The following is a 288,358-nucleotide window of genomic DNA, read 5'->3' as shown; positions in this document are numbered from 1 at the left end:
GCAGAAATTCATTCCAAACATGAAACATGCTGGTGGCTTTGGGTGTCGTTCTTCGTCATGATGGACGGATCCAAGGTTCCTTGTACCTGATCTGCTTTCTCTGAGATGCACCCTGATAAATTTTTGTTTTTGACAGAGAAAGCTGGGGTTAAGCAGACCCCTACTAGTTATACAACCATACCATTTGGGGGTTCGAACTTGCAACATCTCAACACAAGGTGACGTGCTTAACTGCTCCTGCCAGACAATCCGAGCCCCAGTTGGTACCCTAATCATTTTTTCCTCAGCCACCCTCGTTGTCAAAAGTTTCCCAGGGATGGAAACCCCACAAGCATGGGTTTCCCTACCTCAACCACAAGGTGGTAAAGAAACTGTGTATGTACAGTTTGCTGCATGCTTTTTACCCCATCTTTTTACGGAACTGGAAATATTGAGAGAGAGAGAGAGAGAGAGAGAGAGAGAGAGAGAGAGAGATGGCCAAATTAAAACAAGCACATCAATTTGTGGAACCTATGATAACAAAAATGCTAAAATTAGTGTCAGAAACCTGATGATTTATTGTACATGATTCTAGAAAAAAGATTAGTTTTCACTTTATACACCTCAGGGAAATTTTAAAGAGACACAAACTACTTACAATTTTTTATATACTTGTCTTTATTCTTATGAACTCTGTCTTTATACCAATTCTGATAAACTTTAGAGATCAATACCATCTCTCTTTTTACTAATAAGTTTTATACAGTTTTGTTTATTATTGTTTATAGGTTTTTTGGAATTTTTAATGGATAAATATTTGCTACAATAATTGTTCGTGTACAAACGATTCAGATGTATTTCCTTCTTTAGTAAATATGACCTCATAGATGTGATCTACACGCTTTGGTTAGCGAGAATCTGCATTTGGAAACACAGAATTCTACTATTATAGCAGTGCTTTCGGTGATTGAAAAAATCAAAGGCTGTGAATGCATCAAATTTTTATCACTCAAAAAAAGTATATTTTTCATAAAAAAAAAACATGACCCAAGTATCGATGTCCACTAAATCAAGCACAATGAACACATGTACAACATGAGATTGAGTCAAAACAACTTCCATCATAAGATCCCAACTAGATTGTACATGCAATGGTCGAAAATATGAATCTTTCTTTAATATATGAAACCATCTCTCTCTCTCTCTCTCTCTCTCTCTCTCTCTCTCTCTCTCTCTCTCGTGTGAAAAGGTGATACATCGCCTCCATTGAAAATTTTATTGTTGTTTTAGCCGTTGTTAAGAACGATTTGGTCACACTGATTCAGAGCAAATCAGTCCATTGTTCAAAAGATATGGGGGACCATTCTGCCCTCCTTCAAAAATCAACTAAATTTTTGGTCGAATACCTGAATTGATTCACTTACATATTATAAAATATTTATAAGAATAAATTAAAACAAATAACTTTGAACTGAGCCAGTTTAAAAATGATTCGAATCGGATCCGATTTTATCCCTTCTTTTTTTCTTTTGATGGGTTCTGGTGGCCATTCATCTTTCCTACGGTTGGCATCCAAGAGGCCTTGTACCTGATCCCCTCTCTTGACAACCTAGTGATGTTGGCAAGTTGCCTCTACCAAATGAGGAAAATGGGTCAATAAGAAATCAAGAAAAGAATATTTTTTCATTTTTTTATTTGAAAACCATCGTCTCTCTCTCTCTCTCGTCCACTCCTAAAGTCTTGAAAGAGAAGAAGAAAAAGTTTTTTGAGGTTAGCCAAAGTCCAGTGACATTTACAAAAAAACCTTTTTTAATACTTCAGAAATTTTCGGCATATATAAAACATATAAAAATATATTAAATATAAATAAAAAATACAATAACCTCAAATATTAAAAACAGTATTTTTATCATGTTACTAATGCGATGAAAAAAAAATCTTTTCAAAATAGGAAAGTTTTTTAAAGCATCTCTTCTTTTGGCATGAAATGGTCTTTCAAAATATTGCGGCAAAATTACCATATTTTCAGAATATCTGCGATACATGTAACACAGGATTGCCTTTCACGTTTGGAAGTGGGAAAGTAGTAGGAAAGAAAAATTTACAACTTTTTCATCCGTTCCAAGCAAGAGAAATTTTTTAAAAATTAAAAATTTCTAAAAATCTTACTTTTTTTATTTTGAAAAAATTCCTCCATCTAGGAGGGCAAGACATCTCTCTCTCTCTCTCTCTCCTATGGAAACGGCACCGAATTTTCAACTAGTTGAGTAGGTAAACTCATGGAAGATGAATGGAAGATGGTAGCATTCAGGAGAAGCAAAATTATCATGCTAGGTCTAAAACCAACATTTCAGCTCTACTATTCAAGAAGCAAGGCCACTAGATAATATCTAGTGATCTGCGCAAGAATGTGTTAGTTGCTGCCACCATCAGCTAAAAGCGAAAGAAAGGAGCATAACCTTGCCACAACTGCAAAAATCTATAATAAAAAGAATTCCTTCACACGAACTCTGTCATGAAAATTGTAAATTTTTCTCATATTTTTCCAGTCCGTATCCCTCATGCTACACAAACAAGCGAAAATCACATCAAAACTTCTCATATATAGGCAAAATTTTCTTTTCCTATAAAAATTTTTCTTGCTTCCAAACAAACATGCTTAGGTTTTATCAGCTATATTTTTCGTCTCTCCATAATCCAGAGGGAGTGTGTGTGTGCTGCATATGTGTATGCATGTATGCTGTTTCTACTGTTGGAAAAGAAAGGCTTGATCAAACTTTAGAATGCTAAAAAGCCACTTGGTGAAATCAATCCCTAGACAATACAAATTCAAAAGCAAATGAACCAACCATCCAAAAACAACTGTTCAGATCCAACACAAACCATCTACCGCACCTCAAATATAGCACCAAAGGAAAACTCAAGACTGTTACAACCCAAGCAGACTAAGATTCGAAGAATGGTACTGGAGAAAGACCAACAAAACCAAAGAAACTAAATCAATTGCTTACTAGCATATCACAATTGCATGATAACAAAATACACATATAGACCTCTGACAAGCGTTTGCAGACTGTTGGATGAGTTGCGCTTAACTGAGAGTTGCATAACATCTTTTTGTTTGGTTTTGTCTGTATATATAGACAAGCATAGGGACGTTTACCATCTGAGTGAAATCTTAAGTCTTGAAGATATATAGTGGCTGGCATTGACTTTTATTTTATTTCCTTTTTTCTGTAGGAATTCTGTTGTAGAAAGTTGGATTTGAATTGAAGGTTGACGGTGGAATTCAACAACTTTCTGTGGGGGACTTAATGCGTGATAGTACGGCTAGCTGGGTCATGTATTATGTGATACTGCCATGGTGTGACTGGTTCGTGAATCAAGGTCAAGTGGTGTGGGTGCTCTCAACTGGCGGGCCCCGTAAGGGCTTGCGTGTCAGTGACCCCCTCATGGAGCAAGCCCATTAAATGATCTGGTTCTCGGCAAGGGTTCCTCGTCATAAAAAAGAAAATCAAGGTCGATTAAATATGGATGGCCTGATCACGCTTACCAATTACCTTGTGACCATGCAGTGTATCAGCTGTTGTAGGAAATGCTTAAACATGGGTGCAGATCGGCTTGCCTAACATCTATTAGGTGATCTCCTTATGTCACCCAACCAATCACATGAGAGAAATTTGAGTGGGTCCTTCATTCTGTTGTTGTGGGTCTATGAAATGCTGACTAGTGGGTCATTAAGATTCTTGACAATACTCTTGATTCTCTTATGAGATTTAATGATACAATTTTGATCTAATACCTGGATCTATATTTTACATCCAATACTTGGATCCAACTTTGGATCTAATATATGAGTTCTGGGGTTCATGTGTGAGACCCAATTGCCACACTGGATTCATATCAGATTAGGAGATTATCGGATGCCCTCCAGCAGATGGGGACCCATAGGTCATCCTCTTGAGACTGGGTTGTTCACGGGATTACCGTGTGAGATGTATTGTTTTAGGGCACGTTTGAAAGCAAGAAAGTTTCTCATAGGAAAAAAGAATTGCTTATGAGAAGTTTTTATTTGATAATTTTTATAAATGAAAACTTTTCACTTGTTTGTGTAGCATAAGAAAAATAAAATGAAAACCCATCTGTCTAGTGGTGTAGTGGGGGTAGCATCCCTAGAGCTGGACTTGGGCAGCAGTAGCGGCCCGGCTGCAGTGGCAAGCCTTTTTGGTCGGAAGTTGGTTGATGCAGTTGTAGCAGTCATTGTTGATCAGGTCGCCATGACACTGGAAGAGGCTAGAGATGACGTGCACTACAAGAAAAATGTTAATTAGCGACGGAAATTTGCGACGGATTTTTTTCGTCGCAAATTAGAGACGGATTAGCTAGAGAAAACTTTCTTCATGAATCTGTCGCTAAGTAGCGACGGATTAGCGATGCAAGTTTTCTCTAGCTAATCCATCGCTAATTAGCGACGGATTAACGACAACAATTGTTTCATCGCTAATTCTCAATACAAGAAAAACATTTTAGCGAGAGATTTAGCGAGGGAATTTTTCTGTCGCTAATTTTCGATTTAAACCGAGCGCGGAATTTTCCCTCTCTCCCCATTCGAAATTTAAATCAATCGCGCTCGATTTAAACTGACTTCTTTGGAGGACGACGACGTCGGAGAGCGCGTTGGAGAGTGGAGGACGGCGACGTCGGAGGACGGCGACGTCGGAGGACGGTCAGCGATCGCTGGAGGACGTTGGTGCCGGTTCACGGAGGACGATGACGCTGGTTCACGAAGGATGACGGCGATGCCGGTTCACGGAAGATGACTGTGCCAGTTCATGGAGGACGGCGACGCCGGAGAGCACCGGTTCACGGAGGACGGTTCACGGAGGACGGCGACGCTGGAGGACGGTCGACGATCGCTGGAGGACGTCGGCGCCGGTTCACGGAGGACGACGACGCCGGTTCATGGAGGACGGCGATGTTGGTTCACGGAAGATGATGGCGACGCTGGTTCATGGAAGATGACGACGCCGGTTCATGGAGGACGGCGCCAGAGAGCATCGATTCACGGAGGACGGCGATACCGATTCACGGAGGACGACGACGCCGGTTCACGGAGGACGGTGATGCCGGAGAGCACCGGTTCACGGAGGACGATACAAGTCCGGCGACGAGGCAGAGCGATCATTTTGTGCAATGCCTGTCGAGTGCAGTATAAGTCCGGCTTATTGCTGCCGGAATACCGCCCGACAGGGATCATTTTTTTTTTTAAATGTAGTGACGGATTAGCGACAGATAATGTTCGTCATTAATCTGTCGCAAATTAGCAACAGAATTAACGACAGATAAGTTTTTCCGCTAATTAGCGAGCAAAAAATTATGATAGCCTCTATCCATCACTAATCTGTCGCTAAATAGTTTAGCGACGGATTAACGATGGATATAAGCCGTCACTAATCCACGATTTTCTTGTAGTGGTGGTCGTCAAAGCCGGCAGTGGTCTTGTATAAGTGGTTCTAGGCGGCCTACCCGGTGAGGAATCCAAAGAGGGTGATGAGGTTCTGCTCGAACCCGGCGTTTGAAAAGAATGTGCTGCTGGAACAGTCCTAGTAGGTGACATCGAACAACTTGGGAGCAGGTTTGGCGGTGGGGAGGAGGGTGGTGATCGATGAGATCAAAGGACTATTAAATCATCGCGGAGAGTGGTTTTTCAGGAGGGATGTGGGTGGTGGTGAGATGTGAAATGATTGGTGGTGGTAATGGTAGTGGGTAGTAGTGGTGATGGTGAGATGATGAGTGGTGGTGGTGAGAAGAGTGATGAATAGTGTAAAATCATTTACTCTTGGCAGGAAACATTTCTCCTATGCATAGAAAATTTTCATTTAAAAAAAATGTGACTCAATATGAAAATATAGAAACTTTTTGTATGGATTTTTTCTACTAAGCCCGAGTAGCTGAGAGGGTGGTGTATGTTCTCCCCCGATGATTCACTGAATCCCAAGTCTGTGTTCGTGGGTCTGAATGAGCACCACGTATACAAGAACATGGAGCTCATATTCTCGTGTATGTTGTCATCACTTAGCATTGGAGTCTGGTGTGGTTGCAAAGACTTAAGTACCCTTTCTTGCTATTTTTTTTCATAAAACGACGGTTTGAGAAAATGAAAAAAATGCCTTTCATTCAAAAAAGAAAAAACAAACAGTTCAAAAAAAGGACAAACAGGTCCTCCATCTAGAAAGTCGATGATGATGTTGACTCTTCAAAGTCTACACGGCGAAATGAACCTTAATCATTTTGCCGATGGTGATCTGGCGAAACGATGGTGAGCTGGTGATCCGATGGTCATTTGGCAAAACGAACCTGAGCCATCAAAAATGTTTGTTTGAACTTTTCATCATCATCTTCTTCTTCTTCCTTCTTCCTTCTTCGTAAAACACTGTAAAACTCTCTCTCTCTCTAGAGAAGAAATCAAGGGAGGCACAAAGTTTCCCCTGGAGAAGGACATCAACATCAACACTCTCACTCTCTCTCCCTTCTCTTTCTACTTTTGTGCACATCCAGCAGATGATCCTACATTGCTCCATCAAACACCGACTGATCTACACACTGACTGTAGCATTGTTCAACTTGAAGAGTTGTGGAGCCTGATTCAGAGTTTTTACCCTTACAGAAGAGGGGTCTGAGGACTTCTCTCAGCGTGGGTAGCATCATTCAATTTGATAAGTTGTGGATCCTGATTTAGAGTTTTTGCCCTTATAGGAGGGGGGTCAGGGGGCTCTCTCCCGGCGCGGGTCTCCAACAAGCCTCACAGTGATTTATAGTGTTATCCGGTCTTCCAACAACGATTTGTAGAATTTTCGGGTCTTCAACAAGCCCCACAATAATTTATAGTGTTATTTGGTCTTCCAACAATGATTTGTAGTGTCTTCCGTAAATCACTATAGCGATTTGTAGTGTTATTCAGTAAGTAAATCGTTGTAAATCGCTACCCAAATTAGGACCAACTTGTCAGGGTCATATCTCCCTAACCGGAGGTCATATTCCAAATCCGTAAAAAATGGTGTCTTTGTTATTGAGTCTAGTTTATTTCTATAAATTTTTCAGTGATGTCTATGGTCATTTCATTCTCCATTTAACTAAAAATCAGACCTCTACTATTCTGTGTTGTGCAACCCTACAAATCATTGTAGAAAGGCCCGACAATACTACAAATCATTGTTGGAAGGCTGGATAACACAATAAATCATTGTGAGGCTCGTTGGAGACCCGAAAGCACCACAAATCACTATAGGAAGGCTCAACAGTACTACAAATCGTTATTGAAAGACCAGACAACACTATAAATCGCTGTGGGGCTCGTTGGAGACCCGACAACACTAAAAAACGTTGTAGGGGAGTCATTGAAAAAATCATGAAAAATAAACAGAAAAAAAAATAGAAAAATCGTGAGAAGGGGTGTTACGAAAACCTCGAGCAAGAAACAACTGAAGGAAACATGAGCCCCATGATTAAACAAAACGCCTTATTGCTCTTTTTCAATAGTTAAAAGAGGGAAAGAAAATAAAAAATTTATACAAGGCCCCCAAAAAATTAGTCCGGGGGGCGCGACCCCCTCTGGACCCCCGCCCGTGGTCAGCGGGACCCGCACCGGGGGGGAGCCCCTGGACCCGCCTCCTGTAAGAACAAAAACTCTGAATCAGGCTCCACAACTCATCAAGTTGAATGATGCTATCCACGTTGGGAGGAGCCCCCAAACCCTCCTCTTGTAAGGGCAAAAACTCTGAATCAAACTCCACAACTCATCAAGTTGAATGATGCTACCCACGCTGGGAGGAGCCCTCAGACCCCTCTTCTGTAAGGGTAAAAACTCTTAATCAGTCTCCATAACTCTTCAAGTTGAATGATGCTACCCATGCTGGGAGGAGCCCCCAAACTTCTCTTCTGTAAGGGTAAAAACTCTGAATCAGGATCCACAACTCATTTACTTGAATGATGCTACTCACGCTGAGAGGAGCCCCCAAACCCTCCTCCTGTAAGGGTAAAAACTCTGAATCAGGCTCCACAACAGTCAATGTGCAGGTCAGTCGGTGCTTGATGGAGCAATGTAGGATCTTCTGTTGGATGTGCACAGAAACAGAAAGAGAAGGAAGAGAGAGTGAGAGTGAGAGTGAGAGGGTTGATGTTCATGGCCTCCTCCAGGGGAGATTTCTTTCTCAGATAATCCTGCAGTGTAGAGACCGAGTCTTAAATAATCATCTTCGGGGCACTTAAGTCTTTACAACCACTCTTTTTCTAGAATCTTTATTTTTTTTGGCACCAATGGAGGAGAGGGTACTTAAGTCTTTGCAATCACATCAAACTCCAATGCTAATTAATGCTGACAAACATGGGGATACGAGACACGCATGCTTAAATACGTGGTGCTTATTGGGACCCCCCGAACACAAGATGTAGCTAACTGCCCTCTTCAGGGAGAGAACATATAACCTGCTTCGCGAGTAGATCGACATAGCTTGGTTACATTATGCATATAATATAATATAATATAATATAATATAATATAATATAATATAATATAATATAATATAATATAATATAATATAATATAAACTTTTTTTTGCCCTGCCCCCTGCCCTTCCCCCCCTTTAGGGTTTTTTTTTTCTATCTCCATGACTACCCCTCGCCTCTTTGTCCCCTTATCCTTCCCTGCCCCTCCATCCCTTTCAGCCTACTGAGCACAAGTGGTCGCGGCCTACTCACCTTCTCCTTCCTCACCACCACCAGTCGCCTACTCGCGCCATGTTGCCCCTCGTCTGATAGCAGTCCATTCGCCTCCTCCACTCCATTTGCCTTCTCACCCCTCTTCAGTTGCCCCATCGTGATCGTGACTTCGTCCCCTTCTCCTTCTGGCTTCTTCCACCACCACCAGTAGTCCTGATAAGAAAACAAAATCAGCTCATTGGTCTACTCGGGCTTGGCCTGTAGCTCAGAACGAGCTTACAAACTGGGCTGAGCTCAGCATGAGTTCGGCTTGATACTTGGCCCTAGCCAAGCCTGAAAACCAGTGGTTCAGAATCGGGCTGACCCTGTACTTCCATTTTTTTTTGGAGAGCCTTGCTTGTACATGCCAAGCTCGGCTTGAGCCCGGCTCGTGTGCATCCCTACATGAGAGCACTTTTTTCTCAAAAATACCTAAACATACTAGAATTTTGAAAATTGCAAGCATGTAAAGAAAATTGATAATAACATTTCTAGCACACGGACACCAGAAGGTGTGGTGCAGGGGACATGCTTTGTGTTTTGGAGGGGCCAAGTACCTGGCTAAGTACTCAGACAAATCTGCTAGAGTTGGTAGTTTGCGTATTCATGGACATTACCCAAAACTTACTTAAGGTCACCCTCCAAGCCATGTCTTAATACACATGCATTAATAGCTGGTTATTTCTCAACGAAAAAGAACCATCAAATGATGATAAAATGGTCCATGGCTTGCGAATTGAAGGATTGTGGTCCACTAACAATAACTCCATTTGCAACTTGCACATTACAGCGATGCCTCGAAGGGCTTTCATAGTTCTTTTTATCATTACACTACTACATTTATTTTCTTGTGAAATATTTAACAATTATATATATGAGTGATGCAAACTTGCTAAATGAATTTTTTGACATTTCTGGTGCTTTTTCGTGATTCCTACCCCATAGATGTGTTCGGCATGGTCAATTTACTAGGGACCAATACCCGGATCATGTGTTTATGATGGAAAGGGATATTTGGAGCTTAAAATATTTATGAAAATTTTGGACAGTTGATATTTCAAACCTTATAAAATCTCACCCATGTGTCTAAATCAAACGCTCCAAGAGCTGATACTAAAAACTAAAAACGTAAGTACATAAGCCACATCTGTATGGTTATATATATATATATATAGAGAGAGAGAGAATATATGGCAGTTTTGTACCATGAAAGCATACTGTGGTACACACTCTTGTTTGTATAGATCTATCCACCAAATTGTAAATCTAACCATATAGATGTGTTTTGCATTGTTTATTTATATCAGAAAGTTTTTTCATGTCTGATACACCATAAGATTCCATTCTTAAGATGGTGAAAATCAATGGCTTACAATTCATGAAAATAAGAGTGATTTAAAAATGGTATCAAACATCATATTAGAGTCAATTTTACCACATGAAAACAATAAATAGAACATGCTAAACATTATTCAAAGGTTTTTTTTTTGAGCTTAGATCTATGTAAATAAAGTGTGTACCACCATAAGCTATGTTGCATCGTACAGTACCACCATAGAAGCACCCAGAGAGAGAGAGAGAGGATTATGTTGTCATTAGTCATCAATTTTCTGTTTGAATTCTATTCCGTAGAGGTGTAGAGGTACCTAATTATTGGTTGATTCCAATTATATAAATTAAATACGTAGCTATTATTTTTCATTCATTACCAACTGATTCAAGAATGAAGATGAATTTGTGCATGAAATACTTGGTAAGTGGTAGCAGGGGCACCTGGAGCACACACACATATAAAAGCACCTTTGGTACACTTGATTTGGATAGATGTAAGCTTCAAAAGAAAAATCTAACTGTTGGATCATGTTTATCATGTTATTTTCATGTGTTAAAATTGACTCAAATATGATGTTTATATCATTTGTAAACCACTCCTTGTGAGCCGTTCATTTTCACCTTCTCCAAAATAAAATCTTATGGTGCATTAGACATGACAAAACCTTCTAAGATAGTAAACAAACCATGCTAAACACATAACATATGTATGGTTAGATTTACTATTTAATTAGGGGTGTACATGAGCTGGAATCGAGCCAATCTTGAATTTTAAGTGTACAAACTTGGCTCAGGTTTGGGCTCGAGCCTGGCTTGTCTCGGCTCAAGGCAAATCGTTTCACTTACAAAATTAATTAAAACACCCTATCTACTTGAGTAAAACCTCTTTTTATGCTTATTATTCAACAAAAAATCTAGATCTAACCGCTATATAACTCTATTAGCTGAGCTTAACCAGGATAATCGAGCTTAAATGAACAGGAGTTTTTGATCAAACTCGGCTAGTTTATTTACTCGAACAAGTCCGAGCCGAGTTTAAACGAGTTGAGCCCGAGCTAGCTCGTCTCATTGTAGAGCCCTACATTTAATGGCTACATTTATGGAAACAAGAGTGTAACACCCTATGGTATCATGGTACATAATCACTATATATTTTTTCTATATAAAAACTGAAATATGAGAACTATAATATAAGAACTAGAAATATGGTCATTTCCAACACTTTTTTTGCAAATCCAACTATGTGGATGTGCTTGGCATGGTGAATTTGCTTAGGAATCAACCATTGGATCATGCATTTTTAATGAAAAATGAGATTTTTGAATGATTGAATATTTATGAAGATTACAAGCCATTGATTTTAAAGCCTTAAAAAAATATCATTTATGCATCAAAATTGGACGATTCAAGAGCGGCTTCTTATAAAACTAAGTATCTTTAGATTTAAGAGAAAAGAACAAAAAATCCATTAAAATCGCAGTTCATTAGTTCTCATATTCTAGTGAATATGAAAATTGGAAACATGAGAACCAATGTGTGAACTGCAATTTTCATGGATTTTTGTTTCTTTTCTCTTGAATCTAACCGTACAGATGTGATATGCATATTTGGTTTTATAAGAACCTGCTCTTGAATAGTCTGATTTTGATGCATAAATGAGATCTTTTTAAAGCTTTAAAAGCAATGGCTCATAATCTTCATAAATATAAGCATTCAAAAATCACAATTTTCCTTGAAAATACACTATCCAATGCATGCCAAGCACATCCACATAGTTAAATTTGTAAAAAAAGTGTTGGAAATGCCCATATTTCTAGTTTTCATATTCTCTCTCTCTCTCTCTCTCTATATATATATAGAGAGAGAGACCATTCAACCAAAAGATGGTTGATATGCCAAACCAATATTAATTTTGTTTTTTTGGTGAACCCAACCATATAGATGTGACATCCATGCTCAAAAACCCAAGAACCGGCTCTCATGCAATTTTTTTCAATGTGTACATATTATTTTATAATACGCTAAAATGGTTAAAAAAAATTGCAGTTTTCTTAGGGTAATTGACCATCTTTTACAATGCACAAGTTGAATGGTCTGTGGCCCATACATCCACTGATGTTCAGAAAGAACAATATTGCAGTCTTACAAGGCAAGAGAGACAAATGGTTTGCTGACCTGATGGGATCAAAACTAGGGGTGGCAAAATCTGACACGACCCGCCAACCCGCTTCTTAGCCGGGTTCGGATTTGGCTTAAATGGGTTCGTGTCATAAATGGGTCAACCCACCTAACCCGTTTATTAAACGGGTGGAGTTCGTGTTAGGGGTATGCCAACCCGCCAACCCGGTTGACCCGTTTAATAAACGGGTTAGGCGGGCAGGTCAACCTGTTTAGTCAAACTCGACCCGCCCGCCAACCCGTTTACCCAACCCGACCCGTTTATTAAACAGGTTAACCGTGTCATGTCGGGTTACCCGTTTAATAAATGGGTCGGGTTCGTGTTTGCCACAGCCGACCCGTTTAATAAATGGGTCAGGTTCGTGTTGAGGTATGCTGACCCGCCAACCTGCCGACACGACCCGCCAACCCGACCCGATTGCCACCCCTAATCAAAATTCACTATGTAAAGACATGATGATGGTGGGTCACCCACCAGACCATTGTTTGACACTTTGACTTTTAGAAGTAGGCTTCAGTCACTAGCCAAATACAAATAAGAACTTATGCTAGCCATGGTTGGTCCAAGATTAACTTTAGGCCAACTAAGACTCAATCCTCAAAATTTCCCTCAAAAAATGATTTTTTTTGCAGTTTTCTATATTATAAATATCCAATCTATACATCAATTTTTTTTTCTATAAGGGTCAATCCTTAGGTCAGATTTGCTTAAAAATGCTTTGGAATACGAATTTTAACAGTAGTTTCAACTGTTTGTATCTTTGCACAATGGTCCTCCGATTTAAGGCTGTCAAACAAAAGTAATACAGCTTTGCCCCATGTCATAGTGATACAAATCGGACAAGTTACGACATGTTGATATATACTGACATTATTTTAATACATTTATGTAGTATTTCAATATTATATATATTAAATTTTAAAAATAAATTTCATTGATTGAAAATAAAAATAAAAATCTAGGTACAGGTTATGACTTTCTCATGTTTCTTCCACTCCTATTCATCAACCTGTTGATGTTTCTCTTGAACAGGATTCTAGCAAAGTTGATCCTTTGTTGTCTCCCGGGTTTGAAGCACAGCAGGGGACGTTGGGTTCTTTCCCACATACTCGCTTTCTCAAGTTCCCTTGAAGAAGCGATTCTAAAAGCCTGGCAGCCTGTGATTTTGAATCATTATGATTGGTTTTACATCAAGCGTCCATTGAGATACGATTTCTTGCCACAGCTTTGATCTTCTACGAAAATGTAAGTTTCTAGTTGTTGGAGGACAAGGTCCAAGCCAACGATAAACTATCTCCAATGAGCAGACACAATACTGATGAAAACGTTACACCTTGGACACCAAAATTGTGTCATGGTCGATGCGGCACATCTGGGCCTTTAACAGGACGTTGGAACCATACTGGTGGTCTTATTTTTATGAAAAGAACAAAAGAGAGAAAAGTGAGCATGGTATGATCTGCCTTTGTCAATTCAAGAGTGGGGAGTGTCAGGGATCAGAGAGCCTGCACACTGTAGCTGTGGGCCCATGCAATGCTGTCATGTGACTAGTGTCACGTAGCCATGACACTTGGCCTCTCCTTTGATCTCTTGCAGGGAAATACCAGCGGACCTTTACTCAGCGGGGTCACCAAAACGTGGCCATGATCAACATGTCAACTCTCACTCTTAATGAGAGGTCTGGCATTTCTGGTTTGCCTTTATTATTTTAAAAATATGGTACGATCAGTCTTTTTCATCACAGGAGCCTGGCCTTGTGAGGGGTAAAACTTTCAGCGCTTGATATTTTTGAGTTTTATTAAGTCATAAATAATTTTTATATAAAAAATAATTAAATAATATATAGGGTAAATTTTAACAAATAATAAAAGTATGAAACTAACGACTAGAAATTATTTGTTTTTTTTAGATCAGATGTTACGGATATGAAGTACATGGTTTGTTTAGTAGAAAACTTGTTTTGAATAACATGATTATGACAACTAATTAGGGTTTTAAAAGGGTCTAACAATCAACGGCTCACAATGTATCAAAAATTTATAACACAAAATATCACATTTTTACGCCAGAAAAGCACGATCCAAAACTTTAGCAAACAAACCATGCTGTGTAGTTAGATTGAGCCCATACAATTTACACCTATCATTTCTAGCTCATTAGTTTTGTACCTTCATTAGTAGCCCATATTTACCCCCATCCCCACCCCAACACACACATATATATATATATAGTAGAGAATAGGTGTTAATTTTAACATTAGGTGCTTGTGATACTTGTTTTATGGTCTAATGTTTTTTTCCCAGTTCTGACCCCATAAATGTGTTGGGCACGGTTGATTTACAATAAATCCACGTTTGGATCATATATTTTTGAGGAAAAAATGATATTTGGAGCGTAAAAATTTTACAAAGATTTTTGACCGTTGACTTTTTGAACCTTATAAAAACCCACCCATGTGTCGGCACTTCAAGAGTTGATCTCTATAAAATCAAGTACATAGATGACATCTGTATGGTCAGAATGTAAAAAAAAAAAAACTGGAAAAACTCATCAAACACATATAGCTAGCACCAACGCTTTACTCTCTCTCTCTCTCTCTCTCTCTCTCTCTCTCTATATATATATATATATATATATATATTTATTTGTGCACTCTTGTGCTATGACCACGTGACAGTTTTAAATGCACGCACGTCAAAATTGACCATTTTAATAGTTTGTGGATATGCTTTTTTCTCAAATTCTGAATCAAGATTTGCGGTCCTAAATTCTACGTATTCACTAACTCATTAATTTCAGAAAGAGATTGCTACACGTAGTTTTGACCATAACAGACATGAAGGTCACATTTTGTGTGCCTGAAAAAATGAACCTATTAATGATCAATACAGACACCAAGCCTACAATGTGAGTATGTGTCCATATTTTGTTGGTTCAATTTTCAAATTAGGATCCCTCTAATAAGAACATCCAATCCCAACCAAGTGACTGATGTAGCCACCTCTTTTTCAAAAAATCTAAAACAGTTTTTTTTTTATAGGCAAGCTGGGGTTAGGCAGACCTTCACCAGTTCTACATAGTAGCATTGGGTTTTGAACTTGCAACGTCTCCAAGACAAGATAACATGCACAGACTGCTCCTACCACAAAAGCGAAACCCCGTTGGTAAAAGTTTTTTTCGATGAAGAAAGCTAGGGTTAGGCAGACCCCTACCAGTTATACAACTCATACCATTGGGTTTTTTAACTTGCAACATGTCGACACAAGGTGACGTGCACTAACTGCTCCTACCAAACAAGTGAAGGCCCCCGTTGGTAAAGGTTTTTTTTTTTTGAAAGAAGGAAAAATAGCAAAATTGATAAACTTTACACACCCATGTGTTTTGATCTGGCGTCCTCTTTTTTTTTTTTCAACCCTAGATTTAGAAGTTTTTTCGTATTAGCCTAGCGTTGCGCTTTTGAGGTCCACACTCAGGATCTTATTAGGTTTGGATATGGTCATGATGCGAGTGAACACACACATGTACAAAAATAACCAGTGGAAATAAAAAACATGCATGTACAAAAATATGATTTCTGTAGTTACGCAAATATACTTATATCCATGGAGAGAGTATGATCCCTATGATGTTAGAGTGTTAAAGAGTAAATAAAAAAAGAAAAAAACAACAGCCACACCCTCGTCATTGGTCATCTCCAATCACAAGATGGACTCCACATGTGCAGCTCCCAACTTTTTACAAGAAGAGAAGGTATTAACAGGCTTTCATGGGAAAGTAGTAGTTTCCTATGAAAACGCAGGGCCCATATTGTGGACTTTAAGGCGGTTTGTTTTGTGCATGTGGGAGGACGTTTTCCCATGAAGCAGATGATAAAGAGAGAAATAATTGCTTTCCTCTCTTTTTTCTCTTCTTTTTTTTACTAATGCCAGAAAAAGTGTAAAAATTATACACATGGATACTCTTATGTTTAATGATGCCAGCGATTTTTGAAAATCACTTTTCTGTTTGGCGAGTTTTTGTAAGAAAATCATTGTCATGTTTAGCGATTTTCGAAATTGCTGGTAGATTTAGTGGCTCATAAAAAAACATTGTGACAACATCTGTTGCATGCAGACAATATGAGTGGGGGATGCAAGGATCGGATTCTGAACAATTAATACATGGGAGAGTGGGATCTGATCAGATCCGAAACAACCAAAAATTGCAAAACCTCCACCCTCTATCCGACCTATTTGCATCCTTCAATATGAGAGGCAGCATGGGGGACATTGTGTACTAGATCATCTGCAATTATGACTAAGCAATTCCATGCTTTTTAGGTAAATGAGCCCTAAGGGCCTTGGCTGCGTGCTAGATGGTGTGTGTAGGGGTGGCAATTTCTGACACGACCCGCCAACCCGCCTCTTAGGCGGGTTCGGGTTGGGCTTAAGCCAACCCGTTTAATAAACGGGTCGACCCGTGTAACCCGTTTATTAAACAGGTCGGGTTCGGGTTGGGGGTATGCCAACCCGCCAACCCGGCTGACCCGTTTAATAAACGGGTTAGGCGGGTGGGTCAACCCGTCTGCCCGACCCGCCAACCCGACCTGTCAACCCGTCAACCCGACCCGCCAACCTGCCTACCTGCCAACCCGATCCGTCAACCCGCCAACCCGACCCGCGAACCTGAAAACCCGTTTACCCGACCCAACCCATTTATTAAATGGGTTGGCGGGTCGTGTCGGGTTACCCGTTTATTAAACGGGTCGGGTTCGTGTTTGCCACAGCTGACCCGTTTAACAAACGGGTCGGGTTCGGGTTGAGGTATGCTGACCCGCCAACCCGACCCGATTGCCACCCCTAGGTGTGTGTCCCACAATCTAACTTAATAAACAATAACCCAGTGCAACATTCAACACAATTTTTTCATGAAAAAGGAAACCTTGTCCTAAAAAGTATTTTTATCGGAACTTAACGAACAAAATATTAGCTGATTATCCCTTAAAAGAATCGGCTATTTCAAACATGCATCACATAAATAGTCGAAGCATAACAATGACCACGAGAGATCAACCCTACGAATAAGGTGTTGGACAACAAAAAATTTGAACCAAACAGGTATTGTTGGTTAGTTGGGACGTTTCATCAAACACTTGTAGGGTGTCCCTCTAACAGACTATGAAACAATGTTTTAACTAAGAAACCCAAACACGAATTTCTAGAAACAACAATTCTTATCCTAAACAACAATATTACTGACTCGTCCAAACAAAATACTTAATCAAAATCAATTAATAATCAAATCACTAACAGTCATCACACATGAACTTGTTTAGGGAAAACACATAACATTCATACACATCAATTCGTGAAATACAAACCTGTCCTAAATAACTACTAACAATTCAATCAAGCAACCATAGAAATTAGAAATCATCTAAAGATTAATATAGAATAGTAAATAACATAGATGAATCAACCTAGGTTCTTATCAATTCATGACAGTCCGATAAAACAAAAATATCGACAATAGAAAAGAACGGGGGTTGTCCTGGCTATTATAGCACTGGCCAAGAGAAGATCCCATGCTCCTTAGCTCCAACACAGCTGTCAGCTGGACCAGAAACTGGTCGACAACTGGCCGTCATACCACAAGCAGTCCAAGCACAAGGTGACTTTTGGTGAGGTAAATCCAAAGGGACAAAGCACCACCACACGATCGATTCAAGGTTCAGCAAATGCAAAGACATTGAAGATGAAGCTCATTCCTTCACGTCTTTGGGGCTGCTATAAGCAAAGGGGAAGATGAGCCAACGTCTTTTTTTTTTTTTTTTGGCTTAGGGCACGTTTGGAAGAGAGAAAGATGTAAGAAAATTGATGCAAAATAGAAAATTCTTATGAATTTTCTAACCTTTTCAAACGAGAGATTTTTAACTAAGTTTTTCTAAAAAGTACACTTTTTGATTGATAACTGATCATCAAAGTGGATCTAAATCCAACTCACTATACCCAATCCGAGATGAAATACCTCACAAATCCAATGTCATGCAGGATTATTTGAGTCCAATTGTATCTCCGAGAAACTAAATCTATTATGAGTGTCATATTTCAATTTTTGAAAATTTTTCTTTTTTTTTTTAAATTATAATTTTTATTTTTGATTTTATTTTGTCAAATTGAGGAATCATATTAGATATTTTTTTATTTTATTTTATTTTTATTTTTTATTTTTTTAAGTACCGAATTCTACAAATCTAGATAGTTCTAGCAATCTGTAAGATCTTTTTGTAGCACTAGAGGGTGTACGAGATTAAATAATAGTTTTTTTTGCCTATTAAAAATATTACATTTTTTATTTTGAGTTCAGTTCGTAAAGTGTTTGGATCTTGTCCAAGATTCAAACCCTTTTTAGACCCTATGTGGTGTCATTTTTTGAGGACTATTTTAACCATCATTTGAATTTCAACTTTGACTCAAAAGTCAAAGTGGTTGTTAGAGACGTTTTAATGCTCATTTCAAATTTAGCCTTGTGAGTGATTATCTTTGGGCTACAGACTTGGGAAGGTCTCCTCTCCTTAATGAATAATTAATTTTTAGGGTTTAAGAACCCTAGGTGATCGACCAACAAGAGGAGGTTGTTGTTTTGTTTGAAAAAGAAATACTTTTTGAAGAATGAATGGAGTAGGAAGAGAGAGACCTTGGTGGAGATTTTGGGCATGAAGGGTTGTGACTTGTGCGTGTTCCAAAGTGTGTGAGGTGTTGTGCGAGTTCAAGCGCCCCAGAGATTCTGTGTTCGTGATTTCATCAACCCAAGTTCGTCGAGAACGGCTTGCGTTGCTGCTGAAGTTTCAGTTTTTGTTGGCTGCAAAAACAGATCCCCCTTTTTCGATATCTAGTTTATCATTTCCTGAAATTTTTTGATAGACAATTTATGTTTGTGATGACTTGTTATTCTGGACTGTGTTGAACCTGTAAAACCATTGTTGATTGAGTTTGTGTTGGAATAAAACCTCATAATTTATTATATCATCTTGGTTGATCTGCATTTTCATCAAATCTAAAACTATGTTTTTAGATTCAGTTATTGTTGTCTCGTCGAATTCGTGTGGAAAGTCCCCTGGCAGTTTTCGGTATTTTGTTCTATTCTCCCAAACGGCTAAACAAAAAATTGCACAACAAGAGGTATCCAGGTCCAACAGCTAGTTGGAGGCCCAATTAGCTTCCTTGGTTCCCAACAAATATTTTTTTGGAATCCAAGGAGATCAAAACAACAAAATTCATAGGCATATCCAAATCGAAAACAAAACTTTACCCAAATAAACCACTACACACTCCTATAATTTAAATGGATCCTAATAGGCAACTGGAATTAGACCCAAGTCCATAGAAAAAATCTGAAAAAAAATGTTAAAATTTTTCTACAAAAATTATCATTAATCCTAAGTATTTTTAAAATACTAAAAAAATAGTTTTTGCAAAAAAATAACATCTTGAATTGCCAAAATAAATTATTAAAGCACAAAATTATTGTTTTTGTCCTGCACAACTGATTTAAACTTGGCATGAATTTGGCTTGCACGTCCGGGTTCGATGGTACTTATTTTCCAAACATATCTTCATCAAGTCCTCCTCAAGATTGCCAAGATGTGTTGCATCAGTGCATAATAGTTTATATCATTGGTATAGCGACTGTAAGTACGTCAGGCTTAACCAAATGAAATTAGGTCGTGGTTCTTGGTTCCTCATTGGAAAAGAAATGCTTTCTAGGAAGTTAGAGGAGCTGATATTCTGTTGTATGTATTGAAATGTTGTAATAAAGAAGGCAACTTTAGCCATCCAAGGCCTAAGCTTGCATAGCTTGGGCTATGGAGTTTCTGGGTATGCTAGCCCGTCCCGTGAGGCAAGTTTTGCTACATATTCTCGTAATTTTCTCTTCTTATGAACTTTCATCAAATTCATGGAGAAGTCTAACTAAACCATGAGTTGACTGAAGAGGACAGAGAACCAAAGGAAACACAAAATCAATGGTAACGACCCTGACTCGTAGGGCCACTGATTCTGCTGTATCGGCAGATACCGATACTCAACTGAATCATTCTGTATCGATCCAAAAATAATAAAAAATTACAATATGTCAATCATAACATGACACGTGTTGAAACCATTAAAATAAACTTAAAATAATATTTTAAAAGTGGTTTTTGGTATTTTTTATAATTATTAAAAAATATCTTATTCAGGCCAGCAGCGTATCGAATTTCTGCCGTGATAACATTGCATAAAACTGTGTATCTTTTTGGTGCCATCCATGCAAAAGAGAGTGCAATTTTGCCAGTATTATAAAAATAATGGAAGAATTTAAAAAAAAAAAGAGTTTCCAAGTATTACATGTCAGAGATCATATCTCTCATACTCAACTACTCGTCAAGGCAATACAGTGTAAGCGTGCAGTCATGTGGTGACCCAACCTACAACATTAAAAAAGTTCCAATACTTGTCAGAATTAAGATAGAAGTAGTCATTCATGGTTTCAGAGCATCACATGGAAACTTTGCACTTCCTTCTACAGTGCATGCCCAACTAGCAACGGTATCATGTAGAAAGAACAGTAAAATATATATAATGAGCGCTGTCAGCCTGTAACTGTGCACTTCTACAAATACATTGTCACTAGGATGTCGCTGAGAACTCCGTCTCATCACCCCTATCTCCTCCCCCCAACACCGCCTCCCAGATCGAGCCTTATTTAAGTTGACAATGTACTCATTTGGACCATGTTCTCAATCATTGACATGTTCTTGATTATTAATACAAGGTGTGTGCGTTCATGCGTGTATATATATATATATATATATATATATATATATATATATATATATATATATATATATATATATATAGAGAGAGAGAGAGAGAGAGAGAGAGAGAGAGAGAGAGAGTGCTTGAATATTAGGTATTGGACATGTACTTAAACATGCTCACCATTGGTGGGACCTTAGATTTAGGATTCATTTTTTAAGATACAAACGTGCTAATGATTGGTGTTCTTGAGCTATTTGTCTAAGCTTCTTACATTTTTTATCTCGGGTTTGTGGTGTCACTTGTATAGTGTGTGTGATGAGTCTTCCACTAGATTCACTTCACTATTATAAGGCTTAAGAGGGGTTTAGCCCGTAGCTAGTTTACAAACTTCAAGCAAACAAAAGTAATTGAGCTAGCTTCAACACATAAGGAAAGGCTCAATGGCCTGCTTCAACTAACACTCCACTACAAGAAAAACGTTACTTAGCGACGAAAATTTGTGATGGATTTTTTTCATCGTAAATTTGTGACGGATTAACGAGAGAAAACTATTCATCGTTAAAATGTGAAATATTTGCTAAATTAGCGACAGACAAAATTCTGTCGCTAATTAGCGACGGATTCATGATGAAAAAATTATGTCTCAAATTTCATCGCAACTTAGCGACGGATGAGCGACGAATTTTTCCCCATCATGTATATGTTGTTATCCTCCCTCTCTCTTTCTCTCTAATTACCCCAAATCACCTTCTTCTCTTTTCCTTTCCTCCCAACGCCGGCCATCGCCGATGCCCCTCCTCTTCTCATCTTCCTCACCTTCTTTTTCTGCTTCTCCTTTTTTCTTCTTCTCTCTTCTTTGGTCGGAGGACTTTGTCGGTTCCCGAAAAATTGCTTTCGCAAGTCTCCGATGGGGACACCTAGTGGGGAATGTGGGTGGCGAACCATAAGCATGGCTTCGGCCAGAAGACCTACGCCAACAGTGACACCTACGAGGGCGGCTAGAAGAGGAACTTGCAAGAGGGACAGAGGAGGTACGTCTGGAAAAACGACACCAAGTACGATGACGAGTGGCACTCCGGCGTCCCGACGAGCGAGGGCTTGTTCAAGTGGTCGGATGGGAGCTTCTTTCATCTCCGAAATTTGAGCTCCGGGTTCGCAGAATGCCGGGATCTCGGTGGAGGAGGAGATAGAGAACGGGGAGGAGAATTGGGTACAACAAGGAAGAGGTCATCGGCAGATGAGAGGTTCAGCCAAAACTTCGATTGGATTTGTATATGGGAGTCGAATGGGGAAGTCGGCGATATTATGTGTGATATCATCGACGGGAGCTCGGTGTTTTGGAAGGGGTTGGGAGGTGGCCTGGGGTACCTCAAGAGGGGTACACTGGGAAGGTTCTCCGACGAGGCGAAGAAACAGGGGCAGGACATATCGAAGGGGCATAAGAACTACGATTTGACCCTGAATCTGCAATTAGATATAAGGTAATCGGTTTCTCGTCCTCCTTTCTCTTTTGGGAAATTCTATTTTGGTGTTTTTTTTTTTGGATTTTCTTTTGTGGGTTTTTCGTGTTTCGTAGCTTGTATTCAAATGGGTGCGTCTTGCTTTTCCAAAACAAAGTTTGGGTGTTTCTTTATTTTATGCAATGGTGGAAATGTTTATTTCTTTTTCATGAAGGTATTTGATTCAATCTTTTTCTTCCTTCCTCTTTATATATTTGAATGGCGATTTCAGGTTTTATTTGGTTTATTTTTTGAGAAATATTTTGTGATTTTCCTTCGGTCGTCCCCATCATTGGTTTACACACACAGTGTCTATCTTTTCACAAATATGAATTGCGATTTGGGGGTTATATCCTTGTTTTTTGGCTACCATTTTTTTTCTACTTCTGTGAAGGTGCATACTTTCCTTCAGGATTCTAATGGTGATTTTGGGTTTTGTAAAAATTATTTTTTAGAGTCGTTATTTTTTTTAAATTTGTTTTGTAATTAATCTGCATTTTCTAGAATATTTTTTGCAGTGGTGAAAGTGTAAGAATACCTATTGACAAATGACACTAGTGTTATAAAAAATATTACAACACAAGTACATTTTTCTTGCATGCTTTAATATTTGAACAGATAACCATGACCTCAAACCCCTTGAGTGACTGAGATCCCATTGAACTCTGTCAGGTTCAGTATCAAATATATGTCAATCGGGTTTTATCATCACCGTCTTCCACGATGAGCAAGTCTTAAAGGGGTTCTTCGGTCTAACAGTTACTTATCAGATATGATTTTGTCATTCGAACAAGTCAGTGCTTCTCGCACTGAGGATATATGTACTCGACCCCATTCAATAATCCCTCCTGACATGGACATTTAACCACATGGTTCATGAGACATTTAAGTCTTATTCATATGCATGCTTAACTGAGCTCTCGGTTCTTCGACCATCACGAGCATCTCACATCTTCGGGTGGACAACATACTCTGACATGATGACCCTTACGAGTCTAGTTGTATAATAGTATCCATGAGCATGCATATGACTCAATCACTTTTGGATCGGTTGCTTAGCATATTTCACCGCAATGAGCAGTTGGCCTAGTTAAGGTGCAACAACCACTCTGGCTCAACGACCCTTATGAGTGAAGTGCCCTTACAGGCAAACAATGGAAACAGGTCATTCTGGCAGCGTTCCAACAACAGGGCATCCTCATGCCATTCAACCAATTTCGGTAGCTCTTCTGCCAACCATTTCAATAACACTTCATCTACGTTGATGGCAGGAGTGAGTCTAACATTTCTACATTGTAGAAGGTACTGAGGGCATATAGACAACACCTCCTTTGTATGATGGAGTAACATGCTCCGCTCTTTCTGAGCTTGGTTGAGCTTCTTCAGAAAATTCTGCAGCACTCTCTCTCTTTAACTGAGGAAGTGTGTATTTCCTTTAAGCTCGGTGAGCATCTTTTCAGAATTTCTAGCAGCACTTTCCTTCTTTGACGAAGAAATCACTACACTTTAACTCGAGAATGAATGCACACCATTGTGCGTACTTTGCATCTATTAAGGTTGATTGGAACCTTGAGTCATAGCCAGACCATATGCAAATGACTTAGTCTTTACGAAAAAACGGTTTTGCACAAAAGTGAAGCCTTTCTAATAGGAGCTTCATTCGTCAAACAAAATCTTGATCGAAGAGCAGCAAAGGAATCACATTGGTGATTTGGAGTTGATTTCCATTTTGAACGCTCACTTACGTGCCATATATGTAATATAAGCAGAAGCATGTGCTTTATATGGCGGTGGCATAAAGGAATGCATATACATATTGTTCGGGAGGTGAAACCGAATGAAATATTCTATATATATAATTGCAGAAAGTAGAAAAGCCTTTGCATCGTTCGACGCAATGGCAAGACAAAATACATAATTTAAAGGCATAATCAGAAATTACAGAAAGCAGAAAGTCTTGGCATCATACGACGCGACAACGAATGGTAAATTACATTTAAGCAGAAGCTTTGGCGATATAAGATACGACAGTAATCTTAAGATAATATATACGAGAATCAACATCCAACGATAGTTACAAGGTGAGCACGTGAACACCGAAGTGTCCTAGAGGGCTCAACCAAGAACTAGGGCGAGATACTATTTTTAAGAACACATATACTGCGCATTCAAACATATATATCCAACAATAGTTATGAGGCGAGCGCATGAACACCGAAGTGTCCTAGAGGGCTCAACCAAGAACCAGGATCAGATACTACTTCAGAAGGTATATGCTATATACAAACAAGCAAATACTTGAGAGAGATGGATCAACGAAACGAACTTACTTCAAATTATGGAAGAAACGGCTCTGAAACGCTCCAACAACTTTGAATAAGGTTTGATCCTTCCTTCGAGAGGTCAGATAAGGTCGACCTAGTTGAGAAAGAGGAAGAACAGATCAAGCTGCTTAACCCAAGTGATTTGAACTAAACTGGTTTCGGTCCAAGTCAACTGGGTCAAGCAGGTTCAAACTTAGCCCAAGTAGGTTGGGTCTGGGTCAAAAAAATCAAACCAAGGTTTGAGACCAAAAAGGACTTTGACTTCAAACTCAACTAGGTTCAAGTCAAGTCAACTAGGTTTGGACTAGGTCAGGCAGACTATGACCAGATCAGGCAGACTCAGACCCACTCAGGCAGGCTAGGCTAGGTATGAGAGGTTTAGGAGAGAAAGAGAAGGCAAAGGAGGGGGGCGGGGGGGGTGGCAATTTTTTCTAAAGGGGGGGGGAAAGGCTATTTATAACCAATCTTGCTTAGCCCCTAAGCAAGCCCTTTTTTCTAGATTTTTTTAGTTTTTTCTAGAAAAATTTAATGCGTTCTTTCCCCTTCTTGCCCATTCTTTTTGAGAAATTCCAAGAGGTTCCTTCTGGGTTTGGGGCCCACATGGGAATTCCATGAGATATTTTATGGGTCCCACAAGATATTTTTTGAGGAATATTTTCGTAGGTTTCACCAACATTTCTGTGGATACTGCAAAATTTTTGGGTTTTCGACAATTTTATTTTTAAAAAATTCTGAGTACTTCATTCTCTTCGTATTGACGTAACTAAGAAAGTTGGCTCGTACAATTCTCTAGATTTTATTCAGGGAGAAAATTATGACTTCCTGACAGTTTGAGCATAAATTCACGAAGATACGAATATCTTAAGCACAATTGGTTCGTACAAATCGATTCGATTCATATTCTGGATTCAGATGCTATTTTCACCTGAAAATGCCTCATGAATTTATTCAGAAAGTTACTAAAAAATTGTGAGTCTTACAATAGTTGACCCAAATCTTTTTATAAGAGCTTATTGAAAGGTGTTTTAATCCGGTTTTTCATACATGACTTCATACCATGAATACCACCTAAGTACACTCTCCTCTAACCCTGCAATAGCCTCATCAACTTTGCGGTCACAAGGAGTTTGGTGGAAAGTAAAGTAGTGGAGGGCTTTAAAGAGCCACTCCCGTGGATTCTTTACCTTAAAAGTAGAAAGCTCAACTTTTATCTTTGGCTTTTGAGCATAATTTCAAGTAGAAACTTCATGCACCTTTTCCTCTTCATTACCTTGGTTTTCATGAGCTTGGATTAGTGTACTCCTCTCATGTGTTCTACCTACAAATGCATTAACATTTTGAGTGAGTTGTAACATGAGCATTTTTTATTTTTTCATTCTCGCATTGGCTTCACTATCTCTTTGAGTCATTTTTCTCATGAAATTGGCATGTATATCAATAAAGAAGTAACAAGTGATTTTCTCACCCCCATAGTGTGAGTTTGACCCTTCTTCGAGTCTATAGCCTTCACTAGCTTTGACAAAGAGGAAATTTCTCTTCCAAAAGACAAAAATCTTATTCAATTATCAAATATTCAAATATTACAAAAATGAGCTAAAGTTGGCTATTATAAGATTTACAAAACCACATACCAGCAAAATAGAAACCCGCCAATTGGGTTGGAAATCATCCAGTTTTCCAACTGCCCAAGCCCACTTGTGCAAGTGTCCCCAAGGTGACGCGCCAATGCACTGGATCTAGACATCTGAATGGCGCATTCTGTTAGTGCGTTGTTGGCTGCCCTGTCACATGCTCAACTGACGGTGCTGTTGAGCTCAATTGTTGCGATGGCTGAACTGGCCTAGCTGTCGTTGCGCTTGCTGGCCGATCGAGTGCTCATGCTATGCGGCTACGCCTGGCTGACACTACCCGAATGGTGCAATCTTTAGATTTACATCCCCGTCCATCACACTCTTGATGGATGGTCAGTGCCAAAATTGAGTTTTTCCTTCAAACAAGCAATAGTGGCGACAAAAATCTCTGCTAAATGTCAATAACAACAATTTTTGTTACTGCTATTGCTCATTTGGGAAAAAAACTCATTTTTGATGTTACTTTTTTTTTACGTTGGGCATCCATGAAACGTGCTATGGACGACAAACATGTTAAGTAGGTGTCAAGTACCTTAAGTTCAACCACCTACCATTTTTCCTATATATAAAAGGTACTATTGAAGGCATGGACCTTTTTCTCATATTTTTTAGATGTTTTTGTAGATTAAACGTTATTGATGTGATATACAAGGTTTGTTTGGTAGACTATGAGTTTCATTCATGTGACTGTAACATGTAAGCTGGTTTTTTAAAGACTTAAGTATATATATATATATATATATATATATATATATATATATAGAGAGAGAGAGAGAGAGAGAGAGAGAGTAACATGAGCAAATCATCCACCTGGTATGAGACAAATGTCAGCCGCTGATGGCAGGTTTTTTCATTGTAAAGACGATTTGAAAGTTGCTTCTCACTGTTTGGAAAATGTTGAACACATGTATGAAGTCTGATTGGATCAAAACAACCTGCATTCATGACTTTAAGTGTTTGTACCTTATGTGCCGTTACCCAATGTTATATATATATATATATATATATATATATATATATATATATATATATATATATATATATATATATATATATATATAAAGAGCTGGAGAGATGATAAATAGCTGGTGCAAATGTGCACGCGGTGTCAATGAGTTGAAACCAGCAATATCTTATTGCTGGTGTTCTTTTAAGTGATTCTAACCTTGTAAGTATGATTATATGATTTATATGGCTTATTTGGTGGGGATCGACCTTTGAATCCGCTTTGTGTACGGTTTTATTTGGTGATTCGAAAATCAACAGTCATAAATGCATCAATTTTTCATGACTTAAAAATGATACATTTTTGTTGAAAAAAACATAATCAAGGGGTTGGTCACTAACAAATTGACCATGCTGAACATATCTGCATGGTCAGATTGAGTCAAAACAAATTGCATGTAAGAGTTTCAACTTATTGTTACTATATGTACATTCACACAAGACATATTTTTTGTTGAGATGGATCTGGCTACTAAATGGTACATCTAACGGTACATATGTCTTTAGCACGGTTTATTTACTATATTAGAAGATGGATTTGTGCAGCATGATGGCTCGTTTGGGAGGATAGAAATTGCAGGATTTTCAAAGGTAAGTGGACAATGCCTAGCTAGCAGTGGAGTCCAGATCGGTGCAATCACATGGCGCAAAGTTTGTGCATTAAGCACATGATTGCCCTCAATCAGGCCTTAGGCTCAACAACTGCCAGGCCCTGTCCCCAAGATGGAGGGTGATCAGGTGCTTAATGCACAAATATTTGTGCAATCATATTACACCTAATCTTTTAACCCAGCAGTGTGGTTCGTGTCATAAGAAGTGACGTCCTCTATGTGACCCATGTCATGTGTCCAAACGACGGTCAAGCTTTGAAACAGGTTATATGTTACCCCTCCGAACAGGGCATCTCATGCTCGGGGGTCCCAAAAAGCACCACGTATTTAAGCATGTGTGTCTCGTATCCCCATGTTTGTCAGCATTAATTAGCGTTGGAGTTCGATGCGATTGCAAAGACTTAAGTACCCTCTCTTCCATTGGTGCTAAAAAAAATGACGATTCTAGAAAAGAGTGGTTGTAAAGACTTAAGTGCTCCGAAGATGATTATTTAAGACCCAGTCTCTGCACTGCAGGATTATCCAAGAAAGAAATCTCCCCTGGAGGAGGCCATGAACATCAACTCTCTCACACACTCTCTCCCTTCTCTTTTTGCTTCTGTGCACATCCAGCAGAAGATTCTACATTGCTCCATCAAGCACTGACTGACCTGCACATTGACTATTGTAGAGTCTGATTCAGAATTTTTACCCTTACAGGAGGAGGGTTTGGGGGCTCCTCCCAGCGTGGGTAGCATCATTCAACTAAATGAGTTATGGATCCTGATTCAGAATTTTTACCCTTACAGGAGAGGGGTCTGGGGGCTCCTCTCAGCGTTGGTAGCATCATTCAACTTGAAGAGTTGTGGAGCTTGATTCAAAGTTTTAACCCTTACAGAAGAGGGGTCTGAGGGCTCCTCCCAGTGTGGGTAGCATCATTCAACTTGATGAGTTGTGGAGCTTGATTCAGAGTTTTTGCCCTTACAGGAAGAGGGTTTGGGGGCTCCTTCCAGCGCGGGTCTCGCTGCGCGGTTAGCGGTCCAGGGGAGGCCGCTCCTAGTGGGGGGCTCGGGGCACAATACAGAATAATTAGGGTCTGGTTTTTAGTTAAAATGAAGAATAAAATGACCATAGAAATCATTGAAAATTTACAGAAATAAAATAGACTCAATAACGAAGACACCACTTTTTACGGATTTGGAATATGACTTCCGGCTAGGGAGATATGACCCTGACAAGTTGGTCCTAATTCGGGTAGCGATTTACAGTGATTTGCTTACTGAATAACACTACAAATCGCTATAGTGATTTGCGAAAGACACTACAAATCAATATAGTGAGATCCAACAACACTATAAATCGCTGTGGGGCTCGATGGAGACCCCAAACCACTACAAATCGCTATAGTGATTTGCGGAAGACACTACAAATCGTTGTTGAAAGACCAGATAACACTATAAATCGCTGTGATGCTTGTTGAGACCCGAAAATACTATAAATCGTTGTAGGAAGGCCCGACATTACTACAAATCGCTGTTGGAAGGCCGGATAACACTATAAATCATTGTTGGGCTCATTAAAGACCCGAAAACACTATAAATCGCTGTAGGAAGACCCGACAATACTATAAATCATTGTTGGAAGACCAGACAACACTATAAATCGCTGTGGGGCTCGTTTGAGACCCGACAACACTAAAAATTGTTGTAGGGGAGTCATTTAAAAAATCGTGGGAAAAAAACAGAAACAGTAAAAGAAAAATAGAAAAATCGTGGGAAAGGGTGTTACGAAAACCTCGAGCAAGAAACAACCGAAGGAAACATGAGCCCCACGATTAAACAAAACGCTTTATTGCTCTTTTTCGATAGTTAAAAGACGGAAAAAAAATAAAAAAATTATACAAGGCCCCAAAAAAATTTGGTCCAGGGGGGCGTTGCCCCCCACCAGGGGTGCCCCCCCTGGACCGCTGACTGTACTGCGGGACCCGTGCCGGGGGAGATTCCCCGAAACCCCCTCCTGTAATGGCAAAAACTCTAAATCAGGCTCCACAACTCATCAAGTTGAATGATGCTACTCACGCTGGGAAGAGCCCCCAAACCCCCTTCTGTAAGGGCAAAAACTATGAATCAGGCTCCACAACTCATCAAGTTGAACAATGCTACAGTCAGTGTGCAAGTGTGTTGGTGTATGATGAAGCAATGTAGGATCGTCTGCTAGATGTGCACAGAAGTAGAAAGAGAAGGGAGAAAGAGTGAGAGGGTTGATGTTCATGGCCTTCTCCACGGGGAACTCTTTGCCTCCCTTGATTTCTTCTCTAGAGAGAGAGAGAGGGTTTTACAGTGTTTTACGAAGAAGGAACAAAAAGAAGATGACGATGAAAAGTTCAAACATACATTTTTGATGGCTCAGGTTCGTTTCGCCGGATGACCATCGGATCACCGGCTCACCATCAGATCGTCGGCTCACCATCGTTTCGCCGGATCACCATCAGTGAAACAATTAAGGTTCGTTTCGTTGTGTAGACTTTGAAGAGTCAACATCATCCTCGACTTTCTGAATGAAGGACATGTTTGTCCTTTTTTTGAACCGTTTGTTTTTTCTTTTTTGAATAAAGGGCATTTTTGTCATTTTCTCAAACCGTTGTTTTATGAGAAGAATAGCAAGAAAGGGTATTTAAGTCTTTGCAACCACACCAGACTCCAATGCTAAGTGATGTCAACATACACGGGAATACGAGCCTCATGTGCTTGTATACGTGGTGCTCATTCAAACCCCCGAACACAAACGTGGGATTCAGTGAATCATCGGGGGAGAACATACACCACCCTCCGGTCAAGCTTGGGTGCAAATGCATGTGGATCATCGATTGTTCACAAACACTAATAATGCACCTCACTTGACTTGAGTTTACCTCATTCAATGGTAAACGATACGTAAGTTTAAAGCACATTTATTCGGCTTCGAGGATATTTCATCTTCCCCCTTCTAATTGAAGTTTATTTTAATTTATATTATTTGTTTTTTTTCTTAAAAAAAAAACAGATGTATAGTGATACAAGGAACAACCGTTGTCTGTATTGTAAAATCTTCCAACTCGATACAAGAAAATAAATGCACTAGTGTAATGATACAGATGTATATTATTTCATTCTTGTACGTTTGTAGGTTGTGACCTTACGAGTGAATGGGCAAGTTGCCAAATGGAGCTCATTCTTAGAGGACTACAATCATTCAATTTTCAAGCCATTTAACTACCAGCCCTTAATGCGTGTGTATCCTAAAACAAGGTGGAAGCTACTAGCCCTTCAACCCATCTTTAATTCATGGTCCCATCAATAAGCTGATAAGGACCCAAACCAGCCCAATAATTGACATGCGGGACATAGTGTTTTGCTCATTCACGTGTCCATGCAATCAAACACGCCCTGAGTGGGCCAGAGACCTGAAAGAGCACGCAAAGAAAAGGAAAACAGATCCACACCTCATCACGTTTTAATGTGGTTCGGTGAGGAGACCTACGTTCACGGTTCTCACAGCTTTCTATTAAAGATGACAATAGTTGTGAGTTTCCACTATATTATATAAGTATACAAAAGGGAGAAGATCACTTTCTCAATATTTTCATAAGTGTCTCCTAAACTCTCATGATTTGTTACATTTGAAGAACCATTACTACAGTTTTCTTCCTGCAGTCCCTTATCCACACATTTTCCTTTTTTATTTTGGTTTATCTTTGGCAGTTCTTGGCAAGAGATCACGAGGATTCATGACTATTGCTAACATCCACCACAACAAAGCAGTGGATTAGCGACGACCTCATTCCGTCGCGAACCGGCTTAGCGACGGATTAACGACGAAGAGGCGACAGACAGATGACGTCACGAATTTTTCGACGCTAACTGGCGGTGGAAAAATTTCGTCGCTAATTGCGACGGAATAACGAATGACGGATTCCGTCGCAAATCTGTCGGTACTAAACAACGACCTCGGCTTGGCGACAGATGTAAATCCGTCGCTAAGCCGTCGCTAAATTATATGTATAGCGACAGATATATTCGTCGCTAATCCATCGCAAACTTGAAAAAAAATTAAAAAAATTTATTTCAAAATTAAATATCGAGAACGCTACAATTTATATTTCCTGTACAATTTATATTTCTTGTAAATAAAAAATAAAGTACACATAAAATTTTATATAAAAGGAATCTACAACAATTAATCGTTCCACTTTAAAATTAACAAGTTTAATCATTTACAATTCAACAATTACAATTTTGAAACAAAAAAAATAGAACTTCTTCAACACATTAATCTAATCATCGCCAAGATTTTGTGCGCCTTCTTGTTCATTGCCTTGATCTGTCCCTTCAGCTCCGCTACGCTGATTATCGCTAGCAGCCTACACAAGAAAAGAACAGTCAGTATTGATAAACAAAATATACTGAAATAAATTATACACTATATGTGATTCTATCATGTGCTCATATGTGTTCTAAGGCAGTAAAAAAACTTTATAAGTGATTCTATCATGCTCATATGTGCTCTAAGGCAGGCAAAAAACTCTATATGTGATTCTATCATGAATGATATGTGTTCTAAGGCAGTAAAAAAACTCTATATGTGATTATATCATGCTCATATGTGTTCTAAGGCAGCTAGAAAAACTCTATATGTGATTCTACCATGCTCATATGTGCTCTAAGGCAAGCAAAAAAATATATATGTGATTCAATCATACTCATGTGTTCTAAGGCAGTCAAAAAATTGAATATGTAATTATAGCATGCTCATATGTGTTCTAAGGCAGTCAGAAAAACTCTATATGTGATTCTATCATGCTCATATATGCTCTAAGGCAGGCAAAGCAAAAAACTTTATATGTGATTCTATCATGAATGATATGTGTTCTAAGGTAGTAAAAAAACTATATATGTGATTCTAGCATGCTCATATGTGTTTTAAGACAGTCAAAAAACTGAATGTGTAATTATAGCATGCTCATATGTGTTATAAGGCAGTTAAAAAACTGAATACGTGATTATAGCATGCTCATCTGTGTTCTAAGGCAGTCAAAAAAACTTTCTATGCGATTCTATCATGCTCATATGTAATACATTCAAATCATTCGCATCAAGTATTGCAATACATTCAAATGATTCACAACAAGTATTACAATACATTTAAATAATTCAAATCATTCACATCAAGTACAATACAACTCATTCATTCGCATCAAGTATTACAATACATTCAAGTCATTCACATCAAGTATTACAATAATTCAAGTCATTCACATCAAGTATTACAATACATTCAAGTCATTCATATCAAGTATTGCAATGCATTCAAATCATTCATATCAGGTACTGTAATGCATTCAAATCATTCACATCAAGCATTGCAATGCATTCAAATCATTCGCATCAAGTATTACAATATATTCAAATCATTCACATCAAGTATTACAATACATTCAAATAAAGTCATTCATTCACATCAAGTATTGCAATGCATTAAATCATTCATATCAGGTACTGCAATGCATTCAAATCAAGCATTGCAATGCATTCAAATCATTCGCATCAAGTATTACAATGCATTCAAATAATTCAAATCATTCACATCAAATATTATAATACATTCAAATAATTCAAATCATTCACATCAAGTATTGCAATGCATTCAAATCATCCGTATCAAGTATTACAATACATTCAAATCATTCAAATCATTCACATCAAGTATTGCAATACATTCAAATAAAGTCATTCATTCACATCAAGTATTGCAATGCATTCAAATCATTCATATCAGGTACTGCAATGCATTCAAATCATTCACATCAAGCATTGCAATGCATTCAAATCATTCGCATCAAGTATTACAATGCATTCAAATAATTCAAATCATTCACATCAAGTATTACAATACATTCAAATAATTCAAATCATTCACATTAAGTATTGCAATGCATTCAAATTATTCGTATCAAGTATTACAATACATTCAAATAATTCAAATCATTCACATAAAGTATTGCAATACAACTTATTCATTCGCATCAAGTATTACAATACATTTAAATAATTCAAATCATTCACATCATTCATTGCAATGCATTCAAATCATTTGTATCAAGTATTACAATACATTCAAATAATTCAAATCATTCACATCAAGTATTGCAATAGAACTTATTCATTCGCATTAAGTATTACAATACATTCAAATAATTCAAATCATTCACATCAAGTATTACAATGCATTCAAATAGAGGTTTGTATTACAAGATTTTGTTCACTAGCTTGAGAATTCTTCCCCGTCACTTGTTTGACTTTCATATTCTTCTTCTTCTTCATTGTTTACCCATCCACTTGGTATATCATTTGGATCACATTCTTCTATGAATGTTTCATCGGCCAATGGAGATATGATATGCATATCATGCGCAACATCGTGACCATAAGCGAAGTCATAGATATCATTTGATTGATAGTAATCACTGTCTTCAACTAACTTGTCTTCCTGTAACTAATCATACTCAGGGTATAGTTTGGACTTCACCTTGCAAACTGCCCACCATTCATTTCTATCTGACTTTTTTATACTCGGATATGAAGTATAATAAACTTGTTGAGCTTGCGAGGCTAATATGAATGGTTCATATGTTCCAAACCTGGATTTATGATTCACCTCCACAATGCCTGATGCTTTGTCGAGTTTTGTTGCAGTTGGATCAAACCAATGACACTTGAATAAAGTTACCCTGTTATTTATGCCTAAGTAAGTCAACTCCATTATTTCCTCTATAACACCGTAGTAATCATGTTCATTTTCACCGTAGCTGCTACCCTTGACACACACACTACTATTCATCCTTGATTTATTTATATCATAATCTTTTGTATGGAATCGATAACCATTTACGATGTACCCGTTGTAGCATTGCACAACTTTGGTCGGACCATTTTCTAAATCACATATTCCTTGATCTTTAACATCACCATGACGGACCTACGCACAGACAAAAATGATGATTGTGATCACAACCAATTAAGTAACTTAGTGTTGTTTACAAGTACAAAATTTATGTTAACGTCTTTGCCAACTGTTTCAACCACTCCACAAACTTGGTTTTACGTTTTTTTTGTACTTCTGCATCAGTGAGATGTGAAACTTCTCTTCGCAACTCTAGATCAAATCGTCTGCAAACCACAAATACTTATATTATCGAACCATGTATGCACGTATAGAACATAAAAGAATTTATAATTGTGTTGCGTCTACATATACTTACTCGATGTATGGGTCGATCGCTGAGCAATTAAAAAGAATATAGATGTGTGTTGCGTTTTGCTCTCGATCTGTCAAGAGCCTTGATTGGCAACTACCAAATGCATGCCCAAGTGGTTGAAATATCGACAGCTTGTCAGCTACAATTACTTGTTCTCCATCATCGTTACGGGGTGGGCATGTGTAACGTGTTGGAATGTGAGGTTCAAAGTACATAGATGGGAAATTTGAAATCTCTTCTAAAGTGTACACCTCACAAATAGAGCCTTCTACTCTTGCTTTATTACGAACCTTTTTTTTTGAGGTCAAACATGCATCTGACAAAAATATACATTTCAAATTTTAAAAAGCTGTCATTAATGCGACAAATATAAAAAAACATATACCTTTCAAATGGGTACATTCATCGATATTGCACAGGGCCACCAACCTTTAGTTCATATGACAAATGTATGATCAAATGTTCCATAACATCGAAAAATGCTGGCGGAAATATCTTTTATAGCAGACAAACAGTGGTAATGGCAGAGTCCTCAAGATTCTTCATATCAGATACTATGACTTCCGATGCGCACAATGTTCTAAAAAATCCACTCAACTCAGACAATACCCCCCATATAGGTTTGTCTAACATATCATGGAATGCCAGGGGTATCAATCGTTGTATAAAAATATGACAATCATGGCTCTTCAACCCATATAACTATTCATCGTCAATCTTAACAGCCAGAGCAATGTTAGAGACATATCCATCTGGAAATCTCAGTTGTCTCAACCATTGACATACATGTTTTATTTGATCAGGTCCAAGCACGTACTTTGCCTTTGGTTTCAGTACTTTGCCATTATACTCTTTGAGTTCCAATTCTGGTCTTTTACAGCAGGCACAACTGAAATGGAAGGTCCATCCACAAGAATGTGTTTAAAGCAGGCACAACTGAAATGGAAGGTCCATCCACAAGATTGTCTGGCATAGAGATTCTAAGAAGATTGTGATACATTCCAGATGTATTAACAAATGCCCGCAGTCCTACACCCTTCCGTGGATTTGAGAAGAATCACAATTGGATGAAGAAATCTATTTTTTGGGAACTACCGTATTGGCCAAGGTGATGTCTTACGCCATGAGGTTCTACAAATCGATTATTCTTATAAATCTTGCAGAGGCACCTAATCCGACCTGTGGGATCCACTGTACTGACAATTGTCGTTGCAAATTCAATAAAACTTTCAACACCATCCATATATTCATGCGATAACTCATTGTCCACTATCCTACGGTACATCCATTCACGGTTTGCAGTCATTTTCTTATGATGTTACGAATAATAACCTAACGAATTAAAAGAGAACCATCAGAATGCTATGATGAAGAAAATATCAAATTTATCATGCAATATATGATGTCATACAATAACAAGAATTTTGATGCATGCATTGATAACTTAATATTTTCATGTGCAAACTATTAATGACACGATACAATTATTTGAAGCATCTTTCATTATACAATTTCACATGGAAGCCATAATCAAATTGAAAGTAACTATATGTAAGCATGGATACAATTACATCAAACATTGCAATACATCGTAATCATTCATATCAAACAAATGACAAACATGTACCTGCAGTAAACACACTTCAATATTTCACTAACTACTATCATGCCTAGCATGAACTCCGTACTCCAAAAATAAGAATACTTTCATATTCATACATTAAAATCATGCTCAGCATGATCTCCGAACTCCAATAAAGCAACCCTAAATATTAACAACTAAGTGAGTGTGTGAACAATAAAGTGTTACATCTAATAAATTAAATAACATGTGATACGCTTGCATCACTTACTCACCACGGGTATTTACCTGATTTGTATTATTTTTTTCACTTACTTACCACATGTGGCTGAGGACAAACTGGTTCCGTTGAAAAATCTGCATAAAAAACACTGTTTTAAAATAAAGTCACAAAAAAAAATGAGGCTGTTCCGGCAGGGGGTCGACTCCCCTGCTGTTCCGGCAAGGGATCGACCCCCTTACGGAACATAGGGGGTTAACAGACCCCCTGTTCTGGCAGGGGGTCGACCCCCTCCCTTTCTGGCAGTGAGTCAACCCCCTGCCTGTTCCGGCATGGGGTCGACCCCCTGCCTGTTCCGGCAGGGGGTTAACCCCCTGCCGGAAAACACGGGGGGGGGGGGGGGGGGGGGGGACCCTCGTTTACCTGTCTCCAGGCGGCGGCGAACGGCGGGGCCTGCGAACGGCGGACGGTGGGAGCGGGCGAACGACGGAAACGGGCGAACGGCGAACAACGGGAGTGGGAGCAACGAAAGAAGAAAAGAAAAAGTTGTCTGGGATTAGGGTTATGCGAAAATTCGCGACGGATTAATTCCGTCGCTAAGCCGACGTAAATCAAATTTACCAACATAGCGACGAAATATATTTCGTCGCCAATTCCGTCGCTAATTAGCGACGAAAAATCTTTTGTCTCAAACGACACCGCCAAATGTTGTGGCCGTTACGACAAAACACTATGTCGCAAAATCCGTCGCAAATTAGCGAGGATTTTGCGACGAGATATCTTCCGTCGCTATTTTCGTAAATTTCATTCATTATAGCGACGGATGGTTTTTGCTCGTTAATCCGTCGCTAATTAGCAACGGAATACTTTCATCGCTAACAACGTACTTTCTTGTAGTGATCCCCCCCCCCGACCCCACAAACTAAACAGACCGGTAGAGACATTGAGTTTGGAGCATAGAAGAGCAAAAGGTGCCTCAGGAAGAGGTTGAATTAATATATCAGCAAGCTGGTCATGTGAGGGAATGTGTCTTATGACAAGTTGATTCTTGGCCACCCGATCTCGCATAAATTGAACGTCAATTTCCATGTGTTTACTGCGTTGGTAAAAGATTGGGTGAGCTGCCATATAGGTGGTACTAACGTTATCACACCATATATAGAATCTAATGAGTGAACTTGATGCTCTTTCAGTAAAAACTAAACCCAAATTAATTCAGCAGCGGTATTAGCAACCGCTGGATATTCAGTTTCAGAACTTGATCGTGCAATAATCTATTGCTTTATGGAGCTCCAAGAGACAATATTGGGTCCAAGAAAGATAACATATCTGCATGTCAATTTTCGGTCATCAAAGCATCCAGCCTAGTTAGCATCTCAAAAAGCAGAGAGAGTTAGGCGAGAGCTTGGTTTAATAAAGATGCCATAGTGAAGAGTGTGTTTGACATAATGGAGAATGCGCTTTACTGCTGACCAATGATCATTCACTGGATGATGCATAAATTTATAGACTTTGTTGACGACATATGCTGGATCTAGGCGGGTGAGAGTCAAATATTGTAATGCTCCAACCATATATTGTGGTACTGTGTGAGGTCATGATACAAGGTTCCTTCGTTGACAGAGATGAAAGGAGTAAGAGGCAACGGTGTATAAATAGGTTTGGCACCCACCATAGCGGCTCAATGAAGGAGATCTAATAATGCACCTCACTAGGGTGTCAATGGGTCAGGTTTGAGCCAGACCCACCCATACCAAACTCTATGGGGTCAGGGTTTGGTGATAAAGAAGGAGGTCCGACTGGAATCCGATTCAGATTCAATGGGTCGATTAATATATGGAATCAGGTATCGATTGTGAAATTTCATACCAAACCTGGACTTGACCTGAGTTCTGAGTAAGATCCGCAAATTTTTCAATGTAAAAATGATAAAAAATATTATTTTATCGGGTATGATCTGGGTCTGATTCATGTAATCCTTATAGGGTCTGGGTATGGTTTCGCTTATGGTGGGTTAGATTGGACCTTAGTCCGGACCCAATACTAGCATCTCAAATCAGATCCGGGTTTGGTCCCACCTGGGTTCAAACCAAACCCGACCCGTTGACATCCTTAACCACCACGTTGAAATATGGAACTGGCATTGGCAAATGCACTCCCAAGTGCTTCTTCTCCTTACTTTTCCACTGTTGCAAATGAGAGTTGATAATCCCATCTCCTCTTCGATGGTGCTCAGTCGGTCGGTTCCCAAACAGTGCCTTAGATTCAGTGTTTGAATGCGTCAAATTTCATCATGATTCCCACATGAAAACCAATACACGGTTTGAGAACCAAGGGCTTCAAATTCTCCCTTGAGCATAAACTTAACATTCATTTTTAGTTAGGTCTTTTCTTATCTATTTTTAATTGGTTCTTTTATTAGCTCTAAATGGTTTGTAAAATGGCAAGACAGAGCATTATAGTCTCTACCTCACAGAATAATAAGGAAATTAATGGTGATTTTTTTTTATGACGAGAACCGGGTCACTTAACGGGCCCGACTCCATGGTCATTTTTAAACCACTACATTGGCAACACAAAGTTGCAATAAGCTGACTTTGCTATTACACAATTATTATCCATATGATAGAGAATAGTAGCCGCATATTGAATCTATGTAATAAAAAAAATCAACTTGGTTTTCCTCTTGTCATCCAATCGGGGCCTTAAGCTTGCTGTAACTCAATTATTTTCCATGAGTATTGATGTATTGACTCCACATAAACCTAGTTAAGGTAGGATTTTGTTATTGTAGCTTTTTAAACCTTGTTCTAAGAAACTAAAACCCTGGAAATATTTAAGAGGGCAAGGGTAGGGTGTTCGATCATTTAACTCCAGCCTAACCGTTTTTTTTTTCTATAAATGAAATAGTTTTGAGGACCAAACAATTGATGAAGGGAGCTTTTTGCAAGGTGGGAGACAATTTTTCCTGTGGCTGAAGCAGCTATTTGACTTTTATTCTCAAACTCGAAGCCTCATTCTTGAATTCATTAAAAAAAGGTGGGCTCATCCCATATGCCATGGCCAGATAAGGGATAACATTTAACTTGTAATGGTGACATGAGGTACAAATGCTTCTTTTTCTTCATGAAACTAACCTTATAAATGTAATCTACATGTTTTGCTTAGTGGAGATTGTTTCTTCAATCGTCTCATTACTACAAGTAGGCATGTTTTTCGTAAGGCTTCAAAAAATCAACTGCCTACAATGTGTGATACTTTCTTAGATCATAAAATTATGTTTTTTCATTGAAAATGTCTTTTATTCTACTGTTTTGGAGCATGCTGGACACATTTACAAGGTCCCAATTGAATAAAAATAACCTGCACTAGTGATTTCCAGATGTGTTTGCGCATAATGATGCCATTACCAAATGTTATATATATGAAAGTTTGCTACAATCCTTTGTATGTACATGACCTAGCAAACTCCATATTTTTTTTTCAGTTAAAATGACCCCACGGATGTGATCTGTATGCTGTTTTTACTAGAATCCAGCCTTTGGATTGCATGAATCTGACTTGGTATAGATTTTTCTAAGGATGTAAAAATAAACAGTTGTAAATGCACCTATTTTTCATAGGTGTCACCCCTCTGCGCAAGCCAAATGAGTAGCATAGGCCCCGGGGGCAGGGGTCCTAGATTTGGAGTTTTACGCGGCTGGCACGATGACCGTAGGTATGGCAAGCTGATCCAGCGCAACCAGGTCTTCATGACGGGTGTGGTTTCTTAGGGTTATAAATTCAAAAAAAAATGCACCGATTTTTATCAACTCAAATACATGTTTCTTCATGAATAAAACATGATCTAAGAGTTGATTCCCAATAAATCAAACATGCTGACGCAACTACAAGGTTAAACTGAATCAAAACATGCAACTTGCATCGTGAAATTTCAACTAAATTTCGTGTGTGTGTGTATATATATATATATATATATATATATATATATATATATATATAGAGAGAGAGAGAGAGAGAGAGAGAGAGAGAGAGAGAGACTAGAAAACAGCCCATCCTCACGGATAACACATTGGCAATCATCATATGATTGACAGAAATGAAGTGAAACTGAGAAATAGACCAGCTAAAATGCTAAATGGCCAAAACATTTGCAGCATTTGCATGTACCTTGTTTGAGTCTTTCCATCCCTGAATAGTGCATATGCCTTATGTGTGACAGGTTATGGATCTCGCCAAGCCTGTATGAAATATTGACATCATGAGATTGGTGCCTTCTACAATTTGAAACCATATCCTTTAAAATCTAATAAAAGCCAAGTGTTGGCTCGTTCGCGATTATTAACTACAACAAAATATCTCAGGAGAATACTAAACCGCAGTTAGTCGTGGATTATGCAGTGAATGATTTAGGATCATATATATGTACAAAAAGAAACTGTAGATGCTTCGGTATATTTGATATTTGGATGGCAGGCCAAATTTTTTAAACATAGAACGCGCAACATATATCTGAGTCCCACATAAAAAATACCAAATGGACTCCTCTATGTCGTTTGGATTCTTTGCAACACCTAGCCAAAACTACTCTGCCCATTCTTTAAACCTACAGTATGCAATGCCCATCATTTAAATTTTCTAATGAATACCGAAAAAAAATGATGAAATTATAGACATGTCAACATTGAGAGCATACCTATCAAGATAATATAATGATAATTCTTCCTGCCAAAGATATGAGCAAGATCATCAATAAAGCAACAATGCATATCAAAGCATTCTGATTATATAATTGAACACCAATTCAGGCTTAAAAGCTTTCTGCCGAGGATCCAACTTAATTCAGATTCTTTTAAACCTGACTTGGGCCATACATATATACACGTATACGTCATATACATATGAAGAGTCATAACCTGCACTGTAAGGACCTAAACTGATTCAAGCAGGAATAAGTACAAAGAGGGAAACAAAAGACAATTTTATACTAAACATTAATATATACATACTTTTTGTTCCTCCCCCATGTGAAAAAGAGAAAAAACAAGAAACAAAGAGAGGGTTCTGCCCCAACCACATCCAATAGGATCACTTAGACATCTAAACAAAAGAAATAACCATAAAAATTCTCACATACACAGGAGACATATTAACACACCTTTGAAAATGCTATTTCTTTTGAGTACTTGTCTGAGAATGTCAAGTGTCATGCGTGAAACTTCGAACTTGTTGCATGTTGGATGAGAAAGGACAACCAAGAATACAAGTTCTTGCAAAAGGAGACTTTGTTCTAGCAAATGTGTAATCCAAGACACTAAAAATAGCAATACCTCATGCATAAGGTCTTTTCTTTTTTTAGCCAAAGAGAGAGAGAGATTTCATAAACGTTAATGGAGGTTTGCTCATTTTAAGTTATGAGAATTCAAATTGGACCAGATCCTAGGGGTCCCACTTAAACTTGGGTACAGATTAAATCATATTGAAAAGGACTCGGAGCATAATGGTGAGCCAGAAGAAAAAATGTCAACTAGTCAGAACATTGTGGGGTCAGGGTCGATCCTTAATTACCCACCCAAATAAACAGTAAATGGGTTCAGGTCCAGGATCAAATAGCTACCAGGTTAGATATGAAGGCCTACCTGGACCAATATCATTTTCCTACTCCCATATATATGGGTCGGGTCAGTGGCTGACCGGTCGTGGTAAATTTGAGGTAAAAACATCACATATATGAGTTTTTGGCCTAGTGTTGCCTCTTTCAAATGAGAGAGCAGGGGTTTGGTCGGGTTTCAAAAAGTTCTACTATACCTAAACCACTTTAGATTCAAATTTTGATATGTTTAATAAGTGTTGGGTAAGTATCCAACTTGAGATCCAACCCATTGACTACTAAGAGAGAGCGAGAGAGAGAGAGAGAGAGAGAGAGAGAGAGAGAGAGAGAGAGAGAGAGAGAGAGAGAGAGAGAGAGAGAGTTATAAATGAAAACTGTTTTTTTAGTTACAGAGACATTTTATTGATCAAATGAATTGAAACATCATTCACAGAGAATGATCTCAACCGCCATGAGAGGTGGAAAAGCTAATGGAAGAATGAGCAAAACCATAATAAATGTGAGGTTGTCGCCCCTATTGAATTGCATAACCAGCATATTGTCATGGCCTTTTTCTCCATGTCTTCCTGTCTTGCACGGAAAGGAAGATTGACGAGTTGTTTGGGTCGTGCGGCATGCAGGTGAGGAGCTACATAAACCTAGCAGAAGCAGATTCGAGGTAATGCATATCTCATGCACGCTTAGCACAACAGAATATCTAAAGTGACATAGTCGAACAGGTCGATAGAGCGGGACGATGTCGAAGTCTTTGGTGTATAAGCGTTGAAGCCTATGAGGGATGGGTGTTTCGCTTTCCTGTGACAAGCACATGAGCAGTCGACGGTCGATATAACTAGTTATGTATATGAATAGGCATCACAAACATTAGAGTGAGCATCGAGTTCCCGAATCGCACCAAATGAGGGACATATTGATTTTGGGACTTGCGGGCCTCGCAGAGCGCAATGTTGTCATGGCCTTTTTGCTTCACGATTTCCTGACTCGCACAGTGAGGGAGATTGACAGATTGTCTAGACTGTGCACCATGCAACTTGCCTTATGTGAGGAGCTATGTAAGCCTAGTAGAAGTGAGATTAGAGCTATGCATATCCCATGCATGCTTAGCACAACAAAATATCGAAAGTGATAGAGTCGAACAGGTCAATATAGTGAAAAAATTCCAATTGTCACACCGAAGAGCCTTCAAGCCTAAAAGGGACGAGTGTGTCACCTTCTTGTAATGAATGAACAAGCAATCGAGGGTCGATATAGCCAGCTACACACCCAAATAAGCATCATGAACCTTAGAGTAGGCATCGAGTTCCAAAAACACACTGAATGAGAGGTATATTGCATTTTGACATATGCAGGTCTCGTGTAGTGCAATGTGCACCCTGCGGGAAACCCCCTGCTATGATGGAGAAGACCTTTCGGCTCCTAGCCTAAGCCAGTTTCTAGTTTGACATAGTGAAGCTCCCTAGCCAAGAGGAATCATTGTCGCTAGACATGCACTCATCGAGCCCCTCGCAAGGGTGCGAAGTTGGGCAGCAAGGCGGGCAGTTAGAGTGGGCCCCACACATGTTTGTCGATGCCTATGGAGAATTTATATACTCGTGAGTACCTCTGTGCACTCCGAGATATAGGGGTTGCCCACTCTGAACTGCACGGTGGTGCACCAATGCAAGTCAAGAGGAAGGTCTCCTAATAGGTGTTATGGATGCTGACTCAATAGGAGGAACCTTAATATCCCTTGAAAACGCACTGCTTTTGTTCCCAATGGAGTTCTTGAGCATAGACTTTGTATTTTTCTGAAACAATCACACCAAGGTCTTTGTCACATATGAATGTGTCAACGAGATTTTGATCTTGGCTTAGTAATTCTCAATGTGCAAGGAGATGTGCAGCCCCAAAGTTCTGGAGGGCTCGTATGAGCACTGGCATGGCACCTATGGATGAAGTTTCTCCTTTTTGTGATCTGACTTCACAGACATATTCCCCATATATGATTGTGCAGGAGAATACTCAATCGTGGCACATGAATTTTGCATGGAAGTGTTCCATTTGCGGGCTTGGAGTTGAGATGGGTTGCGGGTGGCGTAGCAACCACGAAGCATGGTACATAGCCGTCGGTGGCTAGAGAGACCCTAGTGTAATGGAGCATGGAGTTGAGCAGATGCACTTGAGAAGTAGAGCAAACACTTTAGTTTTGCTTGTTGAGCTGCTTACGAGCAGTATAGCATTGTCTTGTGCCACTGCCGCATGCCATAGCCAAGACATGGGCTTTTCACTTAGCAGTGTGCACATCATCGTAGGCCCTACCACACCGCACACACACGTATGCCTTTTTTGGCTGATGACAAATAAAGTTCAGCACATTCTCCCCCACTAGAACAAATTGACGTCCTCGTTGACACTTTTCCAATTGGAAGGCGACTGAATCCAAACCGCAGGAGATGGTTTGGTGAAAGCATCCTTCAGAAGTCTATGTGCAAGGTTGTAGAGTAGAGTCAGGTTCTGAGATGGATCTCAGTGTGAGTCCCTTTGAATGTAGTGTCTAGAAGCCACCAATGATACATAATGTGAGAATCATCACCCACTAAGATACGCGGCATAGAGAAGCTGCTTAGGGAGTTCCAAAGTTGGAGGTTGTCTAGTCCTACTGAGCAGAGCGAGTGTTTGGCACCCAAGGTTGTTCGTTGAGAAGCGCAACACGACCACAAGTAGACGTGACCCAGTAGTGCAGTGACATGACATATTCTAAAGCTGCCATGGAGTTTCTGATAATAATCAAGATAGGCCATTCTGTAGAGTGTGAGAATTGTCACCCACGAATATGCACGGTATGGACAAGCTGCCATGAAGTTCTTGAGTTGAAGGTGGTCTAGTCCTCATAGCGGAACTGGTGTTTGGCACCCAAGGTAGTCCATTGAGTGGAGCAACGAGACCACGAGCAGACATGATCCAGCAATGCAGTGGCATGGCATATTCTCTGCCACTAGAACAAATCGATGTTCTCGTCAAAACATCTTGGATTGAGAGGAGACTGAAGTTTCTGATAAGACAAGGCAACTCTATAGTGTGAGAATCATCACCCACGAAGATATGCGGTGTGGATAAGCCATCATGAAATTATGAAGTTGGAGGTGGTTTGGTCCTCCTAGTAGGGTGAGTGCTTGGCATCCATGAGTAGTCTGTTGGGCAGAGCAACATGATCACGAGCAACACATGGCCTAAAGATCGTAGTAACGTGGGCCAAGGAAGCAATGTTGTTTTCAGCAAAGATGAGCTAGTCCTTCTACAACTAATGGTCCTTCGAGGAGGGGCTGCAGAGCGTCGACTTCTCCCAGCAAAGCACAACTAACAGTTTGGGTGCTGAGTGCCTTCACAGTTTGCTCTCGTGCACCAAGAAGAGGTTTGGCCTCTAAAGGGTGTAGCATGGAGTGTTTGCTCCATGAACATGAGAAGAGTCATGGAGTGTAAGGGTCTTCGCATCATACTAGTAAAGGTGAACATTCCTGAGATGGTCGTCGAGGTGTGTGATCATGCATATATTTTGCATCTTATACATATATTTTTATGCATTATTCATCGAAAAATGCATTAAAAACTCATTCTTATCAGTGTTTTTGAGAAACTGCTTTGAAATTCAAAATAAAGATAAAATCACATATTTAAATCCTTTCCTGCATTTTTTAATATTTTTATTAGTTTAGGACTTTTTAATTATTAGTCTAATTAGTTTAGAAGTGTGCAACTAATATTTTATTTTGTTTAGAAGTGCTTTTATGAAAACACGCTTTTCTAGAAGTAGGCTTTTCAAAAAATTTAAAAATTAATTGGACCTCTTCTGAAAAATCATGTAACCTAATATTTTTAATACAAAATCATCATTTTCAGAAAGAAAGGGCATCTCCCTCTTGAGAAAATTGTCTCTGCCTTCCTCCTTTTCATTCCCAACCGGTTTTCCCTAATTTTCTTCTTCTTTCTCTCATGTTCTCTTCTTGCTTCTAGTCCCTTCTGGAGTCAGTTCTTCTTGTTCCCATCATCAGAGGCATGTGCAACTCAAAGAAAAGGTTGTTTCTTCTTCTCAATCCCTCCCTCAGAGGCGAATCATGAAGTTTGCTTCTTCTCCCCCGTCTCTCCATAGTTTCTTAGTTAGATTAGTTTTTCTTGTTTATTTCATAGAATACATGCGTAATAGTTCAACATTGCATATAGGATAGCTTTATTTGCGTATATTTATGGTACGTAGTTTAGATTGCTTGCTTTTATTCATTGCAAGAAGAAAAAGAAATATATATAGGTCATGTTTGGCATTGCATATAGTTAGAAGAAGACCAGTTTGTAGATAGCATACAATTGGGTACTTGAATAGTGTTTTTCTTTAGTTCCATTTTTTTTTGTTAATCCTTTTAGAAGAGAGCATGTAGACAAGGACCGGATCTAGTTCCAATAACAAGATCGGTGTGATCACCGTGTTAGCACAGTGGCTGGTTTGGTTTGACCCGAATCAGGCCTAAACCAGGCCCGACAATGGCTGATTCATTGACTGAACTCATAAGTCCAGTTTCCATAAGTGATCCAGGTCCAGAGACTTAAAGTTATTATTATTTTTTTGGGGACCTGCATTGCAGGTTGGTTCAGCATGAAATCGCTAGATCCGAGCCGACCTGTGAGCCTACATGTCGGATCAGATCCAGCAAAATTGAACAGCACTATATTTATCTGTTTTGCTGAGCTTTGATCACTTGGTGTATCTGGTTCAGACTTGATGCGGCCATTTTGACAGCCTGAAGGAGCAAGATTTAGTTGTTCACACATTGAATGTATTATCTTTCTTGAGTTTTGAAATAATCATCAATCTTTCTATCCGTGATATGTGCATCATAAGTTACGGTCTGTGTGATTCCATTGTTGTTACGTGCTCTCATGAGTTTACTTGAATTCCTGTTAAGTAGTTACGTGTTTTAGTATTAATGTCTTGTTAGATTAAATTAAGAACTTTGGTCTATTCTAGTTAGTGGTAATCTAGTCACGTTTTCTTATAGAATTAGCTTTACAATTTAATAATAGTATTGTTAAAATAGTTTTCATTTCTTTTATTTTAACTACTAGAGTAGATGTCTTCTATTCTTGTCGTTTCATAGTTTAATTAGTCCAGCCTACATTACATTTCTTTTGTTAGTTAGAATATATTTTAGTTTCTTTTGCAAATTAGTTAGATTCAATTATGTTATTAAATTAGTTAGTTTAGGTTTAACATTTTCTTGAATTAGAGTTAGTAATTGTTTTGTTTTATTTCATAGTTAGCCAGTTGTTCCAGGCCGCCATGTTGACACCTTTGTTTCTCGATGTAAATACCTCTTTGATCCTTCGTAGTGTACATAAATGGCCTTTGGCCTTAGATCCCCCGTGAACAACAATTGTTATTGGTCCCTCCCCCTCTTTTTACTCTTTTTTTGTAATCTTGCAACTTATGAATATGAGTTATTTTCTCTCTATCTCTCGTTGTTGCTCTCTTGGTTGCTCTCTTTAAGTTTGTGCGCACTCTGTTGTGATTGTGCACCCTTGTGCGAGGTGTTTGTGTTGCTTTCTCGACTCGAAAGGTTGACCTAGTTGGAACTACCAGGTGTCGCATGAAGCTTCCAGATAAGCCTCTGGCAACTGGTACCAGAGCCTACTCGAGAACTGGGGGAAGGAAAGAAGAGTATTTGCTGAAATTCTCGTGAGTTGAGTTCGATAATGGATTCGGAGTTGGGAGAACTCCTTGGAAAAGTTCATAAAGGGAAAAAGGCAGAAAAAGAGAAATCTGTCGTGGAGTCAACAGAAATGTCTCGCTTTGAAAAAATGGCCGGCCCTATAGAGAGACGGGTGACCAAAGTCAAGAAAAGAATGATAGAATTGACAGGTGACATTCGTGCTTGTGCCACTGCTGTTGAAAGTGCACATGATGACTTTGAAAAGTTAGATGGTGATATGAGGGCTGAGAGCGATGAACTGCGGGCTACGATTCAAGAATTATCAGATCGATTGGGTATGCAAGAGGCTAAAATATGGGAACTTTGGGAACGATATGGAGTCTTAGAAAGGCTATTGGGAAACAGGATTAGTGTTGTGGCCAATGCCGAAAATCTTGGAAACAACCCATAAGGGGGAAACGCGATGATGGTTCATCGTGAACGCCCCAAGTTGAAACCAGTTGAGCCATCAAATATAAAGGGGAAAGAGATGTTAGGATCATCGAAAACTGGTTGTGGAATGTGGAACAATTTTTGATCAAGCAGAGATTGACATTGATGCTGATCAAATACGTATGACATTGATGCTGATCAAATACGTATGGCGACTAGATACTTGGTTGAGGTTGTTGCCGTATAGTGGAGAAACATGGAACATGGAGGAGTTATGATTGAATCATGGGACGACTTCAAAAAAGAAATGAGGGGATATTTTCTTCCACACAATGCTGAAGAACTTGCTTGTGACAAGTTGATGGCCCTAAGGCATACAGAAAGCATTCAGGAATATGTGGCGGCATTTTCAGAAGTGATGCTTGATATAGAAGACATATAAAAAATGTATCACATTTACTTCTTTAAAAGAGGACTAAAGTTTTGGGCTCAACAAGAGTTGACTCGGATGAAACTGACGAATCTTGCAAGTGCGATGGTAATAGCTGAACAAATAGTCGAATTCCCTAATCGAGAGGGACCTCAAGCAAGGCTACCCCAGAGGGAGGATCGAGGTAATGCTGCAAGAGGCCAAGGGGGAAATCAGTATCGACCCCCCCCCCCCCCCCCCGAGACCAGAGAAATCAGCCCCAAGCACGACAAGAGAAACTTTTGGGAAACATACCAGTACATCTGAACCTTCGGTGGTGGTATTGTAGTAGAAATTACTTTGTGAGGGATTGTCCCAACCAAAATCAAGGAAATGCGGAACGAAGGGTGGCTAATGCTATCGAGATTGAAGAGACCCCTACAGAAGAGGAAGTCAAAATGGAGGCATTACAGAGGGTAAATGCACTAGAGGGGTCCACCTCTATAGTGCCCGTGGTTAAAAAGGAATTAATGTACTTGACAGTGACTATCAATGGGAGGACTACTAATGTGATGGTTGATACGATAGACACACATAACTTCATGGCCCAAGTGGAAGCTCAGAGATTGAGCTTGCAATGGAATAAAAAAGCTATTCGTATGAAGGTCATGAACTCAGAGGCGCAACCCATCTTTGGAGTAGCCCGAAACGTACAAGTTGGGGCTGGATAATGGACTGGCAAAACAGATTTCTTTATTGCTCTGTTGGACGATTTCAAAGTAATCTTGAGGATGGAGTTCCTACGAGAAAGTAAGGTTGTGCCCATGCCCCACTTGGATATCGTCGGCTTTATGAGTGAAGAGTCCCCTTGCATGATCCCTGCCTCGACATCGAGAACACCGAATGTCCACATGGTCTCTGCATTGCAGATAAAATGGGGCCTCCAACGAGGCGATCAAACATTTCTAGTAGCGGTGTGAGAAGTAACAGAGGGGAAACCCCCCGAAGATATATCGTCTCCTATTGTTACGATATTAAAAGAGTTCCAAGAAATTTTGCCCCACGAGTTGCCAAGAAAATTGCCACCGTGAAGGAAAGTAGACCATTAGATAGAGTTGGTACCGGGTGCAAGGCCTCCCGCAATGGTACCATATAGAATGGCCACGCTTGAACTGATAGAGCTTAGAAGACAGCTGATGATATGTTGGCTACTGGTATTATCCGACATCAAAGGCTCCTTTTGGAGCTCTCGTGCTCTTTTAGACCAAACATGATGGGTCCAAGAAACTGTGTGTGGATTATAGGGCACTCAATAAACTGACTGTCAAGAATAAGTATCCATTTCCCCTAATTGCTGATCTATTCAACTAGTTAGGAGAAGCTCAAGTTTTTTCAAAATTAGATATGCGATTAGAATATTGGCAGGTCAGAGTTGCGGAAGGAGATGAGGCCAAGACGACATTTGTTACTCGATATGATGCTTTTGAATTTTTAGTGATGCCCTTTGTTTTAACGAATTCCCCTACAACTTTCTCTACACTGCTAAACTAAATATTCTATCTATATCTTGACCATTTTGTGGTCGTGTATTTGGATGATATTGTTGTTTATAGTCAAAACATTGAGGAACATGTGAGACATCTGTGCACAGTGTTTCATATTCTAAAGGACAACGAGTTGTACGTGAAAAGAGCGAAGTGTATGTTCGGCCAAGAAGAAATCAATTTTTTGGGGCATGTGATTGGAAAAGGGTTGTCTAAGGATGGATAGTCAGAAGGTAAGAGCTATTCAGGATTGGAAAATCCCAACCAAGGTTCCTGAGCTACGGTCCTTTTTGGGCCTAGCAAATTACTACCATTGATTTATTGAGGGATATTCAACCATTGAGGTGCCTCTAACAAAGTTGTTGAGGAAGGACAAAAGTTGAGATTTGCAAGAAGAATGTCAAAAGGCATTCGAGACTCTTAAGAATGCCATGGCCAAAGAACCAGTCTTACAACTGTTGAACCAAGAAAAATCGTTTGAAGTATATGCAGATGCATCAGACTTTGCCATTGGAGGTGTATTGATGCAAGAGGGCCATCCTATCACCTTCGAGAGTCAAAAGTTGAACAACATTGAACGATGATACACAGTCCAAGAAACAGAAATGATTGCCATCGTGTATTGCTTATGCGCGTGGATGCATTACTTACTGGGGTCGACATTTGTTGTTTACACTAATAATGTTTCAATGAGCTATTTTCAAACACAGAAAAAGCTCAGTCCTAAACAAGCTCGGTAGCAAGAGTTTTTAGCTGAATTTGATATGATTCTAGAGTACGAGCCGAGAAGGTCCAATGTAGTGGCCGATGCATTGAGCAGGAAGGCTAGATTGGCGGCTTTGATTGAAGATAAAAGTGAAAGTACTGAACTTTGAAGCGACCTTCTTGACAGAATCTGAGAGGGCTTACGAGAAGACCTCATGGCACATCTTTTTTCTTTGGTAAAAGAAGGAAAGACAAGATGATTTTGGGAACAAGAAGGATTGCTAATAATAACTAAAAATCGAGTATATGTACCCCGATGGGGATCCTTGCGCTAGGAGATATTGAAAGAGTGTCACGACTCTCTCTAGGCAGGACATCTAGGGCAAGAAAGGACATTGGCGTTGATGGATCGAGTTTATTACTGGCCTCAAATGTGTGACGACATAGATGGTTACATACATACTTGTTTGATTTGCCAATAGGATAAGGTCGTTAATAAGAAGATTGTGAGTCTATTAGAGCCTCTCCCTGTCTCAAGCTGACCTTGGGAGAGCATTTCTATGGATTTTGTCATCAGTCTGCCAAAAGTTGAGGGGAACAATATCATCTTTGTTGTAGTTGATAGATTCTCAAAATACGTGACCTTTGCACCTGGTCCTAACAATTGTTCAGCGGAAGATACAGCTCGACTCTTTATGAAGCATGTCATGAAATATTAGGGCAATTCGGAGAGCATTATCAGTGATCGAGATGGCCGGTTTATAGGTAAATTTTGAAGAGAAGTCTTTCGGTTATTGGGATCAAAATTACACTTTTCTACCAGTTTCCACCCGCAGACAGACAACCAAATTGAACGTATTAATGGGATGCTAGAAGAATATTGGGGCACTTTGTAAGTGCAAATCAGAAAAATTAGATGAATTTATTGGATATCGCTCAATTCTGTTACAATCTTCAAAAGAACAAATCGTCGAGACACATTCCATCCGAGATTGTGATAGAACAACAGCCTCAGACACCGAATTACTGCCCAAGGTCGAGGAAAGGTGCCCTTTGGGTATAACTTTATCAAGAACTAGCATGATCAGATGAAATTAGCAAAGGCATTTCTACACAAAGCTGTGAAACGAATGAAGAAATGGGCAGATCAAGATCCTCGACATGTTGAGTTCCAAGTCGAAGATAAAGTACTGGTCAAACTATACCCTAAGAGAACGACTATCTTTCAGAGACATCATCGAGGACTCATTTGAAAATATGATGGACCCTTTTTTGTCATCTACAGAATTGGCAAGTTAGCATATAAGCTAAACCTTCCTAATAGTTTCCAGGTTCACCATGTCTTTCATGTGTGTAATTTAAAGCCCTTCAATGAAGATGCAGAGGATTTCAGTTGTAGTCTACCTCAGTGGGCTCCCATTCCTCAACGAGCCCCAACACCGACCTCTAGGAAAATTGAATTCATCATGGATTACGTTAACAATTATCTAGGAGAAGTGAAGAAATATCTTGTGAAATGGAAAGGATTGACAAAGAGTGAAGCCAGTTGGGAGACTCCAAGAAATATTCTCCAGTTTCAGCAAGCCATTGAAGACTACCAACAACAGATTGCGTCGAGAACGGTGTCAGTTTAGGCAGGGGAGAGTGTTCCAGGCCGCCATATTGACACCTTTGTTTCTCGATGTAAATACCTCTTTGATCCTATGTAGTGTACATAAATGGCATTTGGCCTAAGATCCCCCGTGAACAACAATTGTTACAAGTCCCTCCTCCCCCCTCCCCCCTTCTTACCTTTTTTTTGTAATCTTGCAACTTATGAATATGAGTTACTTTGTCTCTATCTTTCATTGTTGCTCTCTCGGTTGCTCTCTTTAAGTTTGTGTGCGCTCTGTTGCAATTGTGCACCCTTGTGCAAAGTGTTTGTATTGCTTTCTCGACTCAGAAAGCTGACCCGGTTGGAACTATCAGGTGACGCACAGAGCTTCCAGATAAGCTCGTGACACTAGCCTTCTTTAAGTATTAATCTAGTTAATTTGGATTCACGATTTTTGATGTTCAAGATTAGTCAGTTAGTGTTATATTTGTTTTTAGTTAGTTTGTTTGTTACATAGTTTGTTATTTAGTTTGTTATTTGTTACATGTTAGTTAGTTTATTTGTTACGGGTTAGTTACTTGTTATAAGGTTGTTATAGTTTGTTAGATTAGTTTCTTGCTTTTCTTGTTTGAAATATTAGATTTTGGTATAGTTTTTGTGCTTTGTTCTGCTCGTTTTGTATATATATATATATATATATATTTTTTATAGAGAAGCAGTTGGACATGCGATAAGCCCTCAAAAAAGCCCAATAAGATCCCTTGAAAAGGCCCTTTAAGCCCTCAAGAGATCCCTCAGAAAAATACTAGTAGCTCTTATAAGCCTGCTAGTTTAACTGAAGCATTTAAAGAGACTAGAGCTCAAGCAACTGAAGACCCCTTTTTCTTTTCTTTTAGATTAGGTTTATTTAATTCATTAATTTGGGTTTGTAATAAGACCATTTATTATTCTTTTTTAGCCCTCTGCAAGAGGGTAACACATTGTAATAGTTAGTTATTTTCATTTATTTTTATTTTAAGGGCAATAAAGCTTGTCATTCTGTAAAATACAAAGTTTCTTCTCCAGTTCCCTGAGTTTGACCCGGATCTCACCCTAGTGTGAGCCAATTTTTATTATTTGATGTCTAGCTTTCACAAAACGTTTTTAGCGAAAATATCTTTTAAAAATCAATTTCATAAAACTCACACCAGTGTGTCACCAAGTCCCACTGCAAGGATGAAGTGCCAAGAGCTAGCAATCCTGATGATGCCATTTATGGCCCAACACAAGGTAGATGAAGCGACTAGCCAAGTGAAGATGAACCAAGTAGGTGGTGTTGATGATGGGAAGCCTGCAAAACCCAACTGTCAATGAGCACAAGCGGCACCAAGGCAAGGTGTCGAGTGAATGGACCAAGTGAGTGGGGGAGAAGAGAGGCATTCTGATAAGTCTTACCCACTAACAAGGTGCATAGAATCAACTGATTGCACTTCGCGGCTCCTTGACCGCATTGTTGCGCAAGCAAAGAAAGCGAGCAAGCTCCACCTGAGAGATCGGACTGAAGAAAAACACATTCCCTTAATATGCTTGAAGAAGGAAAGGTCATCACAGCAAAGTGCCCAACCAATGAGCAATATCTTGTGCAAAAGTGAGCAACTGCAAAGACGAACATCACTACAAAGCATCCCATAACTGCCTTGCTAAACTAGGTAGCAACATCTGTCGATAGAAGAAGAGGCAAAGTAGCAGACACGGGTCACTCCCTTGTGACTCCAGGCAGTAGGGAGTGGAGGAAGTGTCGAAGTCACTTATGTATTTGGAAACTCGATCATGCAATGATCTGCCTCCAACAATGTTACAAGTACTCTTGATAAAGATGATAAATATTCGAGTGTAAACTTCACCACAACTCACACTTGTTGTGTGTTGTGTCTAAATCAGTCTACCATGAACTGACTAGTAAGGGACGATGCAGAGAACTTGAAGAATCTGCACAAATGACACCATCAGAGGCCAAATAGCCAGCAGAAAAGATGTGAACCAAGGCAATTTTTATTCTGTTAGAAGTCTAGGTGAATCTAACGATGACCAAAACTTATAAGAAGACATCAATAACAGCTTGAGGCAACTCTAAGACCAATTTGATATACTCTTATACTAGTGTGGTAGGCTATGATACCAGTTTGGTATGTTCTGATACCAGTTGTCATAGTTTTTTTTTCTTTGCGTCTTCCTTACTCACGCGGAGAGTGAGATTGATGGGTTGTCTGGGTCATGTAGCACGTAGCTTGCCTTAGGCGAGTAGCTATATAAGCCTAGCAAAAGTGAGATTAGAGTCATGCATATTCCATTCATGCTTAGCACAACAGAATATCGGAAGCGACAGAGTCGAACCGATTAATAGAGTGGAGCAATGCCAATTATCAGTGTAAAGAGCCTTCAAGCTTATGAGGGATGGGTGTATCACCTTCTTGTGACAAGCGCACACACACTCGAGGGTCGATATAGCCAGCTACATGTTCGAATAGGCATTATGAACCTTAGAGTAAGCATTGAGTTATAAAGACGCACCGAACAAGGGGTATATTGCATTTTGGCACCTGCGGGCCCCGCAGCGTGCGCCCTGTAGGGTACCCCCGCTATGGTGGAGAAGACCTTTCGGCCCCTAGCCTAAGCCAGTTAAATCACCATCTCTCGACATGCACTTATCGAGCCACTCGCAAGGGTGCGAGGTTGGACAGCAAGGTGGGCAGTTAAAGTGGGCCCCATGCATGCCTGCTGATGCCCATGAGAAATTTGCATACTCGTAAGCACCCCTGTGCACTCTAATGTGCTACTCACGAGATATAGGGGTTACCTACTCTGGACTGCACGGTGGTGCACCAATGCAAGTCAAGAGAAAGGTCCCCTATATAGGTGTTATGAGCATTGACCCCGCCAATAGAAGGAACCCTAATATCCCTTAGAAACACACTACTTTTGTTCCCAATAGAGTTTCTGAACATAGACTTTATATTTCACTGAAATGATCGCACCAGGGTCTTCGCACATATGAATGTGTCAGCAAGATTTTGATCTTGGCTTGGTAATTCTCAACGTACAAGGAGATGAGCAGCCAGGAAGTTCTAGCGGGCTCGCTTGGCCACTAGTATGGCACCTCTGGATGAAGTTGCTCCTTTTTTTATCTGACTTCACAAACGTATTCTCCATATATGATTGTGTGGGAGAATACTCGATTGTGGCACATGAATTCCACATGAAAGTGTTCTGTTTGTGGACTTGAAGTTGAGACGGGTCATGTGTGGCGTAGCACCCACGATGCATGGTACATGGCCGCGGGTGGCCGAAGAGACCCCCGTGTCATGGAGCATGGAGCTAAGCAGATGCACTTGAAAAGTAGTGCACACACTTTAGGTTTGCTTGTTGAGTTGCTTATGAGCAGTATAACATTGTCTCGTGCCACCACTGTATGCCATAGCCAAGGCATGGGCTTTCCACTTAGCAATGCGCACATCACCATAGGCTCCACTGCACTGCACACACACGTGTGCTGCTTTTGGCTGGTGACAAATAAAGTTTGTTAGAGTGCACGCCCCATGAGTAACCCCTCACTGTGATGAAGAAGACCTTTCGACCCACAACCTAAGTTAGTTGCTAGTTTGATGTAGTGAAACTCCCTATCCATGAAGAATCATTGTTGTTTGATATGCATTCATTGAGCTCCTTACAAGGGTACAAGGTTGGGCGATAAGAGCAGGTCTTACGCATGCCTGCTAATGCCTATGGAGAATTTGCATACTTGTGAGCACCCTTGTGCACTCCAATGTGTTACGAGATATAGGGATTGCCCACTTCGGATTGCATGGTGGTGGACCAATATAAGTCAAAAGGAATAATATGCATTATGGGTGATGACCCCCCGCCAATAGGGGGATCCCTAATATCTCTTGAAAATGCATCACTTTTATTCCCAATAGAGGTCCCGAACTTAGATCATGGAGCATGGAGCATGGAGCAGAGTAGATGTACTTGAGATTTGTCATGAACACTTAGGCTTTGTGTTGCCTCATGCTGCAGCCACATGCCATAGCCAAGGCATGACCTTTCCACTTAGTAACGCGTGTGTCACCATAGGCCCCACTGCACGCACATGTGCACCGCTTTCGGCAAGTGATGAATAAAGTTTGTCACATTCTTCTCCACTAGAACAAATTGACTTCCTCATTAATATCTCTTCAATTGGGAGGCGACTGAAGCCGAACCGTAGGATATGGTGTAGTGCAAGCATCCTTCAAGAGTCTGTGTGCAAGGCAATAGTAGAGTAGTCAAGTTCTGAGATAGAGCTCTATGCCAGTCTCTTAGAGTGTGGCGTATGGAAGCTACCAATAAAGCGCCAATATAAGAATCACCACCCATGAAGATATGCAACATAGACAAGCTGCCATGATATTTCGAGATTTGAGGTTGTCCGGTCCTCTAGAGGTGAGTGGGTGTCTTTTAACCCACAATGGCCCATTGAGTAGAACAATATGACCATGAGCAACACATAACCCAAAAGATCATAGCAACGTGGGCCAAGAAGGCAATACAGTTTTCAGCAGATGAGTTAATCCTTCAGTAACTGATGGTCCTTCCAGGAGGGGCTGCAGAGCATTGACTCCTTCTAGCGAAACACAGCTAATAGGTTGGTTATGGATTGTCTTCACAGTTTGCTCACATGCACCAAAGAACAAAGCTTTGACATATGAAGGGTATAGCACAGAGTGTCTGGAGTGTTTGCTCCATGAACAAGAAGAGTGATAGAGTGTGAGGGTCCTCGCATCATCCTAGCATTGAATATCTCTGAGACGACGGTCGAGGTGTGATGCCAAATTTTGTTGTAGGGACAAAGCACCAGAAGCAAGCAATCCTGACGATGTCATTTGTGACCCAACACAAGGTAGATAAAGAAATTGACTGAGTAAAAATGAACCAAGTAGATGATGTTCATGATTAAAAGCCTGCATAACCCAATGGTCAATGAGTGAAAATGGCACCAAGGCAAGGTGCCGAGGGAAATGGACGAAGTGTGTGGGAAGAAAAGAGGCATTCTGACAAGTCTCCTCCACTGAGAAGGTGTAACGCCCCAGAAGTTCGACTTGAGACAAAAAAAAGTGAATGAAATTACTTTTGAAAAAAAATCAGAGTTTCAGCAAAGGTTTTCTTTTCATAAAAACACAAGTCGATTCTTCTGAGCACGTTAGCCAAAAAGACCTAGTACAACCCATATTCTAACTAAGTGAAACAATAAGCAAAAGATAAAAGGAGTTTATCCATTAAAAGGTTTAGTCTGTACAAAACAAGGTATCCGCCCAAAACAACAAAAGTACAAAACCCAAGGTGAAGATAGCCAGTGTGTCGATGAGAGAAGTGAGGCTTTGATCATGTAGCATTTGCACCGCCGCCAGTAAGGAGAGCTACTTGTCACCTACACCCATAAAAATGGGGTCAGTCCTGAAAACTTGTAGGTGCGCAAAAGAAAATAAGAAGAACATCAACCAATCTAAAGCATGCTCATATCCAAGCATATATAAACTAAGCAACAGACAGTATGCAGGTGAATAGCAAAGACCATAGCAAAGCTTAACCCGAATGAGCTCAAGCAAACTAGTATCACAGTGAGAACAATCTATTGCTTATCAAACACACCTTCTAACCATCGCAAGCAGCAACTAGTAGCAAGGTAAAAGCAGCAGTCAAAAAGCAAGAAGCAAGAATAGCCGTGAGCATGCCATAATGTGATCTGATTATTATCTGGGCATTGTAGGTATGCACAATGTATAAAACATAGAAACAGCCGAGATCCATTCGGGGGTTCATTATGCTATGTATTTTATTATACCCTGAAGGACTGACTGAGTCCGCTCCTAAGGGAACGACCAGTGGTCAAGAGAGTAAGTTCCCAAAGGCAAAACAGGGCCCAAGGATTCATCCAACTTCTGCAGAAGTGTCGGGCGACTACCACCTATGATACTTATGGTAACGCCATTTTCCCTACCTCCGATGACTGGGGAAGCCGGATCTTTGCCCGCAATAGCCATGAATGGCCTATCCATCAAAGAGTTTGTACCATCCATCCTCTCTCATAATGAACCAGCCCGAACAAGTATGATGAGGGGTTTTTCTTCATCATCGCCTTGCTCTACATGCCCTGGTCTATTCGACCCACTTAAGCATCTTGCCTATGAAGGCGCATGATTACCATTTAGTGAGATGTTCATAATTGTGCTCTTTCGCATATCATGAGGCCTATTCACTTTGTACTACGCATCAAGGCATCGCATAGCATTGCCAAGAAATGCGGCTAGGCATATAGCAACAAGCCACAAGGAAACACTCAAAACAAGCTCAAATGCTGACAACGATTTCTAGAGGTACCTGAAAAGTAAAAACAACAGCATAGTCACAATCTACATGGCGCTGGCAAGAAGCGAATCAATAAAAGCATAAATAAGCAAGTCAAGCACAAGGCCAAGGCGCATAAAGCGCGGGGCAACAAAAACTAAAGTGCTGAAACGTAAATAGACAAGGTGCATAAAGTGCAAGGCAACAAAAAGTAAAGTGCTGAAACGTAAACAGCCAAGGCGCATAAAGCGCGGGGCAATAGAAAGTAAAGTGCTGAAAGGTAAACAGGACAAGGATCACGAAACCACGTCCTTGAGTTAAAGAACAAAAAGTAAAGCCTAGGCACATATAGCGCGGCGACAACAGAAAGTAAAGTACTGAAAAGTAAATAGGACAAGTATCACAAAACCGCGTCCTTGAGTTAAAGAACAAAAAGTAAAGCCTAAGCACATATAGCGCAGCAACAAAAGAAAGTAAAGTACTGAAAAGTAAATAGGACAAGGATCGTGAGACCGCGTCCTTAAGTTAAAGAACAAAAAGTAAAGCCTAGGCACATATAGCGCAACGGCAACAGAAAGTAAAGTGCTGGAAAGTAAATAGAATAAGGATCGCGAAACTGCGTCCTTGAATTAAAGAACATACATATAGCTTATATATATACATATATATATTGTTTGATTATCTTTTCTTTAGTTCAGTTTAATTCATTCAAAGTCCTTTCATGCAACTTTCCCCCACCTTAGGGAGTTACAAGTTTCTGGACGCCTGCAGGCGTAAGTGCAAAGCGTCTCCGGCCACGAGACACGTGTACGCTCCGTCGTGCAACCTACAAGCGTAAAAAGGTTAGTATGCAAGACAAAGGTGAAACAACGGCCTGGCCACCCACAAAAGACAGAGAAACAAAGTCCCTGACGAACAACAAAACAGGTGACAGACAAAAAAAGAAAAATAAACAGGGATAGGGGGCTCTGCCCCCTTTGCCGGCAAACAGACAGCGACAGGGGACGAAGCCCCCTGCCGGCAACACACAACAGCAACAGGGGGCTGAGCCCCCTGCCGGAAAACAGAAGTGACAGAGGGGCGGAGCCCCCTACCGGCAAAACAACAGCGACAAGGGGGGCGAAGCCCCCTGCCGGCAAAACAACAGTGACAGGGGGCAGAGCTTCCTACCGGCAAACAAACAACGACAGGGGGGGCGGAGCCCCCTGCTGGCAAAACAACAGTGACAGGGGCCTCCGCCCCCTGCCGACAAACAGACAGCGACAGGGGCTCCACCCCCTGCGGGCAAACATAAGCGATAGGGGGCTCTGCCCCCTGCCGGAAAATAAAAGCGACAGGGGGCGGAGACCCCTGCCAGCAAACAGACAGCGACAGGGGGGCAGAGCCCCCTGCCGACAAAACAACAGCAACAGGGGGCAGAGCCCCTTGCTGGCAAACAAACAGCAACAGGGGGCTCTGCCCCCTACCGACAAACAGAAGCGACAGGGGGCGGAGCCCCCTGCCGGCAACACAACATCGACAGGGGGCGGAGCCCCCTGCCGGCAAACAGACAACAACAGTGGGCTCCGCCCCCTGTCGGAAAACAGAAGCGACAGGGGGGCGGAGCCCCCTGCCGGCAAACAGAACAACAAGGGGCCAAGCACCTCCTGTTGACACACATACTTCTAGGAGGAGAGGGGGGGGGGGGGGGTAGCTACCTACGATTACCCACATCGAGTCACCGGAGAAGAAGGCAAAGACGGCAGATCACCGACGCTAGCATGAACGGGGGTCGACTGCCACCAACACAGCCGCCGGAGAGTTGTTCGCACGATCTACTGTCGGAGGGTGGAGGCAACGAAGACGGAAAAGGGCAGAGAGAGAAGAGAGAGAATCAGGCGAGGGCAAATGCCCTCGCTCGAGACACCTGTGCCCTTATAAAGAGGGGGGTATACTGACTTCTCGAAAGATCCAGAAGCCAGATCCGAGCTGGGCTCGGATCCGGTATCAACAGCCAATCGAGACACGTGTTCGACACGAGTCAGACTCGGGGTTTTTTTTTTCGGGACTTTATAGAAGGTGCATAGAATCAGTTGATTGTGCTACGCGACTCCTTTACTGTATCATCACATGAGCACTGAAAGCGAGCAAGCTCTACTTGTGAGACTTACTCTTGAACATCAGATTAAAGTAGAACACATCCCCTTAATGTACTTAAAGAGGAAAGAATCACCACAACAAAGTGGCTAACTGATAAATAATATCTCATGCAAAAGCGAGCAACTATAATAAAAAATATCATCATGAAACCTTATGAAGCATCCCATAACCGCCTCACTAAACTGGGTAGCAACATATGTCGGTAGAAGAAGAGGTGAATTAGCAGACACAGGTCACTCCCTTACGACTCCAGACTATAGGGAGTCACTAGAAACTCTATCATGCAATGGTTTGCCACTAATAGTGTTGCATGTACCCTCGACGTAGATAACAAATATTTGAGTGTAAACTTCATCATAACTCACACTTGCAGTGTGTTGTGTCTCAATCAGTCTACCACAAACTGACTAATAAGGGACAATGCAGAGAACTTGAAATGTTTGCACAAATAATACCAGCATAGACCCAATAGTCATCAGAGAAGATGCAAACCAAGGCAATTTCTGTTCTGATAGCAGTCTGGGCGAATCTTACAAAGATCAAAACTGACAAGTAGACAACGATAACAACTTGGGGCAACTCTGAGACCAATTTAATGAGCTCTTATACCAGTGTGGTATGTTCTGATATTAGCTGTCACAACATTTTTCTTTGTGTCTTCCTGTCTTGCGTGGAGAGGGAGATTGAAGAGTTGTCTGGGTTGTGCGCCATGCAACTTGCCTTAGGCAAGGGGTTACGTAAGCCTAGCAAAAGTGGATTCGAGATAGTGCATATCCCATGCATGCTTAGCACAACAAAATATCTGAAGTGGCATAGTCGAATGGGTCGATAGAGCGGGATGATGTCAAAGTCTATGGCATGCGAGCATTCAAGCCTACGAGGGATGGGTGTGTCACCTTCATAGGATGAGCGCACGAGCAGTCGATGGTCGATATAGTCAAATATGCATCCAAATAATCATCACGAATATTTAATGATCCGTGAGTTCTCGAGTCACACCGAATGAGGGGCATATTGTATTTTGGGACTTACGGGCCCCACGGAGCGCATCGCGCACCCCATGGGTAACCCATCATTGTGATGGAGAAGACCTTTTGACCCCTAGCCTAAGCTAGTTGCTAGTTTGATATAGTAAAACTCCCTAGACAAGATGAACCATCGCCACTCGACATACACTCATTGAGCCCCTCGCAAGGGTACAAGGTTGGGCAGCAAGGCAGGCGACAAGAGCAGGCCCCGCGGATGCCTATTAATGCCTATAAAAAATTTGCAAACTTGTGAGCACCCACGTGTATTCTGATGTGCTACTCGCAAGATATAGGGGTTGCCCACTTCGAACTGCAATGTGGTGCACCAATGCAAGTCAAGAGAAAGATCCTCTATATAGGTATTATGGGCACTGAACCCCCACCAATAGAAGGAACCCTAATATCTCTTGGAAACACATTGTTTTTATTCTTAATAGAGTTACCGAGCGTAGACTTTGTATTTCGCCAAAATGACTACACTAGGGTCTTCGTCACATTTGAATGTATCGATGAGATTTTGATCTTGGCTCAGTAATTCTTAATGTGCAAGGAGATGTGCGACCTCAAAGTTTGGGCGAGACTGCGTGGGCATTGGTGTGACACCTCTGGATGAAGTAGCTTCTTTCTGTATTCTGATTTCACGAACACATTTTCTACCTATGATTGAGCAGAAGAATACTCGACTGTGACACATGAAATCTGTATGAATATCTTGTGTTTGCAGACATGAAGTTGAGAACAGTCGTAGGTGACGTAGCACCCCCAAAGCATGGCACATGAATGCGGGTGGCCAAAAAGATCCCTCGTGGCGTGGAGCAAATGCACTTGAGATTTGTCGCATACACTTGGGCTTACTTGTTGAGCTTTCTAAAGAGAAATGTTGTGTTGTCTCATGCTGCCGCCACATGCCATAGCAAAGGCATAGACTTTCTACTTAGCAACATGTGTCACCATAGGCCCTACCTTACCACACACATGTGCATCGCTTTTGGCCGGTGACGAATAAAGTTCAACATAATACGCTCACAATGCATATCTCTCGTTGGCGAAGAAGGTTGTGTGTGTGTGCTATCAACCACTAACAGCCAAGAAAACATTTAGATCATGGGGTGGGCCCTGCGACCCAAATGCACACCTCTGAAAAAGGGTCAACCCCATGCTCGAGAAGTGAATGATAGGAGGAGACAAAAAAAATCCCAGAGATTGTACGAACCCAAGAGCTAAGGGTGGGCATCGGGCTGAAGCCCATTTAATGGTCGGTTGTCGGGTTTTAAGTGTGGCCCAAGGTGACCCGGCCCATTTACTAACAGGCCAGGTTTTGGCCTGACTCTTAATGGAGGTTTGAAGTGCATCCGATGGCCCGGCCCAAACCCATTTGTAGATTATTCTCGAGTGAAGTTCATAAATTAATTCTTAGAATACCCAAAAATTAAATTAAATAAAAAACATAAAAATCAATATTTCACATCTAACAATCTTCAAACTATCCAAATCAAAAGTTCATAGCAAAATATTTCTTGAACTAATAAATCAACATCAATTTTTCAAAATAACATAAAGGACCATCTTGAATTCTAGCCGTCCTGTGTAAACAAAGCATGGTGTCTTCATTCCAATGATATGGTTTAACCCATTATTCAACATAACCTAAAAAAAACAAAACAAAAATATTTAAAAATGATTACAGTTATTATAATTAGAATTACAAACCACAACAAATTTACCATCTTTCACTAAAAGTCTGAATCAGTATCATTATTCAACTCTTTCAGTGCATCCATAACCAAACTAAAACAATAAACAAATAAATTAGTTCTTACCTAAAAAATAACAAAACATAATGTCTAAATGATTCAATTACCAAAAAATTAAAAATACCTTGCATCGGAAACGATTTACTGTGTAAACTATAAGGTTTAATAGTGTACGAAACTATGAGGCCTGGATGATCATGATGAATCTTAGCAGCAGGTTCGACAATGCTTACTCATGTTCAACTATGCATGTAGCCATGCATTTCCAATTGCTCCATCGATTGGTACTGGCGGAGTTGCAGTTTGCATAATGCAGGCGATAAGGAGTTAAAATGCCAAAAAGCCTAATTCTTAAATAAACAAACAGTCCTATAAAAATTATCTTTTTATTTCTCATAAAATTAGTGCAACTAATTAGGTGAATACTAATAATTAACAACTTTTCATGTAACCAATTAATTATTTTTCTAGTTTTTATAAAATTAATGCAACTAATTAAGTAAATGGTAATAGTTATCAAGTTACTATGCAACTAGCTATTTTTTTAAAATTTTTATATTATTAAAAATTAATTAAATACCTTAAGCCCATCAAGCTGGCCCCGATAGCCCTTGGAGATCAACATGGGCTCGGCCCATGTATATAACGGACCGGGTTTTAGCTCGATAGTTAATGGGCTAGAGACTAAAAACTTGACTCAAACTCGGCCTATGGCAGGCTGGGTCGGCCCCATTGTCCACCTCTACTAAGAGCAAGTCGGAGATCACCACTACTGGCAATACATAATCTAAAAGCTGGCCAAACTGAGTACCTGTGAGATCAGATGGCAGATGAGAGAAGGTGATTAGCCTGCACATTCCATTTTTTTTTACAGAATCCAGCAATCCATACTTTGGCTCTGAAATAACCCGCAAAAGGCTCCGAGCCTCGACAAATGGCCCACCACCATAGGAACGATCGAAACCACTTTTCATTGGACTTTTGGATCTTGGCCAGTATCCTGTAAACCCACATGAAGTAGCTGAGAATGGCTGCGAGAGTAGCCTTTAAAAACATCACACTAGCAGCCCGCCCGTGAAAGATACATGCCTAGACCGCCAAGACTATAATAACCTCGTAAATGAAAACTTTAAAATATTAAGTATTGTCATTGAGGCCAGGGTGGGAAAGTGCTCATCCTGACCAGAAAACCCCACCAATAGGATGGTTAAGGTTAGGGTGGGCTGCGCTCACCTTGACCCAGTGAAAGTCGGGTCAGTGCCCACCCTGATGAGAGATCGGGTCAGGGTGGGCACCACCCACCCAAACTTTTTTTCGTGGCTCTTTGTTTGACCCTGCACGATTCCTCTCTCTCAACTTTGCCGGAGTTTGTCATTCAACGGGTCTCTCCGGTGTATGCCCCTTGTGGCTGACCATTGGGTCATCTTTTTCTTTCTCATCTTCTTCTTCTTTCCTTCTGTTTTTTCAAATTATTCTATAAATCATAAATGAATGCTTTACCTGGTTTTGAATTTAGAGGTTTTATTTATTTTTTCAATAGTCATAACACATATCGTTTGTTAGGGCTTAGGTCTTTATTTGGTTTTTATTTTTAAATAACATGAATGTTTAATTAGGATTTTAGTTTTTTTTTTAATTAAGATTAGGCATGTAATGAATGCATTATTTTGATTATAATATTAAGGGTTTTGTTTTTCTTTTTCAATTAGCATAAATCTATGAACGTTTTAGGAATTTGGGTAATGATTTTGGGGTTTTTTTGTGTTTATTAGGGTTTAGTTTTTTTTTAATTATCATTAAGTATGATTCCATTAGTGGAATGCTTGGTTTTAGTTATCACTTATCAAACCCCTAAAACCATGATTTTTATTAGGATTTAAGATTTTCATTTTGGGTTTTGAATGTGAATGATTTTTGTTATGATTTAAGGTTTTGATTTATTTTTTTTATAATAACATAAATGTTTGGTTATAGCAGCCTTCAACTAGCAGAAATTATGTTGTGGGAGACGAACGATCAAAGTTCTAAAAAAAGTAACAAACGATTTTAGTCATTTTAGTTAGTGTAAAGTACCAGTTTTTTACATATGTTCTTGATCTTTTTGTGGATAAATCCTCACTGATGTGATCTCGATGGTGAGTCAAAGACGTGTTTTAAAAATGGTCCGATCGTGTTCTACAAGCAGACCTTTTAATAGCTTTATAACATTTTTGAACATGATAGCTCTAAAAATTAACTGCTGACAACATGCTAAATTTCTTGATTAAAAAAATAGTATTTTATCTCAAAACTAGTCCATATCACAGAGATATACGGCTACCAACACTCTACACAAGTTCAGCAAACAAGTTCCGAAAAAATAGGACACAAGGACACAATTTTTTTGTCCATAAGAATTCTGTTCACTCGGCTAAGTGGATGGACTCAAGACTTTCAAGTTGGACATTGAGAGTTCGGTACCCCAGGTCGGAGTCCTTTCTCTCTTTTTTTTTCTTGAGATACAGAAAGAGATATCAGTTCCTGCAGCATACGAAAGAACGTCAAGCAAAGACAGGTACAGTCCCACCAAAAAACGAATCAGCATGGGGCAAGAATGCTAGAACAGAGCAATCATAAAGTAAAAAACAGGACAACTGATCACAGACTAGTCGCTGCAAGATCCGTCCCAACCGGAAAAGCTAAGCTTCTGCTGTGCGTTCCTTCTCACAAGGCCAAAGCCAACTGGAAACTATCCGAGGTAAGCAAGAGGGAAGAGGGAAGTACTTGTGGAGTTTTACATTACGGACATCCAAACAGAGCCATGGTCAATGTGGAACCTCTCGGCCCATAAAGGTATGTTTGATGGCTTGTCCATGGTTGGATGAAATGAACAAAAAGAACAGAACAAAACATTGGTTCTGTTCATTCCGTAACAACTGTTCCAAGTCCAACGTTTGTTTGGACCGTAGTCAAATGTTATGTTCCAAATGTCCATTGTTTGATGACTATGTGCGAACTACTTGGACAGTCATGAATAATGGGTCGAATTAAAACAATGAAAATCTGTTGAAAGAGCATCAAAGCACATTTAAAAGACTCATTGACAGAAAAATTGTGCATACATGGATACAACTGACGACCCCACACAGGAGACTCCCATCCACGATTCCCCGCATGGATCACCTCCATTCGCTTTCCAACCAGTTAACTGAGGCAGTTGGTTCAGTGAGTTGTATATAACTTGAAGGGCTTGAACTAAACAAAAAAGGGATGATGGTTGGTACCATAGATTAAACCAAAAAAAGTGGTCAAAGCTGCAATGGATAGAATCATTCGTCTGATGAAATTCAACTGCATTCTTGTTTTATAGTCGAGACTTACACATTCCACAACCAATATTATTTATGCACATCAAACAAGCGACACTGCAGGTAAATAGTACTTGGAATTTTAACATTTGGGAGATTACTGCATGTTTTATAGTCAAGCGTTGTTCTTAACGATGCTAACCAGATGAAGATCAATAAATAGTAAGGTGACAACCAAAATGGGATATTTTAATGAACCTTTTCATGCCCTTTTTCAGAATCCTACATAGTTAAAGAACTAATTTTTGCAAAATCAAACATGAAATTTTCTCTCATGGTTAATCATAAATTGATAGGTACAAAAACTGAGATACCAAAACCAAAATTATACTTTTATAATTTCTCCCAGTGACCATCTTCATCTACCATTGATGGTGGCGATGTCTTTCTGATTATTATTGTTGAAAATGCAACCCCAACAGCAGCCATAAGCAAACCATCAAATGGCAAAAAGACATGAACAGACTGCAACTAAGTAGAAGAACAGATAAAACCATTTTCTCCTTTTCATTTCTTTAACACATAAATAAAACACTAGTCAGGAAATGTATGGAAGGATATCCATTTCTTCCATTGCAACCAAAGAGAAAAAACAGATTTTGATCCGAGAAATACCAAAAAAATGCAAAAACAAAAATGGGTTTTTTCCTCTTCTGCTCGTTATTTTACAAAATGCAAGAGCCGGGAAGAAATTACCGTCGGCTTAATCAGTGGTGGCACGAACGACAGGCAGAAGAAGCAAAATCCAAAATGGCAAGAAACCCATTCTAAAGAGACCTTCCATCTTCCTCTTTCATGGCTACAAACACTCCATTTTCTTCTTCCCTTTCTCCTTTTCCCAGAAATAACAACAAAATCTAGAGAAAGATTCTCTTTTTCACAGAAACAACAATAAACTTTAGAAAGAGATGGAGATCTGTCTGCTTCTTCTCAGTTCTATGCCTTCATCAACATCTGTCAACAACGCATCGTAGGAACCCTTAAGAAATGCATAAAAAAATCAATATGAAAGGTTGACGGGGCGGCGGAGTCACTGTGGCCAACGGCAGACGAGGAGGAGCCACCGTTTTGCTGCCGAAGGGATGCCCCCTCTTGGCGTCGAAGGCAGTGGTGCCGCCACACATTGCTCCAGCAGAGCCCTTGCATACTGAGAGAGACGCATTGACGGGCACATCACGCTCGCCGATGCATTTTTTTTCCGTCCCTTCCATTCCTGTTCTTTTTTTAACAGGGGGGAGGTGGATCAAAAATTACAAACCATTATGGATGCGGCAAACGCGCGGAACGCCGTCCACTGCGTCCAACGTTTGTCTGCTTTTGCTGTTCTCGGCGGGATTTCCGTCTGAATCCCGCTGAGAACAGTGCATCAAACATGCCCTAACAGGACGTTCTAACCAAAAAACGGCGGTTTCTCCCCTTGTCATAAGGTCGAAGCCGGGTGTACTCCCCAGATGGGCAGGGAGGACCACAAGGGTTTTACCAAACAAGGCCAGACAATCTTAGGTCAGTGATGGGGTCTCTATGACATCACCCCTCAAAAAATACCACATTTTTTTAATTTTTGAATCAAATAGCATGTTTTGATCATTTAATATAAAAAATATATTTCATTAATAAATATTCCCAACAAATTTGACATATTGTAACAGTAGTTGAATGTTCATCATGCACCCGAAGAAGCAACCAAGAAAATGCAACTTCAGCACATCTGTCCTTGGATTTACGTCAAGAACAAAATCAACATGGTAAACAATTTTCAAAAGCAGAACCTTTTAACACTCTGTGCATGTTAATTGGAAGACTCGCTAATCCTTCTTCCCAGCAAGAATTCTGGAGATCTGCAGCCCCCTGCTGAACGCTTGATTAAAGAGCAAGCGTGTCTGGAACTCTGACATGAAAGGGAACCACGAGAGTACAGCTATCGGTGCAAATATTATGAGCCCCATTACATACTCATAAATTCTTGCTAACTCCTTGATGGACTCCCAAAATCCAATACCTCGGACCGCAGGCCTGCATGCTTGACCAATCTGGTAGACAATCACACAAGCATGGAATTAGTGAACAAGCGCTCACACAGACATGACCAACCTGGTAGAGAATCACATAGGCATGGAATTAGTGAATAAGTGCGGTCAACAACACACCCTGACACCACACACACAAGCTTGCAAGCACCAATTTGAGAGAGAGAGAGAGCACTCACAAGCAAAAAGGCCCATCCTGTTGGCAAGAAACCAAGCAAGCCAGCAAACACATCTGAGATGGTAAGGCCACAGACTACGAACAAGACTGTGAGGACCGATACAAAGCCGAGGAAAAGCAGTGCTTTCAGAATCCTGAACATTAGCTGGAAATCGGTACCAAATTTTCGTCTACCCATTGATACCATCTAGCGACAAAAGCAATTCAAATTTATCAGTCAACTTAAAGTTATTACAAAAAGTTAAACAAAGACCATCAGCCATATATTTGACATGAGACCAAGGCAGATCAGCATTCATGAAAAGACTTGCAATCTGATCCGTTTTCATTTTTTACTCAGAGTTTTTTCTCATCACTTCCCCCATTTTCTGCACTGGGAATATGATTAGAACTATACTTTCATCAACTATGGCAATCACATTTCCTGCAATTCAACCTCTTGAACAGCTTGAAGGTATCAGCACAAAAAGCTTGCAGTAACATCATCATGCATACCAACGGGGGCTCCGTCTGTTTAGTAGGAGCAGTTTGTGCAAGTCACCATATGTTGGGACGTTGCAAGTTCGAACCCCATTGGTATGGGTGGTTGAATAACTTCCTGGTTGTATAGCCACCAGTAGGGCTTGTCTACTGGAAACTAGGCATGGCCTTAATCCCCCAGCTTGATCATCAAAAAGAAAAAACATCATCATGCATACAATAATTTGACAACAGTGCACATGGCATCAGGCTTTCTTGCTGACCTCCCAAACAGAGAAATTAACAATTGTAGGAGTCAAACAACAAAATCATACAGAAAAGAAGCAATAAGGTAGAAGAATAAAACATACAACTAAATGTTAGCCCCCTGTAAAGGCCAGGCAAAGCTCATTGACAAGCCTTTCTAGGCCATCTCAACAGGGCGGAGGGCTCTATTACTGGCAGAATTGAACAGAACAATGTCATGTCAACAACATAAGCTCAGGGGACATACCTTCAGGACCAATAAAACTGTGGCCATGACCAGCCATGACAACCCATACACCTGGCAAAATAAAAACAAGATTCACTAAAGCAGGAAAGAGAAGAGCCAAGACAAATGCATCAATGCAATACCTAGGGATTCACCACATTCAGATGACTTACAAGAATGCTCTTGCTATGATGGGCTATGTTGAGGTGATAAACAATGCCATACTGATAAATGAAGAAGCGTAATGCCAGAACTATTTCCAGAATACGACCTCTGATATCTGTATATTTAAGATGAGCTTGTTCCTCATCCCACCAGGCTTCCCAACTCCTCTCAGACTGAATACCAATGCCCCCACGGTTTCCAACCCATCTTGTCCAATCTGTGAAATCGTCTACTGTCTTCTGCCATTCAAACCCAGATGGGTTGAACACAAATGGTGCAAACAGCCAAGATGCAACCAAGAACCACATGGAGAATGTGACAAAAAGATAAACATTTGAACTATAGTAAGATGTCCCATAAACCTGGTATACAATCAATAGGATCATCAACTCAAGTCCCTTAACAAAGTGACTGCGCGAGTACATACGATAATTAGCAGAAAATTTTAAATGAACCACTCCAAACCCACGACCAGTAGATCTGTATTTGGTGCCACCATGCAACATGGTCCTCCCATAATAGTGAGCTTTAGTTCCAAGCTGGAAGGTGAAAAAAACAGGGGCCAGCTGCAGTTGCATTATGATAAATTCACCAAGGGCTGTACCAAATCCTTTCTCAAGTCCAATCTCCATCACCATAGGAAGCACAAGCAATAAACCCAGCTGGAAGACAGATTGAGTAGCCAAAGCAGATTCAAGAGATTTATTTTGTTTGATACTAGGATCATCTAGTATCGCCCTTTCAAGACCACTCAACACCAAATATAAGCGTCCATAAAGGAAAACATAGACAATCAACACAGTCACCTACAAAAAGAGTGATACAGTTAGAGCTGGCATCCAACGTGTTCACAAAATTAGCCAAAAAATCATATTAAATTGGAGATTGCCAAAATCTATTGTCTGGAAACAATAATAGAAAAAAAACCAGCATTCACTAAGGTTCCATCAAAGAATATATGAAACATGAGAATAGATGCAAAAAACTAACCAAGATGCAAAAGAAAACAAGATGGCCCATATGCAATTGTCAACCTTGTGGAGTTATCTGACCAAAACTTGGCCATCTTTTTAAGTACTAGAGCACTAAATGTGGAATGACAAAAAAGAAAAAGGCAGAGAGAACATACCATACTGCTGAAGTAAAAACCAACTGTTGTGAAGTAGAAAGATAACATCCTATAGAAGTCGAAACGGTGGCCTAGTCGATAAACATCACGGCTCAGAGTCTGTTCTCCATTTCCATTAGATACCTTTGCTTCAAATAGTGATATTTGATTCATTCCAACATCACGCCCTTTTCCCACTTGCACATATTCATGATGAGTAATATTTCCTCCACGAAGAATAGAATTGATCCCTATATATATCAACATTATCAGCCTCAGACATTACAAAGTAGACAACTAATTGAGTTATGATTGGCGACAAAAAAAGAGAAGCAAAAATTACCTGAAAATATGTCCTCGCTCAGATTGATACCTTTTGAAGCTTTACTAATGCCACCTCTTGTCAGGTGAAATATCCTATCAAAAATATCAGGATGCCCATAATGGAACCGCACTCTGAAATGTCATCAACAAATAAATAAGTAATCAAATAAACAACATAAAATATATTCCTTTAATAAATATTCATAAGTAGAGTAATTCCATGATTATAAGCAGTGCTCCTATTAGGCGTGCCATGCAACATGATGGATAAAGAAAACTATGGGCTTAACTGGTATACGAACCTGAGATTCAGCGACCCTGATGCACAAGCATATTGAGCCCTAGTAGTAAAAAACAAAATTCTAATGTGACAGATTGTGGAAGGGCAAAATTTGGTTGTTAGAACACATAAACATGGATTTCATTTTTTTTAAAGTTGCTGGTAATAAAATGTAAGCATTGTAAGGTGAGGGTATTTGCCAAGCCAGATAGTGTATCATAAAGCACATATTGCAAACAGAGGCAATCTTCAAAAACTAAGGAAATAGTTCAAATTTCCAATGGCATTGGTGACAAGTGTTCAATATAATATTTATAAAACACATGCAATAGAAACGTGCACAACCTAAATGTTAAGATACAGGGTAAAGACTACGCAAGACCAAAATGAAAGGGAAAGTGCTGCATAAAGAACAACACTCCCTCACATTCAACATTCTTATCTAATAGATAACGTGAAGAATGATATTGGTATTCTCTCCATTAAGGAAATCTCCTGTCCTGCAGAAGAACCCACATTAAACCAGAAACCTACTCAGACACTTCAAACTCGTTCGGTAGAAAAAATAGCAACTTAGAATTTTGTTAATTGAGCCAAGCTTCTTTATGCCAGGTCCAAGCTCCTGCAAGTTTGGGTCCTTGAATGCACACATAGACATGAAAGCTCCTGTTAAGTCCCCTAGGCAGCATTCTTATGAGTGAGCAGGTGCAACACCATCTACAATTTATGCCGGTGGCCAAGCAGATGCTCTATCCAGCAAAGCATGACAAGTTGATGACTTGATGGATGAAACCTAGAGTTACACAACACGATGAGCCCTCATGGGTATTCAAGTATTTTGCCGGGTTAAGAGAGATAGATTTATCAGTTAGATTGGCTGAAATAAGTGTGGCAGTGCATCAAATTTGTTCAAATATGTTTCATGTTTAGAAGCACAAGACTATAAACAATATTTGGTATAAATCACTTTGCCAATATGGATCCTTCGTAACCCTGATTTTACAATGTCATAGGTTACCATTTTTATCCTTTAATGCAAAAACTTGTATTGTATATCTCATTTGTATTTTTTTTAATGGCATTTTAGGAATCATAGTTTATTTCTATAAATGACAAATTAGATATAACTTGCACAAGTTCTGTAACTAACAAGATTAGAGTGTAATTTCAACCTCATTTTCTAATTTTAGAGGGACACAAGTGTCACAATAGTGATCAGGATGGTCAACGGCATTTTTGGAATTGAAGTTAGATTGTGTTCATTAACGACATGTTGCTGTAATTTATTGTAGTAACCCGAGTAAAAAAAATCATTTGGATCCGGACCCGGATCCGACCCGGGTGATGAGTCGGCTGCATGCTTTTAAAAGCACGTAGCGGCGAAGGGGGGAGGTTATCGAAACCTCCTTCCCCCTCTCGCATCTCAGTCTCTACATTCTCTTCCCCCCGACCGCCTCTCTTTCTTGCTTATAAAGTGAAGCGAGAAGGGGACGGGTTTCGATACGAAACCCTCTCCCCCTCTGTCACCCTCTCGATCTCTCTCCCCCGACTGACTCCCTCTCTCTGCGTTGCCGAGCACTGCCACCAATGCCCCCTCCTTACGGCGAGCTCCCTTCCGACGAGCACCTTCCGGCAGCCTCCCCAGGTACGCCCCTTTTCCCTCTTTGCTCTCTCGTCTCTTCCCCGATCCCCTCTCTTTCTCCCTCACCTTTCTGTTGCGTAGGGAGGGGTTCAAGCCGCCTCCCTGCTGCCCTAAATCACAGGGGAGGGGCAAAGCCCCCTCCCTGCAACTCTTTTCAGCGAGGGAGGGTTGAGCCCCTCCCTGCGCCGTTTTTGGTAAGGGAAGGGCCGAGCCCCCCTCCATGTGCCACTATTAGGAGGGGAGGGGTCGAGCCCCCTCCCTGCTCCTTACTCCCCGTGGGGTCACGGGAGGGGTCGAACCCCCTCCATGTGCCCACTCTTAGCAGGGGAGGGGCCGAGCCCCTCCCTGCTCTCCTGTGAGGAAGTATATGGTTCAAGACCAGGTATACCATCTAGGGCGGAATTCCTTGTGAGGTTGTACATTTCCCAGATCGGGTAATCCGGCTAGAGTGATAGAATCTCTGTGAGGATGTACACTGTCCACGAACGGGTAGCCGCAAAGACGGTGAACTCCTGTGAGAAAGTGTATGGTTCAAGACCAGGTATACCCTCTAGGGCGGTAATTCTTTGTCAGGTCATATATCTTCCGGACCGAACGATCCGACGTGGATCTTGTGTTTTTGCTTACCATAAAAAGTTATGGTGAGTTGTGATGATCTTCTAAGATTGTTTGAGATGACCAGTTATAAATCTATAGTTTTGGCTTTCTGCTTTAGCATGATTACATACAGGACTCAGATGTAAGAATCGGATCGTTAGCGATTTTAGATAATGATCGTGTCTTGGACCTTTTATGAAAGGGTGGGTTTTTCTGAGAAGTATGATGCCTTAGGTGAGTCATAACAGGTGACAGTTGGCCGCGTAAGGCCTTCAGAGATGGGAATAGTTTAAGGTTGTTCAGGACAAAGAGTTTGTTAGAAATGGTGAGAGCGACAAACGATGTCCTGGTAATGATTAAATGTAGAGACCTCGTTCTAAGAACAAGCTAGTTGCGTGGTGGTTCACAGCTTACGATCAATTGAATTGTATGTTGCGTTTGTCAGTTGCACTGCCTACGCATTTGAATCGCTTACCTTGTTGCACTGCTTACGTTTGCAGTGCTTACTCGCTTGCTCTACTTACCCGTTTTGCACTGCTTACTTGCTTGAACTACTTACGTTATGCACTGCTTACCTGTTTAACTGCATATCTATTTTAAACTGCGTAACCTACTGAATTAAAGGTACTTAATTCAGTTTCCTGTAGTCTCTCTTGTGCACCTACTAGTTTTTCACGAAACTAATCCATTCTATGGGTACAGTACACCACGGGCAATGGCGCGATTGCAAGATGACTTCAGGACTTCTTCTTCTTGCTCTTAGCTCGCATCCTGGACGTTTTGGGTTTGTAACGGATTTTCCTTGGAATATCCGAATTTTGTGAGTTTCGGTTCTTTTAGCTAACGTGCCCAAAGTTGCCAGCTTGCCTTTCTGAATTTAACAAAAGAATAGTCTTCCACTGATTTCATAATCAAACTCTGTAGGAAAGAGATTTTTCCTAGTCTCATGCATGTTTTCTGAAAGGTTTGCAAGTTTGAAATTTTGGGGCGTTACATTTATATTACTCTTAATGGTTGTTTGTAGTTGACCCTGAAGGGGCCATAATATAAATAAGATTCCCGACTCCCTCTCTTTGCTAGACCCCCGATTCCCAGCGCACCCCTCTCATCTCTCTCTCATGTTCATGTCGGGATCCCCTTCGTCAACCCTCTCGCCGGCGCTCAGAGCAACTGCTACCCACCCCTCAGGTATGTTCTCCCCCCCCCTGTAAAACCCGAGAATTTTCGTTACAAAATATTTTAAAAATATGCAAATTGGGCCTAGATCCACATTTCGGATCTAGGACCCATAAAGGGGTAATTAGGATTACATGATATCAAACAAGATTTAATAACATTAATAATAATAAATAGATAAAATTTTATTTATAAAATTTAATTATTTTTATTAATCCGAGGATCCACAGTTGGATCCATTTGGATCCAACTTGTGGATCCATATCGATTGGGGCCGGGTTACGGGTCTCGGGTCCGGACCTGAGCCGTGCCCCTGTAGCAGCCCTTTTAAAAGAAAAGGGCAACCCGATAAGGGTTGCCCGATAATGTTGTAACAAAAAAAGAAAGGGGGGGGGGGGGCAGGAGGGGGGTTACGCAAGGCGTAACCAACCCCCTATCTCGGCATGGAGGGGGCCGATAAAAGGAGTGGAGAGAGGGGTTTTCCCTCTTCACTCGATCTCTCTCTCTCCCTCGTCTCTCTCTCTGTCGAGTTGGGTGCGCCGGAGAGATCGCCGAAAAACCTGCGGCAATGTAACGCCCCAAAAATCCAGGAATTGTAACTTTTTAGAATAGTTCAGAAAGCTTTGAAATCATACAATAATCAGAGTTTAAATAATACTTCAGCGGAAAATGATATTTTTAAAACCCCAAGTCAATGGACCTTGAGCGCATTACAGCGTAAACTTTCCTTTTGTCAAATCCCGTACAACCATTGAAATCAAATGGTTTAGAAACGGAGTTTCAATAATTGAGAATTCGTTTGTTGAAACCAAGAAGAAGCTTACTAAAACAGTTTTATTAACTCACGGTTTAATAAAAGAGAAATTTTGAAACACACTTTATACCAAATTTACCAACATGTCCTCAGGAGCGAAACGTCAGGAAAAGAGCTCTATCTTGACCTCATCACGCCATCGCAGACTGTATTACCTATCCAAAACCTGCCCATAAAATGGGTCAGTTTCACTAAAAACTGGTAGGTGCACAGACAGGACAATATTGAACATAATTAAGCAGAATAATTTAATATGTCAAGTAGACAGGCAATTATATAGTAATTTAATTTCAACAGATTCACAGAGCAACTATCATAAGCACAATACTAAAATTATTACAAGCATTTTACTGACACAAGTAGGCTAACTATTACAAGCAAAGCACTGCACAAGAAAGTTAACTAGCAAAATACAATGCTTTATCAACCACACACACAATTCCATAAGTATTGAACCTGTTGTACCCTATAACTTTCATACGTGCATAATTGAACACATTGTGTGATCGGATTTAAATTATGTTTCGATATTAACTGGCCAAGCGAGTACGCACAAGGCACGACTCTAGAAACAGCCTAGACTGATCCGGGGGTTTATTATGCTATGTATTTTATGATAACCCGGATAACTGACTGAGTCCGCACCTAAGGGGACGGTCGGTGACCAAGAGAGAAATCCCCAAAGCAGCATAAACAATGGATGCATCCCAAACATGGAGAGCTACCACCTAGGATAATTATGGTAGTCTTATTCCCCTAACTCCGATGACTGGGGAAAACCGAGTCTTTTGCTCGTGGGGTGGTTGTTAACAACCTGTCCATCGGAGTCTTTGTACCTTCATGTCCTCTCTCCTGACAGGAGTCAGCGATTCGAATGAGTACATCAGGGGTAGTTAACTGAAGACCTATTCTACATACTCTGGTCTTTCGACCAACTCGAGTATCTTGCCGGTAAAGGCGAAAACATCACTTATTTAGGTGATCACAACATTTTGTTATTTGCACTCATCGAGGTTGCCGCAACCTACTTATCCAATCATCGCAACGTAAGAAGACGTACTTGTCAAAAAGTACGGTCGTACTTGTCAAAAGTACGACTACAATGAAAGGGAAATGGTTTCACAAAAGAAACCCCAACAGATCTTATCTGCAAAAGAATTAATACAACACATCCTGGCAAGATAAGTCTTGAATTCAATTCAACAACATTTTTCATATTTCATGATGCAAGGTCATCTCGGATCTCTCGTCCGATCAACAAAGTACTTAACATGTTGTGCATGTCTAGCTATACTAAACCAGGGAGGTGTGTGGGCTTCTCAAAAGGAACACCCAACACACAACTTCATAACGATCCAAAGAATAAAGGAGTGCTCATTTGACACGATTCATCCTTAAAAGCCATAATGCCACATTAAGTCATTCACGCAAGGCACAACACTATCAAACTCGCATCCAAAATTTATCTTAGTATCGACATGTGACACTAGATTGATAAATAAAGAATGGGTCCTTCAATAGAACCCCACTCATTCATATGCTCATGCCCCTGATCGGGGTTATAAAATATTCCTCCCAAGTCCGCACACTTGTTCAATACTTATGGAATTGTGTGTGTGGTTGATAAAGCATTGTATTTTGCTAGTTAACTTTCTTGTGCAGTGCTTTGCTTGTAATAGTTAGCCTACTTGTGTCAGTAAAATGCTTGTAATAATTTTAGTATTGTGCTTATGATAGTTGCTCTGTGAATCTGTTGAAATTAAATTGTTATATAATTGTCTGTCTACTTGACATATTAAATTATTCTGCTTAATTATGTTCAATATTGTCCTGTCTGTGCACCTACCAGTTTTTAGTGAAACTGACCCATTTTATGGGCAGGTTTTGGATAGGTAATACAGTCTGCGATGGCGTGATGAGGTCAAGATAGAGCTCTTTTCCTGACGTTTCGCTCCTGAGGACATGTTGGTAAATTTGGTATAAAGTGTGTTTCAAAATTTCTCTTTTATTAAACCGTGAGTTAATAAAACTGTTTTAGTAAGCTTCTTCTTGGTTTCAACAAACGAATTCTCAATTATTGAAACTCCGTTTCTAAACCATTTGATTTCAATGGTTGTACGGGATTTGACAAAAGGAAAGTTTACGCTGTAATGCGCTCAAGGTCCATTGACTTGGGGTTTTAAAAATATCATTTTCCGCTGAAGTATTATTTAAACTCTGATTATTGTATGATTTCAAAGCTTTCTGAACTATTCTAAAAAGTTACAATTCCTGGATTTTTGGGGCGTTACAACTTGGTATCAGAGCCAGATCAGAAAGAAGTGAATCTTGACTATTGAGCATCCCATCGCGCTGTAAGTAAACCTTTGATATTTCATAGCATGTTTAGACTAAATGATATTCTTGTCTTATTCGTAGTACCGTTGGATATATGGATCCGGTTACTGGTTCTAATGGTAGTCGCGGTAGGAGCACGCGTAGTGTACGTGGCCGTTCCGTAAGGGGCGGACGTGAGATGTTCGGGGCTGGTTACTGGGCTAACCGCCCTCCTCTACCCATTTTTACGGATGAGAAAGGCTTCGCACTACCGATCGCCTACCAGATACCCTTGGCAGCAGCATGGGCTGAAGTGCATGCTCGAGAAGGTGGTTTCGCGCCTTCACACATTCAGGTGCACCATCAGACACCACAGGAGTCATCGGGAGATTTTGTTCCCCCTGAGTTAGCAGAGGAGTGTGGTTTCTGCGGAGAAACAGGCCACACCATGGATGCTTGTTTCCACAAGGCTGAGCATGACGACAAGATCGCAATTTCGACTGCCGGCGAGCAACCGCCACCTCCGGCAGACCCAGTGGGCGGTGTATCACCCACATATACACCTGCGACGGATTCTTCAGATTATAGTCTTGGCTCATCGGAATATACTCCGGCGACGCCTCTTTACGGGCAGGAGCCCTCCTACGATGAGCCACTTCCCTTCACCCCTAAGCGCAGATTCAGGCGCACAGGCAATAAAAGGGAATATCTTAGGAAGTATTCTAGTCGTCCCTAAGGGGGAGGTATCACGCACCCAGTTTTGTTGGAGTCTGTGAACTCATTTATAACTGCGGAATATAACTTTTGCTTATGTACCAGCACAGCTGGATTCTAAATATTTGACTCTCGGAATAAAGATTTATGTTATTGCCTTTGTTTCTATACTTATACCTACTAGTTTGTTATAAAACTGGCCCATTTCATGGGCAGGTGAGGAGTAGGACTTCACTGGCGGCCGATGGCGTGGTGCAACGTGGATCAAGATTCATTTTCTTTCTGCTGGCGGCTTGGCTCTGGGACTTTTTGGAGTTTTTCTTAGATTTATTGAACTTTGGAATAAAAGACCCATTTTGTAATAAACTGCAGATTTTAATCGATTGCCTTATTTCTTAAATTCCTTTAAGATGTTGTACATGTGAATGATGGTTTTTCAGCTAACGTACCCAGGATTGTTGACTTGTGTCCCTTTCTAAATGTCTTCCGCTGTTGTTTTTTAAATATTAAACTTTAAATCTTTGAAAGGTTTTTCGATAAGGTTTTCGAAATCACAAGTCGAAATTTTGGGGCGTTACAACTGACCCCTGCCATGCGTGACCTGTTTGGCTGGGGCAAGGGCCCTGCCCTTCGCGTTTTGTCATGCAGGGGCCAAGGCCCTTGCCATTCGCTATTATTGTCAGTCAGGGGCCTAGGCCCCTGCCATTCCCTATTTCGTCAGGCAAGGGCCGAGGGCCCTGCCTTTTTTTTTTCTGTCTGGAAGGGGCCGGTATCCCCGGTCACTTAATCCTACCCTTGCTCCCGTCGCACCATTTGATTAAATTATCATTATTGAATACTCACCCTGTTGCAGACCTCGCATCGGAAACCCCCGCTCTGGCTCCGCGGCCCGAGCCTCGTATCATCTACACGCGTAGACGCACGCAGCTGCACGACATCCCGAGGTAGGGGAAAGTCGCACGAATAGTGTATATGAACTAAATAAAATAAGACTTCTGAGATAGAATAATTATTTTTGCATATTTGCGTATCTGAAGAAGTATGTGTTGATCCATGTTTTACTCTGTGTGATTCTTTTGAAATTGCATAATGTAAATTCTTTGGGTAGACTCATTCTAGAAAAAAATCAAGTAGTTTACTTGGCATGCCTGTTTACGTGTACAATTACTTAACTCATAATTGTCTATTATGCATGCTTGTTCCTTTGAAACTGCATACTTAAGATAGATTTTGTGAAGAGACTCAAAACCACTGCAATTGCCATTATAACCAAACCTTAAGGCAGGTACGGTATGAATTTTATGTAAGATCATGGAGGGTAATTGAAGGGTGAAATCTATACTTTACTGATTTTTGATATGGTAATATCGGCCTCCACAGGCCAATTGCTCAGAAAAGCAAAACATGTCATATAGGAACCAAAAGAATCATAAACCATTATGCTGCCCTCTCATCGTAGTTGTACCTCTGGGAAGGTACGATCGTACTTTTGGACAAGTACGTCCCATGTGGGTTACGATGGTGGGATGATGAGGTTGTGGCAACCTCGATGAATGCTATTAGCAAAAAGGCTGAGATCACATAAAAAGGTGACCATTCGCCTTCACAGGCAAGATGCTCGAGTGGGTCTAATTGACCAGAGCATGTAGGATGGGGCGGCGGTTAAGAAACCCCCGTCGTACCCATCCGATCTTCACGGTTCATCAAGGGAGAGGATGGATGGTACAAAGACTCCGATGGACAGGTTGTTAACAACCACCCCACGAGCAAAAGACTCGGTTTTCCCCAGTCATCGGAGTTAGGGGAATTGGGATTACCATAAATTATCCTAGGTGGTAACTCCCAGGCACTTCTGCAGAAGTTGGATGCATCCATGAGCTATGAATGCCTTTGGGGATTTACTCTCTTGGTCACTGACCGTCCCCTTAGGAGCGGACTCAGTCAGCCATCCGGGTTAATGAAAACACCTGACATAATAAACCCCCGGATCGGTCTCGGCTGTTTCTACGTTTCGCGTCTGTGCGTACCCACTGGCCAGTTAATATCAGAACTTAAATAAGATATTCATAAATAGATATAGATGACTGAGACTTACACTGCTTCTCTTTGCACTTATTACATTTGCTAGAATAGACTACAACTGCTTTAATTGCTTAAATATCATAATTGCTTATCTCATGAATGTCCTGTTTTATTTTCATTCTACTTATCTGTTCGTGCACCTACTAGTTTGTTATGAAACTGACCCATTTCATGGGCAGGTGAGGAGTAGGACTTCACTGGCGGCCGATGGCGTGGTGCAACGTGGATCAAGATTCATTTTCTTTCTGCTGGCGGCTTGGCTCTGGGACTTTTTGGAGTTTTTCTTAGATTTATTGAACTTTGGAATAAAAGACCCATTTTGTAATAAACTGCAGATTTTAATCGATTGCCTTATTTCTTAAATTCCTTTAAGATGTTGTACATGTGAATGATGGTTTTTCAGCTAACGTACCCAGGATTGTTGACTTGTGTCCCTTTCTAAATGTCTTCCGCTGTTGTTTTTAAATATTAAACTTTAAATCTTTGAAAGGTTTTTCGATAAGGTTTTCGAAATCACAAGTCGAAATTTTGGGGCGTTACAGGCAAACCGCAGGTTCGTCGTCGGCTACCTGCTGCCATCGAAGGCATCCAACGAGCACCCTTCTTCACGGCAGTAGCGTGGAGCGACACCAGCCGACCGTGCCTACGCGCCTCTAGCCTTCGATCGCCGGGAAACCCATCGGAAACAGGTACGGTGCTCCTTGGAATCGGGGTGAGGAATCGAACATAGGTTCGATTCCATGTGGGGGTTTGAGGGTAGGATTTGGGGTTTATGTCAACCCTAAACCTAAAACCCCAAATCTATAATTTGAGGGTTTCGGATTTTTCCTGATGAGGGGTTCGAACACGTGTGTGTGTGTGGGGGGGGGGGGTTACCGTGAGTAGCAAAACAAAAATTTTGTTTTTGGGGGTTTTATCTTTGTTATTTCGGCTGAATGGTTGCTGGAAATCCACCGTGAGGGGACGATCTGGGGTTTAGGTGCTTGGGGAGCCCCAAACCGTGAACCTTTGGTAGTAAGGTGGTTGTGCTTTTACATAAATATCGATTTCAAGTATGCCTTGTGTTGTTTGAAATTTCTTTTTGGGGATTTTCGATTATAATGTAGGATCTGTTGGGATTTCTATGTAACTTTTATTTTCAGCATGTTGTTATGCTAAAATCTATATCTCTTGGAAAATTCTGTATCCAAAGGTTTCTCTGTTAGGCTATTGAAAAAAAAAAGAAGAAGAAGGGGAATCCTGGCCATCCCCAGGCTGGTGCAAGACAGTATGAACAACATGGTCCTTGTTGCTTGGTGTATGATTCACATTTTGTTTTGATTTTACAACACCAAGGGGCTTTAATATGTATATACCGAATATAGGTTTAATATGAAAAACATTGAATCTGCACATTTGAACTTTGTACTATCTGTTTATGCAATTACTCAATGGGTTGTAAACTCTTAATGCAAAGGTATGACCATCTGTGACCTAATCATGTATAGTGTTAGGTTCAAAAAAATTGAGTAATCATTAGAAGTATATTTGCTAAGATAAATATCGGTTAGTGTTAATTGCCTACACTATTATGTTATGAACAATTTGTGTTAATTGAATAGTCTTTTAATGTTAACAGCATGCCTCTATACAGTTTGTGTCAATTGAATACTTTGGTGTATGCTGACCAGTTAATAGAATTGTATACCCTGTGACATTCTGATTATCATACCCCATTTTCTAGCATACCCTGTTATCCTCTGCAGTTGAACTGTATTGCAACAGTATGGCCTGCTTTCGCCATACTATTTTTTTTTATTGCACCATTATGAGTTTCTTTCACAACTCTGATTTTCTTGAAACAGTAGGAATTGACTTCACTTGATGAAAATAACATTGACTATTGGATTTTGTATTAGGTTACACCAGATCGTTTACTTTTCCCTACTTATGAATATTTGATATAGCTTCTCTTGAATGTCTTGTACTATTAATATGATTGCAAAGTTTGTTTGGTGGAGGTGCATACATGATGTGAATGCGTGCAGCCCTGACATATAAATTTCTAGATCCGGTTTATGTGCTTGTGTGTGGGTGATAACTCATGCTATGAATGGAAGGTTTCATGTATCTACATTATGGGACATGTTTAATTATCATGCATGTATGATTTGGTTTCAAGTGCATGTGCATATATGGGATCGAAGTCTATTGGCATGTATAATCATGCATAAATATTCTCATATACTTATGAAACTATGGATGAATGCATATGTGTTAAGTGATTACATGAAAGCACTTACACATGAATGATTACACATGCATATGACTGCGAAAGCTCATGCACATTGTTAAAATGGTATGAATGAATGTGCATGTGGAATTATGTTGGTATGATTGCATACATTGCAAGTTATGATTTTTGCATACGATGCATCAATGGCCTAAATGGACCATCATCGGCCTGGAGAGTCGTGGGTTTGGTTTGTTTTCACATATGTTTTTAACTGCATCACTTGAACCACATAAGATGGTTTGACACTTTACTACACTGTTCTAGTGGTTTATACGGGTTGGAGTCCCGAATGGGTCCCAGCAAGGGAGGATGCGGGTTTTTCACTTTACTTTTGCATATGGTGTTGCAAACTTAAAGAATAAACTTTAATAAAATATAATGAATACGAACAGTGTAATATACATTCTGGGATATCTCATCTGGAGTATGAGAATCTTAGATATCCGGTCTTGGGGAGACTGTGAGGATACAAAAACTCCGTGTGCTATAATTTGGTCCCCTGAACCCGATATTGAGGTTCTTTCTCCTGGCCACGGTTTTAGGGAGAGTCTGCCACTTTACCCGGGAGTGGTGTGTTGGTAACAGCTGTGAGTATGTTATGGTACCAAGGAAGTGACACTTGTGGGCGTGGGGTGTCCCTTGTGTCCTCGACATTAGATGTGGAGGTCTAATGTTCCGATGGATGGTGTTGTTTCCTGATATCGGTCAAGGGCTAAGTTGGAACCAGTAATAAAATACAAATTGTGTGTTAAGCTACCCTGAAAACCTACTTGACCTCGGGGATTGTACCTGTTTGGTGTATCCGCGGGCCACGGTAATTAAAAAGAAGAACTTAAAGTTGCGTGCATTTAATAGGGCATGCATATGGAAAGATGGAACTTAAATAAAAGATAACAAAAATGAATCATGCATTGCACATAATCATGCATTTTCCTTTTATGCATTAGATCATGCATGTTTGAATCATTCTCTATATCATGACATGATTTGGTGGTAGCATAGGATTTACTTATTGAAATCATGCTGCAAGGTTTGGTTATTTAGTTCTTGATATATGGTACTGTTTTACTGTGCTTGACGGGTGAGCATATATAAATGTTGGTAGGTATGGATATTTGAATACTGTAAATTTTATATCTGCACTCACTCAAATCATTGCATGAGATCTTATCCATGTTTTTTGTCTCACCTGGTTTCTTTAGAAGTAGTTGTGCTCAAAATTTCGGTTCTGACACCCTACTTTGTTGGTTTTTCATAGGACATAGTGAACAGTGAGGCTGGACTGGCTACTGAGGATGGATGAGAGTCATACTTGCGCTTGTCAGTTTCAGCAGAGGACAGAGTGGCTCTAGTTTTGTTTCTTTTAATCTTTTTAATTTTTGCAATTGTTACTTCATTGTTGAATGGTATATGAGACTCTTATTGGTTCATTAATAAAAGAGTTGTAGTTGGTTTTTATGGATGATGATTGCAACTTTGTTTGTGGTGGTTAGGCTATCCAATGGAAAGTGGAACTGTGAGGACCCCAGATCTCTGGAAGGTTTCCGCATTAGAAAAAAAATATTCCGCATTTTCAAAGGGTATGGATTGGGGTCGTTACCCCCCCCCCCCCGTTTCTTCTTTTGTTTTTGTCAGACAAGAAGCAGAACCACTGCCTCCTATCGCTTTGCCTCTCTGTCTTTCCCTCTTCTTCCTCTACTTTCCTAGAGGGCAACAACAACCACTGGCTGCTACAGTGGCCATTGGATGACGACCTGTGGGGCGGCTGAAGTTGCCACCCACTTCCCCCTTCGTCTCTAATTCCGGCAGGCTACCGCCTGCCCCCCCCCCCCTCCTTGTTGTCGTCCCCCTCTCCATCTCCTTTTTCTGCAGGACGAGAGGAATAATTTTTTTTAAATAAATCCAACAATAAATTTGAAAAGCATTTAAATGTTTAGCTTTAAAAAATAACAAATAATTTTCAAAGATAAGAAAAATGAGTGTTTTCTCATGACTAATGCATGAGATAGACAACTCAAAAATAATCATATATATACAAAGATTTAAGATACACACCGGGTCAAGATCTCCCTTGAATCTCAGCCCCACATCGATCACGATTCCTTTACGAAGCACGGACTCTAACCAAAGAGTCACAAGACCCAAAGAGGAAAAATACCAAGAAAAAATTCTTGGCTCTGATACAGTATAATGAAATCAAGTAGAAAGCAAACCATAATGTGCATAAGCACAAGAACAAGTCCTACAAGGGACAATACAAATGCCAAAAGGCAACAAAAAAGCACCTAAGTGCATATAATGGCTGTAAGGAGCCTAAATGTGCACAAGCACAAGTCTATAAAGGGACAACACACAAGCCAATCAATGGCAAACAAGAGTTCATAAGAGGCACCAAACAACATGCACAAAAAACATAAAAATGAATAATCTTTGAATAATCTTTATTTAGATGGAATGCTTAGAAAAAAATTGCATCTAATAGGACAAGAGGTCCCTATTTATATACAAACAAGGGGGGCAAGAGGACCCATATAACTGTTGGGAAAGGCTCCAAGAACTAGAAATATAGTTTTTGGAGATTCCCAACAACTATATTCACTAAAAGCAAAACTGAATATAGCTGTTGGAGATTCCCAACAACTATATTGACTAAAAGATAAAACTGCCCTTTACAAAAGTGTAAAGGATAGAATAAAAAAAGAGGTCAGTTCTGCCCTAAAGGGAAGAGCCTATTACAAGTACATAATTACCATTCTGCCCTTAATGGGCAGAGCCTAATTACATGCACAAAATTACCACAATACCCCTAAAGGGTATATTACCTATTACAAAGGGAAGAAAAACAATTTAAAATTATATAATATATACATATAGACTCATATATATATATATATATATATATATAGAGAGAGAGAGAGAGAGAGAGATGAATCAATACATTTTAACACAAACATCTACCATTCTTTCGATCTCACTCATGCCTTAAGTAACAATTACAGATGACAACAAGGAAGATACTACATGACAAAATATAAGATTCCATGAGCAGTTGAAAAAGTGTGAAATGCAAAGCAGATAACTGAAATGGCCCAATAACATCACAGCAGAACAAAACAAAAAAAGCAGAAATGCTCTTGGAAGTTCTCAAGATTTTCTACTTAACCATCTAACACACACACACACATGCTCACATACACAGATACAGATGCAGCAAGCACCATGCACGCACACACACACACACACACACACACACACAGATCTTCACCATGTGTTGTAGGCTTTTGGTTTTGATGTACTAGCTTTTTAGATGATGTCTACAATTTCCATGCTCTAAATTGTGCAAGAGAACCATCTATATTTTCTCTTTTTTCAGATAACGATTTTTCTTTGCCACTCCTAGAAGAGACTGATACCCATGCAAAAAGTACAGCCCCTTTTTTCTGACAATAAGTAGCCACTTAGTATAAAATTCAACTAGAATATAAAAGTATTAACTTGAACTTTAAAGAAAATGCTATTTTCATGAATAACAACTTAAATGCTGAAAATGGCATAATAAATTAAACAGCATGTAACTGATGAAAATTCACTGAACGCTAGAAGACGAAAAAACATAAAGTGAGAGTAGATGCAACCACTTGCTATAATGCAACTGTCAACTAATTATGTGCAACATGATAAGATCATAACCAAAGAACCATCTCAGAGAAAGACGTCTTACTTGAGAGGATTTGCTAAAACTCGCTGTCCAATGGTCACAAAACTTTTCTCTTGATTTGACATGAACCAGGCAAGTGATGAAACACTGCAATTCACAGGCAAAAGTTCAGAATCACTATAATTCACAGGAAAAAGTTCGAAAATAAAGGGATAATGAATAAGCAGAAATAGACTCTGAATAAATATATACATGCATTTCTCTTCTTTAGCAATCAATTAGATTCTACATAAGAAAAAAGTTAATTTTCGATAAATTGTCCTAGAAAATGTATGGGCTCCATCTTATATGAACAAGACTCTAGTACATGAGTTCCTTACAAGACTCAACAACAACAAAAACAACTACGCCTACATCCCAAACCAATTTGGGTCGGCGATATGAACCAAAAAAGAAAATCATTCTAGGTCTTCCACATGAATCCTTCTCCTCCAATCATTTCTATCCAATGCCATGTCCTCGGTGAGGTTCAAAGCATTCATATCCTTTCCTATCATCTTCATCCAAGTCTTCTTAGGCCTACCCCGTCCTCTTTTAACTAATATATTTTCCCATTTCTCCATCCTTCTAACTAAAGCATCATTAGGCCTTTGCCGAATAAGTCCAAACCACCGTAAATGATTCTCTCTCATCTTATTTTCAATGGATGCAACGCCTACCTTCTTACGTATCTCCTCGTTTTGAATCTTATCTTTTATTGTATTTCCACACATCCATCTAAGCATACGCATCTCAGCTACACTCATTTTTTGAATATGATGTCTCTTGGCAGCCCAACATTCCGTACCATATAGTAAAGTGGGCCTAATTGTCGTCCTATAAAACTTTCCTTCAACCGCAATGACATTCTACGATCGCACAACACTCCAGTTGCACTTTTTCATTTCATCCACCCAACCTTTATCCTATGATTTACATCTCCATCAATTTCTCCATACTTTTGAATGATAGATCCCAAATATTTGAAACAGTCATCCACCGGTATTTCTTGCTCACCAAGCTTTACTACACTCACATCACTACTTCGTTGCTTACTAAACCAACATTTCATATATTCTGTCTTACTCTTACTCAACTTAAAACCTCTTGCTTCCAATGTATGTCTCCATAATTCTAACTTAGCATTAACCCCAGCTCTAGACTCATCAATCAAAACAATATCATCAGCAAACAACATACACCACGGTACATTTTCTTGAATTGATCTCATCAGCTCATTCATCACTATAGCCAATAGGAAAGGGCTTAATGCAGATCCTTGATGTAACCCAACCATTATAGGAAAATTGGTTGTCACCCCTCCACAAGTGCGGACATTGGTTACTACTCCTTCGTACTATCCTTACAAGTAAGACTCAGCTATTCTATAATTTGTCCACAATGTTTTAGCTAAAATAACTATATATTGAGATAAATTGGTTACTGCAGACATTGGTTACTACTCCTTCATACTATCCTTACAAGTAAGACTCAGCTATTCTATAATTTGTCCACAATGTTTTAGCTAAAATAACTATATATTGAGATAAATTGGTTACAACATATGTAAATATTCTTTTAATACCTGCTTACAAAGTAAGTTTATTTTATCCACTCTTATACAATGAATGTAACTGATTCTAAGCACAAGTTTAATAATGATCTGCAGATTAGAGGACCCTATCCAGGTACATGCCAGGATATTGATACAAATTTCAATGTCTGACACGGTTGAGTTGTTACACAATGTTGTATCATATGATACAGTATGATACGAATAGTTACTATGGAAAATGACAATACGATACACACTCATATCGTGACACGAGTGTATATTGTATGTATCGTATGATACATGCACCTTCAACGCACTTTAAAAAGGGCCGAATCATAATTTTTTCTTTCTGGGTTTATAAGACCTCTTGAGAGCCGACTCCCTCATTTGTGTAGAGGCTATTAGAGGGGTATACACACACCCTAAGAGTCATGAGAGAGATTTGGGGGCCAATATGTGCACAAGGGAAAGGGCTTTTGCGGTTTGCTCAAGAGTTTATTTCCATCATTTTTTCACTCAAGGAAGTGGATTAAGGTAAAAAAAAAACCTGTTCTTTGCTTCTTATTGAGCTTTTTTGGGGGAAGATGGCATCAAATGATCTGGCTTGGCAATGGGGCACTCAGGTAATGAGTGGAAACCGATTGAAAATTGAGTGCAACTATTGCTATAATATTTTTCAGGTGGTATCTTTCGGTTGAAGCATCATTTAGCAGAGACACATCTCAATGTTGCCCCTTGCATATCAAGGAATTTGTTGGATGCCGTGAAATGACAATGCCAACAATTACTCACTGTTCTGAGAGAGAAAAAAAAGAAAAAGAGATGAGTGAGGCAAAAATAGGGTATATATAGCCCTTGGAGGACGAAGATGAGCTCCCTACTTCTGATCCTACAGCCCCTAGCATAATATTGAAAGTAGGAAGTTATACAACGAAGAAGAAAGGTGTGGCTTGTGCTAGTAGTAGTAGTATCGCGGGCACAAAAGGAATAGGAGGTGAAGAAAGAGGAGGAGGAGGGAGTTCTTCGAGAGGAGGTAGAGCTAGAGGCTTTATTAAGAGTTTTTTTTCTCGTGCGACTGCCCCTGGAGTGCAACCCAACATTCGTACTGCTATGACTCCTCAACATTTAGTCGAGCAAGTGAATGTCACTGTTGGGAGATGGCTCTATGATGTCTATATTCTTTTAATATGACAAATTCTTTTCATTTTCAGACCATGACAGATGTTATAAACAGTATCGAGCCTAGATATAAAATGCCTTTATATCATGCTTTGAGAGAAAAGAATTCAGATACTAATATGAATGAAGTGAAAGCATATTGTGATGAGATGAGGCAATCATGATGGGAAACTGAGTGTAGCATCTCTAAGGAAATGAGAGCCTCCAACGATATTCACTAAACCACCAAAGTGGACACACAAAAGAGCTACAACAAGGTCCACCAAAACACCAAAGTGAACAGATAAAGAAGCTCAAATAGGTTCACTCACAAAACCCAAAGAAGCACACAAAAAATGCTCACAAATGTAAAAAATAGTATCTTATTTATGTACAATCCATGAAAGAAGCATTACATTTTAGAGGGGAGTCATCCCCTATTTATACACATTTAAAGAGTCTTATAGAGACATGGAAGGAAGTCCAATGGCTCCATTTAGAGCCGTTGGGCGAGCCCCGTCTCTTTTTGGACTAGTCAACACAAGGTTGACTAGTTCAAAAGAAACTAAAAACAAAAATAGAAATTAACCTAAACTATCCTAGTTACATTGAAATATATATATATATATATATATATATATATATATATATATGTGTGTGTGTGTGTGTGTGTGTACATAATGCATATATATACAACTTTTAACACTCTCCCTCAAACTTATGATTGGATAACTGAAAGTTTTTCTAAGAGAAAGTAAAATTTAGAAGCAGCGAGAGCCTTGGTGAAGAAATTTGTCAATCGATATTCTGAGGTAACATAGGGAAGATCGATAGTGCCCTGTAGATACTCTCATACGTAGTGACAGTTCATCTCAATATGCTTAGTACATTCGTGAAAGGTTCAGTTGCTGACAATGTAGATGAAACTTTTGTTCTCACAACATATTTGTGATGCTCTTTTAATGTGAACTCCCATATCAGCCAGAAATTTCTGAGTCAAATCACCTCCATAGTGGTTGCAACCATGGCTCAGTATTCTGCTTCAGTTAAAAGGAGAGAAACTTTTTATTGCTTCTTACACCGCTATGTCGAAGTTTTCTTGGTTTTATTGTTGTAAAAAAGAATATCTTCTCTACAGATTGCAAGTCATCCAAGTGTCTACATTCTGGACACTCCTGGTGTTTTGGAACCTGAAATTCTTGATTTTGAGATAGGCTCAAAGTGGGCTATAACAGGTTATATGCTTTCACCCTGGAGCATATTATAATATCTAGTGCCTCTTTTCTTAATAAGCAATATCTAATGCTCCTTACTATTGGAGTTCATATTATTTTCTCTTTGATAAAATTCAGGAGCTATCAAGGACCATTTAGTTGGAGAATATGAGCATGCTCCGTATCTCCTGGCCATTTTTAACACATCTGATGCATATAAGGTTTGGGATACAAGAAGTAACAAACCATCTCATTACAAAAGCCAAAAATTTGCTATTTTCATTGTAAAGCAGCACTTCATCCAAGCCACATGATTGTAGATTTAAATTTCTAGCTTTTGAATTGATAAAAATTGGGAGGAGGTGGTTTCTTGTTTCTTAATGGCTTGCACTTGAACAGTCCATGGAGCTTATTTGACTGGAACAAAAGCAAAAGCAAGGAGCCCAAGCAAGAGCACAAATACCATGACATTGACGTTCCTTTCCCTCCATCTCTGCTTTCCAAAACCTTCTTAGCAAGTAATTAGTCAATAAACTCTTCAATTCATTGTTAGAAATATAATGGTACTGACTTCCATGCTGCTAAACATAGTCAGTATTTGGATCTACTTCAAACGTTTCAGTTGGTGGATGCATGTGGTCTCATAGGTTCACCATGAAAATGACAATTGACATAGCTTTCTAGAAATCCATTGTACATTATAGGATCGAACACATCCTACACTGGCTGCCACAAGAGGTTGACACATTTTCGATATGGCTTCCACAAGAGAGCTAGGGCTTGACTGGGTAGACTTAAGTGGGTCTTTTGAAGTGAGAATGGGTTGGCATTGGTAATAGTAAGGTTGAATTTGGATGTAACGCCCCAAATTTCAAACTTGCGAACCTTTTCAGAAAAACAGGCAAGAGACTAGAAATATCTCTTTCCTTCAGAGTTTGTTTATGAAATCAGCGGAAGATTTTTCTTTTATAAATCATAAGGCAAGCTGACAACTTTGGGCACGTTAGCTAAAAGAACCAAAACTCACAAGATTCGGATATCCTAAGGAAAATCTGATACAAACCCATAGCGTCGAGGACGCGAGCTAAGAGCAGGAAGAAGAAGTCTTGAAGCCATCTTGCAATTGCGCCATCGCCCGTAGAGTACCTAATCATCACATGTACCCATAGAATGGGTTAGTTTCGCGAAAAACTAGTAGGTGCACAAGAGAGACTACAAGAAACTGAATTAAGTACATTTAATTCAGTAGGCTACGCAGTTTAAAGCAGATATGCAGTTAAACAGGTAAGCAAATGCAAGCAGGTAAATAGTGCAAACGCGTAAGTAGTACAAGCGAATAAGCAGTGCAAGCGACTCAGCAGTGCAAACGAGTTAACAGTGCAAATGCGTAAGTAGTGCAAACAGTAAGCAGTTCAAAGCAAGTAAGCAGTGCAACTGACGAACGCAGCATACGATCCATTTGATCGTAAGTTTTGAACTACTACGCAACAAGCTTGTTCTCGTTCTTAGAACAGGGTCTCTCCATCTAATCACCATCAGGACATCGTTTGTCGCTCACTACTTCTAACAAACGCTTTGTCCTGAACAACCTTAATCTATTCTCATCTCTCAAGGTCTTACGCGACCAACTATCACCTGTTATGACTCACAAAGGCGTCATACTTCCTCAGAAAAGCCCACCCTTCCGTAGAAGGTCCAAAACCTGATCACTAACTCAAATCGCTATCGATTTGATTCTCAGATCTGAGTCCTGCATGTAATCATGCTAAAACAGAAAGCCGAAACTATGAATTCATAGTTGGCTATCACAAACAATCTCAGAAGATCATCACAGCTCACCATAACTTTTTATGGTAAGCAAAAACACAAGATCCATGTCGGATCGCTCGGTATATACGACCTAACAAGGAATTACCGCCCTAGAGGGTATACCTGGTCTTAGACCATACACTTCCTCACAGGAGTTCACCGTCTTTGCGGCTACCCATTCGTGGACAGTGTACATCCTCACAGAGAATCTCTCACTCTAGTCGGGTCACCTGATCTTGATCATACATACCCCCACAGCGAAACCCTTGGGAAGCCGGTCCCCAACAAATGTCATATCCAATGAAAACCATTGTGATACACGCATCAACACAAATGACCGCTCTCAGGGTCGATAGCCACTAATATAAACAACAAGATCAACGCCAGATCACCTGGTCTGGGAAATGTATAACCTCACAAGGAATTCCGCCCTAGATGGTATACCTGGTCTTGGACCATACACTTCCTCACAGGAGTTCACCGACTTCGCGGTTACCCGTTCGTGGACAGTGTACATCCTCACAGAGATCTCCCACTCTAGCCGGGTCACCTGATCTGATCATACACGCCCCCGCAGATAATCCTTTGGAGATCAGGTCCTCGACAGACACCCTACTCGGTGATACACACATCTATACAATCGACTGCTCCGAACAGTTGACACCTCTTGGGGTCAGTAGCCACAATATGGGCATAAGCATGTATATTAGCATACGCATCGTATCACTACACATAGAAGCATATAGTCCTACGCATCGTGTTATTGCCACGAGGAACATTACAATCCTCAAATAGGACCTCAAAGCATGCGTAAACGACACATGAGAACACACAGATATGACAATCCAGTTGATTCTATGGACGAAGAGTAACTAACTCTACCCGTCAGCCAAACAAAACAGCTGAATAAGACGAGCACTCATAACAATGCTCGTAAAACATACAATTACCATAAAATGGCTCAGTCCATCAACAAGTAATTAAATTAATCGTAAGGCATAAACCATTGCATCACAAGTCATTCATAAGCAATCATACGGACAAGCAACGTAAGAGAAGAGAGGAGGCAGTGAGAAGGGAGGTCGCTGACAAGAGGTCACCGGCGATCGAGTCGCAGGTGTGGGTTGTCGGCGAAACAAGAACGAGAGACGGGAGGTAAATGGGGGGAGCAGCAACAGTGACGGTCGGATGGAGTTGGCCGTCGGAGCTCAGAGGTTGTTGTCGACTCCGATCGTCGGCGTCCCGCGACACAGGGAACGAAAGGGGTCGGCAAAGGTGGGGGGTCATCGAAGCTTGGAGGCTGCCTTCAACATCGGAGGTTGCCTGAGCTCGAAGGTCGGTGGCGGTTCCGATCGCCGACGTCTACAACATCTGGGACAAAGGCGGTGGTCAGCGGCTAGTCGCCGACGTCGGTGGCTGCAGAGAGCGATGGAGACGGGAGAGGTAGAGAGGAGAGAGAGTGGCGAGGGGGTTTTACCCCTCGCCCGACTGAGCCTGCATCTTTTTAAAGATGCAGTCGCTCGAATGTTCGAGAAACCAGGGTCGAGTCAGGCTTGGGTCCGGTTCGAACCCGGATCCGGTCCCGACACAGCAGACCAAACCTCGACACGTGTCTGACACGCATATGACATGATTTTTTTTCAAGGCTTTACATCCTACCTCCCTTAAAAGAATTTTGTCCTCGAAATTTCATAGGAAGGTGATCTGCCGAGACCGCAGTCTAAGGGAATAGATATTGATCAGGATGCACGCGCGTGTGAGCTCCCAAGCACATAAGCTTCTAAACGGATCAAGACAACACATAATGAGTTCCTGAGAAAGGTTCGAAACCAACAACTTGATCGAACAAATGTATGTGTGAATTTATTAATAAACTTGTCTTCGCGAGAGTTTATACGGAAACACAAGAAAGGAAAAGGGAGCTTAGTGGAAGACTATAAGAATGCTTATTCGTTATCTTCTACTTGATCTGATACGAATAAAGAGACACATCGAGACATTGCTAGTTTACGTTCCTCGAACGGGGTCTCTAAATCATTATCAAGATGTCGCGTGTCAAACTCGCAATTTCTAACAAACTCTTCGTCCTGAACAACCTTAATCTATTCCCATCTCTCAAGGCCTTACACGGCCAACTGCCAACTATCACGACTCACTTAAGGCGTCATACTCTCTCATAAAAGCCCATGCTTCCATAGAACGTCCAAAACATGATCAAGATTTGAAATCAATAAAGATCTGATTCGCACATCTGAGTTGGGCATATAATCATGCTATAGTAGAAAGCCAAATCTATAGATTCATAACTGGCTATACCCATCAATATCAGATGATCACCACGACTCACCATAACTTTTCATGGAAATCAAAATTCACAAGTTTCCCGCCGGACCGCCTGATCTGGGAAACGTATGACCTTACAAGGAATCACCGCCCTAGATGGTATACCTGGTCTTTGACAATACACTTCCTCACAGGAGTTCATCGTCTTTGCGGCTACTCGCTCTTGGACAGTGTACTTCCTCACAGAGATTCTACTGTTCTAGTCGGATTACCAGATCTTGGTCATACCTACCCTCACAGAGAATCCTTTAGGAACTCAATCCTCAACGGATACCATAATCAATACAAATGATTGCGATACACACATCAACACAAATGACCACTCACCAGGTCGACAGCCATTACTATAATTAACAAGATCCACGCCGAATCACCTGGTCTGAAAAATGTACGACCTCACGAGGAATTATCGTCCTAGATGGTATACCTAGTCTTGGACCATACACTTCCTCACAGGAGATCACCGTCTTTGCGGCTACCCGCTCTTGGACAGTGCACATCCTTACAGAGATCTGCCACTCTAGTCGGGTTACCTGATCTTGGTCACACATACCCTCACAGGTAATCCTTTGGAGATCAGATCCTCAACCGATACCATACACAGTGATACATGCATCAATACAATCGACTGCTCAAAACAATTGACCGCTCTCAGGGTCAGAAGCCACCAATATGGGCATAAGCATATATACCAGCGATATCAACCGTATCACTTCACATGGCAAAACAGAACACCAGATCACATGTTCTTCCAACAAGGTTCCATAAACCATAATCATATATCCAATTTAAACATTCATCGCATGCTTTTGATAATTCTTATCACGTGGCATAACAATCACATCATATAGAAGCACTTTACACTACGCATCGTATCATTGCCACAAGAAACATTGCATCCTCAAATAGGACCTCAAAGCATGCGTAATCAAAGCATGAATTCTATACACAGAAACACGTAGATAATATATTATGAATCAACTTAACTTCAACTTACATAACTCATACATAATTCAATAAATTCATAGGATTCAAGTTATATGTGCATGTAAGACAATTCAAATCATTGCACCATCATATGCATTCATAATTCTTACCTCACAGCACATCGCATCTGACCCTTTTCTAACATGAAGCTCACGCACAAATCTACAAGACATTTTAGTCCAAAATCATGATACTCATCAATCATGCTATACAGATATGATAGATTCACGCAAACAATCAAAATGCAACCCTCTGCAACAACTATGTTGGCGTGATATATCATCAAAAACTAACTGTTTGTAGTCGGGAGGTGTCATTCATCTAAATGGTTTAAATTAATGATTTGTAGGCGTACAAGTCAAACACCTAAAAGTTAATCATTTGTAGGCGTAACGAGTCAACTACTCAAAAACTAATCAGTTGTAAGCGTGACATGTCATTTACCTATATAAACATCATAATCATTAAGATCCCAGAGACACCAAAGTCATATGTAATTCCATCGATAGGCTTTTACTTAACAAAAGAATACGTAACAAAACATACAAAAAGTCTTAAACTAAGACTCTCAAAATCTCTATTCAATGCTTTCTATGTGTTCTTGTTGCTGTTGCGGAGGAGGTTGGGGTGTACTACCCACTCGCTGGAAGTCATCGACCTTCTTCTTGCGACAATCACGGATAAAGTGGCCCATTTTGCCACAACATAAACAGCCACCAGAGTCTCGGGGACATGACTGTCCATGGTGAACACGATCGCATCTCAAACATTTTGGGTTTAACGGTCGTTGTGGCTCATTTCCTCCACCTTGTTTCTGTCTTTTTGCAGGTTGACGCTTGTTGTCATCACTATCTTCGACAGACTTTTTATCGTGACGTTGATTAAAGTGGCATTCTTCAGCAGAATGACCCACCTTTCCGCAAAAATTACAAGCATCGGGGTCCCGAAGGCACATTGGATCGAACAAAACATGAGAGTTAACACCTCGCTCTAGATTGGTGCTCGTGCAAGTCAACCTATCAACCTTATGATCCAAGTTCTGGACCATCGCTTGGAGCTGCTCAACTGCTCCAGTTAATGTGTCTATAGATTTGATCAGTTCATTGTACGACATCTAAGCAAAAACACGTTCTTTAATTAAAATAAATGCAAAATAATATAAGAGAAATAATACTCACAGTGCGATGTAGATGTTGGATGATCAAGGGTTACCGCTTTCCCTGTCGCACTGATGCCAAAAGTTGTAACGCCCCAAAATCGTGGACTTGAAACCTTTTATGAAAAAGGTTAAAAGCTTTGAAATCAATCATTTATCAGAGTTTGAAACAGAAGTTCAGCGAACGATCAGGTTTAAAATAGCAAGTCCCTAAACTTTGGGCACATTACAACACAAATGCAATATTCCCCTTTTACAAACCGATTTGCAATTCAAATATATACTTTATTGAAATGAAAAGAAGAACAAAGTTTTGGTAGCACAATTTTAGTAATCCAAAGTTTTAATCAGAAGAGATGCTTTCAAAGAAACTTTATATCCTATTTACCAAAAGGGTCCCCAGGAGCGCAACGTCAAGAAAGGGGCCTTGCCTTGAACGCATCACGACATCGTGCCATCGCAAGTTGTATAACTTGTTCACCACCTGCCCATGAAATGGGTCAGTCCCACAACAGAGTAGTAGGGGTGCAAAAGACAAGAAAGTACAAATGCTGCAATAAGCAAGATATCTACTAGATCAAGCAGGAAAAGCAAGACTAGCAGATCTAACCAAATGTGTTGTGAAGTACGCAAAGCTCTAGTAAAGCAAACAGCTACATACGAGAGTAGTGAGGACCCTAGTACTAAACAAGCAACTATAGCAATCCAACAGATACTATAGGTGAAGAGTAACTAACTTTATCCACCAGTCAAGCAAAGTAATTGCATAAGACAAGCATTCATAACAATGCTCGTAATATATATACGAGTACCATTGGATGGCTCAGTCCATTGACAAGTAGCTACACTAATTGTAAGGTGCAAGCTATTGCATCACAAGCAATTCATAAGCTACACAGGATAAGCACTTAACTAGTATGAGAAGCTAGTTATTACTAAGCAAGGAACTGCGTAAGCAGTTTAACCAATTAGGATAACGCCTCAACAGGGGTACATAGCTTAACGTGTAGTGTATCGCACTACCGAGCTAACAAGCAAGCAATCAATTTATGTCACAACATGCATATCTCATAATCCTGTGTATAAGTTATATCTTGTCTGATTATGAGTCCGCCGTTGTGGGTACGCACAAGGCAAAACGTAGAAACAGTCGGAATCGATTCGAGGGTTCATTATGCTATGTATTTTATTATACCCCGAATGACTGACTGAGTCCGCTCCTAAGGGGACGGCCAGTGACCAAGAGAGTAAATCCCCAAAGGCAAACAAAGGCCCAATGGATGCGCATCCGAACTTCTGCAGAAGTGGCCTGAAGAATTTCCCCTAACCTCTGATGATTGAGGAAGTCGGATATTTGCCAGAGATTGTCATTAATGACTGTCCATCAGAGTTTTGTACCATCCATCCTCTCTCTTGATGAACCGTCCCGAATGAGCATGACGAGGGGTTTCTTAACCGCCGTCCCATTGTACATGCTCTAGTCTTTCAACCCAATCGAGCATCTTGCCTATGAAGACGCATGATTATCATTTATGTGAATTATATGCACCAATGCGTGTTTGAGGCAACCACACACCTCTCATCCTACTGACCGCAGTATGCAACATATCTGTTTAAAAGTACAATCATGATGAGAGGGGTCAACTCATAGTGAGGGTAGAAACATCTTTGGTAATCTCAAACACATGCCATTACACGTTCAAGGTAGACATAAACCTCTCATCTTACTCATCGTAGTACACAACATACTTGTTCAAAAGTACAACCACGATGAGAGGGGTTGTAAAAGCCCGTTAAAAAAAATTGTCATACACATGTCAGACTCGTGTCCCGCACGTGTCAGACACGTGTCACGATTTGGCCCGCAACGTCGGGCCCGAGCCCAGGCCGGAACCGGAGCCGAGCCTGACCCAGACCTGGGTTCTCAAAGCCTTGAGAACCTGCGTCTTTTAAAAGACGCAGGCGCCTCGGGCGAGGGGTAGAAACCCCCGCCCCTTCTCTCTCCTCTTCCGTCTCGGTTCCTCTTTGCGGCCAGCCGTCGCCGACGACCCGCCGCCGGCCGCCACCTGCGTCCTGGGTGCTGCAGCCGTCGACGATCGTGCCTCCGACCACCACCTCTCTGCCTCCCGTCTCCGGCAGCCTATTGGCAGACGCCAGCGATCGGAGCCCCAGTGACTTCCGTGCATTGACGACCTCCCCATCGCCAGCGATCGTAGCTGTCGGTTATCTCCCCCTTCGAGTCTGTAACGGCAAAAAAAAATTTATTTTGATTCGGGCCGGATCCGGACCCGACCCGGACCATCGCCTCTCGCTGTCTTTTAAGACAGCGAGGCAGGCGGGAGGAGGGTTACGAAACCCTCCTCACCGCCCTTCCACCTCGACCCTCTCATCTCTCTCCCCGACACCCACCGCCTCTCATAACCCTCGATTCGCCGGAGACCAGCGTCAGCCGATCGCCGCCGGCGACTCTCTCTGACGCCGCCGCCGACCACCAGGTACGTTCTTCCTCCCCTTCTTCTCCCTCTTTCCGTCTCTTTCTCTCTCTCTCATTCCTTCCCCCTCGTTTCTTCGTTACACAGGGAGGGGAGAGCTGAGCCTCCTCCCTGCTTTCGTACGGCAGGCGAGGGGCTGAGCCTCCTCCCTGCTTTCGTACGGCAGGCGAGGGGCGGAGCCTCCTCCCTACTTCCGTACGGCAGGGGAGGGGCCGGGCCCCTCTTCCCTGCTCTCTGCTACGGCAGGGGAGGGGTCGAGCCCCTCCTCCCTGCCCCTTTTTGTTGCGCCAGCAAAGGCCATCGGCCCCTGCCTTTCGTTTGCCAGCAGGGGCCTATGGCCCCTGCCTTTCTTTTGTCAGCAGGGGCATAGGCCCCTGCCTTTCGTTTGCCAGCAGGGTCTTTTGTCAACAGGGGCATAGGCCCCTGCCTTTCTTTTTGTCAGCAGTGGCCAGGCCCCTGCCTTTCTTTTTGCCAGCAGGGGCCATCGACCCCTGCCTTTCTGTGTGCCAGCAGGGGCCATTGGCCCCTGCCTTTTTGTTTGCCAGCAGGAGCCGATGCCCCCTGCCCCTTTGTGCGCGAGCCTATACCCTTGGTCGACAGGCCCGGGGAATCTTTGGAAGCTTCATCGTAATGGGGACAAATCATTACAATTGTTGATCTCCAGCGAGGAATTCCTAGTGAACGTGAGTCATCTGCTCGCATTGACTACATCCCTCTTTGGGCGGCAAGGCTCATTTGGCCCTGCCCCATCCTTTTTTTTTTTAGAATCATTTGGGACTGTTGGCCCCAGCTCTATGTATTGGAGAAGTTGAGTCTTTGCCTTGCTTTTGCTTTTGTCTGGGTTTGCATGTTAATATCGCATATTTGCAGCTACGACGGATCTCACTCGCGCTCCGCGACCCGAGCCGTCAATTGTGTACGTCCGCAGACGTCAGCAAGCTCGTAACCCTCCAAGGTAGGGGAAGATTGTACGGAAGACTTGGATAATTGAATTAAGTTCAATTAAACTAAAAACGATCATTAAATGAATATATATATATATACAAATATATATATATATATATTTATACGAGTATGCACTTAACTCAAGGACGCGGTTTCTCGATCCTTGCCCTTTACCTTATGTCAGTCTATACTTGCCATCGTGTATCACGTCGAGATCTCGTGTTGCATTCTTGCTTATGGTTTGTATGTGCCGTCACGCATCGTGGCGAGGTTCAGCGTTGCACTTCTGCTTACCGCCTTTACCTTGTCGTCGCGCTTTGCGCCTAGGCTCTTGTTTTTGTATGTATTATTACTGCTTTGCTATTGCAGATGCCGCACAGGTTTTTGCTCTTTGCATATGCCTTAAAGGCATCCTCAGGCATTCACCTCTCTCTCTTGCGACGAGAGTTGAGATAGGAGCTAGCGTTACATCCCCGTCTAAGGAGGGGGATACCTTGCAAGGATCCTGACTCCTTGAGTATGCAGTCCTGCAGACGAGTTGGAGGTTCTGTTGAGAAACCTGTATCCCGTCTATCGAGGTCGGTGTCGAGTCATGCGAGGCATGTAGATACCCCGATAGCGGATGAGGTTCTAGAAAATCGCAGGCATAATGTTGGCACAAGGTACTGTTGTTTCAAAGGATATAGTAAAGTTAATAAACTTTACATCTTTGTGAAACACTCCTGTTGAGGCTTCTTTTGAGGAGCTATACCCCCTTCATCCTAGAGTACTTGTAGTCATGCACGACACGTCTAGTACTGCGATGATCGGATGAGACGGTCGTGCGACCTCGAACAATGCGAAATGCACAATGCTGGAATCACATAAATAGCCTCACATTCGCCTTCACAGGCAAGATGCTCCAGTGGTTTAAAGACCACAGCATAGAATGGGTCGTTAGTTAAGCAACCCCTAACGTACCTATTCGTTTCTAGTGGTCTGTCAAGGGAGAGGACAGAGCGGTACAAACTCCAATGGACAGGTTGTTAACAACCACCCTACGAGCAATGATCCGGCCTCCCCAGTCATTGGAGTTAGGGGAAAGGGGCTACAATAGTTAGCTCAACACTTCTACAGAAGTTGAATGCATCCGTGGCACTGCCTCCTTTGGGGAATCCTCTCTCGGCTAAAGTCGTCCCTTTGGAGCGGACTCAACTAGCTATTCGGGTTATTCAAAATACATAGAATAACAGACGCCCGAACTAGTCTTAGTTGTTTCTACGTTTTTCCTGCGCGTACCCGCAGGCCAGTAATATCGAAACATAAAGTCTGTTCACACTGGTTGTTGAGTAGTGAGACTCACTTGTACTCGCTTGCACTACTGACTCCCTTGCACTCGCTTGCACCACTGACTCGCTTGCACTACCTATTCGTTTGCACTACTGATTCGCTTGCACTACTTACGCGTTTGCACTATTTACCAGCTTGCATTACTTACCTGTTTAACTGATATCTGCTTTAAATTGCGTAACCTACTGAATTAAATGTACATAATTCAGTTTCCTTGTAGTCTCTCTTGTGCACCTACTAGTTTTTTGCGAAACTAACCCATTCTATGGGTACAGGTGATGAATAGGTACTCCACGGGCGATGGCGTGATGGCAAGATGGCTTCAAGACTTTCTTCTTCCTGCTCTTAGCTTGCGTCCTGATGTTTTTGGGTCTTGTAACGGATTTTCCTTGGGACATCCGAATTTTGTACTTTTGGAACCTTCTTTTAATGAAAGTGTCTTTTTCAAGTAGCATGGGTTGTATGTTTTGGTTCTTCAGCTAACGTGCCCAAAGTAGGGGTGGCAATCGGGTCGGGTTGGCGTGTCAGCATACCTCAACCCGAACCCGACCCATTTATTAAATGGGTCAGCTGTGGCAAACACGAACCCGACCCGTTTAATAAACGGGTAACCCGACACGACCCGCCAACCCATTTAATAAATGGGTTGGGTCGGGTAAACGGGTTTTCAGGTTCGCGGGTCAGGTTGGCGGGTCGGGTTGGCGGGTCGGGTTGGCGGGTTGACGGATCGGGTTGGCAGGTAGTCAGGTTGGCAGGTCGGGTTGTCGGGTCGGGTTGGCGGGTTGGCAGACGGGTTGGCGGGTTGACCCACCCGCCTAACCCGTTTATTAAACGGGTCAGCCGGGTTGGCGGGTTGGCATACCCCCAACCCGAACCCGACCTGTTTAATAAACGGGTTACGCGGGTCGACCCGTTTATTAAACGGGTTGGCTTAAGCCCAACCCGAACCCGCCTAAGAGGCGGGTTGGTAGGTCGGGTTGGCGGGTCGTGTCAGAAATTGCCACCCCTAGCCCAAAGTGGTCAGCTTGCCTTTCTAAAATTAACAAAAGGATGGTCTTTCGCTGATTTCATAAACCAACTCTGTAATAAAGAGATTCTTTTAGTCTCTTGCCTGTTTTCTGAAAGGTTCAAAAGTTTAAAATTTTGGGGCGTTACAGAGTCGACGTCGGCGACTCACCGTCGACCACCGCCCTTGTCCCGGCTGCTGCAGACATCAACGACAACCTTCGAGTTCGGCGACCTTGCATCTTTGATGATCGGCGACCGTCGTCGCTGACGTCCTCGCCGTCGACCTTCGAGCCGACACCGGCCTCTGAGCTCCGACGACCCACTATCTCCCCTCGTTTCCCCTTCGACATCATCGGCGACCTTGGACTTCCGGCGAAGCCCTGTTCTTGGCTCCTCTTCGTTGGAGATTGACACTGGTGACCTCGAGGGCATCCTCTCCTTCTCGTCGTTCTTCCCCGTTGTCGCGATCTTCTGAGGTAAACCTCTCCCCTCTCCTCCTTTGTGTAGGGGTTGAGCCCCTTGTCGTCGCCTCTTGTCAGCAGGGCGTTAAACCCCCCGGCCATTTTTTTGGAGTCGGTCGACAGGGGGTTGATCCCCTTGTCGTCGCCTCTTGCCGGCAGGGGGCTTCGTCCCCCTACCCTTCTTGTTGTGCCGACAGGGGGCGTCGTCCCCCTGCCATTCGCTTTGTCGGCAGGGGGCTCCACTCCCCCCCCCCCCCCCCCTGCCGTTGTTGTGTCGGCAGGGGGCTCCAACCCCCTGCCATTCGCTTTGTCGACTGGGGGCTCCGCTCTCCCCCTGCCATTGTTGTGCCGGCAGGGGGCTCCGACCCTCTGCCATTCGCTTTGTCGGCAGAGGGCTCCGCTCCCCCCTACTGTTGTTGTGCCGACAGGGGGCTTTGCTTCCCCCTGTCGTTCTTGTTGTGTCGGCAGGGGGAGTCGTCCCCCTGCCATTCGCTTTGTCGGCAAGGGGCTCCGCTTCCCCCTGTCGTTGTTGTGTCGGCAGGGGGCTCTGACCCCCTGCCATTAGCTTTGTCGGCATGGGGCTTCGCTTCCCCCTGTCTCTTGTTGCTTCTCGGCAGGGGGTTCTAGCCTCCTGCGTTTTGCCGGCAGGGGGCGAGGCCCCCCTACCTCCTTTGGTTTCCCAGTGCGAAAGGGTGAAGCCCCCTGTTCTCTTCGTGTTTTCGAGCAGGGGGCTTGCCCCTTGCACCTGCTTGTTCTCTGGCAAGGGGCTTTGCCCCCTGCCTTGTCCTTGCTGTCGACAGGGGCAGAGCCCTTGCCTGTCTCGTGTTCCGCAGGGGGTTGCGCCCCCTGTCTTGATTCTTGTTCTGACAGAGGGTGTTCCCCCCCTGTCTTGTTATGGCAGGGAGCCTCTGCTCCCTCCCCTGCCTTTCTCTGTTCTGGCAGACAGGGAGCTCTTGTAAGAACTCAAAAAAAAATGTTTGGATCCGGACCCGGATCTGACCCGGGTAAATCAGTCGGTTGCGTGCTTTTAAAAGCACGCAGCGACTGAGGGAGGAGGTTCTCGAAACCTCCTTCCCCCTCTCGTCTCTCGGTCTCTCTCTTCCCCCCGACCGACCCTCTCGTCTCGCAGTCCCTACGGTCTCCCCCCCCCCCCCCCCCCCGACTCGTCTCGAGACCCCGGTCGACCTGCCGCCATCTGCGACCTCCTTCTGACGCCGCCGCCATCGATGACTTCCAGGTACGCCCTTCTCTCTCTTTCTCCTGTTTTCTCTCCTCTACACCTTTCTTCTCCTTTTCAGTCGGCAGGCCGGCAAGGGGCGACACCCTCTACCGCCTGTGTTCGACTGGTTAGCAGGGGCTTTTGCCCCTGCCTCTCACCTTTCAAAGAGTCGGCAGGGGGGCGACGCCCCCCCCCCCCCCCTGTCACCTATTTTTGACGGGTCAACAGGGGTTTCCAACCCCTGCCCCTCTCTCCTCGTCTTCTTTTCCTCTCAGAAACGACAGGGGCCTTTGGCCCCTGTCTTGATTCGTTGTTAGGCAAGCCGACAGGGGCCTTTGGCCCCTACCTCTTCCAAAAGCCGCAGGGGGGGGGGGGCTCTTGCGTCTCTCTCCCTCTCTGCTAATTTTCCTAGCAGAGGCCATCGGCCCCTGCCCTTTTTATTGTTCCAGCAGGGGCTAAAGGCCCCTGCCCCTTTTTCGGTTCCCCTATTTAGGTGCGCAGGGGAGGGTTCGACCCTCCCTGCCTCTATCGTAGGGAAGGGCTCGAACCCTCCCTGCCTTTGATCTTCGCAGGGGAAGGCTCGACCCTCCCTGCCTTCGTACCATGCAGGAGGGGCCGAGCCCCTCCCTACTTACTGTTACGGTAGAGGAGGGGGTCGACCCTCTCCCTGCTACCTGTTGCGGTAGGGGAGGGGGCCGACCCTCTCCCTGCTACCTGTTGCGGCAGGGGAGGGGGCGAGCCCCTCCCTGCTCCCTCTTCTCGGGCGTCAGGCAAGGGCTTTGCCCCCTGCTTGTTTGCGTGCACTCCTGCTTACGGTCTTTACTTTGCCGTTGCGCATTGTGCCGGGGGTTTGCGTTGCACTTCTGCTTACCGCATTTGCTTTGTCGTCGCGCTTTGCGCCTAGGCTCTTGCCTTTGCATATGTGTTGGTATTGCCTTGCTATTGCAGATGACGTGCAGGTTTTTGCTCTTTGCGTATGCTTTAAAGGCATCCTCGTGGAGGATGCAAGGGGCATTTACCCCTCTCCCTCTTGCGACAAGAGTTCAGTCGGGAGCGAGCGGCACATCCTCGTCTAAGGGGAGGGATACCTCATAAGGATCTTGGCTCTTCGTATGCGCAGTCCTGTAGAGTCGACTTGAGATTTTAGGGAGTTGCGCAAAAGCATCAAAGACTGCTCCAAATTGAAGCATTTGGAAGGATGTGACTGGCTGGTTTTGCTCGCCTCCTTGGCTTATCTCGGGTGATCCCGAATTGGGGGTACGAGCGAACTTCTTAGCGGCTGTTCTGTTGAGAAACCTGTATCTCGTCTATCGAGGTCGGTATCGAGTCATGCGAGACATGTAGATACCCCGATAGCGGATGTGATTCGAGATAATCACATGCATAATATTGGCACAAGGTACTGTTGTTTCAAAAGATAAAGTAAAGTAGATAAACTTTACATCTTTGTGAAACACTCCTGTTGAGGCTTCTATTGAGGAGCTATACCCCCTTCATCCTAGAGTACTTGTAGTCGTTCATGACACGTCTAGTACTGCGATGATCGGATAAGACGGTCGTGCGACCTCAAACAGTGCTAAATGCAAAATGTTGTAATCACATAAATGGCCTCACATTCGCCTTCACAGGCAACATGCTCGAGTGGTTTAAAGACCACAGCATAGAATGGGTCGTTAGTTAAGCAACCCCTAACGCACCCATTCGCTTCTGATTGTCTGTCAAGGGAGAGGACAGAGCGGTACAAACTCCAATGGACAGATTGTTAACAACCACCCTACGGGCAACGATCTGGCCTCCCCAGTCATTGGAGTTAGGGGAAAGGGGCTACATTAGTTAGCTCAACACTTCTGCAGAAGTTGGATGCGTCCGTGGCACAGCCTCCTTTGGGGAATCCTCTCTCGGCTAAAGTCGTCCCTTTGGAGTGAACTCAACTAGCTATTTGGGTTATTGAAAATACATAGAATAACAGACACCCGAACTAGTCTCAGTTGGTTCTACGTTTTGCCTACGCATACCCGCAGGTTCGTAATTATCGAAACATAAGGTCTGTTCACATTGGTCGTTGAGACGTGAGATTCGCTTGCACTACTGCTTCGCTTGCACTACAGATTCGCTTGCACTGCTGCTTCGCTTGCACTGCTGCTTCGCTTGCACTGCTGCTTCGCTTGCACTGCTGCTTCGCTTGCACTACTGCTTCGCTTGCACTAGTGTTTCACTTGCACTACTGATTCGCTTGCACTACTGCTTCACTTGCACTACTAATTCGCTTGCTTGCTCGATAGTTCAGTATGCTACTCGTTGAGCTGTGCACGCCTGTCAAAGTGTTACTCTAGTTGGTTAAACTGCTTACGCAGTTCTTTGCGGAGTAATAAGGAGTTTCTCATACTAGTTAAATGCTTATAATAATAGCGTTATGTCAGTTGCTACATATTAGCATGTGACTTGCTTTATCCCTTGGTCAAACTGTTTGGTGCTTATTGTAGCATAGCACTTGCTGGCTTGCATCTCTTATGATTGATGTGATTGCATACAGCTCGTAATCTACGAACTGGTGGCAACTAGGATTGATGTGGCCGCTTGTCTTATAAGCTGCTACATATTGTGATATAACTGTTGTCGTATGATTGCTTATGAATGGCTTGTGATGTAATGGTTTATGCCTTACGATTAATTTAATTACTTGTTGATGGACTGAGCCATTTTATGGTAATTATATGTTTTACGAGCATTGTTATGAGTGCTTGTCTTATTCAGTTGTTTTGTTTGGCTGACGGGTAGAGTTAGTTACCCTTCGCCCATAGAATCAACTGAATTGCCACTTATGCGCGTTCTCATGTGTCGTTTACATATGCTTTGAGGGCCTATTTGAGGATTGCAATATTCCTTGTGGCAATAACACGATGCGTAGGATTATATGCTTCTATGTGAAGTGATACGATGCATATTGCTGATATGCATGCTTGTGCCCATATTGTGGCTACTGACCCTGAGGCGGTCAATGGTTCAGAGCAGTTGATTGTTGATGCATGTATCACTGAGTGGGGTGTCTGTCGAGGACCTGATATCCAAAGGATTATCTGCGAGGGCGTGTATGATCAAGACCAGATACCCGGCTAGAGTGGTAGATTCTCTGTGAGGATGTACACTGTCCACGAATGGGTAGCCGCAAAGACGGTGAACTCCTGTGAGGAAGTATATGGTCCAAGACCAGGTATACCATCTAGAGCGGAATTCCTGGTGAGGGTATACATTTTCCAGACCAGGTGATCCGGCGTTGATCTTGTTGTTTGTATTACTGGCTATCGACCTCGAGAGTCGTCATTTGTGTGGATGCGTGTATCGCAATGATTATCATTGGATATGGCATTTGTTAGGGACCGGTTTCTCAAAGGGTTCGTTGTGGGGGTATGTATGGTCAAGACCAGGTGACCCTGCTAGAGTGGGAGATCTCTGTGAGGATGTACACTGTCCACGAACGGGTAGCCGCAAACACGGTGAACTCCTATGAGGAAGTGTATGGTCCAAGATTAGGTATACCCTCTAGGGCGGTAATTCCTTGTCCGATCGTATATCTCTCGGACCGAACGATCCGACGTGGATCTTGTGTTTTCGCTTACCATAAAAAGTTATGGTGAGTTGTGACGATCTTCTGAGATTGTTTGTGATAGCCAACTATGAATTTATAGCTTCGGCTTTCTGTTTTAGCATGATTACATGCTTGACTCAGGTGTGAGAATCAGATCGTTAGCGATTTGAGTTAGTGATCATGTTTTGGACCATCTACGGAAGGGTGAGCTTTTTCTGAGAGGGTATGATCCCTTAGTCGTCATAACCGGTGACGGTTAGCCGCGTAAGACTTTGAGAGATGAGAATAAATTAAGGTTGTTCAGGACAACGCATTTGTTAGAAGTAGTGAGCGACAAACGATGTCCTGATGGTGATTAGATGCTGTGACCTTGTTCTAGGAACGAGAACAAGCTAGTTGTGTGGTGGTTCACAGCCTACAATCAATTGAATCGTATGCTGCATTTGTCAATTGCACTGCTTACTTGCTTTGAACTACTTACGCATTTGCACTGCTTACTCGCTTGCACGCCTTACTCGCTTGCACTACTTATTCGCTTGTACTACTTACGCGTTTGCACTATTCACCTGCTTGCATTGCTTACCTGTCTAACTGCATATCTGCTTTAAATTGCGTAACCTACTGAATTAAATGTACTTGATTCAGGTTCTTGTAGTCTCTCTTGTGCACCTACTAGTTTTTCGCGAAACTAACCCATTCTATGGGTACAGGTGATGATTAGGTACACTACGGGCGATGGCGCGATTGCAACATGGCTTCAAGACTTCTTCTTCCTGCTCTTAGCTCGCATCCTGGACGCTTGGGTTTGTATCGGATTTCCCATAGGATATCCGAATCTTGTGAGTTTTGGTTCTTTTAGCTAACGTGCTCAAAGTTGTAAGCTTGCCTTATGATTTATCAAAGAAAAATCTTCCGCTGATTTCATAAACTCTGAAGGAAAGAGATATTTCTAGTCTCTTGCCTGTTATTCTGAAAAGGGTTCGCAAGTTTGAAATTTGGGGCATTACAGCTCTTGTTCCCTGCCTCTGCTGCTGTTAACAAGCAGGACTGAGGCCCCTGCCTCTGGCACCTTTGTCTGCAGGATGCAGAGTTCTTGCATCTGCCTCCTGCAGGCAGGAGGCCTTGCTGTTATTGTCCCTCTCCTGCAGGGCGCTGAGCTCCCTGCCTGCTCTCGTGTTTGGGGTTCGGTACCACTGCAGGTCTTACCGGACCCGCTTCTTGTTTATATTACAGCATATACTAATGTTCTAAGCTTTTCAGGTTGAACGGTGGATCCAGCTCGCCCTCGTGGCTCGAGCTCGAGCTCGTGCTTACCTACGTCGCTGGAGTACGAGGACCCGCAACCCCTTAAGGTAGGGGATTCTTGCATAAAAGGACAATGAACGGATAAACGCTTAAATAAGGAAAGATAACTAATAATGAAAGAGGATGATATATGTATACGTATAATATATATATGTATGTCTTTACATTCAAGGACGCGGTTTCGCGATCCTTGTCCTCTTTACTTTTCTTGCACTTTCCTTTCTGTTGCCGCCGCGCTATATGTGCCTAGGCTTTTAATTCTCGTCTTTACATTTCATGTCTTTTAACTCAAGGACGCGGTTTCGCGATCCTTGTCCTCCTTACTTTTTATACTTTACTTCCTTGTTGCCCCGCGCTTTACGCCATGGCATTCATTGTCTTTTTACTCCACAATGCAAATCCTGGTCCTCCTTTACATTCTTGCACTTTACTTCCTACATTTACCCATGTCGCCCCGCGCTTTATGCGCCATGGCCTTACTACTTGCTTTACTCTTCGTACTTTACTTTTCTATTGTTGTGATGCTGGCTGTTGCACTTACTTTTCGTATGTGTTCGTCTTTACCTTGCTGCCGCACTTCGTGTATATGCTTTGTTCATGCATGTATTCTTATCTTTGTCATATGCTTCTTTACTTGCTTATGCTTATCGATCTATTGAGGTGCAACCCTATGTCTCATGAGTCGTCATTTACACCTGCTTAGCCAGTATAGGATTTCATACCTCGGAGTTGCTTACGTAGTTGCCTGCTGGTGTGTTTCGATGATCGGGGTATGATTTCATACCTCGTGTGTAGCTCTAGTGTTCTGCCCTCGCGGTGCCGCTTCGGCCATCGAGTCTTGCCCCTCGATTTGCCATTGTATTAGTATGTGCACGGGTTTGCCCCTTGTCAGCCTGTACGCCTTGAGTACAGTTTCGAGTATATGGTGTATATCGTTTCACTTGTCTTAAGAGTCACGACACACACTTATGCACTTCGGTTCCCCAAAGATAATGGTCTTAGGTGCTAACCTATTTTTCAAAGATGTATAGCTTTGTAAAGCAGAGATAGCGGATGGATCTCCCAAATCTGTGTATTTGGGAAAGGTGTGTTACAACCTTAGTTCGCCTATTTGATACGACTCAGATAACCCTGTTTAGGAGCCTGTGCACGAGTAGGATGAGAATCCTATTGAGGTACTTACGCCATCGCTAAATCGGCGTTACATCACTTCTGATGCGAGACCTAGTTTCTAGGCTTTCTGGTCCAACCAAGATAGTAGCGCCTTCCTTCCTTCGTGAAGGTATTGGATTCCTTACGAGAAATCCATGTACCTCCTCTTGTAGTTGTATCTTTAGTCACGTACGATATGTTTGAACTACGAAGAGCAGGACGAGAAGTCTATAGTAACCTCTAAACGTGTATTGACCCTTTGAGCTAAATCCTGCTATGTTGATATTCGCCTAATAGGCAGAATGCTTGTAATTGTCTAAAGGACTCGAGCACGATAAGTTGGAACTTGAATGAGTTCACTGTGGACTTCTGTAAAGCAGAAGTGTTGAGGGATTTCTGCGAGAGATCCTTACCCCTCTCATCGTGGTTGTACTTTTAAACAGGTACGTCGCATACTGCGGTGAGTAAAATGAGAGGTGTGTGGTTGCTCCAAACGCACAATGGCGCGTATAATTCGCATAAATGATAATCATGCGCCTTCACAGGCAAGATGCTCGATTTGGGTTGAAAGATCAGAGCATGTAGAATGGGACGACGGTTAAGAAACCCCCCATCGTGCTCATTCGGGATGGTTCATCAAGAGAGAGGATGGATGGTACAAAACTCTGATGGACAGTCATTAATGACAATCTCTGGCAAATATCCGACTTCCTCAATCATCAGAGGTTAGGGGAAATCCTTCAGGCCACTTCTGCAGAAGTTCGGATGCGCATCCATTGGGCCTTTGTTTGCCTTTGGGGATTTACTCTCTTGGTCACTGGTCGTCTCCTTAGGAGCGGACTCACTCAGTCATTCGGGGTATAATAAAATACATAGCATAATGAACCCCTGAATCGATTCCGGTTGTTTCTACGTTTTGCCTTGTGCGTACCCAAAATGGCGGACTCATAACGAGACAAGATATAACTTATACATATGATCATGAGATATGCGTGTTGTGACATGAATTGATTGCTTGCTGGTTAGCTCGGTAGTGCAGTACGCTACTCGTTGAGCTATGTACGCCTGTCGAGGCATTACGCTAGTTAGTTAAACTGCTTGCGCAGTTCTCTGTTAGGTAATAACTAGCTTCTTATGATAATTAAATGCTTATCTGTTGGCTTGCATCTCTTATGATTGGTGTGATTGCAACTAGGACTGATGTAGCCACTTGTCTTATAAGTTGCTTACATATTGTAATATAACTGCTATCGTATGATTGCTTATCATGTGTAGCTTATGAATGCTTGTCTTATGCAATTACTTTGCTTTGACTGTTGGATAGAGTTAGTCACTCTTCAACTATAGTATCTGTGGGATCGCTATAGTTGCTTGTTTAGCAATGTGGTCCTTACTGCTCTTGTGTGTAGTTGCTTGCTTTACTAGAGTCTTGCTTGCTCCACAATATATTTGGTTAGTTTTGCTAGTCTTGCTTTTTCCTGCTTGATCTAACAGATATCTGGCTTATTGCGGCATTTGTACCTTCTTGTCTTTTGTGTAATGAAATGGTGGTCTTCAACAAATGCACAAATAACTCACAAACAAGTGTCTATTGGAGACACTACAAGCATGACCCTTGAAAGGGTATAAAAGGAAGAACACTTAAAAAATAAATAATACTTTATTCATGAACAAAATGCTTAAGAAGCATGGTTATTTACATTGAAGGGGTTCACCCCTATATATACAAAAAAGTGGGAGAGAGGAGAGCTCATTTTGAGCTCTCCAAAAGAGACGTTGGATTCCAACGTCTCTTAATATAACTGTTGGACTACAGTCCAACAACATTTATTATTATAGTTGTTGGATTGTAGTCCAACAGCATTTATTATAGCTGTTGGACTACAGTCCAACAGCTATTTGCACAGTCAAGTTCCAACAGGAACTTGACTGGATCAAATATCTAGTTTCTATTGAACTAGATGCTAAAAAAATAAAAGAAAATAATAAAATAATAAAAGAAAATATAATAATATTAAATTATATATATATATATATATATATATATTACAGATTACATTTTAACACTCCCCCTCAAACTTACGGTACAATGAGCAAAAGTTTGTCTAAGAGGAAGTGAAATCTGGGAGCAGCGAGAGGCTTGGTGAAGAAGTCTGCTAATTGATATTCTGATGTAACATATGGCAGATCAATGGTTCCATGTAAGTATTCCTCTCTGACATAGTGACAGTCCATCTCAATGTGTTTAGTGCGCTCATGGAATGTCCGGTTGCTTGCAATGTAGATCGCACTTTTGTTGTCACAGCACATCTTTGAAGCTTGCGTTGCTTTAGCTCCCATATCCGCTAGCAATCGTCTGAGCCAAACAACCTCCATAGTGGTAGTTGTCATGGCTCTGTATTCAGCTTCGGTGGAAGAAAGAGAGACTTTCTGCTGCTTGTTGCACCTCCACGAAATTAAGGTTTCACCTAAGAACACACAAAAACCAGTAGTTGAGTGTCTATTATTGGGATCACCTCCCCAGTCAGCATCAGTATATGCAACTAAATTTAATGAAGATGAAGCAGACAAGAAGAGTCCTCGTGAAAGAGAGGATTTTAAGTATCTAATAATACGCAAAATCGCTCCCATGTGCACGGAGGTGGGAGCATGCTGAAACTGACTGACTGTATGAACCGCATGAGTTATATCTGGCTCCAACAAGCTGTCTATAAGGAGTAGGATCATCAAGAAGTTCTCCATCATCAATTTTCATTCTAACATTGACAACTTCTGGAGTGTCTACTTTCTTATCATCTGTAATTCCAGACCTGGAAACGATATCAAGAGCAAATTTAGATTGAGATATCAAATACCCCCGAGGGGAATTAGCAACTTCAATGCCTAAAAAATATCTTAATAAACCTAAGTCAGTCATTTCAAAGTGAGTTTTAAGAAGAGATTTGATATTTGCAACTCCCTGTTTGTCGCCTCCGGTGATGATCATATCGTCCACATAGAGAAGAAGAATAATGATGCCTGCATTAGATCTCTTAACAAACAAAGCAGTGTCAGTTAAACAAGGTTGAAAACCAATATCAAGCATAACATGACTAAATCGGTCATACCAGGCTTTTGGAGCCTGTTTAAGACCATAAAGAGCTTTTTCTAGACGAAGAGCTTTACCCTTAGGGATACTAATACCAGGTGGGGCTTCCATGTATACTTCTTCAACGAGATTCCCATTCAGGAAAGCATTTTTGACATCTAATTGAAAGATAGGCCATGTTCTAATGGAGGTCAAGGCTATTAAAGTTCTAACAGTGGTCATACGGGCCACAGGAGCAAATGTTTCTTCATAATCGATGCCATAATCTTGAGCATATCCTTTTGCTACTAAACGGGCCTTATATCTTTCAAGGGTCCCATCACTTTTGGTTTTGACTTTGTATACCCACCTACGACCTATAGGTTTCTTACCCGGAGGAATATCTTGTATCGTCCAAGTATTAGCATTTTCTAGTGCATCCAATTCTATTTTCATGGCTTCTATCCATTCTATATGATTTTTTGCTTGAGAATAGGATGATGGTTCAACATATGATTGTATTAATGTAATGGCGGCCCTATACGTGGGTGAAAAAGATTCATAAGACAGAAATTTTTCTGGAGGTTTAGAGATTCTAGACGTTCTTCTAGGTGAGACTTCAGAGTATTTTTGTAATGCACATGGAAGATTTTGCTCTCTACGTCTTGAATATTGTAGACTAACATCCCTATGGATTTGCTCTTCATTATCATCATTTTCAACAGCAATAGGACTTTGATCATTGTCAAGGTCACATCCAACATCACATTCATTGGATTTTGAAATTTGATCAATTAAAAACGAGTATTCAGTGACATCCTTGGATTTTTCAAATTCAAAGAAGCTTTCTTTTTCCAAAAAAGATACATTTCTTGACACATATAATTTGTCATTTTGAAAATCGAAACACCTGTAGCCTTTTTGATTATCAGCATATCCTAAAAAGGCACATGGGATTGCACGAGGAGAGAGTTTGTCATTTCTGTTGGTGAAAACAAAACATTTGCATCCAAAGACTCTTAATCTAGAATAATCTGGAGTTAAGTTAACAAGCTTTTCTATTGGAGTTGTATTCTTTAATGAAAAAGATGGCATCCTATTAATGAGGTAGGTGGCAGTTAGGACCGCTTCAGCCCAAAAACTTTTTGGAACTTGATTTGCAATTAGCAATGTCCTAGTAGTTTCCATAATGTGCCGATGTTTGCGTTCGGCTAGGCCATTCTGTTGTGGAGTGTGTGGACATGATCTTTGATGTGTAATACCATGTAAATTGAGATAGTCTTTGAATTCGTTGGACATAAATTCTCCCCCTGAATCAGTGCGAAAAATAGAAATATCATTTTGAAACTTATTTTTAACCATTTTATGAAATATTTGTAAGTTAGCAAAGACATCAGATTTATGTTTAAGAAAATAAATCCAAGTATGTCTAGAAAAGTCATCAACAAAAATGACATAATATGTATAACCACCTTTAGAAATTACTGGTGCGGGGCCCCAAACATCCGAATGTATTAACTCAAGTGGTCGTGAGGAAACAAAAGTTCTACTAAGAAATGGTAACCTTTTCATTTTGCCAAGAATGTAGTCTTTACAAGAAAAATTTTCAGAATTACAAAAATTTTCCAAACTTGGAAAATATTGAATTTTAGACATATGAGGATGGCCAAGCCTTTTGTGCCATAAATCCAATTCTAATTTCTGAATATTATAACAAAATGCATTCTTGGGTAATTCCAAAAAGTCCATGTAATAAAGTCCTCCTTCTCTATGGCCTTCCCCAATCAGCTTCCCTGACTGGCAATCCTGTACCCAACAACCATGAGAAGAGAAGGAGATATTACATCCATAATCAGATATTTGCGAGACAGATAAGAGATTCAAATTAAGTTTAGGGATATATCTAACTTCTGGGATAAAAAATCTTTTGGATTTTTGAAGATTTTCAAAACATCCTATTCCTTTTACTTCGAGAGATGTGCCATCGACTGTAAAAACCTTTGACACACTTGAGTTATTTTTAAGACATTCGGATAGACTATTAACATTTGGGGTCATATGAAAAGAAGCACCAGAATCTAAAAGCCAAGGAAAGTTACCTGGATTGGAGAAAGATGCAACTGCCGCTCCAGTTGAGGCTTCGGTTGAGGAGGATACCCCTTTGAGAAGAGGTTGAAGGATTTCCATCAGTTGAGCCATAGACACAGGTGCATCTTGATCTTTTGACTCAGATTCAACAGATGCAACTTTTTTTTCTTCTCTTCTTTTTAACTTTGGACATTGAGGCCTATAGTGCCCCGGTTCATGACAATGATGATAAATAACTTTTCTTTTATCAAAGTCACAGTTTTGCCTTCCAAAATGAGGCGGCTTGTAAGTACGAGTATGATTCCCCGGTCTAGATACAGCTAAAACGGAGTCATCATCAACTTTTGGAGTACCTTTTCTAAGTCTATTTTCCTCCATAGTGAGCTCTTCTATAGTATCAACAATAGAAGGAATTTTTCCACGATGTAAAAGGGCCAATTTGGTGGATTCAAACTCCGTCCTTAGACCATTCACAAATTGATAGAAATGTTCCATATCGAGTTGCTTTTGGCGAAGCTCGATGTCTTCGGCACAATGCCATTTGGGCTCAAGAAGAGCCAACTCTTCCCAAAGTTCGGACAACTCATTATAATATTCTCGAATAGTTTTATCTTTTTGAGTCATTGTCCGAACTTTATCTTGTAAATTGCATACATGTGCAATATCTTTAAGGGAATACATGTTTTTGAGGTATTCCCAAGCCTTATCGGCATGCTCAAACTTAGCTAGACTAGAGCATTTTTTAATGTCTATGCTATTGATGAGCCATGACATAATTTTTGCATGCCCTATCCTCCATTCTTTCCATTTCTTTTCATAAGTGGCTAACGCCTTACTCTTCTCTTCTTCTGTTAGAGGAACCTCTTTATCACCCTCTTTCTTGGTAAGAGATAGTTTAGGTTCCAAATCGGAACCATCCACTATACCCCATAAACCTTTTCCCCAAATGTGGTGCTTCATAATCGAAGCCCACATTACATAGTTAGTATCATTTAGCTTCATAGGAATGATGGTGATCTTATCATTGTCATCCATCTTTTACAAGGGTAAGAGAGGAATAAATAAGAGGAGAGAGAGAGAAAAATAAAAAGAAAAGAAAAAGAGTAGACAAAAGAATAAGAGAGGATACAAAACCAATTTTTTTTTTGTAGCACAAGTTCGCCTTTCTTCAAACAAATCTTCTTGAGCCAAGAACAAGGTGATGAAACACCTTTTGTAAATGTGGCACGGAAATCGAGGCGGAAGCACTTCAAGATCTAAGGATTTCGTAGCTCTGATACCATGTAATGAAATGGTGGTCTTCAACAAATGCACAAATAACTCACAAACAAGTGTCTATTGGAGACACTACAAGCATGACCCTTGAAAGGGTATAAAAGGAAGAACACTTAAAAAATAAATAATACTTTATTCATGAACAAAATGCTTAAGAAGCATGGTTATTTACATTGAAGGGGTTCACCTCTATATATACAAAAAAGTGGGAGAGAGGAGAGCTCATTTTGAGCTCTCCAAAAGAGACGTTGGATTCCAACGTCTCTTAATATAACTGTTGGACTACAGTCCAACAACATTTATTATTATAGTTGTTGGACTGTAGTCCAACAGCATTTATTATAGCTGTTGGACTACAGTCCAACAGCTATTTGCACAGTCAAGTTCCAACAAGAACTTGACTGGATCAAATATCTAGTTTCTATTGAACTAGATGCTAAAAAAATAAAATAAAAAAAGAAAATAATAAAAGAAAATATAGTAATATTAAATAATATATATATATATATATATTACAGATTACATTTTAACATTTTGCACCCCTACTAGTCTGTTGTGAGACTGACCCATTTCATGGGCAACTGGTGAACAGGTTGAGACAGCTTGCGATGGCACGATGACGTGATGCGTTTAAGGCAAGGCCCCTTTCCTGACGTTGCGCTCCTGGGGACACTTTTGATAGATATGGTATAAAGTTTCTTTGAAAGCATCCCTTCTTATTAGAACTCTGGATTTTTAAAACTGTATTACCAAAACGTTGTTCTTCTTTTCATTTCAATAAAATATATATTCGAGTTACAAATCGGTTTATAAGGGGAAGATTGCATTTGTGTTGTAATGCGCCCAAAGTCTAGGGACTTGATATTTTAAACATGATCTTCCGCTAAACTTCTGTTTCGAACTCTGATAAATGATTGATTTCAAAGCTTTCAACATTTTTCATAAAAAGTTTCAAGTCCACGATTTTGGGGCGTTACAGGGGTAAAGATCTCTCGCAGGAAATCCCAACACATCTGCTTTACAGAAACCCACCGTGAACTTATTCAAGTTCCAACTTGTCGTGCTCGGGTCCTTTAGACAATCGCAAGCATTCTGCCTATTAGGCGAATATCAACATAACAAGATCTAGCTTAATATGTCAATACATGTTTAGAGGTTACTATAGACCTCTCGTCCTGCTCTTCATAGTTCAAACATATCGTACGTGACTAAAGATACAACTACAAGAGGAGGTACATGGATTTCTCGTAAGGAATCCAATACCTTCACGAAGGAAGGAAGGCGCTACTATCTTGGTTGGACCAGAAAGCCTAGAAACTAGGTCTCGCATCAGAAGTGATGTAACGCCGATCTAGCGATGACGCAAGTACCTCAATAGGATTCTCGTGCACAGGCTCCTAAACAGGGTTATCTAAGTCGTATCGAATAGGCGAACTAAGGTTGTAACACACCTTTCCCAAATACACTGTTTTGGGAGATCCATCCGCGATCACTGCTTTACAAAGCTATACATCTTTGAAAAATAGGTTTACACCTAAGACCATTATCTTTGGGGAACCGAAGTGCATAAGTGTGTGTCATGACTCTTAAGACAAGTGAAACGATATACACCATACACTCGAAACTGTACTCAAGGCGTAAAGGCTGACAAGGGGCAAACCCGTGCACATACTAATACAATGGCAAATCGAGGGGCAAGACTCGATGGCCGAAGCGGCACCGCGAGGGCAGAACACTAGAGCTACACACGAGGTATGAAATCATACCCCGATCATCGAAACACACCAGCAGGCAACTACGTAAGCAACTCCGAGGTATGAAATCCTATACTGGCTAAGCAGGTGTAAAGGACGACTCATGAGACATAGGGTTGCACCTCAATAGATCGATAAGTATAAGCAAGTAAAGAAGCATATGACAAAGATAAGAATACATGCATGAACAAAGCATATACACGAAGTGCGGCAGCAAGGTAAAGACGAACACATACGAAAAGTAAGTGCAACAGCCAGCATCACAACAATAGAAAAGTAAAGTACGAAGAGTAAAGCAAGTAGTAAGGCCATGGCGCATAAAGCGCGGGGCGACATGGGTAAATGTAGGAAGTAAAGAACAAAAACGTAAAGGAGGACCAGGATTTGCATCCTGGAGTAAAAAGACAGTGAATGCATGGCGCAAAGCACGGGGCAGCAAGGAAGTAAAGTACAGAAAGTAAAGAGGACAAGGACCGTGAAACTGCGTCCTTGAGTTAAAAGACATGAAATGTAAAGAGGGGAATTAAAAGCCTAGGCACATATAGCGCGGTGGCAACAGAAAGAAAAGTGCAAGAAAAGTAAAGAGGACAAGGATCACGAAATCGTGTCCTTGAATATAAAGACATACGTATATATATTATACGTATACATATATCATCCTCTTTCATTATTAATTATCTTTCTTTATTTAAGCGTTTATCCGTTCATTGTCCTTTTATGCAAGAATCCCCTACCTTGAGGGGTTGTGGGTCCTCGTACGCCAGCAGCGTAAGTAAGCGCAAGCTCGAGCCACGAAGGCGAGCTTGATCCACCGTTCAACCTGCGATGCTTAGAAACGAGAAGCGGGTCCGGTAAGGCCTGCAGTGGTACCGGACCCCAAACACGAGAGTAGGCAGGGAGCTCAGCTCCCTGCGGAGAAACAATCGAGGCAGCAAGACCTCCCGCAGGTTGCCGGCAAAACAAGAACGAGAGACGGGAGGCAAATCGGGGCAGCAACAACAGTGGCGGCCGGACGGAGTTGGTCGTCGGAGCTCAGAGGTTGTTGTCAACTTCGATCGTCGACGTCCCGCGACACAGGGAACGAAAGGGGTCGGCAAAGGTGGGGGGTCATCGGAGCTTGGAGGCTGCTGTCAACGTCGGAGGTCGCCTGAGCTCGAAGGTCGGTGGCGGTTCCGATCGCTGACGTATGCAACATCCGGGAGGAAGGCGGTGGCCGGCAGCTAGTCGCCGGCGTCGGTGGCTGCAGAGAGGGATAGAGACGGGAGAGGTAGAGAGGAGAGAGAGTGGCGAGGGGGTTTTACCCCTCACCCGACTGAGCCTGCATCTTTTTAAAGATGCAGTCGCTCAAATGTTCGAGAAACCAGGGTCGGATCAGGCTCGGGTCCGGTTCGGACCCGGATCCGGGCCCGACACAGCGGACCAAACCTCGACACGGGTCCGACACGTGCAGGGCACGTGTATGACACGATTTTTTTTCCAAGGCTTTACAGAAAGGGTGCTGCAAAAGAGAGAGAGAGAGAGAGAGAGAGAGAGAGAGAGAGAGAGAGATTACATTAAAAAACAAAAATAAGAAAATTTTAAATTCCTTGAGTTAGACGGGAAACCCCTAGGCTCTTCTACAAAGTTAAACTCAAAGCCTTGTTGGTGCTGGAGATTAAGAATGTTTGATTGTAGCTGATACGCTGGAAGACAGTAAAAAGTGATACATAAAGTATCAGATACTTGTGAACTATCCATATACCACAACGGCATTGGCCAACACTTGTACTCGCCAATGTGTCAGATGATTTGAAGTTTGAAAAATAGCAGTGTCCAAGCGATGCCATTTTAGTGTTGGTGTCTGACACAGCTAGACACCAATAAGCTGGACCTCCAGGAGATTCAAGGTAACACCCAACTTATTACAGCAACAACACTGGGTCTACTTGACACAATCAAACTAATTAACTTTATGCACATACACCATCAAAGACGTCCAAACTTCATTTCTGTTTGGACCAACATAACATGATATGGAATAACAAGATCAATGTTGGTGCAATTTCATACACCAAAAAAATTAGCAACAAAGAGCACAACTGATAAACTCAACATGACCCTGACAAAAAGAGTTGCACTATCCTATCTTTAGTGAGAGCACCAACATCAATTTCACACATTCCAATGCATGAAAACCTACCTAAGCTGGTCCACGTCATAGCCTACCTGCCTGACACAACCAACCAGAATTGAGATCCCATTGGAACCCAAGTTAAAAAAATCAATCCACAACATAACCCACATTTTAGATATACTAATTACATAATAGTGTACAAAATAATTATGTTCACTAAAAACTGTATAAGCTAGACCACTTATAGTTCAGCTGAAATAATTATTTAAATCCAAACAAGTAAATTGCCCTGATAGCTGTTCAAATTGTCAACAGATGCTCACCTGCCAGTAAAGATGTGTTCTCTCAGGCCCAATATTGTTGGCGGTCGTAGTCCATGTGATCTGGAAAACTCTTGCAAAACATTTCTCATTTTGAAAGCTTCCTCAAGATAATTATCCTGTGACCAGAAGGTATTAGGCGGTCAACAAATAGATCAAGTAAATATTTAAGGAGTTTTCAAACATCAATACCTGGTTCATGTCAATAGTTTGCAATGCTTCTCCGCGTGTAAAAATTATGGCATGGTTTTGATTTCCAGGTTTCCCTTCACCAATAATAGGAGAACCGGGCAGCTTGATCCGATAAATTTCCTATAAAAAAAGCCAAGCAATATAAATAAAATGTGCTTATCTTTGAAGTAAAAAAACATATAGATACAATTGGAAACATGTATAATACCAACTACACAAATATGGACAGTAAATATCTTCTCTATAGTCAGACATGAACTTATGATGATAAAGTGACCATGCAAAATACCTAGCATGTAGACACATATGCAGAATCATATTGAATGAGAACCATAAAATTTGAATGAGACAAAAATAAAAATAACAGAAATTGTTAATGTTAGGAGACTGCTGCTCCATAACATGTTTCAGAATAAAATAAAGAAAAGTCCGTTAGATTCAAGATTACCTAAGAAAAGAAAACTAGATTCAACTAATTATGAGCAACAACATATGAAAAAAATGTAAAAGCCCCAACAACATTGCACTAGATAGGTGTGATACCTATTACTAGCAGAAGGATAAAGAAAAAGATAACAAAATGTATATATATATATATGAGCATAGATAAGATTATTTTTTTGGATAACCAGTTGACAATCCATAATTACGTAATTACATGGAAGAGACTAGCCTTAAATAGCAATGTGAAGGGTCTGTTCTCATAAAGTCAAAATCAAAGTCACTTATTTCAAAAAAAATCAAAAAATTACAGAGTAACAAATGAAATCATACTTAAAATATAACAACTAAAGAATTAAATCCTCATTGATGGTATCGAAGCAATAAAATGGCAACATTTCTAAATATATGGTGAGTTGGTATATATCAACATTAATCTGCAAGAATTCATCAAAAATTTATACAAGAACAGCTTATATTCTCCACCAAACACAGCGACTAATCACATATGAATGATGCCCAAAGTAATGTTTCTTGAACTAAAGTGAATGCTACTTTATCAATCATATTTCCAGAAAGAGATTAGATACATGCTGATGCAAGGATCCGCTTAAACATCATCAAGATTGAGCTGATATGGTAACTCTAAAAGGAGAAAACTGATTGCCACAGTTCAAGTGGTTCAATTCTCAGAAAGAAAATAACATACATTAACTGATGCAATTGCATCTAACTAGAAAAGTTGTAACCAAGTAGGTTAAGCAAAGCATTTGAACCCAATGAGGCAACAGTAACCGTATAAGTTCACAAGGTGTAAACCACATGAATAAATGATTAGAAAATAGGAAACTTCAATAAAAATTAAAAGCATATGAAACTCACATAGAAGCTGTTAACATTAACAGTTTCCAGACCCCTGCACCTTTACTAAAGATGGAAAAGTGTTGAAGACTGTTTCACCAAGCATTCATATACACACATGAATGTCTTTTTTAATGTAAGAAAACTGAGGTAGCTTACATGCATTACGCTTTCAAATTATTGTGGCATACTTTATTCATGTTATTTTTATCATATGTGATTAGAGTCTTCTTTTTGCTGTCTTGTAGTATCTGAGGATTGAAATATTGTCATACATATGAAAAGAAAGATAAACGGGATAATATGGAGGATAGTTTTGCAATTAGAAAGATGTGTACATATATTAAGCCAGCAATATCCTTTTTCTTCAGGTTCAGAAAAACAGGTGCAAATATGTTGAGCTATAAATACATCTTTTTGGATCATTTCTGATCAACTTCTCATCATATTTCATCCTAACTTTTCATAAAGGCTTATTAACGATACAGCTTCTTTACAAATAATTTGCTAGAAATTCAACCATCGGTTTTCTGTAATCAAATTTCCAAACAGAAAAACCAAGCAAGCTAACATTAAATTGCTATTCAGCATTAAGAAGTTGTAGTCTTAAATGGTGTACCTCGTCTTTCTTTTCAAATCCTTTAACAAGTACAGAGTAATAAACCTTCTCAGCTTTTTTCCCATCAATGGACTCCTCTCGGTCATCCACATAAGCAACACGCAATGAAGGATATCTGGAAATTTAAAAAAAATTGAATTACATTCATGTTATATAACATGCACAGACACAACATGCCGATGCATGCAGACAATGTATATTTGAACGTGCATGTGCATAGGCAATATTCTAAAAATATAGAGACGTTACCAAACTATAGTATGATAAAAAAGAGAAAATATGACAATAATATTGATAACTTAGAAATATCACTAGTTATCATTATATTCTTTATCATACATTTATAATTAAAATGTGATTCATCTGACTTTTATCTTTTTATTTTTTGGAAATTGTTCTATGTTTACATTTATTGCAAAACTTTCCTAAAACTATTCCTTTCTAATTTTTTGGAGTATTTATATTTTTCAATTTTTAAGAGATTTATGAAGAAGCTCATAGTATATACCAAGACTTTCTTGACAAGATATAGCCAAGATCAGGTGACTATGGTTTTTATGTGTGTGTGTGTACATACATACCTACAAGCATAAGTAGATGCCTACATTAGATACATGCATGCATCCATGCTCATGTGCTTCTGCACATGAATGTCTAGATAATCAATCTACATTTTCTTTATAAAACGAATTACGTTGTAAAAGGTTTTCCAAACGGAATATCCATATACTTACTCTAACATGAGATTTAAAATGTTTAGAGAACAGCTTCGGTCACGAGAAACAGTCGATTTCTTCTGTTGACCATATACTTGGCAGGAAACCACATACGTGAACTTCATATCAGCAACAGCCAGCAGTGGTGCATTTTGCTGCTCCATGTATTTTTCAATTGATTCAACTTTTCTGTGTCCATCTAATATGTCTGGTAAAAAAAACAATTATCTAAAAGCTGATTTGTTGATTGATTACTTCGATGAACTGACAAAAGCATGGGTGAAGTGGATAGTGTGGAAGACTTGGATTGATGGGGAACTCATTGAAAAAGTACATGAAGCAAATCTGGCCCTTACCATGATCATCTGTCATATCGAGGAAACACTGAAGTGCTAGTGCTTGTCTATAGTACATCATGCCCCTTACTAGAATAGAGCAAGCAGCAGATGAGAGAAAATAAATAAACAGTTATTTTCAAGAAGAAAAATTCATTGTTTCATTCACAGAACCTGTACGACTTAGTGTTTGAGCCCTGTAAGAAGCCCACAGACAAACATGATCCATCTTATCTTTAGGTACAGGTTTATCTTCTGGTAGACCAAGACGTTGCAGAAGATTGCTCCACTCATCTAAAAAAACAATTTAAATCTCAAACAATGTGTCTACAATCCTTATCAGAAATTTAGAATACAGAACTTGGCGAAAGAGCATACCTGGATATATCTTTCGGAGATAAAACTCAATGGTTATTCCATCTTCATTTTCTTTATTAATCTCATTCTCAGATAACAAAACATCCTCATTAAAATACGGAGTCAGAACGCTAGCAAAACAAATATTAAACAATACAGTGATCAATAAATTTGCATCAAAATAACAATGACAAGGAAGTGCCAGTAATATTCTGATACAACACATCAAATGCTGAACCACATCTCATAAGAAACTGAGTTGGCTGATCAAAGACTGGAAATGAAATACTTAAGATTCTTGTTGCAAAGCTACATATGGTCCAGTTCCACCGTGTGAAGTTAATTTGCCAGTAGGCAACATTAGAATATGCTACTCAAACAAATGAGCATCACACATGAACAAGATATTGGTACGAATATGCTTAATGGGCTGGTGTATACACCTACTGTTACACTCTATGTGAATTTTAAACACAATGACCTACCTTTGGATAGAATCATTGTTTCATAAAGTCATACGCAATCTAAATACCGAATTTCAATCTCAACGCGGTCCAAGAAACCTTCAATCAACAAAACTCGAATCACTTTGGTGATAACCAAAGTGAGTTTATCGAAATTTTTTACATTAAAGTCATGTAAAGCATGTCATAATACAACTAAAGTGCATACATTCATAATCTCATGCTTAAATAATCATGGATAACTTAAAAAACAACATGAAACACACCTTATATCATGTTAAAGTTACCAAAAAGTATGAAAATAATGACAAAGACAAGCATTTATGAGTCATATTCAAGATTGAGGTCTTAAAATGGCCTAAATGGATCCTTAGAGACCCTAAACTGGCCACAAAAAGCCTTGAACCGGTCACAAAAACCCTGAACCGATCCCTAAAAAGCTAGATCATGTCCCAAAATGCATGAACCGGTCTCAAAAACCACTTAATCGGTTCCAAAAACCCCAAAATTGGTCTCAGGAACCCCTAAACCAGTCTCAGAAGGACCGTATCGGTTACTAGACCCGTTATGTCCTTAATGGGTTAAATGATCTGGTTATGGACCTGATCCGAGCCATGGTTACTGACCCGGTCCACTCAGGAACAATAATGGGTCCTGGACCGGGTCTCAACGGGTCTGGATCAGACCCGATCCTCCCAGAACCCCAACGGGTCTAGGTCCGACAGGGTCGGACTCATACCCAGTCCACTGGGCACCCCAATGAGTCCGGGTCGCGGACTAGGTTCGACTAGGTCAGACTTAGACACGATCCACCCAGAACCCCCAACGGATTCGGTTCTTGGATCGGCTCCAACCAGGTTAGACTCAAACCCGGTCGACGTGGAACCCGCAATGGGTACGAGTCTTGGACCGGGTCCGACTTGGTCGAACTCAAACTCGATCCACTCGGAGCCCACCAATGGGTCCAAGAATGCACTTCCCCATATACATCCTGCTGAAAATTTCAAATGGCGACGAGGTCTGAAAGGAAATTGCTCAAAATTTAATTGTGAGCAACTTTCGTTTTAAATTACCGAATTTCGCGTCGGTTCACTGAAAAATGCAAATCAAGACGTCGGACTATGCATAGACAGATTTCTGCCAGAATTCTTAGAGCCGCCAGAAAATATGTCGAAATCCCTCCACACAACTCCGATGATGCTCAAATCACTCAGACAAGATCCTTACACATCAATGAACTCAAATCCACTGGCGGATCGTCGATCCTTCACCGAATATGGCCAAAATTTAAAGATGTACTGTAACGGCCGCCTCAACTGTCGTCGACTGACAACCAACCGAATGACTGGCTTAAACGACTGTGGCAAGCAGTGGGTCTCTTGTCAATGCTTCCTCCATCGTCGTCCAACATCCCAAAACCAAACAAGAGTCCAATGAGGGAGAACAATGCCGACAAAAAATTTCGACAAGTGTCACATGGACGTCGACATACCCATACCGCAAATATGCGTAACGAATGCGCATTGTGAGCCCATAACCCAATGTTAACATAAAATGAATCGCAGAAGAACTAATAAACGGATGTAGCCTTGGACGATCCGAACAACGCTTTGGTGGATGCGGGTGGTCGACATTCTCCTCAGCCAATCGACACCCACAATAAGCTTAGGCAAAAATGTCGAGAGGTGAGTAGGACCCTTGAACTCAAAGAGAGATCACACACAAATGTGGCACTCAACAACCATGTATTCCCTCATTGTAGTCCTCATCAAGTTACCATGGATCTCTCCTATTTATAGAGAGATCTGATGGAGGCTCATAATGGGCAGTAGTGGAGGTCTTTATTGGGCATGAATGAACAATTATGAGACTTCATAACTGTCCTGTAACCCCTTAAAACCCAAAAGCCTATCCCAAGTATGTCTCTTGCTATGCCCATGTCAATATGGGTCACATTCAGATTGGATCCAATCCGATCCAAAATCCAACATTACTGTCACGCAACATTTTTTCATTTCAATACTTTAAATATGAGGTCTCATTCAGAATTTTCTTCTATAGTTCAAAAACTTCTTACCTATTTTTGCACCTGAAATTAAATTACCAAACTTATTCTTTCTTACCCTTTTCATGTGTAAAGTGTGAGTGTATGTGCGCACACATGCATATCCCCAGAGAATTTATAAAGATTTGCTCGAGATCCATAGGAAAACCTGCAGTCTTTGGAGATGCATATTGCCAGATGGTTAAGCATGTCATCTTGTGGGTACACGTGCAAAGGTGCATATCCGAGAGTTAGTGAAGGGTTAAAAAAACCTCAAATGCATACTTTAAAGACTTAATTTTTACATAACATGAGATGGAATAGAGAAAGAAAATTGATGGGTTACTGAATCGGGTATTCTTTACCAAAGACTTGCATCCTTTGACATTTCTAAGCGAATATCCCAACATTGTAAATAAACCAGCAAGTTGGATATTGACCCCAAAAACATGACTGAATTTTTTGGTGATCCGACTTGTGACTTGGCCAAGTTGGATCAGATTGAGTAATTACTGGGTCAAGCAAAGCACTTTACTCAATAATGACCTAAAATTGGCCAACTCTTATAGTCAACTCGAATGACTCAGCTGAGGGACGAGTTGTAAGTGATTTGGTTGAGTCACGATCAAGAAAACCCATCCAGAATCAGGGAGTATATCCCAAATCAAAACTGAATCAGCTGAGTTACGACTCTGAGTCGACTCGGCTAATTAAGTTGAATGTTAAATTATAAAAGAAAAATGAAGCATAAAAAGTTAAAAACTGAAAAGATGAAAGAAAGGGAAGGTCAAAACCCTAACATTCTACCCCTTCTCAATTCTACACCTCTCCACCCCCCGACCATCCCAGTGCCCTATCAAGTTCTGATTGCCACCTGTGTCATGTGATTTCTTTGGCAAATCATTGAAGCAACCAGAGAGGAGGCCTTGCAGTTGCTGAGATTTTGTTTTTAGGTTGATTGAGAAATATTGCTTTTCCCATTAGAATCAGAAGGATTCACCATTCAGATCTTATTTTATGTTATTAAATGAAATTTCAGGTGTTTTTTCTCATAGAAAATAGAGGGGTTCACTGGTTCAGATCTTCCTTTTTATGTTACTGAACTGAAAATTTGGCCGTGAACTTTTTGTTCGTTTTCATGTTACTAAATTGAAAAGTTGTGCATGAGCTTTTCTTCTTTTTTATGTTACTAATTCAATGGAAGTCATCTTGTTCCTTTAAACCTTGTCTACTATTCAGATTGTATCATTGTTCTTATATTTCTGTATTCATGCCCTTTCAAGCAAGTTTTTGTCTTTATAACACAGATTCTGTTTCATTTTTATTTATTTTTCAAAATAAAAGAAGAAGCAAAAGAACCTAGTAAAGACCCTGCATGTGCAAAAAGGTGCCATCTGCAAAATGTGGGGAAAAGATCCATGGTGGCCTTTGTGTAATATAATCATAATGTATTACTATTTGTGTGCTGCTCCTCAGTTTAAGCATTTATTTGTACATTATATTTATATCAGGGGTATTTTTTACCTTGTAATGTTTTCCCTTCTTTTGTCTTGTAGTGTACATAGAGGAGTTGACCCTTATAAGGGTGTATCCTTCTTCTATTAAGAACTGAATGAAGTTTTCTTAAGATAGTTTCTTCACACTTTGCTCTCTCATTTTGTTTGTGGTATTGCTTGATATGGTATCAAAGCCATATTCAAGAGGAGAGAGGGCTGTGGGGGTGCATTTGGGAAGAGAGAAGCTTTGTTCCTGTTATGCTACAGTGCTGCTTTGGTTTGCGTGTGTTGAAAGTGACGTCCGTACAAATTTGGGGATTTCATCAGTTTGAGGTATGTATTTGCTAGATCATGATTTTAGAAGCCATACAAACCAAAAATCGTGGATTTCGGTTGAGATTTGGAATTTCTGTGATTTTTTCGTATTTTCTGGATTTTGGGGTGAACAGTGTCTAGTTTGAAGAAATGCGTCGATTCCAATCTTATCGGGGGTTCTTAGTGGCTCAGATTTATCATAATCTGATTGTTTTGGGGTGGAGAAGTGATGCAACTGCGTTGGAGGAGTGAAAACTAATGGCCCACCGTGAATCGGTGTGGCTGAACTTCTTTATTAACTCAGAAAATGTCCAATAAACAATGGGAATATGCAATAACAGTAAGGAAAAAGTAAAGGGAAAACAGCAATCAAATAGAGAAAAGAAAAACTGCAGGAGAGAAGTCGGTTGGGGTTGTTTTCAATCTTCCATAATCCTTCACGCAACCCTAGACAACCTCTTAAAGACTGTTTACTGGATCGGGTCGTGGGTCCAGATTTGGATCCGACCCACGATCCGGTTCAGTCTTCCTTTGCAGCTGGTTCTGGGGCGTGCGAGCTCCACCACGCCTGACGTAGGTGCGCAGGGGTACCTCCCTGCGTCGTGGCTCCGTCCCTGCAGGTGAGTCATCTTCACGGGGTCTTTCATCTGCCCTGTGTGGTGGATCGAGTGGCACGATGGGCCCAATCGAGTCCTGCCCTGCATCATTCTCCCCTGGTTGGGAAGAAGTCGGCTCTGTCGACTTGTTGTTGCCACAGTAAGCATATAGATCAGCCACGTTAAAAATAGGGGAAATATGTCAATCATCGGGCAGCTCAAGGAGGTAAGCATTCGAACCTAACCGCTAGAGGATCCTAAAGGGGCCATACTTCTTAGGACTTAATTTGCTATAGGTACCGACGGGAAAACGCTCTGGACGCAGGTACACCCAGACAAGTTGATCGACCTCGAAATGGACATCACGACGACCCTGATCTATGAAAGCTTTGTAGGTCTCGTAGCTTTCAACAAGTTTGGTCCGGACTTGTCTGTGAATGTCACGCATATATTCAACGGCATCAAAAGCATCCGGAGCTGGAGCTGAGAGATCTGACACAAAGGCAAGGTCAACGACATGGGTGGGAGACCGACCATACACTACTTGGAACGGGGATTTACCAGTGGACCGGTTAATGGAGTTGTTATAGGCGAACTCGGCTTGAGGCAGAACGAGATCCCAAGTTTTGACATTTTCGCCCACTAAGCTCCGTAATAAATTTCCTAAGGTGCGGTTCACGACTTCGGTTTGGCCATCAGTCTGGGGGTGATACGCGCTACTGAACTGGAGCTTAGTTTTCAACAGGGCCCATAACGATTTCCAAAAGTGCCTCATAAAACGCGTGTCGCGATCGGAAGTGATTGTGTGAGGTAGACCGTGGAAACGAGCAACATCTTTGAAATAATATGAAGCAACTAAAGAGGCATCGGTGGTGCATTTGCACGGAATAAAGATAGCCATTTTGGAGAACCGGTCAACAACTACTAAAATTGAATCAAAACGACGTGGTGTGCGGGGAAGGCCCACGATAAAATCCATGGACACATGCTCCCACGGTCGTTCAGGAATGGGTAACGGGGTGTACAGACCACTATTCTGACGATGACCCTTGGACACTTGACACACATGACAACCTTGGATAAACTTGACAACATCTTTGCACATTTTGGGCCAAAAGTATCGTTCATCTAAGAGAGCGAACGTCTTATTATGCCCGAAATGCCCTGCTAACCCTCCTTCATGTAATTCAGAAATCAACTGAAGCCTGAGGGAGAAATTGGGTACACATAATTGGTTACCACGGAAGAGGTAACCATTATGAATACAAAAACGAGGGTCAAGGTTGCGAGCGGAGGAGGTGCACCCTTCCCAGACTTTGTGAAAATCAGGGTTCGTAGGGTATAACTCTTTGCATTGTTCAAAACCTATGACCTGCACCGACATAGTCATCAACAGGCTGTTCTTCCTACTAAGAGCGCCAGCCACCTTGTTCAGGGTACCCGATTGATGCCGAAGCGAAAAGGTGTACTCTTGCAAGAAGCTGACCCACTTGGCATGACGAACACTCAACTTTTTCTGACTGTTCAGGTACTTCAATGCCTCATGATCCGTGTACAAGACAAATTCCTTATAAATGAGATAATGCCTCCAATAACGAAGGGCTTGTACAACGGCATAAAACTCAACATCGTAAGTGGAATATTGGCACCTGGCCTGAGTCAGCTTCTCGCTAAAGAAGGCGACAGGCCTACGATTCTGACTCAAGACGGCGCCAATCCCCACTTTAGAGGCATCACATTCAACCTCAAAGACTGCACTAAAATCGGGGAGGGCTAAGACAGGGGCACTGGTCATTTTGTCCTTGATGATCGTAAAGGCTTTGCTAGCCGCTGGCGTCCAATGAAAGCTAGTACCTTTTAGGCACTCCGTGATGGGGGCCATAAGGGTACTAAAATTCCTCACGAAACGTCGATAAAAGGTGGCTAACCCGTGGAAACTACGGATCTCTCCTATAGTCTTTGGGGTAGGCCAATCGACAATCGCTCGGACTTTAGCAGGGTCGGACTTGACGTCATCAGAAGACACAATAAACCCTAAGAACACGACACTGGATGTCATAAACTCACACTTCTTGGCATTGGCATATAATTTTTCCTTTCTCAAAATATCTAAGACTTGACGCAGGTGACTCAAATGATCAGACAATGAAGAACTATAGACCAAGATGTCGTCAAAGTAGACGACAACAAACTTCCCAAGACACGGACGCAAGACTTGGGTCATCATGTTCATAAAGGTACTGGGGGCATTAGACAACCCAAACGGCATGACTAACCACTCGTACAATCCATCACGTGTCTTAAATGCCGTTTTCCACTCGTCTCCCTCGCGTATACGAATCTGATGATATCCGCTTTTTAAATCAATTTTAGAGAAAATGGAGGCACCGGATAACATATCAAACATATCATCTAAACGAGGAATGGGAAAACGGTATTTGACTGTGATGCGATTGATCGCACGGCTATCGACACACATGCGCATGGACCCATCTTTCTTAGGAGTGAGTAAGGTAGGAACGGCACAAGGACTAACACTCTCACGAATGAAACCCTTTTGCAGTAATTCCTGAACCTGTCTTAACAACTCAGTGTGCTCGGAGGGGTTCATGCGATAAGCGGGAAGGTTGGGTAGACTCGACCCGGGCACAAAATCAATGGCATGCTGAACCACCCTTGTCGAAGGTAATCCATCAGGAAGGTCATCCGGCATAACGTCGCGGAATTCCTCGAGAAGAGGGGCAACATCCGCGGGAATGGACACATGTGAACTCATCACTGGCTTAGCCACCAGGGCATAACAATAGCCATCTTCCTGGCAGTGGTCCAGGAAAAGCCGGTATGAGAGGCCTGCGAGTCGGGGGACTCGCTCGGGTTTGTCAACTGTGGGGAAACCTGTCTCCCGGATAGGTAGAAGGACGATCTTATGGCCATTAAAGATAAAAGAGTAAGTGTTCTTGTGGCCATCGTGAGTGGTCTGGCGATCAAACTGCCAGGGACGTCCCAAAAGAATGTGACACGCATGCATAGGGGCCACATCACACCACACCTCACTGTGGTAGTGTTCCCCCATGGAAAACCGGACTAGGCAACGCTGAGTGATGGGAACCTCATTTCCTTTCTTGAACCAGGCCATCTTATAGGGTTGGGACAACTTTTCGGTGTTGAGTTTCAAGGTAGACACCACACTCTCAGATACCATGTTCTCACATGCTCCGGTGTCAATGATGACATCACAAGCGTGACCTTCACAGTTGCATCGGGTCCTAAAAATGTTATTCCTTAGCCATTTCGATGGGGTCAATTCTCGGGGTGTGGTCAACACATGACGGATGGACAACAAACTTTCGACGTTGCCGTCGAACTCTATAACTCCCCGCTCATCCTCAACCTCCACTAATGAATTGTCCTCACTATCACTCTCACTTGCGGACTCAACAATCCCTTCAACCAGATGGGTGTTCTTGCTCACGGTCGGACACTTGGACGCGACATGTCCTAACTCTTGACACCTAAAGCAACGAAGGGTCGACTCAGTAGGTTTGGTTTTGGACCGGGTGTGGAAAGCTGGACCTGACTGGTCAGGTTTGCTAAGGTCGGTCCTAGGTTTTGAATCACTAGGGGAGCTTGCTCCCCTGGTTGAGAAACTCGGCTTGGGTCGGCTAGAGGGCTCATTACGGGTCGTCCGATATTCCTGCCTCCGCTTCAGCTTGTCCTCGATGTTCATGGCATAACTGCTGGCTTGATCTAATGTTTCGACTGTGACACAACTAAAATCATCAGAGATAGCAGGGCGGAGACCCGAAATGTACCTCGTGACCTGCTGACGAGCTGTTTCCTCGATCTGCACACGCAGGAAAAGACGATGGAACTCCGCGGTGTACTCTGCTACAGTTCGGGAACCTTGGCGCAGGGTCAGGTATTCCTTGTAGGCTCGCTCGGCGTGATCCAAAGGCACGAACTTTGACTGCATCAGTCTTTGCATTTCCTCCCACGACTGTACGCGCTCTAATCCCTGCCGCTCCCTTGATCGTTGTAGCTCCACCCACCATGTCTGTGCTAGGCCCCTCAATCGTGTAGAAGCTAACGAGACACGACGATGTTCAGCAACTGTGTGATAATCGAAGAAGAACTGCACTGCATAAGACCAGTCGAAAAACTGTTCCGCGTCGAATCGCCCCGCAAACTCCGGAAGATCCAATTTCACGCCATAGGTGGAAGAGTGGTCTGGCGGTCTCTGTTGTCGCGGCTCCACTATCCCTGCAGGATGCTCATTCCAGAAAATGTCGTCGTCCCAAGCTGCTTTATTGCCCATATGGCGGTATTGCTCGCCGGGATGTTGGTGCTGTCGAACTCTCCCGATGAGGGGTCGGCGGTCGGGGCGCGCCGGTTCCTGCTGACATTGCCTCGGTCGGGTTTGCCCGTGGGCGGGCACCATCTGCGGCCGGTATTGTGGTACTGGAATGACGGGAAGTCCAAGGTTCGAGGGAGGGTTCGGTTGAGGTTCTGGTGACGGACGGGTAGAATTGGTATAATATGGTTGTGGGTTAGGAGTATGGTGTTGGGCCGGATATTGGGTTGGGTTTTGGATCAGGTTTGGGTAAACAGGTTGGTTTGGGTTTGGGTAGGGGTATGGGTATGGGGGTTGGTGGGTATATGGATGGGTTGACTCGCCCGATGTGATGGGATTCGGGCCCACTCCTACACTACTCGTCGGACCCAGATATGAGTGGGTTGGATCGAGGTTCGAGTTGTGGGGATAGGAAGCTTGGTTTGAACTCGATCCCCGATCCATAGCATTATGGGTTTGGTTTTGACCCGGCTCAAATCCAAACTGGAGCTCCGTCCGAGTCCGATATGGGTTAGGGTCGGTCTGAGGTATCTGTTGAGGGTCGGGACTAATGGGTTGGTTCTGGCCGGGGGCTGCCCGCGAACCGGAACCAACTAGGTAGGCTGGGTAAGGGGTGTCTAGACCCAAACCCGTTCCCTGAGACCCAATGGTTGGTCCCAGTGACACAGGCCTGGGTCCTGTTGCATTACAAACTGGATTGGGTCTTTGTGGATCTGGGTCCATCAACAAAGGTTCGCCCATTCCAACTCGCAGGGATGCGGCTACGGAGCCTCCCCGTGTGGGGTCGGGGAAGGAATGCTCGTCTCTCCCAAACTGGACTGATGGGACCGGGCCAGCAGCAGGGTCCAGCGTGACGCTGGGCCCCTGCCGACTCAGCTCACCCTGCGACACAGCCCGAGCGAGTCCCTGCCACGATCCTGGGCCCGCAGGTGGGCCCAGCGCAACACTGGGGCCCTGCAGGCTCGGGCCGACCCTCAGCGCACTTGTGGTTGCGCCTGGCCACGCGCCCTGGCCTGCAGGTGGACCCAGCGTACCGCTGGGGCCCTGCAGGCTCGGGTCCACCTGTGAAGCAGGCGATCCAGTCAACCTTTGTCGGGAGTGGGGTGCTCTTACCAGGGCATCGTTGTTCGCCGGGATCCCCTGGTGCTGTCGCGAGGTGTCCGGACCATACACGGATGCTGGAACTGCTGGGTAGGCCGGACCCTTCGTGGATGCTGAAACAGGTACAGTCACTCGTTGTAGAGGTATCGGCTGGTGTGATTCAGCCCCTTGGAGGTTCAGATTTGCAGACACGCCATCATCGACGTCAACACCTGGTATTGCGCGACGTCCCCTTGCGCGACTCGAGTGTTGTCAAACGATCGTCCATCCCATCCAGCCTTTTCGATAGGCCTGCCACATCCCGGGTCACGCGCAACACATTCTCCTGGATTTTCGTCAACACCTCCATGACACGCAGCATGGGATCTTCGTTGCTCGCCTCCTCACGCACTTCGCCTTGTACCGGATCGGTTCCCTCCTCAAGAGCCATACCGCTGATGAAGTTGGAACGCCCGCTGCTTTGATACCACTTTGATGCAACTGCGTTGGAGGAGGAGTGAAAACTAATGGCCCACCGTGAATCGGTGTGGCTGAACTTCTTTATTAACTCAGAAAATGTCCAATAAACAATGGGAATATGCAATAACAGTAAGGAAAAAGTAAAGGGAAAACAGCAATCAAATAGAGAAAAGAAAAACTGCAGGAGAGAAGTCGACTGGGGTTGTTTTCAATCTTCCATAATCCTTCACGCAACCCTAGACAACCTCTTAAAGACTGTTTACTGGACCGGGTCGTGGGTCCAGATTTGGATCCGACCCACGATCCGGTTCAGTCTTCCTTTGCAGCTGGTTCTGGGGCGTGCGAGCTCCACCACGCCTGACGTAGGTGCGCAGGGGTACCTCCCTGCGTCGTGGCTCCGTCCCTGCAGGTGAGTCATCTTCACGGGGTCTTTCATCTGCCCTGTGTGGTGGATCGAGTGGCACGATGGGCCCAATCGGGTCCTGCCCTGCATCAAGAAGCCATTGATACCAGTTTTGGGTGTTATTTTAGCGATTTGGTGATTTTTTGAGACCCTAAAGCTGGCGGTAAATTCTTTTGGGCTCATGTTTCTGGTTTGACTGATATATCAGTCTTAGTTTTGGTGTTCTTGATATTCTCGCAGCTCTGGTGTGTAAATCGTGCCATTTGGTCAGTTTATTTTGTGGTTTTGTGCAAGCATAATGATTGTTCTTGGTCATTTCGTCACCATCTAGTTGTGTAGCTTTTGTTGGACTCTTGTTGGATTGAACCATTTCTATGTTGCTATCATGATTTGATTAGCATACATATTGGTATTTGTTCTTCCTGCATTGCATCTTTTATGCAAACATTCAATATATTGTAGTTTTGGGGTTGTGGTGTGAGATGGACAAAGGAGAAGGAATTCAAATAGTTTCTGTGAAACTTGACGGGACAAACTATGCTTATTGGGCAGACTTTATGACTGAAGTAATAGTAGGAAAAGGATTTGGAGGATATTTGAATGACAAAGGTGAAACCCACCCAAGCCCACTGATGTTGATTTTGACAAAGCGATAGATGAATGAATTGCAAATAATGAAAGGGTCAAGGCTTGGATACTAGGTTCAATAGAATAAAGGATAGCTATGAACCTTTCTAAATTCAGGAGGCCAAGAAGCTTGGACATATCTAAAACAAGTTTACAAGCAAGAGAATTGGATTAGGAAATATCAGCTTACTCAAGAATTGAGGGGTATGCATTAAGGAAACAAAGTGAGGAGTGTTATACTACATCATCTTCTCTTACCCTCGATCACAAATGTCATAGCTGAATTGATTGTAGAAGAGACCAAGAGAAGGTCTTTTGGAACCTATTCATCCAATACTGCTTTTCAGGTATCTCAGGTTGGTTAATAGACTCAGGGGCTTCCGGTCATATGACAACCCATGAGCCTATCTTAACTAAATATCAGTCCTGGGGTGACCCTTTTCGTACTGCAAATAGTTCTTCTGTCTGTTTCAAAAGTTGATTCTATTACTTTTGACTCTTATCCTAGTAGTAAGATTAATGTTTTCTGAGTTTATCATGTTCCATCTCTTGTTATGAATCTTATATCTGTTGGTCAAATTATCAAACTTAATTTTAATGTTACATTCTCTCTTTTTAGTTGTGTGGTGCAGGATTAGTTTTCAAGGAAGAATATTTGGATTGGCTATAGAAGAGAAGACTTGTACTACTTGGATTGGCTTGATACGAGAGAGCAGAAGAGATCTGAGATCAGATTGGGAGCTTCAGTCATAGATGAGTCTGTTTTGTGGCATCAAAGCCTCAATCGTAGTTTCAGCTCTAGGTTGCAGAAGTTGATGTCATCAGAAGTATTGGTGGACCTCAGTTAGTTGTGTCCAATCATGTTCGAGACTGAGAGTTGCAAGTTGGCAAAGAGTCATGGCTTGCCATTTGGGTCTAGTGATAGGGAGTCAGAAAGTCCTTTTGATCTTGTATACCCTGATGTATGGGGTCTTTCATCGGTCTTGTTAAAAGGGGATGATCATATTTTGTTACTTTTATAGATGATTGTACAAGATTTACTTGGTTATATTTTATAAAAAATAGAAGTGAACTTTTTGAGATCTTTAAGAGCTTTTATGTTATGATTGAGAATCAGTTTACAATTAAGATTAAGAAACTTTGAGCTGACTTTGGTGGTGAATATGTTAGTTGTGTATTTGAGTTCTTGCAGGAGACAAGTATAAATCATCAAAAAATTTATCCATACACTCCTGAGCAAAATCGAGTGGCTGAAAGGAAAAATAGACATATCTTGGATACAACAAGAGTTCTTCTATTTAGAGGTGAAGTGGCCAAAGCGTTTTAGGCGGATGCAGTTTAGTTGAGTATCTATCAGATAAACTGTTTGCCCTCAAGTATACTTAAAGGTATATCCCCATTTCAAAAATTGTATACAAGAACTTCAAATTATGCTATAATGAGAGTATATGGATGTATATGCTTTGTTCTTCTACCTGATAGATGTTAAAATACATTGTATATATCTGATATACCTATATCTATACAATATATGTATATTAGGTACATTTTGGTCTTTTTTTGTCATGTAATAAATACAATGCAATAGAGGCTATATTGTCTTTTTTATTTTATTTGTTTTTCTATTTTTTGTATTTTAGCCAAAAATAACTATTGGGAGGCAGTCCAATTAGACGTTGGACTGCTCCCAATGGTCATAAATATGACTGTTAAAGGCAATCCAATGACTGTTGGAGTGCCTCCCTCTATTGTATGTGTGGCTTTGTTCCAAACAGTCATAAATATGACCGTTGGAGGCAATTAAACGACTGTTAGAGTGCCTCCCTCTATTGTATGCCACAATAACTCTTGTAAAGATATGCTTTTTACAAGCATAAATGTGGTTCTATAAAAATATTTATTTTTCCATTGAGCTCTTATGAGATTGTCTTCGTGTGTGACTCCTTTGTGAGATTGTATTTGACTCAATAGTGGTCTTTGTGTGTTTGCGATCTCATGTAGCCCCTTAGTGGAATTTCATTGTGATTGTTATTCACTTCATTTCAATAGATATAGAGACAAATTGTCTCATAGAACTGTTTAGTGTTGCTTTCTTGGTTTTGCTAATGGTCAAAAGAGTTACAAATGTTATGATCTTATTGGAAAGAGAGTGTGGGTATCTCGACATGTCTTTCATGAGGATATGCATATTTCAGCCAGAGTGGAGATAAAACAAGAGATGAGTCTGATTTGTCTTTCTTGGTTCTTTTGGTGCAAGAGGGTGAATGAAAATGTAGAGGTTCATGGGGAGGAGGTTCAGCCAAGAGATGGTTGGTTTGGACAAACCTACTCAAGAAGAAATGAAAATGTTGTCGAGATCCCTTTCTTGGATCAGGTGGAGGTAGAGCCAATGAGAAGAGAATAGACCAATTTTGATCATATTCCTTTGTCTGCTGAATTCATCCACTCAAATTTAGAGTCTTTATTTGAGTTATCATTCTTCTTTTCCTAATCCTTCTCAAGTACATAGAAGCTCTAGAACTTCGATTCCTCCTTTATCCTCTAAACGTCATGCATTTTTTTCATTGACTCATTCTTATGTCGATCCTGAGTCTTATGCAGAGGCAACTGAAAAAGAAGAGTGGCAAAGAGCTATGGCTAAATAAATTAGTGCACTTGAGAGGATGCAATATTGAAAACTGATAAAACCTCCACCAAGGAAGAATATTATTGGGAGTAAGTGGGTTTATAAGATAAAAATCAAGGCAGATGGGTCAATTGAAAGATATAAGGCAAAATTAGTAGCAAAGGATTATAGTCAACAGTTTGGAATTGATTTCGTTGAAACCTTTGCTCAAGTAGCTCATATGACCACTATTCGTACATTGCTCATTATGGCTCCACTACAAGAGTGGAATCAATGGTAGTTGGATGTTAATAATGCCTTCTTGAATGGAGACCTGGAAGAGAAGGTGTATATGGAATTGCCACAAGGATATTTAGATCTAGAGGATAGAGTTTTCATACTACACAGAGCGCTATAAGGACTCAAACAGGCGCCACGAGACTGATTTGAGAAATTTAGCTCAACAGTTAAATCTCTTGGATTTGAACAAAGCTATCATAACCCTGCCTGGTTTGTCTTCTTCTATACTTGGGAAAGAGATGACTTAGAGAGATTTGAGGCGATCAAAAAGAAATTGGCTAGCATGTTTTAGATAAAAGACCTAGGGTGTCTGAAATATTTTCTTGGTTTGAAGATAACATACTCTCGAAGGGGATTGTACTTATCCCAATAGACTTCAACGTGAGCCTGCTGGAGATTGAAGGGTACAATGTCATATTCATTGTGGTTGATCAGTTCTCTAAATATGCAACCATTTCACCCTCTCCCACCACTTGTTCAACTGAAGACACTGTCTGACTCTTTGTGAAGCATGTAGTCAAGTATTGGGACATCCCAAAAAGCATCATTAGCGATTGTGATGCTCGCTTCATGAGAAAGTTTTAAAGAGAAAATTTTCAGTTACTAAGATCTAAACTGCATTTCTCTATTAGTTTTCATCCATAGACTAAGCGCATCAATGGGATGTTAGAAGAATATCTACGACACTTTGTCAGTGCGAATTAGAAGAATTAGATAGAGTTGCTGGATATTGCTGAATTTTGTTACAACCTTCAAAGGAGTGAAGCCTCATGTCACAACCCCTTTGAGATTGCAACAGGGCAACAACCACAACACCCCATTCCATAGCCGCCCAAGGTCGAGGCAAGGTGCCCTTCTCCTACCAATTCGTCAAGAATTGGCATGACCAAACTGAATTGGCGAAGGAGTTTCTACATAAAGCTGCCAAGTGAATAAAGAAGTGGGCAGACTGGAACCGCCGACCTACTGAATTTTGAGTCGAGGACAAGGTACTAGTCAAGTTATACCCCGAAAGGACAAAAATCTTTCATGGACATCATCGTGGGCTCATTCAAAAGTATGATAGGTCCTTCGTCATCATTCAACGGATCGACAACTTGGCGTACAAGTTAGATCTCCCAACCAGTTTTTCACGTGTGTGACTTGAAGCCCCTTAACGAAGATAAAGAAGATCCCAGCTGCAGTTTACCTAAGCAAGCTCCCATCTCGCAGTGAGCACCTTCATCAGCACCAGCCTCCCAAGAAGTTGAGTCTATAATGAACCATGTCAACAACTACCTCGGAGAAGTAGAGAAATACCTCGTGAAGTGGAAATGATTACCAGAGAGCAACACAAGTTAGGAGACTCCGCACAATATTCATCAATTCATGTTGTAGATTGAAGGCTACCACCAGCAAATAGCATCGAGGAGTGATACGCCCCCCCCCCCTCTCTCTTTGTGTGTACATTCTCATGTTTACTATAAAAAGTTTATGCTTTCTTTTATTCTTGCTCTTTGCCCTCTTGCCCTCTTGCCCTCTTTATGTGATTGTGCACGCGCATGCTTGTGTGACTACATCCGCGCACCCTGTTGTGATCTTGCGCTATTTGATGTGTGTTTGTGTTAGTTTTCCTAGACTCGCTAACCTGCTCCGGATCACCAGGTGCCACACGGTGCTCCTAATAAGCCCGTGACAACATGTCTAAGTAGTCTAAAAGCACATTTGGCCCAAAGGAAAGGAAATGTTGAACCATGTCAAAATGTTTCTCCTAAAACTAAAAAACCCACGTGACTGTCTTGATCAAATTCAAAGACTGAAAAGACAAAAACAAGCTATTGATAAAGAAATTACTTCTCTTGGATTGAAAGATGATGATTATAAGCAGTGTTGTGAAAAGCATTGAGGCGTAGCGAGGCGCTCCACCAAAATCTGAGGCGAGGCGTAAGCCTCGAGGCGCAAAGCGTAAGCCTCAAAAAAAATTTAACTTAAAAAAACTATAAAAATTATTTAAAATTATAAATAAATAAGAAATGCTTTATTGATGAAGCAACAACCAACACGAAATAAAATCAGAAGTATAGAGTTTGTAATTAACACTGGACTTGCATTCTAGCAATATTTAAGCAAACATCAAATCAGAAGTATGCCTATTATAAGGGTTCTTACTAGATTCACTATATTGCCAAAAACAAACTTATTTATTTGTATGGTTGAAGAAACTGGACCATGACCTTGGTTACGTTGTTATCAAGCATCTTTTTTTATTTTTGTTTTTATTTTTTTATACGAAACATGGTCCAGATTGATCATGGATTCACTTCCACCCGAATCAAACTCCAAAACCTCCATTTCATAAAAAAGGTTAGGCACAATTGAAAGAGGTTGGAAACAATCTTTTTCGGACGCATGTATGGCTACAGGGCACTTTCTTAAAGAGTAACTCAATAGTTTCTTTTTCTGTTTAATGGCCTACAACACCGTGATACTGCTCGTAGCAAAACCTCAATATCTGGAATTTGGCTTGGCAGTTAAATCACTGAAATATCTCAGTAAGCCAACCGAAAATTCTACACGTGAATGGCAATTGGACATAACAATTTTTGGGTTGAAAAACCATCTGCGCAGCTGGCTCAAATACTCACTGTCTATCCATGCACGTGAATCGCTTGGTCCATACATAGTTGCAAGCATCAAGAGGACCAAATCAGTGTTTTTGCATCAGTAATCATTCACACTACATTTCCAACTTTTAAACATTTAAGCTTGTTCTTTTTTTGTCTATGTTGTTGATCAGCACCTATCCAAAAGAAAGGTTGTAGTAACAGCCAAGGATGAATGAAGGGGGTCGGGGTTACCTGGTGTCTGGCAAGGGTTGCCGGCGTCGCAGCTACTTCTGGCGAGAAGGAAGCGGGGAAGCGAGAGAGTGTGAGAGACGAGAGAGAGGGACTACAAGAGACGAGAGAGAGAGAGGGGTTGTGAGAGATGAGAGAGAGAGAGGGGTTGTGAGAGACGAGAGAGAGAGAGAGGCTGCGAGAGACAACAGGGAGAGAGGGGCTGCGAGAGACGAGAGGGAGACAGGGGCTAAGAGAGACGAGAGGGAGAGAGGGGCTGCGAGAGAGGAGATTAGGGAAATTAAGGCTCCCGACCCTTATTAGGGTCGGGGGTGAGATGTTATTGTTGGTCAAATGAGGAATTTGACCCTCATTTGACCAACAAAATAAGGCGTGTGCGCCTCACGCTGAGGCGTGCCTCGCCTCAAGGCGCAAGAGGCGTACGCCTACATGGGTTTACGCTTTTTAACTGCGCCTCAAGGCACAAAGGCCCTCACCTTGAGGCGAGGCACGCTTTTTGCGCCTTGAGGCGCGTTTTTAACAACACTGATTATAAGTCATTTAATGCAATTGAATAAAGGAAAGGATATACTTAGAGGCAAAAACAAGGGGAAAAGGAAATGAAATGCAAGAACAAAGAAACAATTGTTAAATTGTGTAGGTATATACGTATGTATATACATATATACTATGTGTATATATATACATATATATGTGTATATATACTTATTTTTTAGCTGATTTGTATATGTAATAGGTTATGCCCATTAAGGGTATTTTAGTCTTTTTACTGTTATGTAATAGGTGGTGCCTATTAGGGGCACTTTTATATATTTATTTTTCCTTTTTATTTTTTGTATTTTACTTCTTTTGTTCTAGCTGTTGAGCTAGTCCAATCGCTAGTTTGACTAGCTGTTGGACTAGCCCAAGAGCTAGTTGGCTAGCCCCTCTTGTGTTTTGTATTCCTTATAAATATGTGATCTCTCCCATATTGTTGTTATGCTTTTCTTAAGTATTATTAGTGAATAAATTCATATTTTTTGTTATTTTACTCTCTTGTGCTTGCCCATTAGTGGCTATTGTGATCACATTTGGAACTCTTGTATTTTCCCTTAAGTGGCTTGTGTATTGTCCCTTAGTGGATAGTGCTTGTGCACATTATTTTGTTTCTTGATTAGCCTTAGTGGCCTTGTCATTGTACTCTTTCCTGTTTCATTAAATGGTATCGGAGCCATAGGCTCTTGAGATCCTATTGTACTTTTCCAAAGCTCATGGTTGCGGTGAAGAAGAGATCTTCAAATATTAGCTATCTCCTTTAAAAATGGCCAAGAAACTTGTGCCAATGATCACCTTAAAACTCAATGATTCAAACTACCTTATGTGGGCCATGGAGAATCATCTCAAAGGAAAAAAGCTTTGGGTTTATGAGTGACACTTCTTGTGAGCCACAACTCATACTCACAAAGAAACATGAAGATCAAATTAGGGCTTTTGATGATGATGAACGAGAGAAGTCTTTTAAAGACGCTCAAATTTTATCTCGGTTCCTAAATAGTATGGAACTCAACATAGCCACCAACATTGTCAAGTTTGAAAAATCTTGCGAAGCTTGGGTTTTTCTCAAAAGTATGCTTGTGCAAAAAAACTTAGCATGAGAATACTTTCTCCAAGAGAAGATTCAGACCACGAAATAAGGAGACAAGAGTGTGATGGTCTATGGGATGAATTGGCCATGCTTGAACTCATGTGGGAAGGCCCGACCATTGAAATGAGGCCTTTTCACTTTTCTCTTTGGGTTAAGACCCGAATTTGAGCAAGTTAGGTCCTTTATATTGCATAGGACCATTGATACATCGCTTAATGAGGCACTTGCCGAAGTTTACCAAGTGAAAACACAGCTTGTCATGTCCAAAAGAGAAGAGGAAGGTACTTGTCGTGTCTATGCCCCGCAACAACATTAAAACATATAAGCTTTTTCACTTTCGAAGAAACAACAATGGTGGAGGAAGAAGAGTTATATGTCATTTTGTAATGAACCCAGGCATATCAAACCAAAATGTCCAAAACTCAATAAGAAGGCGTCAACCGTTAAAGAATCATCTAAAAAAGGAAGCCGAGGAAAATAAAAAAGGAGGAGATATTAAGGATACCATTAACCAACTTACGAAGGCTCTTCAATAATACTTTTGAAGTCGTGTATTCTTGGATACTTGATTCTGGTGTCTCCTTTCACATGACACCCTTGGAGTCTCTTTTATTGTAATGCATTAAACCTTTTTATAATTCTAGCATTTCTACCACAGATGAAACCAATTTAAAAATTAAAAGCATTAGAACTTTTAAAAAAATTTCAAAAGATTTTCAAAGCTTGATTTAAACTTATATTCAATTTCTCAAATTTCGGATTGTGGGTATGAGGTCTCCTTCTCATCTAAAAAGTGTTGGGTGCAAGATCGCCAGTCAATATAACTGATTGGGGAAGGCCATAGGAAAAGAGAACTCTACTACATGGATTTTCTTCATATTCACAAAAAAACTTGTTTTAATTTTGTAAAGGAAAAAATATTGATTTGTGACAAAAGATTGGGCCATCCAAATGTATCTAAATTGTTTTTTTTTTTTTTTGAAGGATTCTTGTATTGAAAAAGTATTTGTATGTAATGATTGTATTCTTGGGAAAATAAAATTCATTTTGTTTGGTTCTAGAACTTTTATCTCTAAAAAACCTTTTGAACTTGTGCATTCGGATGTATGGGGTCTGGTTCCCATTATATCAAAAGGAGGTTCCTTTTATCATGTTGTGTTTATTTATGATTACACTAGATATACTTGGATTTATTTTCTTAGGCTAAAATCCGAAGTGTTTTCAAGTTTTAATTTCATAAGCTTGTAAAAAATCAATTTCAAACAAATATCATCATTTTTCAATCAGATTCATGAGGAGAGTATTTATCCAATAATTTAAAAAATTATTTGAAAGAAAATGGTATTACCTATCAAAGATCTTGTCCAAACATTCTACAACAAAATGGTTTGGCTGAAAGAAAACATTATCCTCTCGTTGAAACCACGAGAACTTTGCTTATTTTAAAAGATGTTCCAAAAAGCTTTTGGGTTGAAGGTGCACTAACTGCGGTATATCTTATAAACCATATGTCTTCATCTTCTTTACAAAACATCTCCCCAATTGAAAAACTCTACCAAACCACTCCTGACTTAAGTAGTTTAAGATTTTTTGGATGTAAATATTTTGTACTTATTGAAAGAAAAGATAAGCTCTCTCCTAAAGCCATTGAATGTGTGTTTCTTGGTTATGCGTAAAACAAAAAAGGATATAGATGTTACGATTTGAAAAATGGCGTTGTATGTTTCAAGAAACGTAAATTGTCTTGAAAAGGAAAATGGTTTTTGTATAGACAAGCCTAAAGATAACATCGAGTATTCCTTTTTATTTGATTTGCCACCAAAGAATGATAAATCTAATGATGAATTAGAGATTGAGAATAATAATGATGAAATTATACATATTAGTGATTCTAGTAAATCTTTAAATAGTGATATGCCGGTTCATGATATTCAAACTTATTCTAGAAGAACGATTGAGAATCCTCCATGTGCACTTGATAGATATACTCAAAACCAATTATGTGAAGAGCCCAGTATTAGAAAATCCAATCAATCTTCTAGGCCTCTAGATAGATTTTTGTCCTATGAGTCTTTTTCACCTTGGTATAGAGTTTGTCTTATATCTATTCGCACCTTTCATGAACCTTTCTCCTACAATGAGGCCAAAGTTATTTCTAAATGGGTAGATGCCATGAATATAGAATTAGGAGCCTTAGAAAAAGCAAAAAACTTAGAAAATTCATTCTCTACCCATAGGAAAAAAGACCATAGGATGAAGATGGTTTTATAAAGATAAGACAAAGGAGGGATATATCTTTAGAAAAATATAAGGTTAGGTTAATGGCCAACGATTACTCTCAAGAATATGGTATTGACTACAAGGAAACATTCACACCCATAGCACGTATGACTAGTGTAAGGACTCTTATTGCCTTAGCATCTATTAGGAAATGGCTTGTCTACCAACTAGATGTTAAGAATGCTTTCTTGAATGGTGACCTAAATGAGGAAGTGTACGTAGATCTTCTTCTCAGTCATAAGATCAATGAAGAAAAAGTTCTTCGTTTGAGAAAAACTTTATATGGGCTTAAGTAATCCCCTAAAGTTTGGCATGATAGATTTAGCAAGGTTATATTGAACTTGGGTTATAAATATTGTTATATTGACACTACTCTTTTTGTTAAAGATATAAGTTCTAACATTATCATTCTTATATTGTATGTGGATGATATGATCATTACAGGAAGTGACAAAAAGGGAGTTGAGGAAATTAAAATAATTCTTAAAAAACATTTTGACATGTCTGAACTCGGTTAGGTATAGAAGTGGCTTATTATTCCAGATGATATATTTTATCTCAAAAGAAGTTGACTATAAATATTATTGCCAAATTAGGAATATCAAATGACAAGAAAGTAGATACGCCGAAGGTTGTCAATACAAAATTAAGACTGGAAGATGGAACTCTTCTTAAAGATCCAACACCATATCGACAACTAATGGGGTCTCTAACTTGTCCATTACAAGACCGGACATTGCTCTCAATGAAGTTGAAGAAGAGAACATAATGCAATTGGTAAATGATAATGCACCTAACTGTATGGTTGCAGGAAAAAGGATAGAGATAGAGAGGATATGCTTATTTTGGACACTGAGTGATCCCATTGCACTGATCTCCTGTTAAAACACATTGTCAAAAATTGCGTGGAGAAGGGGAAAAGAATTACAAAATTAATTTATAATCATGCTCTTGTTTTAAACATGATGAGATCAAAGTTTATCACCGGAGCTGATAGTGTTAGACTAGTTAAACCTAGATTTGTCACAAATTTTTCTTTCTTGATAGTTTGTTGAAGAACAAAAGTAATAATAAAAGAATGTTTGTTTCTGAAGATAGGATTGTATGTAAACCCTATAATGAAGAGGAACATAAAATTGTTGAAAGTAGTGTTAAATGAATCATTTTGGAAAGTGCTTCAGAATGTTGTGAAAACCGTAGAACCACTTGTACAAGTTCTTCGTGTGGTTGATAATGATGATAACCCTATCTTGGGCTATTATACGAAGCAATACATTGAGCAACTTGGCAATAAAATTTTATTATGGGGTTAAAAACAAGTATCAACCATTATGAAGTATGATTGATAGATGTCATTGTGGGGGTAGAAAACAAGTATCAACCAGTTTGTAGTATAACTAATAAAAGATGTGAGAACTCATTCAACCAATTCATGCAGCTTCATATTTCTTAAACCCCGAATATAATATGATTTAAACAGTCTGAAGGTAAATCAAAATCTTCTTATTTACTTTTTTTATTTAAATTTTAGTTGTATAAATAATAGCATTGATTTTCTCTAGTAATTAATTTATGCAGGTTGATTTGGAGGTATAATGTGGAATGAAAAAATGCACACATTTTAGAATGGGATTCTTAAAATAAAATTAATGCCATCTTTTCAAGTAATTTAGTATCTTCTTTTACAATTTTATATTTTCAAAATGAATATTAGTATGACAAGCTCAAAACCATGTAATGTGGTGTTTGTTATACTAACTTTACTTGAATCCTTATTTTTCTTGTTTTTAGATAGAAAAGTTCGTGAATGTAGATGACTTTGCCTACTCAAGTGCTATTGGAACACAAAGAAAGCCTAAATCGGGTAACTTATTTACATTTTACATTAATATATAATTAATTGTTTAATTTTGTTTTAAACCTTTGTATAGGCATGTAAACATTATTTTATTTTTAATGGACATATAGTGATTGCTATTTATATTTTCATAAGGCCTAAATCAGGTAACTTATTTACATTTTACATTAATGTATAATTAATTGTTTAATTTTGTTTTAATCCTTTGTATAGGCATGTAAACATTAATTTATTCTTAATAGTCTTACAGTGATTGCTATTTATATTTTCATATAGATTCATGGTAGCAAATGTATGTGAGGGGTTGCAAATATCTAAAAACATAGCAGTTCACAATCTTGGTCAAAGATGCACCTCATCTGGCTGTGACAGTGAGCATACTTGATCAAACTCATACTGAGCATCATAAGAGGCTCCAACAAAAAAGATTAAATGATCTCATATATGTGCATTATAATCTGTCTAAGAGAGAAGCACTTCAGGAAAAACTTGAGCCTTGATTCCTTGGCATTGGATAATATTTTTCTAGAAAGCCCATTCAATGAATGTGTGATTCAAGATAAAGGAGTATTGGATACTAATGAGGTATGTCTAAGACCAAAGTGTGACATTCTATAACAATATATTTTGCATTTTCTCTTATTAACCAATGTTTCTTAGATTTATTCCTACAACATGAAGAATTTAGAAGAGGGCAACCCTGCAATGGACCAGCTAACACAGCACAATGATCAATTAGAGTTGACAAAATTATTTATGTAGCAAAAAGAGGACCAACGCTTCAACAAAAATTTATTGCACAAAATCACAAAACAGTCAAAACACATCTTAATGGGAATGATATACTGCTCAAAACCATGGTAACAGTGATGAAAACCAAATGAACAATAACAGAAAATAGCAACAACATCATCATACTTTATTGTGACAGATAAATATAAAACCTGAATGACATTGTTTCCTGAACTATTGGAGCTTTTGGCATATTCATGAACAAAGAATTTGTGAAGAAGGTAATGCGGCGTCTAGCTTCCAAATTCATAGGGACATTAGCAGCAGATTCTTTAACAGTTAAAAGCAAATGGAGCCTGGAAACCTGGAATATTTTCAAAATTAGTGAAAGAGAGTTTTAAATTGATCAAAATAGAACCAAAAACTGCAAGGGAGTTACCTCAGCAACCCAACGTTCTTCCTTCATGATGCCAATGTTTATTTCTGCAAATTTCTCTGTTTTGTTTCTTCCAGATGAATCACTCTTTTGACCCAGAAATCTAAGAGGATAACAGTAGTTAGAAAAAGAACACATTCTTTCCACCATAATGTAATATTAGAAGCCTCAGTGTATAAATACTTACCCGTGTCCTTCAGCCATAATATCTTGGGTAATAACCTCCAATACATCCTGAAGGCCAGTAATCACTTTAGTGGTTGGTATCTTGTCTGTCTCATTAGAAGCACGATTCAACAAGTCAAGAAAACTTGTCAATTTCTTGCTCAGCTCAGGCAGCTCGCTCATCCGAAATTTAGAGAGGAAACTTTCATCTTCGATGCTAGAATTTACTTCTGCACATATTCCCTTTATAACACTAGGATTCAATCATCAAAAAAAGATGCATTCAATTAGTTGCCGACTTCTATAGGATTTTATGGGAGGTCAAGTAACTGCAGAAGGAAAAAACAATGAATAACTGAAGGGAACAATTATGAATTCATCTCTAACTCAAATTTTACACTTCAGATAACAAGGACCAGCAGATAGTAATATCATATTCTCATGTATGTTGTGTTCTTGTTTTGTGTGTGTGTGTGTCTGTGCCTCTGTTGCACTATATCTACATGTATCATTTTTACTTTCACACTCCTTTCACATCTTCAAGTGCATGTTCAAGGATAGATTACCTGCAATTCCTGTTTCACGGATGCTTGCATAAGTTGCATTGTTAGTTGCAGAAGTGTGCTACTAAAGATTAACTTAAGACATATCCTCAATCTTCTACTGCACCACATGGTATTAGCATTTGGCACTATGCAAAACTGTGTTCACCTAATGTTAAAAGGCATATTCAACATCATTGGAATAGAGGGTCCTCGTTCCTTCAAGAATAGATTTCACTTTTTCTTATATCTGTTTCTTCACAGTTACGCCTTTACCACCTCATTGACTTTTCATATTGTTAGAACATTTTCAACCTGGTTCAGCCATTTATCTATATAACTGGATTTTGATGGTACAAGTCTATGTCATAAGAAGCCTGACACTTCATGGACATGGTCAAACCAGTGAGAGATACAGCCAATATAGGGTTATCAACTCTATCTATTTTCTTTTATGATCTTGATTACTTATTTGATATCCCCTCCAATTATGTTCTTCTTTTAAATTTTTCATCAATTACATTACATTTCTATTTCAACCTAGTTTTATTATTCAATGTTTTTAATTATAGTAATTTAGAATTGATGTTCAGGAGTCTGCATTTGAGATAATCATGCTATATAGACACAAATACACTTGTGTGTGCACACGGACATATCCCTGTTAAAATGTATATATATATATATATATATATATATATATATATATATATATATATATATATATATATATATATATATATATATATATATATATATATATATATATATATATTGTATATAGTAAACATTTTTTATTTTTATTATTTTTGTTTTAGTCAACCTAGAGTTGACTAGGTTTGACAAGCCGTTGGAACTAGTCCAACAGCTACAAATATAGCCATTGGACTAGCCCCAAGGATTCTTTTGAGCCTCTCTTAGTGAACCCCTCTCATTTGTGGCTATGCTTCTTGTATTTTATGATTCAATAAAATATTATTTTTTATTCTGTTGTGTAAGCCCTTAGTGGCATTTGTGAAGTGTGCTCTTAGTAGCATTTTATGAGTGTGCCTTTAGTGGCATTTGTGCTTATCCACTTCGGAATCCTTGGTGGACACTTGGTTTGTACTTGAAGATCTTCTCTTCCTCTCTTTACATGGTATCATACCATGGTGGTGCTCATTCATTGGTGATTCACATTCAATTGCTTGTGTGATCATATATTGCTCACTTGAAGTTTGACTTGGTTCCTTGGTTCAAGTGCTCGTTGATCCTACTCAAAGTTCATAGTGTGGTGCAAATGCTCTCGCTCTTTCCCTACATCTATCTCTTTCTCCCTCTGTCTTCCCTTTGTAAGAATGAATGACAAAGAAAGTGTCACCATCATGCCCATTAAACTTAACGATACAAACTATATAATGTGGTCTTCGATTATGAAGCACTATATTTGGAGAAAACAGTTGTGGGGATTAGTGGATGGGTCCAATCCGGAGCTTAAACTAGTTCTCACTAAGGTGGAGCGAGAAAGAAGTTCCTCTTTTCGATGGTAAAAAAATTAAGGCCATAGCCAATTATAAGAAAAAATAGAAAGAGTGAAGAATGGGACATGCCAAGATTATGTCTTGGCTCATTAATAGCGTCAATACTAAAAATGCTCTAGTCTTGCAAAATTTGAGCATGTCAATACGACTTGAAAATATATCAAAAATATGTATTTCCTTAAGAATATTGCAGATGTGCGCAACTTGCAAGATAAAGTTCAAACTATAACCCAAGGTGACAAAAGCATTAAGGAGTATTACGATGAGTTATCTGAAGTTTGGGATGAGTTGGTTCTTAAACTAAAGTGGCATTGCCCCGAAAATATTGAGCTCTAACAAAAGCAAATAGACATAGAGCATTTCTATCAATTTGTGAATGGATTAAGGCCCAAATTTGAATCCACCAAATCGGCCTTTTTCCATAAAGAAAAAGTTTTCTTTATTGGTGATACAATAGAGGAACTAAGTATGGAAGAAAATAGACTGAAGGGAGCAATATCCCTATCACAATTGGTGGAAGCTCTTCAACCTCTTCTTAGAGGTTTATCTTCTTCAACCGAAGCCGTAGTTTCATCCTATTCCACTCTTGGCAAGTCTCTTTGTGTAAAATCCGAAAGAAAAAAAATTAAATCTAACTTGGATTCGGGTCGGATCCGGACCCGGACCCAATGGAGGCATCGCCTCCCTCGGGTCTGTTTCAGATAGCGAGGCAAAGGGGGGGAGGTTCTCGAAACCCCCCCTTTCCCCTCTTTGCTCTCTCATCTCTTCTCTCTCACCCTCTCGCTCCCTCGACTCTCTCCCTCACCGACTCTCTCTCGTCGCTCTCTGCACTCTCCGTCCCCCCCCCCTCTCGTCTCCTCCCTGCATCTCTCTCGGCTCTCCTACTGTCGGGAGCGACGCAGACGACCGCCGACGAACCACCGCCACCGACGACTCCCTCTGATGCTGCCACCGCTGGTGACCACCAGGTACGGCTCCTCTTTTTCTCTTGTTTTCTCTCCTCTCCCTCTCTCTTCCTTCTCGTTTGGCTCGTCGACAGGGGGCTCCACCCCCCTGTGGTTTGCCTTGTCGACACGGGGCTCCGCCCCCCCTGTCCCTCTTGTTTTGCCAACAGGGGGTCTCTCTCCCGTGCCACTGTCCTTGGTTGGTCGACAGTGGGTTGAAGCCCCCTGCCGTCACCTCTGGTTGACAGGGGGGCTCCGCCCCCTGTTCCTCTGAGAAACCGACAGGGGGCCTTTGGCCCCTGTCTTGTTTCTCTGTCAAGCAAGCCAACAAGTGCCTCCGGCCCCTGCCCTTTTATTTGTTTCAGCAAGGGCCGATGATCCCTGCCCTTTTTACCTTTGTAGCAGGGGCTGATGGCCCCTGCCCTTTTTAATTTTCCAGCGCCGGCCCCTGCCCTTCTTTAAATATTCGGCAGGGACCGATGGCCCCTGCACCTGTTCTTTTGGGTAGCATGGGTCTTTAGATTCTGCCCCGTTATTTTTTCAAGTCAGCAGGGACTGTTGATCTCTGCCTTGCATTGCGGAGAAGCTGAGACTTCTCCCTGTTTTTTTTTTGCTTGTTCGCTGATATCGCATATTTGCAGTTGTGCAACAGAGCCCATTCGCGCCCCGCAAACCGAACCGGCAATCTCTTACGCTCACAAGCGACTACCTTCTGGCGATACCCCGAGGTAGGGGAAGATTGCACGAAGGACTTGGACAATTAAATATATATATATATATATATATATATATATATATATATATATATATATATATATACGAGTATACATTTAACTCAAGGACGCAGTTTTGCGATCCTTGTCCTTTACTTTCTGTCATGTCTTCCTTTTGTCGCCGCACATTGTGCCTAGGCTTCGCTTACACATTCCTGCTTTCGGTCTTTACTTTGTCGTCGTGCTTTGCGCACAGGCTTTGCGTTTGCACTCTTGCTTACAGTCTTTACTTTGCCGTCGCGCTTTGCGCCCAGGCTCCTGCTTTTGCAAATGTTTCGTTAATGCCTTGCCATTGCAGATGATGCTCAGGTTTTCGCTCATTGCATGTTCTATCAGGCATCCTCGTGCAGGATGCAAGAGGCTTTTACCACTCTCTCTCTTGCGATAAGAGTTGAGTTGGGGGCTTAACGATACACCTTCATTTCAGGAAAGGGATGCCTCGCAAGGATCCTAGTTTTACGAGCAAGCAGTCCTGCAAAGTAGACTTGAGCGCATTTCTTAGCGGGGGTTCTGCGGAGAAACATGTATCCCATCTATTGAGGTCGGTATCGAGTCATGTGAGGCATGTAGATACCACGATAGCATATGAGATTCTAGAAAATCGCATGCCAAATGTTAGCACAAGTTGTTGGTTGTTTCAAAAGATAAAGAATGTTAAAAATAAAACTTGAGAAACATTAAATCTTTGTGAAACACTTTTGTTGAGGCTCCTATTGATGAGCTATATCTCTTTCATCCTAGAGTACTTGTAGTCATGCACTACACGCTAGTACTGCGATGATCGGATGAGATGGTCGTGCGACTTCGAACAATGTTAAATGCACAATGTTGTAAACACATTAAAAATGGGATCGCCTTCACAGGCAAGATGCTCATCTGGTCAAAAGACCAGAGCATATAGAATGAGTAGTCAGCTAATTTACCCCTGACGTGCTCATTCGCCCTTGTGTTTCTGTCAAGGAAGAGGATGGATCGGTACAAAACTCCAATGGACAGGTTGCTAACAACCACTCCACGGGCAAAGATCCGACCTCCCCAGTCATTGGAGTTAGGGGAAGAGACTACCAGACATTATCGTAGGTGGTAGATCCTATAGACTTCTGCAGAAGTTGGATGCATCCGTTGCCATTTACCTGCCTTTGGGAATCCTCTCTCGGCTATAGCCGTCCTCTTAAGAGCGGACTCAACTAGCTATTCGGGTTATTGAAAATACATTGAATAACAGACGCCCGAACTAGTCTCAATTGTTTCTACGTTTTGGTTATACATATCCGCAGGCCACTAATATCGAAACATAAAGTATGTTCACACTGGTCAATGGGTCATAGAGACTTGCTTGTTGCGCGGCAGTTCACAGCTTACGATCAAATGAATCGTCATGTTGCGTGTTGACAGTTGCACTGCTTACCTGCTTTGAACTATTTACCTGTTTTGCACCGCTTACCTACTATGAACTGCTTACCTGTTTAACTGCATATCTGCTTTAAACTGCTTAACATGCTAAATTAAATGTACTTAATTCAGTTTCTTGTAGTCTCTCTTGTGCACCTACTAGTTTTTCGCGAAACTAACCCATTTTATGGGTACAGGTGATGATTAGGTACACCACGGGCGATGGCGCGATTGCAAGATGGCTTCAGGACTTCTTCTTCCTGCTCTTAGCTCGTGTCCTGGACGTTTTGGGTTTGTAATGGATTTTCCTTGAAATATCTGAATTTTGTGAGTTTCGGTTCTTTTAGCTAACGTGCCCAAAGTTGTCAGCTTGCCATTTTGAATTTAACAAAAGAATAGTTTTCCGCTGATTTCATAATCAAACTCTGAAAGAAAAGGATTTTTTCTAGTCTCTTGCCTGTTTTCTGAAAGGTTCGCAAGCTTAAAATTTTGGGGCGTTACACTTTGGCTCCTCGATTCGGGTGCATCTTTTCACATAACCCCAAATGTAATATCGTGTATTTTCATACTTAGTTAAATTCATAGACTATTGAAAATTTGGCTAAGTGTTGAAGAAATATAGGTAGAACCCTCAATGTTAGGGTGTGATATTTGAGTTTGGGCTTGGCCCAGGTCTCATCAACAAGACCTAAATGAGCCAATTAAAAGCTGATAAAAAAATTTATTTTCGACATTTGAATTCGGGCAAATTTCACTCCCCATGTCTTAATTTTGTATCATATCAGGCATGTCCACATCGTGTCCCTTTCCCACATCTGTGACCATGTGACATGCATCTAACTAAACTACCAAAACAGATTATGAAGTAATGCCACCTGGAGTTTGTACATGACAAGAAGTCAAATCGGTATCAAGTGAATTAAGCATCAAACTATCATTCCAACAACAAGGTGACCATACATGTCACCTCTAATCTCACATCTCATGTGCAAACAAAGCACATTGATAGAGATTGCCTTTTTATTGGTCAGAAGTTCAAGAAGGGCATATTCAAGGCTCCTTCCGATCTAATGATATCCTCAACAAAATAGTTCAGTAAATCTAGAGTTCTAGACACATGGATAATTTAGGCAAGTAGGGTAATGTTGTAGTGGAAGGCCATTGTCATCATGTTTGTGTTGACCAAATAGTGTAATAGTTTGAATGGTCCAGGTTTTGTTTTGAAGAAACAATTTACAACTTATTAGGAAAAGATAGTGGTCAATTATCATATATGATTTGGCACTTAAAATTCTCCTTTACACCCTTCCTCATCTCTTTTTCCATCCTTCTAACCTTTCTTCTACCAACCTAGTACGTGTTCTGAATCCATAAAAGGACTGAAGGAGCATAAACATGTCCTATGTCTTAATGTTCATGAAATTGGTGCATCTCTCATCCATCCATGGGTCCATGACTGCATTCAAGTGCATGAGACATAGGTGGGAGAAACAATGAAAACTATTTTAAGAACTAAAAGTTCTATAAAGCCAAATGAAAATCAAAAGAGAACAATAACAAAGCCTTCAAAATCAAATATACACTTACTCTTTTTCATCTTTATCATTCAGAATTTCACAAAGTAATGCTTGAAGTGTCTCATAGAACTCCACTATTGCAGACAGCATGTAATCATCTGAATTGATCTTCTTAAATAACCTTGCATCTTTCCCTTTGAAATCCTTGGCCATATCTATTGCAGCAGGTATCTGTTACATGAGATGAGATTGCTTATAATACAGAAAATGGAGAAAGAACACAGAAATAAAGGTATTCGAAGATCCATACCTTGCTAACAAGAAGAAAGGGAGGCCATTGTACAACAGAGACATCCTTTGAAGAATATGGCACAAGCAACAGATTTTTCTCACTGCAGCACCAAAAGTAATAAATAATGGATAACAGTACACGGAGAAGCCAGCTTCTATGCAATTTAGAGGAGTGTAAATTCTGTACACAGAATGAGAAATCAACCTATTATTGATCAGGTCCTCATCACGCAAGCACTTTATGAACTCATTCCACATATATTGGAATTTTGCAACCTTCTTCCGTTCCCCTGATCCATCCTGTAAAGAAATATGTGATATTACTTTCTAATATTCAACAAATAAGTCACATATAAATATCTAGAAACAAAGTGCAGATATATCATTATAAAAACATATTTTCATGTAAATATATTGGTTTAGACTTGTCAAATAAGACAACAAAAGGCATCCACATAAAATGCAGCTTACTCCATTTTCACAATGTTCACTGAGAGACAATTACCATGCGTTTCCTAAATTCATCTTCAGCTCTTGGCACAAGACTGTCACCGAAAACGATTGGCACAGATGCAAATCTTGACCTTAACATCCCAAGAGTCCGAATCTAATGAAAATCAAAGATCCAGATCAATGAAGATAATTGGAAGAAGTGGTGCAGCTTTAAGGGATAAATATAATTGTCAACAAAGAATGCAATACAACCCTAATCAGAACTGTTGACCAAGTACAAGAAATGCTTTAAAGGATCACAGATTCACAGGTAAGTGCATACATGATGGATTTCATTCACAAGCAAATCTTATAAACAGAGGAGTGATGGTGTGCATAGCAAAGCTACAGGTCGCAAGTGCCAAAGGAAAGATAAACAGGATCAGAACCAACCTCACCAAGGTGATTAAAAGCCCCACGAATACCTCCAAATATTGTTGAGAAAATGGCATACCATATTTGTGCGTCCATGAAATACACCTAAAATAGGAGCAAAATCAATATCAAAGGCAAGACCAACAATAAATCAAATAAGATAGCATGAGCATGCAATAACAGTAACGAGCATACCAAGATAATCGGTGCCCATATGGAAATCACAACACCAATGTTATGCTTCACTGCATATTCAAGCACAGATTAGCCAAAAGCTTTTATGTAGTAATAAAACATGAAACAAAAGATAGATCTTACCATTTGGAAAAAACTCATGCCACTCATAAGTGCCAATTCTCAGTCCAATAATTATTTTAGTCGGCACAATTAAGGGTGCTATCTGCTAGAAAATATTTAGTTATTGCCAATCCAAATTTCAATAGAACATAATAGTGAAAGAAATATTTCATTTTTATGTTGTATTTATCACCATAAAACTCTTGCACACATGTATTCTGACATTCATAACAAAAAGATGAAACACTTCCTGATCTAAAACCGATCATAGAGGATAAAAAGTAAAAAAGCAAACAGAAATGGGATCGGATAAGACACATGATACACAACATAATGCAAAATCTAGGTTTATGCATATTTTGGTGTGTGTTTGGATGATGCACAATTGCACACACACACACAGCTAGCACTTCTTAAAGATTATTGCCTTTCTTGGACATCAACAAGTTTGCAATATTTTTTGCATCTAACAAGTGGACATTGACAAGCCCAAAAAACTTGCTACCCCTAATAAAAGAGATATCATCATGGTTCCATGCATTAACTGTCAACAGAACAGACAATTCAATAAAGTTTGCGAGGAAAGCACTTAAAAGACATCCTACATTGCCAGATAACATCCAATAAATATGTCTTAATTTTTTGAAATTTTTTCTTGAATACAGTTAGGTGACAATTCATGCATGAAATGAGCATGCTACCATAAAATTGTGGGAGGAAAAAGAATATATTAAACTTGCTAAGTCATTGAAGGATTTGCAAGTTATGCACTTGGACACAGGTTGCCTGCTACTTATCCTATGAAATTTATTAAATAGTGTGGTCATACCATCCTTTAGATATTGTTTGTCATGGACAGGCTGTAATGGAAACTTTACATATAGAGTAGACGGCCACAGATCAAAGATGAGATTAGCAGCATATATTAACACACTTTAAGAAAATTAAACTGAAATTCCAGCATAATTAAATGGAATGCATATAACACATGCAAATGAAGTTCATTTTCTAATGACTTGAATCTAAGATAAGTACACGAAAAAATAACCACAGATCCCCCAGGAAAGATAAATTCATGAACCCATCAAAGATAAACTAGATAAATTTCTCCTAGAGTTCACAGACAAAAAGCACATAGAAGCTAGCTAGACTTCACCAAGTAATGCTCTATATGACATAGGTATGAGTATAGTTGCGGGCAGGCATAGGTACAGAGGGTACGACACGGGAGCCTTGAAAAGTGCAGGTAAAATATATATATATATATATATATATATATATATATATATATATATATATATATATATATATATATATATATAGTATGAGTATGAATTTGGACTGAATCAAAATCCTATCCAATTAAAACTAAAAGGCATTTTTAATTTTTATCAAATAAAAAAAAGTGTCAACACTCCACTCTCTTGTTGAGAAAAAAGGAAGAGGTTTTCATTAACGAGGGGTGATTCCTCATTAATAAAGACCCCCTCCCTTTCGTTTACCAAAAAGTGGTCTCTCTCTCTCGTTTACCAAAAAGGAGTGTGTGCAAAAAATGGATATGGGGTTTGGATCTAGGTCGGGTTTGACTCAACCCAAACCGTACCTGGACACATGCCCATAACCATGCCCATTCCGGAAATAGCTTCAAACAGATCAGATTTCATGGATATCACTTCAGCTTTACAAGAACTTCTCGTCTACTTCAAAATGACAGAGAAAGGTGGGTTAATGTAGCAATGGGATTTGGAACATGGCAAAAGAAAAGATCAACAAGTTTGACAGCATATCATGCTAGCAAGATAAAATATGTTGAGACATCACCAAAATATCATAAGGAAAAGTTATTTGTTCAATCTCAAATACTAAAATCTGCACTTGAAATAGTTTCTAGCAGCTGCAGTTGTAACATAGCTTTGCAGGATTAGAAAATTCACCTCTACATAGTAGCTGAATGCTAGTTTGCAAATGAGCAACAGAATCCAGAAGAGAGTATACCTGATGGGATGAAAATCAGATCAGAGAAAAGGCTGTAGCATCTACAAGAGCAAGTATATCAAAGCAAAACTAAACAAATAATGAGACTTACTTAAGAAGTGAAACCATACTCTCATGCATGCCCCGTCCAACGTACAACTTTGGCTAGTATTGAGCAACACAGGAACAGTAAGTCGAATAGTAATCAGGTACTCCATCATATCAAAATTATTGCAGGAGAGACAAACCTGAGCCCACCACATCAGGAAAACAATAATGTGCCAATTTGAACGCTCCAAGGCTCTCCGAAGAAGAGGAAGCATAAACAAGATAGCAGCTAAGATATTGGGTATCAAATATATTGCCACAGCAAAAAAATAATATGACTGGTTTCTAATGTTGCTAGACCAGTTGCTGAAAATTCTAACTAACCCAGTTGGGTTATCCCAGGAACTGCCATAAGTTAATGGAAGCACTACAACCCACACAGCTGCTACCACAAGCTTAAGGATGTATCTTAATATCTGCGAGTATGACATGCTTCCCCAGGCTTTCCAGAAAAGAATTATGTCCAATAATGCTGCAAAAAAAAAATGTTGTGTAGTAATGGGATTAACAAGACAATGCAAAAACATTGATAAGGATTGTCAAGCAATGAAAAGTCCCAAGACAGAAAAGACCTAAGCAGATGGAATGGCAAGAAAAATCTTGTTGCCGTTGATGAACAACAGCTGGAAAACACAGTAATATGTTATATACTATGTAATATGGGCACTCCAAGAAGAGTGACGTACACCTCTCGACCTGTGTTGACATGGGTACTGGTACGGAGACATCATTTGGCATGGGTCAGAAAAGTTTTGGATCGATCTAATCTAGACTTGATTCATTACCTATTTTCATCCATTTTAAGGAGCATAAGAGGTTGCTTTTACCCATTCTTATATGACACATCATAAACACACACTCATGCATGCATGCGTACATGATTTTTCTTGAAAAAAGATATGAAAGTATATATGTATTGTATTTATCTACACACATACACATATATAGAGAGAGAGAGACTAGGAAGATAAAAAAAAAGCAACCAAAGCCACACTCTATGATTAAAAAAGGATGCCAAGAAAATCTTAAGCTTCTCATAAATCACAACTGTCACACACACGTGGCAAGAGTATGATAGCACCGCAAAGGTATTTCACTGCCAGAATCATGTTAAAATATCATAGTCTTATGCATTAAATACTACTCGTACAGATCCACTTGACCAATTGACCCCACTTTGCCCTCCACTGTACCCTAGACAACACACATCAGCCTCGAGAGTGAATTCAAATAGTTAGCCCATGTGAAACAGTGTGCAACGCATGTGCTCTAATTCCACCCATCCCACAATCAAATCTCCATCTTTCATGCTACACTACACAATTGCATGATCCCAGCAGCACACAGCTGGGCTCATCAGGAAACCACTCTGCCTCTACTAGTGGCACCATTCTCAAATCCAAGTCAGCCTGCCGTTTTTTAAACATGTTTTCAATATATAATTCACCAGCAGACCCCATGAATATATATATATATATATATATATATATATATATATATATAAAGTGAGTAAAAAACAGTTAAAACAAAAGGTCTAAAATCTACAATCAATGACGATCGGATGACATTCCTTCTCTAACAATTGAGTTTTTCATTGATCGGACTTTATATATTGGATTTTTATCATTTATTTGGTAGTGATATGTTTTAGATTATGTTTTTTTGATATTCAGATGTGTTTTTTAAAGCGTTAAAAATTAATGACCTACAATACCTTGTATTATAAAATTTTAAATGCATTGTGACTCATTGATTTTTCACATTCTGAAAAACATGTCTAGATGTTGTAAAATCATCATGTAAAGCATCTTTCTCATAAATTATAAAGAGTATATACATACAAGATCCGATCAATAAAAGACAAACATTGGAGAAAGAGCCACCAATTACCATTTGTTGTAGATTTTAGACCTTTCTTTAGTTGGACAGTCCTTTATATATATATCCGATCAATAAAAGCAAAATTTATTTATCTATGTATTTATATCCCCGTATCCATACTTTTGGAAATTCCCATTTCAAACCCCATGTACCCACACTGAACCTGACATAGGTCACATAGATGCAACACATTAGAGGAGACTATACACTTTAAGTTTGACATAATAAACAAATATCATAGAACAAATATTTGTCAAGTGATTTTTTAAAAAGTTCACTTAATGACTTTTTATTTCAAGTTAGAATATCTTAAAACAAGTTCGAAAAACCCTAGTACATGGGGACCATTATGGATGCAAAACCTATTAGATTTGAAAATCATGGAGAGAATATTAGAGTTTTTAATACTTCAAAAATTTTATGCTTTAATTGTATTGTCATCTGATGTGACAAAGACCACCCTATTGTTGTTATACTAATGTTCCAATCTGTTGGAATAATATACTCTAGAATTTTGAACAATGCCCCATTATGTCTGGGTTATGCACTTCAAAACTGTACACTTCAGTCCATCCTAAGTTGGGTTCATCCTGATTTTGCACTATGTAAATTGTGATTTTTTCAGTTTTAAAATTTTGTATACAGTATTCAATATAGTTCAAACTAGACTCAACTTTGAAACATTTGGAAAGCCAAATCACTCCTGTCGAGGAATATACTACCCATATAACATGGTTGTGTGCTATCCTCTCTTTTGTATACATGCCTATTATATAGGGCTAATCTTGTAACATAGCATTAGTGAATTTAGTCAACTATCTTTGTTTTTTTATGCATCTAGATGGGTAAACCCCTATGTGTTGTGTTCATTCATTCTTGACTTGAGGAAGCAGATCAGGTCAAGATAAACATGAGCGTTTTTGCTCATGCCGACATCGTGGCCGTCTGTTTGCATTTTGGATGAATGCCACGTGGTTTTGTTGACTTTTTAGCTTTTTAAAATACAAATCGGATGGCCATGATGTCGGCATGAGCAATAACGCTCATGTTCAGCATGACCTGATCTGCTTCCCATTCTTGAAGGCTAATGAAGCAATTGTTATCATCCTATTGTATATTGTTTTCTTCTTCTTCTTGCTTTCTTACGTGGCTAATTGATTTCCATATGGTATCAGAGCCAAATTGATGCAAGAGGGAGATATTTGGTCATCATCAAGGGAAGAATCGACTTCATCACAAGCTGTGGAGGTCTACTAAGTTGATGTCAGCCATTGAGAGAACGAGCTGTATGGTCACCTCAGTTTGGGTGTTTCAGCTTGGGGATTTAGTGAGGTTTGATTTTAGAAGGATATTCAATCAAACATCATTGGATTTGGTAATATATTGGAATTGTTTCATATTTTTCAAGCATTTTTCTGTGGGGCGTGAATTGCAGGCCAGATTTCAAAGTTTTTTGAATCCTGATCTGATTTCTCGAGTTCGAGTGCTTGGATTGCTTTGGTTTGGGTCATTTTTAGATTAGAAATGTATTGGAATCATTCCTTGGCTGAGTTGTGAGGTTTTTAATGTGATTTCATCATGATTTGAGGTGTTCACTGTTAGCGATAAGCAGTATGGATTAGTTTTGGGTATTATCGTGATATCAGGCTGTAATATTTCTCAAGATTTGTTTCCAGTTTGCTATATCTCTCATTGTTTTGAAGTGTGTGGGAGATAGACCTTTATGCTTGATAGTTGCTGCCGTGAGCCTTAGTTTTATTGTGATTGTAGCATGCTGTTTTAAGTGACTGGTGCGAGTAGATACGGTTGAGTTTGTGTATATTCTCTTCCTGTTTGCCCTTTGTGTTTGTTGTCTTTGTGTAGCATTGATATTGTAGTTTGGAGGTTGGGGAGAATATGGAGAAAGGAGATCCTATAAAAGTCACGCCAATGAAGCTTGATGGGACCAAGTATTCTTTTCTGTCCGATTTTATGGTGGCGGTGATTGATGAAAAATGATTAGGAGGGTATCATGATGGAACCATTGTGAAGCCCAAGACCGATGATCTGAATTATGACTCATTGATAAAGGAATAGAAAATGAATAATGTGAAGGTGAAGTCATGGATTCTTGGTTCTGTAGAACAAAGAATTACCATAAATATCTTCATGTTTCAAGAATCCAAGGATGCGTGGGGCTATTTGAAGCAAGTACACATGCAAGAAAACCGGGCAAAGAAATACCAGTTAATGTAAGGCTTAAGGTCCTTGAGGCAAGGAAATAAGTCTAATCAAGACTTTTATTCTGAGATGCAATGGACTCACTTGCATTGGTAGAAAGCAACAAGAAGTGCCATAAATTTAAAGACTGCAAGGCTTGTATAGATGCAAAAACAAAAGTTAAGGAAACTGTGTGGGTGATAGAGTTTCTTATGAGGTTTCCTCGGGAGTATGAAAATGTGAGAAGTGTCATCATTCATAGGACCTTCCTTCCTCCCATCACTCAGGCTCTTTTTCAGCTAATCACAAAGGAGACTAAGATGAAGTCTCTTAAGGCATATCCTACTGGTGATTCAGTTATCGTGGCATCCAAGCAGACAAGTGGTTTTGGAGGTACAAAGTTTGTGACACCCTAATCTGATATGACTGGAGTTAGTTGCCACTATTGCAAGGAAATAGGGCACATGAATAAGAATTGTCCAACGTTAAAAAGGAAGAGTGCAAGAATGGGATGAAGTGTCTCTGTGTCTAGTGTTATTCCTGGTGATAAGAGCATTGGGAAGGATGAAGAAAGAATGGTAGCAGTTGAATCTCCTTCCACTTCTGATAGCTGTTTATTCATTCAATGCTAAATCAGTTGCAGCAACAAATTCAGCAGCTCCTCTTTCTATCCACCTCCTCAGTTGCTACTACTTCCTCGGGTCCCTCTGGTTGTGCCTTTGCTGGTATCCCTAATATTGGTTCTAGTTGGTTAATAGATTCAGAGGCGTCATGTCATGTGACTGCAAATTAGTTCATATTAACTGAATGTAAACCATGTTGTGGTGCCTTTTGCACTGCAAATGGTTCTCTCATGAACGTTTCTAAAGTTGGTAAAGTTACTTTTGCTTCTAATCCTAGTGAAGAACTTAATGTTTCTGGAATTTTCTTAGTTCCTTCACTTGTTATGAATTTACATGCTCTTTTATGGATTCCCATGGTTCTCTATTTCAACAATAGCACCATTAGGCTCAATAAGCCCCCCTTTTTAGTGTGTTGAAGGATGAAACCATCGCCAGTCTATTCAATTTGAAGCAATGAAAGGATCAAATCTCTTTCTACCCATTCACTAGAATGGGAAGGTTGAGACCTTATATTAACAAAAAAATAGTCACAAATGGTTCTGGAACATGATTCAAAGCAGTTCCTACATTTCATTAAAAGAACTGAGTTGCAATCACATGGAACAGGGCAGTTCCTACCATTTCATTAAAAGAATTGAGTTGCAATCACATGGAACAGGGCAAAGGTCTCAGGCACACATGCACATTAACAACTAACAACTGGGAAGGTGGCATGTCATGTAAAAATGTGATTTTCTTGTGTGCAGTTAATCATACTCAACAACACTCATGTACAAGGTCGTTCATTTTCAGCTGAGAGTGAAGCTTATGAGCTGGATCTTTGATTTGGATCCAAGTTCATAAATTAATGTCACCAAACATGACCAACTTGTAAAAGTCATATTTCAACCATTCAAACAACTTTTTGCATTATTTCAATCACTAAAAACATGCAATCCTATTCTACATTATCAATACAAAATATAACTCTTAATGACTTGGGGTGACAAAAAACAAAATTACTTTCCAAACTTGAATAGAATTTACAAATCCATCTGATGGCTTAAATATACTAGAATTGCACGGTTTCCTTTCTTTTTCTTTCTGCATTATTATTTCATATCAAAAGGCAATTTTGATTTTATTATAATTATATCCTAGCACTCTAATTTCATTGCCGACACTATGAGAGGAAATAATGAAACTATACTGCAAAAGTTGTTAACATCAAATGCATAATGCAGCTATTCTTTATCCAAAACCCGATCGTTGTACCTATAAACTTCTCTGGTTCATGCTTTGAGATTGTTTCTCTAAAAGTATTCAATACCTTATTGCTAGAATGCAATATGTTTCCTGGGTTTTATGCTATTCATGCTAACCAGACAACATTTGCAAAGCTGAGTTGGATTTGGCTAGACTCCAGAGTTCATCGCATAGAAGCTACACAAGGTCTGACTTGAACATTTTGAATCTCATGTACGATATTGAAAGCTCAGACAAGCAAAGCCAGTTGCATACAATATACAAGTTCATTTACTAGGACCTGCTGAACCATCAAAAAGGTTCTGTTACTTAACTTTACAAGTCAGTGTTACGTGTCACCACTCTTGATCACAAGGCTATGCTGGAGTTGGATCAACCATAGAGCCTTTTGTTTGTGTGGGGGCTTTTCACAAAAAAGGTTTAACTTTGTATACATCACAGCAGGAGATGGGACAGCTATGGGGAAGCATTAGAAGTGTGAGAAAAATCATGACGAAGGCATCATAGCTCAGAAAACTGTTGGAGCTTATCTTTTTCCCAGGTAAGGAACAAAAGGCAAAAGAGGATGAACAAGAAGAAATGATGAGATTTTAAGAGTTTTTCATTTTGGAATAAAATGATGCTGCAAAGAAGATGTACGGATTGGAGCATCTCATCAGTAAGTATATCTCATACTGAAATTTGATTAACAATCTGCTTGATAAGAGTCAGATTCATACCCTAATCTGAGAAGCATCATAAATTGGTGTATGGAAGCATTAGAGATTTCATTGTCACCACAAGCTCTAGTGTGCAAGTTATCATTGCCATCATAAATTGGTGCATGGAAACATTAGAGATTTCATTGTCACCATAAGCTCTAGTATGCAAGTTACAATTGCCAAGATAGAAATTCAACCACAATACCACAAACAGACTTAAGGCATGAATATACATGAATCTTTAACTACAAAAATTATATATTGTACCTTGCAAAAAATTTAATATAGAAGCTGTAATGAATATGCTTGAAACACTTTTAAGTACATCTGCCTGAGACAATGTAACTGGGCCTGTATAATTCCATGCAACGATTATCATAGCCTGAGAACACAAAATGTTCAGCATAATTAGGATATGAATCCTCCAGTTAGAAGCACACCTGGCTCATTTGGGAGCTTGGAAACTTGTAACAAAAGAAAGATTTAATATCACACCTGGAGAGCTAAGATAAAAAAAATCCACAACCGATCAAAACTTCTGAAAAGATGCCAGAAGGTACGAACTTCAACAAAATTTGTTTTTGACTTTCTCTGCAGATTTAAATAACAGTAGAAAAAAAATTATTAACAAAAAGATATGGAAATCAAAATAATTATCACAGCTAAACGTGTCGACACCATTCTGCAATGCCTTGATTGAGAAAAAAAAGTAAACGGCAAACCACTCTGAACTGGCACAGATGTCACAACAATATTTCTAAAGCTAGAAATCATTTATTAAAAAATAGAAAGGACAAATAAATGGCAATAATCTGTCACATGAACACCTAGCATGTGTCCTGTGTTAACACAACATAATAGACATGCCATGACACTTCATAGACGGAGGCATACCCTATGCAGAACATGATCAACATGTACCCTTTGCCTCATTCTTTTTCTTATGTGCTTATACTTTTCTCTATAGTGGTTTTTCACAGTTTAAATTGGTCACTGGTTACATGCATTTAAAATTTTTTTGACTTTGGTTCGAATTTTTGTGCATTTAAAGTTTATCATAGTGGCTTCAAATTTTTGTGCATGAATTTGCATTTAAGATGATATCCATGCTGTTTTAGATTAAGAAATATGGATACATATAATCATACAAACATTATACATAATACACATGCATATATATATATATATATATATATATATATATATATATATATATATATATATATATATATATATACTTAAACATGTTTTTACATACATACGCACATATACACACGCACAAACATAGATACATATATACAAATAATATAGTCAGTATTGTATAAGTACATACATATATGTATACATGTATACATACACAAATACATACATGCATATATATATATATATGCAAGTCACATCCTCATCTCCTTGTTCTACAGAACTCTCATGTAGTGCCAAGCACACCTGTGTCATGTCTCATACCATGTGTGCATCTATGAGAGAGATAACATTAATGAAAAGAGCAAGCTACATAAAAAAACTTAGAGAAAAATGAAGAAATTCTACAGCACATAATCTGCTACCTACTAAATCCAAGCATGCAAAAGACCAATAACAAGCAAGATACAGGCACAAAGTAAACACTCAAATAGGGAAATATAGTAGTAGAGGAGTTCCAAAATAGAGAAAACAGGAAACCAAGTCAAGAAGATATTAAAGTGGTTAGATCATGTTTGTCCATTTGCACTATGGAATAATGCTACAAAGTGCAAAATCTTTGCATATCATTTAGCTCTGAAAAAGAGGCATGTGCAGAATGTTAGAGTCTCCTGATTTAGCTCACAAGTGCATAATGGACTCTGCCATTTTTTTGTTGCATAAATTTAAAACGTTCCTACATCTTAGCCATCTCCGATATCACTTGGAAAAATTATTAAACTAATGAATCACAGGGATCACTTTGTGTGTTCAGAATGGAGCCAATCAAGGATCAGAGGTGTAATAGCTGTGAAGTTGTATATGCATAATATATATATATATATATTTATATATATTATTCATAATGATGTAATAGGCAAATATCCTCTAGGGGTATTTTTGTCTTTTCACTAGTCATGTAATAGGTTGTGCACATTAGGGGCACAATAGTCTTTTATTTATTTTTTGTACAAACTAGATATTTAGTTTGTAGTTGAGGGCGTAGTGGTCAAAGCCACATAGAGTTGTTGGTGTTAAAATGTAAAACTGTACATATATGTATATATAATAATATTATATTATTATATATATATATATAAATACATTTTTAATTTCTTTCTTTTCTGTATTTTTTTCCTTTATTTTTATTTTTTTGTCTTTATGTCATCTAGTTCAGTTTGAACTAGAATGACTGTTGCTAGTCAAGTCCTGTCCAGACTTGACTAGCAATAGAGCTGTTGGACTGACACATTCCAACAGCTCTAAATAGAGCTGTTGGACTGTGCCCAACAGCTCTATTGAGTCCTCTTTCAGCTGTGTATATAAAGGGGTGCAGCCCCTCTTGTATTTTACCCCAATGCTTCTTAAGCAATTGGTTTTTCATATCAATAAAGAATACATTTTTATTTTTATTTTGTTTCCAGTTATACCCTTTTTAAGGGTTATGCTTTAGTGTCATTCTTGACACTTGCTCTTGTTAATCAAAGCTCGTGTTTCGAAGATCCCCATTTCATTTCATGGTATCAGAGCCGCGGAAGTACTAAATCTTGAGGAAAAGCTGCCTCGGTTTCCGTGCCCGTTTGCAAAAGTGTTCGCCACTTGAAGAGAAGTGTTTTATCACTTCATTGGAGAAGATTTCACATCTTGTTGTATTGTTTTTTTTTTCTTTCTTTCTCATTTTCCTTCTTGTTTCTCTTCTATCCCTATTCTTTCTCTCCTTGTAATCGATGGATGACAATGATAAAGTCACCATCATGCCTATGAAACTAAGCGATACGAACTATGTAACATGGGCTTCAATCATGAAGCACCATATATGGGGAAAAGGCTTATGGGGGATTGTGGATTGTTCCGATTCGGAACCTAAGCTATCTCTTACTAAAAAGGAGGGAGATAAAGAGGTCCCTCTATCGGAAGAAGAGAAAATCAAGGCTATTGCCTCATACGAGAAGAAATGGAAAGAATGGAGAATATCTCATGCGAAGATATTGTCATGGCTTATCAATAGCGTTGACATTAAAAAATGCTCAAGTCTTGCCAAATTTGATCATGCCGATAAGGCATGGGACGGCATGGGAATACCTTAAGAATATGTATTCCCTTAAAGATATTGCACACGTGTGCAACCTCCAAGAAAAAGTTTGAATGATGACACAAGGAGACAAAACTATTCGTGAATATTACAATTGGTTGTCCGAACTTTGGGAAGAACTTTCCCTTTTAGAACCAAAGTGGCATTGTGCCGAAGACATCGAGCTTCGTCAGAAACAACTCGATGCTGAACATTTTTACCAGTTTATCACTGGATTAAGGCCGGAATTTGAAACCACTAAATCGGCCCTACTTCACCGGGGAAAAATTCCTTCTATTGTTGAAACTATTGAAGAGTTAACAATGGAAGAAAATCGTCTCCGGAAAGGTTCTTTAAAAATTGAAGATGATTCCGTTTTAGCCGTGTCTAGACCAGGGAATCATGTTCGATCATATAGGCCTCCTCACTTTAACCGACAAAATGGTGACTATGATAAGAAGAAAGTTATTTGTCATCACTGTCATGAACCGGGACACTACAGGCCACAATGTCCCAAACTTAAGGAGCTGAGAGAAAAAAGAGCTGCAATTGCTGGATCGGAGCCTAAAGATCAGGATGCACCAGTTTCCCTGGCCCAACTAATGGAGATTCTTCAGCCTCTCATCAAAGGTGCCTCTTCCTCATCTGAAGCTTCAACCGGCGCAGCAGCCTCATCTTTTTCTGATTTAGGTAAAATTTCTTGGCTTCTTGACTCTGGTGCATCTTTTCATATGACCCCAAATAATCAAAGTCTATCCAAATGTGTTAAAAATAAAACAAGTGTGTCAAAGGTCTTTACTGCTGATGGGACTTCTCTTGAAATAGAAGGAATAGGAAATTTTGAAAAAATTTATAAAACAAAAAATTTTTTTATTCCAGAAATTAGACATGTTCCCAAATTAAATTTAAATCTTTTATCTGTATCTCAAATTTCTGATTATGGGTGTAATATTTCTTTTTCTTCTCATGGTTGTTGGGTACAGGATCGCCAGTCAGGCAAGCTGATTGGGGAAGGCCATAGAGAAGGAGGACTCTATTACATGGATTTTTTGGAAATGCCGAAGAAAGCTTTTTGTTATAATATTCAAAAAATAGAGTTGGAACTGTGGCATAAGAGACTTGGTCACCCACATATAGCCAAAATCCAACATTTTCCAAATCTAGGAAAATTTTGTAACTCTGAATCATTTGATTGTAAAGATTGTATTCTCGGCAAAATGAAAAGATTACCATTTCAGAACAGAACCTTTTTCTCTTCAAGACCACTTGAATTAATACACTCGGATGTTTGGGGTCCTGCACCAGTAATTTCTAAAGGAGGATTTGTTTACTATGTTATTTTTGTCGATGATTTCTCCCGACATACGTGGATGTACTTTCTCAAACATAAGTCTGAAGTATTTTCATACTTTCAAACTTTTCATAATATGGTTAAAAACAAATTTCAAAATGATATTACTATTTTTCGCACAGATTCAGGGGGAGAGTTTTTATCCACAGATTTTCAAAATTATCTTAAATTGCATGGCATCACACATCAAAGATCTTGTCCTTATACACCTCAACAAAATGGACTGGCAGAACGAAAACATCGCCATATTATAGAAACCACTAGAACTTTATTAATAGCAAATCAAGTCCCTAAAGACTTTTGGGCAGAAGCTGCCTTAACTGCCACCTATCTCATTAATAGGATGCCATCTTCTTCGTTACAAAATATCACTCCCATTGAAAAACTAATGAACATTTCTCCAGACTACTCTAGATTAAGAATATTTGGGTGCAAATGTTTCATATTTACTGACAAAAATGATAAACTTTCCCCTCGTGCGATTCCCTGTGCCTTTTTAGGATATGCTGAAAACCAGAAAGGTTATAGATGTTTTGACTTCAAAAATAATATACTATATGTGTCTAGAAATGTTTTCTTTCTTGAAAAGGAGAGCTTCTTTGATTTTAGAAAATTAAAAGACGTCACTGAGTACTCCTTTTTGCTAGATCTAACATCAACATCTGATGAATATGACCTTGATTGTAACTTTGATGATGATCAAAGAATTATTGATCTTAATGTTGAAAATGAAGAAGTTCATAGAGATACTAGTATTCAATATTCCAGGCGACAAGAGTCTAATACTCCATGTGCACTTGAGAAATATTCTAACATTCCAACTAGACAATCATCCCGAATCTCGAGGCCTCCAGAAAAGTTTGTATCATACGAGTCTTTCTCACCCACATATAGGGCAGTTATTGCATTAATTCACTCATATGAAGAACCATCCACATATTTTCAAGCAAAAAATGATATCAAATGGATAGAAGCCATGAAAGCTGAATTAGATGCACTTGAAAAGGCTTCTACATGGAATATTCAAGATCTTCCTCCAGGGAAGAAAACTATAGGATGTCGATGGGTTTATAAAATTAAAACCAAGAGTGATGGTACTCTTGAAAGATATAAAGCCCGTTTAGTAGCCAAAGGTTATGCCCAAGAATATGGGATTAATTATGAAGAAACCTTTGCTCCGGTGGCTCGTATGACTATTGTCCGAACCTTAATTGCCTTAGCTTCTATCAAAAAATGGTCTATTTTTCAAATGGATGTCAAAAATATTTTTTTAAATGGAAAGCTAGTTGAAGAAGTATATATGGAACCCCCTCCTGGTCTAAGTATTCCTAAGGATAAAGTCCTTCGCTTAGAAAAAGCTCTTTATGGACTTAAACAAGCACCAAAAGCTTGGTATGATAGGTTTAGTCGTGTTATGATTGATATTGGTTTTCAATTCTGTTTAACTGACACTGCTTTGTTTATTAAGAATTCTGATGCAGGGATCATTGTGCTTCTTCTCTATGTGGATGATATGATCATCACCGGAAGCGATAAACAGGGAGTTAAAACAATCAAAACACTTCTTAAATCTCATTTTGAAATGACTGATTTGGGCTTGTTGAGATATTTTTTAGGCATTGAAGTTGCTTATTCTCCTAGAGGATATTTATTATCTCAGACTAAATTTGCTTTTGATATTGTTTTCAGGTCTGGTATTACTGATGATAAGAAAGTTGACACTCCAGAAGTTGTTAATGTTAAAATGAAGATTGATGATGGAGAACTTCTTGCAGACCCTACTCCTTACAGACAGCTTGTCGGGGCACTTTCCTATCTATCCATTACCAGACCAGATATAGCACATGTTGTTCATACAGCAAGTCAATTTCAACATGCTCCTACTTCTGTTCATATGGGAGCAGTCATGCGTATTATCAGATACATCAAGTCCTCTCTTTCACGAGGACTTTTCTTATCTTCCTCCTCTTCTCTTGATTTAATTGCATATACTGATGCTGATTGGGGAGGTGATCCCAATAACAGACACTCAACCACTGGCTTTTGTGTCTTTTTAGGGGAATCATTAATCTCGTGGAGGTGTAAAAAACAGCAGAAGGTATCTCTCTCATCCACCGAAGCTGAATACAGAGCCATGGCAACCACGACCATGGAAGTAGTTTGGCTCCGACGACTGCTTGCTGACATGGGAGTTGAAGCAACAAAGGCTTCACAAATGTGTTGTGACAACAAAAGTGCGATCTACATTGCCAGTAACAGAACATTCCACGAACGCACCAAACACATCGAAATGAATTGTCACTACGTCAGAGAGGAATATCTACACGAGATAATTGATCTGCCATATGTCACTTCAGAATATCAGTTAGCAGACTTCTTTACAAAGCCTCTCGCTGCTCCCCGATTTCACTTTCTCTTAGACAAACTTTCGCTCATTGTACCGTAAGTTTGAGGGGGAGTGTTAAAATGTAAAACTGTACATATATGTATATATAATAATATTATATTATTATATATATATAAATACATTTTTAATTTCTTTCTTTTCTGTATTTTTTTCCTTTATTTTTATTTTTTTGTCTTTATGTCATCTAGTTCAGTTTGAACTAGAATGACTGTTGCTAGTCAAGTCCTGTCCAGACTTGACTAGTAATAGAGCTGTTGGACTGACACAGTCCAACAGCTCTTAATAGAGCTGTTGGACTGACACATTCCAACAGCTCTAAATAGAGCTGTTGGACTGTGCCCAACAGCTCTATTGAGTCCTCTTTCAGCTGTGTATATAAAGGGGTGCAGCCCCTCTTGTATTTTACCCCAATGCTTCTTAAGCAATTGGTTTTTCATATCAATAAAGAATACATTTTTATTTTTATTTTGTTTCCAGTTATACCCTTTTTAAGGGTTGTGCTTTAGTGTCATTCTTGACACTTGCTCTTGTTAATCAAAGCACGTGTTTCGAAGATCCCCATTTCATTTCAGTTGGGACCTCCCCAATGGCTCCATTTCTAGCTGTTGGGGAGTGTCCCAAGGGCTCTATGGCTCCTTTGTTTGTATAAATAAGGGTGTTTCCCCTCCTTATAATTTAATGCTTCTTATAAGCATTTATGCTCAATAAAGATGAATATTTTTATATTTTGTGTTTTTCTATTTAGTTCCTTAATGTGTTATGTGCACTTAGTGCTTGTGTTATTGCCCCTTGATGGCTATTGTTTTGTTCTAGTGGACTTGTGCTTGTACACGTTGTTATTGTGATCTTATAAGTCCTTAGTGGCACTGATTTGTGCTTATGCACTTTTGTGATCGTGATCTTGTAAAGCCCTTAGTGGCATTGTTTTTGTATTTTCTGCTATTTCATTTCAATAGCTTCATCTACTTCTAAGAACACAAATATGCACACATTCACATGTGTGCATATGAATGCATGCGCTTGGCCTCATGGCATACATGTTTGGAAAGAACCAAAAGCTTTTGAGTCATAGTACAGCCAAGGATTTGGAGTTCCATCACTCTTATTTCTTGATAACACTTATAAGTATGTAAATCATCTAAATAATCAGTCAGGCTCAGGCACAAGGAGTCACTAGGTGATTGGTGGTCCAGCCTGGAAAAAAATAACCATTAAACAATAATATGAAAAAAAAGTTATAGTAAACAGTGTTACCAAAAAGCCAGAGCTACAAAAAGTCTAAAATTGTTGTTATCTTCTACTTTTCATGAATAAATAAGAAAAACATAGTGCCATCTGGTTACTTTTGCATGCTTAGGTGAATGAAGATGTGAACCATGTCTGAAAATAGTTTCATATACCATGACATAGATGACCCTAGTCAGGTAGTTATCAGGAGAAAGATGGTCGCATTTGTGATTTCAGTAGTAGGGAGATACATCTCACCCACCTGAGTAGGCTGAGAAGCATATAAAATCCAGGCTATCATTCTATAAACTTAAAAGACGGAATTTTGGGAAGCTCAAAGGAGATAGCATGTCACAGCAGGTTTGCCCTTCTTGGAGGCCATATTTGACAAATGACCAATATTGTTGGAGGCCATGTATTTGTTCCACAATGGGTTCATCTCTTGAGAAAGAAAAACACTTGTTCCCAAGAAACAAATTCACAATTTTCCAATTTAATGGAAAAAGAAGCTTTGATCACCTACCGTGTTTGGTTTCACCAAGAAGCTATTGAAATTCAAGAGAAAATGTTGTAAGTTTTAAAGTGACAAACTTGCCATAAAGTTCATAAGATGGAATTACATATCCATTACTGTTGCTCAGAAAACAGTTATCTTTGCCTTCAAATGTAACTTCCCAAACCATTAGAGATTCTTCAATTTCCTCATTGTACAAACCTCATTAGGTCTGCAGAAGCATTATAGAGGAGGAAATCTTACAAAAAAGAGAGGAGACTGCTTTTGGCAAAACAAATAAAATTAAAAAGGACCTGTCTCTTGTAACTGAAGAATGGTGCTCATCAAAAGAGTAAATGAAGAATGAGATAACTAATTTGTGAATTGAAATATCATTGTACTTGACAACATACAAGCATGTATAGTGAAGGGATAAACATATACATATATCTGGACTACATATTCTAGCAGAGAATAGCTAAAATGATACTGAATAGCAAACAAGCATGAGCAAACCTTGCTTTTAGGATCTTCTGAACGAACAAAAAAGTCACCCTTAGTATTCATAGGCCATCCTAACTTAAAACAGTGGTTAGACCTGAGAAAGTTGAATAGGTTTCATTGAATTCCAAAGATTAATAAGTCACATTATGCAATAAGAGAAAAGGTTATGCAGAAAATCTCAATATTAATGCAAAAATGACCATATCAACCCAGAACATACCAAAAATATTCATTTAGATCATCGTAGTTTCTCCATTTAGAATGATTGACAGTGCCTCCTGCATTTTTTCGATCTTCCTTCACAATGAAAAAGCAAAAGATGTTAAATGATGTCATGTGTATAGGCCCAGATAAGACCATACATACATACATATCTTGAATCATCTGATTATGATGCATAAACGAGATTTTTTAAGGCTCTAAAATCAACGGCTCATAGTCTTCATAAATATTCAAGCATTCAAAAATCATATTCTTTCATAAAAAATACACGATCCAACAGTTGATTCCTAGCAAATTTACCATGCCGAACACATCTACATGGTTGAATTTGCAAAAAAAAAAGTTGGAAATGCCCATATTTCTAGTTCTCATGTTTAAGTTCTCATATTCTAGTGAACAAATGCATACATATATATTTGCATTGTGTCCATATAAGATGTACATGGGCATGCACACACACACACATGCAAAATAAAGGCACTGAACTAAAGACCTCACACAAAACATTGTAAATAGGAGTAACAATCTCCCGAAGAAATGATTCCTCTCCACTGTATGAAGGTCGCAAATTTTGCCCGGTAGCAGGAGAAACATTACCGCATACTATTCCATAAAGCTCATTTGCCATCTGAGAGAAAATAAAACCAACAATTTTATTTTCTAAAAAATGATAGGGACTGAGAAGATAATTGTAATTTCAAAATGTTACACAATATCTAGCTTTCACGTTATCAATCTCCACATGTATGCACAAGCACTACAAGATAGCAACCTATCATAAACCTAAATAAAACCTTACACTCACAAACTAATAACATGATTTCAGCTGGGATTGGCACAAACATGAAGTTGACATGAATACATTGCATGATGGTGGCCTCATGAAAAGTAGGGCAGAGGAAGACAATTATTACTTAAGCCTTATAAATATTTAACATTAAATTCCCACTGCACAATACAAGTGAAAACTCCAGACTTAAGAACATTAAGTACAGATATAACATCTATGTAAAGATACATTAATAAAAAACAGCAAGAAACAACAACAAGAAGGCTCAAACTCATAAATATAGGATAGATTCTATCCAATAGACAAAGTTAAGGACACACTATTCACCATGTCTGACATTGGTTGACCATGCCTATGAAGAGTCAAGTGCCCATGAGCATTTTATATCATACCAACGTGTGAAATATAGGCTAAAAGTGCCAAGAAAGATCTTTATTTATGACTTGACCAGTCACTCATCCCGCATATTCTAAGATCATCTCATCTTTTGGTCAACATTCCAATCCCCTTAGTTGTAGGTGCTCATTCTATTTAGATTGGAATTGGCCTGTGCATATACATATTTGTATATGTGTATTTTTTTTCTTGTTTGTAATTAGAACACCAATAAGGATATTTTTGTAATTTCCTTCTGTAATAGGATACTGTCCATTAGGGACAGATTTATTTTTCTTTCTTTTTATTTTTTCTTCTTTTCATTTAATTAGATATTTTAGGTTTTGGCCAAGGGTAGTTTTGTCCTTGGCCTTCTAGCTGTTGGGAGCTCCCCAACAGCTAGATTTCTAGCCGTTGGGAGCTCCTTAACAGCTATTTTCTGTCCACTCTCTCTCATGATTAACTCTATAAATGGGACCTCTTATCCCTTGTATCTCTATGCATTTTTATGTGCATGTGTTTATCAATAAAGACTATATTTGTTATGTGTGTTGAGTGCTCTTCTAAGTCCTTGAGCGACTTGTGTTTTCATCCCTTGTGGGTTCATATTTGCCTCTTGTTTGAGGTGCGTGGAGACTCCTTGGGTTAATTACAACGACAACCATTATTTGCTTCACAGAATGGTATAAAATAGTGTGTATTTTCATTAGTATGTCCAATATATCAATCAAGAACAAATAAAACACAGAGACTTCATTTTTGTTCCCATATTATACCCCCTTATATGATACTTGTATTTAAAAGCTTCAGATAAATGGTCATTCCACATAGGATCACTATATTGTTGAGACATTGTGGAGGCTTTTGAGTTGCTGAAAACTACAAGTGCAAATGAGCTTTTGTGATTATCAGATGCCAAACAGGAGACAAAGAAGAGATATATGAAAGCTTCATAGTGAAAAGATACATTGGCAAATATTCAGTGATGATTCACTCAAATCAAAGTATTTGTCATTATTTTAGTTGCTAATGATAATGAGTCCATATCCTCAATGAACATGCTGAAATCTCATTTGACCCATTCGTGGAATGGTAAAAGCAATAAAGCAGGGAATAACCAAGAAATAGAATATGATATTTATGATCTCATAACTTAGATTGTCAGAGTGTTGTTCGTTTCCTTGAATTCCTTGTTCAACGAATTCAAGATCACAACATATTGAAAGATCAAAAGTTGTAATATCGAGTATTTTATACTTAGTCAAATTCAGAGATTTCAGAAAATTTGTCTAAGTGTTGTAGAAAAAAAAACGATAAACCTTCGATATTAGAAACGTGATATTCGAGTCTGGGCTTAGCCCAGGTCTCATCGACAAGGTCTAAACGAGCCAATTAAAAGGTAATAAAAAGTTTTATTTTCAATATTTGAATTCAAGCAAAAATTGGGTTAAATTCGGGCGAATTTTGGAGGCAAAAATCGAATTATATACCATTAAATGCGCCTCAAAATTCTGAGTTCAACGGCATTTTACTTTTTCAAATTCGGGCTACAGTTGGCCCAAAATTTGCATTTTTTCAAAAAAGGACTGCCTCGACGGGCCGGGTCTAGATTTGGATCGGACTGGATCCAATGCATACAATCCAAATTAATATGGATCTGGACTCAGTCTATGACCCATATTAATTAGAAATTGATCCAACTTAGGATCCAAATAGATTTTGGATATGGATTTGGATCTTGAATCCAAAATCCAGATCTAACAAAAATACAGCTTTAAATTCAATATATAGATTTGAATTGAAGTTATTTAAAGTTAAAAAGACTCCTAGAGGGATAAGGTACCCTCTAGAAGCTTTTGGATATTTAGTAATTAATAAATAATTAATTTATTTATTATTAAATTATAATTAATTTATAGGACGACTATTAGGCCCGCTTTACTAGTACAGAATGTTAGGCTGCCAAGAGACATCATATTCAAAAAATGAGTGTAGCTGAGATGTGTATGCTTAGATGGATGTGTGGAAATACAATAAAAGATAAGATTCGGAACGAGGAGACACGTAAGAAGGTAGACGTTGCACCCATTGAAAATAAGATGAGAGAGAATCGTTTACGGTGGTTTGGACATATTCGGCGAAGGCCTAATGATGCTCCAGTTAGAAGGATGGAGAAATGGGAACATATATTAGTTAAAAGAGGTCGGAGTAGGCCTAGGAAGACTTGGATGGAGATGATAGGAAAGGATATGAATGCTTTGAACCTCACCGAGGACATGGCATTGGATAGAAATGATTAGAAGAGAAAGGTTCATGTGGAAGACCCAGAATGATTTTCTTTTTTGGTTCATATCGCCGACCCCAATTGTTTTGGGATGAAGGCGTAGTTGTTATTGTTGTTGTTGTTGTTGTATTATTATTAAATTATAATTAATTCCAAATTTGAGTAATAGCTAACTAATTGGACTCCCTAGAAGAGTCCATAATAGTTATAAGAATGGCTTAGATTAGGGAAATAATCTAGAAAAAGATAACTACTTCATGAATTAGGAAAAAAAAGGTGAAAAAGTCAACAATGTAGAATTGAAAAAAAAATGGAAAGTAGGGTGGAGAAGGACTCTCAAATGGGAAGTCCTCTCTCCAACCCTCTTTAGAAGGGGCTGGAAAAGAAGGGGGGGGGGGGGGTGCATCACCCCTTATTCCCTCTATTTAAACTCAAAAACAAAAAAAAGAAAAGAAAGAAAGAGAGAGGAAAAGAAAAAGAAAGAGAGAGAGAGAAAGAGAAAGGAAGAGGAAGAAGGAAAAGAGGAGAGGGAGAAGGAGGAGGCTCCACCTTCTTCTTCGAGCATTCATCTATTTTTTCGGTCTTCCAAAACTTTTTCCGGTCTTTTCAAGCTTAAAAAAAAAGGTACGGGTGTTCCTCTTTTGATTCGGATGATAAAAAAAAAGCCTAAATAAGCTTTAAGCAATATTTTGAAGGAAACTATGGATTTTATTTCAGTTTCACATGCTTCGATCCATGAAAATTGATATATGCGTGGTTGGGATATGTATTGGGATTCCTTCGTGCATATATATATATATGTTTGGACAGATCTGTCCCACATAATGAATGAACAGATCTGATCATCGCAATGATGGACAGATCTGTCCCACATAATGAATGAACAGATCTGAACAGGTGTAAAGAATAGTTTTAACATTTGTAAGTGAATGGTAGTATGAGAAAACCGGAAAATAATAAATATTTTCATAAGGCTTGATAATTTTTTGGGGGGACAGGACAGACTGTTGTCCAGTCCCAGCCGACTGGTTCGGCTGGGGCTGGGTCCCTATCAAAAAAAAAAAAGAGAAAACACAAAAATATATATATAGGTAAAATATTTTTTATTATGCTGGGCCCAGCCGATCCACTGTCGGCTAGGCAGTTGGCCACATCAAGATCGGCTGGGTCAGCTGGGCTGAGTCAAGTCAGCCTGAGTAAAAAAAAAATTCTGTGTTTGGATTAGCAGGCAGCCCAGCCGATTTAGGTTCGGTCGGGCAGGATTAAGCCCTGTCAGGCCCAGCGGACCTGGGTTCGGCTGGGCAGGTGCAGGGGCCAGGCCCAGCCGACTTGGGTTCGACTGGGCAGATGTGTAGTTTATTAAAAAAAATATATTTAATCGCGGACAGCGTGTATGCCAAGTGTGGACGGAATTAAAGTGATAAAACTGGGTATACAAGCTGGATAATGTTTATGTTTGTTCATACTAGCTAGATGTGTTAATGTTTACCGATCATGAATGTTCCGATTTTTTTACCTTATGCATGTCCAGAATCATACATGTGATATGCATATGATTATGTCCATCTTTCTAGATGTACAATGCTCATGCTATTTCCAGAATTACAGGTATTAAGAAGTTAGCTTTATGCATATGAATGTAAAGACTTATGAATGTGTATTATGCAGTCTTGCCTGCCTGTGCATGTCTAACTTTAGCATGTTTGTAGATAGACTGTGAATCATGTTGGCATATGAGCATTGGACTATTTCTATGAGTCTATCAATGTTGTCCCGTATGTGGGGCAGCATGGGTTGGACTCGGTGGGTACGTGTATGGTACTTCAAGCTCGCCCGAAATGGCCAAAAGAATTATTGGTGTTGCACTCACATGATCGTATGCATGTTTACATATTGAGTGCGAGATGAACCATGAAAAGAAAAGTGTATTTTTGCATAATCATGTGATCATGTGCATGTGAAATTTGTTATTCATGTACATTCTTGTTTAGTATGTATGAATATGCATTTGAGAGCATGTTAAATGATTTGCATAAGTGGCATGCTCATTATGGTTTTTGCATTAGATGCATCGGTGGTCAAATATGGATCACCGTAGGCCGTGTGGGCCTTGAGCATGTGATGCTCCATGTTTAGCTTTTTCTTATGCATTGCAAAAATCAATTTAATGTTTATTAAACTAATTGCATTGTTTCATGTTATAACGGGTTGTGGTCCTGTGATGAGTTTCGCATGTTGATTTGTGAAATGAATATTGTTTGAATTTGCATGTTGATTTGCAAAACAAATAATTGAAATAAATCATTCTTTTAAATGGAAAGATAAAAAGAAGAAAACAGTGTAATTAATGTTTTTCTAGATGTCTCTTCTTTAGTATGAGAATCCTAGACTTCAATTTTGAGAAACCGTGAAGATACTAAAACTCCGTGTGTGTTTATGCCCTTGAACCCAACTGGGTGGTTCACCTCTCAGTTATGGTTTTAGGAAGATTCTGACACTTTGACTGGGGGTGGTGTGTAGACACGACTGTTGTTATTGGTATACCAAGAAAGTAGTATTAGGAGATGTTGATTTTTCTAATGTCCCAATATTAGATATTCATTTTTAATGTTCCGATGGATAGTGTTGATTCTTGATATCGGTCGAGGGTTAAGTGTTGGACCCAGTAATAAAATACAAATTTGTGTGATAAGCTGTAAATGAAAACATAACTTGACCTCGGGAATTGTTGTGTCCATTTTCGAGTATCCACGGATTTTTAATAAAAAGTGAAACTAAAATTGTGTGCATTTAATAGAGACATTCATACAAAAGAGAACTCTGATAAATTACTCATACATATGCATTGATATCATGCATATTTTTGTTATGCATTAGGTCATACATATTTATATGTTTCCTTACTTGTGTTATATTGATGATTGCATAATAATTGTTCCCTGTTGCATGAATGGTGAATTGAATAATGAATTTGTTGTAATTGTATTCTTCTAAAATGTTGCTTAAATCTTATTTATTTATTTTTTTACTTATTTGATTCATTAGAGAGACTCGTATGCAGAATATATGATTTTGACACATTATTATATTTTTCACAGCTTCTGAGACCTAGTGAGGGAACTTGCTACTACGAGGAGCTATGAAAGCTATATTGTTTGACAGTTTCACTTAAGGACAAAGTGACTTCACTTTTTGGTTTATTTATATTCATTTACATATTGTTGTTATCAGACTCTATGATTTTAATTAATGAAATTGTTTTGGTTTCGTTAATGATAATGTAAGATCCCTTATGGTTGTGGATGTATTAGGACTATAAGGCCCTGGGTCTTTGGGATTGTTTTCGCAATTGTTATAAAAAAAAGTATATTTTCACTTTTTAACGAGTATGAGCTGGGTCGTTACAAAAGTTTTAGGGTTCTTTAATAAAATCTATCTATCAAGGGAAATATATGTTTTTTCATTCTTAGATTAAAAGAAATAAAAAATTAAAGGTTATGAAGCATGGCCCCGTAGAATTAAAAGAAAAAATGAAAAAGATCATTGATTGAAGTACTTGCAAATCCAATGCACTAGGCTCTTGAATGCAAGTTGTCCATTTTCCAAGCTAGTGAATGACTGCAGCTGTTAGAAGTAAAACTTGTTTCTCACTGACATTCAACAGTGATATGTCTTATCAATGGATAATGCCAAGAGTACTTCATTCCATAGTCACACATATTGGCGATATTTTCAAAATATCGTAATATTAACATTGTAAATTCAGCAAACAATAATATAAGTAAAATATCGCTATATTTTGAAAATATCACTAATTTGATAATATCACGATATTATTACGAGAATATCGCAATATTATTACGAGAATATCGCAATATTCTCACAATATTATCAATTAGTTTTATTGTTTTTGTTTATTTTTTATATTTTAAATATGTTTTTCTTCTTTCTTTTAAAATTTGTACTTCTTTCTTTTATTATTTATGTATTTTTTGTCTAAACGTGATATTTTCTTACTTATTTTTGTTATTTTGTATATTTTATTTTCTCAAGATTTATCACCAAACCTACAATATGGGATTACGTGGGATATACATGCAATGACAATAATTGCAGCATTTACATGAAATTCCTATATATGAATGATAAATCAACTTATCAATAGTATCTATTATAAGAGTTTCTCATGCTTAAAAATAAAGTGACATACACATATATTTGCAAATCAAAATGGATATGGAGGCCATACATTATGAAAGATATAGCAGAGACACTCAGGCATGAACCGGAGATTAGAAGCTTCACCCCAGATAAGAAGGTAAAGTCCTATGTACAGAAGCTGCATCTGTTGTTTGTCAATACCTTTCGAATATCTGGTAGAAAAAATAAATAAATAAATAAACAGTGATGCATCCTAGGTTTCTGATATAAACAGACAACAGGTTTTGAAAACAAACAGAAGAAAGAACCTTTTATACATGAATGCCACCTTTATAATAAACCAACTTACTTGATGCTTGATTTCCGATGAAGATAGTCACACCATGAATGATAGTTCTTAAATATTTTATCCATCAAAAATTCAACTGTGCTGTCATCAATCTGCGATTGATAATTGCTATGCTATTCAACTGGAGTTAAAATTAAAAAAATGCAATTATGTAATCATGCTGCATAAAATCTAAGGATAGTTGAAAAAAGGTTACCAGGGCATGCTGTTGTTGAGATCTATTCCTTGTCTCCACATTTGCCAGCAATAAAACTAAATGCTCTCTCTGATTCTCCACATTGGCTTTCTTTACCCATGAATTGCAGAAAAAAAAATTTGATGAGATTTCATGAACTTCTATTAAAAAGGCTTCAAAACTGAGATTTAAAAGATTAGCTACATGCCAAAGTATCATAATCACAGCATTCGCAAAACAAGCAGGACGCTAGGTTTATGAAAGGCAACCAGAACACTACCCCCCCCCCACACACACACACACACAATCACCCTCACCCAGCACTCCAATCTAGCTAATCTCATACCTGAAAGCCAAATACCAACCAAAGCCAATCAAATAAATCACGAGCTGGTTTGCCCCGTTCTTCAAGTTTTACCAAGTTACTGTCCCGATATGTGGCATGTGCAGACGAGTGAGCATCAAGGATTGGAAGATCATGAACTTTTCTTAGAGCATTAACTGCAGCTTTTATCTACACTTCAGAAACAGATAACATTAGCATCAACAGTACTAAAATTAATATTATGAAAAAGAGTAACAATAACAGCAATGACGACCATGAAAAAGAATAAGAATACAGAATCAAAACTAGATGCCCTTATTAGGTATAGATTTTGCATAGAATCTAAGGTCATGAAATATGCGTCAGACCTCAGGCAATGTCATTATTGCAGGAGTAGTAGCAGTCGCATGAAGTGGAAGAATGTTAAATGGCACAAACTGCTCCCGTATTTTCTCAACTTCCTTGGCATATCTTAAAATCTGAAAAGTCACCCAATATTAACTCATCCATTGTGTCTTTCAAGTTTCATATAAGGGACAGCTGCAAGTGAATAACTTGTAATTGACAGGCTGACCTCCTCATGGATTTTCCCTTCAGGTACCAGATTTTCCAGGACATCATATAGAACAGATGCAATTTGACAGTTTTTGGCCATTTCCTCACTGCAAAATGTCATTGGAACAAAATAGATCATGAGCAGTCACACATGATTTCCTGCATTTAACACATAATGTCTCTCTTATTTATCAAGTAAACAATTAAATCAAAAACACTTACGGCTTTCTCTTATCAGACTGTTCTTTAATATTTTTCTCATAGAACTCCTGGTAGAATCTCTGCATTTCAGCTCCATATTTTCTCTGATGTGGAGGCAGTTCTTTTTCATCCTTCATGCATAGTGCTTATTAGTTCAGTTGTAGGGAACATCATAACAGAGCTTTGCAAAACATTATGTGACTCCAAAATTTAGAGGCAAAAAAATACCGAAGTACTTTGTATATCTTCCAAAAAATTAACCACAGTGCAGATTTCTCTCATTTCTCCACATCATAGTGCACATACTTATTGTTACACATGGTCAATTGAAGTTAAAATTTTCAAGTTATATAGCTCACCTCATTTTATTCTAATGATATCTGTGATTTAGCAAATACGTAAAAAACCATTATTTGGTATCCTTTGAAAAGTTTATTAATTTCAAATATATATGCCCTAGGACACAATTTAGACAGAGATCCAGTAATTTTTCCTAGATCATATAATTTGTTCATCTAAGTGTATAGAAGGCAGTTTTGCAATATCTGTAACACATATAAGTGAACTATTTTGAGTGTGCTTATTACGAAAGGGAAAATGGTAGAATAGAATATGGAATGAACATTCTTGGTTTCTTGTTCCAAAAGAAACAAAATATTACCTTTTTCGAAGCTTAGAACTTAAGAAAGAAACTTGGTTGTAGTAATATATGTTAAAATATATTGTACATATATATATTTATATATATAGATCTCGACACATACACATATATATATTAATTATATATATGTCTATGTGTCTATCTACATATATAAATATATATATATTTATATCTTTTGTAAATAGACCCATATAGGGGTAAAACAGTCTTTTTACTTCTTATCGCATATTGTATTTTTTTCTCCTTTTCTTTTATTTCCTTTTTTTTCTTTCTTTTTTATTTTCTTTATTCTTTTCCTTTTCCTCCTTGGAATGGGCCCCACCTAGGGGGACGTTGGAGCATCCAACGGTCATATTTATGACCGTTGGAAGGGCTCCAACGTCCCTCTAGGAGCCCTTCCAAGGCCTCCTCTTTTGTCTATAAATAAAGGGGTTTCTCCCCATTGTAAAGTATGCTTCTTTGAAGCCTTTTGAGTGGAATATATATTTTTCCTCTTCTTTGGGGTGCCTTACCACTTTAAGTGGTTGTGTTGTTCTTTTGCCCATTAGTGGCTATTTGTGTATGTGCGTGCTCTCTTGTTTTGCTCTTGGAGACTTCATCCGGCACTTCATTACATGGTATCAAAGCCTTGGTTGATAAAGCTTCATCGGATCTTCTTTTGTCAAGTAATATCCTTCTCTTTAGTGCATTTATATTCCTCTTCTACAAATGGCCAACAAGGATGCAAAAATCGACCTCTCATTCAAATTGGATGGGACCAATTATCGCATGTGGGCGGCCGCCATGGAAAACAATCTCAAAGGTAAAAAACTTTGGGGTTATGTATGTGGAACCATTCCGGAACCACAATTGAAGTTGACTATGTTTGAAGGTAATGAGGAAAAAGCTTTGAACGAAGAGGAAAAAGAGAAGGCTATTCTTGATTACTCTTCTAAATTAGAAGATTGGGAAAGTGAGCATGCTAAAATTTTAGCATGGTTCATGAACAATGTTGAATTAAAGATTTGTGCAAATCTCGCCAAATTCAAGAAGGCTAATGAAGCTTGGTTCTTTATGAAAGGCATGTACACTCAAAGAGACCTTGCTAGGCATTTCTTCCTACAAGAAAAGGTAAGAGCTACTAAACAAGGTGATATGAGTATTAGGGACTACTATAGTGCCCTATCCTCTTTATGGGATGAACTTGTCCTTCTCGAACCCCAATGGGAGGGTAGTGCTATTGCTATGAGGCAAGAGCAAATGGAAAAAGAAAGATTTTTCCAATTTATTCATGGGCTTCGCCCCGAATTTGAGCAACTCAGAGGATCCCTTCTCCATAGGGCCTCTACTCCTCTAAGTGATATTTTGGCCGACTTATGTCAAGAAGAGACTCGTTTGGCATTAAAACGAGATGTTGATGAAGTTCATGCCGTATCTAGACCCGGCAACAATGTAAGGCCATACAAACCTCCTCATTTCTTCAAAAATAATAGTGGTTGAGGAAGGAAAATCATTTGCCATAATTGTAATGAACCGGGCCACATTCGTCCGGATTGCCCAAGATTTAAAAAGAAGGTGGCCTCCGTTGGTGAAGTTCCTCCAAATGAAGACTCAAAGAAAGATGGTGACATAAAAGAGTCTCTTGCTCATCTTACCGAAACGCTTCAACAATTCATGAAGATGAGCTCCTCTCAGTTTTCTTCTACACCATCCACTTCCGGCGCCGCTATCTCCTCCTTCCCAGGTATGACCTCTTGGATTCTTGATTCGGGTGCCTCCTTTCATATGACTCCGAATGCATCACTCTTATCAAAAACAAGTCTCAACAAATTTAAATCTTTTGTCTCCACTGCCGATGGAACATCCTTGGATGTTGAAGGCATTGGGAATCTTGAGAAAATTTATAATGAAAACAAAGAATTTTTTGTTCCCAAAATTCGAATTATTCCAAAACTTAATTTAAATCTATTTTCCGTTTCCCAAATTACCGATTTTGAATGTAATGTCACTTTTTCACCTACCCATTGCTATGTGCAGGATCTCCGGTCCGGGAAGCGGATTGGGCAAGGCCATAGAAGAGGGGATCTTTATTATATGGATTTTTTGTCATTGCCAACCAAATCATTTTGTAATCATGTTCAATCCAAAGATATTGAGACTTGGCATAAAAGACTTGGACATCCTAGTGTTTCTAAATTGTATCTCTTTCCTTTTTTGGAAAAATTTTGTAATACAAATGCATTCACATGCAATGATTGTATCCTTGGAAAAATTCATTCGCTTCCGTATTCTCATAGTAATTTTGTGTCAAAAAGACCTTTTGAACTTGTGCATTCCGATGTATGGGGACCGGCACCCGTTCTGTCCAAGGGAGGCTACTCTTACTATGTTAGTTTTGTTGATGACTTTACTAGATATACATGGGTATACATTATTAAAAATAAATCCGATGTCTTTAACAATTTTAAAGAATTTCATATTCTTATTCAAAACCAATTTCAAAACAATATAGCTATATTTAGATCCGACTCTGGAGGAGAATACATGTCTAAAGACTTTCAAAATTATTTCAAAACAAATGGAATTTTACATCAACGATCTTGTCCTAAAACCCCACAACAAAATGGTCTTGCGGAAAGAAAACATAGACATTTAATTGAAACTACAAGAACACTTCTTGTTTCTAAAAATGTTCCTAAAAACTTTTGGGCCGAAGCTCTTCTTACTGCAACATATTTAATCAATCGTATGCCCTCTGCTTCTTTAAAAAATGTATCACCTTTTGAAAAATTATTCAAAATTACTCCAGATTTTAATAGATTAAGGATATTTGGATGTAAATGTTTTGTGCTTGTTCAAGGACAAGATAAACTATCACCTAAAGCTATTGAATGTGCATTCATTGGATATGGTGAAAATCAAAAAGGTTATAGATGCTATGACACTCGAAATAATAAACTCTATATATCAAGAAATGTAAATTTTCTTGAAGAACAAAATGGATTTGATGTTCACACATCTAGAGAAAACCTTGACTATTCCTTCCTATTTGATCTTGCTCCTAGAATTGAAACACCAGATGCAAGTACTTGCGATAATACTTGTGATGGCATCTCCCATCATAATGATATACTTCAGCATGGTAATGATTCTCAAGTTGAGAATCTTAATGAAATGAATGTATATACCCGGCGGTCAGGAATTGAACATCAACCTGCTTTTGAAAGATATTCTCAAGATCTCTCATTAGAAGAACCTATTAATGCACCTAGGAGATCTTCTCGTAATAGTAGACCTCCACAAAAATTTGTATCTTATGAATCTTTCTCACCTAATTATAGGGCTTGTCTCATGTTAATTCATTCATATCATGAGCCTACTTCCTTTAAAGAAGCTAAAGATCATCCACATTGGATTGAAGCAATGAAAGTTGAATTAGAGGCTCTTAACAAAGCTCAAACTTGGAGTATTATTCCCCAACCATCAGGAAAAAAGGCAATTGGGTGTAGATGGGTATATAAAGTTAAAACCAAGTGTGATGGATCTCTTGAGAGATACAAGGCTCGTTTGGTTGCAAAAGGCTATGCCCAAGAATATGGAATTGATTATGAGGAAACCTTTGCTCCCGTAGCTAGGATGACTAGTGTGAGAACTTTAATTGCCTTAGCCTCCATTAAACAATGGCCTATATATCAACTTGACGTTAAAAACGCTTTTTTAAATGGAAATTTATATGAAGAAGTACTTATGGATCCTCCGCCAGGTCTTGAAATTGGTAAAGGAAATATTCTAAAGTTAAATAAAGCTCTCTATGGTCTTAAACAAGCACCTAAAGCTTGGTATGATCTTTTTAGCAAAGTAGTTCTTGATAATGGTTTCTCCTCATGTTATACTGATACTGCTTTGTTTGTTAAAAATTCTAATGATCACATTACAATTCTGTTATTATATGTTGATGACATGATTATCACAGGTAATGATAAGAAAGGTATTAACCTTATTAAGAATACTCTCAAAGAAAATTTTGATATGTCTGATCTTGGTTATCTAAGATATTTTTTAGGAATTGAAGTTGCATACTCTCCCAAAGGGTATGTCCTCTCTCAGATGAAGCTTGCCTCCGACATTATTGACAGATCTGGACTGACTGATGACAAGAAGGTGGAGACGCCAGAAATGATCAATGCCAAGATGAGAGCTAGTGATGGCACTCCTTTAGCTGATCCCACACCTTATCGTCAATTGATTGGGTCGCTCACATACTTATCCATCACTAGGCCCGATATTTCTCATGCAGTTCATAGTGCAAGTCAATTTCAGACTGCTCCCTCCACCATTCACATGGCTGCTGTCATGAGAATTATCAGATATCTGAAAGGCACCATAACAAAAGGATTATTCTTACCCTCTTCTTCACCTCTTACTTTACTTGCTTATACTGACTCTGATTGGGGTGGTAACCCCGATGATCGTATTTCTACCACAGGGTATTGTGTGTTTCTTGGAGAGTCACTTATCTCTTGGAGGTGTAATAAGCAACAGAAAGTTTCACTCTCTTCTACTAAAGCAGAGTATCGTGCGATGGCCACTACCACCACGGAGATCGTATGGTTAAGAAGTTTGCTTAAAGATATGGGAGTCTCATTCTCAACTCCCTCAAAGCTGTGCTGCGACAACAAGAGCTCTATCTACATTGCCAGCAATCACACCTTTCATGAAAGAACAAAGCACATTGAGATGGATTGCCATTATGTTCGTGATGAGTTCCTACGAGGCACCATTCAATTGCCTTATGTTCCAACCGAGTACCAGTTGGCGGACTTCTTCACCAAAGCTTTGCCATCGCCTCGTTTCTTCTTTCTCCTTAGCAAACTCTCGGTGATCTCACCGTGTGTTTGAGGGGGGGTGTTAAAATATATTGTACATATATATATTTATATATATAGATCTCGACACATACACATATATATATTAATTATATATATGTCTATGTGTCTATCTACATATATAAATATATATATATTTATATCTTTTGTAAATAGACCCATATAGGGGTAAAACAGTCTTTTTACTTCTTATCGCATATTGTATTTTTTTCTCCTTTTCTTTTATTTCCTTTTTTTCTTTCTTTTTTATTTTCTTTATTCTTTTCCTTTTCCTCCTTGGAATGGGCCCCACCTAGGGGGACGTTGGAGCATCCAACGGTCATATTTATGACCGTTGGAAGGGCTCCAACGTCCCTCTAGGAGCCCTTCCAAGGCCTCCTCTTTTGTCTATAAATAAAGGGGTTTCTCCCCATTGTAAAGTATGCTTCTTTGAAGCCTTTTGAGTGGAATATATATTTTTCCTCTTCTTTTGGGTGCCTTACCACTTTAAGTGGTTGTGTTGTTCTTTTGCCCATTAGTGGCTATTTGTGTATGTGCGTGCTCTCTTGTTTTGCTCTTGGAGACTTCATCCGGCACTTCATTACAATATATGACTATGGGATTACTATTATGCAAGAAATAATGACTGGAAAGATAAAGATTACTGCTGACAAGAATCTAGCACAACAATTGTGGATCAAGTGATGGGACCAAGGTTAGGAAGAGAAACAAAAACAAGAAATGTGTTGGAAAACAGGGACGGCAAACAAGAGAGAGAGAGAGAGATGGCTTGCAATCTAAATGGCAGTTGCAACAACAACAACAACAACAACTACGCCTTCATCCCAAAACAATTGGGGTCGGCGATATGAACCAACAAAGAAAATCATTCTGGGTCTTCCACATGAATCCTTCTCCTCCATTCATTTCTATCCAATGCCATGTCCTCGGTGAGGTTCAAAGCATTCATATCCTTTCCTATCACCTCCATCCATGTCTTCCTAGGCCTACCCCGACCTCTTTTAACTAATATATTTTCCCATTTCTCCATCCTTCTAACTGGAGCATCATTAGACCTTCGTCGAATATGTCCAAACCACCGTAAACGATTCTCTCTCATCTTATTTTCAATGGGTGCAACGCCTACCTTCTTACGTATCTCCTCGTTCCGAATCTTATCTTTTATTGTATTTCCACACATCCATCTCAGCATACGCATCTCAGCTACACTCATTTTTTGAATATGATGTCTCTTGGCAGCCCAACATTCCGTACCATATAGTAAAGCGGGCCTAATAGTCGTCCTATAAAACTTTCCCTTCAACCGCAATGGCATTCTACAATCGCACAACACTCCAGTTGCACTCTTCCATTTCATCCACCCAACCTTTATCCTATGATTTACATCTCCATCAATTTCTCCATACTTTTGAATGATAGATCCCAAATATTTGAAAGAATCATCCACCGGTATTTCTTGCTCACCAAGCTTCACTACACTCGCATCTCTATTTTGTTGCTTACTAAATCGACATTCCATGTATTCTGTCTTACTCAACTTAAAACCTCTTGCTTCCAATGTCTGTCTCCATAATTCTAACTTAGCATTAACCCCAGCTCTAGACTCATCAATCAAAACAATATTATCAGCAAACAACATACACCACGACACATTTTCTTGAATTGATCTCGTAAGCTCATCCATCACAATAGCAAATAGGAAAGGGCTTAAAGCAGATCCTTGATGTAACCCAACCGTTATAGGAAAATTGGTTGTCACCCCTCCACAAGTGCGGACATTGGTTACTACTCCTTCATACATATCTTTAATTATACTAATGTACTTGAGAGAAACACCTTTCTTCATCATTGTCCACCAGAGAACGTCCCTAGGTACTCTATCGTAAGCCTTCTCCAAATCAATAAAAACCATATGCAAATCTTTGTTCCTCTCTCTATTTCTCTCAATAAGTTGTCTAAGAAGATGTATAGCTTCCATAGTAGATCTTCCAGGCATAAAACCAAATGGCAGTTGCAGTGTAGATTATTTATGGGCCCAGAAAAAAATGATCATCATTGGCATGGTGCCTGTACTGCATGGAATGATGCAACATTTGGCAATGCAGGTGCATGGATGCAGTTCTAGTCGCTTGAGGGTTCTTCGGATTCCAGGCCTCTGCCTACCTACATGTTAAGCAGAGCGCAGCATGGGACATAGTGAAAGCTCTCAGATGTATTAATGCTAGATGAAAATGGCAAATCAGTAGCAGACCGCTGTGAGAGATTTGGCATTTTCTGCCAATGAATGCTCGATGTTTTTACAAACTTCATCGCCATGCAATACGATTTGAAAAATGATAAGCTCTATGTTTCTAGGAATGTTATATTTCTTGAAAAAGAAAAAAAGATTTGATGTTCAAGAATCCAAGGAAGATCTTGAGTATGCTTTCTTGTTTGATTTATTACCTAAACATAATGATAAAATTGTGGATTATGATTCTAGTGAGAATGTTGATGATAATACTTCGATATTGATGATAATGTATAACCCATTCACAAGTCACTTGTCGATAGTGAACCTAATCAAGAATTTCAATGTTATTCTTGACGTGACGGTGGAGATCATCCATGTGCTTTTGATAAATATAATTGATCCCTTGAAATAGAAGAACTTAGTCTTAGGAGATCCGAACATGTCTCTAGAACCCCGAATAGGTTTATCTCCTATGAGTTCTTTTCACCTAATTAGAGATCTTGTCTTATAGCTATATATTCATATCATGAACCTTCAAATAATAGTGAGTCCAAAGATATAAAAGAATGAGTTGAAGCCTAACTTAGAATTAGAGGCCCTAGATAAAGCTAAAACTCAAGAAAAGAGAAAAAAGATTATAGGACGTAGGTGGGTATTTAAAATAAAAACCAAAAATGATAGATCATTAAAAAGATACAAAGTTAACCTAGTTGCAAAATGATATTCTCAAGAATATGGTAAAGATCATGAAAAAACCTTTGCTCCATTCGCTCGTATGACCATTGTTAGGACTCTCATTGCAGTAACATCCATTAGGAATTGACCTATATACCAATTAAATGTTAAAAATATCTTCCTAAATGAAAATTTGAGTGAAGTATATATGAATTCTCTTCTCGGTCTGAACATTGAGAAGGGTATGGTTCTTCGTCTTCGCAAAACCTTGTATGAGCTTAAACAAGCCGAAAATGCATGATATGATAGGTTCAGTAGAACTATGTTGGATCTTGGTTTTAGATCATGTTATATGGACACTACTCTTTTTGTAAGATCTACAAGTTTCACTTTTGTTATACTACTCTTATATGTCGATGATATGATCATCATTAGAAGTACTACCAAAGGAGCTGATGAAATCAAATTTATGCTTAAAGAAATTTTTGATATGACCTTAATTTTTTCAATTATTTCTTAGGTATTGAAGTAGCATACTCGCCAAGAGGATACATTTTGTCTTAAATAAAGTTTGTAGCTGATATTGTTGTTCACTCGGGAATCACAAATGATAAACATGTTGGCACACCAGAAGTAGTTAATGCCAAGATGAGAGTTGAAGATGAGATTCTACTAGATGTTATTAGACCTTTTCTTTATTTCTTGCACAATAGAACATTAAGGTTAACAAGTGTTTCATGTTCTGACCACAAAATATTTTCACAAAAATAAATAAATAGCTGTCCAAGAAATGTTGCATAAAGCCAGTCCCAAAAGAAAAGCTATGACACATGGATACTGCATTTTAACTCCATTCAGTATCCCCTTATGTACAAGTTATATTGGAAACATCATAAAAAAGGCTGTATTCCCTTATTGGCAGCCGTATCCATGTGACAGAGAAAATAAGCAAGAAAAACCCTTGTTTCTTGTGTTTCTTGTGTTTCTGGTGTTTCTTTTGGGCCAAAACCTGTTGCTGTCCAAGAATTGATCCATTCGCTAAGGTTTTTATGTTTCTTTTAGGCAAAGCAACATGGTGCAACTGATCTTGCTAACTCAAGAGCTTGCAACAATTGAGCAGCTCAACAAATTGTAAAGGATATTCCCAAATACATTAAGCATGTAATCAGTGTCTAGTTTTAGTACACAAAGCTCTACATAGATGGGTGATGATATAATATCTAACCAAAATCAAAGGGAGAATTGAGGAATATACTAGCAAAAAGACCACCTTACAGGTTATTTGTATGCCTTAGAAGTCAATATGAAATTCTAAAATGAGTAGCAAATCAAGCAGTAAAACTGTCTTTTAATGAGAACATCAAACTCACATTTTCCAGCTTGTGTAGAAGCTCTGTCTTGAATTGGCGAACTCCTCGTCCATCTGAAGTCTTGTCCAACTTATGTGCCATCTCAAATGCATAAAAACGACCTTGGGAAAGATGGTCTCCTCAGCATTATGTGAGATTAACAAAACTAAAACTTGCTAGTGTTCTGATAAGCATACAAACAACTGAAACAATTCTGATTACGAAAGAAGTGTTTATTTACCACAGAAATAGTGGCCCATTCCCTCGACATGAATTACTATAAGGTGATGCCAAAATACAATATCTTCCTTAGTGAAGATGATGACTTCATGACACAATGTTGATGGCAAATGTAAAAAACATACCTACCTTTAGCCAACAAGCTTGAAAAGTACTTTTCTGTAAATCACTTAAAAGGTACGTAAAGTGCTGCAGCTTGAATCCCATACTTAGGACGATCATGCTATTGAATTTTAATTAGTTTGATGTGATAATTTGTTTAACATAATAGAAAATAGGACAGCAAATACAAAATGCCTTAAGCGAAAATAATCCGTATAGAATACTAATTTGACTGTTGTAAAATCATGTGATTGTACTGTTGCAAAATGTAAAATCATGTAAATGATCAATGCATTCAGAAATTTTGTTAGAATCCTTAGTTGTAACCATGGATATTAGGCTAGCAAACATATAATCTTTCATACATATTATCCTTGTATTTGCAGCGATATATTGTTGCTGTATATATAAACCGTAGTTCTGCCAAAGGACAAAGTTGAAACAAGTTACGGAAAGCATTGTAGGCTTCTAAGCTCAGTTTGTTTTCTGATTCTTTTCCCACTTCCCATTTGACATGAACCTGAAAAAAAAAGACACCTTGCTCCCTCCATTTCCCATAGCATTTCCTCTGGCATCTTGAAGCAAATGATGAATTTCCCAAAATGTTGATCAACAATAATACTAGGAAATTAACATATGAGCAAAATAGAAAGATTGGAAGGAGATGGGTAAAGAAGAATATAACAAGCTTAGCACAACTAAACCAGTAAAGAACCTGGCAAGGTTTGTTATCAAAAATACTAATTACAATAGCGATTACAATGGTTATTCCTGTCATTTTTGCTTTTTTTCTTGTCAACATCGATAATACAGTTGTTGTACTACATGTTAATTTTTTTGAATGATAGCTAATTAGCCATGAAATTCACGTAAACAAGTGGAGAAAGTTGATCTGATGATATGTCTAAGCATACAATTGACAATCTGAAGCATGTAAATGTATGAGGTCAACACCATGAATTCATATTTCAAGTAGTTTTGTTATTACAAATATACAAAGGCTACGACCACGAGTTGCCACTCGCAGCTGAGTAGTTGATACCAGAATTACAAGCTGGAACAACAAACTACGAGAAACACCGGATCCTTTTTCTGTTACCTAAGAACATATATCAAAGATCTCGCACATGCCGCCGGTTCTTCTTGACAGAAGAATGATGCATACACACACCTACGGTTTTTTTTTTGAGAGAGAGAAAACACACACCTACGGTTCAAACCACCTGCAATTCAATTGCGCTGGGTTGCCACAGTTAATTAGGCAAAACCTATCCACCATTTGCGATAATTGTTCCGTTGATCAAACTACAGATCTCATTCTTAAAGCAAGCGCTAAATTTCATGGTTCATGAAACTTATAAAGACATGAAAAGTATCGAAATTTGCTATACACTGTTCAAACGATTCGTGATGCACAAACGTTTTAGACGAGTAAGAAGCTGAAGTTTTCCTTGCATCCGTTAGCATAGATCATTTTCACTACCATTTCAAGAGCACTTCAACTAACATAAATCAATCCACAAGTTCCAATTCAAATGTTATGGATAATTCATGGGGCCTTTTCGCTCTTCTATTCCTCCAACAATTCTTTTCTTAAACAAAGAAATTAGGGTTTTTTCCAAATTCGTGCCCACTTATACCTCCAAATCCTTCCTTCCGCTTGGTAAGGTGAGTTTTAACTTTTAAGGGTTTTCATTTGAGGTTTTGATTTGATGTTTATTAGGATTTGGGTCCCTCATTTAAGGTTTTTCTTGATTTTTGTTTTTTTATTTAGGGTTGTGGTTTGATATGGGGATCTTAATTTAAGGGTTTTAATTTGTTTGGGTCTCTTGGTTTCGAGCTTAGTATAGGGTTTCATTTAAGGTTTTGATCCTCATTAGGATTTTGTTTCGATTTTGGGTTCGTTATTTAGGGTTTTGGTTTGATATGAGGTTCTTAATTTAGGGTTGTGATTTGTTTGGGGCACTTAGTTTAGGGTTTTGATTTGATATAGGGTTTCAATTTGAATCGGAGTTCTTTATTTGGGGTCGTGATTTGCTTTGGGGTCTTCTATTTTAGATTTTTTTTATTTGTTTTCCCCTTAACAACTTGAGTAACATTGGTGCTACTATTGTGCCTCTAGCTGAAACAATGACCATGAAGGCTCGCTGCGAACTGTGTGGAAGGCATGCTTCATTCATCCTTCAGAAAAGTGGAGAGACACAGCCTCAACTGATTGGTGGGGCCGATGTTTACATGCCAGTCTGTAGGCAGCATTATGCTTCTAAATCATATCCATTTATCATCTTGTAACATGGGCTCTCTTCTGAATATTTCAGTCATGCCCTGCATCTATATATTCTGTATGATTATCACTCTGTTGTAGCTACTAAGTTAGATACTCTCTCCTTTTAATACTTTTGTTGATATAACAACCATTTGCACATCACAAGTCCTTAATTTTCATAGATATGTTGGCTAATGACAGCTTAGATTTGCCCATAATTTGAAAGTAACCTACATTCAATGAAAGATTGGATCCACCAAATCTAACCCAATGCGATCCATGCACAGCCCTAACGTCAAATAGAGATGGGTAAGGGATAGGCCTTAACATGGACTGATTTGCTCAGTTTGGGTCTTGTAACTTGGACTGATGTGCTCAGTTTGGGTCTTGTTAAAATAACTTTTTCTTTATAAGAAGGAAGTAAAGGTTGTAAAGACAACTTGTGTACATCTCTAAACATGACACCACCTAAAAAGTTAAATTAATTAAGTGGTAAATAGAAAAAATTTGTAATTTTCCCAAAATTAGAACCTAATTGTAGGTCTGCCAATGGGTCGGGTACTCAGCCCTTACCAAATAACAAATTTTCAGATTTGAGTTTGGGTTTTGCTAGGTCACGAAAATGGAATCCAAACCTGGACCTGCATAATTTCAGAGATTTATTTTATTAAAAATACTCAGATTGGGTCAGGTATCCGAAAAAAAAAAACAAGGTTGGGTCAGATGCTGGCAAAAAACATGTCCAAACCTGGCCCGCATATTAGTCGGGTCGGATTCTAGGCTCGAATATCATTCGGGCCAGCGCTTTTCATGCCCATACTCAAGAAATCAGGTTCGAATCGGGTTGAGTACCCGATACAAGCCCGACACTTTTTTTTTTTTTTTGGATAGGCAAGCTGGGGTTAGGCAACGCCCGACACATTAAGCCCCCACGTAATCTCCACAAAAATGATGGTAGTTGTGTCATTTTGTAAATGTTAAAGCCAAAACACACAAAATCAGACTTTCTTAAAGAGTATTCCAAAATAGTCCTTACCTTATGTTTTTTTCTTAAATCGTCCTCCATTCGTGGGCAAAATAGTCATTTCCATGTGCCAGAACGGTTTTTACAATAAAAAACTAAAACAAACTGTTTCTTACTGCCTTTCCAAAACAGTCCTTGCCTTATCATATTTTACCTAATTCGTCCCTCTCACATGGGCAAAAGCGTCAGTTCACTGCGCATAAACAGGTTTTGTCACCTGCTTTAACGGGAGTTGTGCATTTGGCAGAGGCTAGGCCAGTCTATTTAGCCACTGTCTCCGCCCGAATCGGGCCTCTGACCCGGTTGGTTTGTCCAGCTCGTTATTATATATATAACATAATATATGTTATATTTTATGTATAATATAATATAATATATATTATATAATAGGTCCATCGGCGTAACGGGTAGGCCGTGGGGCAGGGTTTTCCCAACGGGCCGGCCCAAACTGGCCGTTGACCAGGCCGGCCTGATGGCCACCATTTTAGGGTTAGGTATAAGGTGGGACCTAATGTGGGATTGGCGGGGACGAATTTGGAAAAGAAACCCAAGAAATTAGGAAAAGGAAATGAGGAAGACGGAGTACCGGTAGAAAGGATCGAAATTCGACTTACAGAGATAAGCGGCCGTAGGGTTCTGATCCTGGATCTCATCGGCGACGCGGAGGATGGGGCCGATCTTCTTAGCGAGGGTCGACGGGACGCGCTCGGCGTTGATGGCACCGTGCTCGTCCTCAGGGGCCTCGCCGACGACGAAGGTCTGGGTCCTCGAGAGATTCTGGGAGAGGGAGCCTGGCAGGCGACCTTCGGAGTTCTTGGTGCCACTGCTGCTCGCCATCTGCGAAGCCACTGCCAGTACGACGAAACGCAGAGGGACTCCCTTCCCATCTTCGGGATTATATAAACAAATGAGCAAAAGCAGAATAGGGGGGGGAGGGGAAGGAGCTGTCGAGATGCGCGAATTGCTTCCGCAGTTGGCACACCACTCCACCACTGTATTTTGCTTTTGTTCTCTTTTGCTTTTTTCTTCTTTTCTTTAATGCCTTTGGTGCTGCTGCTGATGAGGCGATTGGTAGGAGCTTCACTTTCGGCTTTTGGAGCGACGAAGCAAGGAATGAGGAAAAGTGGTCGTTCCTCTCTCTCTCTCTCTCTCTCTCTCTCTCTCTCTCTCTCTCTCTCTCTTCGTTTAGGGTGGCTTCGGGGAGCGATGTGAAGAGGGGAAGAGGGTAGCGCAGCAGAGATTCGTTTCCCTCCGACGCTTTTCCTTTTTTTCTTTTTTTTATGTTTTTTTCTTTCCTCTCTCTCTCTCGCGCGCGCGAAATAACCGTACAGTGACACGTTTTGTAGAACCCGTCTCATGGGTTGTACGAGTCGGATACGATTCGACACGCTGATGGAGATCTGGCACTTAAGGGCTTCGTTTTTATGTCGTATTGAATGCGTTTTAATATTTTAATTTATTAAAATTAACGGAGAAATTTTTTTTGTTAATTAAATAAGTGTCAAGTAAGACTACTTTTTAAGAAAAAAATACGCATATGTCGAGGCAAATTTATAGTTACATTTCCAAAAGCCTATAACAAAAAATGCCATTCGAAAGGTCACACAGAACCAATTTGGAATTACCTTCCTTTTGTTTATTTATTGTTTAGCTATACCTTTCATACTAGTATGTTTGTGACATTGCAATATAAGAAATTTTTGGCTTTTTCTTTTTTAATTTAACCATACCGATGACATGCACGGATGTGAGCTTGATGAATACGCGCGAGAGCCCGTGATTTTGTCTGGTACGACACGGATGTTTTTTTAAGAGTGCTATTTTGAAAATATCAGGATATTATCATGATATGATGAAAATGATATTAAAGGTAAAATATCAGAAATTAATATATATCATGATATTATCGCATTAATATCACGATATTATGGCAATATTATCAATTAGTTTTATTTTTTATTTTAAATATGCTTTTCTTCTTCTTTTACATATTTTTACTTATTTCTTTTATCATTTTTGTACTTTTTGTCTAAACATAAATGTTTCTTACTTATTTTTTGCTATTTTTTTATTTTTTAAGTTTCGATATTTTTCCAAGATTTATCACCAAACCGATAATTTTGCGAGAAACACCACGCCGAGATATAGCCGGATATTTGTGACTATGGTTTAGTCCAACCCTTACGTGTTTATGGAATTAAAACAACAAAATACAAATACCTGGTACGATACGGTTGTATCACGCTTCTTTGTTGTTCATGATAAGTCGCTTCGTGAGAATTATTTGATACGGAAAGTATCTCACATGACAAATTTTCTTGTCTGTTTTAGTTGTCAGGAAACCTCTCTTTTTTTAAACTTATTTCATATGGAAAAAGATATAAGAGAACTTTTAACTTTTGTGCACGTTTGAATCATATCCAGTTATACCCATTATAAAACATTACCCAATTGGCCTTTTTTAAGCCAAAGCATCATTTAAGGGACCCATATCTCGGTTGGATTTGTGTACAATATTTGACCAGATCTGCGTTTTTCTCACTTGTTTCGTATGAGAGAACTTTTTCTGCAAGTCTGGATCGGTTCGGGTTGCCAGTTGTAGCGTATTGTCAAAACCAAGTTGTCCTTTTTATGCCAAAGCATCAGGTAAGGGGTCCATATTTGGGTTGGATCTGGGTGCAGTATTTAGCTATAATATCATTTTTGTGCTTAAGAATTATATATTTCCATTCCCGGGACTAGGACAAAACAAGCCCACCAAGTAGTTTCTTCATTCGGGTTGGAAATCCGGTGACAAAGTATTGGGGCATGAAAATTTTGTCACACTCTGAAACAATTGTCCATGAGGAAAGGATTTCTCATTGACTGGGGGTGACCATTTTCTTATGTTTGTTTTAGGCATGAGAAAATGGTCATTTTCATGTGAAAATTGACTGCTTTCACATTAAACAAGCATGTACCTCCACTGACCGTCGTCTGTTGAAAGTGCCAAGCAGGCTTTGGTATAAATTTAGAAAAAGATAGATATGAGACAACAAGTTTGTCACGAGAAAATGAATTTTTTATTATTTTTTTTTTGAGGGAATTTTTTTAAAAATTTACGATCGTGTTTGATCTTGCCAAGACTATGACACGGCACACCCCCGGTGTGCTTGCAGCCATTGAGAAGGAAATCGTGGGGGTATGTTATACATCTACTGAATTTGATTCAATAGATGTGTTCAGCATCCTAGCATGTTTGCTAGGAATTGCACCTTGGATTTTGTTTTCTAGATGAAAATGCACCAGGTTTTGAATCATAAAATTTGTGGGCCATTTATTTTTGAAGCCCTCAGCTAAAAAATAAATAAAAAGTATAGGTTTGAATTTAATAGTAACTATTTAGACTAGGAAAAGAGACAAGCTGCTTATGGCTCGATGTGTGTTCAGCACATAAAAAAACCCATTCAAATTCATTAAATCGGCTCAACAAACTGAGCTGAACACCAACAGCGAGAGTTTGGCTCATATAAACTTGTTAACTAGTGACAACTATATTTTATTATATTTTATATCATAAAGTATAAACAGTTGAAGTGTTTGGCTTGCAAATAATAAGCTCAGAGATCAAATCCTATTGCTTCCAGCTTTGAAACTGTGTATTTGTTTTGTGAATGAGGCACTTTGAGGTTAGCTTGATAGATTTAAAGTACAAATTCTAGCATTTTTCTTTTTGTAAACATGCCGACTGGAGCTCATCACAAGAATTAGTCGTGCTTGAACACTCTGTTTTCATTCTCTACTAACTAAATAAAACTTGTTTAGTTGTGTTTGATTTCAGTTTTTATTTCGTTTTCAACGGAGGCAAGGGAAGGAGACATCTTGGGTCTGCAGTTTTGGTAAGCCAAATCTAGACCGGATTAATTATCGGATCTGGGTTTGGTATTAAGTTTTGCATTCAAACCTGAATCAGAATCCAACTAAAACCCAAATCTGGCTAAAAACCTGATCCGATTAAATGTAAATACCAGGTTTTAGTCTAGTCGGATCCAGGTTTGGTTTTATCTTTTTTTTTATCTGAATCCGATTAGGCCAAACCCAATTAAGGCGACTTGGTAATGCCTAGATCTGACCGGAATCCAAACCATTTACATCCCCAACCAGGTTACACCTCGTTAAATTGAGTTAACAATAATGCCCTCTAATGACTAAAATATTTGCCCTTCTCTTTTTAGGTGCTTGTCATCTCCAAAGGGCAATAAAAAAAAACTCAAAAGAATCATGTTTTCCTAATGTTGGAGGTTAACCTGAGGCCTCTATTTGACAGTTTTCAGAAAAAAGTGTGGCCTTATATCAGACAATTTAGAAAAGTGTGTCTGATTATTGAAATTAGGTCTAAAGGTTGGCTGTAGGTAGTATTTTTCCTAAACGTTTTCAAAAACTGTTACTATTTAAATTACCCTATGGTCTTTATATATATATATATATATATATATATATATATATATATATATATATATATATATATATATATATACTAGAATGATAAGCGGGGCCCGTCCATATGTCCGGGCTCTAGATAGGTAATATTTATGTCAAATTTTATATCATAAAAACAAATAAAATTAATAAATATAAAAAATAAACATATAATAACTAAACTAAAATGGTTTAACCTGACTTTCCTGGTTCTTTGTAATCAACACCTAAAATAAGCCCAACCAAAAACCCATTTTATGCTTGAACTGATTGGTACATGAACCAAAGGGTTGTCAATAGTTCAGGTGTGACTTGATTCGAAGGATTGGACATGATAAGATCTGGTTTCAGACTTAATCAAATAGGCCCAATGACTCCCTGGGATCGAGGGATAAACCCTCGGAGTTTTATGCCGACATGAACAGAGACTGTAGAGTACGGCAGGTTGAGACAGCCCGACTAGGTCTCTGCATCTGGGGTGGTTTCTCCGAGTAAAAAAAAAAGGCTCAATTAGTTAATCGGGTCAGATTCATAAAATCCAAATGATATATTGACTTCGATCTGATCTTCTGGTTTGTACTAATCTACAATCAAAACCAGGTTTGGTTGTACCTAACAGAAGACCTGATAAAATCAGGATCTGAATCCAATAGTAACACCTCAAAGTTGGGTCCAAATCTAGACTTATACTTTGTCTAGTGCAGATCAAATCGGCCTGTCCACAAATCTGGGACTACATACATGATGTTTTTATTTAATATTTTATAATAAATAGATGAATAAAGAATGAAAATATGTATATGCTTAATTAAAACAAAATATATTATTCTAGTTTAAAACATACAATGATGTTTTTATTTAATATTTTATAACAAATAGATGAATAAAAAATGAAAATATGTATATGTTTAAAACAAAATATATTATTTTAGTTTAAACATACAATAGTGAAACAAATACAACCTTTCTTTTATGTTGCTTACTATACGTTTAATAAAACTAGAAAAAATAATATTTTTTAGTTACCACATTAAAAGGTGAAAAAAGGTTGATATATGTCATATAAAGTTTAAAAAGCACAAAGAAATGAGCATACTAACCACGAGAAAGTATGGCATGCTTTTACTTTATAACAAAAAATTTAATGAGAGAAAGAAAAAAAAAATGCTTACCATGGTTAAAAAGTTAACATAAAAAGCAACCATATGTAGAAGTAAGTTGAGAAATTCTTGGCAAGGGGGAGTGGTGTGCAAGGAGGGGAGATTTTAGGCGTTTCAAGAGGAATAAAAAAGGATGACCCAAGGGGTTTGGCATAGTGGGGTGGGGCCTTGGCTGCTAGACGGGTAGTAAAGGTTCGATTCTTTTGGGCATCGTTCCTATTTGCAAGTCAACACGTAGCATAGGCTTCGGGGGCAGGGATCCTAGCTTCGGAGTTTTAATGCTGACACGACGACAGTAGGTATGGCAGGCTGAGCCAGTGTGACCAGGTCATCAAGATGGGTGCAGTTTCTTCGGGTTATAAATAAAAAAAAGTGAGAGAAGAAAGGATAAGTTTGTCATAAAAAAAAAAACCGAGAGAGAGAGAGACACGTGTAAAATATGGAAAGTTTCTTGTTTAATACATGTAATTTCAAATTACATGATTGTCACCTAAGTAACACATTTTATTTTTGAAAATAATTTCAACCAATGTGGATGTTACGTAAGGCAGGGTGGTCGTGGAGCTCACAAGCCGGCAAGGTCAAGGCTGAGTGTACTTCTCGGTACGCAGGAAGAACCTCAAGGGTTTTACCAACCACAGGTCAGCCATTGTGCAAGATTTTTTTCCTTGGATAAAAAAAAAAAATGGATAGAAAAATCTTAGGTTAGTCCAAAGACCTGTCATGCTGGATGCCTCGTTAAGCTACAGTTTTTTTTTTTCTTTAATTAGGCCAAGCGAAAAGCCTCTATCACTAGACCAAGGGTTTTCCTGTTCACCCACCAGAAAGTATACCCATCTTCAACCTTGTAATATAGGACGCCCCTGGGGTTTCAAAGTCATGACGTCTCATCAACTTGATGACGTTCACACAAAACCCATACCAGGTGAGTGGACCCCTTTAAGCCTTGTCGGCCACGGTTGCCAGGCTACGTAGCATAAAATTCTGCAGCATTTTACATGGAGTCTGCTGCTTTGTTTTTTTTTCACAAGAAACGACTGGTGGTGGGTTTCGAACACCAGACGTGGAGATGTCTCCGCCTCTGTCACCCGCTCTTACCAGCCAATCGGCTCTTACATACATTTCCAATGGGCTTTATAGTTAAATCTGTTGCATGGATTGCTTCAAGCATATTAATGCCTTTTGTGGGTGAGTGGACCCACATCCGTTATCACATTCGCATCACACGTAGAAAACCAATAAAAAATGAGTTCACTTTTTAAGCAGCTCCACTATTGATGACCATCCATCTCGACATTTCTTGAAATGGACACCACCCATCTTAAGAATTGCCAAGATGGCTGGCTGTCAAGCATATGCCCGCCATGCAGAGACGCTGCATATAATGTGTGCACATAAAAAGTGCAAAGGTTGTTTGGTAGATTTCTCCTTGACACTTGCCCAGGTCACCCATGTGGTAGAGGATTTGGGATTGTCACAAAGACACACATTGACACGAGGACATGTGATGGAGATTTGATTCGTAATTTCATTTTTTTTTTGAAAAAAACAGGGCTACAGTTGTAACGGGTTTGGGTCTTATCAGATCCAATTCTGAATTGGGTCTAAAAGTAAAACCCAAATCTGACCCAATCTCATTCGGGTTTAGGTACACTTATTAGCTATGAACCCATATGGGTTAACGGGTTAGGGTATGCACCGGGTTGAGAATAATCAGTTCAGTCTTTAATAGACCCGTCTTGATTTGGATATGGGTATGGCTAAAAAGGTAAACCCATATGGGTTAATGGGTTGGGATCATAGGGGGGGCTCAGGTTTCAGTTTGGGTCGTCATATGACTTCTATTTAGACCTAATTACTCACCAGTAAAAAAATCAACTATTTATTAAAATTATATGCTAACAAATCAAAAGCTTATTAACTAGGGGTTAGATTCTAGTGGAGATCCCTTTGGAACACAACATTTTAGCAGTGTGTCCAGGGTGACATGATTGTACATGACACGTATGAATGTGAATTTTATATGCTCTAATAATTTTTAACACTTTTTAATCTCATTTCAATAAAAATGAATTTTTTAAACATTAAAATATCAGCAAATATTTTTATTGATTAAAAATTATGTTATGTTTTTTGGCAAAAATTTCAAGCTTGCGAATTAAAACCCGTGTCATGCGTCGGGTCGCACCGGTATCCTTGTAACATAGAGGTCATGAATAATAGCAAAGGGCCTTGTTCTTGTGCAGTTTTTGTACAAAATGTAGTGTGGTTGCTTTTCGCTGGAGCGACAAAAAAGGCATTGTTTTCTCCTGATTCTAGTGTCTGCTTATGAGTAGTCTAGTGCATCACCTGCATCCATTCTTTTCTTCAATGACTTCAACTTCTTCTTGATTGACCAATGGGGGGGTTGTGCTCTGCTTGTCTGGTAGGAGCAGCTAGTGCACGTCACCTTGTGTTGGGATGTTGCAGCTTCAAAACCCAATGGTATAGTTGTATAACTTGTAGGAGTCTGCCTAACCCCAGTTTGCCTTTCAAAAGAAAACTTATTCTTGATTGACTGACCCTCCTGAGGATTTCAAGTTTCTTGATCATTCTTTTTTTGTGTCTTTCTGATGACAAACTATGTGCATTCTGTTGGAAAGTTTTAGTTTGGGGGCACCAGTTAGCCAGGCTTAACGAATGTATCAGCACCAGTAGTGGCGGTTAGGGGTATCAAAAGATGTGGCATGACGCAGTCTGCGGCCCATACCAGATCCAATAGAATCTGGGTTTGGTAATAAAGAAAGAGATTCAATCAACAAACCAAGTGGGACCCGCAGGATCCGATTAGTACGAGGAATTGGGCATCGTTTATGAAAATATATGTAGATATCACATTTTAAGGCTGTTGGATCTGGATTTGGTTTTTGTTGTTCCCCCATCTGACTCGTATCCAATTATGCTAGATGTGATCAGGTCAGCTGTAACTAGATCCAAACCAAGTCTGACCCATTTTCAAGTTATCCTTATAGCACTGGCATTTCGTATTTCCTATGGTAGGCCCCATCGGACTCGAATCCAGCTTGGTACCAACATCTTAGAGTTGGATTCCGGGTCTGGTGAAGGTTCAAGCAATGCATTGACATCCTTGCTGGTGGTAGTTATCGACGTGGGGTTTGCTTAGGTGGTACGTGAATTTGCTCTCTTATCTCCTCTTATCTCTGGGAGAATGAATACTGCATTGAACTTGTGTATGCTACAAAATTTTTTTTTTGAAAGGCAAACTGGGGTTAGGAAGACCCCTACCAGTTACACAACGTGCCATTGGGTTTTGAACTTGCAACGTCCCAACACATGGTGACATTCACTAACAGCTCCTACCAAACAAGCAGGGGACCTCACTTGTATATGACTTGTATTCTAAGGTCATGTTTGGCACACCATACTGAGGATGAACTTTTGTAGAAGTGAGTTCTAGGGATGACACAGTTTAGAAGTTCATCTGCAGGATGAAGTGGTTGTTTGAACATTGTAACTTGAAAGGACTTTTAAACATTAATGGTGTTTGGTGCATTAGTTAAGAAGGCCTTCTAAAGCACTGTTTTTGTAGTAAATGACCAACGTATGCCTTATAAAATGGTTCGGATATAGGTTAAACCCTCCCAGCCCAACCTGAACCCAACTCGAGGTGGGTCCAGTCTTCTCATGGGTCAGGCCAACCTGCATCCAACTCGAGGTGGGTCGGGTCTGCGTCGGGTATAGGTTAAATCTGGAGTTTTATGCCAAGGAACTTAGTGAGTCAAGCAGTTTTTTACAAGTGTTCATAGATGAAACTAGCACTGAAGATGTTGACTTCTACATGAAACTGGCACTGAGTCAAGTATTCTCGTTTCAATCAACCAACAAAAAAGATTTTTTTAACATTTGATCAACATGAAAATGAATTAGTCAAAACCCAAAAAATGAGTTGATCAGTTTCTCCACCCCTTATTTGGAGCTCAATGTGGCTCTGCTGTTTGGAATTTAGATTGTCAAGAGGACTGTCAATGCATTCGAGACAAAAGCTAAAGTCACATAAATACAAACACAGAATATGCAGTAGAGCTATTTTCAAAATTTTTCATTGAGAACAGTATGAAAGCACATATGTCGTGTCCATAAAATGCACGTCAAAAAGGATTTGGAGCATGAAATAGAGGGAAAAAATACCACTTCATCAAAATACATAACAATGTCGAAAAGCCAATGATAAGATATGTCATAATCTTTTTAATGACAGAATAGCCCAAGAGTAGACACATGACAATCATAACAACCACCATTGGACGAGTGAACAAACACATGCAGCCAAAAGTTTTAACTGAGAACATGTTACATTCCAAATGCTGCAACAAAAAAGAAGAATGAAGAAGGAATTTTGCCACAAACAACTGAAGTTGGGATAAATGTCATCAAGACAAACTTAAAATGAGAAATGTATAAGCTAAAACAATCAGATAATCAATCAACAGAAATAGCTTAAGACCATCTGTCATCATATTTGGCATGACCAAAATGATTCAATCAAATCAAAACCAATGGTAAAAATAACACAAATAGCAGGGAAACAACAAAAGCAAATCACAAAAAAGAAAAAGAAAAACATTCATGAGAACATGGCAATGTACAATCTTACACCAAATGGCTAAAACCCAAACAACTCAAGCATTCATGAGAACATGGAAATGCACAATCTCACACCAAATGGCCAAAACCCATAACCCTATATTACCGTTACCTACTTCAAGAAGCACAACTCACAACATACAATGCAAAACCCACGTAAAAAAAAAATATATCTGACCCGGGTTGGGTCTGGACCTGACCCGGGCTCGTATTCATAAAGGTTGTAAAAACCCGACGCAAGGGTGAGGGTCGGGTTTTTAATAAAACCCTCTCCCATGTGCGCCGCACCCCGCCCATGCCATCTTTCCCACCCCCTCGACTGGACAAGGGAAACCCTTGAGGGTTTCCCCGAATATGGCCCCCTCCCCCCACCCCCGAGCTCTTTAAGAGCATCACAAGAGGGGAGGGTGGGCTCTCAGCGACGCTCCTCGCCTCCTCTTCCTTGCTCTCCTCGCGTCGGTGCCCCCTTCTCGAAACCCTCAAAGTTGTCGTGGCCGACCACCTCACCGGTACGCCTGTAGCTCCCTCGTTCCCTGCACATGACAACCACGTCGTCGTCGATCCTCTCCTAGGTACGCCCTTCCCTTCTCCTCTTCTTCTGCTTTTGTTGTCGGAAGGCAGGCAGGAGGTCGTCGGTCCCCTGCCATGCTTCCCCCTTCTCTTCCTCCCCCCATCTTCACGTTCTCCTTCCTCTCTCTGTTGGCTCGTCGGGAGTCCGGCAGGAGGCCCACGACCCTGCCACACCCTCCCTCCTTCTCTCCTCTCTTTGTTGGCTCAACAAGAGGCCAACGACTCCTTGCCACGCCATGCCTCTTCCACTATTGTCTCGCTGGGAGGACAACAGGAGGCCGACGGTCCCTACCGCGCCCTCCCGCTCCCCATGTGCCTACCAGAAGGGCGGCATGGACCGATGACCCCCCTGTTACACCTTTCCCCCACTTCTTTTCTTTGCACTGTTGAGAGGTTGGCAAGGGTCCGACGGTCCCTGCCATGCTTCCCCCCCCCCCCCCTATTCACCGATGTTTTGTCAGGCAAGGGTCGAGGCCCCTGCCATTCGGCATTTCGTCAAGCAAGGGCTAAGCCCCCTGCCATTCATTGTTTTGTCAGGCAGGGGCCAAGGCCCCTGCTGTTTTCTGTTTTGTCAGGCAGGGGTCGAGGCCCCAACCATTCATTGTTTTGTCAGGCAGGGGCCGAGGCCCCTGCCATTTATTGCTTTTGTCAGGTAGGGGCCGAGGCCCCTGCCATTCGTTGTTCTGTCAGTCGCTCGTTGTTCTGTCAAGCAGGGGCCGAAGGCCCTACTGTTCATTGTTTTGTCAGGCAGGGGTCTTGGGCTTTGTCGTTTAATACTTTCCTGATAAGCAAGGGCCTTGACCCCTGCCACTCATCAGATTTCGTACGACAGGGGTCTTAACCCTTGTCGCTCATGCTTCCACCGACAGGGCAGGCCTTACCATCGCCCTTCTGTTCTTTTTACAACTATGGCATAATAGCTTTCACACTCTTGCAGATTTACGCAACGAGTCTCGTTCGTGCTCCGCAGCCCGAGCCCCATATCACCTACACTCGTAGGTGCATGCAACTACACAACATTTCGAGGTAGGAGAAAGTCGCACAAGGATTTTAGATGAATGAAATAAAGTATAAGAGTTCTAAGATAGAATAATTGATTTTTCATACATGCTTACATGTAGAACAATATAACTTGTGATTACCTATTTTGTATTTTTTCGTTCCTCCTCTTCTAAAATTATATGTTTGATGTATGCTATATGGGTAGGCTCATTTCTACAGTGATTCCTATTATTGTGTTTTTGTACTTGCTCATTGTTGTGATTACACTGTAGATGCCTTGTTTGTTATTGCATGATGAATCTTGTTGTCGCTCTCAGGCAAGCCTCGTAGGTTGTGCAGGTACAAGTACCATATCTTGCGCCTTTTAGAAATGTAAAAAATTGTGTGCAAGCACTAAAAGCTCGAGAGGAGGTGTTTCCATATGCAAGGATTACTTCTCGAAAACAAAATTCTGCTTATAAAGCTTGTGATCTATTTATGCGTTGCTAGAGGCAACTAAAAGTACCTCGAGTCGGTTACTCGGAGGAAATAATGGGATCCACAGCGATCCCAAGATTTGCTTGAAAATTTCTTGTTTTGTAGTGATTAAGCATACCAAGTATATTACTGATTCTATGAAATACTATGATGGGTTATCCTTCGAGAAACCCACAAGTTGCTATCGTAATCGTTCCTTGAGACAGGTACGGTATATACATTACGATAAGTAGTATGAGAGGTTGTTGAGTACCTCGAAGTGTGCAATGAGCAGACTGTTGAAATAAATAAAAATAATGATGTTCGCCTCCATAGGTTAAATGCTCAAAGAGCAATGCATGTCAAGTTCAAACTAAATGAATTGCAACATATTAATTATTGACTCTCTCATTGTAGTTGTATCTTCAGGCAGGTATGATCGTACTTTTGAATAAGTGTGTCATATGGGTGTTACGATGTTTGGATGATGAGGTTGTGGCAACCTCAAAGCGTGCATATAGCACAATGCTGAGATTATATAAATGCTGACAACTCGCTTTCACAGGCAAGATGCTCGAGTGGGTCTAACAGACCAGAGCATGAAGAATGGGACAGCGATTAAAAAACCCTCGTTGTACCCATTCAACCTTCACGGTTCATCAGGGGAGAGGATGGATGATACGAAAACTCTGATGGACAAGTTGTTAACAACCATCCCACGGGCAAAAGACTTGGCTTCTCCAGTCATTAGAGTTAGGAAAATTGGGATTACAATAAATTATCCTAGGTGGTAACTCCTAGGTACTTCTGCAGAAGCTGAATGCATCCATGGGCCACGAATGCCTTTGGAGATTTAATCTCTTGATCACTGATCGTCTTCTTAGGAGCGGACGCAGTCAGCCATCCGGGTTAATGAAAAACACTTGACATAATAAACCTACGAATCGGTCTCAGTTGTTTCTATGTTTCGCGTCTATGCATACCCACATGCTAATAAATAAGCAGCTATGGATAGTCTTACATCTATCTACCATATGTCCAAATCATAATAAGCAGCTATGGATAATATTATCTTCATGGACGTAAATTTAGCAACTAGCGAATAGATTTCTGTATAATCAATCCCTTCCATTTGAGAAAAACATTTTGCAACCAGTCTTGCTTTAAATTTATCTATAGATCCATCAACTTTATATTTTTTCTTAAGAACCCATGTACAACCAACCGATTTTCTTCCTTCAGAAAGATCAGTTAAATCCCATACTTGGTTCTTTTCGATGGATTCAATTTCTTCATCCATAGTCTTTTTCTATTCTGATACCTCTTTCAAATTAATTGCATCAACATATGAGAGATTATTGGTCATCTCATTAAGGTTTACTGAGTAGCAGAGTTCCTCATACAAATACACATAGTAGTCATCCAAGTAGGATGGAGGAGCTCTAGACCTTTTATGACAACTTAGTCCTTAAGAAGTAGAGGGTTCAGAATCAATTGGTTCATTGCCTAACTGTTACACAGTTGGTTCATTACCTAACTGTCTATCCTGATCATCTAGCAAATCAAATGGATCTTCAATTGGATCATTGGATTCATTGTTGAGATTTTCCAGAAACTCAACATCTCTACCCTCAATCAGTCTCAGTCTTTGGTGGTATAATCTATAGCCTTTTGATCTTTTTGGAAAACCAATAAAGATACATCTTGCTGATCTGTTATCCAATTTATCCATAGTTGGATCTAAGACTTTTACATGAGCTACAAATCCCTATCTCTTAAGATGATTTAGATTGGGTTTCATACCAGTCCATCTTTCATATGGAGTTGTTGAGACATCCTTATAGGGCACTCTATTTAAAGTATACATAGTTGTATTTACAACTTTACCCCAAAAAACTTTGGATAGTTGTGCACTTGCCAGCATGGATCTAACCATGTTCAAGAGGATTTTGTTATACCTCTCAGCAACACCATTTTATTGTGATATTCTTGGCACAGTTCTTTGCCTATTAATACCAAGATCTTTGCAATAATTATAAAATTCGTTTGAGGTGTATTCACCACCTCTATCAGATCTTATAAGTTTAATGTATCTACCCAGTTGTCTTTCAACTTCATTCTTGTATTTTTCAAATTTCTTAAGTGCTTTTGATTTATTTATGATAAGATACAAATATCCATATCTTGAGAAATAATCAATAAATGTTATAAAATATAACATGCCACTATGTGTTTGGACTCTAAAAGGTCTATAAATATTTGTATGAATTATTTTTAAGAATTTAGTAGCTTGAATAACATTAGCTGGAAAGAGTTTTCTTACCATCTTTCTAAAAATACAAGATTCACACTTTTCAAAGTGAGATTCATTAAAGGTAGGGATTATCCCTTGTTGTGCCAGATTTTTCATTTTCTTTAGGCTTATATGCCCAAGTCTTTTATGTCATGCATTCACATGAATAACTAAGGTACAATCAATATGAGAGGAAAAATTTTCTTTATTATCAGATAATTTGAACATTTCGTGTTCCTTATCAAACTTTCCCTTAAATAGGATTCTACCATGTTTCCCCATTGTAACCTTTCCAGGGACAAACCGGACCTCAAAACCTTTTTCAGTCAAGGCTGGTACAGACACAAGGTTCCTTCTCATTGAAGGGACATATAGAACATCTTTAAATAAAACATTAGTCCCTCCCACATTGAGTCTGTAAGACCCAACTCCCATAACATCATTATAAGAGTTATTGCCCATGTAGACCTTATGCGCTCATGGTCCCAGCTCTTTGAGATCCACAACTTTATCAGTGGACTTGGCTATGTGGCGAGTAGCCCCAGAGTCCACCCACCATCATGAGAGCTCTTCATTTGCGAAGTGACATTCTGATACAACACAAGTGACTTTCTTTTCATCGTTCTTCTTGTTTGAGTTGTTGTTGTATCTTCCATTGTTCTAGTTGTTGTTATTGTTAAGAAACTTTGTCCTGTAGTTCTTTTGTATGTGCCTCATTTTGCCACACTTGAAATACTTGACTTGCGAGCCTTTGTTACCTTGAGGTTTGAAATCTGCATTTTGCCCTTTATGAAACTTGCCATTACCCTTCTTCTTAAAGTCATTATGTTTAAAGGGTACTCGGCTATGGGATGGTGTGTCTTGAACCATCATCAACTCAGACTTCTTTTCTTTAGCCATATGTTCTTGTTCTATTGCTAATTGTAAGGGCAACTCAGTCAGGTTTAAATTCTTTGAGTTTAACCTTAGTGCAGTTGTCACAAATTTTCATGAATGTGGGAGACTATTTAGTATGGTGGACACCTGTATTTGGTCTGGAATGACATTTTTAGTAATGGTTAGGTCTTTAGCCATGACCAACATCGTGTTTACATGGTCTACTACATTGTCACTCTCTTTCATTCTATACGAGTTGTGTTGTTTAAGTAGTAACTGGAAGTGAACTTCGAATGTGGTGTCATATTTTGTGGCTATTGCCTCCATCATCTCCTTGGCAGTCTTATAGTCTTCAAAGACCCTAATCAGATCATCGTTCATGTGGGTGAGCATGATTATTCTAGCCATTAGGTCATCTTTTTTATTTTTTCTGAATTTATTTATATCGTCTTGAGTTGCTTCGTCATTCGGTTTATTCATAGACATATTAAAGACATATTTCAATCCTTACAGGGTTAAAGCCATGGGGATCCACCTTTTCCAGACAGGAAAGTTGGTCCCATTTAGCTTGTCGGTTTTAGCTAATTCGAAGGCACATACTTAGCTTGTTATTTTATACTAGAATATATTTATTTTATTATTATATATATATTATTTATGGCAAGTCAGCACAAAGAGATAAAAAGAAAAAAAAAGAGATTATGTTAGGCTATACTGAGAACATGCCTCTGATTATAAATAAACCTATTTTGAGTCTTAAATGGGAAATTTAGAAGAAGTTGGGCGAGTTATTTAAAAATTAAGATTGTTTCAGGTAATAGAAAGGAAATAATGTTATTTTTTACAATTTTTAAGAAATTTTAGTCGCAAACCTATTTTTGCAATTTTTTTTTTTAAAAAAAGGTATGCGGGTTAAAAAATAAAACTTTTTAACCCTATTTTTGAAATATACAGGAATTTCAAGGGCAATGGGGTCTTTTTACCCCTCGAGCTATATAAGCCCTAATCCTTTCAAAACAGGGTATTTTTTTGGGGTTTTCTCTTTCCTCTTCGATGGAGCTCCTAAGCGGTTGGAGGCAACCATGGCGTTTTCCTGTTGTTCTTCGGTGGCGACAACCCAACTTTCTAGTTGGGTTTTCTCCTCTCGTTGCAGGCTCCTTCTGCGTGCAAACCCGTGACCTTTCCACCAGCAGAGCTTCCAGAAACAACCAAAAATTAATTTTTCGACCGTGCATCGGCGACGATGGCCCAAGCCTTTGGTTGGGTTTGCTCCTCTTGACGCAAGCCTCCCCTGCATGCAGACCCGAGGCCAAACAGTGGCCTGAAACCAGTTTTCCAAGTAACTCAGGGTTTGCTCTTTTCTGACTTTCTATTTTATGGTTCTTTATTCTGGTGAATGAGTTTTTTTTAGACAGGGAGCAACAGAAAAATGATAGAGGGCTTCTGTCCCTGCTTGCTCAACGCTGCCGAAAAAAATGGCAGTCAACCAATTTATATTCGGTGACAGGAAAAAAACCCTTGTTTTTGTTTTTTTCTAGGTATGTCTTTCAGTTTCCCTTTTTCTTAGGTTTTCAGAGACAGTTCAGCTTGCGAAGGGATTGTTCCTTCAACTAAGATGTCGGCTTCTGGTTACCTCTTTGAGGTTTTCAAGAGACATTCAGCAAATAAGTTTTGTACTAATTTTCCTTTTCGATAGTATATATGTATGCAAAACAGATGGAAACTATTCGGCCTTAGTTTATTGAGCCTCTGCTCAAGAACAAAATAAAGGCTTATAGGAGATCTGTAGGTATGTTTATACTCTTCACAGATCACAAGTTTTCCAAAAGGTAAAGGAAAAAACAAAAGGAAAGAACTCACAGTAGTGCATTTTTCTTTTTGCATATTGAACAAGGGCATGAAGATCCGTCCTCCAAACCTGGCTCTGATACCACTGTTGGGCAGGCGCAGTAGAACTACTCTGATGGCAGACAGTGGATGGAACTTCAGACTTGAGGAAGGAGAAAGTAGAAGAAAAAGGGAGAAGAAGAATTTTAGGGCTTTTTGAGGTTTGCTTCGAAGGCCTTGTTTCTCACACAAGCTCTCTTGCTATATGATAGGGGCTCATACCCTTTCTACTTATAGACCTTTGGTTTTTCTCTTCTTGACGCAATAATCGGTTGAGGGAATATCGAAGGTGTCAATGTTTTTTATAAGGATAAATCAGTGAATTTGAAAAACGGTTGTGCAGGTTCAAAAAAGGTCAACTTTTGCTTATCCATGAGCAGGCCTTATCATGGATAAGCAAGAACGTGAAGGCTCATGGCCACACGTACCAACAAACATGCCAATGTCAGAGTTAAAAACTTTTTTATTTTATTTTATAGTAGTTCATAATAAGATATGCTAAGAGAAGTGAGCAATTAATTCAAATGCAATCTTACAATTACAATTGCTTCAATGTTGCAAGATGAGTATGGAGCAAATTTAATAATGAGAAGCATTGTACAAGAACCAAATACAGGTTGTTTACTATAAAAAAATGGATTATCGATCATGACATAGACAACAAAAGTTCTGACATTGATCCACATCAAATATAGTTCCTACAAATACATATATCTAATATAACTAGATAAAAAGTATGACAAGTGCGAGACAAATAAAGATTCTATGACATATCTTTGAGTTGAGTGATTTTCCACTCATCACCTTCACCCTCTCCACATATAAGCTGTCTACTTTTCCTTCAAAGAACTCCACTCTTGAGTTAAGGGATTCCAACATATGCACATGTTGAACCCCGTGTGAGAAGTAGTGGATGGAATGCAACTACTACTTTCTTTAGTACCATCCATCAGCTCAATAAACTTGCATTTTGAGCGACACCCATTTTCATGCCATAGTCCACACTCATAAAACTTTGCACCCTGGTGTGGTCCCTTTTTTGATGTATTCAAATAGGATCGTGCACCACAATAGAAAAAAACTTTTCTTTTATGTTCCATTTTGCTTCAAATACTATATAGTACATGCAATGTTTATAAGAAGAGCTTTAACAAGATATGACAAAAGTAACTAGATTGTTCCATAATTAGTTCATCAATAAGCCAAAGAAGATAGCTCCATAAAAGTTATTACATGTCCATAAAAAAATTTATAAGATAGACAAAACAAAAAAGAGACAAAATAGGAAAGACAACTCAAGCTATTCCCTTGTCACGTGCAATCTCATCTGCAATTGTTTCTTGAATATTATGCATCTCCGATTTTTCCACTCGAGACACATCCACTTGGACCTCCCTTGTACCATGCTCTAGATCCTCATCCATGTCAGGTATAATCTCATCGTTCTTGTGGTCTCCTTAGTCGGTCTTTCTAATGAAATTATGGATTGCCATGGTTGCAATGACAATCTGCACCTACTTGCGATATGGGAACGAAATCATTTGTCAAAGAATTGAAAAATGGTTCTTCCACACCCCAAATTGCATTTCATGATAAGGTGATTATAAACTTCTTTTTTCATGCTTGAGGTCCGTCTTTGATAGTCCTAGAGAAGATATGTAACCGCTTTATATGGTGCTAAAAATTTGGACACATTAACAAAGTGCCTACTAATGGATTTTCCTAAATAACTCAACATGTACTACACCATTATGTTCTTCTCATTGTGAGCTACAATGATGAAAAATATAAACAATTGTTGCTCCACCCCGAATTCTCTGTTATCACGCAACAAGTCATTATCTCTAAAATAACTGTACAGTCTCTTCAAGACATGTTTTCTCATGCGAATGGTATCATAAGCAAGTCTCCACTGGCCCCCGAGTATATGATGCACGTGATAGATACCACGAATGAACGAGTTGTGCACAAGCTCTTTTATCATATAATTCAAAAACTAAGTCATTGCACAACCCATTGATGTAACTACTAACAAATCTTCTTCAAACCTCTCATCATCTAATGTTTTCTCATATGAATCCATAATCACCTATTACAATTAATACCATAAGTCCATTCACAAGATTAATAAATGCATACTCATGACATGATTATTAGATATTTACAAAGCATACAGAAGATATATATTAATGTTCTTCCTTACCGTCGTAAGCCAACTTCTTTGTGGTGTCCCTGGACGATTTCAAGATGATTTTGGGTATGGAGTTTTTGTGGAGCCAGAATGTTATAATGTTGCCAATAATCGTCAACGTGTTAAACTTTGGCAGCATCATAACATTTTGGCTTCGCAGAAACTCCACACCCGAAATCATCTTGACATCGTCCAGGGGCACCACAGAGAAGTTGGCTTGCGACGGTAAGGAAGGACCGCCGCGTCACGCGAACGAGTTAAACATACACAAACCACTCTATAATAAATATACACAAACCACTCTATAATAAACATACATATATCATAAGACAATATGATAAAAGAGACCATAAATCTATCAAAGATATTATATGCCCATAAATAAATTATCATGAAGAGCTACAAATAAAAGTATCAAAGCATCAACGCATCAAAGTATCAAAGTTATAATAAACACAATCCATAAAAGTATTAAATTATCACAGTTATTACAAGCCCATGAATCAATGTGGCAACAATTGTCATATTCATCAATCAAGCATATAAACCTACTTTTGTCACTCTAAAGTGCCAGAAATACTTCCAACTTTTTCCTTGTTATTAAGGAGTCTATAGCCAAATACATGAAGAACATTGTGTCTATCCAAACCCTCCATTATCTCTAGAAGCTTGATTGCTTGACCTATAAAGCTAAACTTTGTATTACTTCGCAGTGATCACATTATACATTTTGCCAAACCTCTTAATCAACTGATTTGTACTAGACCTTTTCCTACAATGTGTGTTGTTCTCAACATCATCTAAATTTGATACCTTATGGACTCCTTACGATGTCGTGTAGGTAGCACACTAGTGGTAGGAGTAGTAGCATCAGCAATGTCCTCCTCCTCATCGAGCTCATCTAACCTTATGTTTGCATACTTAGTAGGAACCTTCACTATTGAAGAAGAAAATTCAGATGGGGTCAATATATCTTCACCCATAAAAGTGCCCCCCCCCCAAAGAGAATATCACATTTATCAAGAAACTCAAGTCCTCTCAACCCAAATTTGTCACCATCTTTAAACTTATATAAAACATAAAACATGTATACATAACAAATCAGCTCAAAATTCAAGACTTTTTATCCATACAAAAAAAGGTATGTCAGATGTTGTCGCAACCCAAACTAGTTTATTTAGAAAGGTACGTCCACACTTTCCAATTATTTTTTACATTATCCCAATGGTTCTTAACTGCTTGGACTGAAAGCAAAGTGAGTTGACTGAGCAAATTTTTTTTCATGCCTCGTTCCTAGTCTATTGTCTTTCTGAACTTCTTCTAGACAAATTTAAATGAAAGTTCTATGTGCGTGCAGTCATCCTAGTGTGCCTTTTTCACGGGCAATGGTTCTTGATTATTCTAGTTGTCCATAGCTTAATACACAAATTAATAATTAAAGATTTAAAGGCATCTTAAAATTTCAATGACACCCAAAACCAGTGGCGTAGCTGAGATTCATGTGAGGGCGGGGGGGGGGGTGCAAACAGGGGTGTAGCAAAAAAAAAAAATTGGTGTGATAGTCGGGGGTTCAAGGGCAGCGCCCCCCCCCCCCCCCCCCCCCCCCCCCCCCCCCCCGAATATTTTTTTAGATAAAATAAAAAATGGCTGCAATTATTAATAAAAATCTATTTCATATGGACAAATCAAACTATTTGCCCCAGTCAGGGCTGGGCTAAAAAAAATGGCTAAAAATCTATTTCATATGGAATCAGGGCTGGGCTTTTAAAAAAAAAAAAATTAACTGTTTCGGGAGGCAGGACTCTGCCCCCCCCCCCCCAGCTACGCCTCTGCCCAAAACGAAAAACTCAATGGACAGTATGAGCTCTAAATATTATAGAGAAAATAATGAACATGGAACCCTTAAAATTGCAAAACGAACAGCTATGGAGAAAATCCAAATCCTGAACAATCATCATCTTTCTCATTTTTCATCTTGTTTTGCACAAGAAAGAAGTCCACGGAGAAAACAAATTAAAATTTTCGTATATTTCCAACACGAAAAATACTCAGAGAAATAGGGGAATCATCTGCATCCAAACTGCATACACAAATCCAGGATTCAGAAATAACTCTTTTACATAAATTTCAAGTCGATTTGCAAAAAAAAACAAAAAAAAAATAGACCAAGTTTTTTTCGAAAATCCAGAGTGTGGGGGAAAAACTTAGGAGGTTTAGGAAAAAATCAGAGAGGCTGATAAAGAGAGAGAGAGAGAGAGAGTTTACCTTTACAGTCGTGGTGAGTCGCAGTCAAGAGAGAGGCAAACGCACCAACGGAGGGAGATGAAGGATGTAGAATCGCAGGCACCAGGGGAGGGACACGAGAAGAAAACTCTAGCGGAGGGGTGACGAGCAGAAAATGGAGGAACATAATTTTATATAGGAGGGCATGCTATAATTTTTCAAGTAGACCCAGGGTGTCGATGTCCACAACACTTCCGCTTCTCCTTCCCACTCGTGATCATATGCTCTTCACCACGAGAAGGAGCTATTCTCCTTTCCCAAAATCATGGTTTCCAGATGGATTGGATTTCTAGATGGGAAGGAGTCCTTAAGTGAGGCATCCAAACTCCATCCCATTTAAAATATAGTGAGACCCACGTTTGAAAGGCCTTTCAGGCCCTTAAAAAAGGGCGTCAAACGTGACTTAAGTTTGTCATGAAAATGCTTGTGCTGATGATGTTTGATCCAATTAGAGGCAAAACCAAACCACCCCATGACTACAACATCCCAAGATAACTGAACCTAGGAACCTGAAAGGAAAAACTACCAACCTGATGTCTGTTGCCTCCATTATAATCCATAGTGTAATCATGGGTTTGGATTGGAGGGGCTCTGGTACTACCCTGTAGCCCCTATAACTAATTCTTGACCTCATTCTGCATGTTCAACCATGGGCGCCAGGTGAAATGCATAACGCCATTGTTATGGCGCCACAAATAAAGGTTGGGAATGTCAAGGTTAATATCTAATTAAAATCTGATCAATCTCAAGACGGACGGTACATTGGCAAGCCTCAGATTTAGATGTGTCAACGGGCCTAGTTTACCGGGACTGGATGGGAACTGAACCAAACCTTATAGGGTCCGGGTATGGTGATAAATAAGAAGATCCGATTAAGACCTGGGTCTGAACCCGAAGGTCTGATTAATACATGGACCCAGGTATAGTTTATGAAATTTTATAGCAGACCTGAGTTCCGATTAAGACCCACAATTTTTTTAATGTAAAAATGATAAAAAAATATGATTTTATCAGGTATAGTATGTGTTTAGTTAATGTAGTTTTTATGGGGTCCGGGTATGATTTTTCTTATAATAGACCTGATTAAATGAGGTCCAGACCCGATACCATACCCAAAACTCTGATCCAAATCTGGTTTCACCTGGGTCTGAACCAAATCCGACTCGTTGACACCCTTAATGGCCCATGTCGGATTACACTCAACTTCGACCTTGGGGATTAATTCAACTTGGTGACGTCTTGTCAACTCAGTCACATTCATAAATCGCTACTACCAGATGAGCGAAGTCCTTGTGGTTAATAGATAAGCTCAAATGGTCAAATTTAAAACTGATCGTGCCATGTATTTTCAACATTTCAAATTTCATCCTATCACCCACTGATGGCAAAATTCTTACGTTTTAAATAATTTTTCATGCTCATAAATCTAATGTCATCGTGGAAGTTCAATCCACTGACTAATAAGAAACAAATACAAGTATCACAGTCAAAGTGTCTCAATCAGCACTGCTCATGTGCGTGTTTGCATCCAGAACAATGTTGTCAGTATCGGAATCGGACCTGTATCGTTTGACCTGTATTCAGGCGTATCAGCCAATACCGATAAGTGTATATTGTTCTGAATGGTCAAAAACAATAATTAAAAAATATTACATGTCAATCAGAATGTGACCCATGTATCGATTTTCTGTTGATACGATACTATCGGCCGATACTAACAACATTGATCCCGACCACTACTTGATCGTTCTCTTGATCCTAAACTAGACCGACCAACGCCACCTGCACCCAAATCCACACCAAGACGAACCATTTGTACCGAGGTTTTGAATCCCTCTCTCTCTCTCTCTCTGCTCCTTAAGCTCACTTGAAATTTATCTTTCTTATTCTATAAATCCTGAATCAGTTGAAATCCGACAGAGCGACCTTAGATTTGTTAAAAGGTATTTTAAATGAAAAGCACACAAAAAAAACGGAGCGAAAGAGACCATGCCAATTCCTTTTTTTCCAACGAGAACAAATCTTTTTTTATTCTTAAGTTAAAGAACAACCCTATTGAAATCTTCCACCTCGTTATGAGAAATGGTCAGACAGAGAATAAAAGCTTCCATAATGTCAAAACACAAAAAAAAAGAAAAAGAAATTTTCATTCGTTCTTTATTTAGATTTACGTGACCGAGGAAAATGTATGGTAAAAAAAAAAAAATAGCATTAACACATATTTTATTGTGGTGAAGAACATACATGGCAACCGAAAAAAACGTCAAACAAAATGTTGACTGCATGCTAAAAATGTGGAGCAAGTTATATTTGGTAAAAGTCATCTTCACCGAACAATGGCTACACAAAAAATAGCTTCTCAAGACATTAGGAGCGTTATTTGGTGTGGATTCGAGTCGCACAACCGAACAATCACGTCTCTGGTTGGCCATCAGATTTCGTGGTGGCTCTGGAGTGTCAACGGTTAGTTAATTTCCAAATTAACCTCTTATGTGAACCTATAAGATGTCGCTCGTCTTCCTTCTTTTCTTGTACTTTAATTCTTAATTTCTCATCTCAATGGATCTCAAATTTGTTGTGCTTCTCTCCACCTTGGCTCTCTGTGCTTACTCAGGGCTTGCAGGCTCCAGAACGACTTTCAGTGTAAACGACTACGGTGCCAAAGGCGATGGCCAAAGCGATGATACCCAGGTCAGTTGATTTTATCGGCTCTTCAACTTTTATGCTTTCAGTACTTTCATGAATTGATGACTAAACGAAAAAATTAATATGGATAAATAGACAAAAATTGCGAATTCTGCTTATAAGAATGACCAGGGTGAATGGGATGTATTGAAGAAAACGCTATCGGCTGATACATTGTTTGGCTTTTAGTTTTGTTTTCAAGTAATATCTCATATACTAACAGATGTATTCTTTGATTATTGAACATCCTAGGCATTTACTAAAGCATGGAGTGCGGCTTGTGGGGCCTCCGGAAGTCCAACTCTCATAATTCCTAAGAAGAAATATGTGGTAGGACCCCTCGTGTTTGAGGGGCCATGCAAGAAAACCGGTGTTTTGACGATGCAAGTGAACGGAGTGGTGCTAGCATCAACCAACATTAACCTGTACAAGGGTCAGGAGTGGTTACTCTTTAACAAGATTACCAACCTCAAGATCACCGGAACTGGAACCTTTGATGGGCAAGGCAAATCAGCTTGGCCGCTCGCCCAATGCCCTTACAAGAAAGAGTGCAAAGTCTTACCAGTGGTAAGTTTTCAATTAATTATAGGCATCACTTCGTGCTGGTGGTGGTGGTTTATATATCCTACCGCTCCTCCTTTCTTTTGATTGATCTACTATCTAATTCGTCTGTTGGTTGTTCTCACTTGTTGCCAGTCACTCAAGTTTTCTTTCTTGACCAACGCCCAAGTTGAGGGAATAACGTCATTGAACCCCAAGTTCTTCCACATGGCTCTCTTGGGCAACAAAAATATCAATATTCACAACGTCCACATCACAGCACCAGAAGACAGCCCCAACACTGACGGCATCCACATTGAGACCTCCACTGGTGTCAAGATCATGGACAGCAACATTGGTACAGGTGATGATTGCATTTCTGTTGGACATGGCAGCAAAGATGTCTACATCAGTGGCGTCAACTGCGGTCCCGGACACGGAATCAGGTATACAAGGAGGCGTGGTTCTGGTTCTGTTTCGAAGGGGATCAGACATACGTGGCATCCAGTGGTTGGGGCTGAACAATGAGTTGGGCCCCAATCACTGGATTTGATCATGTATGCAAGCTACTATTGAAAAATGCAAGAACAAGATAATAGTCACACATGCGTGCAAGTGCACACAAAAATGACTAATTATACAAGGGTTAATATATCATAGACTAACATGTTTAATTATATTGACGTTACTTCAAAACCTGCAGTGTGGGCAGCTTGGGCAGGTATTCTTACGAGAACGATGTTAGCGGGTTGATAGTAAAAGGGTGCACCCTCACCAACACCATGAATGGTGTAAGGATCAAGACATGGCAATCATCCCCAGCCAAGACCTCTGTAAGAAACATGACCTTCGACCACATTACCCTTAAAAATGCCGGCAACCCAATCATCATCGATCAAAACTACTGCCCCTTCAAAACTGCTTGTGCTAAAACGGTAAATTTTACCCTCTTTCCCCTTTTAATAATTTCGCTTTTCTGTTTTTTGTTCACATAAATATCGAATCCTCCATGTAGTAAGTTGCATGCAACAACTACCAACATGACAAAATAGCTGCTCCCCTTTCAATATTGCACATTTTTTGTTAAATTGCATTGTCATTTTCACTTCTCCAGATTGATTAATCATTCAAGAAGCTAATTAATCTTTTTCTGCAGTCGCCGTCACGTGTGAAGATCAGTGATATCACATTTAGCAACATCAGGGGGACATCCAGCACACCAGTGGCAGTGACTCTGCACTGCAGTGCTGGGTATCCTTGCCAGAACATTAAAGTTAAGGAGATTAACCTCAAGGGCCCTGGAGGAGGGACTGCAACTGCATCTTGTGCCAACGTCAAACCCACCTACAGTGGAGCGCAGAATCCTCCTGCTTGCAAGTGAAGAACAATGACATAAAACTTATGACTTAGCTCACTCACTGGCATGAACAAGTGCTTTAAGTGTAGTGATTAGTTAAATGGCACCCACGACTTTAGATGCAATTTCTTTTCTTCTTACTTTTTCACATTTCAAACAAACGATCAACATGTTGGGTTTTTTCTTTTGGGAACAAAGCCACCTGTTTGGTTCTTATGTTTTATAATTGAAAATGTTGTTTTCCTGGGCACTATCCAATTTGCATCTCTCTCTCTCTCTATATCCAATGATGCATGGTAATAAATGTATACAATCAAGCATATATCACTCTTAATCTGGAATGTATACAAGCTACCAAAAACTAGAAGCCTGGCGCTATTTTCGGCACACCAACAGTTAAGAGTATATATATATATATATAATATAACTAATGATAATTGACGGTGTTCCTTCTCTAGCGATTGAGTTTTTCATCGATCAAACTTTACATATTGGATTTTATCATCCATTTAGTGAGCAACATGTTTTGAATTATGATTTTTCAATGCCTAGATGTGTTTTTGAAAGCCCACAATACTTTGCATTGTAAAGTTTTAAATGCATTGTTAGCCATTGATTTTTTACGTTTCAAAAAACATGCTTATATGTCATAAAGTGTTCGTGTAAAACATATTTTTAATTAAGTAAATTATAAATAACAAATATATGATATCCGATCAATGAGATGCTCGACCATTGGAGGAGAGTTGTTCGATCATCCTTCGTTGTAGATTTTGTACCTTGTCTCTAAAAAAAGGTTGAGTAACAGCGACGACAGCCATCACTAATACTCATTTGCTTCAAAAATATATATATATATTAACTCACTTATTGCTTATATGTCCTTCATCCAATTGATGAATGCTAACCAAAAGCACCATCAACAAATCACTTATTTCTTAGATGGGTCCCACAATTTTTTTAAGAAACATTCTTGTTTTGGATGAGTGGTATTTGTGGCGCAAAGAATGAACGGGTAAAAACAAAGCAAACGTAATTGTGTCCTAGCTGCCGATCATCACATGGATGAATGGCATCCAAGAGTTACTGTCAAAACTGCCTATGCCTGACACGGTCTCTCGGACTACCCCTTGAATCAAGGGATTGTCTAAGTTCATTCCTTATGTGAAGCAGCCAATCAAATCATTGTATTTTGAATGAGTTGGGTCTGCATTCTATTATTGTTGGGGTCATGGTATGCTGTCATGCTATTAGTTGATAGCATATAAAGGGTCACTTAAGCGATACTAGAATATGCCAGCGTTGAAATATTGCAACGTGAGATGCTGAAAGCCAAACCCAACAGTGAAAATATCAGGATCAATATGATTGCACAAATATTTGTGCATTAAGCACTTATCACCCTCCATCTTGGGATCAGAACCTGTCAGACCCACGACCGGATGGAAGGCTATAAGGGTGTATTGCACCCGATTCAGACTCAACCCAACACACAAGGATTAATGATAGACCTGTTGGATTTATAATCCATCGAAATAACTAAAAGGACCAATTTACATGTTTTTGCTGAATCATTGAAATGAAAACAGAAACCAAACTTGATGCAGAAGCGTACCTTAATCTATTGGTGTTTCGGTAAATCGTTGACGGTATAATCTTCTAAAACTTGTATATCTGGGCAGTTTTCTTTCTCTAGACCTAATGAAAGAGATGTTGAATTCTCTTTCTGACTTATGAGGAGCCTGGAGAGAGTGCCTATTATATAAGGTTTGAGGACCATAACCTAATATGTTTAGGAGTCTGTCTTCAATCCAACTCATTATAGAATTGTAGACAGAGCAGGTCTCTTCACATAGTGTTTCATATCATATGAGATATCACAGGGCCTAGCCGGATTAGATTACATAAACCGGGCCTGAACTTAAGACAATCTTAAATTGTGTGGTTCAATGTATGTAGGCCCACACGATTTTCTAATAAGATCAGGCCCACACATCCCATGTTTTTCTTCTAGTAGTAAGGGGACATACTCGACTTGACTGGCTTGGTCTAAGTCCAATTTGTACTTGGTCTTCTAACCTGCCGATGGATTGGGCCAGGTTGGGCTTCAAACAATGACACCATGGGACACATGGAGGCTGTCGACTAGGGGTGTCAACAGGTAGTATCTAGTTCAGACCCAGATGGGCTCGAACCCAAAATTGACTGAGGTGTGGGTCCTGGGTCCAGACATGGGTTTAATTCGGTCTACCATAAAAAAATCATACCCAGGTTCTATAAGGATTTCATGAACGAGATCTGATCCATACGCTATAAAATAAATTTTGTATCGCTTTTATATTGAAAATTCATAGATCTTGAAACTTGAGCCAAACCTGGTTCTAGTATGAAATTTTACAAACCATACTCAGATCCATATAATAATCGGACCCAGATTTTAATCAGACCTTCTTCTTTATCACCATAACCTGTCCCAATAGGGTTTGGTACGGGGAGGTCTAGGTTACACCCAATGTTGTAAATATCGGTAAATATTGGTTTGAATCGGCCAATACGTATCATATTGCCAAAAAATTAACCTGAATCAACTATTTTTAATAAATATAAAAAAGCTTTAAATTAAAATTTTAATATTATTTTAATGGTTTTAACACATGATAATAAATATTTTTTAATTATTTTTAGCATATTAAGAACGGTTCACTTGAGAATCAATATGAGCCGATTCACCTGAATTGTTGGTAAAACGATTCAGGGTCGGTACCGATACTGACGACAAATCTAACCCATTGACACCCCTACTACCAACCCATGATCCAACACTACCAACACCCTAGGGATGAAAACTTGTCAGACTTAGGTCAGATTTAGGCATTAATTAATAATCTAACCTTATCAGATCTAGTATAATAAGATTCTGAATCAGATACGGAAAATGTATATGAAATCCAAATTTGATTTGCTAATTGCTTATATTTCATATGTAATTGGATTGGATAGTTCATCAGACTCAGATTTGGATGCAAATCTGCATACCAAATATGAATCCAATTATCAATCAGTTCATGCTTGTCTTAAGAGAGAAATCAGAAACAAATTTAATTAATTTCATTTATACCAAACCACATCATGAGTTGCAGTACCAACATGATAGCCCATGATATTGGATTCAAGTATTGGATCTAAATTTTAAATCTAAATTCTGGCAATTGGGTCTCACAAAATAATCCAATGCACTAAACGTACTAGGCCCTTGAAGTGCACTTATCGTGGTAATTATTGAGTAGTGGCGTATATGATAAAGTGGGTTACACTACAAGAAAAATGTTAATTAGCGATAAATTTATTATTTTGCAAAGTTGCGATGAAATAGCGAGAGAAAAGTAGTCATCGCTAAAATTGAAATTTGCTGCAGAATTAGCGACGAAAACATTTTGTCTCAAACTCCATCGCTAATTAGCGACAAAAAAGTTTCATGTCAAACTCCATCACAACTTAGCGACAGAATTTTTCCGTCGCTACTTAGAGATGAATTTTGACATAGAACTTTTCCGTCGCTAATCCATCACTATTTTTCGATATAAGCCCATCTAAGGCACAAAATTCTCTCTCTCTCTCTGATTACCCCCCAATCGGGTTCTCAGTTAGAGAACCCTAACCCACTGCCTTTGCCTTTGCCTTTGCCTCCGCCGGCCCCTTGGCCTCCGTCGGCCCTCCCTGCATCTGGCTACCTGCCGATGGCAACCCAGACTGAATCTACCTCACCGATGCTCTCTTCCCTGAGCCTCGATCCTTGCCTCACCGGAGGTCACCCGACACCAGAACCCTCATGCACCATCTACCGCTGGCGACACCCTTCGCCTTCTGGTCTTCCTCAGGTGTCTCCCTCTCTCTCTCTCTTTCTCTCTTTCTCTCTTTCTCCCAGTCTCTCGTTGTCTTCCTCTTCATCTCCTTCTGTTTTTTGGCCTACAGGCAGAGGTTGCATGTCCTCTATTTTTTTTAACCAACAGACAGGGGCTGCACCCCAGCTTGTCTCCCTTTTTCGACTGGCAAGCAGGGGCTTTGAGCACCTCCCTCGTTCCTTCCAGTCAACAAGGGCTTTGCCCCTACTGTCTGGGTGTTTTTGGCATGCGGGGGCAAGACCCTTGCCCCACCCATTCCTTTTTTTTCGCCAGGGAGGGGTTGAGTTCCCTCCCTGTCTTCTTTTTCTTGGGTTTTGGGGAAGGGGCTCAACCCCCTCTCATTTCTCCTTCTTTATAAGGGAGAAGCCGAGACTCCCTCCTTGTTGCTTGGGTTGCGAGGGAGGGGTTCGGCCCCGACTGCGCCTTCCCTCTCACCGTCGCCCTCGTCCCTCTTCATTGTATATAAATATGCATTGCAATATATAAATGTGTATTGCAGGTATGTAGCTAAGCTAATTACGCGATGCTTAGTGCTAAGCATTGCATATGGCCAAAAATGCAATGAAAAAAGAAATAAGAAAAAAATACAAAGACAAAAGCAATGCAAATCGGGTAAATACTCATGCTGAGTAAGTGATGTAAGTGCATCACATGTTATTTACTTTCTTGGATGCAACACTTTTCTGTTCATACACTCACTTAGTTGTAGATATCTAGGACTGCTTTGCTGGAGTTCAGAGATCATGCTGAGCATGATTTGAATGTATGGAAAAAGAAGTGCTCTTATTTTTATAGTTTGGAGTCTATGCTAGTCATGGTAGTATTAACGGGATATTGGAGTATATTTGCTGCAGGTATATGTTTGACATCATTGTGATATGAATGATTAAATATATTGAAATGTTTGAAGTAACTGTATTCATGCTTGGATAAAGTTATTTTCAAATTAATTATGTCCTTCATGTGAAATTGAATGTATCGTGTTTATGAATGTGATTTCATCTATATATATATATATATATATATATATATATATATATTTATATATATATATACACGTGTGTGTGTGTCGTGTATCGTGTATCCATGCTTGCATGAAGTTATTTTTGAATTAAATATACCCTCCATGTGAAATTGTATTATGAAAACATGCTTAAATTAAATGTATCATGTTTATGAATGTGATTTCATCTTTCTAAATATCTTTGTGATATATATGTGTATGTGTGTGTCGTGTATCGTGTATCCATGCTTGCATGAAGTTGTTTTTGAATTAATTATGTCCTTCATGTAAAATTATATTATGAAAACATGCTTAAATTGAATGTATCATGTTTATGAATGTGATTTCATTTTTCTTAATATATTTGTAATATATATATATATATATATATATATATATATATATATATATATATATATATATATATATATCCAACAATGCATGATAAATTTGATATTTTTTTCATCGATGCATTATTATGATTCTCTTTTAATAGGTGAAGATAATATCTGTAATATTATAGAATAAAATGACTGCAAACCGTGAATGAATGTATCATAGAATAGTTGATAATAAAGTGTCGCTTGAATATATGGATGGCGTTGATAGTTTTATTGAATTTACAACGGCAAGTGTCAGTACAATGAATCCCATCAGTCAAATCAGGTTCCCCTGCACGATGTGTAAGAACAATCGATTTGTAGAACCTCATGGCATTAAACATCACCTATACAGGAAGAGTTTTGTGAGTGATTATCAGAATTTGACACTTCATGGTGAATAATTTTGACGTACGGGTGGATGTGGTGCACGATAATTCATATGTAAATTTGAAATTTGATGCTGCAAAACCAGAACTGGGTTCTGCTATGGGTCCTAGTGATGTACAAACTTGGGTAGAGAAAGAAGCAGCAAACGATGCTGCTAGTAGATTTTTTGACTTACTTAGAGATGCTGATGAGCCGCTATGAAATAGTTACAAGAGTCATACTATCTTGTCTACAGTTCTTCAACTACTGAATTTGAAGTTAGAGTATAATTTGAGTCAATCATGTTTTGACTGTCTGTACTCTATTGTGAAGAATATGTTGCCCAAAGATGAAAAATTGCAACAAAATTTCTATCGTGTGAAGGTTATGGTCAACACTCTAGGTATGAGGTATCAAAATATAGATGCTTGTCCAAATCACTACATGTTTTATTTCAAAGATCAAGAAAATAGCAAATCATATCTGTTATATGAGCATCCTCAGTTCAAGCCAAAGACAAGGGGCAATGGTAGCACAAGGTCAAAAGAAGTGCCATATAAGTCACTCCACTACTTCTCACTCACCTCTAGATTGCAACGATTGTATATGTATTCGAGGACAACTAAACACATGAGATGACATGCAAATAAAGTTCGACATGATAAAGACAAGATCACGCATCCTGTTGACATGGAAGCTTGGAAGCACTTAAATCGTACTCAACAGACCTTCGCAATGAAAGTGAGAAATGTTAGGCTAGGTTTATGTACAGATGAATTTAATCTATTTGGGAGTAGATCAACCTCATACTCGTGTTGGTCAGTATTTGTCACCCCATACAACCTTCCTCCAAGCTTGTGTATGAAGCGTCAATTTTTTTTTGTCTTTATTGATCATTGGTCTAACCTCTCCACTCCAAAATCTTGATGTATATTTAAGGCCATTGATTGATGAGCTGAAAATATTATACGATGACGGTGTTCTCACGTACGATGCCCACAAAAAACAAAACTTCAATATGAAGGGTGTTGTTCTATGGACAATTAGTAACTTCTCTGCGTATGATATGTTATCTGGTTGGAGCACACATGGAAGGTTGGCATGTCTGTACTGAATGGAGGATACAAAATCTTTTAGATTGACGCATGAAAGAAAACTGTGTTGGTTTGATTGCACCATCGATTTCTATACAACGAGCATTCATTCAGACGACAAAGGAATGTGTTTCGAGCATGCACAACTGAAATAGAAGGTCCACCTATACGGTTGTTTGACATAGAGATTTTAAGATGATTACGACAGTTTCTATATGGACTGATAGATGTCCGTAGTCTGATGCCCTTTCTTGGATTTGAGAAGGATAACAATTGGACAAAGAAATTTATATTTTGGATACTACCATATTGGTCGACTTTATTGATATAACATAATTTAGATGTGATGCATGTAGAGAAAAATATGTTTGATAACGTGTTCAATATGGTAATGAATGTCAAAAGGAAAATGAAGGATAATCCGAAGTCCTGTATGAATTTAAAAGTAATATGTAAAAGACCAGAATTAGAACTCCAAAAGTACAATGGCAAAGTACTGAAACCAAAGGCAAGATACGTGCTTGGACCAAATCAAGTAAAGCAGGTATGTCAGTGGTTGAGACAGTTGAGATTTGTAGATGGATACGTCTCTAGTATTGCTCGGGTTGTGAAGATATACGAAGGACAATTATATGTGTTGAAGAGCCATGATTGTCATGTCATTATGTAACAGTTGATTCCCTTAGCAATCCATGATATGTTAGACAAACCTATATGGGGGGTATTATCCGAGTTAAGTAGATTTTTTAGAACATTGTGTGCATCGAAAGTTGCAGTAACTGAGGTAAAGAATCTTGAAGATTCTGTCATCACTACTATTTGTTAGCTAGAGATGATATTTCTGCCAGCATTTTTTGATGTTATAGAACATGTGATCATACATTTGCCATATGAACTTAGGGTTGGTGGTCTTATGCAATATCGGTGGATGTACCCATTTTAAAGATATATTTTTATTTATACTTTTCTCTCTAATGCTATTGGGAATTTAAACAATTATGAGATGTATATTGTTGACAGATACATGTTTGACCTAAAAAAAAAAGGTTCAGAATAAAGCAATAGTGGAGGGTCCAATTTGTGAGTTGTACACTTTAGAAGTGTTTTTAAATTTCTCATCTATGTACTTTGAACCTCACATTCTAACATGCTACACTTGCCCACATCGTAGTGATGATAGAGAACAATTTACTATGGCTGACAAACTATCGATATTTCAACCACTTGGGCATGCCTTTGGCAGTTGCCAATCAATACTCTTGGAAGATCGAAAGCAAGATGCAACACATATCTATATCCTTTTTAATTGCTTAACGATCGACCCCTACATCGAGTAAGTATACTTAATATGTAACACTATGTTCTATATGTACATACATGGTTTGGTAATATAAATATTTGTTAAGTGTAGATGATTTGATCTGGAGTTACGAAGAGAACTTCCATATCTCACTGATTCAGAAGTACAGAAAGAACATAAAAGTAAGTTTGGGGCATGGTTGAAAGAGTTGGTATGGATGATGACATGCATTCTTTTCGTGTAAACAATAATATGTTACTTGATTGGTCGTGATCACAATCATTGTTTATGCTTGTAGGTCCATCATGGTGATGTTAATGATAAAGAAATATGTGATTTACAAAATTGTTCGACCAAAGTTGTGTAATGTTACAATAGGTACATCATAAATGATTATCAATTCCATACAAAAGACTATAATGTAAATAAGTCAATGATGAATAGTGGTGTGTGTGTCAAGGGTAGCAGCTACGATAAAAATAAACATGACAACTATGGTGTTATTGAAGAAATAATAGAGTTGACTTACTTAGTCATAAATAACATGGTAACTTTATTCAAGTGTTATTGGTTTGATCCCACAGCAATAAGAGTCGACAAAGCCTCAAACATTATGGAGGTGAATCATAAATCAAGGTTTGGAACATATGAACCATTCATATTAGCCTCGCAAGCTCAACAAGTTTACCATACATCATATCTGAATACAAGGAAGTCAGATAGAAATGAATGGTAGGCGGTTTGCAAGGTAAAGTCTAAACTATACCCCGTGTATGATCAGTTACAGAAAGACAAGATTGTTGAAGAGGGTGATTACTATCAATCAGATGATACATATGACTTCTCTTATGGTCATGATGTCACACATGGTCTTCATATCACATCTCCATTGTCCAATGACACACATATGGAAGAATGTGATCCAAATGATATACCAAGTGGATGGACACCCAATGAAGAAGAAGACGAAGATGACAAAAAGGAGGAGAAAGAATAAGAATATGAAAGTCAAACAAGTGATGAGGAAGCATACTCGAGCTAGTGAAATACATATTGTAATACATACCACATCACTTTCTCATATGCTCTTATGTTTGTATTTCGGAGACCATGCTAGTCATGGTTGTAGTTAGCGGGATATTGAAGTGTGTTTACTGAAGTTACATGTTTGACATTGTTGTGATATGAATGATTTGAATGTATTGCAATGTTTGATGTGGCTGTATGCATGCTTGCGTGAAGTTATTTTCGATTTGATTATGTATCCATGTTCATGGAATTGCATATCATGTTACATTTTATGCATACTTATCATGTACATGCACAGTTTATGCATAGTTATAAAATTGATTCATGTAAGACCCTTAAATCTTTACATTTCATGCATATGTCATGTCCATGATAAGATCAAGAGTTTTGTAACTAATCCAAGTAACATTTTGATTTGATAGAATACGGTTCGTGGATCTTACAGTGGTCGAGCACCTAGTGGTGGAGGATCAAGTGAAGGTCGTGATAACCAGTCTCAGCTTTCGTCTTCATGTAATGCTTCGATAGGTATATCATTTAAATAATTATATACTTGATTAATTTAAATGAGCATTGTCTTAATTTCTAACTCATTTTTCTATAGATGATGTTTTGCGTGCACATGACCCACCTACACTAGCTATTCATACACATCACGAGACAACACCGCATGCATGGTCTTCTCAGTCTGACATACGATGACTCATTCAAATGGTGTATATCGATAGTCAATCGTAAGTATTTTATTTTCACTTATCCAATACTTATCTTATAAATAGTGTATATCGATAGTTGATTGTTAATGTGTACCAATCCATGTGCAATGTGCAGTTCGAGCCATAAGAAATAATACAATAAATTAGGCAGTCACTACTTCAACATCTTCCAGGACCAATCGCTCAATGAAAAGAGTACCCGAAGGAGGTGTTGGACAGATTGTGGTCCTCATTCATGGTATACAATCGTTTATCATAGCTAATGTATTTCATATTTAATTTTTTTTATAGTCATGTATACTAACTTTCTGAAATTATTTATAGGCTTCGAATCGCTTCGCGACTGCGAAGGAGGAGCAGGACGCGAGGCTGTTGTGACAGAAGGTGATTGTCAGTCAATTTGCCGACATGCTACATAATATAAAGACTGCAACAATAAAAGCATCTGGTGGGATAGATGATCCACTGCAGTGGAAGGGCCATGACCCTCCTACTATCAGAAAAAAATTATTGGGATGCAATGTGCGACAAGTGGGCAGGCCATGAATTTCGAAATCGCTCAACAAAGGCTACACAAAACCGAGCGAAGATGACTGATGTTTATCTACACACAGGTGGATCTAGGACTTTTGGGAGCCACCAAAAGAAAATGTAATTCATCAATATATATATATATATATATATATATATATATATAAAATCAAATTTATAAGTATTATTGCATACTTTTTTATTGATTTTTTTATCATTTAATCTCGCAGAAAGCAAAAAAAGGAGGCATTGTGCCTTACAAGGATGTGTTTATTAAAACACATAAACGTAAGAGCATGTTAGATTTCGTATCAGAGAAGACGAGAGCGACAATGGTATGCATTTATTGTATTAATAAATATTGTAATAGAGAAGTTACCATGAATAATGTAATTCTTGATTATTAATCCATACTGTAATCATTACTTTGTAGGAGTCATACGAGCAACAGATGATAGAGCAATATGGCGATGACTTCACTCAGCATCCGCCTTTTGATCTCGCAGCATGAATGACTGCAACTGGTGAACTAAAGAAGGGTCGTGTGTTCAGGTTTGAGAGTAATATGAACACCACACCAATCATTGCCTCCTCCAGCCAAGGCTCTCAGAGTTCTCCCACCCGCATTAACTCCCAGCGTCTGATTGACCCTGCTAATTCTTGGGATGGTGTCCGCCAGCTTGTTAAGGACACAATGCATGACTTTTTACATGAAGTCATTTATGATGTTGTCCGTAATGAGTTGTGTAACATTTTTTGGGACAGGAAAACTTCGTCTGCAGGTGTCTGTCAAATATAAAAGTTTCATGTCGTTAGATTTCAAGCTAGTATATGCATGATTCCATCACATATGAGCATGATTTCATCATTATAAAATTGTTTGACTGCCTTATAACACATATATGCATGATTCAATCACTATGAGAGTTTTTTGACAACCTTAGAACACATATAAGCATGATTTCATCACTATGAAATTTTTTTGACTGCCTTATAACACATATATGCATGATTGAATCACTATGAAAGTTTTTTGACAACCTTAGAACACATATATAAGCATGATTTCATCACTATAAAATTGTTTGACTGCCTTATAACACATATATGCATGATTGAATCACTATGAAAGTTTTTTTACAACCTTAGAACACATATAAGCATGATTTCATCACTATGAAAGTTTTTTTACTACCTTATAACACATATATGCATGATTGAATCACTATGAAAGTTTTTTGACAACCTTAGAACACATATATGTATGTTTGAATCACTATAAAAGTTTTTTTGACAACCTTAAAACACATATATAAGCATGATTTCATCACTATGAAGTTATTTGACTGCCTTATAACACATATATGCATGATTGAATCACTATGAAAGTTTTTTGACAACCTTAGAACACATATAAGTATGATTTCATCACTATTAAATTTTTTTGACTGCCTTATAACACATATATGCATGATTGTGATACATAACACATTTATTTGACAACCTTATAAACCATATATGCATGCTCGAATCACTATGACATTTTTTTGACAACCTTAGAACACATATCTGCATGATTGAATCACTATAAATTTTTTTTTGTCAGATTTAGAAAACATATCTGAATTTCGTTAATGTCCTTTACTTTATTGTTGGTCTATGTGTCATTCATCCATGTTACTTTGATTGCCTTAGATTAGGTGCATTGTATATAATTTATTTCATTATATTTTGTTTATTAATACTAACCTTTTGGTTCTCTTGTAGGATGCTGGGGATAATCAACGTAGAGGAGCTGATGGAGGCATGGATGAAGGGGCAAATCGCGACAATGAAGAGGATGATGCTCCAAATCATGGCGATGATTAGATTCATGTGTTGAATTTGTTGCACATTCTTGTTGTTTCAAATGAAACTCTTTGTATATGTTCACTTGTAAATAATTAGAACTTGGCGAGGATTATAGTAGATCGATAATTTTTTTCCCCTTGTAACTTGTGTTAAATTTGTTTTACCTACTTTGTATATGTATTTTTTATGTGTACTTTATTTTTTATACACAGGATATATAAATTGTATAACGAAAAAAAAATCTTGATATTTATATTTCAAATATGTTTTTTTATCTTTTATTTTATTTTTGTAAGAGATAATATCGGTCGCTAATTAGTATCAGCCTCCAATTTTGTGATGGATTAGGGATGGATATTTATCTGTCGTAAAACTGATTCGGCCGATGTTTTGTGATGGATTGCAAATTCATCGCTACAATAGCGACAAAATTAGCGACGGATGTGTATTTGTCGCAAAACCAAATCTCTGTAAATTAGCGATGGCCTCACAACGGATCATGGCATTCGCTAATCCACTGCAAATTAGCGACAGATATGTTCTGTCGCTAATTAGCAACTAGAAAATTGCGATGAAAGTTATCCGTCTTAATTCATCGCTAAACTATTCAACGATGGATTTGCAATGGATTACGTCCATCGCTAATCCACAGATTTCTTGTAGTGTTATCTGAACAGATTTAGACAACAAAGATCGGATTACAGAGTGCATCCTTTCTCTTTAATTACTCGGACACTCCCTCCCTCTCCGACTCTTAAGAAGTAAGCAGATCGCTAGCACCAAGCAGACCGCCCGAAAGTCTACCGAAGGAAAGGCTCCGAGGAAGCAGTTGTCGACAAAGGTCGCCCGGAAGTCGTAGACTACTGGAAGACTGATAAAGGAATCAAGGTGAAGAAGAAACCCCTGCTACCGACATCAGGGGAGGCTCAGGATCAGCCACCCCCTGACTCCGGAAGTCAGTGGTGATGATTGTCCCCAGGATGAATCTCGTCGGTCGGATCATGAGTCGCTGGATCTGCGAGCTGATGCTGGTCACCTGGTAGGAGGACCCGTTGAGGGTCGGGAAGAAGAGGGTCCCAGAGGTGGCATTGCAGACTAGCTGGTTATTGGTGGATGTGGCTGAGGATCTCCACCTCTGCCTCGACTATCGCTCACACTTCCAGCAAACCTTCTGGCTGCCCCAGATCGCTTTCACAGCCATCTCACCAGCAGCAACAGTCATCGGTGTCACCGACTCCGGTGGGAAATGGGTGGCATGATCCTCCATCGCCTGGGTGGTTGGGCGGCGACTCCCTGGTTTCTCTCCTTCATTTTCTCTCTATTCGGATGACTTTTGGAACCTAACCTTTGGTGGGTTGTTTATTAAAAAAAAATGGGTTAAAACTTTTGAAAATTTCATTTCAATAGCTTGATTTTCATGAAATTCGAAAACATGCCCCTTTCTTTATACCAAAATGGATGGCTAGAATTTATGTATTTTCTAAGACGCTGCTTGATTTTCAATATTTGCAAAAAAACTGTTATTTTCTGATAATTTCTAGAAAAAAGGTTACAAACTTTTATGGATAAGCTATCCAAGTTTTTAAATTTGTAGAAAAATGGTATTAATTTTTTATATTTTCAGAAAAGCTATTCAAGTTGTGGTTTACTATTGTTTGATGCTTCAACTTATAAATATTTTGTTTCAAGGTTGTGGTTTATTGTTTTTATCTAGAATAGTCATCTAACTTTTCTGATTTTACAGAAAAGTGTTTCTTATTTGATGAATACCTTTGAGTGCTTTATCAAAACAGGTTCAAATCTTTTATTTGAATTATGATTTATTTCATGAGTTTGCTATTCGAATAAGAAAAAATGTTGAAGTTTGCAAATGGCTATAAATGTATGCTAAAATTGCAAAAAACTTATTATGCAATGTACAAGAGATAGATATATTTTAGATTTATTTAAACTGAATAATAGAACTTGCCTTAAGTGGGAGGATATCGGTATAGTGCTCATAAAGTGCATGTTTTTTTTTAATATAAAATTCTTATAAATATGGATTATATCCATTAGCCAAAATTGCACATGCTTTGAGGTTAAATTACATATCGATCATATGATTTACATCCCGACTTACTATACTTATTTCAAAATTTGGTGTTTATATACATGTATAAACATGTTATATGGTTAGTCTCATGATAAATAACTCTTGAAATTACTTGAAGTTTGATATATCCTTGTTCAAGCTATGATGATAGGTTGTTATATGTGAACATTATTTGATTTATTAAAGTGTTATTACTTGAATAGATCATGATTGCACATGACTTTTATTCTTTTAATATTAAATGTTTAAGACCTATCTCAAAGTGGGAGTATGTTTATACAACTTTTATGGGCAAGTGAGAGAATGCCATTGATGTACTTATAAAGTTAATGATTGATTATGCCTTATTGTGAATTCAATTCCTGTTAAGATTGAATTTATACCCTAGATACAATGAATATGAATATAGATCACTAATTGAACTTAGATGCATAATGACTATAACTTAGTATTTACTTCAAAATTGCATACATGTTGATGTATGCTGTATTTGATTTTTATGTGAAAGTTCTTGTGATGGGTATGCTAATACACATAATATTGTCACAAGATATGCTTATCATGCTATATAAATATTTAATGATACATATGTTGCACAAGGTTTATTTTTTTCATTATGGATATGTTTTGCCATTAAAAATTTGAGAAGTGACACATTTTTTGTTAGTCATTAAAATATTATAATTGATAAATATGATCATGGAGTTATGATCTCATTGATATACATGTAGAAACATGTTATATTTATAGTCCTATGTCATCTCTTGAATTGTCTTATTCGTGAACATGGTGTGATTAAATAAGTAGATGTTGATGTAGTGGATTCAAAATAAAGACTAGGATCCAAGTTTATTTTAATAACTTCATAAGACATATATTGAAATGAAAAATGATTAATTGATTTAAGAGCTATATCATGTTAGGACATGAAATATTGATTTCCTTTTTGTTTAAGACCAAGCATGATTATCTTGAATTTTCTTATATGAATCTTGATTATACCATTTAGATTTAAATCATAATATGATCCACAATGTATAAGTCCAAATTGGACTAAACATCAAGGTTTTAAAACTAAAATGACACAAATGTATGTTGAGCTCTGAGTGTTACTTTATTTGACATATTACGAATAAAAAAAGCCTTAATTCTATATATGTTTGAATATGCATGACATGATTGAAAACTAAAAATGCTTCTTTGAATCATATCAAATATTATAAAAATGAAAGCAACATTCTTTTCACTTTAAATGCTTCCAAAATGAGATAATTGTTTAAAAACATGATTGCATGGTTTTATTATATCTTGAGTATTGTATAACTTGCAATCGTATGTTTGGACAAAAATGAATTTGGAAATATAGGTCCAAAGTTGATATGTTGATGTAGCAAATCTCTTCATGAAATCAGAGCATGACCTTGAATATGCATGTCCAACAAGAAAATTTTTAAGTTTTTTATTATATATATGAGAAGTGAGAGTATAATTATGATTGAATGCTTCCTGAATAAATAATTTGGATAAGAACATGGTTGAACATTTTTTACATGCTTTGCATGCTTATTGCATGACTTTTGTTTATGGTTTTAGATAACAAATATAATGATTGGGTCTGGTTACATAGATCCAAAGCTGATATGATCACGTAGTGATTGGGTTGTTATTCACTTTGAGAAATTAAGAGTAAATAACTCTGATTGTATGTTTAATAAAGAACATGCTTATGCTTTTTATAATGCACATGAAAAATAAGAGCATTTGCCATATTTTAAGAATTGATTAAATAAACTTGGTTTGATATATTTAAAACTTATGGATGTAAATTGCATACAATGTGATTGTATTTTTAACTTAAGTCCATATTAAGATCCACTAGTATTGAATTTAAGCATAAATATGTTTGAAAATTAATATCAATATTGATGTTCAAATGGATAACTTGCATCAATGGGCTCATGAAAAATTTATTAATGAATCAACTTTTGAAGTTGAATTAATTAACAATATAACAAACAACCTATTGTTGGTGAGTTATATGAGCATTTTGAAATTGAGTTACTGATGTATAGTTAGCCCAAGGATGGTCATAAAAGGACCATACATTCCTCCTAAGATAAAGATGTTGGGAGGGTTAGTGGCTATAATGGCCTTACCTAAAATTCATGTGGTTAGTGAAGGCCGATTACCTTTACATACCATGTGAGGAGATAATCATGGTTAGTGGATGTTGGTCACCTCTACTAACCATGTGATAAAATCTTTACTACACAGGATGCAAGGAAAAAGTGACATTGCAATACATAGAAAAGTGGGAGCCGAATTATAACTTGCACATGTATGTGAATATTTATCTTGGATGCTTATTTGAGTGCATTAATGAATGCTTTATTTTTCATGCATTAGATGCTTTATTTATAGTATGTAACATGGTCATGTTAATTTTTATAATAATATTTATGACTATTTGGGTCTAGATATATTGATCCAAAATAATCAGGTGGTGGTTAACTTGGTGAGAGTTTAAGCATGTTGCACATAAATAGTGAGTGTGTAGTCTGTAGTGAATTCTTGAAAAGTGACAACATTAATCATGTTTGTTAAATCAATTTTTACGGATCCATGAGATGTTAAATTTCTATGAATCCATAGGTTAGATTATAAAAATTCATAGTACTGCTCTAGTGTGCATGAAATTTTTGTATAAGATTATTAGTACATGATGTCCTGTGGCATGGTTTTGGAAGAGTAAGATAAACCCCATGACTATCGAAGAAAGTGAGACCCTTATTGTGTTATATATGCAAAATAATTTATCATAGTGACTATCGAAGAAAAAGTCCAACTATTGTATATAAAACCTCATGATGTCATGGCTAAATTCATACTATATGCGGGAAAAAATCATGATTCATCTGATGATGGAAAAACTACATGTCTATGTAAGAAATCACACTTAAATATTGTTATAACTCTTAGAATTGTGCAAGGTCACTTGGTGCATGCTTTGCGATATATAATACATGATGCGCCAATTATGATATAATATGATAGGTCACCCGTATGGCCAAGTGAGAGATATTGGATCCAAATTTTGGATTCAGGTTTTCGATGCAAATTATGTCTATCTATCTCTCTCTCTCTCTCTCTCTCTCTCTCTATATATATATATATATATATATATATATATATATATATATATATATATATATATAGAGAGAGAGAGAGAGAGAGAGAGAGAGAGAGAGAGTGGTACATGTTGAGGGAAAGCACTACATTTTCACCATTTTTTATGTTTTAAAATTCCTGCCATAAAGGTCTAATCTACGTTATTGAATTACTGTGGACGTACTTTTCAATCATTCGATTGCAACATATAAGGGTCGAAAAATCAACGCCATATGAATTTTTATGTTTGAAACATTATAAAATCATACTTTAACATGCACCAAAAGTCATTTAGTAGGAAATAGAGTATGTGAAACACATTCCTAGTGTCGAATCACTGGAAAATGGTATCTAACACCAGTGTGCGTTTCCTTTTGGGATTGGCAAGCAGGGGTTAGGCAGACCCTTGGTATACATATGTTCAAGTCCAGCTCAAGTTTGATCTATTTGTATTTTATGCAAAATGCTTCATTTTGCCTTTGTCACATCTGGCATTCCCACGCAAAATTCAGATATAACTCAACTTAACCTTGTCACATCTAGGTTGGATCTAGATTCAAAGTAAGATGAGCTTTAAAGAAGTTGGACTCTCTTTTGACACAATTCTTTGTTTTGACTGTGATTAAAAGAATATGTCAAACATGGCCAATTCACTACTCAAATATGCCAAACATGGCCACTTGATTTTTTCTTATTTTGCCTTTTTGTCACCTAAAAAATTAGATGCCTTGGTTGAACCACTTGTCTAAGTTGTCGCCTGAAAAAATCAGATGCCATGTAAGTGTCACCTGGAAAAATAATGTGCCATGTAAGTTATCACTTGAAAAAATCATACGCCTAAATTTTTGGGTGACAAAGGGCAAAAGTGTAAAGTAAACAATAAATTAGTCATGTTAGTCCTATTTTCTAGCTCACAGTCAATAGGGGTATTTTTAATAAAAGTGAGGGTCATTTATGCAATTACAATTAGGGGTGGCAATCGGGTCCGGTTGGCGGGTTGGCATGTCAGCATACCTCAACCCGAACCCGACCCGTTTATTAAACGGGTCAGCTGTGGCAAACACGAACCCGACCCGTTTAATAAATGGGTAACCCGACACGACCCGCCAACCCATTTAATAAATGGGTTGGGTCGGGTAAACGGGTTTTCAGGTTCGCGGGTCGGGTTGGCGGGTTGACGGATCGGGTTGGCAGGTAGTCAGGTTGGCGGGTCGGGTTGACGGGTCGGGTTGGCGGGTCGGGTCGGCGGGTTGGCAGGTTGGCAGACGGGTTGGCGGGTTGACCCACCCGCCTAACCCGTTTATTAAACGGGTCAGCCGGGTTGGCGGGTTGGCATACCCCCAACCCGAACCCGACCTGTTTAATAAACGAGTTACGCGGGTCGACCCGTTTATTAAACGGGTTGGCTTAAGCCCAACCCGAACCCACCTAAGAGGCGGGTTGGCGGGTCGGGTCAGAAATTGCCACCCCTAATTACAATGATGTAGATGGCCCTAACTTTTATTGGAAATATCAATGCTAGCCACAAGTTATAAAATATAATGAACATAGCCAATTTATTGCTTAACACAATTTTCTGTTTATCACCTAAAAAATTTAGGCCTCTTATTTTTCAAACAACTTACATGACACCTGATTTCTCCATATGACAACCGACACGATGCCTGAATTTTTTGTCGACAATTACATGGCAAAGGTGTCTAATTTGTAAGGTGATAAATGGGTAACATTGTCAACAAAAAAAACAAGTGGCCAAGTTTGGCATATTTTGAGAGTGAATTGGTTATGTATGACCAATTTCTCTAGTCTCGGCCAAAAGAATGATTGGTGCCAAAAGTGAGTACCATATGCGTCATTTTCGCTTCTTTTTATGATTTTTTTTTCTTTTGAGTCATGGTTATATTATTGTTAAAAGAAAAAGAAAAAGGCACAATTTGAGCTGATGAAGGCTCTTCTGTGGAGGATTTTCTCTTTCAAGTATTCATAAGTATTCATCTCTTGTGTCTTTGCTTCAATCACATCTCTTCATTGAATCATATTGGTGAGTGAGTGAGTGAGTTCAGCATTAAAGTGCGGAAAGTCTAAGTGTGCTTGCTTACTTCCTCTTGCTTTATCCTTTTTGGGTTTAGAATGGGATGTCAGCATTTTGCTGACTATTTATCTAGGTGTGCCACAAAGCCACACACTGATGCTTATTTTATTTACAAGAGAAAATTGTCAATTAATAAGTTCTTTTCATTCACAAATTCATATAAGTTATTGCTTTCCTTTTCCAAAATCCTCTCTCTCATTTTGGGTATGAACTAGAAGTCAGTTGAAATAGCAAGGTTGACCGGGATTAGACATGAGTTCTAAAAAACAAGGATAACATATCTAAATCAAATCTTGACATAAACTGGATTTCGCAACAGTAAAGCAAAAAAAAAAAACGATAAATCAATCTAGTGTAGACAAAATTTCTTATGATCCAGATATAGCATAATTAATTTGCAATTTTTACATGTGAACTTTTATTTCCAATTTTTATTTTCTTAATCGATCCAATATTGCCATATACATTTGGATTAAACTTACAAAATTTGATCAAGTTTGGACTTGATCTTGATTCAGGTTTTTAAGTTTATATGGATGCAAATGGATTGGAATTACTTGGATGTCCAATCTAAATCAGACATGTTTATGTTGCAAATAAATATTCTCAATTCAAATAAATATTCAGTTAAACATAGATTCATTTTAAAAAATTATTAAGATCCAAATCTGAACCCAAAACCAAATCAACAATTTCTGGTATATGCTCAAGTCCAGATAGGGATGGCAGTGGGGCGGGGCGGGGCGGGGGACAAGGTCTCCACCCCCGCCTCCATCCCTGGCGGGGAATGGATTTTATCCTCCATCCCCGCCTTCATCCCCGTTTCATGTCCTCCATCCCCGGTTCAAACGGGAATGAGGCGGGGCAGGGCGGGGATATTGCGGGGAAAAGTGGTCGGGGCAGGGATGAGGTGGGGATCGTGGCGGGGACGGGGCGGGGAAAAGTGCACGTCCATCCCCGCCTCCACCCTCGGACAGGGATGGATTTTAACCTTTGTCCCCGCTTCCATCCCCGTTTCATACCCTTCATCCCCGGTCCAAACGCGGCGAGGCGGGGCGGGGCCCCGCTTTCCCCTGGTCCACTGTCATCACTAAGTCCAGATCGTATTTGATCTATTTGCATTTTACATATAAAGTGTGTGTTCTTTCCTATAAAAAAAAAAGCCTGTTGAAAAATAAAACGTGTTTTTTGCTTTTATTCAAAAATGATATTACCACGTAAAATTCAGATTCAATTCAACTTTAACCTTGTCACATTCAGATTTGATCTAGATCCAGAGTAAGATGGGCTTAAAAAAAATCTAGCTATATCCGACCAGTTTGGCTCCACAGTTATTCTCTAATTTTTACCTATGGCATGTACTTGATACCAAGTAACAAACTTACCATAATTGGGGCAACAAATGGATAACGTTACATTAATCTACAGCTAGCAACTCATGCTGTGGTTTGGTATAGTCTACGTAGCTAATGAAAGTACTGGATGTGTTCAACAGATATCCAATTGAATTAGGATCTGATTTGTCAGATTCTCATAAGTCAAACATGATCTGATTAATAATCGGATTCGTATTTGGTATGCAGATTTGCATCCAAATATGAGTCCTAACAGATTCTGAATCTGATGAATTATCCAATCCAATTACAAATGAACTATAAGCAATTAGCTAATCAGATTTGGATTTCATATACCTTTTCCCAATCCGATTCAGAATCTGATTAAACTAGATCTGACAAGGTCAGATTCGTTAATTAATGCCAAAATCTGACCTAAGTCTGACAAGTTTTCATCCCTAGGGTGTTGGTAGGGCTGGACCATGGGTTGGCAGTAGGGGCATCAATGGGTCAGGTTTGACCCACAGCAGACCCATACCAAACACTATAGGGTTATGGTATGGTGATAGAGAAGAAGGTCCCATTAAAATCTGGGTCAGATCCAAATAATCCGATTAATGTATGGATCTGAGTATGGTTTGTAAAATTTCATACTAGACCCGAGTTCCAGTTAAGATCTGCGATTCTCCAATATAAAAGAGATAAAAAATTTTATTTTATAGGGTATGCACCCGGTCTCGTTCATTAAATCCTTATAGGACCCGGGTATGATTTTCTTTATGTTGGACCCAATCAAACCCGTGTCCAGACCCAGCACCACACCTCAAAGTCAATTCTAGGTTCGTGCCCACCTGGGTCTGAACCAGATCAGACCTGTTGACACCCCTAGTCGGCAGCCTGCAGGTGGCCCATGGTGCATCTTTTTGAAGGCCAACCCGGCCCAATCCATCGACAGGCTAGAAGACCCAGTACAAATTCGACCTAGGCCAGGCCAGTCCAGCCGAGCCCGTCCCCTTACTAGTCGAAAAAGCTTGGGATCTGTGGCCACGGTCTGTTATTAATCCTTACCTGTTGGGTTGGGCTTCCAGCATCTCATGTTGCAATATTTCAATGCTGGCATATTCTAGTATCGCTTAAGTGATACTTTATATACTATCAACTAATCACATGACAGCATAACATGCCCCCAACAATAATATATAGAATGCAGACCCAACTCAAAATGCAAAGATGTGATTGACTATTTCACATAAGGGATGAACTAAAACAATCCCTTGATTCAAGTGGCTGGCATAGAGATCGTGTCTGGAGATGCAAATTTGATATATATATATATATATATATATATATATATATATATATATATATATATATATATATATATATATAGAGAGAGAGAGAGAGAGAGAGAGAGAGAGAGAGAGAGAGAGAGAGATGCAAATTTGATAGTGCCACGAAAAACGGTATTTCCAATTGCAAAACAGTAATACATAAGAGCCAAACAGGCGGCTTTGTTCCCAAAAGAAAAAAACCATGTTGGTCGTTTGTTAGAAAGGTGAAAAAGTAAGAAGAAAAAAAATCAACTTATCTCAGGCCGTAGGTGCCATTTAACTTAACACTACACTTAAAGCACTTGTTCATGCCAGTGAGTGAGCTAAGTCACAAGTTTTATGTTATTGTTCTTCACTTGCAAGCAGGAGGATTCTGCGCTCCACTGTAGGTGGGTTTGACGTTGACACAAGATGCAGTTGCAGCCCCTCCTCCAGGGCCCTTGAGGTTAATCTCCTGAACTTTAATGTTCTGGCAAGGATACCCAGCACTGCACTGCAGAGTCACTGCCACTGGTGTGCTGGATGTCCCTTTGATGTTGCTAAATGTGATATCACTGATCTTCACACGTGATGGCGACTGCAGAAAAGGATTGATTAGCTTCTTGAATGATTAATCAATGTGGAGAAGTGAAGATGACAATGCAATTTAACGAAAAACATGCAATATTGAAAGGTGAGCAGCTATTTTGTCTTGTTGGTAGTTGTAGCATGCAATTTACTGCATGGAGGATTCGATATTTATGTGAACAAAAGGCAGAAAAGAGAAATTATTAGAAGGGGAAAGAAGGTAAATTTACCATTTTAACACAAGCCGTTTTGAAGGGGCAGTAGTTTTGATCGATGATGATTGGGTTGCCGGCATTTTGAATGGTAATGTGGTCGAAGGTAATGTTTGTTACAGAGGTCATGGCTGGGGATGATTGCCATGTCTTGATCCTTACACCATTCATGGTGTTGGTGAGGGTGCACCCTTTTACTACCAACCCGCTAACATCCTTCTCGTAAGAGTACCTGCCCAAGCTGCCTACACTGCAGGTTTTGAAGTGACGTTAATATAATTAAACATGTCAGTCTATGATATATTAACCCTTGTATAATTAGTTAATTTTGTGTCTGTGTGCATGCGTGTGTGACTATTATTTTGTTCTTGCATTTGTCAATAGCAGCTTGTGTGCATAAGCAAATCCAGTGATTGGGGCCCAACTCATTGTTCAGCCCAAACCATTGAATGCCACGTATGTCTGACCCCCTTAGAAACAGAACCCTGCCTTCTTGTATACCTGATTCCATGTCCGGGACCGCAGTTGACGCCACTGATGTAGACATCTTTGTTGCCATGTCCAACAGAAATGCAATCATCACCTGTACCAATGTTGCTGTCCATGATCTTGACACCAGTGGAGGTCTCAATGTGGATGCCGTCAGTGTTGGGGCTGTCTTCTGGTGCTGTGATGTGGACGTTGTGAATATTGATATTTTTGTTGCCCAAGAGAGCCATGTGGAAGAACTTGGGGTTCAATGACGTTATTCCCTCAACTTCGGCGTTGGTCAAGAAAGAAAACTTGAGTGACTGGCAACAACAGAATTAGATAGTAAATCAATCAAAAGAAAGGAGGAGTGGTAAGATATATACCACCACCACGAAGTGATGCCTATAATTAATTGAAAACTTACCACTGGTAAGATTTGGCACTCTTTCTTGTAAGGGCATTGGGCGAGCGGCCAAGCTGATTTGCCTTGCCCATCAAAGGTTCCAGTTCCGGTGACCTTGAGGTTGGTAATCTTGTTAAAGAGTACCCACTCCTGACCCTTGTACAGGTTAATGTTGGTTGATGCTAGCACCACTCCGTCCACTTGCATCGTCAAAACACCGGTGTTCTTGCATGCCCCCTCAAACACGAGGGGTCCCACCACATATTTCTTCTTAGGAATTATCAGAGTTGGACTTCCGGAGGCCCCACAAGCCGCACTCCATGCTTTAGTAAATGCCTAGGATGTTCAATAATCAAAGAATTATACATCTGTTAGTATATGAGATATTACTTGAAAACAAAACTAAAAGCCAAACAATGTATCAGCCGATAGCGTTTTCTTCAATACCTCCCATTCACCCTGGACATTCTTATAAGCTAGCAGATAATTCGCAATTTCTTGTCTATTTATCCATATTAATTTTTTCGTTTAGTCATCAATTCATGAAAGAACTGAAAGCATAAAAGTTGAAGAGCCGATAAAATCAACTGACCTGGGTATCATCGCTTTGGCCATCGCCTTTGGCACCGTAGTCGTCTACACTGAAAGTTGTTCCGGAGCCTGCAAGCCCTGAGTAAGCACAAAGAGCCAAATTGGAGAGAAGCACAACAAATTTGAGATCCATTGAGATGAGAAATTAAGAATTAAAGTACAAGAAAAAGAAGGAAGACGAGCGACATCTTATAGGTTCACATAAGAGGTTAATTTGGAAATTAACTAACCGTTGACACTCCAGAGCCACCACGAAATCTGATGGCCAACCAGAGACGTGATTGTTTGGTGGTGCGACTCGAATCCACACCAAATAACGCTCCGAATGTCTTGAGAAGCTATTTTTTGTGTAGCCATTGTTCGGTGAAGATGACCTTTACCAAATATAACCTGCTCCACATTTTTAGCATGGACTCAACATTTTGTTTGACGTGTTTTTCGGTTGCCATGTATGTTCTTCACCACACTAAAATATGTGTTAATGCTTTCTTCTTTTTTTTAACCATAGGTTTTCCTCGGTCACGTAAATCTAAATAAAGAACCAAGGGCAGAGCCAGAGTGGGCACGTGGCTACCCTGACCTGAAAAATTTCGGGCCATGCTGGAAAGTGCCCACCCTGACCCAAACTTAGTAAGCTATGTGCCTCTCTACTGTAGGGTAATAATATAGATATATACATTAAAATGAAGCCCGTACGTTTACCAAATGGGTAAAAATTAGAATGAGAAATGTTAGATTTTAGTTAAGTCCGAGTCAGAGTTGGGTGAATAAACTTATTCAAAACAAGTCCTGATCCAACCTATTCTTTATATATTTGAAATGGCCACTATACTTGACCCATTTTTGTTTAGATCCAATCTCAGATGTGGGTGACATCGGGATCTATAGTAATTCTTTCGTGTCAAAGGGACTGGTGCATGTAGGGTGTGCGGGTGCCGTGAGCTGATGGACTCCCAGGGGATTGGGTGTCGATGACCCGTCTAGGGTTTTCCTCATAGAGGGCGGGCACATTAAATGACGAGGGTTCCTCGTCATAATAAATAAATAAAGAGGCTGATTAACATTTATGTCCCTCTCTTGAAATTAAGTTCATTATTGGACGATTACGTTGATGGAAGGGATCTGAATTAGTGCAGGGGTGCAATTGGGTGTGGTATAATCTCACATCTGGCCCCCAATCCAACACATTAATTTTGGATTCCGATCCTTAAAATGAGATCCAAATATATATGCATTCTGTTCCGATTCGGATTCGGTTGCTTAGATGAATTTTGGGTTTGGAATGGATTCAGATTTTTATTTTAGCTTGTTTCTAGTTCAGATTCAGATCGTTTTTCACATACAAGGAGCTTCATTTTAAATTTTATTTTTACTGGTCCAGCATTGAACTTCAGAAACAAAATTTATCTCGAGTTCAGATTGTGGGTCGGATGCGAGTATCAGATCCAGTTGAGACCAGTCTAGGACCAAACTATCCAGTCCGAATGAGGGATTGGATAGTTTGAAGTCACGCGTGCGTCTGTTGTGGTGGGGCCATCCGATCAATCACAGGGTTTGGATATTCTTCAATTTCTGCACACCCTCATCGTTTTCTAATAGAACTTATTAAACCAAAAACAGAATTTTTATTGGCAATTTTTTTTTTCGACAGATAAAACTAGGGTAATTAGGCAGGCCCCTACCAGTTATACAGCCATACCATTTGGGGTTTGAACTTGCAACGTCCCAACACAAGGTGACATGCACTAAATGCTCCTGCCAGACAAGCAGAGCCCCAGTTGGTTTTATTGGCAATTAATTACCATAAATAAACCGTCACAAATGGGTAACCTCTCAAATATAGTTCACCATGTCACAATGATACGGGTATGACCCGACATAGTGACTCGAGTTCAATACACAATTTTGAATTTTTTGAAAAATAAGAGAAGTAATAAAGATTTTTAAATCAAAATAAAAATTATTTTTTGATTATTTTAATATATAAAATAATTATTCAAAATATAAAATGATATAAAAATATTATCATAACCAATAGAAAATCCTTCCCGGTCATTTCTTCTGCTTAGGGAGACTTTGCAACGTCTCTTTTAGGTTTCAAACTTGTAACATCCCATCGACTCTCGGTGACATTCACAAGTCCTTCCCCCAACATTGAGCGCAGGCCTTGTGGGCGTTGGTGTTGTTCATTTGACTTTGAAATTATTCGGAAAAATTGCCGTAAACACCTTATTTTTTGACATCAAAATGTCCTATATATTTTATTTTTATTGTTATATGGAAAATAAATATTTAATGATAATATCAATTCAACTACTAACCATTCATCAAGGTACACAACATTGAGCACAGCCCTTGTGGGCATTGGTGTTGATCATTTGACTTTGAAATCATTCGAAAAAATTGCCGTAAACACCTTATTTTCAACATCAAAATGTCCCATTTAATTTTAATTGTTATATGGAAAATGAATATATAATGATAATATCAATTCAACTACTATTTTATTTTTAACTCAAATTTTGTTGAAGGTGAGTGTTTGCAGATGTTGTCGTTCCTTCAGCAAGGTACACATGCATGTGTGATTTCAAATAACCAGTGTTTGTTCAAGGATGCCGATCTTCAAATCCAGCATTTACTCTGTCAAATCATTTTTTATCTGTGATAATGTTTTTTCTAAGGGAACTTTGATGGCCATGGGTTATGTTTTTTCCTTGCTTGTATATATATATATATATTGCAATAATTTGCTATGGAAAGATAAGTCGCCAGATTGGCTATCACCTGAGGGTGATCTTTTATAATTTTTCTATTTTTTAATATAAAATCGGGGTAACCCCCAATATTCTTGTTTCAAAAAAAAAAAAAAATACTTTTTTTTTTCTTGTTTACCTTTTCTATTGTCGTCGTTGTTATGTAGGTGTTTAGGCATTTCATTCATTTATTTATTTATTTTATATGCAAGCTGAGTGCTGGGTGGTAAGCTGATAACGCCAATGGGATTGTAACCCGAGACCCCTAGGTTAATGGTTAACCTAACCATCCAGATATTTCAGTAGACCCTGTTGACGTTCCAGCTATTTAAAGAAGGCGACTTTCTAAGTTCGCTTGTGCAGGAAACATAGAGGGAGCAAAAGAGTATGAAATGGGTGAGAGGAGAGACGATTGACAGAAGAGCCTTAGGAACCATAAGTGATGTCGTGAACATGAGGTTCACTCTTGAACCCTGCCGAATTCGATACCAAACTATGAAAATAAGAACTGAAATAAAGAATTAAATTAAATATGAAAGCGAAAACAAAGAAAAGAAAGTATCAAGGGTTCTTTCTCAACACTACTGCTTATTCTCTTCTTCACTAAACTATTTATAGAGGGGATCACGGCTAAGAGTTTAAGAACAAGCCTATTAAAAGGATTTAGAGGATTCGTTTGAATCATAATATGGTTTAGATTAGTGTCGGGTAGGCAAAGGGCTGTATGCGTACTTCCATTATCCTTTGGTCATATGAGTAGACCTACGAACAACATTGCCTTAATGGCTAGGCCCTTGGCCGGTACGAGAGGCTACTTCAGGATTCGAGCCCACTAGCTCAATCTGGGTCAAATTTGAATCATGGCTCGAGTAATAGTTATCACGGATCCGTACTGTATCATCCTCCTCAGTATAAAAAGGATTCGACTCTGACGAATCAATGGTGTCATGGTAAACGAAAAGTTCCGATATGTTGAAGACCAGAAAGATTTGTTAGTCTTCAGGCAAGTCAAGCAAGTATGCGTTGTCACCTATCTTCTTAAGAATCTTGAAAGGGTTATATTTGCGAGGACTCAATTTTCCATATATCCTAGTGAAAAATCATTCTGGTCACAAATAAACCATGACTAAGTCATCAACCTCAAACACCAAATGACGTCGACCCACATCGACACGAAACTTGTATGCAACATAACTCTCTTGGAGCTTCTCTTTTACCTGAGAATGAATATCGTGCATGTATTACACAATAACAGAAGTTGTAGGGGTTGAGCTCGATACAAGGGACGGGAGCATTGGAGGTAAAATTTTCAAAGATTAATGGCTTTTCAAAACCCTACTCAATGGCATTTTTGAAAGAAATTTTATGGATTTCAAAAAGAGGACATGCATTGGAGGTATGGGCGGCTATGGGGGGCGTGGATCACTCCAGCCCTTCATCTCCTCTCTTTTAATCTCCACCATCCATTCTACTTAACTTAAGTATTTAAACCTGCAAAAAGAAAGAGAGAGAAGGACTTGGGCGATTTTTCCTTGGAGACTCCCTCTCTCTCATTCCTTTCTTCTTCTCCACATAGTGTTAGTGAGTGAGTGGGTGCTAGGCACGACGTTGGCTGAAGCTCCAACCCTAACACCATCTCCATCTCGTGTTGAAAGCCTCAGAGGTGAGATTTCGACCCTTCTCCATTTCACATGTCTTTTGATTTCAAAAAAAGGAGGAATACATGGGTTTCTCCATTATATGGCATGGAACCGACTTCTCTATTATGCATTATACGATATGCATAGGGACTTTCGGTGGATTAGGTTTTGCATGATTGTCATTTTGATTCGGGAATGCTTTCTTATGCCTAGTCGAACTTCGAACGAATTTTGTTGCATGAGTTTCTTCTCTTCTCAAATGATGCATTGTGAGGCATTCAACTTCTCCATGAAACCGAACCACCTTGCACCCATGGCATGCAAGGGGTCTCCGGTGGATTAGACTATTTTTGCTTAGCACATGTTAAGTTTATTGTTGTTTAGATTTTTCCTCGTTCAAGGTTGCATTCGGGCTTCTCGATCTATTTTCTTTCTTTTGGGGTTCGATGGGGTGGGTGGTCTGCTCGGTTGTAGCCACCACTTCTGGTGGAGGATGGGCAACAATGCTGCCATCTTCTTGGTTGTGCTAGGGAGGCGGTTCGGGCTCGCCCTTAGCCGAATCCGTCGTCCCTCTTCTCTCTCTCTCTCTCAGTTTTCTTAGCCTGAACCGAGTTGGGTTCAGGTTGGACGTTGGCTTCCCACCCCAGGTCTGAGCACAGGCTCAGACCAGTTGGGGTGGCCTCCGTTTGAGCCCATGACACGCCGAGTGCTGGAAGAGCACTCGGGTGGCCTGGGTGTGCAGGCGCCATGCGCTGGCGCCCTTGGTGCTGGCCTTCCTGCGGCTGGTGTGGTTTGCAGCGCCCTGCACCACCTCGGTTGGTGCATTCTGCACCCCCTCCCTGCTGGTCTGAATGCCTCTGTCCAGACCATGTTTTGGAACCCGCATTGGACTCGGGCCTGCAGCAGGCCTGCGTCATGACCGTTGCACCTGAACTGAGTTCGGTTCAGGTGTCGCGCTTGTCTTGCGTAGGGCAAGTCTGGACCAGACCTGCTGTGGGCACCCTGGCCCCTTTGGCATAGGCCCAGGTCTGTACCAGACCTGTGTTCGGCCTCGTTGCACCTAAACCAACCCGGTTCAGGTGGTGCTTCGTGGATACAGAATTGGGCAAGTCTGGACCGAATGTCCAGACTTGCTGCCAAGCATTTCAGGACCCCATGGTCCAACTGCATGGGTCTGGACCATTGTCCAGACAAGCGGGCCACTTGGACTCGCGTGGCTGCAGCACCCCCTTTTTGAGTTTTTGGGAGGCCTCGCTCCCAAGTGGTGCGGCTGCAGCGATTTGACAACATCATGTGATATTGTGTTTGTTTTCACGACCGTAGCATGGCCTTAGTCGCAATCGCGTTTGTGAGGTTGTTGCCACAATTTAGGACAGCTTGTTGTTAGGCTCCATCTTCGCATTTCATGGGTTTTCACGTATTACGACCTCATTGAGTATCCAGGTTAGCCGCACCCCTTAAGGCATGATGATCGATGACCATAACCCCTTTGGCTAGAGTTTTCCTTGGCATCGAGGTAGCAAACATGTATGTGATTATATATATACATGTATTTTTCGTATGAATGACGACATTTTATTTAGAATATTTACGTGCAAAGGTTAGCTCTTCACACAATAAAGGATTTTGCGAAATACATATAAACGGATAAAATTGCAATGTAATAACTTAAGGAAAATCAAGGAAAACTGCGTGCTTATTGGCTCTTGCACGAAATCAGAATTTGTCGAATGCATTGGTTAGATGATTCGAGCACTATGTCTCCATTCAAGTGTTCATGACACTTGGCACTTGCACATTTCTCGATGTACATGGCTCTCGTTGTATAGTTATGGGATTCACGAATTGAGAGATAGCCTTGGGAAAAAGGCACGTGACTATGACAGAGTACGTGTTAAACATGGCCATGATTTGTGTATCCATGTCGTAGAACTCCTTGGCGAGTTATTTCGGGCTGTAGACCCACCTCGTGAGACAAGCTCACAAGTGATAACCACGTATTGTTATTCACACTTTATGCTAAAGTGCATCTTGTTCGATGTATGACGAAGTGTTCCTTATTGCAATCATGTTTGGCTCCTCTCTTTAAATAAACAAAATTGTACCACTGCAATACACGTATGCATACCCTGTTTGAGTTAGTTCACCGTGGCTCTATGTTTCTAACTGTCTCATCATAATGCACCTTGCTTCACAATATTGCTTTGCTTGTTCACGTGCTTATTATAGAATGCACTCGTATGTTCACACACACTTGTGATGTACTTGCATATATAACTTATTTAATTATAGTGAATTGTGAAGCATACTAGCACTAAATTGTTATCAAATGTTGTTTTGTACGCACTCGTTATTGCTTCTTTCTTGCTTATGGTTATGCCTGTTCAATTGTTGCAAATGAATGATACTGCACGTATATGTCTACTTGTACACATGCACAGTTCACAGTACTATACCGGTCCTGCATGTTATTGGTTTATTATGTTATGTGATGCATACCCTAATATAAATGTAATGAATTATGCAAATGGACCGTTTTGGTTGATTTCTCACCAGCTCGAAAGAGTACTGACCCCGTCTCATGGGGATACAGGTGTTCGCTTAGGCATGCGATGGAGCTCGATGTGTGGAAGAAGACATGAACCCACACTTCTAAAACATCAAGGATCTTGGCAGAGATTTTGTAAAGGGAATGGTTGTACAATTTTGTAAAATGTATTAAATAAAAGTTGTTTCATATTATTGTTGTTTCACCCATGTGACCCGCCCAGAGTTTCCACTTGTTTCCTCTTTTTAGTACTTCCACATTTGCGCAATGTTTAAAAAAAAAAGTTTATCCTAAAATCTAAAGGATTTTCAAAGTCGGGAATTCTGGGGTGCCACAAAAGTTGTTTGGTCCTTCCAAAACCAAGAAAGGATGACAAATAGGGGTCATCACACAATGACACAAGAGCATATGCTCAGTCATGAAGAAACAAGAACAAATAGAGTAATCAGCTATTGAGAATCCATTAAGAAGAGGATAAAATAAAAATGAAAATAGGAAAAATGAACAAAGAAATGGGGAAGTAATAGACTCACCTTAGCCTTGATTAGGCAAGGGGGTCGGCTTCAGGCTAGAGAAAGATGACCTTTGGCAGTGAAGAATAAGAGGGGAGGAGCGAGGGGCGGCTCTGTGCCGCATGATGCTTCCAATTACACCAAGGGCTCGATTATCAATGACTGACTAGGGTTACACGAAATGGGGAAAACATAAGGAAAGGGTGAGAGAAAAATAGGAGAGGCCAACGGTCACAAACTCCACACAGTAGTCAAAAAACAATAGTCAAAAGGGGGTTGGTGGCTGTGTAGAAGGCGTCGGGTGGTGGCTTGGATCACGACGGTGGGGCGATGTTGGGTGAGTTTTCTGAAGCATAAAAAGGTAGAGAGAAAGGGATGAGATGGGGTTGTGAGTTGGGTGAAATTAGGGAAAGAAAGTGAGGAGGAGTCAAGTGCCCTAGTGAGCCCCACACAACCGACTCAGTTTTTTTTTTTGACTCGGTTTCTAATTCTGAGGTGGGCGACCGCCCACCCCTGGCTCCGCCACTGCATTTGGGCAACATCACGCCAAATTTCATCATGATAATGTGGTCTCATGAAAAATCAGACAAGAGAACGTGGCGTAATGGCCACCTCACTTCCCTTTGGAACCAAAACATTTTGTAAGGGTGAGGGTTTTTTTCAGTTTTCAGATAAAAACTCTGGACCAATTCCGAAGATAACATGTTTGCACATGCTCCGCTATCAATGATGACACTACTAATTCGGTCCTTACACTTGCAATTTGTATAAAACATATTATCCTTCAACAAACCATGACCTCTAGACTCATGTTTGGATGAGAGAGTGTGATGAACCAAGAAAAGGTTGTTGACATCATTACCATCAATCTCAATAACTTCTTAATCTGTGTCACTCTCATGTCTCAACTTTTGAGCATCCTCAGGACATCCTAAACTAGACCCATCACTTTCTTGAGTTTGCTCAGCTAGATGATTACTCTTAGTGAGGGTTAGACATTATGTAGCTAAGTGGCCTATCTCATGACAATGAAAACAATGAGTTGCTTGCTTTTTTGCCCAAGTTCACGACCTAGTATTTTAAGCGAGCCCTGAATCTTCTTTCTCAAGTTGAGGCCTTTGGTTCACTTCATCGGTCTTCAGTTCTTCTAGAGAACCGAAGCTAGATGAATGAGACGTTAGGCGAGACTCACCTTTTTGTTTCTAGATTTCTTCTAGGTTTGTGACATACTTAGTAGCTTGATCTATATTGCTTAGCAAAATACAACTAAATGCATCAGATAAAGAAGTGTGGAGTCCAATGATATACCTAGTGTCTATTTGTGCGGGTGTCTCCTACAACTGAACTCGGAGTGACAAGCAATGAAACCTCTTAGTGTACTCCTGCACGGATCGTGAGCCCTATCATAGGAGGAGGTATTGAAAGGAACAAACTTAGCTTCCACCAGATGCTTTATCTCATACAGTCCTAGATCAACCCTAATCCCCGATCCTCATGTGTCCTATGCATATCAATCCACCACACTTGAGCCAAACCCCTCAACTATGATGAAGCCACTAGTGCCTTTCGATGCTCCAGAACAAAGTGTAGCTCAAACACCGACTCCATCGAATGGATCCAACTAAAAAGGAGCTCTGCATCAAATTAGCCTATGAACTTAGAGACATCTAACTTGAGGTTGTGTGTACTAGGCCGTACATTCGCCGCTGCTCTATGCGACCTAATGGATGCTCGTGCCAAAAAGTGTCATCATCATAATAAACAAAAGCATCATCAGGGTCACCATGAATGTCCTAGAATTGTGGGTCCCTCCCTCAAGCTCGGAAAAGAGGTCACTCTAGGGGTACCCAACCTCTTCAAATAGCTGCAGGTGGTGGTGCAATAGGGGATCTATGTTGTGCCCCTCAAACAAGAGGTCATGGATTAGGACCTCTCCGGTATTTTAGGTGACCAAACTGGACCAAGAGTAGGGTTTGGGACAAATTAGGTAGGCTTAGGTGGGTCGTCATGGGGGAAAATGAAGTAGAGGGGCTACCCAAGACTGGTTTGGATAGGTGTGGGTTTGGGTGTGGAAAGTGGGGTTTGGATCATAGTTTGGGTTTGAATAATAATGAGCTTGGTGAAAATTTGGTTGGATCACAATCAGATTGGGTATCTGTTTGTTCATAAGACCCAGATAAGGATGGGTTGGACCCTGGATTAGGTCTTGAGGTACATGGGTCTAGTTTAGACCCAATCCAAGTCCATAATATGCATGGGCTTAGTCTTGATCTGATCCAAGACATGACTGGAGCTGGAGCTGGGTTAGGGTTCAATAAGGTGAAGTTTGGGTTGGGTTTGATGTACATGGACCAAAATAGAAGGGTTAGGGTGGATCCGAACTGAAAACTGGACCAGGCTCGATAAATGGAGGTCAGTCCTGAACCCTGCAAAACAAATCTGGATCCCCAGAACAGGCCCGAACTACTATATCTAGGGAGAACTGGTTCATTCCGGTGTGTCACAACGGAGGTGCCCTAGGGCACGGGACGTCGGGTGGGGAGGACACCCACCCGCAATGCCCTTTGTGTCGCTGACAGGAGGCCACTCGCAGGGGGCAGGCCACCACCTACAACCATCCCCTAACATTAGGCCCTCATCGATGGGAGGGTGCTCATCCCCACCCCTTGCTCCCAAGTGCACCCCCCCCCCCCCCCCCCCCCCCCCCCCCTCTAACACACACACACCACCGATATGAGGCCAACTGCAGGGGTTGGGTAACCCCCTATAGCCAGGCCTTGCTGGTAAGGCCTCGTTGGCGGGTGGGTATATGACTGCAACCATCGTCCTGAGCTGTGGGAGTCTTGGCATCAGGTGGAAAGGAGCCCCACTCACGTATGCTTGTATGTTCTTGTCCAAGGGGCCAACTACAGGGATGGGGAAGTTCCCATCGGTCAGTGATTGTCAGTAAGGTAGAGTTGGTGGGATGGTATTTGAGCTTCCCCCCTCCTCCCCACCACCACCACCACCACACATCACCAATGGTCCGACAATCGCAATCACCCTCGTCTGCTGCTTCAATTGTGCCATTGAGAAAGGCGAAGGTTGGTGCTCCAGTGTGCATGGTTGGGAGAAACCGATGGTAAGAGTTGGTTGCCCTGTCGCCATGAGTTCTTTCTAGATTCCTTCGGTGGTTGCGAGATAATGATCATCTTTGGTTGGTCGCCGTTCTGCTCCCATCACCATTTCTTGTTCAGGATCACCCACTAGCAACCTTATCGCTGAGTCCCTCGAATAGCTGGGCACAACCTCCTTCTGTGAAATCTCTTCCACTTGTTCCGATGTGCTTCCACACGCATCAAATCTAACTTGTGGGCATGTGCAACGTTCCTTTGACGATAATTGCCTAATCAAATCAAAACAGTGATTGGTGTCCTCAATTTTGTGGCATATTTCTCCAACTGTTTGCTCTAAATTTTGGATTGCGCCAAGCACTTGATCAAAATTTTCATTGATGTTGCAGATCTTATCATCAAGGCACCCGACTGTGTATTTCAAACTATGTGTGTCGCTCTTCTTTCCTCATAATCCGCACTTGAATCATGTGACACGATGAATGATTGAAGCAAGAACCAAAAGCTCTGATACCAATATGATGTAGTGAACAGAATGTTCGCTCCCGAACCCCACCGGATTCGATACCAAACTATGCTAGTCAACTATGAAAATAAGAACTGAAATAAAGAATTGAATTAAATACGAAAGAGGAAACAAAGAAAAAAAAGTATCAAGGGTTCTTTCTTAATAGCCTTCATCCACTCCAACATCAAGTCGCATAACATCTTCCTAGATCCCTCCTCTGATTCCAGCATCAAGGTCGTGGACTTCAGATTGTTGAAGTGTGTCAAGCAGGAATTCGACCTGCCCATAGTTCTCCACATCAACATTTCCATAGCTCTCTGCCCTGCCCAAAGCCTAGCCCAAGCGACTAACCTAACTCACCTGTCGACTCATCCCCCAGCCTAGCCTAAGTCAATTCTTGATCCTATGGTTCAGACTCAACATATGGTGACCCGCTCACAAGATGAGACACTTAAGCCTCGCCTCTTTCACCCAATTAAATATCCCTTTCCCACTGCTCTGCTCACATAACTTTCCTTCGAGCGTGAACCTATCTCTTTCACTCAAGCCAATAAGCTTTCTCACTGGAGACAAGTCGTGCAAACCGAAATCAATGCTCTTATTCAAAATGACATTTGGTTTCTTCTCCTTGCCTCACCACAACAGAATATAATTGGTTGCAAATGGATTTTCAAAATCAAGCATATGGTTGATGACACTTTAGTATGTTATAAAGCCCATCTTGTGGTTAAGGGCTTCACACAAGAAGGCCTTAATGATTTTGAGACATTTACCTCAGTTATCAAGTTTTCCACTATTCAGACTGATCTCTCTATTGTTGTATCTTTGGGTTGGCTTATCCAGCAACTCTATGTCCAAAATGCTTTCCTTCATTACCATTTGTCGGAAGTGGTCTACATGACTGAACCTCGGGGTTTTGTGAATGCCATGTATGCTAGCTAAATCGGGTATATATATATATATATATATATATATATATATATATATATATATATATATATATATATATATATATATATATATATATATATATATGATTTAAAACAAGCTCCTCGAGCTTGGTTTTATAGGCTCAACTCAATTTTGGAGCAGGATAGATTTATTGGATCGACAATAGATACCTCATTATTTGTTCAAAAAAATATCATCAGTTGCATTATATTTTGATTTATGTTGAATCTAGAATAAGTAAATGTATTATTGATAGCACTTTTATTGGCGAAACTACTAACTTAGCAGTAAAGGTCTTTCCTGCTTTGCTTAGAAGAAACCAACTCGTGGATCATGTTCTTACAATGTGTATGCTAGATTTTTTGAGGATCCAAAAATCAATGGTGTACAATGCATCAAATTTTTAACCCTAAAAAAAATCATACTTTTACATCGAGAAAATACAATACAAGAGATTGATTCTCACTATTTTGATAATGTTGAACACATTCATGGGGTCATATTTGTTGAAAAAGTCTCCTTGTGAGTTCCAAACACTAATTTTTTAAAGAGACTTAACGAAAAAAAAATGTGGTGCTAACAGGGGCTGGGACGCCTACTGCTCTTGAAGGGTACGCGACCTGATTACTAGATCTCATCTCCAAGTAAAACGGGATAGGTTCAGGTTAGAAACACAGGATACAAAATCCAACGCAATCGAAAACTTATCTAATTGGATCGGGATTCAGATCAACAAGAAACTCCTTTATTGGATTCAGATCCAATTAACCATTCACCCCAATTGCACCAAAGTTTACATGTACATAGATCAGATTTTAATTGGATATTCAGATTGACATCCCTAGGCTTTATTGGTTGGACTGGATGAGTTCATGCACTGTTGTTAGGGACTACAGATCATAGGACCAGAGCCGCTCCAAGCCAAAACCCATTAAGACATACCTTTCCAGTGCATGTATCCTCTTTTTGATCCCAAAAAGGATCCTATCCTCTGACATATGATGTTGTAGGATCTTATGAAGATCCTAACAATCTAACTGATGCATCTAGACAGCTGGTTAGGATTAGATGTGGACTAATCATAGCTGTTGGTTGTATGGCTAGGACTGAATGTAAGATGGATAGGATCATTTATCTGATTGAATCACACTTCATCAGCAAAATCATTTTTAAGCCAAATCTGGTGCCCCTCTCCTTAGTATTTAGCTTTTTGTGATAAATGGTGTTTAAATTGTAGTATATAAAAGTTCAATGAAGTATTCCATCTTGGCCCAAGAGGAGTTATGAGGGTTATATATCCACTCACCACCTAAGCAAACCTCATGTGGATAGCTACTACTACTACTGAGGTTGTCAATGGGTTGAACATTTATCGGGCCCCGATCCGACTCTAAGGTGCTGGTATTGAATCCAGATTTGAGTCTGACAACACTGCCATAGGAAAAACCAAACCCCAGTCCTATAAGGGTGACATAAGTCGGACCCAATTCACACCTGATAAATAGGTAGGTAAATGGGTCGGACTAGGTCTGGATCTAGAAATTTCTTACTCCAACCTAATTAGATCTAGCATCATTGGACCTGGATTCGGGTGATGCTAAACAAAAATGGAATCCAGATCCGACTACTTTAAAATGCAATATGTACATATATCAGATTCAGATTTTACATGGGCTCGGATTTATATTTGGATGCAAAAGTCAATACTGAATCCGTATCCGATTATTAATCGGATCTGATTTTGGCTGCCGAATCTGAGAATAAATTCAGATTCAGTTGGATATCCAACGTAAACCCAAACTGCTTACATTTTTTTTATAGGCAAGCTGGGGTTAGGCAGACCCCACCAGATATCTCTTAAGCCCCATGTGGCAGAGGGATTCGAACCTGAGCCTTCAGCGTGGCACAGGATCCCACTTACCACTTGTGATACCACCTCGGTGGTGGTCCGAACTGCTTACATTCCTACCATTAAAATACAGCTTGATGGGCAGTCTAGGTTCAAATCCCTTAGACGTCACCCCCCTGCGTAAGCCAAATCTTGTCGACTCCCTAGGGTCGAGGGGTAAGCCCTCCGAGTTTTACACCGACATGGACAGAGACCGTAAGTACAGCAGGCTGAGCCAGTGCGGCTAGGTCTCTGGGCCTGGGGCAGTTTCTTCAAGTAAAAATAAAAAAAATACAATTTATGTTGTTTTAAAAACTTTTAAATTTGCTGATCTTAATTGGAACTCAGAATGGACCCAAGTCTAGTTTCATGTTTCATAAACAACACTTAATGCCCAATCCCATATAGTAATCGAAGCCTAGAATGAAGTTTCATAAACAATCCCCAATACCCAATTCCATATACGAATCAAACCCTGAAGGATCCGGTTGGTTTCTTAACTGAATCACTTTATTATTACCAAATCCAAATTCTATTGGATCTGGTATGGGCCCAAATCGGGTTATACCGGGTCTTTTGAACCGCACCGTCAAGATGAGGACCGAACCTACCAAAAAACCTCTCGCCTTAAAACAATCTTGGCCATTCCATTCATTCTTCAGCCTCCGATGGCGTCCATCTACAAATCGAACTGCGTCATAAGATTCTTGTGGGGCCCATCTAAGTGGAGGCCAAACTTTTTGATGGTCGGTCCAATCAGCCACAGCTATCATTTTCTTTGAAGGCTTTTGGAAAATGCTGTGGGCGCCCACTCTTGTCCAAAGAAAACTGTCCGCGTTTGTCTCGAAGTTCACGAGTTGTAATTGCAAAACTGAAATTGATTTGCAAACTTGTTTATTCTACGAAGTTGGTGTTGGGCAAAGCTCCATGGGTGAGTAAAAAGGAAGCCCGATAATTATGAAGACAGCACAGCACGTACATTAAATTCGAGCACTCTTGCACCATCAACATTGTCTAGATTCTTAAATGTGAGGCTTTCTTATGTGAAATGCATGCTATTCAAATTACCAACAACTATGCGCCTATAAAAAAAATTACCAAAATGATATATATATATATATATATATATATGTTAGAACTTCAACGATCAAAAGGTAGAAGATGAAGATGAACTAAAAATAATGATATAATTAGCATTAGAGAGTTTCTTACAACAGCTCTGAAAATCAAAGAATCAGGGTAATTTCTGAAGTTCAATATTGGCTTCACAGGAAATACGAGCCTTTTTTTTTTCTTTTCATGAGCAGTTACGATCATATTCTATAGAATCGACGGTCAGTCATATTCAGTCCCCGCAGCACATCTCACTCAAAAAATGGTGAGATATGTGAGAGTGGGGCCCATGCACAACTCCATCAAGTGAGATGAGAGATCAAATGACCCCATCATTGCCATCCTCGTCTGGTGGGGGCCCACTCTAAGCCCAACAACTTTCAACCCCCCCGCTTCAACCTGGGCCAAAACAGCGGTATGCTGACTGATCATCTCAATAGGCCAATATCCCAGACCTCAAGATGGGAATAGGAGTTTGGGCCCCTAACTGGGACCCAGTTCCCACAAACGCCCTCCGACCAGTCGGGATTTCGTTGCGCGGCAAGCTGCCGGATTCGTCCCACCGGAGAATTTGAAGATTCCGGCCGGTTTTTGGCAAACTCAGGGATTGAACCAGAAGTTTCCGGCGGTGGTGATGACGACGACGAAGAACAAGAAGAGAATGATGATGATGATGGATCAGAGGAGCTGCTCCACCAGAGAGAGTCCAGTGCACCTTTAGGCGATCTAAACCGTTCCAGCACCCCAGTTGCACCACTGCAGACTGCATCAGTACTGTTTAGATTTGCAAAATCATGCTGCAGAAGCATTTCAGCCGTCCATCTCTTCCGAGTATCCTTCTCAAGGCACCTCATGAGAAAATCCCTGCCTTGCTCCGATAGCTTGGCAGGAATCTCAGGTGACTCATTGCCGATCCCGATCTTGTACAGCAGCTGCAGCGCATTGTCGCCGGCGCCCGCGGCTGGAACATCCCACGGCGGCTTCCCGGAGACGAGATCGACGACAGTACATCCCAGAGACCATACGTCCGATGCCGCTTCCGGCTCTTTTCCGGCCGCGACTTCCGGCGACATGTACATGGGCGTTCCTCGGATCGTCGCCTTCTCGCCGGATTTTTCCGCGATGCGCTTCGCGAGACCGAAGTCGGCGATCTTGACGCCGGAGGACGGGTCGAGAAGGATGTTCTGGGGCTTGACGTCGCAGTGAACGAACCCATGTCGATGAATGTGCGCCAATCCCTCGACGATCTCGCGGGCGTACCGGCGAACGGTGAGCTCGTCGAGCTCACCATGGCTTTGGAGGCGGTCGGAGAGGCTGCCGCCGGAGACGTACTCCAAGAAGAGATTGTAAACGGTGTCTCCGGTCGATGGTTCGAGAGTGCAGTCTCTTCCGAAGCAACGGATGATCCGTGGGGAGCAAGGGAGTTGGGAGAGAACGTAGGCCTCGTTCTGCAAGGAGGAACCGAAGGCGAAGCAAGTGGATTTGACGGCAAATAAAGAGGGAAGATGGTGGTGAGGATTGTGGGAGGATCTGCTGGTGGCTAAGTAGACGGTTCCGAAGGATCCTCTGCCTATGGATTCCCCCTTCACCCACTCTGCTCCCCCCATTCGAGCGTTCTCTAGTGCACCCATTCACCTCTTTGCTTGAAGCTTTAGTACATCTTCTTATATATATAAACTGCCACTGTAATGAAATGAACCAATCTTTCGTTGAGCACAGCACGTAGTTTTCCCACCAAAGTAATTAAACTAAATCAGAGCCATAACAGAAGACATTTAAACGAGGACTTCACACACCGCACTTGGGTTTCTTTCTTTTTTCTTGTTCCCTTCTGTTTCGTTTTCTTTATCATGCTACCCTGTTACTAGTGTCATCTATTTTATCGAAAAAACTGGAAGGTCATGCCCATGACGTCAGTTTGCTAGTTGTACAAAGGGAGGGGCCGGTTTTGGAGGTAGGGAGGGTGTTATGAGTTCTATGTGAAAAAAGGTTTATTTTTTTTAGGGAGACAACAACAACAATTAGGCCTTCATCCCAAAACAATTGGGGTCGGGGATATGAACCAACAAAGAAAATCATCATGGGTCTTCCACATGAATCATTCTCCTTCATTCATTCCTATCCAATGTCATGTCCTCGGTGAGGTTCAAAGCATTCATATCATTTCTTATCACCTCCATCCATGTCTTCCTAGGCCAACCCCGACCTCTTTTAACTAATATGTTTTCCCATTTCTCCATCCTTCTAAATAGATCCAAAATTATATTAATTAGCTAGGGCTGAAAACAAGCCGAACGAACCAGACAGAGGGTTAAAGTCCGACCCATAAATTGACGAGCCAGGATTAAGGCCCGGTTCCAGCCCGCTCATTTTGAAATCTTCGGCCCACGGCCTTCCCGTTAGGCCCGTGGGCCTAATCAGGCCTGATATGTATATCAGAGTAATGGGTCGGTGCTAAAACTATTTGGTGCTAAAGTGCATGCTAAATAGGTTTTTTAGGCTTTTTTAATTTTATTTTTAAATTCTGACCGTACATATGTGATCTATCTAGTTGTTTTTATAGGGATCAGCTCTGGAAGCGTTTGATTCCAATACATGGGTGAGTTTTTATAAAGTTTAAAAAATCAACGGTCCAAAATCTTTGTAAATTTTCATAGGCTCCAAACATCATATTTTAATCCAAAACACGTGATCTAGGTGTCGATTCTTAGTAAATGGACCATGTCCAACACATTTATAGAGCCAAAATCGCATAAAAGCATTGGAGAAGCTGAAAAACCCATTTAGCACGCAGTTTAAAACCAAATGGGTTTAGCAGGGACCCATTATATATATGGGTTGAGCCGCATGGGCTTGCAGTTCACTCGGCCCATTTCTCACCTCGAATAAAATATATGTAAAATAAATTTATTAGTAGTTAACAAGCTATACAAGCTGATGTACAAGCCAATACTTAGCATAGGCCCTTGGGGCAAGACTCATAGCATCGAAGTTTTATGCTGCCGACATGACAACCATAGGTATGGCAGGCTGAGCCAACATGACCAGGATTTTGTCCTAGGTGCGATTTGTTCGATTTATAAATCCAAAAGACAAGCTATACAAGTTGAGTCAAGCTTGATTTCGCTAGTTTGAACAAGGTCTTTCCGAGCCGAATACAAGCCAAGCCACGAACGACTCATCTCATTTCCCATGCCTAAAGTTGGGAGGAGAGACAACTCTAATTTGAGACTATTTTCCAAAGCCAAAATCTACATTCTTTTTCCTACTTTAAATTATGCATATTTTGATTTAAGATAGCATCTTACTACGTTCATATACATTATGTCTATAATCATTATTGTTGAAAGATATCACGCTGTATATCTCTTCGTGATCTTTATCCTTTCATTTTTTGTTATTTCCCTCAGGGATTTGTTTGCCTCATCTATCCTATAGAGATAGACTTGCTATTTTTAGGCATGGAGCCTGTGTATAAATGTACGGAGTATGCTTGGTGATTAAATAAGAAAACCAGAGGAGAGTCTTTTCTTCGTGGATGTAGGTATAAATGATTGAACCACGTTATTTCTTGGTCTTTCCTTCTCATTATTCTTTCGACATGGTATCAGAGCCGAGTCGGTCGCTGCATACTAAGCTGCTCGTGTCTTTTCTTTGCGTATTGGGCCTCAGCCATAGCGTCTGACAATTCTAGTTGTACTGACCGTATTCTTATTCAAGAATAGGTAGCCCCTAATACTAAGATTACATCCATTTTATTAAATGATAGAAATTATCCATCATGGTTCAAATATGTTTCTCTCTATTTAAGTGGTCGATCAAAATTAGAATATGTTACGGGTGAAATTCAAAGACCTAGCAACGCTGAACCCAAATATCGTGAATGGAGAACAACCAATGATCTTGTTATGTCATGGCTTCTCAATTTCATGGAACCTAAGATTGCTTAAAGTTTTCTTTTTCTTAATACTACACAAAAAATATGGAATACCGCCAAGGAGTTATACAATAAGCAAAACAACATTGCTCGTATGTACCAATTATCGTGTGAAATCCATAAGATCAATAAAAATGAAATATCTTATTGCGAGTATTTTGGAAAACTGAAAAGTATCTGGGATGAATATGAGACGTATACTGCCACATATGGCGATATCACATCCTTGAAAAATTAAGGGAACAAGAAAAAGTCTTCCAATTGCTTGCCAGGTTGGGTTCCGATTTTGAACACTTGAGAAGCCAAATCCTTATGGCTTCTGAGCTCCCATCTGTCATCTGTGTTAGTGCAATGATAATGAGAGAAGAATCTCGGCACAAAGCTATGAACCTTATCGTCACTCAATCAACGTCTATTCAAGAAGAATCCCAAAACAAAGTCGTCTTTGTTGCCATTTAATCCAAGAGGGAAGAACAAACAAATTACATAAATAAAGGTAGAAGATTTAAATGCTCCCACTACAAAAAGGATAATCACATAAAGGAAAGGTGTTGGGTTCTTCATGGTAAGCCAAATAGACAGAAATCAGATCGGTTCAATGAAGGCTTCTCCGCCCAGATTGCTCATAATAGCCAAGGAGAAAATTCTATTTCATTGAAGACGTTGACTGAACTACTTCAAAAACAATTACCGTGCAATCAACAGGTAATTGTTTTAACAACTCAAATCATAGCTCTAATGTTTGGATAGTTGATTCTGGTGCATCTGAACATATGAGTTTTTCCTCTCTTTTTCTTCATAATATTAAAAAAGAAAACAAGATGGACCGAGTGACTATAGCTAACGAATCTACAATGGAGATTAGTGGGATTGGCGACATTCAATTTTTCAGTGACTAACCTGACAAAGTTCTTATAGTTTCGAGTCTTATACGTCCAATTTATTATCTGTGTCAAGGATTACTAAGTCAAAGAATTGGAATGTCATTTTCTTGCCTGACAAAGTCATTTTTCAGGACCGTGTAACAAAGAAGAGGATTGGCGATGAAAAACTTATTCAAGGACTCTATATGATTGAAAAAAAAATTCAAACATTTCTTACAGGTGAAGATAGCAATCTATGGCATCAACGGTTGGGACATCCTTCAACACAGGCATTAAGAACTCTTCTTCCAAATCTTCAGTTTGATTGTCAACAATGTGAGGTGTGTCGTTATGCTAAAATGAGTCGTCTTCCTTTTTCCAATTCTAAAACTACTACGGATGATTATTTTGAGCTTGTTCATACTGATGTGTGGAGGCCAGCCCCTATTGAGTTTCATACTGGTTTTAAGTATTATATGTCGTTCATAGATGATTTTTCTAAAGTTACATGGCTTTATCTTCTTAAATCGAAGGATGAAGTGTTTGTAAAATTCAAAACATTCTTCCACATGGTAGAAACACAGTATGGAGTCAAAATTAAATGCAAAAGATCCGACAATGGATTTGAATATAAGAATATCTTTTTTGATGAATTCAAAAAAAAGAAAGGAATCAATCATCAATTTACTTGTGTTGGGACTCCTCAACAGAATGAAGTGGTCGAAAGAAAAAATTGGCATCTTTTAGAAGTTACTCGGGCATTACTTTTTCAAATGAGAGTTCCTAAAATTGTTTGGAGTGACATCGTGATGAATGCATGCTATATTATAAATTGTCTTCCAAGCATGAGGCTTGAAAACCGTTCTCCACTGGAAATTTTGAAAGGAAGAAAATTAAATGTTAGCCATATGCGAACTTTCGGTTGTGTCTTTTATGTTGCTAACAGAAAACCAGGCCAAGATAAACTTAGCAAATAGGCCACTAAATGTCTCTTCTTAGGGTATTCCACATCTCAAAAGGGATATCTATGCTACAATATGAAAGAAAAATGCATATATATATATATATATATATATATATATATATATATATATATATATATATATATATATATATATATATAAGCTTTGAAGAAAACATTCCTTATTTCTCACAAGATGTTATCAGGAGCACTCCTCAGGGGGAGATAGTCCTCCCTAATATTGACAACTATAATGATTTTCTCGTTGTCAAAGACGTGGAACCTCAACCTTCTCAAGAGATCGAAGTCACCATTGCCACTGTGGATCCTCAACCGGTTAGACGGTCTCAACCAATTTTCAAGCCTCCAAGTCACTTGCATGACTACGTTACTTATTCCATAGTTGCTTGTCCCATTGAAAAACATTTGAAATATAATGGTCTATTTGATCATTATATAGCCTTCCTCAATAAAATATCATCTACAAGAGTGCCAAACAATTATGAGGAGGCTAAGGTTGACCCTGTATGGAAACAAACTATGAAGGAAGAACTTGATGCCTTACAATAGAATAAAACATAAAAAAATATTAATCTACCTATCGAAAAAAAGTCTGTTGGGTGTCGATGGATCTTTAAAATAAAGTACAACAATGATGGTACCATTGAAAAGTACAAGGCACAACATGTGGCCAAAGGCTGCACTCAAACTCAACGGATTGATTATGAAGAAACCTTTGCTCCTGTTGCAAAGATGAACACTGTCAAAGTAATCCTATCAATCGCCCACAACTTCAATTGGGGTCTATATCAGCTTGATGTCAAAAATGTCTTTCTTCAGAGAGATCTAAAGGAAGAGGTCTATATGAAGCTTCCTCCTGGTCATCCTAAAGAAGGAAATCCAAAACGAGTGTGTTACCTTCATAAAGCCATTTATGGATTAAAGTAGTCTCCCAGGGCCTGTCATCATCAATTAAGCAGTGTTCTACGACAACATGGATTCTCTAGAAGCAATGTTGTTAATTCCTTTTTTACTAAGAAAAAGAATCATGATATCACTCTTGTTCTGATCTATGTAGATGACATCATTATAATAGGCTATGGCGATAAGCTCATCAAAGAAGCTAAAACTCTTCTTCATAGATCTTTCAACATCAAGGATTTGGGGCATCTGCGTAATTTTTTTGGAATTGAACTTGCTCACTCAAAAAAAGGGATTGGTCTATGTCAGCAAAAATACACTTTGGACCTCCTTCAAGAGACAGAAAAACTTGGAAGCAAGCCTGTTGATACACCCGTTGAAGTCGGCCTCAAGATCAATGAGTCTTTAGAAGATGAAATTATTGATAAAGAAGGATACCAGTAAGAAGACTCATTTACTTGTCCATCACCAGACCTGATATCACTTATGATGTAAGTCTTGCTAGTCAATATATGCATGCTCCAAAAAAAATTCATTGGCAACTCACGAAACGAATTTTAAGATACCTAAAAAAGACTCCAAGATTGAGTTTATTGTATAAATGAAACAATAACTCTGACATTGAAGGATTTACTGATGCCGATTGGGCAGGAAGTCATGACAGAAGATCTACTTCCGACTATTGCGTATTTATTGGAGGAAATCTTGTATAATGAAAAAACAAAAAGCAAGGAGTTGTGGCTCGATCTAATGCTGAATTCGAATACTGAGCTATGGCTACGATGGCAAGTGAAATTACTTGTATGAAGATCTTATTGACTGAAATAGGGGTTTTTGGCAAAACACCTATTCTCTTAAATTGCGACAACCATGCAACCATTCACATAGCAGCGAATCCCGTGTTCCATGAAAGAACTAAGCATATTGAAATTGACTCTCACTGTGTAAGAGAAAAAGTTCAAAGCAATGAAATATTTACTCCTTATACAAGGAGCAGTGATTAGGTGGCAAATGGGCTTACCAAAGCTTTGGTTCGAAATTGGCATGAGAATCTACTAGACAAGTGAGGTTGCATAAACATCTACAGCCCACTTGAGGAGTATTGAAAGATATCATGTTGATTTCACGTTGATATCTCTGTGATCTTTATCCTTCTGTTTTTTGTTATTTTCCTTATTTCCCTTAGGGATTTGTTTGTCCCGTCTATCTTATAGAGATAGACTTGCTGTTTTTAGGCATGGAGCGTGTATAACTGTATGGAGTATGCTTGGTGATTAAATAAGAAAAACTAGAAGAGAGTCTTTTCTTAGTGGATGTAGGTCTAAATGACCGAACCACGTTATTTCTTGGTCTTTCCTTATTGTTTTTTTGACAATTATCTTTATTAATCATTGTATTATATCAATTTTATACATTGATATGATCAAATCATGCTCTATCTAGATCATATAATACAATTAATGATTGCACGAATATCGGATGCTGCAAAGCTGCCATCAGGACATAGATAATTGAGAGTTGTCCCCCCTCATGGATTCAGTTTGCAAGTCTCACACCCAAATTGATTAATCAGTCGACTCATTAATTAATTGAGGCAAGCACGTTCCCCTTTTGGACTATGTATGTGCATATCGTGCGTAGTTTGTTTACAGTAGAATAACAAATCGATAGTGTCACATTATACTAATATGGTTTTCTCATTTGAGTAATCACTTTGCAACAACTCATGATGTGGATTAGTTTAATCTTCTTATTTGGTGAAACTTGAGTTGCAAAGATTGGTTTGCTTTTGCTATTTTTTGGAGTTCAAGCTTCAAAATTGTGGGGCTTGCAAGGGCTCGATACGCTTTGGTTAGGTGTAAGGGTGGCAATCGGGTCGGGACGGCGGGTCAACATACCTCAACACGAACCCAACCCATTTATTAAACAGGGCAGTTGTGGCAAACACGAACCCGACCCATTTATTAAATGGGTAATCGGACACGGTTAACCAGTTTAATAAATGGGTTGACGGGCGGGTTGATGGGTCGGGTTTGAGTAAATGGGTAAACGGGTTGGCGGGCGAGTCGGGGTCGGGTAAACTGGTTGGCAGGTCAGGTTCAGGTAAACAGGTTGAACCAGGTTGGCGGGTCAGCCGGGTTGGCGGGTGTGAACACCCCAAAATTTTCAAAATCTTGTAAATATTTCCTTTTTGCCCCTGACCCCATTTTATGAGAAAATTAAGTCGATTTCAATATAAATTTCAGTTATTCTTTAAATTTTCTGGAATAAGCTCCATCTTTATTCATCTGACTTGATTTTGGATCCGGATCCATTGCCAAATTCCAAAATTGAGCCTCGTTATCTAATTTTTAAATCAAATTTACAAAAAAAAATACCAAAAATAATTTCTAAAAGACTCAGCCAGTCCATTTGGTATCCTGTTGGATCCACAATTTTGTATTTCTCGATTCGATGTTTAAACCTCGAACATTTCCTGAAAATTCGGATGTAAACCCGTTTTCTGAAGAAATTTCCCAAAAATAACCCTGAATTCTCAGAAAACTCTTCTTTTGTAGATATTTGTAAATTTAGTTTAAAAATCTTTTAGTTCTAGAATTTTTATTTTAAAAACACAAAAAAATATATAGAGAGAGAAAATGAACAAAAAAAAATAAAAAATCGAAAAAGAAAATAAAAAAAATAAAATAGCTTTTAAATACCCTTTTTGAAAAAGATGGTAAGAGAACCCCTGTTTGGAAATTTTGAAAACATGGAGGGCCACCTTTTTAAAAATCATGAAATCGAGGGAGACCTCCTTTGAAAGAAGCCTAACAACCTCCTGTTATAAAACAGGAGGCACAGGGGGTCTTCGATTCATCCGTCTTCACCCCACCAGAGTCCATCCTTCTTGATCTCTCTACTCCTCCTTCATCAGCCTTCCTCAGAATCCCCTCCCCTCTCCTCAGAGTTCCTGCAAACAAGAGGAAGGAAGTCAAGCTTTGCAGCAGGGCCACAATCCTCCCTCGCTTTGGCCTTACGGAATCCCGGCCCAAAGGGCAGCCTTGGAATTGATTTGGCATGATGACATGATCCAAATTGCTGCAGGTATGCTGTTTGATTAATGTTTGGGTGTTGTTCCTTCATTTTTTTTTCTTTCTTCTAACCTATATCTAGTTTGCTGGAAGTCTAGCATTCCATGACCCTGAATAATTCGTGTAACCAGCAAACCCACTTGCTCTTGGGGAATGTTATAGAAATACCCCTGTTTTTTTTTTGTTTTGTTTTTTTCTCTCTTTCAAATAGTTTGTGCTAAATTGTGTTGAAATTATCCTATGTCAATAGTTCTCAGGTTGGTAGGCAGACCCAGATGTGATGGTTCCTCTTGGAAATTTACTCACCCTTTACATTTAGCCTGATATGCAACACCTGTATATTCTGCAGTGTTTATATTCAGTGATGCCTGCACATTTTTGTATTTATATACACTGCATTATATGCCACCATACTTCATCTTTCAGCACAACTACCAACCTTCCATTTATCATCCACCTCCTTTTTATTTGTATTAATCTGCTGGAAAGTAGCTAGTCGTCATTGTGAAAATTTTTGGTTACTATTAGATTTGCTGAGAAAATACATGGGTTCAAAAACAGGTTTTGGGCTTGATATGAGAGGCCTATTTTGTCGCTGCAAAATTCTGGGTCGACATAGCTGGGCATGTTATAATAATTTTTACAAAAATGTTGCGGGCTCTATTGCATAGCCATGTACACCTTGTTTGGTTGATATAGCAGATATTCTTCATCTTCTTGATGTCAATGTGTTGATGGATGTGCCAATTCTGCAGTATATGGCAAAAGTACTTTTAAAACTTTCTATTCTTTTCAAATGTTTTGTTTTCACTATATGCATACTTTCACCCATCCTCCACGTCACCCTCCATCTTACATTAACTTCATCCCACTCCATCATCATATGTACATCAATGCACTGTTATATGTACACAGCCTTTACCATCCTATCCCCCACCTGCACTTGCATGAAGCAAGTTGATCACCTTCACAACACAACAACCACTGTGACTTCTTGTGTCTTCATAGCACAATGGCCCCCATGACTACTGTGATATCCTATGTGTTCATAACATAGCAGCTAAGTAATTGTTGCACCTGTCACAGGCATTGCCTCACTTCCCGACCCACAGGGAAATGTAGAAAATGTTGTTTTATAATTATATTCAGTTGCTCTGTATATTTCCTTCATTATCACATCCACATTTTGCATTATATATTGAAATTACATTAAGTTGGTGTCTGTATTTCTGCAGAACCCATTCTCTCATTTTCTGTATTCATATAGATATTAATTTGAATCAATGTCATGCTTCGTGCTATTTCAACTCATCACTGCACAATACCCTTTTGACTGCTGCAGATCCCCTGTCCACTTGCACCCAGCACTTTATAGCCACCTGTTGCACTCACCTTGCTATTGTATACATGTTCACCACCGTCACCTGTATATCTATACTCAGCATTTCATTGTTGCATCCACTGCATTAACATATTACTTCATGTGTATTTGCAGCACATATTGTGAATCATTTTGCAGTAATCACAACCCTCATTATGAATCACTTGTCAAACATATTTCATAAGTTAGTCTATTGAGCAATATCATTTACTATAATTTCATAAACAATATCATTATGCAGCATCATTTGCTATAGTTTTATAAGCAGTTCCATTGTGTATCTCCTTTGCATCCACAAGCAAGTTCACTTACAGTTCATCCGCATGCCATGAACTACTGCAATTTTATTTATAGCTTCATAGGTATATCCATCTGTATATGTATTGCTTCCATTGTCACATGCATATACACCTGTATATGCATTACCTCCATTGGGACATGCATATACACCTGTATATACATTATTTTCATTAGCACATGCACCTCCACATGTATTGCCTTCATTAGCATATGCATATATACTTGCACATGCATTTCCTTCATAGGCATAAGTATAGCACTTAGACTTGCATATGCATTTTCATTGGCATAAGCATATCTCTCAGGCATATGCATATGCATTTCTTCGTTAGTATATACATGGTATTTAGGCAAATACATCTCATTCATGCCTAGACATTGCATTTTTACATATGCATACATATTTCCATTAGGGTATAGGCATGATCATATGCATTTTAGCTTTAGTTCAACATTTTCAATTCTTCTCTATATTTTGCCTTTTGTTGCTTTGTAGCTAACTCTGTTTGTTTTGCAGGAAATAAAAAATATCATTTCTTTTCTCGGTTTAGAGGTTCAATCCCAGAATTGTAATAGCTAGATTGTAATGTGAAACTTTCATTTCTTGTAGAGTGAATAAGCATTGTAAATATCATAAATGACTTGTTTCATACCATTTTCCCCTTTATTTCTGAAAAATTCACGAATGTGAACATGAATGGCACGTGCACCATTCTAATAAAAGGTGATTAAATCCTAAGTTGACGATTTGCATCAATGGCAATAGTCAAGATGCGAACAAAACTTAGGATTTTCATCTTTTATGGAATAACACTAGATCTCTCTTAAAAAAGCATCATATTTTTTAATATTTTCTTCTTTTATCAGAGTTTAACTTAAAATTAACTCAAAACATATATCAATGGTCATAGTCAGGATATATTGAAAGTTAATTTCATTTTAAACTCTATAAAAGCACCAACATATATTTTATTCTTCACCTGAATTTAAATATGATTATTATATAATACATTCAATGACCATAGTCAGGGATGTATTATATCCTCAATCCTATTTTTAATTCATCTAAAGAATGAAATGTGCTTTTCAAATCCAATTTAAAGTTCTCTAATTCATTTCATCATTTAGGGCCGAATTGCATTATATTTTAAAAATTCTTTTCCAAAATCCAAGTGATTTTTGAGATATATCTTCAAATATCTTCTTCACTTCTCAACTCAATCTTCAATTCTTATAAATTCCAAATCATTTTTTTTCTCATTCTCAAAGTCTATCTCATTTTCAATCTCAAAGTCCAAATTGACTTTGAAATTTCAAATTCATTCTTATACTCAAATTTTCAATTTCCAATTCAAATTTTGAAGTTCAAATCAACTTTGAAATTCCAAATTCATCTTCAGAATTCAAATTCAAATTCAATTCAACATTTCATATCAAAATTCAAAGTACAATCTAATTTTGCAAATTTCCAGATTCATCTCCTGATTTCAAAATTCAAAGTCTAAATTCAAGTCTATTCTTTATTTTTCCAAAAATCTTCAAAAATCTATCTAAAGACTGAGTCTTGATTCCCAATCAAAGTGTTGAGATTAATTCTAAATCTCAGAATTCGGTTCTCCTTAAATTTTAAATTCACAAATCTGGATTTTCAAAATCCAGATCCATCTTCAAAAGTCTCACTTTGGATCTTCAAAAGATCCAAATTCCACCTTGGGTTCTAAATTTAGAACCCAGTTCCATATTGGATTCAGATCTTCAAAAACCAATCTCATCTTGGATTCTAGACTTCGGATCCAATTCAATTTAGGACTCCAAATTTCGGATCCAACTCCATCTTGGATTCCAGACTTCAGATCCAATTCCATTTAGAATTCCAAATTCTGAATTCAGTTCCATCTTGGATGCTAGATTTTAGATCAAAAATTCATTTTAGACTTCAGATCAAAAATCCATTACAGATTTCAGATTAAATTCTATTCCAGATTTATAATCCATTTCCATTTCCAAATCTCATTTCCAAGGCCAATTTTAAATCTATGTTTCAAGTCTAAATTCAAATTCAATTCTTGTTTTAGGTCTTGAATCCAAAAATCTCCTTCTCAAAATCAATTCTCGAAAATCGATCCAAATGCAGTCCATTATGACTTTGAAAAAAATTCATTCATGTTTTAAAACCCCGATTCTAAATTCCTTTTTCTAAAAACTTATCTCTTCAAAATCTCTGATCATTCCAAAACTTGGAAATTCAAGTCTCTCCTTCCAGATATATTTTTCCTAAATTCAGAAATCTAACTTGTTTTAGAATAAATTCAATCCTCTGAATCATTTCTTCACTCCATTATCACACTTATTTCAGAATCACTTGGAAAATCCTATTTTTTTAAACTATTTTCTCAAAAGCATACATTTCTGCATTTACATTGCACAAACATGATTCTCTGTGCATTTTAGACTTGGAATAAATTCTTAGATAATATTTTAGCAAAGCAAAAAGGCATAAATTCGATCCTTGGTTCGATTACCTCTGGTAAAGGCGTCAGGAATAGCCAAACCTCGTACCGACGAGCGAATCCCGTCTTCCAATTTTCCTGCAAATATTTCAAAACGGAGGCGAGTAATCTTTTAAATATTTTCAAAAATTAAGGTCAAGTGAGACCTTCGCAAAAAAGTTCTTCTCTCTCTTCTTTTCTTTTCTCTTCTCTCTTCTTTTTTGTCTTTTATTTCCCCTTCAAAAAAGGAAAATAGAGGTTAGAAAGGAAAAAAGAAGGAAGAGAGATAAACCAAGAGGAAAATTTTTGCGATGATCACAGCAGGTTGGCATACCCCTAACACGAACCTGACCCGTTTAATACACAAACCCATTTATGCCAAACCCGAACCCTAAGAAGCGGGTTGGCGGGCCCTGTCAGATTTTGCCACCCCTAGTTAGGTGGATCCGCTTAAAATGTTCAAGTCGAAGGACGAACATCCCTTACAGCAAGACCAAAGCAACAAGCTCCTTTGTGATGTAGCGAGTAGCGATCATATCTTAGGACTGTCAGTACGGCAAGTCTTTCAGCTTGACGCCCATTTTCTTTGTAAAATAAACAAAAAAAAAACTCAAAATTTTGTTGGTTGACAAAATAATTCCCATACATTGATCATTTTAGTATTTGAGTAAATGATACAAGAGCGGGGGCAGAAGGCCCAGCTTTATAAGAGTCCATTTGGATCTTTATTTGTTATTTTTGAATATTTTTGTATCTGAATCATTATATCAGATCCACACAATTTAAGATAGAATTTTATCTTATTAAAAGGTTATCTTAGAAGGTAGTTTGTTTTGATTAGAATAGGAAAATCTCCTCTTTAATCTAGTTGTCAATCCAGAGTTTGAAATGTGATGAATTCTAGTTTATTTAAATTTCTTGTTATTTTCATGTTTTTCTAAATAAAGTTAGATATTTGTGGAAACTCATAGTTTGATGGTTCTTTTCCAGTAGATCCGTTGATGAATTTGCATCAGTAAATGATGCATGATCAGCTCATCCTCGACTCAAAAAGAACTCGTTCGAACTTGTAAAATGGGTGCAGTGAGCCAAGTACCAGCATTTGGTGTTCAGCTCGGCTCGGCTTGGCTCAGCTCAGCTCATCTCATTAGGTGGTAACAAGATATATGTTAAATATATTTTATATCATATAATATCTTATATAATAAATAGTTAGTGTTTGGCTTGCAAGGAACAGGCTTAAAGTTCAGTCCCTATTGCTTCCAAATTTGAGACAATGTATTTTATGGTGTAAATGAGCCAGCTTGACCTTGAACACCTCATGCTGGGCTCTCTCGGCAAGTATACCAGCCCTATCACATGATCTGCAATTCCAACTAATGTAATATAAATCAGACAATCAGGAATGATTAGGGAACTTAATGATTGAGCTTGGATTAATTGGGGGACATTAAATCACCATATCTTTCTTTATTCAATTGTCCAACAGGCGCATATGGTTGCCCCCCGTAACTAACAAATCTGGCGGTGTTGGTGTTGCCGCCCCTGCACCAACTGGGGCTTAGCGTCGTTGGTAGGAGCTGTCAGTGCACGTCTCCTTGTGGCCAGATGTTGCAGGTTCAAAACCCAGTGGCACGTTGAATAACTAGTGGGCATCTGCCTAACCCGAGCTTGCCTTTCAAAACAAAAAAGATCTCATGCAGCAGCATTGCCAAAGTTGGCGTTTGGTGTGGAAAGATCTGAGAGTCCTCTACATGAACAACATGATTCATGCTGGTTTACTCGGAGATGTGCAATGCATCAGTCATGAAAATTCATCCCAAGAAGTAAACTACCCGGATGCATGTTTTTGGTGAGAGTCCGGATCCACTCATCCCTATCTTCATACCCCGACAGCCGATCGGGTGCGATCACATTGCACACTTTAGTGTGCCACTGCACCTGATCGGCCCTCCATCTTCTGTTAGGCCCCCACAGCTGATAGGCTTTATGCCAGAGAAGGAGCGGCACACTCAAAGTGGGTATTGTGATTGTACTTGATCCGCCCTCTTTTTGGGGATTTCATTGATGCCAGTTGTTTTGATCAAATCGGACACCCTAGATGCGATCTACATCATCCATTTGGTGAAGATTAACACTTGAATCACCAAAATCTGACTTGTTTGCATGATTTTTTTGGCAATTGAAAAATCAACTGCTGAGAAAAGCAAAATTTTTGTGTTTTAAAAGCTCATTTTTTCATTAAAAAAATTATGATACAAGGTAGATACTTATTAAATCAACCATGCTGAATTCATCTATGAGGTCGGATTTGATCAAAACAACTTGCATTAATAACATTCGGAGGGACATGAACATGGGCGATGACATAGGGGATCAGTGGAACCAAATTGGGTGCGAGGTAGCTTCCAACCAATAAATAATTCATGTGATTGGAGATGAATTTAGGGTTGTCAAAAAGTTTGGATTTGGGTCCGGTGACTCCAAAATCCAAATCAGTTTAGGTGGATTCATTGACAAGAGCAGTATCCACTTAATAACCAGATCCAGATTTGGAAAAGACTATTATTACTAAACCCGAATAAAAATCCAGATCCTAAGACATCCTAGTTTGTGTATAGGTATTTTAAGCTAGATTTAGTAATAATGCCTATGCCTGAACCAAATCTGCCGTGTTTACATTCCTATACCTGAACCAAATAGGGTTTGGGAATCGATTGGGTTCCCTTCTTCCTTTTCAGAATGATGTGTTTGGGAATCATGTGATATGTGGCCAAGTTCATGAACTCCACTGTTACTTCTCATAAAAACATTATTGGCGTAAAACTATTCCAATTCTGATCATTTGTCCCAAACACATTTCTAGGGGAGATCTCATAGTTGACAAAGATGGAATTTTTTGTTGGGCCCAAAGAAGGAGATATCAAGTCCATATTAGGGATGAGCTGCACTATGGAAAGAATGATGAAGAGGAATATTTTATTTTATTTTTTACTCAAATATTCCTCATCCCTCAAGTTTTTAGTGAAAACAGAAATTCACTGTATATAAAAAAATACTTTATAAATATTAGGTTTCAGACGCCTGCCCATAGAATCAAGGTTGGGGCACCAATCAACTGCGGATTGTTGGAAAGCCACATGCCCTCCTGTTTTTCTTCAGAAAAGTAATTCCATAGGACTAATGCTGCTTTGCACCAAAGCAGAGAGAGCCTTGGCGAGATCAGATCAAGAGATCTGCGCATCCTCACCGTCCACAATGTTATCGATAAAGAGAAGTTAAGGAAATTCTTAATTTTAGAAACAAGAAAAGAAAATCCCGACTTTGGCCGTATTCCTATTGTGAGACAAAGTTATCGATAACGTGAATGTCACCAAGTTGATGAGACGTCACAAGTTCGAAACCCATGACTGACATCCCTTGTCACAAGGTCGAATTCGAAGCTGGGTGTACGCCATAGTGAGCAGGAGGGACCTCAAGGGTTTTTACTAATGGGAGGTCAGTTAATGTGCGGTCGGTGATTTTGGGGAGGGTCCCTTGAATTATCCAAAAAGAAAATCTAATCAATTTATTTATGCTATCCTATAGAGATTAACTAATTTCACCTAACAAAGATGATGCCGAGCTTTTTCTGTATGTCAAGTTTAGTGTCCTTGTGTGTTGGGATTTCAAGTGGATGGCCAATTTTCCCATTGCGTGAAAGCTCAGGCCTTTTCTTCATAGATAGACAAGCTTAGCATAGCACCTAGAGGTTTTAGTCCTAAGCAAAACACAATCTCAACAAAGAGAGACGAACAGAAGAAAAGATAGAAAAGACCTGAGACCTATTCGACACTTAAACCTAGGTTCAGGGGTGAAGGAGAAGCAAAAAGTCTATTAGCAAGACGTGAGAAAATCATAGTGACAAACGTTTTTTTTTGGGGCAAAATCTTGTTTTTCAAAAACTAATGAGAAATTGAAAAGTTTTCATAAATCTCGCGTTTATTCTGCAAAATCTCGGCAATAAAAAAATTTAATTAAAAATATATAAATTATTTTTTATAAAAAATATTAATAAAACTTATTTAAAAATAAAAAATACAAAATTTTTTCATGATAAAAAGCCGTTTAAAATGTAAATATCGTGTTTAAACCGCGGTATTTATGTTTTTTCATAAATCTCATGATATTTTAAAAATCTCGCAAAAAATTGTCGTTTTAAACTTTCAGGCAATTTCTAGCGATATTATCGCAAGATTTTTTCATAAATCTCACTATATTTGTCACTATGGAGAAAATACAAAAGCAAAATACAAAGCTTTCAACATCTTATTCCCCAATACACCCCAAGTTCTCTTAGTCATCTCTCAAAAGCAGACAACAATATATATAAACCCTAGCTAAGACAGAATCTTGCATACGGCGACTTTGGGCACGTTTGCTGGCCATTTGCATAAGTGATTCTCACAAAGGTTTAAGAAAACATGCTCATTGTTGTCCAACTATCTGATTCGACCCATGAACATTGTCAGTTTCAGATAAAAAATCTTAAATTTTAAGAATACTTTTGCTTTCAAAATCTCAAATCTTAAAGTGTCTTTTTTCATTTTAGCAAAGAACATCAATATACATATGCTTGGAGCATTCTTGACTTAAGCATGCAAGATTTTATTTCTTTTGTATTTCTTTTTTTTTGAAAGTTTTGGTTTGCTGGGCCACATGTAATTCCAAATCAAATTTGATTTGGAGTCTATGAATCATGATGATGCTCCTTATGATTCTGATTCTCATTTAAATGAAAAAAAAACTCTTATTTGTAAAAGCAAAGGAGAATCCATTTCTTACCACTCAATTTCTTTTATGTTTGTTTAGCCAATGCCATTGAAATTCATTATCCAATTTGCATGAAAGTCCAATCTTTTTCTTTTTTATGATGAGGAACCCTAGCGGAAGCGAGAAAAACCCCGGACGGGGCCTCACGACTACCCTGCCTTACATGGCCCACCTCTAAAAGCTATGGACACACCGGTGCGGCTGCAAGGTTTGATCTGTTGCTTTCATCTCAGCACCTTCATAGGGGTGTCAACGGGTTGGGTTTGGTTCGGACCCAGGTGGAACCAGACTTGGATCAGATTTTTGGGTCTGGTATCGGGTCTAGATTCAGGTCTAATCAGGTCCACTATAAGAAAAACCATACCCGGACCCGATAAGAATTATATGAACCAAACCCGGTAAAATCATATTTCTTATTATTTTTACATTGAAAAATTATGAGTCTTAATCGAAACTCGGGTCGGGTCTAGGTTTGGTATAAAATTTCACAAACTATACCTAAGTCAATGTATAACCAGACCTTTGGGTCCGGACCCAGATCATAATTGGGTCTTCTTATTTATCACCGTACCCGGAGCCTATAGGATTTAGTTCAGGTTGGGTCCGGATAAACCAGACCCGTTGACACCCCTACACCCTCTTAACCACGCTGGCTACCCAACCGACGGTGGTCATGAAAGTCCAAATCTCATGAGAATAAACCAAACATTATGAAATTCCTCAACAAAGACCAAAATGATCTATCTCCTTTGGTTAAAACTGCCAAAACTGTCAGGCCTAATCAGAGTCTTGAAAATACTTTTGACATCAAGAAACTTCATATCAAAGGTGAAATGATTATTTATAAAAGCTTCAAAACAGATATAGTTGCCTTTTTTTCCTCCACTAAGCCAATGGAAAACCCCTTGTTACTCACCGCACATTGGCATACCTTTAGTTGGTAAAACCCTTGAGGCCTTTTCCCTGCCTACCGAGGGTACAACCAGCTTTGATCTTGCAGCAAGGGACGCCTCCCATGGAGTTGGCGATGCACGTCATGACTAGTGTCATGAATCTCGTTGTGAGAAAATATTGATAATATATTGGCATATATAAAAGTTTAAAATCATAAAAATATAGAATCATAACAATATAAAATATGAAATATGCAAAAAAGGTTTTTATAATGTAATATCATGATAAAACCATGACATTTTTAAAGCAAGTACTATTCTAAGGTACTTGCATCTTTACTGAAACTGACTAGCGAGGGCTGGATTTGGATCAGATGTTGGACAACATCCGACCCATTAAAATCCCTACATATGATCAGATTTGGATTTGCTTAATTGGTTTTTTAGATTCAAATTAGTATGTAAGTAAGATCAAATTTAGATTTGGATCAAAACCACCCATTTGCATTTTTTACATGAACCAGCTTGTTTGGGACGTTTTTCCAGTCTAATTCAACACTTAAATACTATTATCTGAATTCAGGATCGGATTTCGATCAGATTCATGCGTTTTGAATGAGGCAGAAGAGTCCGGATCGGGCGCAATCATATGGCACAAACTTTGTGCGTTAAGCACCTGATTGCCCTCTGCCCCACAACTGATGGAGGGTGATCAGGTGGTTAATGCACAAATATTTGTGCAATCATATTGCACCTGATCTTTTCACAAGGCAGAGATACCTCTCTCTCCACTCTATACTGACACTGATAATTATATTTTAATAAAAATACATTTTTATTTATTACAATATCAAAAAATAGCTTTTATTGATTAAAAATAAAATAAAACTATTTTAATAAAAATACATTTTTATTTATTACAATATCAAAAATTAACTTTCATTGATTAAAAGGCTAAAAATTTACTAAACTCGTGTCCCATTGGTATCTTTATGAGACAGATTTTTGCAGACAAGATGCACTCCTGGAAAGTCGGATTAGACCTTATGTTGTTTTTTATTAAGGCCAACCTCGGGTTGGATTTGACTTTATATATATTTTTAATATTTACACGAAAAAACTAACCCTAATGTCATAGACCTGATTGTGCTGGCTCTGCCTGCTGTATTTGCTACCACTATCGTGACAGCATAAAACTCAAAGAGCTTACCGCTTTTCCCAATATAGCTACACTTCAGGCTTAAAAGTTATTGCAAGAAAATCGAAAACGAATTAATTATTTTTTAAATCAATATTAAAAATTAACTTAACATTAATTTTTTAATACTATTTTAATGATTTTAGCACATGTCATAGTTATGATTGACACGTAATATTTTTTAATTATTTTTTGACTGATTCAAAACCATACACTTGAGTATCGGTATAAGCTGATACACATGAATCATTTGCCAAACGATACATGTTTGATTCGGATGCTGACGATATTGCTTAAATCACTTCTATTTTAGAGAGAGAGTAGCAGACAAAAAAATGATGGCGGAAGTCTCATTTCATGATCATCATCTTCCCCTCCTTCGTCCTTCCAACATCCTATTAATTTCATTCATCCACAAAAGCTCTTTCCATATGATTGTTCCCTTCTTCACCTCACCCTTTCTTTTCGTGCACCTTATTAGGTAAATTTTTATAGAGCATGTTGAAAAAAATTGTGGGCTTATGTACGTTAAGCTACACATTATAAACGATCTCAGGTTCAAGTCTAGTTTATGTAATTCAATTTGGTTGGGTCATATGATATGGCATATGGTATGGTACAGTATGTGAAGAGACTTATTCTTTCTACAATTCTGTAATCGTACCTATCTGGCCAAGATCTATATTCATCATGAATCAACACACTTCAACGAGGCTCTCTAAGATGTTCAATGGAAGGCGGCAATGGACGATGAGTTAAAGGCTTTGCAAAAAAATAACAGTTGGACTTTAGTCAAGCTACCACACGGGAAGAAAATGGTAGGATGCCGGTGGATATACAAAATCAAGTACAATAGTGACGACTCTCTAGAAAGATACAAAGCAAGGTTGGTTGCTAAAGGGTATACTCCAAAAGAGGGAATTGATTTTACTAAAACCTTTGCTCCAATGGCCAAGTTGAGTTCTATTTGTATTCTCCAATCAGTTGTTGTCAATAAACAGTGGGACATCTATCAATTAGATGTAAAGAATGTCTTCCTTCATAGAGAACTAGAAGAAGAGGTGTACATGGATTATCCTCCTGGGTACAACTGTGATATCGGAAAAGTATGCAAATTAAACAAGTCTATCTACGGTCTCAAGCAGTCTCCCCGAGCATGGTTTGTGAAGCTCAGCGAGGTTCTCTTCAATATCGGCTTTAAGCGCAATACTTTGGATTATACTATGTTTATTCACCGGTTTACTCAAGGCATTGTGATACTTCTGGTTTACGTTGATGATATAATCCTGACAGGGGATAATAAAACTATGATACAAAAAATCAATGAAATCTTACATGCCAGATTTGAGATCAAGGATCTTGGCAAACTAAGGTATTTTCTTGGCATCAAAGTGGCATCCTCAAAAAAGAAAATATTTTTGTGTTAGTGCAAGTGTACTCTAGACCTTCTTAAAGATACAGAAATAATTGGAGCAAAGGCTGTTGAAACACCTCTTGAAGCCAATAGCAAATTTAAGAAAAATGACGAAGATCTGATTGACAATACCTGAAAGTTTCCAGCGTCTTGTGGGAAAATTGATATATCTCACTATTACCCGTTCAAACATTTCCTATGCGGTGAGTGTGATTAGTCAATTCATGCATGAACCTTGATCTATTCATGTTGAAGCTGCCCACAGAATCCTAAGATACCTCAAGGGGACCTTTGGTAAAGGAATTCTTATGAAGAAGAGTGAAAATCTTGGTATTGTCGGATTCATCGATGCCGACTGGGCTGGAGACCCTAATAACAGAAGATCCACCACGGGTTTTTGTTCATTTGTTAGAGGAAATTTGGTTACCTGGAAGAGCAAGAAGCAATCTGTTGTTGCTAAGTCTAGCGCAGAAGCGAAATAGCGTGCGATGGCAACATGCACATGTGAACTTGTCTGGATTAAAGCTCTCATCAGAGATATGGGTATAAGCTTAACCAAACTGATGGAACTCAAGAGTGACAACATGGCTGCTATGCACATTGGAGCAAACTCAGTGTTT

General features: G+C 39.3%; 4 protein-coding genes and 1 pseudogene across 6 annotated transcripts in view; 1 reads left to right on the top strand and 4 right to left on the bottom strand.

The window, feature by feature from the left end:
* The window catches only part of LOC149827351 (ABC transporter B family member 11-like), a 12,706-nt gene extending 9,559 nt beyond the window's left edge, over positions 1-3,147 (bottom strand). Inside the window, exon 1 of one of the 3 annotated variants that reach the window (XM_090019304.1) lies at positions 2,991-3,147. The gene's annotated coding sequence lies outside the window, so the exon portion shown is untranslated. Of the gene's footprint in view, positions 455-2,990 lie in introns of those variants that run through there. The other 2 variants (XM_090019303.1, XM_090019305.1) reach the window with 2 other exon arrangements.
* Positions 3,148-69,404: 66,257 nt separating this feature from the next.
* LOC149827350 (callose synthase 7-like) lies at positions 69,405-200,691 on the bottom strand. The gene is given in 42 exon segments (XM_090019298.1): positions 69,405-69,806; positions 69,983-70,168; positions 70,955-71,005; positions 71,107-71,904; positions 72,228-72,457; positions 72,550-72,662; positions 88,148-88,231; positions 122,463-122,578; positions 122,652-122,771; positions 124,573-124,687; positions 125,307-125,496; positions 125,645-125,713; positions 125,798-125,917; positions 126,002-126,111; positions 150,282-150,433; positions 150,509-150,608; positions 150,693-150,923; positions 157,429-157,589; positions 157,669-157,750; positions 157,855-157,949; positions 158,155-158,256; positions 158,535-158,621; positions 158,712-158,761; positions 158,835-158,916; positions 160,748-160,808; positions 160,900-160,952; positions 161,036-161,367; positions 167,812-167,926; positions 168,040-168,133; positions 173,340-173,368; positions 176,789-176,870; positions 176,997-177,073; positions 177,492-177,626; positions 184,697-184,820; positions 184,958-185,049; positions 185,154-185,243; positions 185,479-185,646; positions 185,826-185,936; positions 186,032-186,119; positions 186,235-186,344; positions 196,018-196,118; positions 200,243-200,691. Coding segments are annotated over 42 exon segments (5,754 nt in total). The 5' UTR covers positions 200,466-200,691; the 3' UTR covers positions 69,405-69,581.
* Positions 200,692-223,784: 23,093 nt separating this feature from the next.
* LOC149827349 (exopolygalacturonase-like) lies at positions 223,785-226,054 on the top strand. The gene is made up of 6 exons (XM_090018495.1): positions 223,785-223,911; positions 224,063-224,139; positions 224,386-224,700; positions 224,830-225,119; positions 225,377-225,608; positions 225,830-226,054. The coding sequence occupies exons 1-6, from the start codon at positions 223,785-223,787 to the stop codon at positions 226,052-226,054; spliced, it is 1,266 nt and encodes a 421-aa protein (XP_089874621.1).
* Positions 226,055-248,577: 22,523 nt separating this feature from the next.
* On the bottom strand, positions 248,578-255,779 carry LOC149827348 (exopolygalacturonase-like). Its single transcript, XM_090018494.1, has 6 exons — positions 255,530-255,779; positions 250,471-250,547; positions 249,900-250,214; positions 249,506-249,795; positions 249,023-249,254; positions 248,578-248,802 (listed from the first exon to the last, which is right to left on the bottom strand). Exons 1-6 carry the CDS (start codon positions 255,777-255,779, stop codon positions 248,578-248,580), a joined length of 1,389 nt encoding a protein of 462 aa, XP_089874620.1.
* A 10,144-nt stretch (positions 255,780-265,923) lies between these two features.
* On the bottom strand, positions 265,924-267,126 carry LOC149827347 (mitogen-activated protein kinase kinase kinase 20 pseudogene; annotated as a pseudogene).
* Positions 267,127-288,358: the final 21,232 nt, after the last annotated feature.

This window comes from Nuphar pumila, chromosome 10 (assembly GCF_984573655.1).
Source record: "Nuphar pumila chromosome 10, dmNupPumi1.hap1.1, whole genome shotgun sequence".
Classification (NCBI taxonomy): Eukaryota; Viridiplantae; Streptophyta; class Magnoliopsida; order Nymphaeales; family Nymphaeaceae; genus Nuphar; species Nuphar pumila.
Note: the sequence above shows the minus strand (reverse complement) of the source record. Positions and strands in the feature narration are given on the sequence as shown.

Bases quoted from the DNA above. Each gene is read 5' to 3' on its own strand.
- LOC149827349 (XM_090018495.1), top strand. From the start codon at position 223,785: ATGGCTACACAAAAAATAGCTTCTCAAGACATTAGGAGCGTTATTTGG. The intron at 224,140-224,385 runs GTCAGTTGATTT...TGAACATCCTAG, and splicing joins GCCAAAGCGATGATACCCAG to GCATTTACTAAAGCATGGAG. The intron at 224,701-224,829 runs GTAAGTTTTCAA...ACTTGTTGCCAG, and splicing joins AGTGCAAAGTCTTACCAGTG to TCACTCAAGTTTTCTTTCTT.
- LOC149827348 (XM_090018494.1), bottom strand. From the start codon at position 255,779: ATGACGCAGGCCTGCTGCAGGCCCGAGTCCAATGCGGGTTCCAAAACA. The intron at 249,255-249,505 runs GTATACAAGAAG...CAAAACCTGCAG, and splicing joins GGTCCCGGACATGGAATCAG to TGTAGGCAGCTTGGGCAGGT. The intron at 248,803-249,022 runs GTAAATTTACCT...CCTTTTCTGCAG, and splicing joins AAACGGCTTGTGTTAAAATG to TCGCCATCACGTGTGAAGAT.